Raw genomic sequence first — 288,358 nt, 5'->3', positions numbered from 1 at the left:
AGAGCCAACTAACTAGGGTCCAAGAGGAGGTATGGAGACTGAAGCACCAACCAGGGACCACACATTGACTGGACCTAGGCTGCCTACACAGAGGTAGCCAATGGGCATCTTGGTCCTTATATGTGTCCCATAGTAAAGGGGAATAGGAGCTGACTCTGACATGGACTCTGTTGCCTGCTTTTCAATCACTTTTCCCTGGCAGGGCTACCTCACCAGGCCACAGGGGAGGAGGATGCTCTTAGTCCAGATGTGACTTAATATGCTGAGGTGGGTGAGTAGGGGTGCACCCCTTCTCTGAGGAGTAGGGGAGGGGAAATAGGAGAAGTGGAGATGGAGGGTGGGACCAGGAGGAAAGAAGGAAGGGGGCTATGTTCGGGATATAAAGTGAATAAATGAAAATTAAAAGTAAATTGGGTAAGATCAGTTGGTCTAAACTTCTCCTTAATGTGGATCCTGAATTCTGTGCATTTTCTACTTCCATAATTAAACATACTTAAGGGAGGGAGATGTAAGGAAGGAGTGTGAAAGAACGAGAGAGAGACAGAAAGTGTGTGGGAGAGAGGAAGGCAGAGGTGAGTAAAAGAGAGGAGGAGAGAGAAAAAACAGTGGAAGAGATTGAGAGAATCCATAATACCCTTGTTTAATCTACATTATTATTAATTAATAATAATTTCTTATTCTTTTCCCAAATCATCTTAATAAGTAATCATCAGAGAGGCCAGGTTGTTGCAATTTCATTGTTACCTTAGCAATTTCAATGGCATCACTTTTACAGTATGAATATTTTAAAGATAAATTATGAAATTAATACAAATCAGTAGAAAGTACAAACTGCACATAGCATGGTGCCTGCCTACTTTTGATGTTTAGATGAAATTTTTCCTTTATTAGGTTATACCAAGAGTAGAAATAGAATTTCTATAGCAATCTGTTTTACATTACTGGAGTAATTTGTTTTTATTGCTATTCAGGGTATTTCTGGGAATTGGCTATTTTATATGGTGTCAATGAACTTTTCTTTTTCCTATTTTGAGTTCTTATTTTTTCCCCTTCAAATATATGACCACCATAAATTATACAGTTTTATTTTCTAAATACATTACAGGCACTATGTTATAAAACCCACAGACTTAGTGTTATTTAAATTTCACAACCAACCCAGCAAATAAACATTGTCAAGGTGAAGAAATGGGAATGTTATGGTGTGAACCTGTCCATGTGTCATACTTGCACTCAGACAGTAGACAAACTGGGAATTCTCTGGAATCACTTTTTCCTCATTGATGTCTGGCCTTCCCAGCATTTTCTCATAAGTTTCTACTGGGAAGATCCTTGCACGTGGCCATACCCTTATCAAACAAGCTGGTTTGTTCTGTACTATAATAGAGAGAAAACTTGCTTCCTTTCTGATCTCTGTAACTTTTAGTCTAATTTGCTTAAAATATATAATAATGATTATCTGGATTTCCTCAGTGTCTCTGGTTGTTCCCCTTTTGTATCTTCTCCTTCTGCCTTTTAGCTAATTACACTAAGGGTGTGACAATTGTATTAATTTTCTGGAAGAACCAACGTCCTTAGTCATCTGAAAAATGCAAATCAAAATGACCCTGAGATTTAACCTTACAGCCATTAGAATGGCTAAGATCAAAACCTCAAGTGACAATACATGCTGTAGAGGATGTGGAGAAAGGGGAACCCTCCTCCAACTGCTGGTGGGAATGTAAACTTGTACAACCACTTTGGAAATCAATCTGGCACTTTCTCAGACAAGTAGGAATAGTGCTTCCTCAAGATCCAGCTATATACCACTCCTAGGCATATATCCAAAATATGCTCAAATACACAAGAAGGGCTTTTGCTCAACAATGTTCATAGCAGCTTTATTCATAATAGCCAGAACCTGGAAACAACCCAGATGTCTCTCAACAGAGGAATGGATATAGAAATTGTGGTACATTTACACAATGGAATACTACTCAGCCATTAAAAACAAGGAAATCATGAAATTTGCAGGCAAATGGTTGGAACTAGAAAAGATCATCCTGAGTGAAGTATCCCAGGAGCAGAAAGACACACATGGTATATACTCCCTTATAAGTGGATATTAGACATATAATATAGGATAAACATACTAAAATCTGTATACCTAAAGAAGTTAAGCAAGAAGGAGGTTCCTGGGTAATATGATCAATCCTCACTCAGAAAGACAAATGGGATGGACATTGGAAGAAGGAGAAAACAGGAAACAGGACAGGAGCCTACCACAGAGGGCCTCTGAAAGACTCTACCCAGCTGGGTATCAAAGCAGATGCTGAGACTCATAACCAAACTTTGGGCAGAGTGCAGGGAATCTTATGAAAGAAGGGGGAGATAGTAAGACCTGGAGAGGACAGGAGATCCACAAGGAGAGCAACAGAACCAAAAAATCTGGGCCCAGGGGTCTTTTCTGAGACTGATACTCCTACCAAGAACCATTCATAGGTATAACCTAGAACCCCTGCTCAGATGTAGCCCAAGGCAGTGCAGTATCCAAATGGGTTCCCTAATTAGAAGAACAGGGACTGTCTCTGACATGAACTCAGAGGCTGGCTCTTTGATCACCTCCCCTTGAGGAGGGAGCAGCCTTGCCAGGTCACAGAGAAAGACCATGCAGCCAGTCCTGATGAGACCTGATAAGCTAGGGTCAGATGGAAGGGGAGCAGGATCCCCTCCCCCCATCAGTGGACTTGGAGAGGGGCATGGGAGGAGGTGAGGGAGGGAAGGTGGGAATAGTAAAAATGAGGGAGGGGGCTACAGCTGTGAATAAATGGTAATTAATATAAAAATAAAAATTAATTAATAAAAACCAACTTGCTGATACTTATGTTGCTAGGACTCCATGGTTCCATCCCTAGAGAGAAAGGTATTTGAAGCCACAACTCTGTTTCAAGCCTACCTCCTATTAAGGCATCTGGAGGTCCACAAAAGTATTTATCGCAGCCATAAAACATTCTATCAACTGTTTAGCTTCTAAATTTTTTTGAACCCAAATCAAGAATTCTATAATTGGGAATTAATTCACCTGAACAGCAGTCCATCTTCATAAAGATCCCATTGGAAGTTTGTTCAGAGTTGGTAGATACCTAGAAAGTGATGGTTTACACCATGGCACATCTTTTAAAGATACAGCAGCACAGAAAGAAGGAGGAGTGTCAGAGGCTGGAAGCAATTCTGGGGTGCATCACAGTACAGACCTTGCAAAATACCGTATTGCCTTCCAGAAAGCCCACATGTCTACTGAACTCCTTTAACAGAATGGCCTTTGGCACATAATTGAGCAAATGTCCTTGTAGGATGAAGCATTCTTCAGATATATGCCCAGGAGTGGTATGGCTGGGTCTTTGAGGTAGATTAGTTCCATTTTTTTTTTGAGAAACCACCATATTGATTTCCTTAGTGGTGTAGAAGTTTGCACTCCCACGAGGCCCACACTACAAGAGGGAGCCAAGATAATGCCCAGATTCCCAGGAACCAGAGGCTAGATAGCCCAGAGACTAGTATAGAACCAAACATAACTGTAATGCTTGCTCTTTTCTAAATGAGAATGGAGAAGGAGTAGGTGGAGGGGTGATGGGATGGGGCTGGGAGGAGTGGAGAGAGGGGAAACTGCAGTTGGAATGTAATATGAGAAAAGAAAAAAAAAGTTCCTTCCCTTTTTTTCCTGCAAAGGGTTACTCTGCCTGTCCCTTGATCTGTATTCAGTAGTCCAATGCTGCACACGTTAACAACACTTTCTGCATGCTCCAGAAGTCTGGAGCCTTCTTTTTTGGATCATCTCTAGAAAAATCATTGTTTCTAGGATTACCTTGCGTATAATTCCTCTTCAAATGACCTGACTTACCACAATTAAAGCATCTGGCCTTTGATTTTTCTTAAAACTTTTAAAAAATACTTTTCCTATCAGAGTAACATCATAAACATGAGATCTAATATCAGCTGTATTTCTAATCCATTCATCTATTTGTGCTGATCTTGCCTTTAAAGGTCTAATCATTTTTTTTTTACATTCTGAATTAGCATTTTCAAAAGCCAAAGATTCGATTAGTACTTTTCTGACTTCTGAATCTGATACTATTCTATTCATAACTGAAGTCATTTTTTCCAAAAAATCAGAAGACTTCTTTCGAGCCTTGTATAATTTTAGCAAATTACTCAGACCCCTTCCCTGATTCTTCAACCTTATCCTAAGACTTTAAAGCTGCTAAACAATATAGCACCAAGGTGTGATTACCAAATTCAATTTGCCTTTGTGACTCAGCATATTGTCCTTCACCTAGCAACTGATCTTGGTAAAAATTGATACCTTTACTCTTAGCTTCCTCTTTCCATCATGTTCACTATTGTACCTGAGGGCTAGCTTCCAATATCGCTGTTGCTAAATCTTTCCAGTCTTGGGGAATAATTCTGTTTTGAGTTGCTCATGAATTTAATATCTGCTTTACATAGAGTGAATGCATACCCTAACCCTAACCCCTAACCTTAACCCAGAAGAAGAGCCTAGCTATATGTAAATATAGCTAAGATTTGTAAATATATTTTGAATCTCACAAGTTTTTATTCCGGAGGGTTGGGGGCCAGAAGGAAAAAAAATCCCATCAACACTTTCCAAGGCATGAATCACATATACAAAAGAAGAAACTTCATCATTCCAGCATAAGAAGACAGCCTTTCCTTTTGAGCCACCAGTGGTATTCTACCTACATCCAAGCCCATTTACCCTCTTCCAACTGTACACTCAATAAAATAAAGTAAATAAATGAATGAATGAATAAGAAGTTTATTGACTTTTAATTTCATCTGAGCTAAATTCTTCCTTGAACCCACCCCTTCCTCATCACTTGTCCTGAGCCACTTACTGCTGGCTGTGTGTGTGTGTGTGTGTGTGTGTGTGTGTGTGTGTGTGTGTCTGCATGTCTGTCTGTTTGTGAATTACTTGAGCGTGCCTGGTCCCCACAGTGGCCTTGAGGAAGGTATCAGATTTCCTGGGACTGAAAGAGCAGCCTGTTGTGGTGATTAATACTTATTATTGATTTATCTTTTAGTTAAACAGTGGTTATTCCTAAACCAGTTGTATACCCAAATCACCACACAGAGACTAGGATTTATTTAATTAACCTAGAGCACAATTCTGGGCAATAGTTACTCCATCCTAAACCTCCAAGAATGCATAATTTCCTCCCATTCAGATGTCCCACATTATAGTTGCTTTTAGTCATCTCTCATGGTTCCAAGTCCTCTCCCACTCCTCTCACTCACTTTCTTCTCCTTCCCTCTGGACCAGGATGTCCCACCTTATTTTCTCCTTTAAGCAGCATTGGCTGGTTGTTTTATTGACAATACAGAGAACAAATGGTGGCATATTTACACAAACTTGAGACAGGCAAACTTGATTCTAAGCATCACAATGGAATGTCCGGATTGAAACCACATAGTTCGGGAGAGAAATCAGCATTTGAATAAACAAGGGTAAATTGTATACATTCCATAAGAACATAATGCAAACAGCAGCTAGTGCTTCTAACTGCTGAACCATGTCTCTCCAGTTGCAAATTTTCTGTGTAAAATCAGTTATGATTTCAGTGTGAATGTTTTAGAACCCCAGTTGAAGATCTGGTTTTTAAGGTTTACTTGGGTTTAGAGGAAACTTTGGCTCCTCTAGCCTTCCTTTTGCAAATTAACTCTGTGTGAGGATAACTGCTGTTTCTTTTGTTTTCCTCTTTGTTGACCCTGCTCTTTGCAGAATGGACACTGGTTAATATCCACCTCTCCCTGAACAAAACTGGGGGTAGGGTGACTTTCCACAGTTAAGATACAAAATATGTAGAGAGCTGCCCTTGCAGTTTCCCTGGGGTTTAGGAGGGGAGAGTAAGTCTCTCTGAGTGTTGTTATTGAACACAAAGAAACCTAGGCAGGTTCAGTTGTACCAGTCTGGTATTTTTAATTGATGTTTAATATCTAGATAAAGCTTAAACAAATATTAAGCATATTAATGTCTTAGGTAGGTATGTTTATTCCTTTCTTATAAGTTTTTTTTTCTGTTGTTGCTTGTTTTTTGTTTTAACCAGCAATACTCTGCAGGACTGATGGATTTGTAAGGCTTACCTACAGAGCTTACTTGAGGCTTTTAGGACTGTCAGGAGCATCCTGAGGGCAGCTATATTGGAAAGTCTATATAGTATTGATAGATTCCCATAACTATATAGGTGGCTCTCCTCTTTCTTAACCTCAATAGTACAACTGGGACAGAATTGCATACTAGCTAGTTGGGAGTGGTTGGATATGCAGAAAAGGAAGAACAATTACAGCAAAAGGAAGAACAGTCAGCAAAGCAGCTGTGTGAGGTTTGTTGTTTGTTTAGTTTAGTTTTGTTGTTATTTATTTAGTTTTTGGGGGGGATGCTTGCAAATAGAATTTTTATTTCCTACTGTGAATTCTGATCATAGTTTTCCAAAAGCTCCTCCTAGATCCTCTCTATTTACCCAAATCTACTCAGGCTCTGCTCCTAGATATGGTTTATATACCCAGTGAGGCTCCATTGGAAGAAAAACAGTATTTCCTTCTCAGTGGTTGTCAACTGGCGATAACTTCTTGGCTAAGGATTGGGGCTTGTCTCTATTTCTCCTCTCAGACCTGGAACCCCATTTGGAATAGACCTGTTACAGACCCTGTTTTTTGAAAAAAAATTTAAAGGCAGGAACAACTGATTGCATACAAAGAGGGAGTTGGCTAGTCTTTGAAGATAGTACTGTGTACTTTTCTTAAGTTCCTTAATAAAACAAAGTTGAATCCAAACTACATAGACAGAACAATATAATAAATTAGGATTGCTTGTGTATATAGAAAACTTTTCTTTTCCCACTCTTTGGTCCCAAATTGTATTTTGAGCATGATCTGGGTGATCCCACAGGTAAAATACAAGTTAAAAAATAGGGACATTCAGCTGGTTGTGGTGGTACATGCCTTTAATCTCAGCACTATTTGGGAGGCAGAGGCAGGCAGATCTCTAAGGCCAACCTGCTTTACAAAGTGAGTTCTGGGACAGCCAAGATCACACAGAGAATCCCTTTCTCAAAAGAACCAAAAACAAACAAACAAAAAAAATTGAGTGGGAAGATTGAAGGAACAGCTCTAATTGAAGAATAGTATTACAATTAAGAACTGTCTTTTCAGTGGGATGAGGTGGTGCATGTCTAGAATCCCAGCACTCAGGGAGGCAGAGGCAGGTGGATCTCTATGATCCAACCTGGTCTACAAAGTGAGTTCAGGACAACCAAGGCTACACAGAAAAGCCCTGTCTTGAAAAGAAAGAAAGAAAGAAAGGAAGGAAGGAAGGAAGGAAGGAAGGAAGGAAGAAGAAAGAAAGAAAGAAAGAAAGAAAGAAAGAAAGAAAGAAAGAAAGAAAGAAAGGTGGTAGTGGTAGAGGCAGGTGAATTTCTGTAAATTTGAGGCTAGCCTACTCTATAGAGCAAGTTCTAGGACAGCCAGAGCTACACAAAGAGAAACTCTGTCTTGAAACCAAACAAAAAAGACTTTAGCTTTTATTTTATAGAGAATGTTCCTTTTAGTATTATTGTCTGTGGAACTGTAATCATGAAGGCATCTTGAATTTCATTAAAGAACTTTTCTGTGTTTTATATCTCAGCTTTGACTGCTGTTACTTGCTGTATAGTAAGTTTCTGTTTGATTTGTTTATATTTTTCCTAATTCTTGACCTGTGTACTTAAGTCAATTACTTGTACCTTTTTCTTTCTTTCTTTCTTTCTTTCTTTCTTTCTTTCTTTCTTTCTTTCTCTGTTTTTAAAGGTAGGCAATTATATCAATAAATTTCCTCATAAGATTGATTTTACTGTATGACAGAGTTTGCATAATGTTTTCATTTTCATTTACTTGAGGGACTCTCTCTATTTTTGTTTTGTCATATTCATCATGAAGTGATGAATGAGTTAGTTGTTGGATCTCTAATGAAAACTGTCTTTTCATTCATATTTTCTTTCTCTTGCTAGACTGACTTTGTGGAAGCTTCAACTATTGTGGGATCTTCTTTCCTGGCCACTTATTGAGTCTTTATTTCAGGGTTATTTAGTTCTTTGTCCAAATTTATATTTCACACTCAATTTATTATTCATACCCTACATTGTATCCTTCAACTCCTCTATACTTACCAGGCTCTCTCATTTGGCCTTTTTATGATCACTCTAAAAATTCGTCATCAGATATTTTATCCATGTTGATTTCTTTGGGATTTGTTGCTAGAGAATCACTTTATTACTTTCCTTCCTTCCTTCCTTCCTTCCTTCCTTCCTTCCTTCCTTCCTTCCTTCCTTCCTTTTTTCTTTCTTTCTCTCTTTTTTTTAAAGGTAGGCAATTATATCTATAAATTTCCTTATAGGATTGATTTTACTGTATGACAGGGGTTGCATAGTGTTTTCATTTTCATTTACTTGAGGGACTCTCTCTCTCTCTATTTTTGTTTTGTCATATTCATCATGAAGTGATGAATGAGTTAGTCGTTGGATCTCTAGTCCCATGGACTCTGATGCACACTGTAGTAAAAGTTTTGGAGTCTTTAAAAACTCAGTTATGTTATACAAACATGTTTTTGTTTTAATCTCAGGTGTAGGATATCGGACTGCTTTAGATTGTCCACAATCGCAGACTATTTGCAGGCTCTGAGAGGGGTATGATCTTTGTCAGCTGCAGGTAGTTTAATTATGAGGACTCTGGCGAGGGAATAAATACCAGAGCTAGGGAGCAGGAGAGGGCTCTGAGAAAGAATGCTGGTGCTCCCCACTGCTGTTCTTGGTTGCTGTTGATGCAGTTTGAGGAAGTTGGAGTTGTACTTAAATGAATATTGGACTTGCCCCTAAGGAACCCAAAAACCCTAATCAGCAGGAAGTAGCTAAAGAGACCTATGTCTTTTCTCCCCACTAACCTTAATCTCCTACCTGGTGCTGGGGTGTTGGAAGAGATTCGGGTAGAGTAGAGAGCTAGAATCATAAAAAACCCAAAATAAAGTAGATAAAAAGTATGTTTACAGACCACATCTGTCCTCTGAAGGGACCTGGTGGTGGAAGTGTGATACACAGACTTATAGGTAAGAAAAATGCCTATTCCTATAAAAATATATAAGGATCAGAAGTTCAAGGTCATCATCCCTTCCTAACTCCTTACCCTTGTGCTAGAGACTGTAGGGAAGAAACAATAAGGGCGAGGCCATTCACACCTTGACTAAACTACTTAGACATGCCTTTCTTGTCTTCTAGTTAAACTCTACCTTCTTATTGGAGGTAGGGGAGCCTCCATTGCTAATGTGAAAGTCAGCCATTTTCAGGTTTCTGAGGAAAACTCTCATTTGATTTACTTCACATTTTAACTCCATTTTTTATTGTTTATTATTATTAGTTACATTTTATTAACTCTGTATCCCAGCTGTATCCCACTCCCTTATTCCCTCCCAACCCCACCCTCCCTCCCTCAGCTTCTCCTTGCCCCTTTCCAACTCCACGGATTGGGGAGGACCTCCTCCCCTTTGTCTGGCCCTGTTTTATCAGGTATCTTCAGGACTGGCTGCAAAGTCCTCCTCTGTGGCCTAGCAGGACTGCTCCTCCCTTGTGGGGTGGGGAGGTCAAAGAGCCTGCCATTGAGTTCCTGTCAGAGATAGTCCCTGTTCCCCTTACTATGGAACACCAATTGGTTATTGAGCTACCATGAGCTTTGTCCGAGTAAAGGTTCTAGGTTATATCCATACATGGTCCTTGGTTGGAGAAACAATTTCAGAAAAAAACCCTTTGCCCAGATATATATGATCCTTGTGGGGCTCCTATTCTTTTCCTGTCATACTAACTCCCCTTCTGCCGAAGGTTTGGTTATGAGTCTTAGTATCTGTTTTGAAATGTTGCTTGGTAGGGTTTTTCAGGTGCCTTCTGTAGTAGACTCCTGTCATACGTCCAATGCACATCTCATTTGTCTTTCTAAGTGAGGATTGATCATCTTACCTCATGTCTGCTTTCTTGTTTATCTTCTTTAGTTGTATAGACTTCATCATGTTTATCATATCTTGTAGGTCTATATAAGCGAGTATATACCATGTTTGTCTTTCTCCTTCTGGGATACTTCACTCAGAATGATCTTTTCTAGGTCCCACCATTTGCCTGCAAATTTCATGATTTCCTCCTTTTTGATTGCTGAGTATTCCATTGTGTAAAAATACCACAATTCCTGTATCCATTCCTCCATTGATGGACATCTGGGTTGTTTCCAGGTTCTGGCTATTACGAATAAAGCTGCTACAAACATTGTTGAGCAAATGTCCTTGTTGTGTACTTGAGCAAATTTTGGGTATATACCTAGCAGTGGTATAGCTGGGTGTTGAGGAAGCATTATTTCTAATTGTCTGAGTAAGCACCATATTGACTTATCCCTAGCCCTAACAGTAATCTTAACCTTTTAATCCTAACCCTTAACCCCAACCCTAACTCTGACCCCAACCCTAAACCAACCTGACCTGACCCTGACCCTAATCTTCCTTAATCTGCATCTTTTCAGATGATAAGATCCAGCTTTAATCTAGGGCACAGATTCTGGTGTCACAGTTTGACAAAGCTTTTGGTATCAACCTATATATATAAAGGGCATTGAAGATGGTCGCTCTTTCTGTTTGTCTGCTTGCCCTACCTCTGGCTAGAAAGTTCATTTTTTACTGGCATTAGAAACTATTTCTCCAGAATTCTGTTATGTACTGAAGACCAGCTGAGACATCCAGCAACATGGACTGAACCACTGTTGGATTCTTCCATTGGTAGACAGACATTGTTGGACTAGGTGGACCTCAGCCTGTGAGACATTATAATAAATTCAGTTTTTGTTTGTTTTTTTTTTTTCTTCGTGTGGCCTTGAGATATGCCTGCCTCCCTAACTGCTGGTCTTAGAGGTGTGTGCCACCGTGCCAGCCTTTCACTTTCTACATACATAGATTCACTCTATCAGGACTGTTCATCTAAAAAACCTTTATTAATTCAGCGGGTTTTGTTTGTTTGTTTTCACCTTCCCATTGAGGAAGATGGCTAACACAGTGTTTGTCATCTGTTTCCTGCTTTTCTCCCAGTGTTGTCCCGTCCCTACCAGATGAAAATTAGCTGTAGTTTACCATGAAGCTACAAAACAAAAATTTTGTTTCCTAAAATCTCTTCTGTAATCGTTAATATTCTGGGCATCCTTCCACTTGTGGGACAGATTGTTAATTCCAGAGCAAGTTAAGTAATGGGTTATGCTAGCTACCCACCTTGATTCCATGAGGAAGTAAAGGAAGTGCCTTAATGAGTGCAGTGAAGAAAGCTCAGGCAATATCAGATATCACTACCGCGATGAGTCCAGGCTCATCGCATACAAAGGAGAGGAGGAGGCGGCTGAGCAGCGAGAGCTCCTATAGCGGGCCCTCTCCTGGGCTAGGTGGGAAGACAGCCGGGTAGGCTATTGGAGAACAGGCAAAGTGCTCCTGGAATGCAAATCTCTGCAGGTCTGAAAAAAGTCTGGCCCTGGACTGGAGGAAGCTTGGGCAAGGAAGCTCTATGCTGTGTCCTTTCAGCACCCTCTAAACCTATGGGAGGTGCTCATGTCGCTCAAGATTCATTAGCCAATCAGAGCCTCCACGCGGACCTGCCAGACAGAAGAGGAGGGTTTTTCCGGGTGCCCGGCTGCAGGCTTGCTTTGTATCTGACCAGGCTTGAATGGTTCGGTGTGTTGTGCTCTGAGCGCTGCTGCTGGGCGCTGTGAGGGGAGCTCAGGCAAGCTCCGAAGTTGCGACATGGTGAGCGCTGGGTCACTGCCTACAACAGGGAGGAGCAGGCAGCTGAGCAGCGGGAGCTGGAGTGGTGGGTCCTTTCCGGGTCAAGGTGGGAAGGCAGTCGGGTAGGCTATTGGACCACGGGCCCGAGTGCTACTGGAAAGCAAATCTCTGCAGCTCTGAAAAAGGTCTGGCTCTTGATTTTAATCCTGGGCCAGCACTATGAGACTTTAGCACACTCTGAGGGAAGAGATCATGGTACTCAAGACTCACTGGCCAATCAAGGCCTCCAGGCGGACCTGCCAGTCAGACGAGGAGGGTTTTTCCGGGTGACATACTGCAGATTCAGCTCCTGTTCCTGAGCAGGCTTTAATGGTTTGGAGTGATGTGCTCTGAGCGCTGCTGCTGGGTACTGTGACGGGAACTCAGGCAAGCTCCGAATTCGCGACGTGAGTAGCGCAAAGTCACTGCCCACAACAAAGAGGAGCTGGCAGCTGAGCAGCAGTAGCTGATGTGGTGGGTTCTCCCTGGAGATGGGTGGTTAGTAGCAGCCAGATGCGGCCACCTGTGAGATCCCTTGTGGGCCTAGTCACTCCCTGGACCTGGCGGTGGCCTCTGCATAACTTCACTATGAGGGCTGCATCTCTGCAAATCATTTGGACCAGGGGTGCCATGTAGAAACAGCGTTGGTTGGGATGCCAAACTTGGAGAGCCCTAGTTTTTCTAGTATCTTGTGCAAGTTCTGCCCCTAGCATATTTGGAGTTAATTTTGTGGAGGTTGTAAAAGATGACTTGGGTAGCACTCCAGTATTAAGATGTGATGTAGAAGAGTAGAATTGATGTAAAGGATTTACCAATGCCACTAAAACACCCCACAGCTAAGAAGTATGCTAACCAAGCCTCAATAGAGATTAGGATGCTCGGATACATATGTTTGTTCACCAGGATCGTCCAAACATTTGGCTCCAAACCATAACAAAGGCGACAACTCTGATTTACAGTCAGCCATTAGGCCCATCCTCATATCAAAAACAGGTTTCTAACAAGCTGCTCAAGGGGGCATTACAGGGTCACAACTAACATTAAGGCTTGGGGTGTGCCATAAAGGTCCAGTTTTCTTCTTGAGGAAAATATAGTTCTGCCACATGGGCAAGACTACACTGGGTGACAACTCTTTGAAAAGGAATAATACTGTTGTGTTGAGGGCTGGCCTGATCAAGCAAGTCTTTCTGTGAGGCCCTCATTTATGGAGTAGGAACACCGCTCCTTCTGAAACCCAGGAACATGCTTGGCAGAGCCAGTAACAGCCTGGGAACTTTCCCTGAGGACCTAGTGAATTGAAAATAAAACAGAGCTCCTTCTCTAAATGTGCTTGGGAGAGCTGATAATGGTCTGGGGCCAGGGCCTTTGGGGAGGTGTTGCTTTAGCTCCTCAGAACCCAACTCTCCTCAAAACATGGGGCTGTGGTTATCAGTCCATTGTAGGCTTGGTCAGTAATGTAGTTGAGATATCCTGTGTTACCCTTGTACAGCATTGTTTTATTAGACTTCTCCTGAGTTTGTCCCACTGTATGATAGTTTCTGCTGACTTCATAGAAGTCTCCCATTTCTTTTCATTTTTTCCCTTGTAAGTAGTATACAAGATGCTAGTCTTAAGAAACCTACTTAGCGTAAGTCATAGCTTGTGTAAGATCTACAGACCGTAGCTTTTATACTTTCTCCCTTCTACTTTTCCTATCTTTTTAATATTCTGGGACCTTCCACTTAGCACTCTGTCACTGAAAATGACCTGCTGTTTCAGGGCACTGGTGTACTTAAAAAATGATTCTGGGAATATCTTTGCTGTGTAAATCTCCCATCTCTAAGTGGCTAGACTTGCAGTCTTCAGTCTGTATTTAAATTGTTCAAAACATAACCTGAGGCCTGAACCTAAAAGAGACTTAAGGGTGACAGCATATGTGGAATGCAAAATCTTTCTTGGCTGGTTCTTCTTCGAGCATTCACCAGAGCTGAATTCATGCTGTCATTAAAGAGATTTTTCTTAATAATATTTTAATTGTGTATGGAATGATTTCTCTTTGGCATATGAATTCTAGGACAGCTGCTTCTTCAGACTTTTAGAAAAATATTTCTGTGACAAGCTATATTGACTCAGGTCACCTTGATCCCAGCCTGTTGCTCCCCAGGACAATGACCTTATTTTCCTTTTGATTAAACTTCCTAAATCCTTTAGTTAAAGGACTGTACCACCACAGAATTTTAAAAGAACGTATTTGAGTCATGTAGTGAACTGTCTTTTGAAGTAACGGAAAAAGGATTTGCATGTGGAGCATGGCTTCTGGCTTCAGACCAGAACAGGAGGAGCAGTTTCCAGTACACTGCAGAGTGAAACGGGGTAGACAATAGCTAGATCACAGACTAAAGTTTAAGGTAGTTAGCTCCAGGGGTCAGCATTATGAAGAAGGACCTGATTGAGGCAGGGTGAGTGATTTTTGTAATTTGCTAGTATGTATTAATTCATACTGAGTGAAAACAGACCAGGAGAGGTTAGCTTGGGACTATCTTTTTTTTTTCAAGATTGATTTATTTATTATATATACAGAGTTCCACCTGCATGTACACCTGCATGACAGAAGAGGACACCAGATCTCACTATGGATGGTTGTGAGCCACCATGTGGTTGCTGGGAATTGAACTCAGGACCTTTGGAAGAGCAGTCAGTGCTCTTAACCTCTGAGCCATCTCTCCAGCCCCCAGCTTGGGACTATCTTATGAAAATGTGAGCAATCCTCATTGACATAGTTAAGTCATCTCAGAAATGTGAGACACAAAGCAAGACATTGGCTCTAGCTGTATATGTGTGTTAGGTTACAGATCTCAACAGCTAACATTGCACATAAGGGCAACGTCAAACAGTAGCTCATTAAGGGCATTTCCTTTACCAGGGAAGGGCCTGTTCTTTTTCAAAGTCATTATACCTGTATGTTTTTTCAATTGTATTTACCTTTTTAAAAAGTCAGTTGTTGGTATCCTTTTTAAATTTCATTTTCTCAATGTATCACTGCTCTAACCTCTTATTTGTTTCTATTCTTCAGTGTTTCCCAGTCATTAAGAATTTTCCTTCCCTCTTCTCAAGTGCTTTCATACTTGTTTTTGTTTAGAGCAACGTCTCTTGTAGCTTATCCTTGCCTTATGTTATATAGTTAAGATTGGCTTTGAACACCTAATCCTGCTGCCAAATGCCTGGAACAGTCTTGCAAGTCCTTTCAGGCTGGGCCCTGACTGTTCAACGAGAAAGAAAAGACACCAGTGAATGAGTACATGCAGCCTCCATGGCTTTTTGAGGGAATTACAAATAAAGAGGGACCTATGTAAGAATTCACTGACTAATTTTGAATCTGATGTAGTCACAGAACAGAAAGGGACAGGGAGGAAGGAAGGTGAGAGCTTTCCTGCTTGGAGAGTAGTTGGCATTAGCAATGAGTAGTCTGGTAATCAATTCTAGATAATAAGTAAAAGTTCAAACTGACCATTTCGGCAGGGGGAGGGGAGGCATTCACAGAGCAGGGCAATCAAGAATCTGGTTGAGGAACTGAACTTATTTCTAGAAACCAAATTTCTTTTCTTTTTAATTTTAATTTTAGTTTTATTAATTACAGTTTATTCACTTTGTATCCCAGCTGTAGCCCCCTCTCCAATCCCACCTTCCCTCCCTCTTCTCCTATGCCCCTCCTCCAGTTCAGTGATAGGAGAGGTCCTTCTCCCCTTCCATTTGATCCTAGTCTATCATGTCTCATCAGAACTGGCTTCTTTGTCTTCCTCTGTGGAGTGATAAGGCTGCTCCCCTCCTCAGGTGGAGGTGGTTAAAGAGCCAGCCCATGAGTTCATGTCACAGACAGTCCTTGTTCCTATTATTGGGGAACCCTCTTGGACACTGATCTGCCATGGGCTACTTCTGTGCAGGGGTTCTAGGTTATCTCAGTGCATGGTCCTTGGTTGGAGTATCAGTCTTGGAAAAGACCCCTGTGCCCAGATTATTTGGTTCTGTTGCTCTCCTTGTGGAGTTCCTCCAGGTCTTTCTATCTCCCCCTTCTTTCATAAGATTCCTGCACTCTGTGCAAAGTTTGGCTATGAGTCTCCACATATATTTTTATACCCTGCTGGGCAGAATCTTTCAGAGGCCCTCTGTGATGGGCTCCTGTCCTGTTCCCTGTTTTCTCCCTTTTCCAATGTCTGTCTCGGTTGCCTTTCTGAATGAAGATTGAGCATCTTACCCAGGGTCCTCCTTCTTGATTAGCTTCCTTAGGTGTATAGATTTTAGTACGACTATCCTATATTATATGTCTAATGTCCACTTATAAGTGAGTATAGACTGTGTGTGTCTTTCTGCTTTTGGGATACCTCACTCAGGAGGATCTTTTCTAGTTCCCACCATTTTCCTACAAATTTCATGATTTCCTTGTTTTTAATTGCTGAGTAGTATTCCATTATGTAAATGTACCACAATTTTTGTATCCATTCCTCAACTGAAACCAAATTTCTTTAGTTACACAGTTCAACCAACACAGAAGATCTTGACAAACTGTTGTGGCAAAGCATAACAGGAATTTTATTTTTTCTGTCTAAAAATGCACAATATGAGAGAAAAGGTGTTGGGCTTTTTCAAGCTACCTTTTCTTATGTAATCCAACCATTTTGGTTACCTGGCCTTTATCATCTATCATTTACCCTCTGGGCCTCTTGGTCTGGCTCTCTCCTCTCTTGTCTTCTCTCTCCTTACATGGCTCTGGGTCATGTCCACTCTGTACTCTCCTAGATGTTCCTGTGTCTGGCTGTACTCTCCCTTTTATCTATAGTAAGCTTTCTACTCCACCATATTTAGGAGCAGCCATGCCCTTTCCTTTTTATTTCTTTCTTTTCTTCTTTTTTTTTTTTCCCATTTACCTCCTACCTTGCTTTCACATTTTCCATTTACAGCACCTTGCTTTCAAATTCATGGCCACTTTTTGCTTTAATTGTTGTTACTGTTTGTTTGACTGAAGTTTGGCTTCAGGGCTTCCCAGCTATGAGGTAGAGATGGCTGCATTGGACATTGAATGTGCACACAAAGGACCCTGTGCCTTGGAAGAGGGAACTAAAATACAAGTTTCCACCCTAGGGCTAGGAAAACCTCATCTGCCTGAGTCATTTGTTCTCTGATCCCTCTGGGTTGTCCAAGCTAATCAGAGATTCTAGGCAGGCCTAGCAATCACGAAGCACCAGTGGGAGGTAGCTTGCAAGTCCTTTCCAGGATTCTCCTTTGATGCAGCTGTAGGGAGGTACGAGGGAGACCACAAGCTATGACATGATGAGTTTGGGGCAACTGTCCCCAGGCCAGGAGGAGCAGGTCTACTGAGCTAGCAGAGTCTGATCTGCTGGACTGAGATGACTTATGGGTGAGATTGTGGTTCTGTTGGTCCATATAGTGACTTGGGCAGAGGCCCTTGACCTCTTAACCTCTGTGAGTATGAATTCCTTGGGTTTGGAATTGGGGGCGACTCTGCTGCCCCAGCAGTGGAAAGCTATGGTGCTTATAATGTCACTGTCCAGTGTACACACACAGACATTGGTTTGGTGTGCAGTAGGAAGACAGATTAGAAAACTGAAGTTCTAATTTTTAGAAAGTTTGAACCTTCCATTCCACATTCAGTTTTATGTGACAATTTTTTTATTATTTTTATTTTATAAAATTTATTTTTATATTAATTATAGTTTATTCACTTTGTATCCCAGCTCCATTTCCAGAGACACCTCCAGAGCATGGGGACTCTCTGTTTGGAAGAGAGATCAGTAGTAGCTGGAGGGTCAGAAATATAACAGTTTAGGGGTCACTCTGAGTTATTTCTGTAGGAGTTGTGAAATCTGTCTTTATATAATTTCTATATACATACAATCAAAGGGAACATTGGTCTAGTTCACATTTTTTTTTTCTGGTGGAATTTTCTTAGGTCATTTGATGAAAACTTGAATATATTTTTAGGCTTATGTTTTTTGCTTTTTCTCTCCATCCCCTCATTCTTTCACAAACATTATACACATTTTTGATTGTTATAGCTTCGTGTTAAGTACAGAAGTCATGCTGTGCCAATGTGTGTACTATTCTTCATAATCCTATTATGAGTTTTTTTCACATGACATATAGCTTTATCAGCTTTCCTGTTAAAAATTGTTAGACATTTTCTTTGGATTGTATTGAATTATGCTACAAATTGAACATAACCAACATTCTTTTTTTTTTAAATACATGATTTTAGTGGTGGTGTTTACTGTTGTTCAAAAGGGTAAAAGATATTATTCTATGTTATCATTCATTTAGCAAACTACAGTAAATGTGTGAAATTGAAACTGATTATGAAATAATGTACAAAGCCATAGAAAGAGGACTTTAGTATAGAGTTTAGTGACACAGAATACATTGTTATGGTCACATTAAAGCTATTTCACCAAGTATGATTTAGTTGAGAAGACTAAAAGTGAAAATAAAACATGGCCCAGAGTTGAAGAATGAATCAGAATATGACATGGGATTATGTAAATGTGACATAGGATTGTGTGAATGTGACATGGGATTATGTATTAGCATACAAAATAAACTGATAGCAGTAAGTTGGGATTTTCTACAGATATCAACCAAAATTAATTAAAACCATGTTCCCTTATTGTAAATACATATTTTGTGTATGTATTCTGATGCATTTGGGCATATAACCTACACCCAAGCAACCTCATTACCACTAGCAGCACAGAAAACCATGTCCTCTACACATTTGTATTCTATTTGTGTTTATGTGTATCTACAGTATTCAGAGTTCTCATAAAATGACAGACATGTTCTAGCAATCTTCTCAGTATATTTTCTATGCATTTGGAATTAATTATGAGAATTATCAGAATTCTCATGCTCATTGCAGTTATATTCATGGTGGCCTAAATTATAAAATAACCTAAATGCCCATTTATTGAGGACAAACTGTATGCCTCAGGAAGACATTGTGTTAAATAAATAAAGACAATATCAATGGTTAAAGGATTATACACTTATAAAAGCCTCTCACAGTCAGTGCTGTATCCATTATAAAACAGCATGTAATTACAGCTTAGGTAGTTTCAAGCAACCCACTTCTTTCTCCCTTCTGAGTTTAATCTTTAATGCACTCTTATTTGTCAGATGACGTGAGAGCTTCAGACATCTTGTCTACACTACAGGTAGCAATAGAAAAGGAAGAGCAGAAAGAACACAAAATCTAGCTGAAGCAATCACCTTCAAAAGTTTTTTTTAATTTTTTATTTAACTTTTATTAATTACACTTTATTCCTTTTGTATCGCCCCATAAGCCCCTCCCTCCTCCCCTCCCGGTCCCCTCCTCCCCCCCTTTCTGCATGCATGCCTCTCCCCAAGTCCACTGATAGGGGAGGTCCTCCTCTCCTTCTTTCTGATCTTTTTTTTTTTTGTTCTTCTCAATGCAGTTTATTCAGGAACCTTGAACAATCTTCTGACGCTGGGGAAAGCCAGCCCACAGCTTAAATAGCCTCTGGGTAGCCAACCCCAGTGTGCCTCGTGGGCAATGCAGATAGGTCCACATACACGGAAGCAAGCCAGATCCTCAGCCTTAGCCAAATATGGAGTTGTTCGTGACAGAGAGCACTCACCATCCGGAAGGTGGAAGGCGGAAACCAGCTCCATCTTTAAGGCGCGGCATTACGCAGCTCTCTACAGTTCCCCCTTTTAGTTTTAGACGCATCAGGCAAGAGTAGAGGTCTGATCTCTGATATTAGAAATAAATTGGGACTTTGTACCAATGTTCATTTAGGTGTCATCCACCCAAAGAGCATCAGGCCCATCCGATACCTTTTTCTCAGAGGCGGGACCTGGGGCATCAACCCACATGCAATCAGACATGCTCTTCTCTGGGTCCAAAGTGGCTGACCCTGAGTGCAGTGCTTAGCCTCGCATCCTGAGCATAACATTTTAGCTTTTTATGGTAGCCAACCATGCTTGGGGAGACTGTCCTGCTTCAATGGCTGTAAAGGCCTGAATGGTCATGGCTGCATTACGCTGTTGTGAGACTCTAATCTTGCATATATACCACAGGCAAACCAAGGAGACCAACACCAGAAGGCCTGCTAATGCTCTCATGCCCGCCCATTCCTTCAGATGATTCATGGCTACAGCAATCCATGATGATAATCCTGTGGCTAGTCCTGCGTCCACTCTGGTAGAATTTACTGTGACAATGGCCACTCTCAGCTGCTCCATCGTAGTATCGAATTCTCCAGTCCAATTACCTAAAATATAGCTCGACAATTGTTTAGACAGATTTGCAGCACAGGAAAAATTCTCATATTGTATGCTAGTGACACAAAGTCCAGCATACTTCCATTGACAGCCAAGTTGAGCAATTTGCCATAGGGTATCAATTTGCTCCTGCACGAGGTCAATCCTCTGATTGAACACCAAGTCTCCTTTTAGTTGAGCATTAATTTCTTTTTGTACATCTAAAGCATGAGCTACATTGGCTAAAAGTTTATTTAGGGTCTGAGCAGTCTGCATAGTATGACTTATGGCTAATGCCGTGGTGGTAGCTCCAACAGCCGCCAATGAGATGGCAGTAACAATGGCGGCTGTAATTCCAAGATCCTTTTTCTGTCTGAAGAGAGTCATAGCGTGAGGGGCATCAACAGGCACAGGCACCCAGCGAGGCATGCGAGTAACCAGGGCATAGCTAAATTCACTAGCATTCTGGCATTGGGCAAAAAAGCAAGTATCATTACCACAATTACTTGGCTCTATCTGGCTAATAATGAATAAAAATGGGGGTTATAAACAAACAGGTGTGGACTTATAGGAAATATTATGAGAAGCCTCAACCCCCTTGTTGGAACATCCTGCATCAGTTCTAGAACTAGCAGTGGTGGTGTCCGAGGTCTGAGTAGGTTCAGGAGACCATTGCCCCCAGGGGCGAGACGTGCTCCATGTAAATTGACTAACTCCATTTTCCTCCACTTTTGAAAGTCATTTAAGGTTCTTAAATTATCTTTTTTTTTCTTTTTTTTTTAAATTTTCATAAATTACACTTTATTCATTCTTCATCCCCCCATAAGCCCCTCCCTCCTCCCCTCCCGATCCCACCCTCCCTCTCCTTTCTGCATGCATGCCACTCCCCAAGTCCACTGATAGGGGAGGTTCTCCTCTCCTTTCTGATCTTAGTCCATCAGTTCACATCAAAAGTGGCTGCATTGTCCTCTACTATGGCCTGGTAAGGCTGCTCCCCCCCAGGGGGAGGTGATCAAAGAGCAGGCCAGTCAGATTATGTCAGAGGCAGTCCCTCTTCACATTACTATGTAACCCAATTGGACTCTGAACTGCCCTGGGCTACATCTGTGTAGGGGTTCTAGGTTATCTCTATGAATAGTCCTTGGTTGGAGTATGAGTCTCTGGGAAGTTCCCTGTGTTCAAATTTTCTTGTTCTGTTGTTCTCTTTGTGGAGGCCCTGTCCTCTCCAGCTCTTACTATTTCCCAGTTCTTACATAAAATTCCATTCACTCTGCCCATCAAAAGTTTTTTTTTTAACATTTTTTAGTTGATATATGTAGAGAAGAAAAATATCAATCTTTTTGTAGCAAGAGTTGTTACAGAGGTGTGCTATTATTATATACTGTAAAAATACAGAAAGTTGCTTTATTTGGATGGTATGAGCACATTCTGCCATCATAGTGCATGAAAAAGGAAAAATGGGATTAAACAGACTGACTTGTTTGAATTTAAACACTGACAATAAGTGATAGTAACAAAAATATCACAGTCTTAGAAAAATGACGCATCTCTTTGTTTTCTTCTGATCAAATAACCTACCGCAGATGCTGACACTTTTATTTTTTCTTTGGAGAATGTGTTTAAGCATTTAACATTTTTATATATCAGTTTGTGTATGTTTAATATATGAATATTGTAGCAATACATTATATATGTATTTCTATTATTTGAGTAGTTATTTGTTTTAAACAGTTTTCTTTAAAGAGAGCAAAATTATTCTTTTGGAATTAAATGAGCAAGAAGCTCTGTAATTTACAATTCAAACCAGTGAAAACTAACACAAGAAAATGACCTGTGTTTGTTTCCTGTATGATATATATTTTACATTACTGAGAGCAAAACTTCTGATTTCACAGATCTAGACAGTGCCCCAAAATGAGCTTTTCATGAACTCCTAAGTGATGCTCATGTCTACATAAAAATAACAAAAACTGTCTCTGTGAAAATCATGCTCTCCTTGTCTTCACTATTTCATTTTTCTTTGTTCATTATTGCTTTTTTCTTTGCATTTTCATTTATGAAAAAATTGAATATTTTTAATTAGAATAAAATCTTCTCATACAATATATTTTGAGTACTTTTACCCTCCCTCCACTCCTCCTAAATCCAGCCTACTTTCCCTACTCTACAGAGCCACTCCCCTTTCTTTATTTCCTTCTCTTGGAGAAGGTCTCCAAGAGAAGATAGCCAAACAAGATCAAACAAGATACAAAAAGATAAGGCAATTTGACCTCATATTGATTGAATCTAGATAAGGCAACCATATAGGAAGAAAAAAGTCTCAAGAGCAGGTGAGTCAGAGCTATATGTCTTCCCACTGTAAGGAGTCCCACAAAAACACCAAGCTAACAGCCATAATATATCAGCAGAGGACCTGGTGCAGACCCATGCATGCCCCATGCTTGCCATTCTGGCCGTCTAGGTAGTGTAAGGCATGGGTTCCCTCTCTTGGTGTGGACTTCAAGTTAAACCAAACATTGGTTTAAAAGTTTAGTGCCACCATGCCCCTGCACATCTTGTAGGCAGGACAGATTTTAGATAGAGTTTTTTTTTGTTGTTGTTGTTTGTTTGTTTTTAAGCTGGGTTGGTGTCCAGATTTTTCTTTCTGTAGCCAGTAGACTACTTTATCTCAGAGACTAGAACATAGGAGTGAAGTCTTGAAATCTGCTCCTGCTTGACCTCTACATTCAGTGATCTGTATGAAAGTTGTCCTTAGCAATTTGGTCCAGCAGTCAGTTTTCAGAGAGCAAATTTCTGTTCTAGCATCAGCCTAGATTGTTTAGAAATTTCCATGGGACCTCCTCTGCCAACAACTCAACTGAATTTAACCCAGTTCCACCACTGAAGCCCTGCCTGGCTCTAAAGAATGTCCAGTTCCAATTCCATATTCACCATTGCTATGAGTCCTCACTAAGGTCATCTTCATAGATTCCAGGAAGTTACCAGTACACTAGGTTTCTACATTAACCCCCAAATGCCCCGTAAACCTAGTTGTTCCTCCAGCTTCCCAACTGATCCCTCCCCTTCTTATTCCCATTCACCCCCAGTTCACCCACAGGATTTATTCTATTTCCCCTTTCCAGGGAGATCCATGCTTCTCTCTTATAGCCCTCCTCTTTACCTATTCCCTTTGGGTCTGTGGATTGTAGCTTGATTGTCATTTATCTAATAACTAGTATGCATTTATAAGTGAATGCATAGCATATTTTAGTTTCTGGGTCTTGGTTACGTCAGTATAGAAGGAATCTTTTGTGCCTGTATGGAAACATCACCTGCTGATAAAAAAATAATGTCCTATAGCTGAGGAAATAGGAGGGAAGTGATCAGGTAGGCAGAAAGGATTCTGGGATAGTGCCAGACATGGGAGATTAACCTGGGAAGACATGAAAGAGGACAGATGCATGGTACCTGAGCAAAGGTAAACAAGGCATGTGACAGAACTTAGATTAAAATAAATAGGTTATTAAATTATGAGTTAATCAGGGAACAAACCTAGCTGTATGGCCTATGTATTTGTAAATATATTTTGAGTCTGAGTCATTATCTGGGAGCTTGGGGTTGAGAGAAAAAAATATGGACTCTACTACAACTTAGGTAATTTTTCTCAAGTTGCATCTATTTTCCTGTAAATTTTATGATGTCATTTACCTTACCAGCTGAGTAATACTCATTTGTGTAAATGTACCACATTTTCTTTTTTATTATTATTAAATTCTCTCTCTCTTTCGAGACAGGGTTTCGAGAAAGGGTTTATCTGTGTAGCCTTTTCTGTCCTGGACTGGCTTTGTAGATCAGGCTGGCCTCAAACTCACAGAGATCTGGTTGCTTCTGCCTCCCTGTGTGCTGGGATTGTAGGCGTTGGCTACTGCACCTGGCTATGACTTTTTCTTTATCCCTCTGTTGAGGGACATCTAGGTTGCTTACATTTTCTGACTATAATGAGTAAACCTGCTATGAACATAGTTGAACAAATGTCCTTGTGGTAGAATGGAGCATCTTTTGGGTATATGCCCAAGAGTGGTATATGTGGGACTTGAGGTAAATTGATTCCCAATTTTCTAAGGAACCAGAAAACTTCTTGTACCTTGATAGGCATCTTCTTCTTTAGGAAAAATTTTCATTTATGATTTTTTAAAAATAATTTCTTGACCTTTGAGCTGATATTCTACTTCCTCTATTCCAATTATAGAGAAGGGCAGATGGGAGTGGTCTGTGGTATCTACAGGAAGTGTCAACAGGAGGGGAGGAAACTGTAACACTAGGGGCAACCCTGAGTATTAGGTCTCAGGTAACAGAGAGTGGGGAAGATCTGGAGGCATCCTCCCTGGTCCTATACCCAATCTCTCAATACTGAGGCATTAAGTTCCCAGGAATCATTTATTTACTTCTATATTTATTTAGGTTTTTATTGTTTTTTATCTGTAAAACAGCTTGTTTTGAACTAAAAAGTACCATGTGGTCTGGGCAGGTCACTCCGCAAATACTCGTTTTGGGGTTAACATTAGTTACCGACACCTAACTCAAGTTGAGAGGCTCATAACCATCTGGTACTCCATATCTGACACCCTTTTTTGGCATGTCACCTGTACACATGGAGGACATTCTTTCTCACAGACACAAACATATGCATAAAAACAAGGGTAGATATGTTTTCAAAAGTAGTTAGTTCAAAACAAGCTGTTTAGGTGTATAAAACAAATACACTGTTTCTTTTAAAATCTACTTTTTTGCATTTGGTTTTTAAGAGTTTGCATTTCATCACACTTGTGTTGACTTATACTGAATCACCAATCATAGGAAACAAAATGCTTTCTAAGTGATACTAATAGACATCCTTTTCTTTATTATAAAGGATGAGATACTTTTAGTAGTCAGAATTATTTTCTCCAATGTTGAAACATTTGTATGCTTTAAGATAATCTCTCCAATTGGGTAGCTCTCCATCCTTAATCTATTTAACATTAGTGGCAAAGGAGAGAACCTGAGTTCATAGTGTAATTGCTGGCAAGTTATTTTTTTAATTACGAATTTGACTGTAATCCTGTAGTTCTTGTTTAAAGGACTTTGTTATATTTATAGGTCTGGCTTTGTGTCTTATTTTATTTGTGATGCCATGTTTATTGTGTGATTTTATTAATTATAATTTAATTATATTGTTGTTTCTCTGGCAAATGATAGACCTTCACCTATTTTTGTCTTCTGAAAATTTACCATATTATGTCACAAGTTCCTTCAGTTTTTGTTAATTGTTGTTTCTTTGTTTTGTTTGTTTATATGTTTTGGTTTTTTGAAACAGAGTTTGTGTAGCCTTGGCTGTCCTGGACTTGCTCTGAAGACCAGGCTGGCCTCAAACTCACAGAGATCTGCCTGCTTCTGTTTCCCAGAGTGCTGGGATTACAGGTATGTGCCACTGCACCTGGCTAATTTGGGGATTTTCTGTGGAGAAAGTTTCTATGGAGTTTTTAGTTTTCTCATCTTGATTCTAAAGGCTGTGTCTCCTCATTTCTTGGCAAATCTGTGTTTTTGAGTTGTTGCAACCATGAATGTTTAGGTTTTTGCTACTTAAGTGATTGATACAATTAATACCTTGGTTTTGGGTTTTTAAAATGTTCTCATATATTATTAACTCTGTGTCCTACATAGCTTCAGCTCTTAACATTTCAGAGCCTACAGTCATCTAAGGGAGCCTCAATTGAGGGCATGCTCCCAACAGAATGATTGGTTGCTGCATCTGTGAGAGATTGTGTTGATTGATGGTTGATGTGGGAAGGCTCTTTCACTGTGGGTGGCAATATTCCTAAACAAATAGGCCTGGAATGGCTAAGAAAACTACCTGAGCATGAGACAGTGACCGAGCAAGAAAGCAAGCCCAAAACAATGTTTGTCCATGGTTTTGCCTTCATTTTCTATCTTGAGTTTCTATCCTAACCTACCAAAATGGACTGTGATCTGACAGAACCATCCAAAAAAACTTATCCATTACCTGAGATGCTTTTGGTTAGAGGATTCAATCACAGCAGCAGACCAGCAAGTTAGAACAAAAAATGGTATGCAAAAAGTGATTTTGTTTCTGCACATAACCTGGGAATGTTCTCTTTTGGAGGAATGTGGAAAATATCAGAAATTGAGATGGCAAAAAAGCACAGAAAGCTGTGTATGGAGCTTAATCAGCTGTTCTTGCAGGATCTGGAAGATCTGAGTATTGAGAATAATGCAGACAGAGGAAGTTGAGGTCATAGTATTTCAGTGGAAAATAGACTCTGACAAATTTAACTAGAGGTCATTTATGTGATATTTTGGCTCAAAAAAATTTTTTTGTTCTGCTTATACCCTGAGAAATTGAGTAGAACAGAAGTTAAAAATAATGGGCTGATTTCTTAAATAAAATATTGAGTATGTTGGCTGGTAATCACTGGTGATTCATTCAGGACTACAATGAAAAAAGCAACAAGTGGGGCAGAAATAAATGCAGAGTCTGTAGTTTGTAGAGGAAATAGCACTAGGTAGTTTATGATGTCAGTCAAATGGTGAATAAGAGGCAGGAATTTTCAAGAAAAAAAGAAGAGCAGGCCCTTGCTCTAGATTGGAAGCCCAAGAAGGTGCCTTATGGGTATCACTCCCTCCTGTAAGTCCCAAATTAATGAAAGGATTATGTAAAGTGATTCCTAGTCCCAGGAAGAAACTTCATATAAAATCTGCTGCAGCTGGGTGTGGTGGCACTTGCCTTTAATCCAAGCACTCAGGGAGGCAGAGGCAGACTGGTCTCTGTGAGTTCAATGCCATCCTGGCCTACAAAGTGAGACCAGGACAGCCAAGACTACAGAGAGAAACCCTGCCTCAAAAATAAATAAAACACAACAACACCTGCTGCAACTGTGGTCCAAGCATGGCAAGGTCCATCCAAACTTAGAAGCCAAACTTGATAGGATTACCCATATTGTGCAGGTTCTGGAAATAAGAAAGATGCAAAATTCAAGGTCATGGCTTCTTCCTCTGTGGTTTTAATTCAGAACAATTCCAGCCATTTATGTTTGGCAGAGTGAGAGCCCCAGTGAGGATACTGTAAGAGTTCACTGCATTGAAGCTGTGAGGATGAAGCTTGAGTTGCATTTTGAGATCACAGGATGTTGATATAATTAAGCCATTGAGAAATCTTATAGAGAGTGGAAGTAACAAAACTGAGAAATGTATGAGAAGTTACAGGGTTAGGGCCACCTAAGCCCTTTGAAACTGAAGTCCCATGTGTCTGAGACAGCTACTGATTTGGTGTTTGTCATGCTGGATTTCTTGCCTGTCAGAGACTATTAGGATCATTAAAGTTAGACTAAATGCATTTTCATCATGGGATGACCATGAGCCTGTAGTGACCAGCGTCAGAATGTACTTGATTGAATCAAAAAAGCTCCCAGATAGGGTGATGTCTTTGAACACTTATCGACAGGTAAGTGTGGCTTTCTTTGGAGAGCTCATAAAAGCTTTTGAAGGAAGAACTCTTCTAGATTCCTTACTGGGGATGGGATTTGAGTGTTTACATACATTAACCCATTTCTTCTTGTTTGTTTCTACTGTCTTGTGGTTGAAACTGGTCAGCTTCCTTCTCATGCTGTCATGCATTTGCCATTATAAACTCTATCCCTAAATCACATATGATACAGTAGAAGCAATTGTTATTCAGTGCTATTTTACTAGCCTGGTGTTTTTATATTTTTACTTTTGTTTTTGTTTTTGAAGACAAAGTTTCTCTATGTAGCCCTGGTTGTCCTGAAAGTAGGTATGTGGAACAGACAGACCTTTTTTGTTTTTATACTATTGGTTGATAGGCCTAGAATGTAGGTTTTTGTATATGCAAGCATATGCTGTTGTGTAGATCTTCATCCACATCTTGAATTTTGAAATTTGGCAGAGTGTATATTCTATTTCTCAGGATGGCATGTATTCATGACATTAATACTACTTGAGCCTTCTGAGTTATTGGACTGCAGGTGTGTGACATTCTTCCTAACCATTGTGTTTTATTTTATTATTTTTTGAATGAATATTTTGACTGTATGCATGATTATGTATATCATGTGTACTTCACTACAATCAGAAGATGGCCTCAGAACTCCTGAACTTGGACTAATGGATAGTTGTGAGCCCCCATGTAAATGCTGGCAATTGACCCCAATTATTCACAGGAACAGCAAGAGCTCTTAATTGGTTAGACATGCCTCCTAATGCTATTTATTTATGATCAACATTTATATTGCTGATATTTTCATCTGTCCATTTGTAAGTGTTTAAACATATATTCCCGTTTAGTAAAGTCTTATTAATGTTACAGTTTAAACTGGGACATTTCAGGTTTCTGCAAGATGAATACAGAAATGGAGTGGTCCTTTCTATCTTTTTTGTTTTGATTGAGTTTTGCAGGGAGTCAGGGTCTTAATATATACCTCTTACTATCCTGGAATTTGTTGCATAGACCAGACTGGCATACAACTCAATGAGATACATCTACCTCTGCCTCCTGAGTGCTTAGATTAAAAGCATGAGCAAATCTACTCAGTTTTCCCATCATTTTTATAGTTAGTAATTTTTCATATAACCTCTGATATATGCTCAGTATTGTTGATCTGTTGCTCTTCTCTCTTTTTTTTTCCTCTCTCTGTTATTTGGCATTTCTCTTGCAAGGCCATATCTTATTCAAAGGGTACACAAATGACAGAGGTGAACCTTATTATTCAGTTTTCCTCTAAAATGACTTGATGATTACATTAGAACTTCTATGTCAGGAAATGAGTGCAGGAAGAACTGGAATTATATGACTATATGTTAATGAAGTATACATTTACAGTGATATCAGTATCGTGCTTTTTTGTTGTATACATGTATGGTATATTTTAGGTAATAGTGACCTATGATGATGTGCATGTGAACTTCACTCAGGAAGAATGGGTTTTGCTGGATCCTTCCCAGAAGAGTCTGTACAAAGAGGTAATGCTGGAGACCTACAGGAACCTCACTGCTATAGGTAAGACTGAATTTATTTTTTTCACTTTTTAAAATAAGAGGACAAATGTTTCTTTGTTATTGAAGCTCTTCTATAATTTCAATTGAGAATGAAGAATGAGATGAATAAATCAGGCATGGTTCTAAAGTTTGCTGAATATAGTAACTTAAATTTTGCCTAATTTCCAATAATATGTCATTTTCTGGTACTATATTTTAGGGTACAATTGGGAAGACCATAATATTGAAGAACATTGTCAAAGTTCTAGAAGACATGGAAGGTAATTTTCATGTGCAAGGTGATACGAATATACCTCTAAAGAAATTTTAATGTGCCCTGGAAGTTTTAAAGAAAAGCAACAGTGTAAAAAAAACCACTGCTTTAAAAGTGTAGTGATTTCATTTCCATACAACCATATACTGTAATGTCAGGTATCTGATTTGTGTTTGCAAGACATTCCTCTAAGAAAAAAGACAAGGAAACAATGCCTTAAAAGATACCACCATTTGAATCAGCCCCATTAGAGCTATGCTATAGAAATGCAAATCTCATACCACTTAGATATTGCAAAAGGTATACATATTGAATAGGAGATAAGTATATGTCCAAAGCTTTCTAATATGCAAATAGTCCATAATAAAGCTGGCATTACTCTTATACTTGTAGCAACATTGCTAAATTTAGTGAGAGTCAAGTATGTTGTTGTGGAGGAATCTTAATCCTATACCATGTGTCTATGAGGAACAAAAATGTCAAACTGTGTGAATGCAATGTAAAATCCATTTGTTATTCTTCTTTTAATAGGATTATCATGTGTCACAATGGATATAAGCCACGTGAGTGTAGGGATGTTAAAAGAAGCAAATATCTCTCTCTAACCCCAGAACATTAGAAGATGTGTAGTAGTCCCCACTTTGAGTAGACTTTCTGAATGTGATACAAGTTTGCAATTAATTGGTGCTCCAACATTTTTAGGAACAACCACAACTTCACACTGTAGAAAACCCTGAGTACTAGGAATGTGGAAATAATTCTGGTTCACTTTGCAAATGTTGTATGACTCACATTATAGAAAAATTTATGAGTGTAATCAGTGTGGTAAAGCTCTGAGTTCTTCAAATATGTGAAAATCCTGATATAGAAAAAGGATGGATGCTATGTGAGCCACGTAATAAATGATCTTGCCATCACAGATATCGCCAAAGACAAAACAATCTATAATGAAGGGGAACACCATGAATGTAAACAAGCTGATAAAACCTTAAGATCTGATTCTTCTTTACCATTAGACCAAATTGTAAAATTAATTCATACAGGTAAAAAGATGCATCAGTATAATGAATGTGATAAAGCTTTCATGTGTACCAATTATCTTCACAGGCATGAAAGAACACATACTGGAGAGAAACCCTATGAAGGTATTCAATATGGTGAAGTCTTTGCACATCACAGTAGTCTCCAATATCATAAAACAATACATACTGGAAAGAAAACCTATGAATGTATTCAATGTGGTAAAGCCTTTGCAAGTGACAGAAATCTTAAAAGGCATGGAAGAATTCATACAGGAGAGAAACCCTATGAATGTAACCAATGTGGTAAAACCTTTGCATGTCACAGTGGTCTCCAATATCATAAAAGAACACATACTGGAGAGAAACCTTATGAATGTAATCAATGTGGTAAAACCTTTGCATGTCACAGTGGTCTCAAATATCATAAAATAACACATACTGGAGAGAAACCCTATGAATGTACTCAATGTGGTAAAGCCTTTGCACATCACAGTCTTCTTCAAATACATAAAAGAACACATACTGGAGAAAAACCCTATGAATGTAACGAATGCGGCAAAGCCTTTGCACATCATAGTTATCTTCAAATACATAAAAGAACACATACTGGAGAGAAACCTTATGAATGTAACCAATGTGGTAAAGCCTTTGCAAGTCACAGTAATCTCCAATATCATAAAATAACACATACTGGAGAGAAACCCTATAAATGTAATCAGTGTGGTAAAGCCTTTGCACATCACAGTCTTCTTCAGATACATAAAAGAATACATACTGGAGAGAAACCCTATGAATGTAATCAATGTACTAAAGCCTTTACAAGTCACAGTCATCTTCAAATACATAAAAAAACACATACTGGAGAGAAACCCTATGAATGTAATCAGTGTGGTAAAGCCTTTGCATGTCACAGTGGTCTCAAATATCATAAAAGAACACATACTGGAGAGAAACCCTATGAATGTAATCAATGTGGTAAAGCCTTTGCAGGTTACAATCTTCTTCAAATACATAAAAGAACACATACTGGAGAGAAACCCTATGAATGTAATCAATGTGGTAAAGCCTTTGCGAGTCACAGTTATCTTCAAAGGCATGAAAGAATTCATACAGGAGAGAAACCCTATGAATGTACTCAATGTGGTAAAGCCTTTGCAAGTCACAGTTATCTCCGAATACATAAAAGAACACATACTGGAGAGAAACCCTATGAATGTAATCAATGCGGCAAAGCCTTTGCATATCACAATCTTTTTCAAGTACATAAAATAACACATACTGGAGAGAAACCCTATGAATGTAATCAATGTGGTACAGCCTTTGCACATTACAGTCATCTTCAAATACATAAAAGAACACATACTGGAGAGAAGCCTTATGGATGTAACCAGTGTGGTAAAACCTTTGCAAGTCACAATGGTCTCAAATATCATAAAAGAACACATACTGGAGAGAAGCCCTATAAATGTAATCAATGTGGTAAAGCCTTTACAAGTCAAAATCTTCTTCAAATACATAACAGAACACATACTGGAGAGAAACCCTATGAGTGTAACCAATGTGGTAAAGCCTTTGCACATCATAGTCATCTTCAAATACATAAAAGAACACATACTGGAGAAAAACCTTATGAGTGTAACCAATGTGGTAAAACCTTTGCACAAAACAGTCATCTTCAAACACATAAAAGGACACATACTAGAGAAAAACCTTATGCATGTAATCAGTGTGGTAAAGCCTTTTCATGTCCGAAAAGTCTCCAGTATCATAAAAGAATACATCCTGGATAGAAACAATATGGTAAAGCTTTGGAAGTTACAATCATCTCATAAATCATAAAAGAATACATATTAGAGAGAAACATTATGAATGTAATTGATGTGGTAAAGCCTTTACAAGTCAGTCTCCTTCAAATACATAAAAGAGCATATACTAGATAGCAGCAAACCAATGAACGTAACCAATATAGTAAAGCCATATGTAAAAATGTCACAGTGGCAGGTTGTGATGGTTGGTAACATTGTATCCACAGTCAGCAACCAGAGAATGATAAATATTGGTCCTTATTAAATAATCCAATGCTAAGTCCATGGAATGGAATGGTGCTATCACTTCTGGAAAGGTAGAGTCTTATTTCAATGGACTTGATATCCAAGCTACTTTCTCAGAAGTACACATGTGAGACTAACACAATCTAGATAAATCTTCAAAGGAGGATTGTCTCCTGGGTGGTTTTAGATCTTGTCATGTTGTCAATATTAACCATCACACACAATAAAGTTTGCTTTGTTGACTGCTGTTGGAACGACCTTGCTGTTTGAGTTTGCAGTCCTCCCAGTCTAGATAGCCATTTTGAGCTCAGGGCTATATGGAAGGCTCCTTCTCCCAATCAGGGACTCCTATGCTCTGCCTAACCTCATCTGGAGAGTGTCTTTGGGCATTGATGCCTCTAACCATGTCTGATATGTGGCCTTTGACATAGTTCCCTGCTAGCTTTCCCCTCCCTGTGTCTACAGGTACTATGTTCCCATTCATATGGTAGGAATGTGCTGCCAAATGCATCCCTGAGATGCCTAATTTCAACCAATTATGTACACCAGACCTGGGAGCCCTCTACCCACTCCCCCAGGGGTATGTGGGCTTTGTTCTCCCTGAATAAAGTTGAGTTATCTCCCTGATGTGGGAGATAACTCCCACATTTCCTTCATGCTCTTGGCCTTCTGAGCCTTGTACTTATTCTGATTCTCCTGTCATCCTGGGCTGGTGGCCAACAGCCCTACAGGAAAAAGAACCACAGCTGGTACCTAAGACAGGGCTCTGGACTGCACTGGGACAGGTGAACACCTCCTAAAAACAGGGGAGTAGCACTCTTTGCCTGACCTTTCCGTCCTGAGAACTGATTGCTTTCTTTCTTTGCTTTGCAAGTTTATGCTCATTAGGGCTTTTCACTCTCCTGAACTGATCAGCCTGGGAAAGTTAAACTTGCCTTGGGAACGTTAAATGTTTCTAACAGCACCTTCTTTTTTTTAATTATGGGGAACTCAAGATAACATCAGAGAGATGTCCAAATTCACTCCCTCAGAGCTTTGCTTAAATCTAGAGGCCTTATGGATGTAACCAGTGTGGTAAAATCTAGAGGACTTAAAATCACCCAAAAGGAAGGCTTAGAATTCTGGAATGAAGCATTCCAATTTGAACCTTGGGTCCTATCAGCAGGTATCTCAGACCCAGATGTCCGAACCTGTGTCACTTATCTGGCTTGTAAAAAAGAAGCCCAGGTAGGGTATAATTTGTCTCTATGCCAGTGAAAAGAAAAAAAATTATTAATGAAAATTGAAGGGGAGATAGTCTGATGGGGAAAGGATAGGAGCTCCACAAGGACCAAATATATCTGGGCACAGGGTCTTTTCTGAGACTGACATTCAACCAAGGACCATGTATGGATATAACCTAGAACCTCTGCTCAGATGTATCCTGTGGTAGCTCAGTAACCAATTGGTTTCCCAAAGTGAGGGGAACAAGGACTATTTCTAACAGGAAATCAATGACTGGCTCTTTGGCCTCCCCACCCCCCAAGGGAGGAGCAGTCCTGTTAGGCCACAGAGGAGGGCTTTGCAGCCAGTCCTGAAGATACCTGATAAAACAGGATCAGATGAATGGGGAGGAGGTCCCCCCTATCAGTGGACTTGGAAAGGGGCACAGTGAAGATGAGGGAGGGAGGGAGGGACTGGGAGGGAATGAGGGATCGGGACACGGCTGGGATACAGAGTTAATAAAATGTAACTGATAAAAATAAATAAAAAAATAAAGAAAAAAGAAAATGAACATGTAAAAAAAAAGAATATTGAAAGTATATTAACATGTTCAGTGATGAAGATATAAGGTAACTAATACATCCTTGGTATTCTAAAAGGTTTAGATAGAAGCCAAGAGATATGTACAACTAAGTAACCTAACCAAGCCATATAATTTTTTTCCCATCCGTAAATCCCTCCCCTATTTTCAGCTCCTTTCTCTCCTGCAAGGTATTCAGAAAATGAGTTGCTGTTTATTCAGCAGAGCTTTCATCTGGAGGAAACAGTCTTTTCCTAGAATGAGATTCCAAGGGAAATTTGAATTTCATGGGGTTCACTGTTTCAATAGATGTTAGCCTAAGGGAGAGATATAAATGTCTTGTTAGAATATCCTTATTCGTAACAGAGAGGCAGATTACAGGATGACAGAGAGGGGACTGAAGGTCTTGAAGGTTCAACTGGAGATCACTAAGTGGGGGTCTGCAGGGTGCTGTCACTGACAGCTACATGTAGTTGCCAAGAAAAGAGTGGAAGACCTGAAAGTACTGACCCACCACAGCTCAGTGGACAAGAATACAGTAGGATCCAGCTTAGGTCCAACCCAAGCATTGCTCTCTGGCCTTGTAATCTTTTCACACCCAGACCTCCCTCACAGTTCATCCATACTCTGCAGCTCTTTGTAAATGCCTGATTCCCTCAACCTTAGTGACTTCTGTTTGAGTCTCAGGTTCCCCTGACAACAACCTTCATGTCATCTGGAGTCACCACCACTCACGGATCTTAAAGGAATGTTTATCAGGCATCAGGGACACAGAATACAATACCATTCAGAGAAGTCAGTCTTCATGTCTGCAACCTCCATTTTTCTCTTACATTAAGCATACACTCCAGCAGAGGAACATGTGACATATTTCTTTGTGGGTTCCTGTTGCTATCACATGTGAGATAAATTCAGTCTTTGGTGAAGTGGTCAGCTACATTTTTAAACTTGTGTAAGTTTTTCTCCAGATCAGTTTTTGGACACTTCTCTAATTTTGTGAAGATTTGGGCTGAGAAATTTCTTTAAGCACCAGTCTAAGTTATTTTCTGATGCTATCTATTTTATATTTCGTCTGGATCTTCAGGGATGAGGTAAAGATGAACTCAGAATCAACCATTCATACCTAACTGCTATTAATGCCATATTTACAGGGCTGAATAGATGGCTCAGCCCCTAAGAGCATTGGCTGCTCATCCTCAGGACCTAGATTTGATTTTCAACATCCAAGAGACAGCTCACAACTGTCTGTAAGTCCAATCACAGGGGATCAGGCCCTCTCTTCCGGCCAGCAATGATACCTGGCATGCAGTTGGTATACACAGTGGCAAAACTTATTAAACTTGATTTAAAAAATAACATACAGATGAAGAAAACCTGTTTTAAAATATGGTATCACATATGTATATGTCTTTTCATCATTTGCTTATCTGGTGCCCTCAGGGGCCAGAAGAATGCAACAGATGTCCTGTACCTGGAAATACAGGTAGTTCTGAACTATCTGCTGTGGGCGTTAGGAACCAAAATTTGGCAGGCAAAAGAAGCAGTACTACTAAGTCTGCAGCTCCATTACTCCTTCTGTCTCCTATCACTTGAAGGTGATGAAGTCCCTGTTAGATTAGGGATTTCTATCCCTCTGTGAATGGACTCTCCACATTGCTTATTTTCATTGTTAATGTGAGTAAAGATAACAAAATGTTTTGTTGAAACCAGTAGACTGTATTAGAAAAAAATCTTTATAATTTGAGATTTACTTTCTTTTTGGAGTTCTTTTGAAACAGGGTATCTCTACATAGCTATGGCTCTCTTGGCACTCACTATGTGGATCAAGCTGGCCTCAACCTCAGACAGATTGGCTTGCCGCTCTCTCCCAAGTGCTGGGATTACAGGGATGGCTATCTTTGAATGAGAGAATGGATAAAATAAGATTTAAAAGGAAATCAGCAATTGTTTTGATGAATGGCAATACTTCTTGAAATTCTACAATAATATAAACTAAAAATAATTTCATATTTTCTCCATAACTAAGTTATTTTCTTTGTTTTGTTAATTTTAGCCATTTAAAAATGTTTGAAATGTTTCTGTGTGTATACACCTGTGCCATGGTGTGTATTCAGCAGTGAAAGGACAACTTATTGGTGTTTATTATGTACTTTTCCTATGTGAGTTCTAGGGATAAAATCCAGGGAGTCATTTGGTTCAAGTGACCTCATTGGACCTTATTTGGGTTCAAAAATTATTATCTATGTTCTAGTGTATGAGTGTGCATATGCCACAGCCCAAGTGTGGAAATATGAGAAAAACACCTAGACACAATATAGCTCTCCTAAGGATTGAACTCAGGTTATCAGGCTTAGAAACCAACTTTTGCAAATGAGATAATTCTCTGACATTTGCGGTTATGCAAAAGTGTTATGAACAAGTTTTATTCCTAAGAATAAGCTAACACATTCCAAAAAAATTTAGCAGTATATTATTTTCATTTGCAAATAGGATTATTCAAACTATCCTGCTTACTTCATTCTTAGATGACAATATGTTTACAATCTAAAAGGAAGACAGTATTTTACTGATGTAATGTTTCAACTAATCTTATTTGTGCATCAGTGAGATGGCTTAGTGGGAAATGTCGGTGTTGTGCAAAGTTGGAAAACTGACCTTGATCACCACATAAAGATTGCCAATGTAGACCCCACAAAGTTGTCTTCCAGTCTCCACGTATCTGTCATGGCCTAAAAACCCATAAATACATCATACACACACACACATACACAAAGACACATTGACATCCCATAATTACAATTAAATCAATTTGTTAAACAAAGTTTTAGTCATGTTTTTCTTGCATTTATTCTAAGCATTTATTTCTATAACTCAAGTGTTGAGGAATCTAAAGGCTTACCTACAGTTTTTCTTCATCATGAACTGGTTCATCTTACAGAAAACAAGCATGTAAGCATTTGAGAGAAACCAATCATTTTCAATTGGTGGTATCATTTGGGGAGATTTAGGAAATGTTGCCTTGCTGGAGGAAATATGTCACTTGGGGTGGGCTTGAGTGTTTACATCCATACAGCATTTCTAGTTCCCACTCTCTGCTTCATGCTGCAGGTTGAGAATGTGGGCTTCCCACTTTAGCTGCCATGTACGACATTTGTGATGCCAATTTCATAATGATCCTATGTCCCTCTGGAACCATAAGCCAAATTAAACTTTTATACATTGCCTTAGACATTGTTTTATTACACAACAGAAAAGGCACACCTACACATCCTAAGCAGACCTCATAACACAAAGGCATTGAGTACATTCATAAGGTTTCCCTCCAGTGTGTGTTCTTTTCTGCATTTGGAGATAACTGTAAAGGGCAAAGGCTTTACAACATTGCTTACATTCATAGGGTTTCTCTCCAGTATGAATACTTTTGTGATAATGAAGACTATAATGTGCAAAGGCTTAACCATGTTAAATACATTCATAGTGTTTCTTTCCAGTATGATTTCTTACATGTCTTTGAATATCACTGTGACATACAAAAGCTTTACTACATTGGTTATATTCATAGGGTTTCTCTCCATTATGTATTCTTTTATGTATTTGGAGACTTTTGTGATGTGAAAAGGCTTTATCACATTGATTACATTTGTAGGGTTTCTCTCCAGTATGTGTTCTTTTATGTACTTGAAGATAACCGTGATATGCAAAGGCTTTACCACATTGAATACATTCATAGGGTTTCTCCCCAGTATGTGTTCTTTTATGTATTTGAAGATAATCATGATATGCAAAGGCTTTACCACACTGATTACATTCGTAGGGTTTCTCTCCAGTATGTGTTCTTTTATGTATTTGGAGACAACTGTGTTGTAAAAAGGCCTTATCACAATGATTACATTTGTAAGGTTTCTCTCCAATATGAAATCTTTCATGTCTTTGAAGTTGCCCATGATGTGCAAAGGTTTTACCACATTGGTTACATTTATAAGGTTTCTCTCCAGTATGTGTTTTTTCATGTATTCGGAGATAACTGTGTTGTGAAAAGGCTTTATCACATTGGTTACATTTATAAGGTTTCTCTCCAGTATGTGTTCTTTTATGTTGTCGGAGACTACTGAGAAATGCAAAGGCTTTACTACATTGATCACATTTGTATGGTTTCTCTCCAGTATGTGTTCTTTTATGTATTCGGAGACTACTGTGACATGCAAAGGCTTTACCACATTGAATGCATTCATAGGGTTTCTCTCCAGTATGTGTTCTTCTATGTACTTGAAGATAACCATGATATGCAAAGGTTTTACCACATTGATTACATTCATAGGGTTTCTCTCCAGTATGTGTTCTGTTATGTATTTGGAGATAACTGTGTTGTGAAAAGGCTTTATCACATTGATCACATTTGTAAGGTTTCTCTCCAGTATGTGTTCTTTTATGTATTTGAAGATGACTGTGACATGCAAACACTTTACCACATTGATTACATTCATAGAGTTTCTCTCCAGAATGTGTTCTGTTATGTATTTGGAGAATACTGTAATGTGTCAAGGCTTCACCATATTGAATATGTTCATGGGGTTTCTCTTCAGTATGTGTTCTTTTATGTATATGAAGTTGACCACGATAAGCAAAGGCTTTACCACAATGTCTACATTCATAGGGTTTCTCTCCGGTATGTGTTCTTTTATGTATTTGGAGAGAACTGTGTTGTGAAAAAGTTTTAGCACACTGATTACATTCATAGGGTTTCTCTCCAGCATGAATTCTTTCATGCCTTTGAAGATGACTGAGACATGCAAAGGCTTTACCACAATGTTTACATTCATAGGGTTTCTCTCCAGTATGTGTTCTTTTATGTATTCGGAGATGACTGTGTTGTGAAAAGGCTTTATCACATTGATTACATTTGTAGGGTTTCTCTCCAGTATGCATTCTTTTATGTATCTGAAGATAACCATGATATGCAAAGGTTTTGCCACATTGATTACATTTGTAGGGTTTCTCTCCAGTATGTGTTCTTTTATGTATTCGGAGATGACTATGTTGTGAAAAGGCTTTATCACATTGATTACATTTGTAGGGTTTCTCTCCCGTATGTTTCCTTTTATGCATCTGCAGACCACTGTGATGTGTAAAGTCTTCACCATATTGAATAACTTCATAGGGTTTCTCTCCAGTATGACTTCTTTCATGCCTGCAAAGATAATTGGAATATGTGAAAGCTTTATCACATTCTTTGCACTGATCAATCTTTTTATCTCTAGGAATTAATTTTACAATTTGGTTTAGTTGTAAAGAGGAATCAGATCTTAAGGTTTTATCACTTTGTTTACATTCATATTTTCCCTTTCATTTTATGTTCCTTTGTATCTTTGAAGATACCTGTAATGGTCAGATTGTTTGTTGCATGGTTCACATTTACAGCATCCTTTTTCTACATGAGGTGTTTCATATATTAAAAGAGAACTGGTAGAACTCAGAGCTTTACAACACTGATTGCATTAATAAATTTTCCTATAGTGTGAGTTATATTACACTTGCAAAACCAGGACAGAGAAGAGTTTTCACATTTCTAGCACTCAGAGGATTTTCTGCACTGTGAATTTGTGGATGTATCTCCAATGTGGTTGGAAAACCAATTAATTATAAATTTGTATCACATTCAGAAAGTCTACTCAAAGTTGGTAATACTAAATATCTTTTAGCTATACGGGAGAGAGAGGTACATTGCTTCTTTCAATATCTTTATGCTCACATGGCTTGTGTCCATTGTGACATACGAAATACCTATTTAAAAAGAATAATACTCTGGGAAGCAGAGGCAGGAGAATCTCTGTGGGTTTGAGGCCAGAGAGTACAGGACAGCCAAGGCTACACAAACAAACAAAGGAGGAAAAGGAGGAGGAAGAAAAGAATGAAGAGGAGGAGGAAGAAATAAAGTATTTCCATATGCATTCACACATTTTGATTTTTTTGTTCCTTATAGACATAGGGATTAAGATTTCTCCACAACAATATTTTTGACTTTCATAAACTGCCCCTTTCACTAAACTTAGCAATGTTACTAAAAGTATATGAGTAACACCAATTTTACTATAGAACATTTGCTTGTTAGAAAGTTTTGGACATAAACGTATCACCTATTCAGTGTATATGCCTCTTACAATATCAGAGTGGTATGAGACTAAACAGATTGGCATTTCTACAGAATAGTCATAATGTGGCTATGATTCAAATGGTAATATCTATTGAGGCACTGTTTTCTTGTCTTCTTTCTTAGACAAATGCCTTGCAAACACAAATCAGACCTAACTTAAAGCAGTGCTTTTTATTATACTGTTGCTTTTCTTTAAAACTTCCAGGACACATTAAAAGTTTTTCAGAGGCATAATTAATATCAACTTTCAAATGAAAATTACCTTCCATGTCTTCTAGAACTTTGAGAATGTTCTTCAATATTATGGTCTTCCCAACTGTAGCCTAAAATATAGTAGCAGAAAATGTATGACATTGTAAATCAGGCAAAATTTATGTTATTATTTTCAGTGAGAGACTGATTTATTCACCTCATTCTTCCTCATTCTCAATTGAAATTTCAGAAGAGTATCAATAACAAAGAGTTGTCCCCTTATTTCAAAAAGAGAAAAAAAAATTAACTGTTTTACCTATAGCACTGAGGTTCCTGTAGGTCTCCAGCATCACATCTTTGTAGAGACTCTTTTGGGAAGGATCCAGCAAAGCCCATTCTTCTTGAGTAAAGTTCACATGCACATCATCATAGGTCACTGTATTCTAAAATAGCCCATAATTTACAACAGAAAGCATGATACCGAAAACATTATAAATGTATATTTCACTGACAATATATTCATATAATTCTGATGCTTCCCCAACTTATTTCTTGACTCAAAAGTTCTAATGAAATCACCAAGTCATTTTAGAAGGCAACTGAATAATGTGGTTTGCCTCTGTCATTTCTTCGCTCTTTGAATAGGACATAGCCTTGCAAGAGAAATACCAATTTACAGACATAAGTGGAGCGAGATAGCAAATAGTACTTAGCACATATCAGAGAAATTGTATGACCAATTACTAAGGGCAAGCTGGTGCATTGGCTCATGCCTTTAATCCTAACACTCAGGAGGCAAAGGCAGGTGTATCTCATTGAGCTGGGTTCTAGCCTGATCTATTCAGGACAGCCAGAGGTAAATATTAAGACCCTGTTTCCCTGGCAAAAATAATCAATCTAACATTAAAGATAGAAAGATCTCAGGTTTTTAACTAAGATTCCTACAAATAATTGCATTCACTCCAGTTCTGTATTCATCTTCCAGAATCCTGAAGTGTCCCAGTTTAAATTGCAACATTAGTAATATCTTACTAAAAGGGAATGTATGTTTAAACAGTTACAATATTAGTAATGTAAATGTTGGTTATACATAAGCAACATAGGGCAGAAGAGATGGCTCAGCAGTGAAGTACTCTTGCTCATCTTGCAAATAACTGGGCTCAACTTGCAAGTGCTTATCTGAGAGCTTACAACTATCCATTATTCTAAGTTCAAAAGTTCTGAGGCCATCTTTTGACTATTGTGAGGACCAAGCACATAAGGTGCATATTCATATATACAGGCAAAATACTCATATTCAATCAAACAAAAAACAAACACAGAAGGCTCATCAATATTAATGTCATCCTGAGAAACAATTTTCTCTTTGCCAAACTGCAAAATTCATGATGTGGATGAAGATCAGCACAACAGTATACGCTTAACACATACAAAAACCTACATTCCAGGCCCATCAGCCAATAATATAAAAACAAAAAAAGCCAGGCATGTTGGCCCACATATAATCCCAGCACTCTGGAGCCAGAGTCAGGCAAACCTTTAAGTTCACAGCCTGCTGGTCTATATTCCTACTTTCAGAACAGTCATGACTACACAGAGAAATTTGTCTTCAAAAACAAAACCCCAAATGAGAGTACAATAAGGAAGCTGACTGATCAGTTTCAACCACAACACAGTAGACACAAAGAACAGGAAATGGGTTAAGTCTATAGACACTTAAATCCCATCCCCAGTAAGGAATCTAGTAAGGTTCCTCCTACAAAAGAAAGCCACAAAGGAGATACAAGTGTTCAAAGACATCATCCTATTTGGGAGCTTTTCAATCAATTATATTCTGTTCCTGATCACTATAGGCTCATGGTGATCCTATGATGAAAATGCATTTAATCTAACTTAATGATCCTAATAGTCTTCAACAGCACATATACTGTTTAAATGTTTAAAGTCTCTTCTGACACTCAACTTGAGTGCTTGTAAAATAAAACAGAAAACAAGTTATATCTTTCCAACATACAATGGTACACAATACCCCTTTCCATGCCAGTAGAGAAAAATGTGCACATAGTGAGGGAAGATTGGACCAAGGCAAGAAACCTAACAGGGCAAACAACAAATCTTGTACCTCTGTCTCACACATATGGGGTTTCAGTTTCAAAAGGCTTAGATGGTCTTAACCCTGCAATGTACCATACAGTTTGGTCACTCCCTATCATAGTTCTCAACAGCTTAGGTATCTCAACATCTTGTGATCTCAAAATGCAACTCAGGCTTTAGCTTCACAGCTTCATGCAATGCACTCTCACAGTCCTCCCTCACTGGGGCTCTGAGTCTACCAAACACAGATGGCAGGACAATGTTGAACTGAAACCACAGAGGAAAAATCCATGACTTTATATTTTGCACCTTTCTTTTTTCCAGAATCAGCACAACATGAGTAATCCCGCCAAGTTTGGCCTCTAAACTGGGATGGACCCTACCATACTTGGACCACAGTTGAAGCAGGTTTAATATGCTCCTTCCTGGGACTAGGAATCACTTTACCTACTCCTTCCATTAACTGAAGGCTTATCAAGACAGAGTGTTACCCTTTGGGCACCTTCTTAGGCTTTTAATCCAGAGCAAGGGCCTTCTCTTTAACGGTGATAACCTCCTTGAAATTTCCTGTCTGTGTTTTAGTATTTGACTGCCATATGAAATACCCAGTGCTGTTTTTCTCTACAAGCCACAGACTTGGCATTTATTTCTGCTTTGCTTGTTGCTTTCTTTCTTTCTTTCTTTCTTTCTTTCTTTCTTTCTTTCTTTCTTTCTTCACTAGCAATAACTATTCAACATATTCAATATCCAATCTAGGGAATCTGCTCACCATTTTAAAATTCTGCCTTATACAATTTTTCAGGGCATGGGCAGAATAAGAAAGATTTGGGGCCAAAATATCACACAAATGACCTCTAGTTAAATTTTTCATGGAGTCCATTTTCTACTGAAATCCAATGACCTCAGCTTCCTCTGTCTGCATTATTCTTAATACTCTAATCTTCCAGGTCCTACATGAACAGCCAATTAATCTCTATGTACACCTTTCTATGTTTTGACATCTCAAGTCCTGATATTTTCCACATTCCTCCAAAAGAAAACATTCCCAAGTTCTGTCAGTAGCAAAATCACTTTTTGTATAGTTTTGTTGTTGTTGTTCTAACTTGCTACTCTGCTGCTATGATTAAATCCTCTTAACAAAAAGCATCTCAGGTAATGAACAGGTTTACTTGTTTGGTCCTGCCAAATGGGTGCTTAGGATAGAAACTAAAGCTTCAAAAAAAAAAAAAAAAAATAAATAAAGCAAAAACCATGGGCAAAAACATTGTTTCCTGGCTTGTTCTCTTGTTCAGTCACTGTCTCATGCTCAGCTAACTTCCTTATCCAGCCCAGATCCACTTGCTAGGGATTATCACCACCCTCAGTGGAAGAACCTTCCCATCTCAATCATCAACCAACACAATCTCTCAAAGACATAGAAACCAACCATTTTGATGAGCGCATGCCCTCCATTGAGGCTCCCTCAGATGACTGTAGGCTCTAAAATTTTGACAACTGAAGCTAATTAGAACACAGAGACAATATATGAGAAAGTTTTTAAAACATCAAACCAATGTGTTAACTATATCAATCACTTCAGTAGAAAAACCCAAACACTGATGATTGCAACAATTTGAAAACAGATTTGTCAAGAAATGAGGAGAAGCAAGCCTTTAGAATCAAGAAGAGAAAACTAAAACTGTTTCTTCACAGAAAGTTCACAAACTAACAAAATCTCTAGGAACTCATATAACATATTTATAGTACATTTTCAGAAGACAAAAGTAGATGAAGGTCTATCATTTTCCACAGAAACAACAATATAATTAGATTATAATTAGTAAAATCATACAACATAGATAAAAGGAGACAGAAAGACAGACCTTTAAGTCTTTTCAACAAGAGCTAGAATGTTATAATTAAAATCAAAGAAATTACTGGCCAGCACTCATCCTATGCACTCTGTTTCTCTCCTTTGCCAATAATAGAACATGGATTAGAAGTGGGAAAAAGCCAGTCAACTGGACAAAGAGGCAGTCTAAGGAATAGGAAAAGATTTTTTTTTAAACCAAATCCACATCTTACAGAGGCCTAATACACAAAATATATAAACACCTCAAGAAACTAGATGCTCCCAAACCAAAGAATCCAATCTAAACAGAGAATTCTCAACAGAGGAAACTCAAATGTCTGAGAAAGACTTAAAGAAATCCTCACCATCTTAGCCATCGGGGAAATGCAAATCAAAATTATGTTGAGAATCTATCTTATACATGTCAGAATGGCTAATATCAATAATATAAGCGACAGCTCATTTGCCAGCAAGGATGTGGAGCAAGGGAACACTCCTCCATTGCTTGTGGGAATGCAATCTAATAAAGCCACTATGGAAATCAATACTGTGGTTCCTCAGAAAATTGGGAATCCATCTACCTCAAGATCCAGTTATACTATTCTTGGGCATGTATCCAAAAGGTGCTCCATGCTACTACAAGGACAACTTGTAGTTGTCAACTATGTTCAAAGCAGCTTTATTCATACTAGCCAGAAACTGGAAACAAACTAATGTTCCTCAGCTGAAGAATGGATAAACAAAACGTGGTATACTTACATAATAAAGTATTACTCAGGTGTTAAAAATGTTATCTTGGGGGCTGGAGAAATAGCTCAGTGATTAAGAACACTGGCTGCTCTTCCAAAGGACCAGGGTTCAATTCCCAGCACCCACATGGCAGTTCACAATTGTCTGTAACTCCAGTTCCAAAGGATATGACACCCTCACACATACAAGCAGGCAGATCACCAATATACATAAAATAATAAACAAATATTTAAAAAATGATATGAACTTTATAGGCAAATGAACAACAACAACAACAAATCACTCTAAGTGAGGTAACCCAAACCCAGAATGACAGATATGGTTATACATTCACTTATAAATGGATATTAGCTATTAGGTAAATGATAATCAAGCTACACACCATAAACCCTGAGAGGTTAGGTAAAGAGGAGGGTTGTAGGAGTGTTTGTGTGTGTAGGGAAACATTGATCTCCCTGGAGAATAGATTATGTGAATCTATTCTGGGTTTACTGGGAACAGGAGTAGGAGGGATCAGTTGTGGGGGGAGGGAGTGGATTGAGGGAGAGATGGTATAATACCCATGGAAACAGCTGGATTAGGGGACATTTTGGGGGGGTGCGGAAACCTAGTGCATTGGCAACTTCCTGGAATCTATGAGGGTGATTCTAGTGAGGACTTCTTGTAATGGATGATATAGAGTCATTTTTTGTAGCTAGGCAGTAATGAGAATGGGTTATGTTTGGTTGAGTTGTTGACCGTGGACGTTTCTTGGAGATCCCTAAACAACACATTCTGATGATACTAGGACAAAATTTTGTTCTCTGAAAACCAGCAGGGTCCCATTGCTGAGGACAACTTCCACAGAGCTCACTAAAAGCAGAGGTCAAGTGGGTGCAGGCTTGGAGCCTTCACTCCTATGTTCTAGTCTCTTTGAGGAGAGGTACCCACAGGCTTCAGAAAGAGAAACATAGATACCAACCCAGCTATAAAACCCTCAAACTACATTTGGTCCTGCCAGCAACATGTGCTGGGGCATGGTGGTAACAAACTTGTTTGAATGGCTAACCAATGTTTGGTTTAACATGCAGCCCAGGATATGAGAGGGAACCCAGGCCTAACAGTGCCTGGATATCAGGAACCTCACAAAGACTTAAAGAGAAAACATGGGCTGGCATGGGTCCGTGCTAGGTCCTCTGCTGATATGTTATGGCTGTTAGCGTGCTGCTTTTGTGGGACTCCTAACAGTGGGAGAAGGTATAGCTCTAATTGCCTGATCTTGAGACTCTTCCTCTTATTGGGTTGCCTTGTCCAGCCTCAATATGAAGGCTTTCATCTTGTCTTTTTGTATTTTGTTTTGTCCTGTTTGGCTGTCGTCTCTTTGAGGTCTGTTCCTTCCTGAAGAGATAACAGAGAGGGTAAGAATGGATTTTGGAGAGAGGATAGGAAAAGTGGGGTAGCTGGGAGGAGTCGAGGGAAATAGTGGTCAGGAGATATTGTATGAGAGAAGAATTTATTTTCAATTAAAAAATCAATTCAATATTGCTTAAATGAAATTACAAAGAATAAGGGAAGCAATAATGAACAAAGAAAAACGAAATACTAAAGATAGAAAGTATGATTTTGACAGATACAGTTCTTGTTCTGTTTGTGTAGAAGTGAGCATCACACCATAGTTCATGACAAGCTCATTCTTGGGCCCTGTCTATATCTGTGAAATCAGAAGTTTTGCTCTTAGCAATATGAAATATATATTGTGCAGGAAACAAACCCAGGTCATTTTCTTGTGTTACCTCTCACTAGTTTGGACTGTGGAATTACAGAGCTTCCTGCTCATTTCATTCCAAAAGAATACTCTTGCTTCTTTTTAAGAAAAACTAATGCTTGAATAACTATTCAAATAATAGAAATGCATATGTAATATTATACAGTATTGCTACATTAATTATATAATACATTAGACATAAACTGATGTATAAAAATGTTAAATGTTTAAACATTCTCCAAAGCAAAAAATGAAAGTGTTACAATCTAAGATGGGTTATTTAATCCAAAGAAAACAAGATGAATTACTTAACTATAGTTTATTATCATTATATAAATTCAAACAAAAAAGTCAATCTGTTTCTTAACCTCAGTTTTACTTTATTTTCCTGAGGTATTTGTTGTTTCAAGAGGATTACTGTCTGCTAGGCCTGGCTTGGAAGCTTTTAGGTTCTGTACAATCTAACCTAGGCCTAAAATGTTTTCAGCCTCTGAGACTTACTGCTCAAAAGAAGTAAGGAGGCAGTTTTACCCAGACAGCAATAGAAAGACAGGTTGCAGAGAGAAAACTCAGGTGAAGACCTAATGAGCCAGAGAATGAGAAGAAGCCAGAAGATTAGAAAAGATTGCTGGAGTTGGTCTGAGGCTAAACAGAATAATTCAGAGGCTGAGAGAGAAGCCATACTGAATAAGTTAGCTGGGAGAGAAGTTTGAGCCAGAACAGCTGAGTTGAACCAGCCAGCCCAGAGCTCAAGAAGAGAAGATGAGCTTATTCAGCAGTAAGTCTCAGAGGCTGAAAACATTCTAGGCCTAGGTTAACAGACGGAGGCAATAATCCTCACAGACAACAATTGAAACAGAAGAATAAAAGTTACTTTTATACTTTTTCATGCAGTATGACTCACTGGTAGAAAGCTCTCAAACCATCCAAATAAAACAACTTTCTGCATTTTTACAGTATACTATAATAGCACATTTGCTTCTCATGTCTATAATAACTATTGGTACAAAAAGCTTGGTATTTAATTTTTCTTTTCCACATACCACCTGAAAGAATGTTAGAAAAACCCTTTAAAGGTGATTACTTCAGCTAGATTCTGTGCTTCCTGCCCTTCATTTTCTATTGCTACCTGCAGTGTAGACAAGATGGCCGAAACTCTCACATCCATCTGACAAATAGGAGTGCACTGAAGATTAAAATCAGATAGGAGGAGATCAGAAACTTCAAAACTCATGAGTAACCAGGTGGCTGGATCCAAAATTCTGGACTGGTGCTTTCGGGCTGGGGGAATATCCAGTGAGTTGGGGATGATTGGATCCAGGACCCCCCCCCCCCCAGGGCTACATCCTGGGTCCAGGAGTCACAAACTGTGAGGCCTCTACCCTTTCTGCATACTTGAGAGAGTGCAGGCCCCCAGGTCCAGGGACTCTCTGCTCCAGCAGCCACACATCAGATCCCTCCTGCTCCCTTGAGGGCAGCATTTGGATCCCTGGGACAGCATCCCAACCTCCAAACTATGGTTCTAATGGTCCCCTGTGGAGACCAGGTGGACAATAAAATCATACAGATTCTGGATCCAAGATGATGGAGGATGAGTCTGAGTCCCAGGAGTGCAGTATCTGATAGGCCTAAAAAATGTAGCTCAGCTGCCTTCTGAGGCACTGGATCTCCCACCATTGCCACCTGAGGCAGACAACCCTCCCCCATGGCAGCTTCAACCCGAGGTGCTTGTGCCCCCTCAGCTATCTCCTGAGACACCTCAAAGCACCCATGCTGGAGCCACTTACTCTACAAAGTACCTGTGCTGTGCCCTGCTTTCCAAAACACCCACCCCACAGTGGCTGCATCTGAAATGCCAGCACTCATTCATATTCCCCTGAACCTTTCTCTTCATCCCAAAGACTACTTCAGATTCCAGAAACTGGCAGACCTGGTCTTAGGTGAGGGTTCAAGAAACAAACAACCAAGTTTACAGACAACTTACGCTAAAGGCCAGCATAGGACATAATCAACAAAAACCAGGGCACTGAATAAAGGACTGGAAAAGGTTTTTCCAAGCAAACAGACCCAAGAAGCAAGCTGGAATAGCCATCCTAATATCTAATAAAATAGACTTTCAACCAAAATTAATCAAAAAAGATGGGGAAGGATACTTTATTCTCACCAAAGGAAAAGTGCCCCAAGAGGTCATCACAATCCTGAACATCTATGCCCCAAATACAAGGGTACCTGCATTCATAAAAGAAACATTATTAAAGCTTAAAGCATACATTGATCCCAACACATTAATAGTGTGAGACTTCAATACCCCACTCATACCAACAAGAAAGAGGACCCAGGGTAAGATGATCAATCCTCACTTAGAAAGACAAATGGGATGGACACTGGAAGTAGGAGAAAACAAGAAACAGGACAAGAGCCTACCACAGAGGGACTCTGAAAGACTCTACCTAGCAGTGTATCAAAGCAGATGCTGAAACTCATAAACAAACTTTAGGCAGAGTGCAGGGAATCATATGAAAGAAGGGGGAGTTAGTAAGACCTTGTGGAGAGGACAGGAGCTCCACAAGGGCCAAATATATCTGGGCACTGGGGTCTTGTCTGAGACCAATTCTCCAACCAAGGACCGTGCATGGCTATAACCTAGAATCCCTGCTTGGACGTAGCCCATGGTACCACAGTATCCAAGTAGGTTGTGTAGTATCCAAGTAGGTTCCCCAGTAAGGGGTACAGGGACGTCTCTGACATGAACTCAGTGGCTAGCTCTTTGACCTCCCTGTGGGAGGAACAACCTAGCTAGGCCACAGAAGAGGACATTGCAGCCAGTCCTCATGAGACCTGATAAACTAGGGTCAGATGGAAGGGGAGGAGGACCTCCCTATCAGTGGACTTAGAGAGGGGCAGGGAGGAGATGGGGGAGGGAGGGTGGGATTGGGAGGGGATGAGGGAGGGGGCTATACCTGGGATACAAAGTAAATAAACTGTAATTAATATAAAAAAATAAAAAAGAAATAAGATCTAATACCAGTACTCCTCAAAGTATTTCACAAAATAGAAACAGAAGGAACATTACCAAACTCATTCTATAAAACCACAGTCATCCTGATTCTTAAACTACATAAAGACTCAACAAAGACAAAACAAATTCAGACCAATCTCCCTTATGAACATCCATGCAAAAATACTCAAACTGAATTCAAGAACACATCAAACACATCATCCACCATGAACAAGTAGGCTTCATCCCAGGGATGTAGGGATGGTTCAACATAGAAAAATCCATCAATGTAATCTGCTATATAAACAAACTAAAAGAAAAAAAATCACATGATCATCTCATGAGATGTAGAAAAAGCCTTTGACAAAAGCTAACACCCATTCCAGATAAAAGTCTTGGAGAGATCACAAATACAAGGACCATACCTAAACATAATACTGGCTATATACAGCAAGCCAAAAGCCAACATCAAACTAAATGGAGAAAAACTCAAAGCAATCCCACTAAAATCAGGTACAAGAGGAGGTTGCTCACTCTCCATATCTCTTCAATATGGTACTAAAAGTTCTAGTTTGAGCAATAAGACAACTAATGGAGATCAAAGCAGTACAAATTAGAATGGAAGAAGCTAAAGTATTGCTATTTGCAGATGATATGTTAATATATATAAGTGACCCCAAATATTCCACCAGAGAAATCCTGCAGCTGATGAAGTCCTTCAGCAAAGTGGCTGGATACAAGATTAAAAAAAAATAGTAGTCCTCCTATATACAAATGACAAACAGGCTGAGAAAGAAATTAGGGAAATCACACCCTCCACAATAGCGACAAATAATATAAAGTATCTAGGAGTATAACCTAGGAAGTCAAAGTTCTGTATGACAAGAACTTCAAGTCTCTGGAGAAAGATATTGAAGAAGATACCAGAAGATGGAAGGATCTCCTATGCTCATGGATCAGTAGGGTTAACATAGTAAAAATGGCCATTTTACCAAAGGCAATCTACAGATTCAGTGCAATCTCCATCAAAATAACAACACAATTTTTCACAGACCTTGAAAGAACAAGTATAAACTCCATATGGAAAAACAAGAAAACTCAGAAAAGCTAAAACACAATAATGGAACTTCTGGAAGTACTGCATCCCTGACCTCAAACTGTGCTACAGAGCAACAGTAATAAAAACTGCATGGTGCTGGCATAGAAACAGGCTGGGTAAGCAATGGAATTGAATGGAAGATCCAGGAATAAACCTACACACCTAAGCAGACCTGATTTTTGACAAAAGAGCCAAAACCATACAATAGAAAAAAGACAGCATCTTCAACAAATGATGCTGGCCTAACTGGATGTCTACATGTAGAAAAATGCAAATAGATCCATATTTATTACTCTGCACAAAACTCAAGTCCAAGTGGATCAAAGACCTCAACATAAAACCAGATACACTAAATCTGCTATAGGAGAAAGTGGAGAAGAGCCTTGAATTCATTGGCACAGGAGACAATTTCCTGATCAGAACACCAACAGCACAGATCTACAATTAATAAATGGGACCTCATGAAACTGAAAAGCTTCTGTAAAGCAAAGGACACCATCAACAGAATGAAATAGCAGTCTACAGATTGGGAAAAGATCTTCACCAATCCTACATCCAACAAAGGGCTAATATCCAGAATATATAAAGAACTCCAGAAATTAAATACCAACAAACCAAATAATCTAATTAAAAAAATGGGTTACAGAGATAAACAGGGAATTCTCAACAGAATGTTGGGAAACAGTTAAAGAAATGCTCAGTGTTTTTAGTCTTCAGGGAAATGCAAATCAAAATGACTCTAAGATTCCATCTTACACCTGTCAGAATGGCCAAAATCAAAAACTTAAGTGACAAGATATGCAGGCGAGGATGTGGAGAAACAGGAACACTCCTCTATTGCTGGTGGAAGTGCGAACTTGTACAACCACTTTGGAAATCAATTTGGAGCTTTTTCAGAAAACTGGGAATAGCCATTCCCCAAGACCCAGCTATACCAATCCTTGGCATATACCCGAAAGATGCTCCACCATACCACAAGGACATCTGCTTAACTATGTTCACAGCAGGTTTATTCATAATAGCCAGAAATTGGAAACAACATAAATGTTCCTCAGCTGAAGAATGGATAAAGAAACTGGTATATTTACATAATGGAATACTACTCAGCCATTAAAAACAAGGAAATCATGAAATTTGTAGGCAAATGGTGGGAACTAGAAAAGATCAACCTGAGTGAGGTAACACAGACCCAAAGACACACATTGTGTATACTCATTTATAAGCTGATTTTAGTCATATAGTACAGGATAGACATACCACAATGCACAGACCCACCAAGGTTAAGTCCAATGGACATTTTAGGCTTCATGTCGACTCACTAGTTAGAGGAGTGGGGGTTATCTCTGACATGAACTATGTTGCCTCCTTTTCATTTACTCCCCCGGATGGGACTTCCCTCCAAGGCCACAAGGGAGGAAGACAAACTCAGTCCTCATGTGAATAGATGAACTGGGATGTCTGGGTTTGGGGGCATCCCTATTCTGAGGAACAGGGGAGAGGGGATGTGAGAGGGAGGTTAGAACTTGGAGGAGAGGAGGAACAGGGCCTATGACTGAGATTTAGATTGAATTAATTAATAAAAAAGAGAGAAAGAAAAAAATCAGATGGGAGAAAGAAGTGGATTGACACTGCTTAAGCTGTAATTACATGCTGTTTCATGACCTTTATAAGTGTATAATCCTTTAGCCATTTCTATTGTCTTCATTTAGCACAATATCCTCCTGAAGCACCCAGCTTGTCCTCAACAAATGAACATTGAGGTTATTTTCATATTCAGGCCATCATGAATAACACTGCAATGAAAATAAGAATTCTGATAATTTTCAATACTAATTTCAAGTGCATGGAAAATATACTGAAATGATTGCTGAGATCTATAGCAATTCTGTCATTTTATGAGAACTCTATAAAATGGGGTTGCTTGGGTATAAGTATTATGTCAAATGTATCAGAATACATACATTAAATGTGTGCAATATTAAATCAACTATAACACAAAATGGTTTTAACTAATTTTAGTTGCTAGCTTTGGAAATCCCCAACTCCCTCCTACCAGAGTTTAATTTGCATGCTAACATACAATCCTGTGTCACATTCAGATTCACTGTTCACTTTTTTCTAACTTAAATCGTATTTAATGAGATATCTTTTATGATACAATAACAATATATTGTGTCACTAAACTTTATACTTTTTCTATGGTGTTGTACATTATTTCACTTCAGTTTCACACACTGTAGTTTGCTAAAAGAATGATTATGTAGACCATTTATACAACTGTAAACACCATTAAAGTAATGTATTTTCAAAAAAGAGAAAAAAAGATTTTGGGTATGTTAGATTAGCAGCATAAATTAAGAACAATCCAAAGAAAATTCCTAACAATTTATAACAGAAAAAACTGACTCCAAAGCTATGTGCCATGTGAAAAAACTCAGAATTCTCAATAGGATAACGAAGGAATAGTAAACATTTGGCACAATGTGATTTCTGTACTTAAAATAAAGCTACAACAATCAAAAGGTTTACAATATTTGTGAAAGAATAAGGGGATGCAGAGAAAAAGCCAAGAAGGTAAGGCCCAAAATATAGTTGTCTTGCGTCTTAATCAAAAGACTTAAGGAAACTTAGCCAGGAATAGTATGAATTTGACCAATGTTACCTATGACTGCATGTGTATAGAAATTAAATAAACAGACTTCACAACTCCTACAAAATAACTCAAAGTGACCCCTAAGCTGTTGTATTTCTGACTTCATATACAACTGATCTCTCTTCCAAAGAGAGAGGCCCCATGTTCTCTCTGTAAATAGAGGTAATCAGAAAGGTGGGCTATGACTCTGCAGCACTTCATGCCTCCTTGTGATTTTAGGCAAATCTAGTTCCACTGAAGCACACAAAACAACATCAGAGTATACTTTAATGTCTTTGTCCTGCCACATGTATTGTGGTAGGACATGATGTGGAATCTGCCTTAGTCCACCTACACAACACCATGCAAACATGAAAAACCTCTGTAGTTCAGAACCTCCTTTTGTTTCCCGAAATTAACTTTCCCTAAATCATGTCATTGTGGTTGCTGGTAGCAGAGAAGGGAAAAGAATTTTAATCAAATATTATTGAAGACTGATCCCCATCACCTTCTAAACTATTTGTAAAATTTATCACACAAAGCTGAATGTGGCATGCAACATTCTGAAACTTCTAGAAACCAGACCTTAAGTTTTCCTATCTGTCTTCCCATTGCACACCAACAGCAATGAACGCCTGTGTGTGCATACTAGACAGTGATATTATAAACAACACAGCTTCCTAAGGCCAGAGCTGTAGAGCTTCCCCATCCCCAGGGAATCCACATTCAGGGAGGCTCAGAGTCCAAGGGACACTGCCCAGGTCACCACATATACCAACAGAACCACAGTCTGGTTTATGGTCCATCCCAGTCCAAGTAGATTAGTCTCAAATAGCTTAGCCAACCTGCTCTTCCTCAGAGCAGCCACACTTATCATGGCATAGCTTGCAGTCTCCCTCACAGCTCCCTAAAGTTACATCAGAGGGAAATATGCAAAGAACCTGCAAGCTAGCTCCCATTGGTGTTCTTGATCACTAAGCCTGCCAAAAGTCCCTCATTAGCTTTGACCTCCCACTTGGTCCTCAGGACAGTAGCAGCTCTCCTATTGGATAATTAGAGCTCAAATAACTCAGCACAGTCTTTCCCAGCTCTGCCCTTCAACAGAGCCCTAGTCTGTTAAGTGTGTTTTAGTAGAATCTTCCACTTTCCCAGGGTACCTGTTCATCTTCCAAGGCATAGGGTCCTTTGTGTGCACATTCTATTACACAGTCAATGTCCAAAGCAGCCATCTCTACCTCATAGCTGGGAAGCCCTGCAGCCAAACTTCAGTCAAACTCAAACAGTAACAATTAAAGCAAAAAGTGGCTATGAATTTGAAAGCAAAGAACAGTAAATGGGAGGTGAATGAAAAAAAAAAAGAAAAAGGAAAGGACATGGCTGCTCCTAGGTATGGTGGAATAGAAAGTTTATTATAGATAAAAGAGAAAGCAAAGCCAGAGGCAGGGACATCTGGGAGAATCCATAGTGGACATGACCCTGAGCCAGGAGAGGGTGGCAAGTAAAGGGGAGAGCCAGACCAAGAGTCCAGGAAAGTAAATGGTAGATGAAAAAGTCCAGGTAAACAAAATAGTTGAATTCTATAAGGAAGGGAAGCTGGGAGAAGGGCAACCCAACCCCTAGGCTAGAGGGTGGGTAGGGACTGAGTGATGCAGGGAGAACTTGCTCGTCAGGTCCACTTTGCTTTGTTAAATAGGCAGCTCAGGCATTTGACCCAGGGTTTGAGACTTAACAGTGGAGAGAAATGAGAAGATTGAAATGATTTAAATATAATCTCAAAAAATTATTTTAAAAAGTCGAAACAGGCTTTATGGGACTGTATTCTCAATGAATTAAACATATGTACTAGAGCATACCAAGAATTTCTCTCAGGTTGTACACTTTCAGACACAAATAACATTCCTGTTAAGCACAGCCACACCAGTTTATCAAGATGTCCTGTGATGGTTGAACTAGTATAACTACAGATTTGGTTTCTAAAAATTAAGTTCAATTCTTTATCCAGATTATTTTTTATTAATTTTTATTTTTTTAATATTAGTTACAGTTTGTAACTTTGTATCCCTGCTGTATCTCACTCCCTCTTTCTCTCCCAATCTTACCCTTTCACCCTCATCTCCTCCCTGCCCCTTTCCAAGTCCACTGATAGGGAAGAACTTCCTCCCCTTCCACCTCTTTATCCAGATTCTTGATTGCCCTGGTCTCCGAATCTACAAAAATGGCCAGCTTGTACTTTCATTGATGGCCTAAAATTGATTACCTGATTACCCATTGCTAATGCTAACTATTATCAAAGGAAGAAAGTTCTTACTTTCCTTCCTCCCCTTCCCTTTCTGTGCTATGACTACACTAGTTTCAAAGTTGGTCAGTGAACTCAATTCTTACACAGGTCCCTCTTTATTTGTAATTCCCCTCACCCCCCCCCCCAAAAAAAAGGTCAGGGATGTAGGAGGATCCTCTCCACTGGCCTCTCTTTCTCCCCGACCAGTCAGGGCCCAGCCTAGAAGGAGCTGCAGGACTGTCTCCCAGACCCTGGGTAGCAGAGGCAGGGTCAGGTGTTCAAAGCAGTTTTCAATTACATAGCATGCATGAGGCAAGCCTGAGCTACAAAAAGATACTGCCCCGAGCAGAAACTAATAATCAAAGTACTTGAGAAAAAGGAATAAAATTCTTAATGATTGGAGACATTGGAGAATAAAAACAAATAAGGGATCATAGCAGTAATGCGTTCAGAAAATGAAATTTAAAAAGGAATAACAACTGAGTTCTTAAAATAATGAATATAATTGAAAAAAAAAAAAGAGGCATGACTATACTGACTTTTAAAAAGAGCAGGCCATTCCATGGTAGAGGAAATGGCATTAATAAGACAGTGTTTGACCTTGCCCCTATGTGCAGTGTTAGCTGCTGAGACCTGTAACCTCACACACAGCTACAGCCAAAGACCTGTGTCCCAACCCTCTGAGCTGACTTAACTGTGTCAAAGAAGATTGATCATATCTTTATAGGACAGTCCACTAATTGGAAATTAAATATTCATCAGCTAAGCATAACCTCCCCAAATTGTACACCAATTGATCTGGTGTGTTTTCATTCACATGCATGAAATAATACATGTTGGGAATTTAAAAAAAATCATTCACTCAACCTGAATCAGGTCCTTTTTCATAATGGTGACCTCTAAAGCTGACTCCCTTAAACTTTAGTCTGTAATCTAGCTATTGCCTACCCTGTTTCACTCTGTAGTATAGTTCTTGCAGTAAACTGTTCCTCCTTCTGGTCTGAAGGCAGAAGCCATGCTCCACATGCAAATCATTTTCCTGTTGCTGCAATGGACTGTTCACTATATGACTCAAATGAGTAATTTTAAAACTCTGTTGTGGTTTATCTCTTTAACGTAAGGATTTAGGAAGTTTAATCAAGATGAAAGCAAGTATAATCAATACCTTGGGGAACAAAAGACTGGGATCAAGGTGACCTGAGTCAACATAGCTTGTCACAGAACCATTTTTCTAAAAGGCTGAAAACGCAGCTGTTTTAGAATTAAAACACCTTCCCACAGAGAAATCACTCCACACACAATTAAAAGATTAATTAAGAGAAATCTTGCTTGATCAGGCCAGCACTCAACACAACAGTGTTTTTCCTTTTCAAATGGTTGTCACCAGGTGTCATCTTGCCCATGTGGCAGAACTATGGATTTCTCAAGAAGAAAACTGAACCTTTATGGCACACCAAGCTTTAATGTTGATTGTCATCCTGTAATGCCCCATTGAGCAGTTTGTTCTAACAAGCCTGCTCTTTGATATGGGGATGGGTTTAGTGGCTGGTTGTAAATCAGGGTTGTTTCCTTTGTTATGGTTTGGAGCCGTATTTCTGAACAAACATGTACATCCTAGCATTCTAATCTCTAACCGGCCTGGTTAGCATACTACTTATCTGCAGGGTGTTTTAGAGGCGATTTCCCATCATCTAAATTCTACTTGGTGTGACTTACTTTCTTCTAAGCACTGGTAACTCCTTTATAGCAACAGTTCTACTCTTTTACATCACAGCTTAATATTAGAATGCTACCCAACACATTAGATGCCATTTACAGACTCCACAAAATTAACTCCAAATGGATCTTACATTTAAATGTTAAATGCTAAGGGCAGAACTTAAAGAAACTATGGCTTTACGAGCTTGGTATCCTGCCAAGGATGTTTCTACCCACGCGCCCCTGGTCCAAATGCTCTGCGTAGATGCAGCCCCACAGTGAAGTTATTCAGAGGCCACCGCTGGGTCCAGGGAGTGGCTAGGACCCCACGGGACAGGCTGCATCTGGCGCCGATTCCCCGACCCAGGCCCGGGAAAGACCCAACACACCAGCTCCAGCTGCTCAGCCGTCTGCTCCTCTCCGTTGTAAGCAGTGACCCTGCGGCTCACCATGTCGCAACTTCTCAGCGCCAGAGCTCCCGTCATGGCATCAGCGTTCACAGAATGTCTCACCGAACCATCCAGACCTGCTCAGCTTTTGAGCGGAACCTGCAGTTTGGCACCCGGAAAAACCCTCCTCTTCTTCTGACTGGCAGGTCCGCCTGAAGTCTCTGATTGGCCAGTGAGTCTTGAATGACATGAGCACCTCCTATAGGGCTAGAGGGTGCTGAAGAGACTCAGTATAGGGGTCCTGGCCCAGGATTCCAGTCCAAGGCCAGATCTTTTCCAAATTTGCATTTCAGTAGCATTTGTGCCTGTCCTGCAAAAGCCTACACACCTGAGTTTCCACTCAGCCCCAGGGAGGATATACCACTCCAGTTCACTGCTCAGTCGCCTGCTCCTCCCCTTTGTGGGCACTGATCCCGCCTTCAACGCGTCTCAGCTTCAGAGATTGCCTAAGCTTCCTCAGAGCACTCAGTAGGCACCTCCCCACCTTCCTCCAGAAATCATGGTGGGTAGTTTTTGTAGCCCATTACTCAGCTTGCAGAGGAGCTATTAATCTATCCCACAAGTGGAAGGGTGCCCAGATTATTAACAAAGAGATTTTAGGAAGCAAGATTTTTTGTTTTGTGGTCTCTTGCTTGGTTCAGGTAAACAGCAACTACTTTTCACCTGGTAGGGATGAGACAAGCCTGGGAGAAAAGCAGGAGAAGATGACAGCATGGTGGAACAACTTCAGTGGGAAGGTGAAATAAACACACAGCATTATTAGTAAAGGTTCGCTAGAAAAACAGACCTGAGAGAACGAATCTGTGCATATAGAAAGTGGATTTAGTAGAACAGCTCAAAGACTGTGGACCAACTAGACCAAAAACGGCTTTCTACCAATGGAAAGCTGAAAAATCCAGTAGTAGTTCAATCCATGTGGCTGGATGTCTCAGCTGGTCTTCAGTACATACCAGAATTCCAAAAAAGAACTTGCTAGCCAGAGGTAAAGGCATACAAAGAGAGTTACCGTATTCTGTGTTCTTTATGTATGTAGGCTGCCACCAGAAGCTGTGGCCTAGATTAAAACCGGATCTTATCACCTCAAAAGATCCAGATTAAAGGATTTTCCCCACTTCAAAAGCTATAGTTAAGAAAAATCCTTCACAGTACCCAACTCTTTGGATTTTAGTTAATTTCAGATGTAGTCAATTTCAGTCTTCCAGAGAAGAATGTTTCTGCTGAAGAAACATTTATACCTTATCTGAATGAATACCCTGCAGGAGAAAGAGGAGCTAAGTATGGGGTAGAACTTAAGGGAAGGGTGGAAATTTCTCATACTGCTTGATTAGGTTACTTTTTGTGCATATATCTCTGGCCTTCTAGCTAAACATGTTATCCCAAGGATCAAGTAAGTTGCTTCTGCATTACTATTCCAATTTAGTCATACTGAATAAATATGTTTCTGATTTTCACAATAAATTTTCTTTTTTCTGTCTGTTCTTTTCATTTATTATTATTATTATTGTTATTGTTATTATTATCTTAAAGAGTAGTCTCATCATGTATTTCTGGCTGGCCCAGAACTCTGTATATGAACTTGGCTCTTCTAGAACATCAGAAAGATTTGCCCAACTTTCCTGGAGAGGACCTGTATTAGAGTTGGGCACATCACAACCAGTTAATTTGGCTCTTTAAATTGGCTTATTGAGGATGGGTTGCTGAACCTGGCATTAGGGTAGGCAGGAGGACACATGTTGTGGTCTTAACTCCAGGAACAGAAGAATAGCTCTCCTGCTATCCACTGTCTTCCAACTATGAACAATATTGTTTTTCTTTATCATTGAGTCTGTTATAACTCATCAAGGGACTAGGTTCTGCCAATATTCCACAGTTGGTGAAACACAGGCACTCAAAGGTAAATGTTTTTTTTTTTTTTTAATGTAGTTAAGCGTAACTGCTCATCATTATAATAACTCACAAAATGAAGTTAAGACTACCTAACACTGGCATGGTGACACAGACCTGTAATCATGGTACTTAGAAAGTAGAGGCAGGAATTTCAGGACTTCAGTGTCATCCAAGTTGTCAATGTGATGTGGTGGAAAGCCCACTGAACCAAGGGAGACTCTGATTTGCTCAGGTGAATGTTCATAGTCTTCCCTGAAGGTCCATGACTTCAGGGGGTATGGTACCGGCAAGTTTTAGTTACGGGGCTCAGGACTCTGAGGGTCAGGACTCCATGGGTTCAGGATGGGTTCTGCCCCCTCAGCAGTGTCATCCTCTTCCCTGCAGCCTGCGAAGCCAGTTTATGAGCTCTGGGAAGTTTGAATTCCACTCCTTTTGTATTCCAAACCCAACACATTTGTACAGAGTAGAGGGTTCTCTTGATATGTGCATAAGGCTGGACAAGACCAGAGATACCTGAGCAGTTGTTCATCCACCTATTCTCTACCTATATCCTAGAGGTACAGATGTAAGCAAGAGACATCTGGTGTAAAATAAATGAAGGGTAAACAGGAAGACTGGAAGAAGGTCTAAGAATGTCACCAGTGATGGTAGTGCCACATGACTTTAATCCCAGCACTCCAGAGTCAAAGGTAGGCAGATTTCTGAGTCACTGGACCAGGGAAGGGTGAACTGAGGGTTTCTTGCTCATACAGTGATGAACGGTCCCTATTTGCCTGGGACTGATACTAAAGCTCAGTGCCAGTTTCCTCTTGTGTGACTGTGGGCCTGGCAGAATGAAGGCATGATTGGCTCAGGACTCCATGAACAAGACATCTGCTCCCTGCATGCTGAGGCCACACAGGTCTTCCATATATCCCTTCCCATCTTCAGTTGTCTTCATTTCCCCTTGCTCTTCCTGTGTCCACTGCATTTCACGTCATGTCTCCTCAAATTCAGTAAGCTATCAGCTTAAAAGAGAACAAGCAGGCAGTGCAAGTAGGAGGGAAGAGTTTGCAATCTGTGTCTTGAAACCAGACTGGTATGGAACTTGCTGGGATTCTTCAGTTCTTGGGCTACCAGGATTTTATAAATATTGATCACCATGCTTGTCCAGAGGAATACTGTCATTGACAAAATGAAATCTTCCTTCAGCTAGTAAGTGGACAAACAACAGTGAGAGCATGTAATGTCCATTATAACTCAGAATTTATGGCAGCATGTTTCACATAGCCAAATATAGAGGCTAAAACAGTTATTCATAAAATATCATCCTAGATGTGTAATTACACAAAAAGTTTTTATAAATTGGTGATTTATATTTTCTCTGATCCTGAAGTCCATCTGTTTCATGACTTACTCCATGGTGTCCTCTAAGATGCTGTATCTTTCACTGACTGTAGCACTGGGAAGGAGAGTCACCTTACAAAGATGCAAGCTTCTATATTTACATCACACAGTCTAGAACTCAACACCTGCTCCACACTTGCTGTTTTAGGCTCAGCTTCCTAAGTGGCTGCAGTTACAGACATGAGCCACTGTTCCTGATTGCAAATTTAGTTTTGCTTTGCTAAAACTTCTTGCAGATGCCATATTGAGTGGCTCACAATTGTATTTTCTATCATAGGCTACATTTTAATTTTATATTCTGATTTGGGTTCAATTTAGTCATAACAAATACACAATTGTAATGATATCTCATTTTTTTAAAAAAATGTCCTTTTTGTGAGAACATGATTTAACATAATTATAACCAATGAGATTTCAGAAATATTTCATGAATGGTAGACATTTCATGCATACTTGCTGACTAGCTATTGGCCAACTGACAGAAAAATGAATTCTAATAGAGAGAAATGGATAGAAATAGAAGCATTGTCAGTTCATTGGGAAAAGAAAAGGCCCTCTGGAGGTAGAAGTTGGCTAGTGGAAAAGGAAGCACAAAAGCTCCTGACCACTTGAGCTGTCATCAGATCTCTTCTTCCCCCCCCCTTTTTTTCATTTGTGTGTAATGTGCATGCATGTTTTTATGTATGTATACATGTGTGTAAGCACATCATTTGTGCCCATGTTGTGGAAACCAGAGATTGAGTATTGATCATTGTCTTAGATGCTCTTCTATTGACATGAGGAGACTAGAAAGTAAAAACTGTTGGCGTACTTTTAAAAACTTTTATTTGCATTTCTTACCTTTTTCCCCTCTTCTACTCCAATCCCTTCCATCACCCCAACACCAAGTAAGAGAGAGAAAGGGTTAGTGGGAGAGGGGGCACAGTTCTTTTTGTAGCTGCTTCCTGCTGGTCAGGGTCATTGGGTTCCTTGGAGCCAATCCAATCCTTGTTTCAGGAGATCTCCATCTTCTTATCTCATAACAGCAACCAAGAACAGCAAGGGGGAAGCAGGAGCAGCCTTGTTCTTTCTCTTTGCTCTACTCTCTGGGCTCTGGCATTTATTCTTTCTCCAGAGTCCTCAGATTTAAACTATCTGCAGCTGGCAAAGAGCTCCTCTAAGAGCCCACATGAAGTCAAAAGTTTGATGCTGTGGACAATCTGAATTGATCCCACATCCTACACCTGGGACCAAAACAAAAACATGTTTATATCCATAACAGAAAACAAAAGCATTATTCAGTGCATGTTGTTCTAAAGCTTGGAAATAATGTGGACAAAAAACATGGAACAAGAGAGTCCATAGAGAAAAAGTCTTAGAGATTTAAGGTGAAAATCTGGGGTTAGGCATTAAGACCCAGCATAGCTTCCATCTCCAGGCTTCAGGTGTCATAGCTGCCTATTAGCAACAGCCTTTCTAGAACCTAGTATTCTATTGTTTTGATTCTGGTAAGGCCTGTGGTTTCCCAACACTGGCTCTAGGGTGACCAAATTTTACATGAGCCTCGCAACGCTAACAATTTTAACATGCTAGATTCCTTTGATGTCTGACTAGTGTTGGAGACATATGGCTAAGAAAATTCTTCAATCCTGTCTGGAGGCTAGTAAATAAATTATGCACAGTAAGTTTCAAAAATAATTCAAAACTAATACACACCATGGAAGTTTAGTGTCATCTCTTTAGCATAGATGGGATAATCCCTTGAGGGCTCAGTGACAGCTGGAATTATATGGATGCCTCCATTTTGTTTTATGTCACAATAACCAATAAGTCACATGGCATTAAAAAAAAAGAACCATTAGCAAAGAAGATCACCAAGTCACATACTGCTTCCATTGTGATGAGGTCACCAACCAACTTGGTAGCAAACCACCTGATTCCTTTTTGCTCAAGGTTAGCTCAGATCCATGGGAAGGTGAGCCCATGCTCCATCAGGCACAAGTCCCTGTGGGATACACACATATCACAGGTGAAATGTACACTATCACTTCCTCTTCTTTAAAATGGTCCTTTCGTTAGTTATGCATGGATATAGGTAGAGATGATGCCTATGGCCTAAATAGGCCCCAAATAGCAAAGGAACAGAGAAAAGAATTCCATGGTGTCAGTCAGAGACAGCAGAGTCCATATGTCTCACACAGGAATTGTAACTGTGGAAGCCAAGCAGTGTCATCCAGGGGTTCTACCTCCTCAGTCCTCAGGCACATGAGTTTTCTTGACCCCTCTGTATTACAGTTGACTATGCTGTGATCAGAAGGATCTGGGACTCTCCATGTGGGCTAGAATTTAAAACTTTTGAAAACAAACTTTTGGAAATAGTTTGTTATAATTAAAAATCTTGGTAGATACTTTCTGTCACTTTTACTCAGAAGAGTATTGCATCATGGCATCAAAGACAAGCAGTTTTAACCACAGTAAGGTCATTTGACCCTTCCACTAGACCTGATCTGTGGCTTCTCAGGTTTTTCTGAGAGACGGGATAATGACATGCACACATAGGAAATGTAGGGACTTAAACCCAAGTTTAAAGCCTTGCAGTGTTCATCTCTCCTTAGTCAGTGTAGAGCAGGTTATATTAAAGAAGCCTGTAGTAAAACCACAGGACTTGGCTTCCCCTCTTTTAAGGGGAAATGTTTTCTTTCTTTGGTTTCTTTTTCTATTTTTTTCTGCCTCTTTTATTTTAGAGCTCTTTCTACCTAGGTTGTTGTCCCATCTTGGTTTACATTGTGCTCAGTGTCCTTTTATGGGAATTTCTTACACCCAGGTCCATGTCAAACACATGTCTCAACCCCAATAATGACCTGACCACCAAAGAAATACTTTTTTTAATCTCTACAGCATTTCTTTCTTTTGGTCTGATCACAGATTGTTCCTTATTGTCCTATAATTTTCTTGGACCACTGTTACTGTGAGTTTGGAGACCTCCATTCCCAGAGTTCTTTCCCTTACTTGGAGAGTTCCAGAAACACAGGGCCACTCCAGAAGCTGGTGGGAAGGCATTTATCCTGTGAGGCCATCTGGGGTGGTTCCTCAGGTGAGCTACATTCTCAGACTAACCGGTGAATTGCTACAAATAAGGGTCTGGACAAGGTAAAATTTTCTCTTGATCAGGAGGGTGTGCTTGTGAAAAGGGAACTTACCTAGACAAGAAATACACATAGTTTTATCCTAGGGAATGTGGTGACTATGTCTTTTTCCCAAAATTTGGGGTCAGATCACACACTCTTATTTATTATATGAGTATGGAAAGAATTGGTGCATAAGAAATGATAGAGGAAGTGAAAAAAAGGGTCACTGCTCCAGGCCATCAAATTCCTAGAATTCAGACTTAGCCCCAGGAATAAACAATATTGTGCTGGATGGAGGAGGTATTGAGACTTGAATTCCATATCTTAAATGTAAGTTGGATACGATTTGGTAGAAAGTTTCATACTTGATATTTAATATAAGCATCAGTGTAGCTAAATTAGATGAAAAAAAGTGAGAGCTGAAGAAATATAGCAGGCTTTTCTGATCACTTCCATAGCCAAAGAAAGCTCTAGAGAGGCTGGACTCTGAGAGAAAGATCAACACTTGGAGGGTCAGTAACTTAACAATTTAGGATTCACTTTAAGTCAGTTTTGTAGGATTTATGAAGTCTTTGTGTACTTAATCTCTATGTATAGAATCATAGGCAGTGGGATAACATCTGGCAAGATCCCACATTTTCTGCCTGAGTTTCCTTTGGTTCTTTTGTTTAAAAACTTAACCCTAGCTCTAACCCTACCCCTATCACTACCCCTCATCCCAACCCACTGTTCAACCATAACCTCCTCCCTAAACCCATGCCTTAACAGGCTGCCTTGCTCTACCTTCTGCCTCTTGTACCTTCTTTACAGGGGCTTATGATTCTGAAAATCAAAATTTCTCTATTTTGCTTTGCTTCTTCTAATCTCTTGGCTGGCATTAATCTTCTGCAGTCTCTGGCTTCCTAAGAGTCAAAGGCTTAGAGAGTGCTCCAGTTCCCACTCCGTATACAAAAAAAGAAAGAAAAGAAAAGAAAAGAAACAAACAAAGAAAGAAATAACAAAGAAAGAAAGAGACAAACAATGAATCTGGACAAAAGTGAAGCATATCAGCTGCACTGGAAATGCTTCTTTGAAGTCCTGCAACTTCCTGTTTCCTGGAAGTCAGACAGAACAGAGATGGTGTCTGGCCACAGTTGCTTCACTAGCAGGCAGGTCAGGAGAGAGAGCTCACCAGTAAGCCTGCCAGGCTGGACCTACATGCTCTGTGATCAAGTGCACCTGAGCAGAGGGTGGTAGAGGGGAGAGCGCAGGAGATGAGGAGGTGGAGGGAAGGGAAGAGACAGGAGTAGAGGAGGAGGCAGGGGGAGGGAGCAGGGTAAGGAAATAGGGGAAGAGGCATCAAAAGAGGAGGAGACAGGAGAAGGGTCTGAAAAAAATCATTGTAAGCTGAGAGGAGGGGGGGTGGTCAGGAAGTTGAGTTTAGGAACAGGAAAATTATGCCCAAATAGGTATATTTAGCACAACATACAAACTTAATATTAGCGCAACATACAAACTTCAAATGCCAGTTAGGCAGTTAGGAGTTACCTGGCATAGCCAAGTATATTAAATCAAATTAATGCTACAAACTTATGGGAGGAAAAGTGCTATTATGCTAGCCCCTGAGGAGCACAAGCTCCTCCTGAGTGATTGAAAGACAGGTCAGATCCCCTGTACCCTGAGATGTGCTCATGTACTCATGGCCTTGCTTCAGAAACAAAGCATTCATCATCCCAGAAAGGGCAAGGGAGAGAAGCAGACTCCTATCGCTGTCTGGACCACAATGATGTTATGGAACCACATGGGAAGAATGGGTAGATTTCATGAATATGCATGGAAATTAGTTTTGTATATTAAGTGTCTTAGTTAGGATTTTTATTGCTGTAACAAAACATCATGACCAAAAAAAAAAAAAAAGTTGGGGAGGGAAGGGTTTATTTGGCTTACACTTCCACATTGAGTTCATTGTTGAATGAACTCAAGCAGGCCAGGATCCTGGAGGCAGGAGCTGATACAGAAGCCATGGAATGGTACTTCTGATTGGTTTGCTCTCCATGGCTTTCTCAGCCTGTTTTCTTATAGAACCCAGGACCACCAGCCCAGGGATGCAACCACCTACAATGGGCTGGCCCTACCCCATTGATAACTAATTAAGAAAATGCCTCATGGTATAAATGAAGAGATTAAACAAGGTAGGAAAGGAAACAGAAAGATTTGAGGGTGTAGATCAGGTCTGGGAAGATCAGGGGTTTGGGGGTAGGGGATGGAGTGAGGGTGGGGACAAAAGGTCTGTAGAGAAAAGAGAAACTGTAGGCAAGGGCATCTCTCTGACAAGCACGAGGCCTAAATCAGAGTAGGCTCCTGGGAAGATATGAGGGGGGCTCCAGCAGAAGCTCCTAGTAGCAGAGGCTATAGAGACTGAAGAGGACACCCTTTAAGTAGACAAGACTCCTAGTAGAGGGAGGGTAACACCAACTCAGCCACAAAAACTTCAACTCAAAACCACCCTGCCTACAAGACGTGCGGGGATAAAGACAGAACAGATAAAACAAAGATGGAGTGAAGGTCCAACCAATGCCTGACCCAAACAAGATCCACCCCATGGGAGAGAACCAACCCTCACACTATTAATGATACTTTGCTATGCTTGCAGATAAGGAGAGTTGTCCTCTGAAAAGCTCCACCCAACAGTGTCTGGAAACAGATGCTGAAACTCACAGCCAAACATTGTGTGAGGTGTAGGAAGTCTTGTCGAAAAGTGGAGAGAAAGAGAAAAGGACCCGGAGGCGATAGGAGATTCATAAGACCAACAGAGCTAACTAACTAACCAGGGCCAAGAGGGCTCTGTTGAGACTGAAGCACCAAGAAAGGACCTAGACCCCCTACAAAGATGTAGCTGATGTGCAACTCAGGTTTCATGTGGGTTTCCTAATAAGGGGAGTCTGACATGGACTGTCTTGCCAGCTTTTCAATTAGTTCCACTTGGAGGGATTGCCTTGCCAGGCCACAGGGGAAGAGGACACACTCAGTTCTAATATGACTTATTGAGCTAGGATGGATGGAATAGGAGAATTACTGAGGACTAGGAGAAGGGGAGAAGGGAGGCAGAGGGATGATGGAAATGGGAGGTGAGGAGGGATGGGGCTAAGACCAGGATGTAAAGTAAATAAATAAATACAAAACACAAGAAAATGCTTTACAGCTGAATCTTATGGAAGCATTTTCTCAGTTAAGGCCCCTCCTTCCAGATACCTCTAGTTTGCATATCAAGCTGACACGATACTAGCCAGCACATTAAGTGACCACATGGAAATATGTCCTGGGTGTCATTACCCAAAGAAGAAACACCTCATTATATATAAAAGTATGAGAAACAGCACTGCATATCATTAAACCAAGAAGCAGTGATGGATATTATAAAACCACACGGGAAGCAGTCCTTGATATCATATACCCTCATGGGATGAAGTTCAGGATATCATATTCCTGTGTAGAATGTTATGTAACTGCATAGGAAGAAGTCTTGGGTGAAATGGAAGTTTCTAGTTTCTTTGGAAACTGTTGTGTCATTTAAATATGTTTTTTTGTTTTGGTCTCAAGTGTGGGATGTGGGAACGTTTTTCTCCTTTGAAAAACAGCTCGCTTTGGTCAGCTGAAAGCTACCATATGAAGGGTGTGGTTTTTGTGAGCTGTGTAACATCCTCATGTGGACTTCGAGACAGTTAAATAGAAGCCCACAGACAGCGAGACAATGCTTTCTGCATCTCTACATTTTTGCATTGCTATGGTTCACATCCTTTGATGGTCTTTGCAGAGAGAAACTCTCCAGAGAACTGCTTGTGCTGCTTTGGCAGAGTTTTCGCTGCTTTGGCTGCAGACTTGTGACATTTAGGCCATCTAGACACTTCTACTGAATGGTTCTGCTTCTGCTGCTGCCTGTTGCTGCTGCTGCTTTGCCAGACTGCTGGTATCCTGCCAACTGAGTTTGCTAATTCCCAAAGAATCAATTGACCCTATTAGCAAGTGGAAGAAAGAGGTCTATAAACCATTTCCCTACTAATTTCCTGCCTAAGGTGTGTGTGTGGGGGGGTTGGAAGGGAGGTAAGGTGTTTAAGAATTAAATAAAGTAGGTTGTTTAAAAAAATCTAAGCCTACACATGAGCCTACACATGAAATAGTCTGGGATACCATGAACCCACATGGGAAGCAGTACTAGACATCGTATATAATTTATTTCAGAACTTTCTCTAGTTATAATCAAATTATGTACATAAACATTTGATTCAGAGGAAAGCAATTATTTTGAAATCATATACCTTTAAAATATGTTCTTGGTAAGATTCACTCTGTGTATGAATGTGAATGATAAGACCAGATTAATATTACCAGTAGAAATAATTAAACTCAACATGTGGTAGTTAATTGAAATAAATCTGATTAGCCAAGGAAATTTGTATGTTTCAAAACATTGTAAAGATATAACACTTTTTGAGAAAATACACATTTAAAATTTGTCCAATGGTTTTGAAAATAAAGAAACACAAAGCAAAGACATAAACAGAAACTACTTCAGTCTTCAGCTGCTGATCAACGTGTAATTCACAAATGTATCAGCAGATGAACTATACATTTTTCATGTTTGACTTTAGCCTAATGCAAGTTTTTGATGGCTTGGTTTTGCATACAGTCCTTCCTAAAGAGCAATTTAGGATTATCATTATTATTTTATTTTGAAAGTTCTTTGTACTTGCTTGTTAGATTGGTGTGCTAACTAGTGTAAATGAATTGAAAAAAAATTTAGCACATCCCATTTTAGTACATTCCAACCAAGAGTTTTTACATTTTTTTTTTAAATTTCAGTTTATTTATTTTGCATCCCGAGGGTGTCCCCTCCCTCATTTTCTCCCAGTTTCCTGTTCCTCTCCTTCTCCCTTCCCCTCTCCTTTTGCTCCAGAAAAAGGGAGCACCCCTCCTCTATCAACCCACGCCAGGACATCATCTCACATCAGGACTAAACATATCCTCACCCCTTGAGGCCAGGCAAGGCAGTGCTACCAGGGGGAAGTGATCCAAAAGCAGGCAATAAAGTCCATGTTAGAAACAGGCCCCCTCCCTCTACTCGACAGGTGACCCACATGAACATCAAGCTACCCACTGGGCACATATGTGCAGGGGGCCTAGGTCCATGCATGCTCCTCAGTCTTGTAAGCCCCCGTGGGTCTGGGATAGTTGTCTATGTTGGGCCTCTTGTGAGGTTCCTGTTCTCTCCAGGTCCTTCCATCTTTCCCCAAACACTTTCACAGGATCCCCGAAGCTCATCCCCATGCTTGGCTGCAAGTCCCAGCATCTGTCCTGATCTACTGCTGGCTGGAGCTTCCCAGATGACAGTCAAATTAGGTTCCTGTCTGCAAGCATAGCAAAACATCATTAATAGTGTCAGGGGTTGGCCCTGTACCACGGGCCAATTCTTAGGTTGGGCCAATTGTTGGTTGGATATTCCCTCAATCTTCCCTCCTTATCCCTGCACTTCTTGTAGGCAGGGTAATTTTTGGAACAAAGTTTTGTTAGTGGGTTGTTGTTCCCCTCTTTCCACTAGTCCTGGCTGGCTAGGAGGAGGTCACTTCAGTCTTCATGTCTTCTCACCTCCCATTAGAAGTCTCAGCTAGAGTCACACCCATATTCCCCCAGAAGCCTACCCTACCACAGGCCTCCAGCTTGACAAAGAGATGTCCCCTTCAGTTTCCGTTCTTGTTCCCAGGCCTTTCACCTCCCACCCCCTTCTCCCCGTATCTGAACCCCACCCTTGACTAACTCCCCACTCCATCTCCTGCCCATTACCCTCTCTTCACCCACTTTGCTATCTATTCTCTTTCTCCTTCTGAGTGACATTCTGGTGCCGTCCCTTGGGCCCTCCTTGTTACTTAGCTTCGTTGGGTCTGTAGATTGTAATATGGTTATCCTGCTTGTAAGTGAGTACATACTATGTGCATCTTTCTTGGTCTGGGTTACCTTACTCAGGGTGATCTTTTCTAGTTACTTCTACTTGCCTGCAAATTTCTGATTTACTTGTTTTTAACAGCTGATTAGTATTCCATTATGTAAATGTACCATAATAGCTATATCTATTCTTCAGTTGAGGGACATCTAGGTTGTTTCCAGTTTCTGGCTATTATGAATAAGCTGCTATGAACATAGTTGAGCAAATGTCCTTGTTGTATGGTGCAACATTTTTGGGTATATGCCCAGGAGTGGTATAGCTGGGTCTTGAGGTAGAGCTATTCCCAATTTTCTGAGAAATCACCAGATTGACTTCCAAAGTGGTTGTACAAGTTTGCACTCCCACCAGCAATAGAGAAATGTTCCCCTTTTGCCACATCCTTGCCAGCATGTGCTGTCACTTGAGTTTTTTATCCTAGCCATTCTGACTGGCTTAAGATGGAATCTTAGAGTCATTTTGATTTGCATTCTCTGATGGCCAGAAACATTGAACATTTTTTAAGTGCTTCTCAGCCATTTGAGATTCCTCTGTTGTGAATTCTTGGTTTAGCTCTGTACTCCATTTTTTAATTGGATTATTTGGTTTGTTAATATTTAATTTCTTAAGTTCCTTGTATGTTTTGTATATTAGCCCTCTGTCAGATGTGGGGTTGTTGAAGCTCTTTTACCAGTCTGTAGGCTGCTGTTTTGTTCTATTCACAGTGTCCTTTGACTTACAGAAGCTTCTCAGTTTCATGAGATCCTATTTATTAATTGTTGATCTCAGAGCCTGTGCTGTTGGTTTCTGTCCTAGAAAGTTGTCTCCTATGCCAATGAGTTCCAGACTTTTCCCCACTTTGTCTTCTAATAGATTTAGAGTCTCTGGTTTTATGTCAAGGTCTTTGATTCACTTGGACTTGAGTTTGTGCAGGGTGATAAATATGGATCTATTTGCATTTTTCTACATGCAGACATCTAGTTAGACCAGCACCTTTTGTTGAAGATGCTTTCTTTTTGTGAGCTCTGTCTTACATATAAAACAAACATGAAATAACTTAAATGGATCTGTAAGTTAGGCTCCAATAACTTTATACAGTGTGGGAGTTTTGGTTTTTTGTTTGGTTGGTTTTGGCTTTGGAGAGATCTAGCCTGCGTGCAATTCACTATGTACAGCTGGCTGCTTGTAATGCAAACTTGATATAACTCCCATGATCCAGAGTTCTGGGATTACAGGCAAGTACATGCCACACTCCTGATAAGGTTGTATTTTATTGCTGGTTTTCAAATCAGCTTTCTGCTGCTATCGGTGTCTATGTAGCTGGGAACAATTTGAAGAAAAAATTCTTAGTCCTGTTTTGGCTCACTCTATAGGGGATGCAAAAATCTATTTTAACAAATACTCCATGTAATTATAATACTACTGAAGTTTACAAACCTGTGACTCTAAAGAATCTGTTACCTCAGGGTCATTTTGATTTGCATTTCTCTGATGGCTAAGGACATTGAACAATTTTTAAGTGCTTCTCAGCCATTCGAGATTCCTCTATTAAGAATTTTCTCTTTGGCTCTATACCCCATTTTTAAAATTGGATTATTGATTTGTTGTTGTTTAACTTTTTGAGTTCTTTATATATTCTGGATATTAGCCTTATGTCAGATATAGGGTTGGTGAAGATCCTTTCACAATCTGTAGGCAGTCGTTTTGTTTTGATAATGGTGTCTTTTGCTTTACAGAAGCTTTTCAGTTTCATGAGGTCCCATTTATTGATTGTTGATCTTAGAGCCTGTGCTGTTGGTGTTCTGTTCAGGAAGTTGTCTCCTGTGCCAATGAGTTCAAGGCTCCCTCTCACTTTTTCTTATAACAGGTTTAGTGTGTCTGGTTTTATATTGAGGTCTTTGATCCACTTGGACATTAGTTTTGTGCAGGGTGATAAGTATGGATCTACACACAGATATCCATTTAGACCAGCACCATTTGTTGAAGATGCTATCTCCCCCTCCCCACTGGATGGTTTTGACATCTTTGTCAAAAATCAGGTGTCCAGACAAAGACGCCAAAACCATACAATGGAAAAAGGATAGCATCTTCAACAAATGGTGCTGGTCTAACTGGATGTCTACATGTAGAAAAATGAAAATAGATCCATACTTGTCACCCTGCACAAAACTGAAGTCCAAGTGGATCAAAGACCTCAACATAAAACCAGACACATTAAATCGGCTTGAAAAAAAAGTGGGAAATACCCTAGAACTCATTGGTACAGGGGAAAACTTCCTGAACAGAACACCAACAGCACAGGCTCTAAGAGCAACAATCAATAAATGGGACCTCATGAAACTGAAAAGCTTCTGTAAAGCAAAGGACACCGTCATCAAAAAAAAGCGACCGCCTACAGATTGGGAAAGAATCTTCACCAACCCTTTATCTGACAGAGGACTCATATCCAGTATATATAAAGAACTAAAGAAGCTGAAAAGCAGCAAACCAAGTAATCCACTTAAAATATGGGGAACAGAGCTAAACAGAGAACTCTCTGTAGAGGAATACCGAATGGCAGAGAAGCACTTAAAGAAATGCTCAACCTCACTAGCCATTAGGGAAATGCAAATCAAAACAACCCTGAGATTTCACCTTACACCCATGAGAATGGCCAAGATCAAAAACTCAAGTGACAACACATGCTGGAGAGGTTGTGGAGAAAGGGGAACCCTTCTGCACTGCTGGTGGGAACGTAAACTTGTACAACCACTCTGGAAATCAATCTGGTGCTTTCTCAGACAACTAGGAATAGCGCTTCCTCAAGATCCAGCCATACCACTCCTGGGCATATATCCAAAAGAGGCTCAAGTACACAAAAAGGACATTTGCTCAACCATGTTTGTAGCAGCTTTATTTGTAATAGCCAGAAGCTGGAAACAACTCAGATGCCCCTCAACTGAAGAATGGATGCAGAAATTGTGGTACATCTACACAATGGAATATTACTCAGCAATGAAAAATAAGGAAATAATGAAATTTGCAGGTAAATGGTGGGATCTGGAAAGGATCATCCTGAGTGAGTTGTCCCAGAGGCAAAAAGACACACATGGTATATACTCACTCATATAGACATACAACATAGGACAAACCCACTAAAACCTGTGCATCTAAAGAAACTAAGCAAGAGAGAGGACCCTAACAAAAATGTCCAATCCCCATCCGGAAAGGCAAAGAGGATGGACATCAGAAGAAGAAGAAAACAGGAAACAACCAAGGAACCTACCACAGAGGGCCTTTGAAAGCCTCTGCCCTTCAGACTATCAAAGCAGATGATGAGCCTGATGGGCAACTGTTGGGCAGAGTGAATGGAATTTTAGGTAAGAACTGGGAAATAGTAAGAGCTGGAGAGGACAGGGTCTCCACAAGGAGAGCAACAGAACAAGAAAATTTGAACACAGGGAACTTCCCAGAGACTCATACTCCAACCAAGGACAATTCATGGAGATAACCCAGAACCCCTGCACAGATGTAGCCCAGGGCAGTTCAGAGTCCAATTGGGTTACATAGTAATGTGAAGAGGGACTGCCTCTGACATAATCTGATTGGCCTGCTCTTTGATCACCTCACCCTGGGGGGGAGCAGCCTTACCAGGCCATAGTAGAGGACAATGCAGCCACTTTTGATGTGAACTGATAGACTAAGATCAGAAAGGAGAGGAGAACCTCCCCTATCAGTGGACTTGGGGAGTGGCATGCAAGCAGAGGGAGGAGGGAGGGTGGGATTGGGAAATGAGGAGGGAGGGGCTTATGGGGGGATGCAGAATGAATAAAGTGTAATTGATGAAAAATTTTAAAAAAAGGGAAAAAATAATTTAAGAACCTTAAATGACTTTCAAAAGTGGAGGAAAACATGGAGTTAGTCAATTGGCATGGAGCACGTCTCGCCCCTGGGGGCAATGGTCTCCTGAACCTACTCAGACCTCGGACACCACCACTGCTAGTTCTACAACTGATGCAGGATGTTCCAACGAGGGGGTTAAGGCTTCTCATAATATTTCCTATAAGCCCACACCTGTTTGTTTATATCCCCCATTTTTATTCATTATTAGCCAGATAGAGCTAAGTAATTGTGGTAATGATACTTGCTTTTTTGCCCAGTGTTGGAATGCTAGTGAATTTAGGTATGCCTTGGTTACTCGCATGCCTCGCTGGGTGCCTGTGCCCGTTGATGCCCCTCACGCTATGACTCTCTTCAGACAGAAAAGGGATCTTGGAACTACAGCCACCATTGTTACTGCCATCTCATTGGCGGCTGTTGGAGCTACCACCACGGCATTAGCCATGAGTCATACTGGGCAGACTGCTCAGACCCTGAATAACCTTTTAGCCAATGTAGCTCATGCCTTAGTTGTACAAAAAGGAATTAATGCTCAACTAAAAGGAAGCTTGATGGTGTTCAATCAGAGGATTAACCTCGTGCAGAAGCAAATTGATACCCTATGGTAAATCGCTCAACTTGGCTGTCAAGGAAAATATGCTGGACTTTGAGTCACTAGCATATAACATGAGAATTTTTCCTGTGCTGCAAATCTGTCTAAACAATTGTCGAGCTATATTTTAGGTAATTGGACTGGAGAATTCGATACTACGATGGAGCAGCTGAGAGTGGCCATTGTCACAGTAAATTCTACCAGAGTGGACGCAGGACTTATCATCATGGATTGCTGCAGCCATGAATCATCTGAAGGAATGGGCGGGCATGGGAGCGTTAGCAGGCCTTCTGGTGTTGGTCTCCTTGGTTTGCCTGTGGTATATATGCAAGATTAGAGTCTCACAACAGCGTAATGCAGCCATGACCATTCAGGCCTTTACAGCCACTGAAGCAGGACAGTCTCCCCAAGCATGGTTGGCTACCATAAAAAGCTAAAATGTTATGCTCAGGATGTGAGGCTAAGCACTGCACTCAGGGTCAGCCGCTTTGGACCCAGAGAAGAGCATGTCTGATTGCATGTGGGTTGATGCCCCAGGTCCCGCCTCTGAGAAAAAGGTATCAGACGGGTCTGATGCTCTTTGGGTGGATGACACCTAAATGAACATCAGTACAAAGTCCCAATTTATTTCTAATATCAGAGATCAGACCTCTACTCTTGCCTGATGTGTCTAAAACAAAAAGGGGGAACTGTAGAGAGCTGCGGAATGCTATGCCTTAAAGATGGAGCTGGTTTCCGCCTTCCACCTTCCCGATGGTGAGTGCTCTCTGTCACGAACAATTCCACATTTGGCTAAGGCTGAGGATCTGGCTTGCTTCCATGTATGTGGACCTATCTGCATTGCCCACATGGCACGCCTGGGTTGGCTACCCAGAGGCTATTTAAGCTGTGGGCTGGCTTTCCCCAGGGTCCGAGGATTGTTCAAGGTTTCTGAATAAACTGCATTGAAAAAAAAAAAAGAAAGCTGAGCAAGCTTTGAAGAGCAAGCCAGAAAAAAAAAAAAATCAGGTGTCCATAAGTGTGTGGGTTCATTTCTGGGTCTTCTATTGGATTCCATTGATCTACCAGTTGGTTTCTATGCCAGTACCAGGCAGTTTTTACTACTGTTGCTCTATAGTACAGCTTGAGATCAGGGATTGAGATACCTCAAAATTTCACCTTACACCCATCAGAATGGCTAAGATCAAGAACTCAAGCAACAACACATGCTGGAGAGGCTGTGGAGAAAGGGGAACTCTCCTGCATTGCTGGTGGGAATGCAAACTTGTACAACCACTTTGGAAATCAGTCTGGCACTTTCTCAGACAATTAGGAATAGTGCTTCCTCAAGATCCAGCTATACCACTCCTAGGCAGATAGTCAAAAGATGCTCAAGTATACAACAAGGACATTTGCTCAACCATGTTTGTAGCAGCTTTAATTTGTAATAGCCAGAAGCCAGAAACAACTCAGATGTCCCTCAACAGAGGAGTAGATACAGAAATTGTGGTACATTTACACAATGGAATACTACTCAGTAATTAAAAACAAGGAAATCATGAAATTTGCTGGCAAATGGTGGAAACTAGAAAATATCATCCTGAGTGAGGTATCCCAGGAGCAGGAAGACACATGTGGTATATATTCACTTATAAGTATGTGTTAGACTTATAGTATAGGATAATCATACTAAAATCGGTACAACTAAAAAAGCTAATCAAGAAGGACCCTGGATAAGAGAATCAATCCTCATTCAGAAAGACAAATGGGTTGGACATTGGAAGAGGGAAAAAACAGGGAACAGGACAGGAACCTGCCACAGAGGGCCTCTGAAAGGCTCTACCCTGCAAAGTATTAAAGCAGATGCTGAGACTTATGGCCAACCTTTGGGCAGAGTGCAGGGAATCTTATGAAAGAAGGGGGAGATAGAAAAACCTGCAGGGGACAGGAGCTCCACAAGGAGAGCAAAGGAACCAAAAAATCTGGGCACAAGGGTCTCTTCTGAGACTGATACTCCAACCAAGGGCCATTCATGGAGATAACCTAGAATCCCTGCACAGATGTAGCCCATGGGAGCTCATTGTCCAAGTGGGTTGTCTAGTAATGGGAACAAGGACTGTCTCTGACATGAACTCAGTAGCCTGCTCTTTGATCACTCCCTCTGTGAGGGGTGCAGTCTTACCAGGCCACAGAGGAAGACAATGCAGCCACTCCTGATAAAACCTAATAACCTAGGGTTAGATGGAAGGGGAGGAGGATCAGTGAACTTGGGGAGGGGCATGGGTGGAGAAGAGAGAGCAAGGGTGGGGCTGGGAGGGGATGAGGGAGGGGCTACAGTTGGGATACAAAGTAAATAAGCTGTAATTAATGAAAAATAAATGAATTAAAAGAAAGGAATCTGTTACCATCTTCACTCTGCTGCCATGGTTAGAATTGCAGTGATAATTAACTAGGTAGTTGATGGATTCATTCTATTTGGTGTGCAAACCCAATAAGGTTTATTAAACTATTTACACAAAATCTGTGAAAGGTACACAAATTCAGAAAAGTAGGATAACATTTTTATTTTATTTTATTTTAATTTTATTTTTTTCTTATCAGTTACATTTTATTAACTCTGTATCCCAGCCGTGTCCCGCTCCCTCATTCCCTCCCAATCCCACCCTCCCTCCCTCATCTCCACCGTGCCCCTTTCCAAGTCCACTGATAGGGGGGACCTCCTCCCCATTCATCTGATCCTGTTTTATCAGGTATCTCCAGGACTGGCTGTGAAGCCCTCCTCTGTGGCCTAACAGGACTGGATAACATTTTTAAATCAATACATGTTTATTAGGTATAACAAATAACTTTAATTTATGTTCTAGCATTATTCTGCAAAGGAAATTATGTTCCTTTTGTTATTATAATGTTATTAATGAAACAAATAATAACTAAATGACTAAGTAATTACGAGTAATAACAATATAATGTTTACAAAGAGACTAGAATAATAATCAGCAGGGTAAAACAATTACCTCTTTAAAACATGTATTAGTCTTATTTATATTAGCACATGTGTATTTCATTTTTTCCTGTACACAACAAACCCTCCTATAATTTGTTCATTGCTGAGAAATCACACAGCTTTTTCAATTTACACAAATACACTCAAGCTAATTTTCTTTTGTAAATAAGAAAATGTACCAGAAGAGGGAGAAAACAGGCAACAGGACAGGAGCCTACAACAGAGGGCCATTGAAAGACTTTTCTCAGCAAGGTATCGAAGAAGATGCTGAGACTCATAGCCAAACTATGGGCAGAGTGCAGGGAATCTTATGAAATAAGGGGGAGATAGGGAGAACGGGAGGGGATAGGAACTCTACAAAGAGAGCAACCAATCTAAAATTCTGGGCACAGGGGTCTTTTCTGAGACTGTTACTTCTACCAAGGACTATGCATGGAGATAACCTAGCACCCCTGAACAGATGGAGCCCATGGCAGCTCAGTGTCAAAGTGGATTCTATAGTAATGGGAACAGGAACTGTCTCTGACATGAACTCAGTGGCTGGCTTTTTGATCACCACCCCCTGATGGGAGAACATCTTTAGCAGGCCACAGAAGAAAACAATGGGGGTTGGGGATTTAGCTCAGTGGTAGAGCTAGCAAGTGCAAGGCCCTGGGTAAAGAAGAAAACAATGTAGCCAGTCCTGATGAGACCTGACAGGCTAGGGTCAGAGGGACGGGGAGGAGGACCTCTCCTGTCAGTGGACATGGGAAGGGGAATGGGAGCATATGAGGGAGGAAGGGTAGGGTTGGGAGGGGATAAAGGAGGGGGATACAGCTGGGATATGAAGTCAATAAACTACTTTATTAAAATATAAATAAATTTAAAAACATACATAAATTTATATATGTATGCAACCATTTTATCCTAAATACTATTTTACGCTTTCCTTTTATTATTTTTTATTAAATGTGTATGTGAATATGAATGCAGATTTTTTAGGAGGCCAGACAGAATCCCCCTAGAAACAAATTTATGGAAGGTTATGTAGGTACTAGGAACTGCTTCATAGTACACATTTGTTTTTAGCCTCTGAACTATTGCTCCACCTCATGCCCTAAATTTCTGAATGTCTACTTTTTGTACTGTCTTTGTCTATAATAATGCATAATTGCAGTTTAAACAATATTTGAAATGAATTCTTATTAATCATTATTAGGCCATTAGGCTCTTAGGAGAGAGAATAAATGTCTAATAAACAAGAACACAAATGGAGAGAGAGAGAGAGACAGAGACAGAGACAGAGAGAGAATGGAGAGAGAGGATTGAAAAGCCATGGCAACGTGGAGATCCAGGTACCTTTATGAGTTTGTGAGTATCTATGTGGGTATCTGTCAATCATTAAGAAGGGTAGTAAGGCAGCTAGGTAACCTTTTGATCGACAGACACTTATTAGAGAGGGTTGGCTTAAATAAACCCAGTCAAAGTGAAGCATGTGTGCACATGGATGGTGTACACTTCTATTACTGTGACCATTTCTTAGTTTGGGAAGTGGTAAAATGATGCCTCATTTTAGTCAGGGTCCTCTCTCTTGATTAGTTTCTTTAGGTGTACAGATTTTAGTAGGTTTATCCTATATTATATGTCTATATGAGTGAGAATATACCGTGTGTGTCTTTCTGCTTCAGGGGCAGCTCACTCAGGATGATCCTTTCCAGGTCCCACCATTTACCTGCAAATTTCATGATTTCCTTATTTTTCATCGCTGAGTAATACTCCATTGTGTATATGTACCACAATTTCTGCATCCATTCATCAGTTGAGGGGCATCTGGGCTGTTTCCAGCTTCTGATTTCCAGAGTGGTTGTACAAGTTAACATTCCCATCAGCAGTGGAGGAGGATTCCCCTTTCTCCACAACCTCTCCAGCATGTGTTGTCACTTGAGTTTTTCATCTTGGCCATTCTGATGGGTGTAAGGTGAAATCTCAGGATAATTTTGATTTGCATTTCCCTAATGGCTAATGACGTTGAGCATTTCTTTCTTTTTTTTTTTCAATGCAGTTTATTCAGAAACCTTGAACAATCCTCGGACCCTGGGGAAAGCCAGCCCACAGCTTAAATAGCCTCTGGGTAGCCAACCCAGGCGTGCCATGTGGGCAATGCAGATAGGTCCACATACATGGAAGCAAGCCAGATCTTCAGCCTTAGCCAAATGTGGAATTGTTCGTGACAGAGAGCACTCACCATCGGGAAGGTGGAAGGCGGAAACCAGCTCCATCTTTAAGGCATAGCATTCCGCAGCTCTCTACAGTTCCCCCTTTTTGTTTTAGACACATCAGGCAAGAGTAGAGGTCTGATCTCTGATATTAGAAATAAATTGGGACTTTGTACCAATGTTCATTTAGGTGTCATCCACCCAAAGAGCATCAGACCCGTCTGATACCTTTTTCTCAGAGGCGGGACCTGGGGCATCAACCCACATGCAACCAGACATGCTCTTCTCTGGGTCCAAAGCAGCTGACCCTGAGTACAGTGCTTAGCCTCGCATCCTGAGCATAACATTTTAGCTTTTTATGGTATCCAACCATGCTTGGGGAGAACGTCCTGCTTCAATGGCTGTAAAGGCCTGAATGATCAAGGCTGCATCACACTGTTGTGAGACTCTAATCTTGCATATATACCACAGGCAAACCAAGGAGACCAACACCAGAAGGCCTGCTAACGCTCCCATGCCCACCCATTCCTTCAGATGATTCATGGCTGCAGCAATCCATGATGATAAGTCCTGCGTCCACTCTGGTAGAATTTACTGTGACAATGGCCACTATCAGCTGCTCCATCGTAGTATCGAATTCTCCAGTCCAATTACCTAAAATATAGCTCGACAATTGTTTAGACAGATTTGCAGCACAGGAAAAATTCTCATGTTATATGCTAGTGACTCAAAGTCCAGCATATTTTCATTGACAGCCAAGTTGAGCGATTTGCCATAGGGTATCAATTTGCTCCTGCACGAGGTCAATCCTCTGATTGAACACCATCAAGCTTCCTTTTAGTTGAGCATTAATTCCTTTATTTACAACTAAGGCATGAGCTACAGTGGCTAAATGATTGTTCAGGGTCTGAACAGTCTGCCCAGTATGACTCATGGCTAATGCCCCTGTGGTAGCTCCAACAGCCTCCAATGAGATGGTAGTAACAATGGTGGCTGTAGTTCCAAGATCCCTAGCATTTCTTTAAGTGTTTCTCTGCCATTTGATATTGCTCTACAGAGAGTTCTCTGTTTAGCTCTGTACCCATTTTTTTTTAATTGGATTACTTGGTTTGCTGCTTTTCAGCTTCTTTAGTTCTTTATATATACTGGATATTAGCCCTCTGGCAGATAAAGGGTTGGTGAAGATTCTTTCCCAATCTGTAGGCAGTCATTTTGTTTTGATGATGGTGTCCTTTGCTTTACAGAAGCTTTTCAGTTTCATGAGGTCCCATTTATTGATTGTTGCTCTTAGAGCCTGTGCTGTTGGTGTTCTGTTTAGGAAGTTGTCTCCTGTGCCAATGAGTTCAAGGGTATTCCCCATTTTTTCTTCTAACTGACTTAATGTGTCTGGTTTTATGTTGATGTCTTTGATCCACTTGGACTTCAGTTTTATGCAGGGTGAGAAGTATGGATCTATTTGCATTTTTCTACATGTAGACATCTAGTTAGACCAGCACCATTTGTTGAAGATGCTGTCTTTTTTCCATTGTATGGTTTTGGCATATTTGTCAAAGATCAGGTGTCCATAGTGTGTGGGTTTATTTCTGGGTCTTCTGTTCGGTTCCATTGATCCACCATTCTGTTTCTATGCCAGTACCATGCAGTTTTTAGTATTGTTGCTCTATAGTACAGCTTAAGATCAGGGATGGAGATACCTCCAGAAGATATTTTATTGTAGAGGATTGTTTTAGCAATTCTGGGTTTCTTGTTATTCCATATGAAGTTGAGAATTTTTCTTTCCAGGTCTGTAAAAAATTATGTTGGTAATTTGATGAGAATTGCATTGAATCTGTAGATTGCTTTTGGTAAGATGGCCGTTCCAGAAAGGCAAAGAGGATGGACATCAGAAGAAGAAGAAAACAGGAAACAACCTAGGAACCTGCCACAGAGGGCCTCTGAAAGGCTCTGCCCTGCAGACTATCAAAGCAGATGCTCAGACTATGGCCAACTGTTGGGCAGAGTGCATGGAACCTTATGTAAGAAGTGGGAAATAGTAAGATCTGGAGAGGACAGGAACCCCACAAGAAGAGCAACAGAACCAGAAAATTTGAACATAGGGGTCTTCCCAGAGACTCATACTCCAACCAAATACCAGGCATGGAGATAACCTAGAACCCCTGCACAGGTGTAGTCCATGGCAGTTTAGTGTCCAAGTGGGTTACATAGTAATGGGAAGAGGGACTGCCTCTGATATAGTCTGATTGGTCTGCTCTTTGATCACCTCCCCCTGAGGGGGGAGCAGCCTTACCAGGCCACAGAAGATGCCAATGCAGCCCCTCCTGATGTGATCTGATAGACTAAGATCAGAAGGAAGGAGAGGAGGACCTCCTCTATCAGTGTACTTGGGGAGGGGCATGTGTGAAGAAAGGGGAAGAAGGATGGGGTAGGGAGGGGAGGAGGAAGGGGCCTATGGGGGGATACAAAGTGAATAAAGTATAATTAATAAAATAAAAAAGATGCCCCAAAGGGGTGACACTCCTCTGAAAGATTGGATGTGCCTATTACATTTTGCTGTCATTTAATGGAAACTTTGCCCATTCTATATGCCTTCTAAAGAATATTTCCTTTCTTTTTTAAATTTTACTTTTTAATATTAATTATAGCTTATAATTATAAGCTTATTCACTTTGCATCCCTGCTGTAACCCCCTCCCTCATTTCCTCCAAATCCCACCGTTCCTCTCTCATCCCCTCCTATGCCCCTCTCCAAGTCTACTGATAGGGAAGGTCTTTCTCCCTTTCCATCTGATGCTAGTCTATCAGGTTTCATCAGGACTGGCTGCATTTTCTTCCTTTGTGGCTTGATAAGGCTCCCCTCTTAGGGGGAGGTGATCAAAGAGCCATCCACTGAGTTCATGTCAGTCCCTTTTCCCCTTACTAGGAACCCACTTCGACACTGAGCTGCCATGGGCTCCATATGTGGAGGGGTTCTAGGTTATCTCCATGTATGGTCCTTGGTTGGAGTATCAGTCTCAGAAAAGACCCCTTGTAGAGCTCCTGTCTTTATCATAAGAAAATGAGTTATTACTAATAGATTATAGACCTAGACATATTATCAGTGAAACCTAGGGAGGAATGATTATGCTTGAGAGTCCAACCTGTCCTCCTAGGTCTTCTGTCTGTTCTACATGTGACAGAACTGTTTTCTTTCAGTTGTTTGAAGACCATCTTGTGAATTTTTTATTAATTTTTATTTTTTATGTTAATCACAGGTTATTTACTTTGTTTCCCAGCCATAGGCCCCTCCTTCATTCCCTCCCAATCCCACCCTTCCTCCAACATCTACACCCTGCACCTTTCCAAGTCCACTGATAGGGGAGGTCCTCCTCTCCTTCCATCTGACTGTAGCTTATCAATTATCTTCAGGACTGGCTGCAATGTCCTCCTCTGTGGCCTAGCAAGGCTGCTCCTCCTTCAGGGGAGCAGGTGTTAAAAAGCCAGCCATTGAGTTCATGTCAGAAACAGTCCCTGTTCCCCTTAATAGGGAACCCACTTGGATATGGAGCTACCATGGGCTATGTCCAAGCAGGGGTTCTAGGTTATATCCATACATGGTCCTTGGTTGGAGAAACAGTCTCATAAAAGACCCCTGTGTCCTGATACATTTGGTCCTCGTGGAGCTCCTGTCTACTCCAGGTCATACTAACTCCCTCTTCTTTCATGTTTCCCTGTACTCTGCCCAAGGTTTGGTTATGAGTCTCAGTATCTGCTTTGATACACTGCTAGATAGAGTCTTCAGAGGCCCTCTGTGGTAGGCTCCTGTCCTTTTACTTGTTTTTTCCTACTTCCCATGTCCATCCTATTTGTCCTTCTAAGTGAGGATTGATCATCTTACCCAGGGTACTCTTTCTTGTTTATCTTCTTTAGGTGCACATATTTTAGTATGTTTATCCTATCTTATAGGTCTATATAAGTGAGTATATACCATGTGTGTCTTTCTGCTCCTGGGATACCTCACTCAGGATGATCTTTTCTAGATTCCACCATTTGCCTGCAAATTTCATAATTTCCTTGTTTTTAATTGCTGAGTAGTATTCCATTGTGTAAAAGTACCATAATTTCTGCATCCATTCTTCCATTGATGGACATCTGGGTTGTTTCCAGGTTCTGGCTATTACGAATAAAGCTGCTACAAGAATGGTTGAGCAAATGTCCTTGTTGTATACTTGAGCATATTTTGGCCAAATGTCTAGGAGTGCTATAGCTGAATTTCGAGGAAGCACTATTCCTTATTCTCTAAGAAATGCCAGATTGATTTTCAAAGTGGTTGTACAAATTTACATCCCCACCAGTACCTTGGGGTGACCCTAACCAAGTAGGTGAAAGACCTGTTTGAAAAAAACTTCAAGTCTCTGAAGAAAGAATTAGAAGAAGGTATCAGAAGATGGAAAGATCTCTCATGCTCATGGATCTGTACGATTAACATAGTGAAAATGGCCATTCTGCCAAAAACAATCTACAAATTTAATGCAGTTCCCGTCAAAATACCAACACAGTTCTTTACAGACCTTGGAAGAAAAATTCTCGGAGAATGCGGAGCCAAGATGGCGACTAGCACACACAGTTTCTGAGTGGTGGGATACCTGATCTTCTGAGTTGGAGAATGAAAGGACCCCCAACCCAGGAAAACCATGGTGAGGCTTTCTGAACAACAGGGAACATCACAGGAGGTGAAAACTTTGATCTCCGGTCACCCGGAGACTTGCTTGGGGAAGGAGAGAACCGATCTTTTGTTCTTGCGGCACTCCCTTCCCCCAGACCTCCTTCCTCCTCGGCACAGCGGCACAGCGGCACAGCGGCATAGCGGACTCATCTTTCTCAGCGCAGACCTAACTGCCTGGGGTATACAGCCGCTGAGACGGAGCCCCAAGCACTTTAGCTGCAGACAAAAGCCAGCAGTACGTGTCCCGGAGTCCCAGATTCGTGCAGCGGCTGCACCATCCTCCCAGGGCGCGAATCTGCTAGACACCATACTAGCTCCTCAGGATCGCCATCACTGATGGTACGGCCGGCCCAAGCCCACAATGACAGAGAATACGCTATATACTCACCAAAACCAGGCAGAAACGTCATACAACCTGGACACACCAGGCGCTGGGCCTCCCAAGCTTGGAGAGCACAACGAAGAGATCCCAGGACTTCCCAGAAAGCGTTAGGACTAGCAACCCAGTCTCCAGTTAAAGCGGGACATGACGGCGGAGCAGCACTGAACTGGCGGGGCACCACAGCCCTCCAGTTTAAGACTAACCAGGGCCAAACCAGAGAACAGAGAGCCTGGTTTCCCCATCCCTGCTGAAGTGACCACCCTGAAATCTCCAGCTGCAGCAAGACCTCAGAACCTGGCAGTGACAGCAGCACAGAACTGGCGGAACACATCAAAGAAGCAGGGCCAAACCAGAGAGCAGAGAGCCCCGAATACCAAGATCTCTGCCAAGAGACATGCCAGTAAGTGAGTGCACCCTTGAGAATCTGCAGATCCCCAGATCCTGGGTCCTTCTAAATCGAACCCCCCTCCCACCCACATACCCACTTTGGGAAACAGAGGGGCACTAGGGACATTGAAGTTCCTGCCCTGTGGGCCTGATTGAGGAGTTAAGACAGTTAATGCCAGAAATTGCGCTGCGATCATCATTAGCACCTGCGACATACAGTGCAGAGCCCCTCCCACACACTCAAGGGTTCAACATTAGCCATCACTCTGTCCCTCGAGAAACTCATCCACGCACACTTACACACACAGACACACGCGCGCGCGCGCACACACGCTTGCATTTGCCCTGTTTGCGCCTGCGTACTTTCCTCCCACAGGTACAGCTAGTCCTCAGCACACGCTGAGAGTGCTCAGCTTCCAGAAGAACTCTCCAGATACCAGAGAGAGACAGCACCAGTCTGATCTTCAGAATCCAAAAACAAACAGGGAAGGTTTCAGATAAGCCAATGGCCAGGGGTAGGCGAAAGAACACTTCCAACATAAATCAGGACATCATGACTTCACCAGCAAACCCCAAAATCGATGGATACTCCAATTCAGCAGAAGCACAGGAAAATGATTTTAAAGCCATGCTTGCCCAATTATTTGAGGCTCATAAGGAGGAAATGAACAAGTCTTTCAAAGAGATGGCCAGTCAATTGGAGGCAAAGAAAGAAGAAATAGACAATATCCTTAAAGAAACACAGGCAAACATAGCCAAACAAATAGATACACAAGTAGAGGAAAAATTAGTGGCATATGAGAAGGAAATGAACAAAGAAATAGAGGCCATCGTAGAAAGACAGGAATTCAAATTCAAACACATGAAAGAAATGGTGCAAGGCATGAAAACAGAATTAGAATCAATAAAGAAAACACAAAATGAGAAAACCCTTGAGCTGGAGAACTTGGAGAAAAGGTCAGGAACCACAAAAGTAAGCATCACCAACAGAATACAAGAGATGGAAGAGAGAATCTCTGGAGCTGAAGACACACTTGCAGAAATGGATACTTCTCTCAAAGAAAAAGTAAAATCAGAAAAGTTCCAATCACAAAATATCCAAGAAATCAAGGATGCTATGAAAAGACAAAATCTAAGAATAATAGGAATTCACGAAAAAGAAGACTCCAGACTCCAAGGTCCAGAAAATATTTTCAAGAAAATCATAGAAGAAAATTTTCCCAACTTAAAGAAAGAGATGTCCATAAATATACAAGAGGCCTACAGAACTCCAAATAGACTAGACCAGAAAAGAAACACATCACGTCACATCATAGTCAAAACACTAAATCTACAGAACAAAGAAAAGATATTAAAAGCAGCAAGGGAAAAAGGCCAAGTAACATATGAAGGTAGACCTATCAGAATCATACCGGACTTCTCATCAGAAACTATGAAAGCCAGAAGGGCCTGGGCAAGTATCATGGAGACTCTAAGAGATCACAAATGTCAACCCAGACTACTATACCCTGCAAAGCTTTCAATCAACATAGATGGAAAAAACAAAATTTTCCATGACAAAACTAAATTTACACAATATCTACACAGCAAACCATCCCTACAGAAGATACTAGAAGGAAAACTCCAATCCAATGAAAACAAATTCACCCCAGAAAACAGGGCATACAGATAATGTCCCAACAAAAATGAAAAGAAAACAAGCAACGAAACAGGGTTAGATCATCGACTCCATTACAAAAGGAACTAACATGCATTGGTCACTATTATCTATCAATATCAATGGACTCAACTCACCAATAAAAAGACACAGGCTAACAGAATGGTTAAGGAAACAGGATCCAACATTCTGTTGCATCCAAGAAACACACCTATGCAACAAAGACAAACACTACCTCAGAGTAAAGGGCTGGAAAACTGTTTTTCAAGCAAATGGTTCCAGAAAACAAGCTGGAGTAGCCATCCTAATATCTAATAAAATAGACTTTCAACCCAAGTTAATCAAAAAAGATAAGGAGGGCCACTTATATTCTCATCAAAGGAAAAATCCACCAAGAGGACATCACAATCTTGAATATCTATGCCCCAAATACAAGAGCACCGACATTCGTAAATGAAACATTATTAAAGCTTAAGTCATACATTGATCCTAATACCTTAATAGTGGGAGACTTCAACACTCCACTCTCACCAAGGGACAGATCAACTAGGCAAACACCAAATAGGGAAATAAAAGCACTCACAGAATCCCTAAATCAAATGGACCTAATAGACGTCTACAGATCGTTTCACCCAAACTCAAAAGACTACACCTTCTTTTCAGCACCGCATGGAACCTTTTCCAAAATAGACCATATAGTGGGTCATAAAGCAAGCCTCAACAGATACAAAAGGATTGAAATAATCCCTTGTATACAATCTGACCACCATGGACTAAAGCTCTAGACATCAACAACAACAGAAACAACAAAAAGCCGACACGCACGTGGAAACTGAACAACTTACTACTCAATGACAGCTGGGTTAAGGAAGAAATAAAGAAAGTAATTAAAGACTTCCTAGAATTCAATGAAAAGGAAGGCACAACATACCCAAATTTATGGGACACATTGAAAGCAGTGCTCAGAGGAAAATTTATAGCACTAAGTGCCTGCAAGAAGAAATTCGTAACATCACATACAAACAACTTAATGGCCCAACTGAAAAACCTAGAAAAAAAAGAAGCAGATACACCCAAGAGGAGCAGACGGCTGGAAATAATCAAACTAAGGGCTGAAATCAATCAACTAGAACCAAATAAAACTATCCAAAGAATCAATGAAACAAAAAGCTGGTTCTTTGAGAAAATCAACAAGATAGACAAACTCTTAGCCAAACTAACTAAAAAGCAGAGAGAAACTATCCAGATCAGCAAAATCAGAAATGAAAATGGGGACATAACCACAGACATTGAGGAAATCCAAACAATTATTAGGTCATACTACAAAAGCCTATATGCCACAAAATTTGAGAATCTAAATAAAATGGATAATTTTCTTGAAAGATTCCATCTACCAAAACTAAGTCAAGATCAGGTAGAAAGACTGAATAGCCCTATATCTCCCAAGGAAATCGAAGCAGTCATTAACAGTCTTCCCTCCAAAAAAAGCCCCGGACCAGATGGCTTCAGCGCAGAATTCTACAAGACCTTCAAAGAAGTGCTAACTCCAATTCTCCTCAAGCTATTCCACAAAATAGAAACAGAAGGAACCCTACCAAACCCATTCTATGAAGCCACAGTCACCTTAATACCTAAACCCACAAAGACCCAACAAAAAAAGAGAACTTCAGGCCTATCTCTCTTATGAACATTGACGCAAAAATACTCAATAAAATACTTGCAAACCGAATCCAAGAACATATCAAAGATATCATCCACCATGACCAAGTAGGCTTCATCCCAGGCATGCAAGGGTGGTTCAACATACGGAAATCCATCAATGTACTCCACTACATAAACCAACTGAAGGAGAAAAACCACATGATCATCTCCTTAGATGCTGAAAAAGCATTTGACAAAGTCCAACACCCATTCATGTTCAAAGTCTTGGAGAGATCAGGGATACAAGGCACATACCTAAACATAGTAAAGGTAATATATAGCAAGCCTATAGCTAACATCAAACTCAATGGAGAGAAACTTAAATCAATCCCACTGAAATCAGGGACAAGACAAGGCTGTCCATTGTCCCCATATCTCTTCAACATAGTACTTGAAGTCCTAGCCAGAACAATAAGACAACTAAAGGAGATCAAGGGGATACAAATCGGAAAGGAAGAGGTCAAAGTGTCACTATTTGCAGATGATATGATAGTATACATGAGCGACCCCAAAAATTCAACCAGAGAACTCCTCCAGCTGATAAACACCTTCAGCAAAGTGGCAGGATACAAAATCAACTCAAAAAAATCAGAAGCCCTCCTATATACCAAAGACAAAAAGGCTGAGAAAGAAATTAGGGAAACAACACCCTTCACAATAGCCACTAATAACATAAAGTACCTTGGTGTGACTCTAACCAAGCAAGTGAAAGACCTGTTTGAGAAAAACTTCAAGTCTCTGAAGAAAGAAATTAAAGAAGATATCAGAAGATGGAAAGATCTCCCGTGCTCATGGATTGGTAGGATTAACATTGTGAAAATGGCCATACTGCCAAAAGCAATCTACAGATTCAATACAATTCCCATCAAAATACCAACTCAATTCTTTACAGACCTTGAAAAAAAGATTCTCAGCTTCATATGGAGAAACAAAAAACCCAGAATCTCCAAAACGATCCTGTACAACAACAGATCATCTGGAGGTATCTCCATTCCTGATCTCAAGCTGTACTACAGGGCAACAGTAATAAAAACTGCATGGTATTGGCATAGAAACAGAAAGGAGGATCAATGGAACAGCATAGAAGACCCAGAAATAAATCCACACACCTATGAATACTCGATATTTGACAAAGAATCCAAATCCATTCAATGGAAAAAAGACAGCATCTTCAACAAATGGTGCTGGACCAACTGGATGTCTACATGCAGAAAAATGAAAATAGATCCATATTTATCACCCTGCACAAAACTAAAGTCAAAGTGGATCAAGGACCTCAACATAAAACCAGATACCCTAAATCAATTCGAAAAAAAAGTGGGGAAGAGCCTAGAACTCATTGGCACAGGAGACAACTTCCTGAACAGAACACCAACAGCATAGGCTCTAAGAGCAACAATCAATAAATGGGACCTCATGAAACTGAAAAGTTTCTGTAAAGCAAAGGATACCGTCATCAAAACAAAACGACTGCCTACAGATTGGGAAAGTATCTTCACTAACCCTTTATCTGACAGAGGACTAATATCCAGTATATACAAAGAACTAAAGAAGCTGAAAAGCAGCAATCCAAGTAATCCAATTAAAAAATGGGGAACAGAGCTAAACAGAGAATTCTCCACAGAGGAATATCGAATGGCAGAAAAACACTTAAAGAAATGCTCATCCTCATTAGCCATCAGGGAAATGCAAATCAAAACGACCCTGAGATATCACCTTACACCCATCAGAATGGCTAAGATGAAAAACTCAAGCGATAAGACATGCTGGAGAGGTTGTGGAGAAAGGGGAACCCTCCTCCACTGCTGGTGGGAATGTAAACTGGTACAACCACTCTGGAAAGCTATCTGGCGCTTTCTAAGACAAATAGGAATAGTGCTTCCTCCAGACCCAGCTATACCACTGCTAGGTATATACCCAAAGTTTGTTCAAGTACACAAAAAGGACACTTGCTCAACCATGTTTATAGCAGCTCTATTTGTAATAGCCAGAACCTGGAAACAACCCAGATGTCCATCAACGGTGGAATGGGTACAGAAATTGTGGTATTTTTATACAATGGAATACTACTCAGCAATCAAAAAGGAGGAAATCATGAAATTTGCAGGCAAATGGTGGGATCTGGAAAAGATCATTCTGAGTGAAATATCCCAGAAGGAGAAAGACAAACATGGGATATACTCACTTATATAGACCTATAAGATATGATAAACATAATGAAATTTATACACCTAAAAAAGATAATCAATTGAGTTGACATGGGGTAAGATGATCAATCCTCGTTTAGAAAGACAGATGGGATGTGCATTGAACGTATGACAGGAGTCTACTGAGCGCATCTGAAAGACTCTAACTAGCAGTGTTTTCAAAGCAAAGACTCATGACCAAACCTTTGGCAGAGTACAGGGAATCATAAGAAAGAAGGGGAGTTAGTCTGATGGGGAAAGGATAGGAGCTCCACAAGGACCAAATATATCTGGGCACAGGGTCTTTTCTGAGACTGACATTCAACCAAGGACCATGTATGGATATAACCTAGAACCTCCGCTCAGATGTAGCCTGTGGTAGCTCAGTAACCAATTGGTTTCCCAAAGTGAGGGGAACAAGGACTATTTCTAACAGGAACTCAATGACTGGCTCTTTGGTCTCCCCACCCCCGAAGGGAGGAGCAGTCCTGTTAGGCCACAGAGGAGGGCTTTGCAGCCAGTCCTGAAGATACCTGATAAAACAGGATCAGATGAATGGGGAGGAGGTCCCCCCTATCAGTGGACTTGGAAAGGGGCACGGTGGAGATGAGGGAGGGAGGGAGGGAGGGACTGGAAGGGAATGAGGGATCGGGACACGGCTGGGATACAGAGTTAATAAAATGTAAGTAATAAAAAAAATAAATAAATAAATAAAAAAAAGAAAAATTCTCAACTTCATATGGAGAAACAAAAAACCTAGAATTTCCAAAACGATTCTGTATAACAACAGATCATATGGAGATATCTCCATCCCTGATCTCAAGCTGTACTACAGAGAAATAGTAATAAAAATAGCATGGTATTGGCATAGAAGCAGAAAGGTGGATCAATGGAACCAAATAGAAGACCCAGAAATAAACCCACACACTTATGACTACTTGATTTTTGACAAAGAAGCCAAAACCATTCAATGGAAAAGAGACAGCATCTTCAACAAATGGTGCTGGTCCAACTGGATGTCTACATGCAGAAAAATGCAAATCCATATTTATCACCATACACAAAACTAAAGTCCAAGTGGATCAAAGACCTCAATATAAAACCAGACACACTAAGCCTGTTAGAAGAAAAAGTGGAAGAGAGCCTTGAATTCATTGGCACAGGAGACAACTTCCTGAACAGAAAACCAACAGAACAGGCTCTAAGATCAACAATCAATAAATGGGACCTCATGAAGCTGAAAGCTTCTGTAAAGTAAGGGACACTGTTGTCAGAACAAAACAACAGCCTACAGATTGTGAAAGGATCTTCACCAACCCTATATCTGACAGAAGGCTAATATCCAGAATACATAATGAACTAAAGTTAAAAAGCAACACAGCAAGCAATCTAATGAAAAAATGGGGTACGGAGCTAAACAGAGAATTCTCTGTAAAGGAATATAGAATGTCAGAGAAATACTTAAAGAGATGCTCAACCTCCTTAGCCATCAGAGACATCCTTTGAATTTTTATCTGTAATTTCAGCAGATGTCTGATTGCAAGGTGATTTACATTATTGACGTTGCTTCTTTAGCTAGCTGATGCCACCTCACTGCCACAACTAGATTTCACTGCTTGGCTCTTGAGCATGGAGTTTTGTTTTGGTTTTTTTTTCATATTGATGGAATCCTGGGGTGGGGAGAATTCCCTTGGCAGGAAGATGATTTTTCCTGAAGGAGGCTTTCTCTGATTTTTGGGTATGGTCACGGAATGGCTGGTGTTTCTCTGGAATTGCTACTGATCACCTCAGGCGTTTAGACCTGAGTGGTAACTTTGGTCTTTGTTAGGCAGCGGGCCTCTCCTCTCATAGGAGTCCTGGAGACAGCTCCCCTGCTGCTGGGTTTCTTGCTCTGAATTTAGTGAGCTGCTGCTGTTTTTACACTGTTTTCCAGGCACAGCCCTCTTGAAGAATTTGCTGATTCCCTAGCTGTGGGGTTTTCTCCCAACAGGGAAACTCAGTCTCTGGTGCCCTGGGGCCCACAGTTCTGTCTGGGAAGGTGAGTCAGGTGTGCAGCAGGTCTCTCGGCTGGCAGCTGAGTGCTCTGCTCTGGGCTGGAGGCTGTGCACCCCCTGCCAGTCCCCAGGACCTTTTCCAGGGATTGGCTGCTGACCTGAGGTCGGTCCCAATTGATTCCCACACTGTGGGATTTCCTCTCACCTGGGAATCACAATCTCTGGTGTTTTAGGGCCCAGAGTTCAGTCTCCTGGTCGCTGTGTCGAGACTGCTGTCCTCCTCCTCAGACACAGTGTCTTCCCAACGCCGTCATCTTGGATCTCCCCCTAGTATGGAGTTTTAATAAACAACTTTGAGTTCTTAGTGTGAAGACAGTGGAGTTGAGGGGGAGGTGGTTTGAAGAGGAATGGCACCCATAGACTCATGTGGGAGCATGCTTAGCCCTTAAGGAGTGGCACTATTAGGAGGGCTTTGTTGGAGTAAGTGTGGCATTATTAGAGTAAGTGTGGCACTGTGGAGGCAGGCTTTGAGGTCATGTATACTCAAGCTACATCCATTGTGGCACACAGTCTCTATCTGCTGCTTTTGAATCAAGATGTAGAACTCTCACCTCCTTCTCTAGCACCATATCTGCCTGCACACTGCTATACTTCCAGCCATGGTAATAATCTACCAAACTTTTGAAATTGTAAGCCAACCCCAATTAAATATTTTACTTTATAAGAGCTGTCATAGTGTCTCTTCACAGCAATAAAACCCAAACTAAGACAGTAGGGTAACTATCAAAATGTCATAGTTCCAAAGGTAAATTCACAGGTTCAAGTGCAGCTACTAGAACCAAACATCAAAGCAGTACCACAAAGCCAGAAAATGAAGCAGAATCTGTGGAAAAGTGCTGCTTCCTAGTTTGCTTTCCATGGCTTCCTCAGCCTGCTTCTTCTTTTTTTTTTTTTTATACCACTGAAGGTTACCTGTGAAGGTGGTACCATCTCCAGTTTAGTTAGTCCTATCATACCAATCATTAATCAAGAAAATACCCTGCAGGCTTCTCTGGATGCAATCTGATGCAGGCATTTTCTTAATTGCAGTTCCTTTGTACAGATAACTCTAACTTGTGTCAGGTTGACAAAAATTAACCAGGAGAGGTGTTTTCTCATTCCTGGACTTATTTGTAGTCCAGAGTGAGGACAAGTGTTGGCCAGTAAAGCTATGCATGATGGCATTGATAGCTTTATTTCTTGGACAAAAATGAAAAATAATCTTGAAGCCTTTGGTTCAACTGTTCTTCACAGTGTTATGGAATGATGTTTGAAGACCTATATTCTGCTGTGTTGGAGAGAACAAAAAACAGGAGGTAGTCACAAAGTACTGATTTCTGATAGTTAACAAAATATTTTAATGACATTTTAGATTTTTCTGTAAAGTTTTAGAAATATTTTGGAAATTCTCAGTAGCAAAATGTAGCAGAATTTGAATAAAGTATTGAAATGCACTGGGTAAATAGGAAGTAAATTCTTTATCTACAAATGAAGTACAACTTTAAAATCAAAAGTCCTTAATTGATGTAAAGAAGAATAAAGATGGCCCTTCATCCTTAACCTCTGGAGAGGATAGGAACTCCACAAGGAAAGCAACAGAACCAAAAAAATCTGAGCACAGATTTTTGAGACTGATACTCCAACCAAGTACCATGCATGGAGATGGCCTGGAACCCCTGCACAGATGTAGCCAAGGGTTCCATAGTAATGGGAACAGGAACTGTTTCTGACATGAACTGATTGACCTGCTCTTTGATCACCTCCCCCTGAGGGTGGAGCAGCCTTACCAGGCCACAGGGGAAGACAATGCAGCTACTCCTGATGATACCTAATAGACTAGGATCAGAAAGAAGGAAAAGAAGACCTCCCCTATCAGTGGACTTGGGGAGGGGCATATGTGGAGAGAAGGGAGGAAGGGATTTGAATGGGAGGAGAGAGGAAGCTACAGTGGGGATACAAAGTGAATAAAGTGTAATTAATAAAAAAACTAATATAAAAAAACAATTCCAACTATACAAAGGTTAGAGGTCTAAGATGAATGCATCTGCTTTTATTACAATAAGCATAATATTAAACTATCACAATCTTGAAACATCTTTTTAATAATACATTGAAATATAAATTCCTAGGAGAGACATGTATTCAATGTGTAGCTCTCCTAGCAAATGGAGTGAAAAATTGGATACCTTTGTTAGGCATCCAATCTGAATTGTTTTCTTCTGTGATGAGTAGCAGGCAACTTGAAATTTATTGATTTGGAATAACTGAATTTTTTGGCTGTCATGAATTTTAAACAAGAAGTATTACTTATATTTTCAGAAAGACAATTACTGAGAGAAGAAAAGAGTGAAATTTTGGTAAAGATGGCCTTCTCACCAATCCACAGATTCAATACAATTTCCATCAAAATTCCAACACAATTCTTTACAGACCTTGAAAGAACAATTCTCAATTTCATATGGAAAAGCAAAAAAAGCCAGTATAGCTAAAACAATTCTGTACAATAAAAGAACTTTTGAAGGTATCACAATACCTGATTTCAAGCTGTAGTAATAAAACCCACATGGTATTGGCATAATGTAGGCTAATAATACATAAGACAGGTTAATCAATGGAATCCAATCAACAACCCAGAAAAAAAAAAAAAAACCCACACACCTATGACATCTGATTTTTGACAGAGACCAAAACCATACAAGAGCAAAAGGAGCATCTTTAATAAGTGGATGTCTACATGTAGAAGAATATTAATAGATCCATATTTATCACTGCACAAACTCAAGTTCAAGTGGATCAGAGACCTCAACATAAAACCAGATACACTAAATCTAATAGAAGAGGAAGTGGGGAAAATCCCTTAACTCATTGGTACAGGAAACAACTTTCTGAAATTTTATTTGGAAACAGTATTTTAACAAAATGGAGCTCAAAATTATTCTCACCAAGTTTCTGAAATATGTTTGCTAAATAATCTTCAAAAATGTAAGGTTTAAACATAAGGTTTTAAAACTTAAGGTTTAAAATGTGCCATTTTAAAAGTTAAGTTGAAGACTCAAATGAAAAGCAGAGTAGCATTATTTTCACCTGCCCAAGCACAAAAATTCAGTACTGAGCATTGGCATATGCCAATGTTAGGAGCAAACATGTTCAGGAGCAGGAGATCTGCAATGGCTCATTTTACCTGTCAAACCTTGACTATCACTGAGTTAGTGTAATCTTTCTGAAAGCAAATATTTAAAAGAAAAACCGCCATGCATTCTCTAAAGCAAGTTCTCAGCTTTTTCACAGGCAGACTGACCACCACATTGCCAGCTTTTACGAGTTTTGCTAGGTTTGGGAATGTGTTTGCTCCATGTAGAATTTTTTACTGACTGATGGTTGGTTGATTGTGGAAGAACCTGTAGAAAGATTGAGGAAGACACTGAAGACCTAAACCCTGACACCATAGAACAGTGAGTGTGTGGCCTTACCCAAGTCAGTTCTGCACTTGTGGACAGCATTAAAATAGGCTGCACGAGATCATGTTCAAGGGCTTATTTTTTATTTATTTATTAATTATTATTATTATTATTAATTACACTTTATTCATTTTTTTATCTCCCCATAAGCCCCTCCCTCCTCCCCTCCTGATCTCACCATTCCTCCCCTTTCTGCATGCATGCCCCTCCCCAAGTCCACTGATATGGGGAGGTCTTCCTCTTTTTCTTTCTGATCTTAGACTATCAGTTCTCATCAGAAGTGGCTGCATTGTCATCTTCTGTGGCCTGGTAAGGCTGCTCCCCTCTCAGGGGGAGGTGATCAAAGAGCAGGCCAATCAGTTTATGTCAGAGGCAGTCCCTCTTCTCATTACTATGTAACCCACTTGGACACTGAACTGCCATGGACTACATCTGTGCAGGGGTTCTAGGTTATCTCTATGAATAGTCCTTGGTTGGAGTATGAGTCTCTGGGAAGTTCCCTGTGTTCAAATTTTCTTGTTCTGTTGCTCTTCTTGTGGAGTTCCTGTCCTCTCCAGATCTTGCTATTTCCCACTTCTTACATAAAATTCCATTCACTCTGCCAGTTGGCCATCAGGCTCAGCATCTGCTTTCATAGTCTGTGGGGCAGAGGCTTTCAGAGGCCCTCTGTGGCAGGTTCCTAGGTTGTTTCCTGTTTTCTTCTTCTGCCTTTCAGAGGCCCTCTGTAGCAGGTTCCTAGGTTGTTTCCTGTTTTCTTCTTCTTCTGATGTCCATCCTCTTTACCTTTCAGGATGAGGATTGAGCGTTTTAGTTAGGGTCCTCTCTTTTGCTTAGTTTGTTTAGATGTACCGATTTTAGTGGGTTTATCCTATGCTGTATGCTTATATGAGTGTTTATGTGTTTATATATATGTATATATGTTTATATGTATGTATGTACCGTGTGTGTCTTTTTGCTTATGGGTAATGAAAAATAAGGAAATCATGAAATTATTTTTTATGGTTCTAAATTGTGTAATATTACCTAGACTAGAAAAATATAAATATTTGTTAATATATATTTGATTGTTAGAATAATTAATACATTTTATGGCATTTATAAAGCATGAAATGGAAGCTCTAATTGACTTGAAATATATAGAACAGTCTGCAATGAGTCATTAGCCACCCCAAATGCTGATGACAACTGATTTGAGAGATTCAAGTAGGACATCTGATCACTTCCCCTAGCTGGGCTGCTTTGTCTGGCCTCAACGGAAGAGGATGCACTTAGTCCTGATGAGACTTGATGTGCCAGAGTAGGTTGGAAGTGGTGGTGGTGGTGGTGGGTGAAGCTCACCTTTCCTGAGGAGAAGGGGAGGGTGGAAAAGGGGAAGAGTTTGGGAAAGTGGAAACAAGAGGAGAGGAGAGAGGGGATGGTGATTGGGATGTAAAGTGAATAAATAAATAATGAAAATTTTTTCTTAAATATTGTTTAATTTGTAAAATTTGTATTTTCTGTCTTGCCTGTAGTGCTGATGTAATAGGGACCAGCCCCAGCATTCAGACAGGTTCCAGGGGAGGAGATAAGGAACAGGCAGAGGGGATTGGGAGAATCTTACATTTCTGACTGACTAGCAACTCGGATGCTTCTTTATTTATACAGATTCCACAACAAAGGCAAATTTATGATTTTAAAAAGTTATACAGATCATATCATTTTGTCTCTGGATAAATGTTACAAGAACAGAGAGAATAGGTATTATCAGTCTCAAATAATTTTAGAGTATATAAGTATTTGTGACATATGACCGTCTAGTCTTCAGGAAAACGAAACATCAAACAGATAGAAAAATATCTGAGTTAGTCTAACGGGTTCCCAAACCTTGAACAATGTTTAATGGGTGAAGCTCAACTTGTGAGTTAGCCTAGCTTAAAAGTTTGAAAGCTGCATTGTCTTCCTCTGTGGCCTGGTAAGCTGTTCCCCCCTCAGAGGGAGGTGTTCAAAGAGTAGGCCAATCAGTTCATGTCAGAGATAGTCCCTGTTCCCATTACTATGGAATCCACTTGGACACTGAACTGCCATGGGCTACATCTGTGTGGGAGTTCTAGGTAATATCCATGAATGGTCCTTGGTTGGAGAAAAGGGGTCTCAGAAAAGACCCCTGTGCCCAGATTTTTTGGTTCTGTTGCTCTCCTTGTGGAGCTCCTGTCCTCTCCAGGTCTTACCATCTCCCCCTTCTTTCATAAGATTCCCTGCACTCTGCCCAAAGTTTGGTTATGAGTCTCAGCATCTGCTCTGATATCTTGCAAGGTAGAACCTTTCAGAAGCCCTCTGTGGTAAGCGCCTGTCCTGTTCCATATTTTCTCCTTTTTCTGATGTCCATCCTCTTTGCCTTTCTGAATGGGGATTGAACATTTTAGCCAGAGTCCTTCTTCTTGATTAGTTTCTTTAGGTGTACAGATTTTAGTATGTTTATCCTATATTATATATCCACTTATGAGTGAGTATATACCCTGTGTGTCTTTCTGCTTCTAGGATCCCTCACTTAGGATGATCTTTTCCAGTTCCCACCATTTACCTGCAAATTTCATGCTTTCCTAGTTTTTTATTGCTGAGTAATGAAGGAAGGAGAGAGGAGGACCTCCCCTATCAGTGGACTTGGGGAGGAACATGGTGGAAAAGGGGGAAGGAGGGTGGGATTGGGAGGGAAGAAGGGAGGGAGCTACAGAGGGCTACAAAGTGAATAAACTGTATTTAATAAAAATTAAAAAAATTAAAAAGTTTGAAAGCTCTCCTAGGATGGAGGCTGACTTGTTCTATTTATTTGTTTCTCTTTGTTTTTTAGTTAAAAGACCTCATTGTAACTTAGTGTGATCCATTCTCCTTATGACTGAAAATTTTTTATATTGATTTTATATCATCTCTATATATTACCAAAGGTTGTTTTAGGCAAATCAACTTTGTTATTAGGTTTTTATTTTTCTGGGGACAATGTCATGTAAACTACATACAGAAGGAAGCCTGTAATCTGATATGCTTCCAAATCTATGTTTCTGAGTTGCTGAGGGGCAGGTGTGCCTATGCTTTTTACAATCTCCATGGAACCCAAAGTGAACAATAGCAGAAGGGCGAAAACAGCATTTGCTTCAACTTTAATGGACTGTATCAAATAGCTGTGCTGGCTTCATGGCTCTCACCACTTTTCATGGCTGCGCCAATGATGATATATACCTTATATCCTCCTGAATCTTAGGGATTTTACTTTATTATTATCATTTCCTTTTTTTCTGTTTCTTCAATGTCTTCAACCTCTCTGCATATGAATATTTTCTAGTCTTTTCTATGTAAAATAATCACCCTCCTGAATTCCATTGTTCTCTGGCTCTGATTCCCTTCTTCCATATTCACAGGTATTTGCCTCTTTGACAGTGTCAGAATAGCAGTTTCTTTGCATAATTATTGAAAGAAACCATTTTTGTGCTATAAAAAGAACAAGACTCACAGGCTTTCTAGTTTCAAAGCATACAGTTTTATTACATAAATATCAGGAGTCATCATACAATGTTCCACTTCAAAAACAGATGTGTATATATCACATACATATACACACATAAATATATTTTTCAATTTCCAAAAATGGGGAGCTTTTTCTTTTTGTATTTAAAGTATACGCCATACCAGTTTCACATATACTTTTCTAATTTAGTATCATATTATATTTCCTCAAGAGTAGGTGTATACTTAAACTATGATGTAGGCACTCATGATTTCGATTCCTTGTTAGTTGGTTGTCAAAATTAAACTTTCAATTGCTTGAATAATATCTTCTTAACTTCCCCCACTTACCTCAAGAATCACCTCTTACCCGAAGTAAATCACTCCAATTTGAGCTAAGAAATCACAGGGTTGAAATAATTAATATTTAAAGATGTTTAAATAATTAATATTTAAAGATAATTGATTATATACACTCTGTGAACTAGTTAAATAACTGTAGTGATTGTATCTCTTTTTAGCTGTGTTATTTCAAAGCAGTGATAGCCTACTTTGGTCTTTTAATATGTGATTTTATAAATAAATTCAAAAGGCATTAAATGTGTTGATGTATTCTAATTCTGTATTTTACAATATGTCTACAGAGAAATGCTACCAAAAATTAGATTGGTTTTATCTAATTTAAAAATATCATTGGTTTGCTACCTCCAACATAAATTTGGTAGATATACAAGAGAATTCTCAGTTTAGATGGTAGTGTCAAATATCATGCCTATGTGCAGCATGAAATGAATAGTGATGATGCTGATTCATTTTTTGAGATTGAAGCTATTACTATTTGTATTATACCAGACAACAAAGTATCCAAGTGAGTGAGGAGGAATTCAAAATTACATCAAAAATAAGCAGAGGCTATTGATTTCTGTTCAGCCAGAATTTTCTAAGGAGTTCATCTTAACAGGTTGAATGATACTTTGTCAAAGGCTCATAGTACCCTTAGACCAAATTATTGCTGTTTTGTTAGCACAAGGAAAACTCCTGTCTTGCTTGTGATTATAACGTATTCTCATACTGAGCATTAAATACATCAATTTAATTGTGATTGAGCAGCTCATAAAATGATTTGAAATTTGTTTAGTTTTGGAAATAAATAAAAATATATAGTGCAGTGTTACTTATTTAAAAATAATAATTTGTATGTCATCAGAGATGAACTTTTATAAATATCTTCATATTGTTGCTATTTTAAATTCCATTGTGGAAGAGAAGGATTGAGTCTGTCTATATGAATGTAAGTTTATCTATCAATTTTCTTATATTGAGAACCCCTTCAGATGCTTTGAATATATACATATGACCATCAAGTTAATCATCAAAGGAAATAAAACAAATAAAGTATAGCAAAGGTAGTGTTAACTTCACTTAGGTTATCACTTCCCTTTGCCAGAGTTTAATTTGGCTGAAAGTTATTTGAAATAAACATATCAGGAACAATCCTCAGTAATAATTCTTGTTTATAAATACAGATTTATATGATTGAACTTACATTTATAAGTCAAAATTAACAATTACTTTTACACAAACCATAATCACTGTAAAATATCCAACAACTAAGAAGTTTATATTTATGCTTCAATATTCAGCACTCATCTTCATACATGTCAGCCATAATACTTGTCTACACACAATAAATTTAAGAAAAAGAATAAGATGGACAGATAGATAGAAATTAAATATATAATCTTGTGGGCTTAGAAAGCTTGAGCAATGACCTTTTCATAGCTGGTGGACTAACCTCATACCATCACAATTTCTTTCTTAGTATCTATTTACATTTATATAGCTATAAATATATGCTGTGTGCATTTTTGAATTTACAGTATATGTATACACAAATACTTTATTCTTAGACTCATTCATGAACATACCGATCATATGCACAGCATAATGAAAACACTTATTTCCTTACATAAAACTCACTTATAATTGTTCACTTGTTCGAAAGTGCAAAAATATTATACAGATTAATATTATTTCTCTCATTAAAAATCACTTTTTATGCTGTAGTTTTTATAATTTACAAATAAATTATGAAATATAGTTTATTCACAAATTGAAATTAATTACAGTGTTGTAACAAGGCATTGTTGAGGTTTTGATTTTTTAGCATACTTGAAGTCATTTGTCTTTCAAAACAAAGACATAAATAAGTTATTGTTAGTTTTTGTTGGGCTAACTTTTTAAGTATTCATAAAATATGCAATTACAATTCTAAAGCTCATGCGAGTCAAATGGTGTTTGTGTACAGTATTAATCACTGCTGCTCCATCTATTTTTCTGGAAGAGTCTTCTTCAGAACAGTTGAGCTGAGATGACTAAGCTACAACATTTCTGGTAAGTTTATCCCTCTAGAAAAGGCAAAAGAGTAAGAGAGGCAAAACTGAGGAGGAATAATTGAGATGGTCAGGAGAAATAGCCACAAGTGCAATCATGATTTTAATGGCAGTGCCCAGGTCTTCAACCTTTCTTGCCTCATTAACAACCTGAAAATGTTCAGTTCTTTAAAACATTGATTGTACTCGTCCATTAAATATCAGTTGTGCTGCTCCATTGCTCATGTCTGTCATTTCCTGTTAGGAAAATAACATGAAATAATTAAAACTCATTTTCAAAGTAAGACATTGATATACTTAATAGAAACAGAATTTACAAGCCAATGAAAATATGTTTTTTTTTTTAGGGGGAGAGGACAAGATTATTGCTGTGATTTATGAAATGAAATTTTATGGCATCTTGTACACATGAAAATGTTGAAGTGACAGCCCAGACATATATACACAAATTAGTTCACTCTCTATCCACATGCTTAAATTTTCCCCCTTTCTTCAACTCTATTTTGGAAGGAAGTAACATAGAAAAAAGATGGCTAAATAACCAAGTTTTCCCAATATTCAGGCTTCTCTGCCAAGCACATCAACTAAGTTTTACAGGTTTTAGAAGAACATGGGGCCTTTATGTTCTCAGTGAGAAATATGTTGGTTGTATTTAGGTTTGATTTTGTTTTAAACAAGGTCTAGAAATGTAGCTCAGACTGATGCTGAATTTGTGTAGCTCAAAGCTGCTTCAAACTTGCAATTTTTCTGCCCCAGCCTCCTGAATATTGAGATTCTAGGTAAACCATCATGCCTAGCTAGGAAAATTGTTTATAATAATACTATCACTTATACAGTAAAAAGCAACAATAAAAACTTGGAGTATGTTTTTAAATGTGCTTGGGAAGACATGAATATACAGATTCGAGAAATAAAGCAACATAATAAATTCCATTTGCAGTTACAGAAAACAGCTAAATAAATTTTAGATGATTTGAATTCTATAGTTTTTTGACAATTTTTCTGCTTCTTTGGTTGATTCTGAGAGAAGGTTTTATGTAGCCCAGGCTTGTTAGAAACACACTATATACTTGGGACGGCCTCTACCTTCTGAGTTTTAGAAACCCAGGCATGTGCCACTATGCTTGAACTACAAGATGTTCGAGATACTAGGCAAACACTCCACCAACTAATTCACATTCCTAGACCCTGTTTATCAGCTATTAAGCCTTTTATCACACAATGAGAAGTCATGAGATCAGAGGCCCATCCACATTTATCATAGTACACTGTATTATAGATAGCATATTAGTATCATCTATTATTCAAGATTGACAATTCTATACTTCAACAAGGTGGCTTTCAAAAGGGCAGCAAAAACATATCAAATAAAGCTGTTTTCATAGTCTTTTTCTTACTAGCCATTTTTATCCTGTCTCTATTAGGGAGACTTCTAAGGATGAGCACAGTGAAAGCAGGCCTGAAAACATGGGGTCATTGGCCTGGTGTTAATTTTATAAAAACTGCTTGACAGAGAGTTTAACCACACTCTTAATTTAATTCCTTAAATTATCATTGTAAAATTCAATGAAGCATATTTTCTTATTTATACTGCTAGCAAAGAAAGAAAATTTCTTAGTAAGTACATAGAAATAAGAATCTCACCTGCCATTTTCTTTCCCTAAAAAGAATTCAAATTTTATAAAATGCCTAAAACCAATAAAACTAAACTATTAATCTTGTTGTAAGATTATAAGAAAAATGTTTTCTAAAATCTTATACATTCAAATAATTTTCTTAATTACACTCACTCAAACACACAGTAAAATTACTGATAGAAAATAATAGTGAAAGTTAGTTTTAAATGGAAGAGTCTCATCATTTTATTTGCAAATTGGCATTTCCAATATAATAAGACCATACCTCTAATCTGGGCAAAGAACAGACTTAGATGTTTATAAATAAGTGCACTTCCTTCAAAGAGGCTGCAAATGTAACTTTCTGCATTTCTAGTTACTATTCTTGTCCAAACCAAGAGCCTTGAATATTTATTGTTCACAACTGGAAATACATGCAATAAATTGGAAATGTAGTATATATCAGACCATTTTACCAAAAGTAACGCACCATACAGACATTTTACTATATTAATGTTAAACTTTGGCTATCTGTTCATGCAATTTTGGCATGACAGAAATATACAGTTTGTCTTTATCCAGACTCATCTATTATGAAAAGCAAAATTCTAATCTGTGAATGATGATACTGAGTCAGAATTGTGATGCAGCAGAGTGTAAAGGGAATTATGAATCATCCAAGCAGAACTGTGCTTGGATGCTTAGAGGCAGGCTGAATATTTAAAATACTCAACCAACTTTGAAGCTATAAGATTCTGCCATGTAGGCTTATGTCTGCTCCTCAGAGTAGTCCTTCTGCAAGTGATACTTTGAGGAACATATAACATCAGCGAAGACCGATATGCTGACATCATGGCTTTCTACTAAAGGCAGTGCTTCCTGTAGCAGCATTACAACATGGTAACTCCCTAGAAGTCAGCATACCTTGTAGGTAACTCTGGAGTTGGAGGCACTGCCGGGCAGCTGGGCAAGTCGGTTATTTCAATAGCCCTCAATCTCTAATGTAAATATAACAATTATACAATAAATATTGAACAAACATATGCAAAGAAAATCTAAAAAATACTAGCATAAAAACAGAACAAAATGGAACTGCTATCACAACTTGCAATAATGCAACAATTTAATGACCTGCTTTAAAACTAGTAAGTCCTTTGATTTATAATGTCAATTCTTTTACTTTGAATGACATGTACAAATCTGCCCACAATTACTTCCTTCGGACAGTTAATGAGAATCCCTTCTCCTTATGTATAGATAATATACAAAATAAAGACAAATGAAGTACAAAATAAATATTAACTTAAAGTAACATTATAAAGAAATATGCACAACTCAATACGATTTTTGTGCTATAATCTTACAATTTTCTTTTCAAGGAATAATCAAAATATAATTTGCTCACTATCTTAGTGAGTTGATTTTACAGATGTTTATTTTCCTCAGTAGGTGAAATAATAGAAACTTAATTTAGAAATGTGTACCAAATGTAAAAGGAACACACACAGTTCTTTCTAGACTATTTGTTCCACAATGCAACTAATATAACTTTCTATTAAAATAAGTTTCATGAAGTAATTATTCAAGCAGCATTGTGTAAAATAGAGCCAAACCTATCCAAACATGCATGAAGTTTAGATGAGAATTCAACGAAGCTTTATATGGATTGTAATATCTGCATCGATAGACAAGGCTTTTTGTTGCCTTACTAAAGAGCCTCTTTTATGCTTGAGGATCCAATTTACATAATCAAATGCACCAACTTATATGTACAAAGGATGTACTGGAAAAGAGAATTCATGTGATTTCTAAAGCTGGCATTATTGAGTGGAGGCTGTATTTAGCTTATGTTTTTCCTCAATGTAATACATAAAAATCCATATTTATAAGGTGTTTAATATTTTATAAAATGCTATTTTAGGAGCTGTGTTTTCAAATAGACAAAGGCTATGAAATTCTGCTGAAATGTTTGTACTTATGAATTGCAGAAAAAACTAATTAAAAAACCCTATTTTTAATCTAATAGGGTCAAACTTAGAAAATGTGATTTCCCAAATTGCCATCTAAACTTGCAAGTTGATTCACTTGGAAATTGTAGGGCTTATTGCATGGTAGCAGTGTGATGCAAGATAAAAAAAAAACTTACTTTCTCAGCCATTTCATGAGAGTGATGAAGGGAATGTTCCCTTTCTGAGAACATCCTCCTTTGCTCATAACTGGCTAGACGACAAGTGAGCCAGGAGGAGATAGTGCAGCCACCAATGCCAATACATGCCAAAGACATGGAAGCAATATGCAGTGGGTACAGGAATGAGGTCTTTTTTGTGACTGCCCGAAGAAACTGAAAATTCAGGATGCCTCCAATGAGTCCACAGATACAGCAGGCTGAAAAAAGTATCATCTGAGAAGAAGAAAGAGGGTGTTAAAATTGATAAGGCTGAGATATTCAGAACATAGAGTCTCAAAATACTGCAGGCTAAGAATGGTAAACAGTTTTATAACTTAATTTAGTGTTTATTTGTACATTATAAGATAACTATAAGATAAGATTGTTTGCTGTCAACAGTTGAGTTCAACAAGTATTTTTTGAGTACCTAGTATCTACTGGTACTAAGTTAGAATGCATTTGGCATCATGAGGAATTGTGTATTAATACCCTTCAGTGCAATGAGCTTTAAAATATAAGCATGACATGGTCAATATTTGTGTTTAGAATTTTGGAATTTTTGTTTCTTTAAAAACACAGCAATATTATAACAATATGTTTTTATTTTAATCTCAGGTGTGAGACTATGGCGTTGCTTCAGGACAGCTGACTATGATTTGCCCCGTGCTCCAGCAGAGGCATGGTTTTGCCACCTGCAGATAGTTTCTGCGTATGTGTGACATTTGGAATTCTGGGGACTATTCAGAGGGTATATAAATCCTAGTGCCCTGAGAAGCAGATTGTTGGTTATTTGCGATTGGTTCCGGTTTTTTAAAACATCATACTAAAGGGAAGAAGAAGAGGAGGAAGAGGACAAGGAGGAGGAGAAGGACAAGGAGGAGGAGAATAATGAGGAGGAGGAATAAATCAGATTTCCTGATGCTGAAGAGCAAATTTTCCTGAAGAAACTCAACTCAACTTGCTCCTAAATCAGCAGAAAATAGTCTAATGATAACATCACCCTCTTTACCATCTATCATTTTCCTCCTGTCTGGTGTTAAGTTGTTGAAATGATAGAAAAAAAAAAGAACTCACATAGTAAAAATCAGGCTACAAATATTAAATGGGGGTGGAGTTGATTTAGGAGTAAAGGGAGGAAACTTTTATCCAAGTAGTACTGGTTAGCAATTTCCTTGAATGAAGCTCCAGGAGAGGGCCAGGCAATGAATGCATAAAGGAACACTAATTAAAGCTTGACCGGCAAAGTTCTTTACTAATACAGTCTTTTGTTTTATTTCTCTAATTTAATTCTTCCTTCCTTATTGCGCTTATGTCAGGGCTTATCATCAGAGCTGAAAACCTGATGATAGAGCAAAAAAATTTTTGTATATGTGATTGAATATAATGTTGAAAATTGACTACAAAATCACAAAATTATCCCATATAGTAGCAAATATATTTCAAAATTTAAGTCGAATCAACCAGTTACATCCTATTTTAAATGATACTCATTTGCTGTGTTGTTTCTTGAGTATATGTTTTGGTGTTTACTCATTCACAGACAATACTAAATGATTACACATTCTTGCCTTCAACTAGTGATTGAATTTTATTATAAAAGTAAATATTTATTTTTACCTAAACATGTATGTCTCTGCTAATGTTATTCTCAGTGTCTGTAATAGTAAATGATACTCCATTCGTATGTGTTGGTAGAATATTATCAGCTATGAATTAAAATATTAGAATTAGCGTCCAGGTTCTTAATTATATAATATTTAAATACCATTACACAAGAGATTCTAGAACGATGAGGCATCAGTAAAAAAGACATGTTGTAAAACATTTACTGTTCAGCATAAAATCCTTGGGGCTACATGTCACTTATGAGCTTCAGAAAATACAGAAATATAATGCATGGTCTAATGGTAACTACATTTACCATTTACATAGTAGTTTCAAAATTTTACCTTTATAACTTAAAAGGGAATTAGAAAAACAGTGAAGACACACAGTGCCTTAAAAATTAAATGATACCCCTTCCTTCTCCAAGTCCCTTCCATTTATTTTTTGTCTTCTTTTAATTTCTTCTCTCAATAAGCTGTTCCAATCCAAGTATAACATGTATTGATAGTTAAAAGGTATAGAAATAATAAAAGCCATACCTACAGAGTGATGGAAGAATCATAGATGCCAACTACAAATACAAACATATTTTCCCAAAGGTCTTTTTCTTTCAAATGTTTAACAATTATATTACACATTATTGTCACAGTGAAGGCTTTATCTACCTTTCCTCAACAGAGATCATCACAAAGAGACATTTGAGAAAGATGAAAGATCTTTCTGCTCTGCTTCTGTGCCTGACTTATCATAAGAAACCTTTTCCTGAGCTCAAAGAACATTCTTCAGGGTCTTCAAGTAATTAAGTTTACTAATGTGTAAAGGATTACGATCTTTTCTATAGTATTCAGGAACATAAACCATGTCTCTTCCATTTTTTTCTTTTTAAAAGATTTATTATTGTTATTTATCATTTACAATTTATTCATTTTGTATCTCAGTTATAATATAGCCCACTCCCTCATCTCCTCCCAGTCCCATCCTCCCTCTTTATTCCTCCCTTATTCCTCTTCCCTAGTCCACTGATAGGGGATGTCCTCCTCTGCTACTGTCTGACCCTAGCCTATCAGGTCCCATAAGGACTACCTGTATCCTCTTCCTCTGTGGACTGGCTAGGTTGCCCCACCAGGGAGAAGTGATCAAGGAGCAGGCAACAGAGTTTATGTCAGAGACTGTCTGTTCTCCCCTTACAAGGAACCCACATGGAGACTGAGCTTTCTAAGGGCTACATCTAAGCCAGGGCAGCCACGTCTTCTCTTATGCGTGCAGCAGTCTCTGCAGTCTCTCTCTGGGCCCATCTTTTTTTTTTTTTTTTTTTTTTTTTTTTTTTTTTTTTTTTTGGCTTTTTTGGTCTCCTTGTAGGCTCCTGTCCCCTCCATGTCCTTTTATATCTCCCTTCTTCCATAAGACTCCCTGTGCACTGCCCAAAGTTTGGCTGTGAATCTCTGCAACTGCTTCGATACCCTGCTGGGTGGAGTCTTTTCCTCTTCCATTTTTTTTAACTCTCATGAAATGTCAAGAAGGCAAAGGGAGTCTACATTTTAGCAAGTAGGGCTCCCGTCAGCTTATATCAGAGTTAACAGGGAGCATGCTGTCTATTCCAAAATCCTGTGATAGCACAATAAAACATCTGAAAAAGATTAAATGTGTACATACAATAATAAAAATGAATTAAATAAATCTTAAAGAACTAAATGTATCTATAGCACCACATCTATCTTGGTACTTTGCAAAATTTGCTTCCCAGTTAAAAAAAAACAAACAAACAATAATCCTTAGGCTCAGATCTATATCCCACAGAGTAGGTTTTACCTTTATTTGCTACGTGAAGGACCCAGGGGATTGCTTGGGAGTCTCTAAATGGAAAACTGTATAGACTCCCCTTTATAGTAAACATTAAAGTTTGAATATTCATGTATTTAAAGAGTGTAGCAGAGCTTTTCAAGGACTTTGGTGTTTTTTCTTATCTCTAATATTCTTGATAGGTTTCTTTAAAGCAATAAGGTCAGGATTAGCTTCTTAGTTTCCCTTTAATTCTAAATTAGCAGCATTAAGTAGACAGAAGTCTCTAGACATCATTTCTATTTTGAATGATTGGATCTCAAACCCTTCAATGTAGTATAAAACCAAGGCAAAAACTTACAATAAGTCCTGATTTTTTTTTGGCACACAGAATTCCACATATGCCACAAAGAAGAAACTGCAAAAGAAAGAAAGAAAGAAGTATTGTATTAACATAAAGAGGAGAATCCTAGGTTTTTAACTTGTTATAATCCATTCTTGACATTTGCTCCTAAGGAGTTCACATGTTTTCAGATTCCCATCAAAACCAAAAAAAAAAAAAAAAAAAAAAACCCAAAACAACAACAACAACAACAACAACAACAACAAAAAACCCAAAACCAAGACCAAAACAAAACAAAAAACCCACAAAACCAAACCTTGTTGTAGGATATCAAAGGCTAAAATATTTTTTTTGGAAAGGGTAATTGTGAGACTTACATAAAACTTAAACCAGCTTATCAGTTGGAAATACGTGAAGCAAAGGAACTAGAATTTTGCTACTCTTGTTTCATTTTACCGTTATTTTCTTTTCAATTTTCTCAGAGACAAATGTGTTATATTACATTCATTAACAGTAAGCACTTAGAAATCAATATATTATTTTATGAATAAGGAAGATAACCACAATAAAAAGATAAGACAACAAAGAAGGAGATCATCTTCCATATAGGCATTATTCTATGTCTCATTTTGAGACAACTACATCATTATGACAGAAAGATTGTCTCTGTGAACATTCCAAAGAACCCAGACAAATGAAACTTCTGATAGCATATGATTTCATATAAACAAAAAATGGGTCACAGAGCTGCTTTGTCAAACCATTATCCATCCATGATAAAAATACTTTGTATTGTAAAATAGTCAAGAATTTAATTTGGATAGAAATATTTTGGCTGTTTGAATGCAAATTTGTTCATACTTGACTTGGCCTAACCATGTAGTTAAAATAATTAATTCATTAATAAATAATAAGAAAACTGATGGCTTTCAAATTTGCTAAAAGAAAAACCTGCTTTCATTTGATTTAAAAAATTTTTTAAATGCAGAGTAAGTTCTACTGGCCTCTATTCTTTTGTTTTTATCTTATGCCAATAAGATGAGACAGTGAGTAAGGTTCTTGCCACAATACCTGACAATCTGAGTTCAATTTCTCTGACTTACATGGTAGAAGGAAAGAACAAACTCCTGCAGATTGTTATCTGATAGCCACATGTATAAACACACATACATACATACACATGCAGACACACACATAAAGACACTCACACACTCATAACAATCTAAATAAATGTAATAAAAATTTCAAATCATAGCAAACAAACTAGTTTCAAGTAAGTATTTTGTATCTGGATACATTTTTAAAAATACATACCAAACATCCTAAGACTTCTCTGAGATAATATGCATGTGAGGAATATATTGAAAAAACAATGGGTAAGTGAAGTTGCTGTGAAGGTAGTCTCCCATTAGAAAGCATGAGAGTTCCTTCAAACTAACAGACCGTGTAGCATGTAGCAAGAGAGGTTAGTGAACACAGGACACAGAACTTGGTAAATATCTTATACAACCTTTCAAATTACTGGGGAAATGATAAGGGTCCTTTATTTAATCAAAGAAGTTAAATGATCTTTCCAAGCATCATATAAAAAATTAACATGGAGTACTTTGAGTATTTATATGTACAAATTTTTGCAAATGCCACAGAAGACAACTTAATATATTTGCATAAATTCAGAGGAGTAAGAAATATTTTCTAAGTATGGAACCAATGTCAAGAACCAAAATATACCTTTGCATTTTGTGGAATCTTTTCTACTGTTTCACTTCCATGCGCTTCAAGGTTGTGCTCAAGCAATTCCAGCCTGGACAAATTATCTCCCTTTTACTTCCTCAAGCTTCAGATTAAAACCTAAGCATGGACTTGTCTTTAAGTTTCACTAATATGTTATTTAACCTGGAAGTCAACTCACCACAAATTCATTTTTGAAATAATTTTGGTAGTAGCACAGTTTCGTGTTCCTTGGCTTGTGTTAAAATCTATATATACAGACATTATTTATTTACAACAAAGCTCAAAGGACACAAACAGCGTAAGCAGCATTCTCCACTTCATCCACTTGGTTGGGGCATCTAGATGTAGGAAATTGCTTCTTCCCATTGTATCACTTCACTGGGATGGAACTTAGAACTTGGGGAGGGAGAATGTATAGTATGAGAGATGTTAGGTAACATTTTTCTATTGACTTTGAGTTGAGTATTTTTAAAAAACCTTCTGTAAGTTATTTTGGTTAGGGTAACATAATGGAAATCTAAAGCACAACTGAAGAAATCTTGACTTAAACTTAGCCTTCATAATTTATGAAGAAGAACATCCCTCCAGCAAAGTAACAAACCCTTGATTCTAGTGTCAATCTTTATTTACAGAAAGCCATGGTACTGGAAGAAAATTTCACAAATGATCTATTCTAGTTAGTCTTGGTAGTTTACAGATAAAGGTTTAGAGAATTAGAAGCCCAGAGAAATTATATTACTAATCTTACTAACACTCACACATGGAAGTTACCCATCACACATTCAGTTTAAGTCTTTATTAAGTGTTGTTAATTTGCTTATAATTGCCTTTACTATGTTTAGGTATGTGCCTTGTATCCCTGATCAATGTGATCCATCATATAAACAAACTGAAAGAAAAAAATGATAATCTCCCTAGATGCTTAAAAAGCATTTGACAAAATCCAACATCCATTCATGTTTAAAGTGTTGGAGAGATCAGGGATACAAGACACATACCTGAACATAGTAAAGGCAATATACAGCAAGCCTATAGCCAACATCAAACTAAACGGAGAGAAACTTAAATGAATCCCACTGAAATCATGGACAAGGCAAGGCTGCCCACTCTCATATTTCTTCAACATAGTTCTTGAAGTCCTAGCTAGAGCAATAAGACAATTAAAGGAGATCAAGGGAATACAAATTGGAGAGGAAGAAGTCAAAGTATCACTATTTACAGATGATATGATAGTATAGCTAAGTGACCCTAAAAATTCTATCAGGGAACTCCTTCAACTGATAAACACGTTCATCAAAGTGGCTGGATACAAAATTAACTAAAAAAAAAAAAAAAAATCAGAAGCCCTACTGTATACAAAAGACAAAAGGGCTGAGAAAGAAATTAGGAAAACAACACCCTTCACAATAGCCACAAAAGACATAAAGTACCTTGGTGTGACCCTAACCAAGAAAGTCAATGATTTGTATGAAATAAAATTTAAGTCTCTGAAGAAAGAATTAGAAGAAGATATCAGAAGATGGAAAGATCTCCCATGCTCATGGCTTGGCAGGATGAACATAGTAAAAATGTCCATCTTACCAAAAGCAATCTACAGATTCAATGCAATCCCAATCAAATTACCAACACAATTCTTTACAGACCTGGAAAGAAAAATTCTCACATATGAAATAACAAGAAACCCAGAATTGCTAAAACAATCCTCTACAACAAAAGAGCTTCTGGAGGTATCTCCATCCCTGATCTTAAGCTGTACTATATAGAGCAACAGTTATAAAAACTGCATGGTACTGGCATAGAAACAGAATGGTGGATCAATGGAACCGAACAGAAGACCCAGAAATAAACCCACACACTTATGGACACCTGATTTTTGACAAAGATGCCAAAACCATTCAGTGGAAAAAAGACATCATCTTCAATAAATAGTGATGGTCCAACTGGTTGTCTACATGCAGAAAAATGCAAATAGATCCATACTTATCACTCCACACAAAACTAAAGTCCAAGTAGATCAAAGACCTCAATATAAAACCAGACATATTAAATCGGTTAGAAGAAAAAGTGGAGGGTCCTTGAGAGACTCTACCTAGCAGTGTATCAAAGCAGATACTAAGACTCATAACCAAACCTTCGGCAGAGTGCAGGAAAACATATGAAAGAAGGGGGAGTTTGTATGATGTGGAAAGTATAGGAGCTCCACAAAGATCAAATATATCTGGGCACAGGGGTCTTTTCTGAGACTGACACTCAACCAAGGACCGTGTATGGATATAACCTAGAACCTCTGCATGGATGAAGCCCGTGGTAGCTCAGTAACCAACTGGTTTCCCATAGTAAGGGGAACAGGGGCTATTTCTGACAGGAACTCAATGGCAGGCTCTTTGACCTCCCCACCCCCCAAGGGAGGAGCAGTCCTGCTAGGCCACAGAGAAGGACTTTGTAGCCAGTTCTGAAGATACCTGATAAAACAAGATCAGATGAAAAGGGAGGAGGTCCTCCCCAATCAGTGGACTTGGAAAGGGGCAGGGAGGAGATGAGGGAGGGAGGGAGGGTTTGGGAAGGAATGAGGGAGCAGATACAGCTGGCATATAGAGTTAATAAAATGTAACTAATAATAAAAAAAAAGAAGAAGTGGGGAAGAGCCTAGAACTCATTGGCACAGGAGATAACTTCCTGAACAGAATACCAACAGCACAGGCTCTAAGAGCAACAATCAATAAATAGGACCTCATGAAACTGAAAAGCTTCTGTAAAGCAAAGGACACTGTCATTGAAACAAAACAACTGCCTAGACATTGGGAAAGAGTCTTCATCAACCCTACATCTGACAGAGGGTTAATATCCAGTATATATAAAGAACTAAAGAAGTTAAACAGCAACAAATCAAGTAATCCAATTAAAAAATGTATACAGAGCTAAACAGAGAATTCTCGACAAAGGAATATTGAATGGGAGAGAAACACTTAAAGAAATGCTCAAAGTCCTTAGCCATCAGGGAGATATAAATCAAAATGACCCTGAGATTTCACCTTACACCCATCAGAATGGCTAAGGTGAATAACTCAAGTGAGAACATGTGCTGGAGAGGATGTGGAGAAAGGGGAACCCTCCTCCATTGCTGGTGGGAATGTAAACTTGTACAACCACTTTGGAAATCAATCTGGCACTTTCTCAGACAATTAGGAATAGTGCTTCCTCAAGATCCAGCTATACTACTCCTAGGCATATATCCAAAATATGTTCAAGTACACAATAAGGACTTTTGCTCAACCATGTTTGTAGCAGCTTTATTTGTAATAGCCAGAAGTTGGAAACAGCCCAGATGCCCCTCAGTTGAGGAATATATACAGAAATTGTGGTACATCTACAAATGGAATATTACTCAGCAATAAAACAAACAAACAAACAAAGAAATCATGAAATTTGCAGGTAAATGGTAGGAATTGAAAATGATCATCCTGGGTGAAGTATCTCAGAAGCAAAAAGACACACAGGGTATATGCTCACTCATAAGTGGATACTAGACATATAATATAGAATAAACATATTAGAATATGTACACCTAAGGAAGCTAATCAGGAAGGGAGACTTTGGCTAAGAAGCTTAATTCCCATTCAGAAAGGCAAAGAGGATGGACATTGGAGGAGGGAGAAAACAGCGAACAGGACAGGAGCCTACCACAGAGGACCTCTGAAAGGTTCTACCCTGCAGCGTATCGAGGCAGATGTTGAGACTCATAGCTAAACTTTTGGCAGAGTACAGGGAATCTTATGAAAGAAGTGGGAGATAGTAAGACCTGGAGAGAACAGAAACTCCACAGCGACAGATCCTAAAAGTCTAGGCACAGGGTTTTTTTCTGAAACTGATACTCCAGTCAAGCACTACTCATGGAGATGGTCTGGAACCCTTGCACAGAAGTAGCCTATGGCAGTTCAGTATCCAAGTGGCCTCCACAGTAATGGGAACAGGGACTGTCTCTGATATGAACTGATTGGCCTGCTCTTTGATCACCTTCCCCTGAGGGGAGCAGGTCACAGAAGAGGACAACGCATCCACTCCTGATGAGACCTGATAGACTAGGATCAGAGGGAAGGGGAGGAGGACCTCTCTTTTCAGTGGACTGGGAAAGGGACACTGGTGAGGAAGAGGGAGGGTGGGATTGGGAGCGGAGAAGGGAGGGAGGTACACGGGGGATACAAAGTGAATAAACTGTAATTAATAAAAATAAAAAATAAAGGTTAAAAAAGAAAAAAATATTTTGCTTATAATTATATAGGGAAAATTACAACCACTTTGGAAATGAATCTGGCACTTTTTCAATACTAAATTTCTAACCTAAGGAATAGACAATGACATAGTAAAAGAAACTATGTGTGGAGTTTCTAAAGCCGAGTGTGGGCCACTAACATTGGAGAATAATCATAGTACTGGGTTACTATGTGGAACATGAGCCAACCACAGGTCATTAGGAACAGAATTTAAAACTACTGCATTTCAAAGATAATCTTAAGAAGAAGAAAATGTCATTCTTCATTAGAATGATTTTTCTCACGCTGACAACTTAAATTAACACATTAAATAATGTACACAATTCTTAATATAAAGATCTTGAATTTTGAGCCAAAGCATCCAGCCAAACTATATTCAAATATGAGATTTAGAGAATGACATCACATTTGGCCAATGTCATTGTATTAGGATCAAAAAATAGAGGTGATTAACCAGTCTTGTCTTAAGAAAGCCCATTAAAGTTACTTTTCAATTTTCATTAACTTCTTCAGATAAAAAACTTGCTCTAAAGCTATTTTAGAGGATGTCTTGGCCAAAAAACAAAACAAAAAAATAAACACCCCCCCAACAAAAGAGAACAGTAGCCCTACTTTTCTCCCTCAATTTGCTGAAATGCAAATAAAGTAAATATTTCAATAATCGTTACCATATTATCCAATTTCATAAAAACCTGTTAATTTAAAGTAAAGTAAAGAAACATCAAGAAAATCACAAAGGTTAGAAGAAGAAACATAGCATCTGAACAGCATTAGACTATGTGTCTTCTGAAGTTGGGTTGAAAATTGTGTAAATTAGCCAGTGTTGGCTCTTTAAATGCTTATACTATAGGTTAATCTTTTCTTGATTAAAAATGATCACTATGAAGTTCTTAAAAATACTTTAGAGTCTTACACCTAAAATGCGCACTACAAAAGTTTTTTCTTGATGTTGTGTTGATATGATTATGATATTGTTTCATAAACCCTGGCTAGACAATGACTCTCCTTTCCTTAATTATTCTTGTAAAAGATATTTGTGTAAAATGTACATAAATTTAAAAAACCTTTCCAAAGTCAGTAGTTCTCAAGATTTGCTGCAGATCAATTAAAAAAAATCATTGGAGTTGTATTCCCAATTTTCTGAGAAAGTGTCAGATTGATTTCCAAAGTGGTTGTACAAGTTAGCACTTCCACCAGCAATGGAAGAGGGTTCCCCTTTCTCCACATCCTCTCCAGCATGTGCTGTCACTTGAGTTTTTGAGCTTAGCCGTTCTGATGGGTGTAAGATGAAATTTCAGAGTTGTTTTGATTTGCATTTCCCTGATGATTAAGGATGTTGAACATTTCTTTAAGTGTTTCTCTGTCAATCTTTATTCCTCTGTTGAGAATTCTCTATTTAGCTCTGTACCCCATTTTTAATTGGATTATTTGGTTTGTTGGTGTCTAATTTCTTGAGTTCTCTATATATTCTGGTTAGCCCTCTCTCAGATGTAGGGTTGGTGAAGATCTTTTCCCAGTCTGTAGACTGTAATTTTGTTCTGCTGACAGTGTCCTTTGCTTTACAGAAATTTTCAGTTTCACGAGGCCCTATTTATTAATTATTGATGTTAAAACCTGAGCTGTTGGTGTTCTGTTCAGGAAATTGTCTCCTGTGCCAATGAGTTCAAGGCTCTTTCCCACTTTTTTTTTTCAACAAATTTAGTGTGTTGGGTTTTATGTTGAGGTCTTTGAGCCACTTGGAATTTTAATTTTCTGCAGGGTGATAGATATGTGTCTATTTGCATTTTTCTACATGTGGATTTCCAGCTAGACCATCACTATTTGTTGAAGATGCTCTTTTTTTCCATTGTATGGTTTTGGTATCTTTGTCAAAAATCAGGTGTCCATAGATCCAGCTATACCACTCTGGGGCAAATGTTGCACCATTCAATAAGGGCATTTGCTGAACTATGTTCATGGCAGCTTTATTTGTAATAGCCAGAACCTTGAAACAATCTAGATGTCCCTCAATTAAGGAATGGATACAGAACTTGTGGCACATCTATACAATGCAACACTAGTCTGCAAGGAAATCATGAAATTTGGAGGCAAATGGATGGAACAAGAAGAGATTATCCTGAGTGAGGTAACTCAGAAACAGAAAGACAGGCATGGGATACATTCACTAATGAGCAGATATTAGCTGTATAATATAGGACAGCCATCTACAGACCTAAAGAAGCTAAACACTATGGAGGACCCTAGGGAGGATACTTACTTAAATCTCATTCAGATGGCAAACAGGATAGACACCAGAAGCAGTGGAAGAGAAGAAACAGGATGGGAGTCTACTGTAGAGGGTCCTCTGAAAGGATTTATTCAACAGGGGATCAAAGCAGATGCTGAGACTCAGGGCCAAACTTTGGGCAGAGCACAGGGAGTCTTATGGAGAAAGAGAGGGGTGGGAGTAAAGTGACATAGACAGGATAGGAGCCTCCCAAGGAGACCAAGAAAACTAAAAGATCTGAGCCCAGGGGGTTCTGCAGAGACTGATACACCAACAGAGGACCATGCATGGAGAGTACCTAGATTCTTTGCACAGATGTGGATGATTGGCACCTCAGCCTCTATGTGTATCTCTGAGTGAGGGGATCAGGGACTGCTTCTATTGTGAACTTAGTTGACTGCTCTCTGATCACTTGCCCCTGATGATGCAGCCTTGCCAAGCTATGGAGGCAGAGGATCCAGGCAGTCCTGATGAGATTTAACAAACTATGGGCAGGTGGGAATAGTGGAGAACTCCCTTTCAGTGGACTTGGGAAGGAAATGAGGGCAAGAGGGAGAGACAGTAGTACTGGGGAGATGAGGAGGGGGGCTTCAATTGGGCTATATAATGAAGAAATTGTGAAGTAAAAAGTTTAAAAAATTAAAAAATAAAATAAAAAATAAAAAATCATGGGAGTTAACTGTTAGAATGTTTAGTGGTATCAGGAATCAGTACTTTTCAATCTTCCTAAGTGATTCCTGAGTACAGTATGGATCAAAGATTCACATGCATGACTAACTGCACTTTACTTACCAGTACACCCACTCACCCCAGCTTCTGCAGTAGCAATGGCTCCATGACTACTCTCAGAGAGATGTGGAAAGCAGGAAGGCCAAATAAGGGCTCTTCACTGGAGAAACATTTTCTAAGTTCATAACAGAAGGTCAATAAGTCAGGGTTGTTCAGTCTCTAATGGCTCTTAGAAACAGGTAGTTATTTCATCCTCCTGTAATTTTAGTTCACCTTTTGCCTTTCATCATTACTAATAGACTTTCCCTTTAAAACTCTGGTAGTTCCTAAACTTTCTCTAAATGTATTTATGCTTAAAGTTGCTTGATATATAATCAACCATGATATGGGCTGACCTGGAAAAATCTGAGTAATTGTAGAATTTACAATAAAATCTACAAAATCTGATATAAGAGTAATCTAATAATTGAAATCAAAAAGACCACCAGAAAGACACATATGCAAATAACCATTACAGAAAAATATTAAAAAGTACACAGAACTAAGTGAGTTCAGTTATAAAAGAGAAACTGGATTAAAATGTGGTCCCAAAGCCTGAATTTCCCTTTTTATTTATGGAATGCAATGGTTCAGACAGAGTCCCAAACCCAAACTTCAAATAGGGCAGACCTGTCTTTTTGTTTGTTTATGGGATTTTTGTTTCATTTTAGGCATTTTTTTCTGTTACATTTTTGTTCCTTTCTCTTGATTTTCTTCTTTTTTTCTGAGAAAGAGAAAGAAAAAGAGAAGGAGGGAGAGAGGGAGAAGGAAAGAGCATGAAGTTGGGTGGGTAAGATCTGGGAGGAGTTTGGGGAGAAAAAAATGATCAACACATTATATGAAAACATGTTTTTAAATAAAATAACAAAACAACTTTTACTTTAACCAGCACAGATGTTAATTTGCTGATAACTAGAAATTCCAATATTTAGAGAAAAATGTTGTCCTCTCCAGTCTCATGCTGGAGAAAAGGAAGCTGAAAGCTGGGGCTGGGCAGAGTGGGGAAGAGATTTACAATATGAGAAAAAAATGTTGGTTCAGTGATAGCTGGTAATCATGCCTTGACATGCAAATCTCTTGACCACTACTCAAACCTTAACCACACACCATGACACTAAAGATGAAATTCCTACATCATTTTTCTTTTGTTGTTCTTTAAAATGTGTACTATGACCTACTGAATAACTCTTCTTTTGTCCTGCTTCTCACACACACACACAAAAAAAAAAAAAGGAAAAGGAAATATACATCAAGACACCTCACTCAGGGAAGAAGATATATTTAGCAAAGAAAAAGAAAGATACAGAAGAAGAGAAGGAGGAGGAAAAGAAAGAAGAAGAAGAGGAAGAAGCAGCAGCAGCACAGGAAAAGAGAGCATTGTTTGTGAAAGAAAAATGAAACAGCAGTTAAATAGCAATGCAGGTTTATGAGATGGCTAACATGCAAAACAAGAGTCAGAGACACAAGCAACCAAAGCCCTTGGTGAGAGAAATTACTAGTGTCCTGGATCAAAAATTATCCTGGGTGGCTTGTGAGAACAAAAATGGTTTAGGAGAATATTATGGTAGTTACCAACAGAGCTAACAGTGTAGTCTTCCATATGCCTTGATTTGGGCTTTCTAGTATTTTCCTAATTAATTTGAAACTTTCTGTATGCTTCACTAATCATTAAAAAAACAATGACAAATATGATCTTAAACTAACTCAGACATGTTTTCTACTTCTCTTATTGGCAGAAGTCTTGATATTTAATAATAACAAGTTTTTAATCTTGCACAGTGTCTAGATAACCAGTAACATACAGCTTATACACAATAGTTGGAAAGGCATTTGGAAAGAGTAATCAACATTTCATAGTATAGCGTGCATGCACACACACACACACACACACATACACACACACACACCTCCTTTGATGGAGGAGTCCCACATTTGAGAATTTATTCAAAGCTACAAGTAAGGAAGATGTTGTATGTGTTTATTTGTTTTAGAATTGCTACTAACACAATAAGAGGGACAATCCTAAATATCATTCAGTAGAGAACTAGTTAATTCAGATAAAGTCTCTGAACCTATGATAGACTACTTGAAACTTTGTGATTCAGAAAGTTTGGGAATACTTACGTGGAAAAAAGTATAGAAACATGTTATAAGATAGTTTTTGCACAAGAAGGAAATAACTGTATAATGCAACTTACAAAAAACTTTGCTCATGCATAGGTAGACTAATTCTGAAAATCCACAAAAGAAAAAAAAATAGTTGTTATTACCTGAGCTAGGAGTGTCATTGCAAAATGAAGGGAAAGATTTTTCTTCTTTTGAGTTGACGTGTCTTTGTATCATATGCAGGTATTGATTACTCAGAAAGTTTAAAAAGTGCTTCTTATTTCCACAAGGAACAAATATATGTATCTTGTAGCCCACTGAGATTTATGTGTACTAATCAGTTTCATTTTCCTTGTATTTTAAAAAGTCCATAATAAGCATGTTTTGTTTTGTTTTTGTTGCTGTGATGAAACACGTTGACTAAAGGCAGCTTAGGGGAGCAAAGAATATATTAGGCTTACATTTATAGGTCACAGTCCATCAGTGTGGAAGTCAAGCTAGGAACTTGAAGCAGAAACCAAGGATAAATGGCTTACTGGCTCTCTTACTCCCAGACTCATGCTTAACTAGCTTTATTATACAGCTCAGGACAACATATCCAAAGAATGATACTGCCCACATTGGGCTGGACCCTTCTACACAAGTGAATCAGTACAATCTCTCACAGACATGCCCAATCTGATTTAGGCAATATCTTAATTGAGATGACCCTTTCAGTTAACTCTAGACTGTGTTAATTTGACAATTAAAGCTAACTGGAAAAACTATTAGAGAGGTCAATCTATCTTTGGGAGTTTAAGAACTCTGTTAGAGTGTCTTTAATCACAACCCCCAAGGTTACTTACCCATATAAAAGGCTGGTTTTCACAATAGATTGACTTGAATTCAGATCATATTAGGATTTGACTTTCTTTTCTTAAATTTATTTATTTTTTTATTAATTATGCTTTATTCACTTTGTATCCCAGCTATAGTCACCTCTCTCAGCCCCTCCCAATCTCACCCTTCTCTCTTCTCCCATGCTTTTCCCCCAGTCCACTGATAGGGGAGATCCTCCTCCTCTTCCATCTGATACTAGCCTATCAGGTCTCATCAGGACTGTCTGCATTATCTTTCTCTGTGGCCTGGTAAGGCTACCCCCACGTCAGGGAGGAGGTGATCAAAGAGCCAGCCACTGAGTTCATGTCAGAGACAGCCCTTGTTCTCCTTGCTTGGAGACTGAGCTATGGGCTCCATCTGTGCAGAGATTCTAGGTAATCTCCATGCCTGGTTCTTGGTTGGAGTATCAGTCTCAGAAAAGACCCCTGTGCCCAGATTTTTTGGTTCTGTTGTTCTCCTTGTGGAGCTCTTGTTCCTTCCAGGTCTTTCTGTCTCCCCCTTCTTTTATAAGATTCCCTGTATTCTGCCCACTCCTAGCCATATATCCAAAATATGCTCAAGTATACAACGAGGACATTTGCTAAACCATGTTCATAGCAGCTTTATTTATAATAGTCAGAATCTGGAAACAACCCAGATGTCCCTCAACTGAGGGATGGATACAGAAATTGTAGTACATTTACACAGTGGAATACTACTCAGCAATTAAAAACAAGGAAATCATGAAATTTACAGGCAAATGGTGGAAACTAGAAAAGATCATCCTGAGTGAGGTTTCCCAGAAGAAAAATACACATTGTATATACTCACTTATAAGTGGATATTAGACATATAACATAGGATAAACATACTAAAATCTGTACAAATAAAGAAGCTAAGGAAGAATGATGACTTTGGGTAAGATGGTCAGTCCTCATTCAGAAGGGCAAACAGGATGGATGTTGGAAGAGGGAAAAAACAGGGAACAGGACAGGAGCCTACCACACAGGGCCTCTGAAAGACTCTACCCAGCAGGGTATCAAAGCAGATGCTGAGGATTTGATTTTCAAGGTACAAATCAAAAGTACAAAAGAGTACCTTTTAAATATCAAGATCAGTGAAACTCATATCCTGCATTTCTGAGGAAGCCTACAAATCCTCAGACACATCCAGCTCCATTGTTTGGCCACTTCACTAGGCTTCCTGCACCAGGATCATCCAGGTTAGGCCCACCATCCCAATACCTGGTACACCAGGAACACCCAGGGACAACCAGAAGGCTAAAAGCCAGCATAAGAACGCAATCAACAAGATTTAGGGCAATATGGCATCTTCAGAGCACAGTTACCCGACTACAGCAAGCTCTTGCTATCCTAACACAATCCAAGCACAAGAAAATGACCTTCATTCCAAGTTTATAAAGATAATAGAGTCTTTAAAAGAGGAAATAAAGAAATTCCTTAAAAAATACAGGAAAATACAAACAGGTAGAGACCTTTAAAGAAGAAATGAATAAATCCCTTAAAGACATACAGAAAAACACAATTAAACAGGTGAAGAAAATAAATAACACTGTTCAAGACCTGAAAATGGAGCTATAATCTGTAAAGAAAATACAAACTGATGAAATTCTGGAGATGGAAAACTTACAGAAGAAAATAGAAACAACAGATGCAAGCATTACCACCATAATATAAGAGATGAAAGAGAGAATCTCAGGTGGAAAAGAGACAATAGAAGAAATAGATGCATCATTCAAAGAAAATATTAAATATAAAATGGTCTGATATAGAACACCAAGGAAATCTGGGATACTATGAAAAGATTTGGCCTAAGAATAATAGGAAAAGAAGAAGGTGAAGTGTTTCAGCTCTAAAGACCAGAACATATTTTCAACAAAATCATAGAAGAATATGTCCTCAACTTAAAGAAAGAGATGCCTGTAAACATACAAGAAGTACAGAGAATACCGATTAGATTGGGCTAGAAAAGAAAATCCTCCTACCATATAATAATTAAAATACTAGATACACAGAACAAAGAATATTAAAAGCTGCAAGGGAAAAAGCCCAAGTAACTTACAAAGGTAGACCTATCAGAATAAAAGCAAGTATTTATAAGATTATGGGTGGAAGAAAGGATGGTTAAGGAGGATGGCACTGGATGGGGGCTGGGAGATGGATGGTGAGATGGTTCAGACAATACAGGCAGGAATATCTGCCTGGCCCAAGGTAAATAAGGCAATTATAGATCTAAGAGGTGACTATGTCTTATTATTTGTGATAGTGGGTTAGAATATACTGCCATGATAATCTTAGGGCTAATAATAATAAACATTATATAATCAAACACTTTTTTATTTACAACAAAATAACTCCTTGTATCTTATCAGCCCCACATGGATTAAAGTTGGAACTCAACAACAACAGGAACAACAGAAAGCCTACAAACTCATGGAAACTGAACAACTCTCTATTTAATGACCACTGGGTCAAGGGGGAAATAAAGACATTAAAGACTTTCTAGAATTCAATGAAAATTAAGGCACAACATACCCAGACTTATGGGACACAATGAAAGCTGTGCTAAGAAAAATGTCATAGCACTAACTGCCTTCATAAAGAAATTGGAGAGATCTCATACTGACAGCATAAAAGCACATTTGAAAGTGCTATAACAAAAAGAAGCAAACACACCCAAGAGGAGTAGATGGCAATAAATAACCAAACCCAAGGCAAAAATCAATAAATAAGAAACAAAGAGAACAATATAAGGAATCAGTAAAATCAAGAGCTGGTTCTTAGAGAAAATCAACAAGATAGACAAACTCTTAGCAAATCTAACTGAACCTCAGAGAGACAGTAACCACATAGCAAAGTGAGAAATAGAAAGGCACATAACCACAGATACCGAGGAAATCAAAGGAATAATTAGGTCTTACTTTAAAAATCTCTACTCCAAAAAACTGGAAAATCTAAACAAAATGGACAACTTTTGTTTTTTATTTTTAAATTCTTTATTAATTACACTTTATTCACTTTGTATCCCCCCCATGGTTCCCTCCTTCCTCCCATCCCAAACCCTCCCTTCCTCCACCCTCTGCATGCATGCCCCTCCCCAAGTCCACTGATAGAGGAGGTCTTCATTTCCTTCCTTCTGATCCTAGTCAATTAGGTCTCATCAGGAGTGGCTGCATTGTCTTCTTCTGTGGCCTGGTAATGCTGTTTTCCCCTCAGGCAACTTTCTTTATAGCTACCACTTACCAATGTTAAATCAAGTCCAGATAATTTAAATAGACCTATAACTGTTAAGGAAATAGAAGAAGTCATTAAAAGTCTCCCAAACAAACAAACAAAACCATGGCCAGAATGTTTTAGTTCAGAGTTCTTCCAGACTTTCAAAAAAGAGCTAATACCAATACTCTTCAAACTATTTCACAAAATAGAAACAGAAGGAACATTGCCAAGCTCATTCTATAAGGCCATAGTCACCCTGATACATAAACCACACAAAGACCCAACAAAGAAAGAATATTTCAGACAAATTTCCCTTATGAACATTGATGCAAAAATGCTTAATAAAATAGTCACAAACTGAAACCAAGAGCACATCAAAAACATCATCCAACATGATCAAGTAGGCTTTACCCCATTGATGAAGGGTGGTTCAACATATGAAAATCCATCAATGTAATCCACCATATAACCAAACTGAAAGAAAAAAAAAAAACCCAAACCAAAACACAACAACAACAAAAAACCCACATGATCATCTTAGTAGATGCTAAAAAAGCCTTTGATAAAATCCAACACCCCTTCATGTTTAAAGAATAGGAAAGATCAGGGATACAAGGTACATACCTAAGCACAATCAATGCAATATACAGCAAGTTAAAGTCAACATCAAATTAAGTCAAGAGGAATTTAAGGCAATTCCACTAAAATCAGGGACAAGACAAGGCTGCCCACTCTCTCTGTGTCTACTCAATACAGTACTTGAAGTCCTATCTAGAACAGTAAGGCAACTAAATACAAATTGAAAAGAAAGAAGTCAAAGTACCTCTATTTGCAGATGATATAATAGTATATATAAGTGGCCCTCCAAATTTTACCAGAGAATTCCTACAGCTGATAAACACCTTCATCAAAGTGGCTGGATACAAAAATAATTAAAAAAAATAGGACTCCTTTATACAAGTGATAAATGGGCTGATACATGAATTAGAGAAACATCATCCTCCACAACAGCCATAAATAATATAAAATATCTTGGATTAACTTTAAACAAGCAAGTGAAAGACTGTGTGACAAGAACTTCAAGTCTTTGACATTTTTAATTAAATTTTTATTTTTTATATTAATTACTGTTTATTAACTTTGTATCCCAGATGTAGCACCCTCTCTCCCCCATCCCAATCCCACCCTCTCTCCCTCCTCTCCTCCTATGCCCCTCTCCAAGTCCACGGATAAAGGAGGCCCTTTTTCCCCTTCCATCTGACCCTAGCTTATATGGTCTCATCCGAACTGGTTGCATTGTCCTCCTCTGTGGCTTGGCAAGGCTGCTCCCCCATCCAGGGGAGGCAGTAAAAGAGCTAACCACCAAGTTCAGGTCAGAGACAGTCCCTGTTCCCCTCACTAGGGTGGCCACTTGGATACTGAGCTGCCATGGGCTACATCTTAGCAGGAGTTCTAGGTTATAGCCATGCATGGTCCTTGGTTGGAGAATCAGTCTCAGAAAAGACCCTTGTGCTCAGATACATTTGGTCCTTTTGGAGCTCCTGTCCTCTCCAGGTCTTACTATCTCCCACTTCTTTCCTAAGATTCCCTGCATGCTGCCCAAAGTTTGTTTATGAGTCTCATTATCTGCTTTTATACAATGCTGGGTAGAGTCTTTCAGAAACCCTCCGTGGTTGGCTCCTGTCCTGTTTCTTATTTTCTCATTCTTCCAATGTCTCTCCTGTTTGTCTTTCTGAGTGAGGATTGATCATTTTACCTAGGGTCCTCCTTCTAGATCACCTTCTTTAGGTGTACAGATTTTTGTACGTTTATCCTATATTATATGTCTAGTATCAACTTATACATGAGTATATAGCATGTGTGTTTTTCTGTTTCTGGGATACCTCACTCAGGATGATCTTTTCTAGTTCCCACAATTTACCTGCAAATTTCATGATTTCCTTGTTTTTAATTGCTGTGTAGTATGCCATTGTGTAATTGTACCACAGTTTCTATCTCCATTCCTCCTTTGAGGGCCATCTGGGTTGTTTCCAGGTTCTGGCTATTACAAATAAAGCCACTATGAACATGGTTGAGCAAATGTCCTTGTTGTATACTTGAGCATATTTTGGATATATGCCTAGGAGTGGTATAGCTGGATCTTGAGGAAGCGCTATTCCTAATTGAGAAAGCGCCAGGTTGATTTCCAAAGTGGTTGTACAAGTTTACATTCCCACCAACAACTGAGCAGTGTTTCCCTTTCTTCACAATCTCTCCAGCATGTATTGTAACTTGAGTTTTTTGTCTTACCGTTCTGATGGGTGTAAGGTGAAATCTCAGGGTCGTTTTGATTTGCATCTTCCTGATGGCTAAGGACTTCAAGCATTTCTTTAAGTGTTTCTCTTCCATTCTATATTCCTCTACAGAGAATTCTCTGTTTAGCTCTGTACCCCAGTTTTTAATTGGATTACTTGATTTGTTGCTGTTTAACTTCTTTAGTTCTTTATGTAGTCTGAATATTAGCCCTCTGTCAGATATAGGGTTGGTGAAGATCCTTTCCCAGTCTGCAGGCTGTCATTTTTTTCTGGTGACAGTGTCCTTTGCTTTATGGAAGCTTTTTAGTTTCATGAGGTCCCATTTATTGATTGTTGATCTTAGAGCCTGTGCTGTTGGTGTTCTGTTCAGAAAGTTGTCACCTGTACCAATGATTTCTAGGCTCTTCCCCACTGTTTCTTCCAACCGATTTAGTATGTCTTGTTTTGTGTTGAGGTCTTTAATCCACCTGGACTTTAGTTTTGTGCATGGTGATAAATATGGATCTATTTGCATTTTTCTTCATGTAGATATCTAGTTGGAGCAGCACCATTTGTTGAAAATGCTGTCTTTTCTCCATTGAATGGTTTTGGCTTCTTTGTCAAAAATCAAGTATCTGTAGGTATGTGGGTTTATTTCTGGGTCTTCTGTTCGATTCCTTTGATCCACTGTTCTGTTTCTATGCCAGTCCCATGCCATTTTTATTACTGTTGCTCTGTACTACAGCTTGAGATCAGTGATGGAGATATCTTCAGACGATTGGTTGTTGTACAGGATTGTTTTGGAAATTCTGGTTGTTTTTTTTTTTTTCATATGAAGTTGAGAATTTTTCTTTCCAGGTCTGTAAAGAATTGTGTTGGTAATTTGATGGGAATTGCATTGAATCTGTAGATTGCTTTTGGCAGGATGGCCATTTTCAGTATGTTAATCCTACTGATCCATGAGCATGGGAAATCTTTCCATCTTCTGATATCGTCTCCAATTTCTTTCCTCAGAGACTTAAAGTTTTTTTTGAACAGGTCTTTTATTTGCTTGGTTATAGTCACACCAAGGTAGTTTATGTTATTAGTGGCTATTGTGAAGGTTGTTGTTTCCCTAATTTCCTTCTCGGCCCTTTCGTCTTTGGTATACAGGAGGGCTTCTGATGTTTTTGAGTTGATTTTGTATCCAGCCTCTTTGCTGAAGGTGTTTATTAGTTGAAGGAATTCTCTGGATGAATATTTTGGGTCACTCATTCAGACTATCATATCATCTGCAAATAGTGATAACTTTGACTTCTTTCCGATTTGTATCCCTTTGATCTCCATTTGTTGTCTTATTGCTCTAGCTAGGACTTCAAGAACCATGTTGAAGAGATACGGGGAGAGTGGGCAGCCTTGCCTTGTCCCTGATTTCAGTGGGATTGATTTCAGTGGGATTGATTTCAGTGTCTCTCCATTTAGTTTGATCTTGGCTGTTGGCTTACTATGTATTGTCTTTACTATGTTTATGTATGTGCTTTGTATCCCTGATTTCTCCAAGACTTTAAACATGAATGGGTGTTAGATTTTGTCAAATGATTTTTCAGCATCTAAGGAGATGATCATGTGGTTTTTCTCCTTCAGTTTGTTTATATGATGGATTACATTGCTGGATTTCCACATATTGAACCACCTCTGCATGCCTGGGATGAAGCCTCCTTGGTCAGGGTGGATGATATCTTTTAACTTTTCTTGGATTTGGTTTGCCAGTATTTTATTGAGTATTTTTACATCAATGTTCATAAGAGAGATAGGTCTGAAGTTCTCTTTTTTGTTGGGTCTTTGTGTGGTTTAGGTATCAATGTGACTGTGGCTTCATAGAATGAGTTTGGTAATGTTCCTTCTGTTTTTATTTTGCGGAATAATTCGAAGAGATTTGGAGTTAGCATTTCTTTGAAGGTCTGGTAGACTTCGCTGCTGAAACTATCTGGCCCTAGCCTTTTTTTTTTTTTTTTGCAAGGGAGTACTTCAAGTCTTTGAAGAAAGAATTTGAAGAAGATATCAGAAGACAGAAAGAATGCTCATGCTCATGGATTGGTAGGATTAACATAGTATATTTACTAAAAGCAATCTACAGATTTGATGTAATCCCCATAAAAATTCCAACACAGTTCTTTACAGACCTTGAAAGAGCAGTCCTCGACTCCATGTGGAAAAATGAAAAACTCAGGATAGCTAAAACAATTCTGTTCAATAAAAGAACTTCTTGAGGTACCACCATCCCTGATTTCAATTTGTAACACAGAGCAATAGTAATAAAAACTGTGTGGTATTGGCATAAAAACATACAAGTTTATCAATGGAATCAAATTGAAAACCCAGAAGTAAACCCACACTTCTAGGACACTTGATTTTCTGACAAAGAAGCCAAAACAATACAATGGAAAAAAAAAAGAAAGCATCTTCAACAAATGGTGTCAGTCAAATTGGATGTCTACATGTAGAAGAATGCAAAGAGATCCATATTTATCACCCTGCACAAATGTCAAGCCCAAGTGGCTCAAAAACCTCAACATAAAACTGGATACTTTAAATCTATTAGAAGAGAATGTGGGGAATATTCTTGAACTCATTGGTACAGGAGACAACTTTCACCTTAGGCACTAAGATCAACAATTAATAAACAGGACTTCATGAAATTGAAAAGCTTCTGTAAGGCAAAGGCACTGTCAATAATACAAAAACTGCAGCTCACAGAATGGGAAAAGATCTTCACCAGCCCTACATCTGACAGAGGGCTAATATCAAAATTATATAAAGAATGTAAGAAATTGGACATCAATAAGCCAAATAACCCAATTAAAAATGTGGTACATAACTGAACAAAGAATTCTCAATAGAGGAATCTCTAATGGCCAAGAAGTACTTAAAGAAATGTTTTACATCTTTAGTCACCAGGGAAATACAATTCAATATGATTCTGAGTTTCCATCTTATACCTGTCAGAATGGCCAAGATCAAAAATTCAAGTGACAGCACATGCTGGCAAGGATGTCTTTATACAATAATTCTGTGTGGATATATAGTTATCCAGCACAAGGTATACTACTGAGATTTTAGGTGGTATAAAAAAATGTGTGCACACCTTATGCCTGTTCACCAAAGTCAGTGTCTGAGGTTGGCTTTCTTGACAAATGAACCTTGTTTTGCTCAAGTGGCCTGAGTTACAAAGAACACCTTCTTAGAATGTCTTCTGTAGGTCATTTTAATATTCATCAGAATAACATAAAGATATTCATTAGAAACAGAGTCTACTGCTCTCCTTGTGGAGCTCCTGTCCCCTCCAGGTCTTTCTAGCTCTCTCTTCTTTCATAAGATTCCCTGCACTTTGCCCAAAGTTTGGCTATGAGTCTTATCATCTGCTTCAATACCTTGCTGGGTAGAGTCTTTCAGAGGCCCTCTGTGGTAGGCTCCTGTCCTGTTATTCTGAGACTGATATTCTAACCAAGGACCATTCATGGAGACAACCTAGGACCTCTGCACAGATGGTTGGCAGCTCAGTCTCCATGTAAGGGGAACAGGGGCTGTCTCCGACATGAGCTTAGTGGTTGGCTCTTTGATCACCTCTCCCTAAGGAGGGCGCAGCCTTACCAGGCCACAGAGGAAGACAATGCACCAGTCCTGATGAGACCTGATAGCCTAGGCTCAGATGGAAGGGGAGAAGGACCTCCCCTATCAGAGGACTGGAAGAAGGACATGGAAGGAGAAAAGGGAGGAAGGGTGGGACCAAAATGGTCTGAGGGAGGAGGTTGCAGCTGGGATACAAAGTGAATAAATTATAATAAAAAATAAAATAAAATAAAATTCTGGAGAGTGAAAAAAAAAAAAAGGAAATATAGTCTAGTGGATCCCTCTTAATTCGAATTTTGGCGGGTAAAATCTAGAAATTTGCAACCTGATCAACACCAAGGTAATGGTATGATCCCTGTAGTTGAAGAACTTTGTGCTGTGGACTCAAAACACTGGTTTATATATCTGCTTTGGCTTAGATAGGCTGTCCTAATATGAGCTATATGGGTTTAGAAACTGAGTCATCCTGTTGGGTAGCTAGGGAAAAGCTATAAAGGGAACAGTGATTAGTGTCTAACATCAGATCATAAAGACAGCCTACTGAATAAATGTCATGTTTCCTGAAAGGTTTCATTTTTCATAGAAAATATCATCCTTTCTTTACAAGGTCTTAAGCCAGTTTTCAAATTACTCCAGTAAGAGTTATGTTTTCTCATTCTTACTTTAGTCAACCATGGTGGCAGGGAACTAATGCTGCTCTCTCTACATGCTGTTTCAGATATTTTAGCTTTTGAGTTGCAAGTTATATATGTCTTTTATTGTCTCACATTGGGCATGAATTTTACAATCATTCCTTATATTAGCAGTAATCCTGGAACTTGAATGAATTGTTTTTCTCTCCAGATACACAGGGAGAACCAGCTATAGTGTGGTGGAAATTATTGCCCTTTCCAAGGTCATGGCTCTTGCAACCTGCTGATGCCAGCCAGTGCATCCCCCATGCTTGTGGCTTGGTGATCTAGTGAGGGTAAGGATTTCTTCAGGTAGCTTAATGGAATGGATTAATGAGGATAACCTCAAAGAATTTATATTTGGAGTTTTCACCAACCCAGTAATAATCCACAACTGACAGAACCTCACAGGGGCATCTAGTTCTCTCCTCTGAAACAGACTAAAGGTTTTGGGTAATCTTTAGCTGGTTAATAACATCAAAGACAACCTTGCCATCAGTTGTACCCTTTGGAGCTGGGAGTTTGTGGCTACCAGGACACATGTGAATTCTTTATATGACATAACTGTGCTTTGCCCTGTATTGTAGTCTGAGTGTTTTATCAGTCAAGCCAGATAGCCCTGTGGAGTGCAGAGAGCTGGCAGTACTGCTACTAATGGAGCCTCAGAAGACAGCACAGCATAAGGTAGGACTGATTCTCATAGCTGCTTTTTCTATGTGATTTGTCTTTTACAGGATGATTTCTTCCATCTAAGAACTGATGGCATTGTTAGTCTATTAAGTTCTTTTATGCTTCATTTGCTGCTTGGTTTCTCATGATGTTGAATCATTTGAGGTTCAGGGCTCTGATACTGAATGAAAATTGGGTTCCAGTGTTTCTCCCAGACCCTCCAAGCAGTGAGAAGATTCCTTTTTAAAGACCATCAAGAGAGGATAAATTTTCTTACCCAAGTTTTTTTTTTGTCTCCATTATTTTTTACCTTCCTCTTTTAAGTGTCGCTGGGACTTAAGAGAGGGAGGTATGTGAAATAATAACATGGAAGTTTCAAGCTCTGATTCTTTAGCTTGCTGCAATATTTTGAATGGGACATAAAATTATAATTTTCTTCCTATATATATTTATACAGAATTCATCACCATAAAAAATAGACTAGGAAAACTAAAGTGCTGGAAAATATAAATGTTCTTGGAAAGAGATATTGCCAAATTCCATGGAAATCCGAATAGTTGCAAAACACTGTTAATAAAGCGCTTGAAGATTCCTGAAGGGAAAGCATCTTTTCTTTCTATATATCTATCCTTTTCAAAGCAAAGTATTTCAAAGGACAACAAAGAGAGGTGAGAATAAGCATCTTGAAAGGGTGAGGGAGCATCTTAAAGAATACAATAGGGAATTACAAAGTTGAAAAGAGATTAAATTTTTCTTCAAGAAATTATAATTTTCTCATTGCTGCAAAAATTCTAAATTAGGAGCTTGCGAGAACATGATTCAAGCTGTTCAAATTAAAAGATTTTGGGAAATGAATATGAGAAATGAAGGTGTGAGAATATGATTCTGGAGAAAAATAGTTTAACTGAAGATTTATGAAGTTAAGGACACAGCAAGGATGCTGAATTTCTGAGCTGTTTCAGAATAGCTTTGAATGGTGGTGTCTGAGCTGCATTGATTTATGTCATTAATGTGATTGCTTTTAGCCTCCTCTGGATGGAGAACATACAAAAAACCCTTCTGAACCTTCCTTCCAGGCTTTCACCAGGGCCTTTCCTCATGACTCAGCAATTCTCTCGTCCAAGTGAAATTGTAGAGGACTATACAGTTGTAACTGCAGTATGAGAGGATACTTCAGTCAGTCAAAAATAGCCCACAGCTGCAACAATTCAGACAATAGGTACAGGCTCACAAAACCTAAAAAATTTAGCCTGATAGGTTTCCTATTTCCTGGAGTTAAACTGTGTATTTATTGAAAAACCCACAAAGGTTTCAGGAAGAAATAATAATATGGCAATCTATTTAATAAATAGATTGGAATTATAATAAAGCACATGGCTTATGTCTTTGGAAAGAAAACTAAACATTGCCTTCTTGCCTTCTCCATCACTATCCTTTAGTTATTACTACTAGCCTTGTGGAAGAAAATATACAGGATGTATCAGAAGATGGACATTTACTCTTATAGTCCAGTTCTTTTATTTATAATTTTTGTTAAAACATTCCAAAAGGAAATAGTTTAATATTCTTCAGTTTTCATAGTTTGGGGTTTCCAAAAGTTTGCAATATTGAGTTCTCTTCCCACAAACTATAGAAAAACTAAAAACAAAAAAACAAAAAAACAAAAAAAACACAAAAAAACCCCACCTATATTTTATTATTTTTATGTTGTAGGTAGAGAAATGAAGATGCCAAAAATCATATAGCAATTCAGTGTTAGACATTTAATGGGAGCTGAAGTTTGGGATTCCAATATTATCACCCACTATATACTTGCATCCACTTCATGTTACCTCTGAATAATCCAGATACACCTTGTCAAAAGATTTTCCTAATGAGGTACACATGTGGAACTGGTTGAAAACTTTAAGGGACATTTCTCTTGTGGCAAGGGTTACCATTCTGCTCCCATTCTATATCCTTCCACAGGGACCCAGTATGGAGAATCCCAAGAGGTTATCAAATCTTAGGAGACAAAGGGCTAAAGGCTGCTGCTGTGCTGTATCCTGTGGTTTATTTTAACACAAGGATGATTCTTTTGTATTTCATTGTGATTTTTATATAGATTTGTTTTTTAAGTCAAATGACTTAGAATATCTGTATTAAAATACCCAAAGTCCTGGAGAATTTTAATGCCTATTAAATGCCTATCACCTTGGTATTAACTATTTTCTACACAATGCTTTTCTTCTCCCTTCACATTCAAAATTTTATTTAGCTTCTAGCTTCCTTGCTATATTTCTTTGCTACTTATGAACTGAACCTTAAATAAACACCTTTTCATTGTTCCCTTAATAAACTACTTAAAAAAAGAATATGATTGGGAAAAAAGAAGATACAAAAGGAAAATTAAGAAAGAGATTAAAAGATCTATCTTTTTCCTGATACACATCCAGCTAAGATTCAGATTCTGCTCTCATTCCACATCCTGCCACAGGGACCCAGTGTGGAGAATCCCAAGAGGTTAGCAAATCTTAAATGACAAAGGGCTAGAGGACATAGCTATGCTGTATTCTGTGGTTTATTTTAACACAGGGTGATTCTTTTGTATTTCATTCTGATTTTTACACAGATTTGTTTTTTGAGTCAAATGGCTCAGAATATCTGTAGTAAAATATCCAAAGTCTTGTGGAAATTAAATACTTGTAAATGACACTCCATGTCAAAAATATCTTGTGCTATTAGATGAAGATAGTTCTAACCAAGATTCTATTGTTCAACATCTGTAGGAAATAGAGGTAGTTTAGAATGTCGCCAGTTGGTTTCTGTATCTAGATGCTACTCTGACAACAATTGAAAAGAATTATACACAGGAAAATTTCAGCTCATTTCTAATGAAATCTAAACATTATTCGACCACACAGTAGCTTGGGTTCTCTCTTACGGTGAATAAGTTTCTTTTTACTGGAAATGTTTAAGGGATGTACAAATGACCACTAGTTAGGATATAGAAGGTAATGGTGGAATAATTCTAACATGGAGTTGGCACAGAATCTTGAGATACACTGACATTCTATTTGCAAGCAATTTGCTCTATGGATGGAGGCTCAATTTTCAAAGAGTTGTGTTGCAGGATATTTGATCCCATTGTGAACCCCAAAATTGTGAACTATAAAAACCCTGTTTCTTGTTTGTTGTGGTTGAGTCCTATCACACACCTTTGATCCAAGAACTTTTTATTGTAAACAGGTGATTACAGTGTGGTTTGCCCAGCCCTAGCACACACCTTTAATCTAAGAGCTTTCTGTACATAGGATTTAACAAAGTTAACCCTAGGTCAAGAGGCAGAGCAAGAAACCAGCTGACAGGGGTTAAGGAGTAGTAGGGACTTTGAGTTGAGAGGTATTTAAGACAGTGTGGAGAAGTAGAAAAAGCTTTTACCTCAAGCTCTGCCTTTAGCTTATGCTTCAGCTCCCCAGGTCCCTGGCTTTTTGGGCTTTGAGCTAGCAAACCTTCAGCCTTTAGTTTTTTGGCCTTTTCCTTTCGGGCTGTCAACCGAGCTAGTGAAACTTTTGCTTTTTTTCCATTCAGACCTGAGCTGAGAAGGAAGATCAGCTGGGTAAACTCTGCTTCTCTGAGCTAGCAGATTTTTACCCCAGCATCTCCCTCCTGAGTCTTTATTGGTAAAATGGTTGGGATTTTCATTTTCATTTATAACAACAAATTGAAGTTCAGAGATCTACATGTGGTATTGGGTAATTTATATCTGATGAAACAAAAGGTATATCATATTCCTGCAATGTTCTGGGACAATATTGTTATGATTGTAAATTAGTGAAGAATTTCTTTGGACTAAAACCAAATTTAGCACAACTGAAGAGCATAAAATTATTTATACCTAAATTATTCAGTAAGAATAATTATTATAGTCCTATTGTATATGACTGTATAATTTGCATCCACATATAGATTTATATATCCCACAAATATAAATTGATGTCCTTTATAACAATACAGTTATAAAAACTAAAGGTAGGCTCAATTCCCTTGCTTGGAAGATCATCAGAAACAAGTCTTAGTGGCCTAATATAGAACCTAGAAGATATTGGTTCTGTCTGCCCACTGTGCAGTGGGACTAGGGACATCACAAAATATCCTTGTTGTTATGAGTTACATAAATAATGTTCCTCACAATATCAAATATCTAAATGTTTGGTCCATGATGGTGGTGATTTTTAGAAGAGATAATGGAGTACATTACTAGGGTGGGTATTGAGGTTTTATACAGCCTAACCCTATGTCCATTTCATACTTTTTGCTTCCTGTATGTGGTTGAGATGTGATTTTTTTAGCTTCCTTTTCTTTTTTTATAATGTTTATTTTTTATATTAATTACAGTTTATTTACTTTGTATCCCAGCTGTAGCCCCCACCTTCATTCCCTCCCAATCCTACCCTCCCTCCCTCATCTCCCCCCTGCCCCTCTCTAAGTCTGCTGATAGGGGAGGTCCTCCTCCCCTTCAATCTGACCCTAGTTTATTAGATCTCATCAGGATTGGCTGCAATGTCCTCCTCTGTGGCCTAGCAAAGCTCTTCCTCCTGCGGGTGTGGGGGGGGGGGGAGGGAGATCAAAGAGCCAGCCACTGAGTTCATGTCAGAGACAATCCCTGTTCCCCTTACTAGGGAACCCACTTGGATGCAAAGCTGCCATAGGCTACGGCTGAGCAGGGGTTCTAGGTTATATATATGCATGGTCCTTGGTTGGAGAATCAGTTTCAGAAAAGACCCCTGTGCACAGATATATTTGGTCCTTGTGGTGCTCCTATCCTCTCCAGGTTTTACTAACTCCTCCTTCTTTCATATGATACCATGCACTCTGCCCAAGGTTTGGTTATGAATCTCAGCATCTGCTTTGATACACTGATAGGGAGAGTCTTTCAGAGGCCCTCAATGGTAGGCTCCTGTCTTGTTTCTTGTTTTCTCCTACTTTCCATGTCCATCCCATTTGTCTTTCCAAGTGAGGATTGATCATATTACCCTGGGACCTCCTTCTTGTTTAGCCTCTTTAGGTGTACAGATTTTAGTGTGTTTATCCTATCTTATAGGTCTAGTATCCACTTATAAATGAGTATATACTGTGTGTGTCTTTCTGCTTCTGGGATACCTCACTCAGGATGATCTTTTCTAGTTTCCACCATTTGCCTGTAAATTTCCTTGTTTTTAATTGCTGAGTAGTATTCCATTGTGTAGATGTATCCCAATTTCTGTCTGCATTCCTCTGTTGAGGGACATCTGACTTGTTTCCAGCTTCTGGCTATTACGAATAAAGCCACTATGAACATGGTTGAACAGATGTCCTTGTTGTGTACTTGAGCATATTTTGGATATATGCCTAGGAGTGATATAGCTGGATCTTGAGGAAGCACTATTCCTAATTGTCCGAGAAAGCGCCAGGTTGATTTCCAAAGTAGTTGTACAAGTTTACATTCCCACCAGCATTGTAGGAGGGTTCTCCTTTCTCCACAACCTCTCCAGCATATATTGTCACTTGAGTTTTTGATCTTAGCCACTCTTATGAGTGTAAAGTGAAATCTCAGGGTCGTTTTGATTTGCATCACCCTGATGGCTAAGGACGTTGAGCATTTCTTTAAGTGTTTCTCTGCCATTGTAAAAACCAAGGACACTTTGGCATTTTATGAAGATCAGATCTTGGTCGCCTATGACTCAATGGGATCAGAAGAAACACAGATCCTGTCATTTTCTTCTAAAGTCTATTGTGCTCATCACTGAAGAAGTATTTTGCTACCACTTGGTGGCAGTACCTACCAACTCATTTACAACATAGTCTCAAATTATAACTAAAAATACTGGTCTTTTTCTCTAACAGGAATGACTTTTCAAAAATAGATTCGTTTCAATGACTAGCATTTTCAGAAAACTCGGGTTTTCCATGGACATAGCTCATAATTATCTACAACCTATTATTGTCTGGAGCATCAGTGTCCTCCTAGAAACTATAAATGTTCTACCTTTTAAAAAATACTTACATTTCCCTTTATAATAAAATCCTTACATGAAATTTTTTTATTACCCCTTGTATATTGAGAGCTGTTCATCATGTAGGTAGTGACCAAATTAAGGCAATGATTTGAACTGTATAGAATGGGGTCTTAAAACAATTTGTAATTATCAAACATGATGTTCTTATTGTGGGTTTACACCAATCAAGGAACACCAAGCTATGTCTTAGTCCATGCAACCTGTCCACATTGTAGAGAAAGAAACAGGTAAGAAAAGCTTAAGATTTTTTTTTTTTTGTCTGAGATACATTGGACAATTTGGTTAGCTAATGCATGTCAGAATCAGGATTTGAATCCAGGACTATATGGTTAAAGCATCTGTACATCTGTACTCTGTATAATCTCATGCTACCTATATGAAGATAACCATCTTACTGTGCCTGAACAGTGGTACATCCAGTAAATAATTCTAATCTTCATGTTTAAAAGAGCTAAAATTACTAAGGATTTTATTGTATGATATAGAATGAGTGATTTTGCAAAAGATATGTTCTATTTCGATTTTAAGACAGATGGATAGTTGAAATTGTCTAAAACTAGCTAAAAAATTAATGAAGTATAGATAATATTTATATTAATTAAAACGATCTAACAGGAGACCAAATAATTACCAACAATTATTTTTTAATGATATGTTCAGCTGCAGTGAAATGCTTATGAGACTTTCTTTTTTTAAAAAAAAATTCTTTCTTTCTTTCTTTTCCTTTCTTTCTTTCTTTCTTTCTTTCTTTCTTTCTTTCTTTCTTTCTTTCTTTCTTTTCCTTCTTTCTTTCTTTCTTTCTTTCTTTCTTTCTTTTTCCTTCATTCTTTCCTTTGTTCCTTCCTTCCTTCCTTCCTTCCTTCCTTCCTTCCTTCCTTCCTTTCTTACAATTTATTCACTTTCTATCCCTGCTGCAGCCCTCTCCCTTTTCTCCTCTTCCCAGTCCCACCCATATTCCCTCTTCTTCCCCTATGCCTTTTCCCTAGTCCCCTGATAGTGGAGGTCCTCCTTCACTTCTATCTGACCCTAGCTTATAGGTCTCATCAAGGCTGGCTGCATCACCTTCCTCTGTGACCTGGAAAGGTTGCCCCCCACAAGGGGGAGATGAACAAAGACCCAGCCACTGAGTTCATGTCAGAGACAGCCCCTGTACCTCTTCCTAGGAAACCCACTTGAAGACTAAGCTGCCATGGGCTTCATCTGTGCAGGGGTTCTAGGTTATCTCCATGTATGGTCCTTGTTTGGAGTATTGGTCTCTGGAGGCCCCTAGGGCCCAAGTTTTTTGGCTCTGTTGTTCTCCTTGTGGATTTCCTGTCCCCTCCAGGTATTTCTATCTCCCTCTTCTTCCATAGTGTTTATGGCACTCTGCTCAAAGTTTGGCTATGAGTCTCAGTATCTCTTTTGATACCCTGATGGGTAGAGTCTTTCAGAGGTCCTCTGTGGAAGGATCCTGTCCTGTAACTTGTCTTCTCCTACTTCCGATGTCTATCCTATTTGTTCTTCTGAATGAGGATTGAACATCCTCCCTAGGGTCCTCCTGGTCATTTAGCTTTTTTAGGACTATAGAATTTATAGGTTTAGTATATTATATGGCTTATAAGTGAGTATATATCATGTGTGTCTTTCTGCTTCTGGGAAGCCCTGCTCAGGATGACTTTTTTTTCTAGTTCCCACCATTTGCCTGCAAATTTCATGATTTCCTTGTTTTTAATTGCTGAGTAGTATTCCATTGTGTAAGTGTACCACAATTTCTGTGTCCATTCTGCCGTTGAGAGGCATCCAGGTTGTTGTTTCCAGGTTCTGGCTATTATGAATAAAGTTGCTACAAACATAATTGATCACATATCCTTATTGTATGGTGGGGCATCTTTAGGATATATCCTTAGGAGTGTTATAGCTCGATCTTGAGGTAGCATTATTCCTAATTGTCTGAGAAAGTGCCAGATTGATTTCTAAAGTGTTTGTACAAAGTAACATTTCCACCAGCAATGGAGAAGGATTCTCCACAACCTCTTCAGCCTGCATCATCCCTTGTGTTTTTTAAAATAATTTATTTAAATTTATTTTATGTGCATTAGTCAGATCCCTTGGAATTGGTGTTACAGACAGTTGTGAGCTGCCAGGTGGTTGCTGGGACTTGAACCCAGGTCCTCTGGAAGAGCAGACAGTGCTCTTAACCACTGAGCCATCTCTCCAGCCCCATCCCTTGAGGTTTTAATTTTAGCCATTCTGATGGATGTGAGATGAAATCTCAGGGTTATTTTGATTTGCATTTCCCTGATGACTAAGGACATAGATCATTTCTTTAAGTGTTTCTTGGCTATTCTATATTCCTCTGTTGAGAATTCTCTGTTTAGCTCTGTATCCCTTTTTTATTTTTTTTAATTGGAGTACTTGATTTGTTGCTGTTTAACTTCCTTATACATTCTGGATATTAGTCTTCTGTCAGATGTAGGGTTGGTGAAGATCTTTTCCCAGTCTGGAGGCTGTTGTTTTGTTCTGATGACAGAGTCCTTTGCTTTACAGAAGCTTTCAACTTCATGAGGCCACGTTTATTAATTGTTGATGTTAGAGTCTGTGCTGTTGGTGTTCTGTTCAAGAAATTGTCTCCTGTGCTAATAAGGTCAAAGCTCCTTCCTACTTTTTCTTCTAATCTATTTAGTGTGTCTTGTTTTGTGTTGAGGACTTTGATTCACTTGGACTTTAACTTTGTGCAGGGTGATAAATATGGATCTATTTGTATTTTACTACATGTAGACATGCAATTAGACCAGTACCATTTGTTGAAGATGCTGTCTCTCTCCCATTTTATGATTTTGGTTTCTTTGAAAAAATTAAGTATCCATAAGCGGGTGGGTTTATTTCTGGGTCTTTGATTTGATTCTATTGATCCACTAGTCTGTTTCTATGCCAATACTACGTTTTATACTACCGCTTCTGTTCTATAGTACAGTTTCCATTGCTCTATAGTACAGCTTGAGATCTGGGATGGAGAGACCTCCAGAAGATCTTTTATTGTACAAGATTGTTTTAGCTATTCTGTGTTTTTTGTTTTTCCATATGAAATTGAGAATTTTTCTTTCAAGGTCTGCAAAAAATTGTGTTGGTATTTTGACGGGAATTGCATGGAATCTGTAGATTGCTTTTTGTAGGATAGCCATTTTTTCTTATTTATTATTATTTATTATTTATTCACTTTGTATCCCAGCTGTAGCCCCCTCCTTCAGCCCCTCCCAATCCTCTCCTTCTTCCCCTTTCTCCTCCCATTCCCCCCCTCAAGTCTACTGAGGGAAGGTCCTCCTCCCCTTCCATATGACCCTAGCCTATCAGGTCTCATCAGGACTGGGTGCATTGTCTTCCTCTGTGGCCTGGTAAGCCTGGCCCCCTCAAGGGGAGGTAATCAAAGATTCAGCCACTGAATTCATGTCAGAGACAGCCACTGTTCCCCTTACTAGGGAACCCACTTGGAGACTGAGTTGCCATGGGCTATATCCATGCAGGGGTTCTAGGTTATCTCCATGCATAGTCCTTGGTTGGAGTATCAGTCTCAGGAAAGACCCCTGAACCCAGATTTTTTTGCTTCGTTGGTCTTGTGGAACTCCTGTCCTCTTCAGGTCTTTCTGTCTCCCCCTTCTTTCATAAGATTCCCTGCACTCTGCCTAAATTTTGGCTATGAGTCTCAGCAATCATTTCTATACCCTGTTGGGTAAAATCTCTCAAAGGCCCTCTGTGATAGGCTCCTGTCCTGTTTCCTGTTTTATCCCTCTTCTGATGTCTGTCCTGTTTGCCTTTCTGAATGAGGATTGAATATCTCAACCAGGGTCCTCCTTCTTACTTAGTTTCTTTAGGTGTACAAATCTTAGTATATTAGGATAGTCATTTTCACTATGTTAATTCTACCAATCCATGAGCATGGGATATCTTTCCATCTTCTGATAACTTCTTTAATTTCTTTCTTAAGAGACTTCAGGTTTTTTTCACAAAGGTCTTTCATTTGCATGGTTACTGTTACACCAAGGTAGTTGATGTTATTAGTGGCTATTGTGAAGGTTGTTGTTTCCCTAATTTCCTTCTCAGCCCTTTCGTCTTTGGTATACAGGAGGGCTTCTGATGTTTTTGAGTTATTTTTGTATCCAGCCTCTTTGCTGAAGGTGTTTATTAGTTGAAGGAATTCCTGGATGAATATTTTGGGTCACTCATGTAGACTATCATATCATCTGCAAATAGTGACACTTTGACCTCTTCCTTTCCGAATTGTATCCCTTTGATCTCCTTTAGTTGTCTTATTGCTCTAGCTAGGACTTCAAGAACCATGTTGAAGAGATACATGGAGAGTGGGCAGCCTTGCCTTGTCCCTGATTTCAGTGGGATTGATTTCAGTTTCTCTCCATTTAGTTTGATGTTTGCTATAGGGTTGCTATTTATTGCTTTTACTACATTTACGTATGTGCCTTGTATCCCTGATCTCTCCAAAACTTTAAACATGAATGGATGTTGAATTTTGTCAAATGATTTTTTTGGCATCTAAGGAGATGATCATCTGTTTTTATTTTTCTTTCAGTTTGTTTATATGGTGGATTACATTGATGGATTTTTGCATGTTGAACCACCCTTGCATGCCTGGAATAAAGTACTTGGTTGTCATGTATGATATCTTTAATATGTTCTTGGATTCTGTTTATTTTATTGAGTATTTTTATGTCAATGTTTATAAGTGAGATTGGTCTGAACTTTTCTTTCTTTGTTGGGACTTTGTGCTGTTTAGGTATCTAGGTGACTGTGGCCTCATAGAATGAGTTTGGTAATGTTCTTTCTGTTTCTATTTTGTAGAGTAGTTTGAAGAGTATTGGTGTTAGGTCTTCTTTGAAGGTCTGGTAGAATTCTGTGTTGAAACTGTCTGGCTTGGATAGGAGACTTTTGATGACAACTTCTTTTTCCTTAGGGGATAAAGGACTATTTAATTTATTTACCTGATATTGATTCTGTGTTGGTGTCCTTGTTGTTTGTGAAGCATATTTGGTATATATGCCCAGGAGTGGTATAGCTGGGTCCTGAGGTAGCACTCTTTCTGCTTTTCTTAGAAAGTGCTAGATTGATTTCTAAAGTGGTTGTTTAAGTTTACATTCCCTAAAATATACAGACCTAAAGAAGCTAAACAACAAGGAAGAACCGAGGGAAGATGATTAATTCTCATTCAGAAGGGAAAACAGGATAGACACCTGAAGCTGTAGAAGAGAGGAAACAGGATAGGAGCGTACCATGGATGTCCTCTGAAAGAGTCCACCCAGCAGGGGATTGAAGCAGATGCAGAGACTCACAGTCAAACTTTGGACAGAGTGCAGAGTTTCTTATGGAAGAAGGGGATATAGAAGGACTTGTAGGGAACAGTAGCCCCACTAGGAGACCAACAAAGCCAAAAAAAAATGCTGGGCTCAGAGGGGACTGTAGAGACTGATGCATCAACCAAAGACCATGCAACAGAGATTATGAAAGCCAGAAGGGCCTGGAGGGATATCATGAAGACCCTCAGAGAATACAGATGTCAGCCCAGGCTACTATACCCAGCAAAACTCTCAGTCCTCATAGATGGAGAAAACAAGATTTTCAACGACAAAAACAAATTTCAACAATACCTACACACAAATCCAGTGTTACAGAAGACACTAGAAGGAAAAATACAACCCAAGAAAACTAAATACTTTCAAGAAAACACAGGAAATAATTAACATCACTACAGTAAAACAAAAAGTAAGCAGGCACACAAACTTACTACCACAGCCAACATCAAAGTTAAAGGATCTAACAGCCACTGGTCATTAATCTCTCTAACATCAATGGACTCAACTCTCCAATAAAAAGACACAGACTAACAGAATGGATGCATAAACAAGACCCAGCAATCTGTTGCATACAAGAAACATACCTAAGTCACAAAGATAGACATTACCTGAGAGTAAAGGGCTGGAAGACTGTTTTCCAAGCAAATGGAGCCAAGAAGCAAGCAGGAGTAGCCATTCTAATATCTGATAAAATAAACTTTCAACCAAAATTAATAAAAAGAGATGGGGAAGGATACTTCATACTCATCAAGGGAAAAATCCACCAGGAAGACATTACAATCCTGAACATCTATGCCCCAAATACAAGGACACCCACATATGTAAAAGAAACATTGATAAAACTTAAACCACACAGAGATCCCCACACATTAATAGTGGGAGACTTCAACACTTCACTCTCAACAAAGGACAGGTCAACAAAACAGAAATTAAACAAAGAAACAATGTCTCTACCAGAGGTCATGAATCAAATGGACCTAACAGATATTTATAGAACCTTACACCCAAACACAAAAGAATTTACCTTCTTCTCAGCACCTCATGGAACCTTCTCCAAAATAGACCATATAGTTGGTCACAAAGCGAGCCTCAACAGATACAAGAAAATGGAAATAATCCTTTGTACCTATCCGATCACCATGGACTAAAGCTGGATCTCAAGACCATGCATAAAAATTACCTAGACCCCTGCTAAGATGTAACCCATTGACAGTTCAATCTTCATGTGAGTTACCTAGTAAAGGAAAAAGAGACAGTCTCTGACACAAACTCAGTTGCCTGCTCCTTGATTAGTTCTCCCTGGTGGTGTGACCTAACCAGCCCACAAGAAGGAGAGGATACAGACAGTTCTGATAGGACCTGATAAGCTAAGGTTAGGGGAGGAGGACTTCCCCTATCAGTGGACTAGGGAAAAGAGCTAGGAGAGAAAGAGGTAAGAGATGAGGGAAGGGGCTAAAATCTAGATACAAAATGAATAAATTGTAAAAAAGAAAAATAGAAAAAAAAGAAAAGTTACAGAGAGTCCTTTGGCCTAAAATAGGTACATAAATGGGTACAATCATGAGAAGGCATGAAATATGTTGGTAATATTAATCATATAGAGATAATCAGAATACTGTAGTATTGTAAGCCACTCATACTCTTAAAATGAAGAAAGGAACAATTAATTATAACAATTATTAATAGGTTGAGGAATGAGACCTCCTTCCTCCTAGGCACAGTGGCACAGTGGACTCATCTTTCTCAGTGCAGACCTAACTACCTGGGGTATACAGCCACTGAGGTGGAGCTCTAAGCCCTTTAGCAGCAGGCAAAGGCCAGCAGTACATGTCCCGGAGTCCCAGATTCTCGCGGCGGCTGCACCATCCTCCCAGGGCCCGAGTCTGCTAGACGCCATACTAGCTCCGCAGGATTGCCATCACTGACGGTACGGCCCACCCAATCCCACAGTGACAGAGAGTAAGCTATATACTCACCAAAACCAGGCAGAAATGCCATACAAGCTAGACACACCAGGCACTGGGCCTCCCAAGCTTGGAGAGCACAGTGAAGAGACCCCAGGACTTCCCAGAAAGCATTGGGACTAGCGACCCAGTCTCCAGCTACAGCGGGACTTTCTAACCTGGCGGCGGAGCAGCACTGAGCTGGCGGGGCACAACAACCCTCCAGTTTAAGACTAACCAGGCCCAAACCAGAGAACAGAGAGCCTGCTTACCCCGATCCCTACTGACGTGACCACCCTGAAATCTCCAGCTGCAGCAAGACCTCAGAACCTGGCAGTGACAGCAGCACAGAACTGGTGGAGCACATCAAAGAAGCAGGGCCAAACCAGAGAGCAGAGAGCCCGGATACCCCGATCACTGCCAAGTGACCTGCCTGTAAGTGAATGCACCCTTGAGAATCTGCAGATCCCCAGATCCTGGGTCCTTCTAAAACAAAAGCCAGGCATTGAAACCCTCCCACCCACATACCCACCTTGGGAAACAGAGGGGCACTAGGGACATTGAAGTTCCTGCTCTGTGGGTCTAATTGAAGAGTTAAGGCAGTTAATGCCAGAAATTGCGCTGCATTCATCACTAGTGCCTGCGACATATACAGTGCAGAGCCCCTCCCACACACTCAAGGGTTCAACATTAGCCATCACTCTGTCCCTTGAGACACATGTCCACGCACACTTACACACACGCACACACACACACACACACACACACACATGTGCGCGCACACACACGCTTGCATTTGCCCCGTTTGCGCCTGTGTACTTTCCTCCCACAGGTACAGCTAGTCCTCAGCACACGCTGAGAGTTCTCAGCTTCCTGAAGAACTCTCCAGACGCCAGAGAGAGACAGCACCAGTCTGATCTGCAGAATCCAAAAACAAACAGGGAAGGTTTCAGATAAGCCAATGGCCAGGGGTAGGCAAAAGAACATTTCCAACATAAATCAGGACATCATGACTTCACCAGCAAACCCCAAAATCGATGGATACTCCAATTCAGCAGAAGCACAGGAAAATGATTTTAAAGCCATGCTTGCCCAATTATTTGAGGCTCATAAGGAGGAAATGAACAAATCTTTAAAGAGCTGGCCAGTCAATTGGAGGTAAAGAAAGAAGAAATAGACAAAATCCTTAAAGAAACACAGGCAAACATAGCCAAACAAATAGATACACAAGTAGAGAAAAAAATTAGTGGCATATAAAAAGGAAATGAACAAAGAAATAGAGGCCATCGTAGAGAGACAGGAGTCCAAATTCAAACACATGAAAGAAATGGTGCAAGGCATGAAAACAGAATTAGAATTAATAAAGAAAACACAAAATGAGAAAACCCTTGAGCTGGAGAACTTGGAGAAAAGATCAGAAACCACAAAAGTAAGCATCACCAACAGAATACAAGAGATGGAAGAGAGAATCTCTGGAGCTGAAGACACACTTGCAGAAATGGATACTTCTCTCAAAGAAAAAGTAAAATCAGAAAAGTTCCAATCACAAAATATCCAAGAAATCAAGGATGCTATGAAAAGACAAAATCTAAGAATAATAGGAATTCATGAAAAAGAAGACTCCAGGCTCCAAGGTCCAGAAAATATTTTCAAGAAAATCATAGAAGAAAATTTTCCCAACTTAAAGAAAGAGATGTCCATAAATATACAAGAGGCCTACAGAACTCCAAATAGACTAGACCAGAAAAGAAACACATCACGTCACATCATAGTCAAAACACTAAATCTACAGAACAAAGAAAAGATATTAAAAGCAGCAAGGGAAAAAGGCCAAGTAACATATAAAGGTAGACCTATCAAAATCACACTGGACTTCTTATCAGAAACTATGAAAGCCAGAAGGGCCTGGGCAAGTATCATGGAGACTCTAAGAGATCACAAATGTCAACCCAGACTACTATACCCTGCAAAGCTTTCAATCAACATAGATGGAAAAAACAAAATTTTCCATGACAAAACTAAATTTACGCAATATCTACACAGCAAACCAACCCTACAGAAGATACTAGAAGGAAAACTCCAATCCAACGAAAACAAATTCACCCAAGAAAACAGGGCATACAGATAATGTCCCAACAAAAATGAAAAGAAAACAAGCAATGAAACAGGGTTAGATCACCGACTCCATTACAAAAGGAACTAACATGCATTGGTCACTATTATCTATCAATATCAATGGACTCAACTCACCAATAAAAAGACACAGGCTAACAGAATGGTTAAGGAAACAGGATCCAACATTCTGTTGTATCCAAGAAACAACCTATGCAACAAAGACAAACACTACCTCAGAGTAAAGGGCTGGAAAACTGTTTTTCAAGCAAATGGTTCCAGAAAAAAAGCTGGAGTAGCCATCCTAATATCTAATAAAATAGACTTTCAATCAAGTTAATCAAAAAAGATAAGGAGGGCCACTATATTCTCATCAAAGGAAAAATCCACCAAGAGGACATCACAATCTTGAATATCTATGCCCCAAATACAAGAGCACCGACATTCGTAAATGAAACATTATTAAAGCTTAAATCATACATTGATCCTAATACCTTAATAGTGGGAGACTTCAACACTCCACTCTCACCAAGGGACAGATCAACTAGACAGATACCAAATAGGGAAATAAAAGCACTCACAGAATCCCTAAATCAAATGGACCTAATAGACGTCTACAGATCGTTTCACCCGAACTCAAAAGACTACACCTTCTTTTCAGCACCGCATGGAACCTTCTCCAAAATAAACCATATAGTGGGTCACAAAGCAAGCCTCAACAGATACAAAAGGATTGAAATAATCCCTTGTATACTATCTGACCACCATGGACTAAAGCTAGACATCAACAACAATAGAAACAACAAAAAGCCGACACGCACATGGAAACTGAACAACTTACTACTCAATGACAGCTGGGCTAATGAAGAAATAAGAAAGAAATTAAAGACTTCCTAGAATTCAATGAAAAGGAAGGCACAACACACCCAAATTTATGGGACACATTGACAGCAGTGCTCAGAGGAAAATTTATAGCACTAAGTGCCTGCAAGAAGAAATTTGTAACATCACATATAAACAACTTAATGGCCCAACTGAAAAACCTAGAAAAAAAAGAAGCAGATACACCCAAGAGGAGCAGACGGCTGGAAATAATCAAACTAAGGGCTGAAATCAATCAATTAGAAACAAATAAAACTATCCAAAGAATCAATGAAACAAAAAGCTGGTTCTTTGAGAAAATCAACAAGATAGACAAACCCTTAGCCAAACTAACTAAAAAGCAGAGAGAAACTATCCAAATCAGCAAAATCAGAAATGAAAATGGGGACATAACCACAGACACTGAGGAAATCCAAACAATTATTAGGTCATACTATGAAAGCCTATATGCCACAAAATTTGAAAATCTAAATGAAATGGATAATTTTCGTGAAAGATTCCATCTACCAAAACTAAGTCAAGATCAGGTAGAAAGACTGAATAGCCTTATATCTTCCAAGGAAATTGAAGCAGTCATTAATAGTCTCCCCTTCAAAAAAAGCCCTGGACCAGATGGCTTCAGTGCAGAATTCTACAAGACCTTCAAAGAAGTGCTAACTCCAATTCTCCTCAAACTATTCCACAAAATAGAAACAAAAGGAACACTACCAAACTCATTCTATGAAGCCACAGTCACCTTGATACCTAAACCACACAAAGATTCAACAAAAAAAGAGAATTTCAGACCTCTCTTATGAACATTGACGTAAAAATACTCAATAAAATACTTTCAAACCGAATCCAAAAACATATCAAAGATATCATCCACCATGACCAAGTAGGCTTCATCCCAGGAATGCAAGGGTGGTTCAACATACGGAAATCCATCAATGTAATCCACCACATAAACAAACTGAAGGAGAAAAACCACATGATCATCTCCTTAGATGCCGAAAAAGCATTTGACAAAGTCCAACACCCATTCATGTTTAAAGTCTTGGAGAGATCAGGGATACAAGGCACATACCTAAAGATAGTAAAGGCAATATACAGCAAGCCTATAGCTAACATTAAACTCAATGGAGAGAAACTTAAATCAATCCCACTGAAATCAGGGACAACACAAGGCTGCCCATTGTCTCCATATCTCTTCAACATAGTACTTGAAGTCCTAGCCAGAGCAATAAGACAACTAAAGGAGATCAAGGGGATACAAATCGGAAAGGAAGAGGTCAAAGTGTCACTATTTGCAGATGATATGATAGTACAAATGAGCGACCCCAAAAATTCAAACAGAGAACTCCTTCAGCTGATAAACACCTTCAGCAAAGTGGCAGGATACAAAATCAACTCAAAAAAATCAGAAGCCCTCCTGTATACCAAAGACAAAAAGGCTGAGAAAGAAATTAGGGAAACAACACCCTTCATAATAGCCACTAATAACATAAAGTACCTTGGTGTGACTCTAACCAAGCAAGTGAAAGACCTGTTTGAGAAAAACTTCAAGTCTCTGAAGAAAGAAATCGAAGAAGATATCAGAAGATGGAAAGATCTCCTGTGCTCATGGATTGGTAGGATTAACATTGTGAAAATGGCCACCCTGCCAAAAGCAATCTACAGAATCAATGCAATTCCCATCAAAATACCAACTCAATTCTTTACAAACCTTGAAAAAAAGATTCTCAGCTTCATATGGAGAAACAAAAAACCTAGAATCTCCAAAACAATCCTGTACAACAACAGATCATCTGGAGGTATCTCCATCCCTGATCTCAAGCTGTACTATGGGGCAACAGTAATAAAAACTGCATGGTATTGGCATAGAAACAGAAAGGAGGATCAATGGAACCGCATAGAAGACCCAGAAATAAACCCACACACCTATGAATACTCGATATTTGACAAAGAAGCCAAATCCATTCAATGGAAAAAAGACAGCATCTTCAACAAATGGTGCTGGACCAACTGGATGTCTACATGCAGAAAAATGAAAATAGATCCATATTTATCACCCTGCACAAAACTAAAGTCAAAGTGGATCAAGGACCTCAACATAAAACCAGATACTCTAAATCAATTGGAAAAAAAAAGTGGGGAAGAGCCTAGAACTCATTGGCACAGGAGACAACTTCCTGAACAGAACACCAACAGCACAGGCTCTAAGATCAACAATCAATAAATGGGACCTCATGAAACTGAAAAGCTTCTGTAAATCAAAGGACACTGTCATCAAAACAAAACGACTGCCTACAGATTGGGAAAGAATCTTCATTAACCATTTATCTGACAGAGGACTAATATCCAGTATATACAAAGAACTAAAGAAGCTGAAAAGCAGCAAACCAAGTAATCCAATTAAAAAATGGGAAACAGGGCTAAATAGAGAATTTTCTGTAGAGGAATATTGAATGGCAGAGAAACCCTTAAAGAAATGCTCATCCTCATTAGCCATCAGAGAAATGCAAATCAAAATGACCCTGAGATATCACCTTACACCCATCAGAATGGCTAAGATGAAAAACCCAAGCGACAACACATGTTGGAGAGGTTGTGGAGAAAGGGGAACCCTCCTCCACTGCTGGTGGGAATGTAAACTTGTACAACCACTCTGGAAAGCTATGTGCTGCTTTCTAAGACAATTAGGAATAGTGCTTCCTCAAGATCCAGCTGTACCACTGTTAGGTATATACCCGAAGTTTGCTCAAGTACACAAAAGGGATACTTGCTCAACCATGTTTATAGCATCTTTATTTGTAATAGCCAGAATCTAGAAACAACCCAGATGTCCATCAACGGAAGAATGGGTACAGAAATTGTGGTATTTCTATACAATGGAATACTACTCAGCAATCAAAAACGAGGAAATCATGAAATTTGCAGGCAAATGGTGGGATCTAGTAAAGATCATTCTGAGTGAAATATCCCAGAAGGAGAAAGACAAACACGGTATATACTCACTTATATAGACCTATAAGATATGATAGACATAATGAAATCTATACACCTAAAAAAGATAATCAAGAAAGAGTACCCTGGGTAAGATGATCAATCCTCCTTTAGAAAGACAGATAGGATGTGCATTGAATGTATGACAGGAGTCTACTGAGCACATCTGAAAGACTCTAACTAGCAGTGTTTTCAAAGCAAAGACTCATGACCAAACCTTTGGCAGAGTACAGGGAATCATAAGAAAGAAGGGGAGTTAGTCTGATACGGAAAGGATAGGTGCTTCACAAAGACCAAATATATCTGGGCACAGAGTCTTTTCTGAGACTGACATTCAACCAAGGACCATGTATGGATATAACCTAGAACCTCCGCTCAGATGTATCCTGTGGTAGCCCAGTAACCAATTGGTTTCCCAAAGTGAGGGGAACAAGGACTATTTCTAACAGGAACTCAATGACTGGCTCTTTGGCCTCCCCATCCCCCAAGGGAGGAGCAGTCCTGTTAGGCCACAGAGAAGGGCTTTGCAGCCAGTCCTGAAGATACCTGATAAAACAGGGTCGGATGAATGGGGAGGAGGTCCCCCCCCATCAGTGGACTTGGAACTCAATGACTGGCTCTTTGGCCTCCCCATCCCCCAAGGGAGGAGCAGTCCTGTTAGGCCACAGAGGAGGGCTTTGCAGCCAGTCCTGAAGATACCTGATAAAACAGGGTCGGATGAATGGGGAGGAGGTCCCCCCCCATCAGTGGACTTGGAAAGGGGCACGGTGGAGATGACGGAGGGAGGGAGGGATTGGGAGGGAATGAGGGAGCGGGATACGGCTGGGATACAGAGTTAATAAAATGTAAGTGATAAGAAAAAAAATAAAATTAAAAAAATAGGTTGAGGAATGGGGAGACTACATAAAAGATGTAAGTGGTCATCAGAGATTCAAAATGTGAGGAGCAATGAAGTCCAAGTATTAATTTTAGCATTATTTATTGCTATCTTTTTTTCTCCTCTTCCTTCTACCTTCTCCTCCTCTTTTGCCTCTTTTTAGTTAATTTTTTATTAATTACAATTCATTCATTTTGTATCATAGTGTAGCCTCCTCCCTTATCTCTTCCCAACCTCACCCTCCCTTCCTCTTCTCCTCCCATGCCTCTCTCCCAGTTCACTGATAGGGGTGGTCCTCCTCCCCTTCCATGTGACCCTAGCCTATTAGGTCTCACCAGGACTGACTGCATTGTCTATCTCTGTGGCCTGGTAAGGCTGCTCCCCCGTCAGGGGAGCCAGCCACTGAGTTCATGTCAGAGACAGCCATTGTTCCCCTTACTAGGACACCTGTTTGGACACTAAATGCCATGGACTAAATCTTTGCAGGGGTTCTAGCTTATCTTCATGCACGGTCCTTGGTTGGAGATTCAGTCTCAGAAAAGACCCCTGGTCCCAGATTTTGGGGTTCTGTTGTTGTCCTTGTGGAGATCTTGTCCTCTCCAGGTCTTTCATCTCCCTTTTCTTTCATAAGATTCTCTGCACTCTGCCAAACTTTTACAACCACTTTGGAAATCAATCTAGTGCTTTCTTAGAAAATTAGGAATAGTGCTACCTCAAGATCCAGCTATACCACTCCTAGGCATATATACAAAAGATGCTCAAGTATACAACAAGAATGTTTGTTCAACCATGTTTGTAGCAGCTTTATTCATAATAGCCAGAATCTGGAAACAACACAGATGTCCCTCAACAGAGGAATGGATATAGAAATTGTAGTACATTTACACATTGGAATACTACTCAGCAATTAAAAACAAGGAAATCTTGAAATTTAAAGGCAAATGGTTGGATCTAGAAAAGATCATCCTGAGTGAGGTATCCCAGAAGCAGAAAGACACACATGGTATGTACTCACTTATAAGTGGATATTAGCAATAGAATATAATGTAAACATACTAAAATATGTACACCTTAAGAAGTTAAGCATGGAGAACCCTGGGTAAGAGGACCAATCCTCCTTCAGAAATGCAAACAGGATGGACATTGGAAAAGGGAGAAAACAGGGAACAGGACAGGAGCCTACCACAGAGGGCCTCTGAAAGAATCTACCTAGCAGGGTATTAAAGCAGATGCTAAGACTCATAGCCAAACTTTGGGCAGAGTACAGGGAACCTGTTTTTATTTTAATTTTTTTGAGACAATATTTCATTTAGTTCATGCCAGCTTTGAATTCACTATGTAACTAAAGATGACCTTGAATACCTGGATCAGTATGTTTCTGCCTCCCAGATCGTAGGCATGTACCATCCTATCCAATTTTGGATTCTTGGTTGTTTTGTTTCTTACTGTTAGGACCATAACATAATTTCCAAATTGCTTCTTTTAATAAAGGAACTGAAAGCTTTATGTCAATCACATAGAAAACTCCTATGACAGAAAAAAATAAATAATAACAGAGGAATGAAAATATACTACTAAATCAAACCATTTAGTAGTTTCTTACTGGTCTATCCATCTCTATTTGATAGATATATAGCCACAGAAAATGGAATCCGAAGGTTAAAGAAACATCTGAATTCCTCTCTTTTTTGCAGCAATATTCACAGGAGCAAGAGATAATGGTGGTATCTAGAAAAAATCATCCTGAGTGAGGTATCCCAGGAGCAGAAAGACACAGATGATATATACTCACTATATAGTCCTATAAGATAGGATAAGCATACTAAAATATGTGCATCTAAAGAAGATAAACAAGAAAGAAGACCTGGGGGAAGATGATCAGTCCTCACTTAGAAACAAATGGAATGGACATGGGAAGTAGGAGAAAACAAGTAACAGGATAAGATCCTATAGGAGAAAGCCTCTGAAACACTCTACCTAGCAGTGATCAAAGCAGAGACCCATAACCAAGCCTTCGGTAGAGTGTAGGGAATCATATGAAGGAAGGAGGAATTAGTATAACCTAGAGGGGACAGGGAGCCCCACAAGGTCCAAATATATCTGGGCACAGGGGTATTCTCTGAGACTGTTTATCCAACCAAGGACCATGCATGGATATAACCTACAACCCCTGCTCAGACATAGGCCATGGTAGCTCAGTATCCAAGTGGGTTCCGTAATAAGGGGGACAGGAATTGTTTCTGACATGAACGCAATGTCTGGCTCATTGAGTTTCCCCTTTCCCCTGAAGGAGGAGCAACCTTGCTAGGCCACAGGTAAGGACAGGGCTGGATGAATGGAGAGGGGGACACCCCCTCTTAGTGTACTCGGAAGGGTCAGGGAGAAGATGAGGGAGGGAGGGGAGGCTTGGTAGAGAAAGAGGGAGAGGGCTATAGCTGGGATACAAGCGAATCTATAAAATTATTTAAAAATAAAAAATATTAAAAAACAAACAAACAACAAACAAACAAACAAAAAACCCATCTGAATTCCCCTCTTTTTTGTACAATATTCACAGGAGCAAGAGATAAAACAACCTAAGTATCAACTGATGGATAGTAAAGAAAGTGTAGTATGTATACATATTGGAAAGTGTGTGGTTCAGCCATTTGTTGTGGTTTTTTTTTTTTTAGTCCAATTATTTTAGTGAATACTTTGAATATACTGGTCTAAACATGCTAGTTGAAAGAGTTACCAGAGTTGATCATGTCTGTTTAGAGGAAAGATAATTTAAATATAGTTACTGAGATATTATAAAAATACCAGTGAAAAAATTGTCCTGTACTTCCCAATTAAAAGACAGCATAAGAATCTATATAAGTCTCAGAAAGATTCAGCCACTTGTAAGAGAATGAAATCTCTCACCTTTTGCAGAAGCATTGGTGGCCCTGGAGGATAGCTGTGTTAAGTAAGGTAAGCCAGGCACAGGAAGATAATCATCATACCACCTCACCTTCCTGTGTAACACAAGAGGCTGAAAGGTGGTGGCTATTAGAGGGCAATCCTGAACACTGTTACTTTGAAGTATAAGAAATTGTGTTACTACAAAGCAAAAGACTCTACACAGGAATTGTGTACTATATATCAAACAGCTAGAGGAAATTATTTCTAAATATTTCTCCATCAAGAAATGACAAATATTTGAAGGAATAGCTATGTTTGATCTAATTTAAATACAAACATTTAAATGTACCTAAATGCTACCTAGTAATCAATTATTATGCATAATTTTTACAGTTTTATATACCAGTTAAAATACATTCCAAAAGACTAATTTTAATTTAACAAAAATATCAGAATGTAAGAATCTATGCAGTTTTGTTCTTGTACTGCAAAAGATTATTGTCATATTTATCAAATTAAAATAAGCTAATGCTGCATACCCTTTAAAGAACAATAATTTAAAATCTGAACCATGACTTGTGTGGGGTTTACACACATCTGTATAGAGAAAACTAAATTATTTTATTTTATGTGTATGTCATTAACTCTTGGTGAAGGTCAAAAGCTGTGCTCAATGTCCTTTGAAGTTTCATTTTATTATCTTTTATAAAAATATACTTAATTGTGCATATTTCACATATAAAAATGACACTATAGAATACAGATTATCTTAGTTACTTTTTACTGCTGGGATAAAGTACAATGACTGAAGAAACTTTTGAAATAAAGTGCTTAATTTAAGATTTATGGTTTCATAGGTTTATAGTTCATGATCACCATGGCTGGAAGTATGACAGCAGGCATGCAGGCAGGCATGGAGCTAGAACAGTAGGTGAGAACTTTTGTCTTGAGACAACCAGGAGGCATCAAGAGAGACCCACCGTCTTTTGAAACCTCAGAGTCTGCTCCCAGTGACACACCTCCTCAACAAGGTCATAGCTTTTAGTCTTTCTCAAACAATTTCACAAACTGGAGATGAAGTATTCAAGTACATGTATTTATAGGGGCTATTTTTCATTGAAACTTCTATTTATGTAGAATGTAAAATGAATACTGTAATAAAACAAATTAAGAAATTCCTTACTCCCTCCAAGAAAAAAGAAGGTCAAGGCTGTTTCTGTGCTGATATTCATTAACAGTCCCTCTAAATTTTATTATTTCACCTTACCTTCTTTCTCTACAGTGCTCACATGATATTCCAAACAAGTAACACTGACAAAGAATTTTACTAACTTGAGCTAAGCTTAACATGCTAGAGTGAGAACCAGGATGCTGGTGAATGGTAAAAGCAGTAGCAGCTAAACATCACTACCTTATTTGCATGTCTTCCCTAATAAGCTTTTTCCCTAGTGTAGATTCAATCTTGTCCATGAACAAAAATGGACATGTTTGTCTTTTAGTAAGTCTGATTGTCAATATCCTTTATTTTGTGAAGTCTGAAGCATTTAACCCTGTTGTGTCTATTCATTATCTACATGTTAAGGCAAGCACATGCTTAATCCTACCTTTTCTCTAGGTGAAATGTGGTCTAGTTTTCCAGCCAGTCTCATGACCATACTCTCCCAAATGTCCTTTTATTTTTCCCCTTCTCTCATTTTAAGAAGTTTGGCAATTTTTTCATTTTCCTCTGTACATGTAGATTTCAAATATTTTCATCACCAAACAAATGTTAGACAATACATTTAATTTAGCTTGATTTAATGATTTCTCAGATGTGAGTGTATATTAAAACATTGCATTTGTATCCTATAAATATATATAATAAAATTATCAGTGAAACATAAGCGTTTATAGAATATTAATAATGGAATTGCCTGAAAATTGCAGATTTTCTTATTTTAGTCAAGAGAGGTCTTAATTTTAGAAAATTTTTAATAGTAACTTTTTGTGATCCACATTCTTGTGGTAGATATTTGTGTCTTAGAATATCGTTTTAATACATATCAGTTTTCATGTAGTAAAACATTGCTTTTCAGTTGTGGGCAGTTCAAATAGCTACTCTCTGGTATGTTCTGATTATTCCAAACCATTTTCTACCACCAAGCAGGAAACAGATAACAATAAATGATGTCTATAATGCTCATAAATAGACACTGTCATGTATTCTATAGTAAAGTAACACCAACCTCCCAGTAGCAGAGTGTATCTTACCCAATTTATGGTAAAATATATATCTCCAGAATCTCAGAAGGGAAGACAATCATCTGTGTGCCTTTAAATTTTTTTCCTAAAGGTTTCAATTTACCATTCCTCATTTGCTTCAGCTATACTAATTGAATTAAGAGGAATGGTTAAAAACGGAAAACAATTCAGCTCCTCATTTTCAGAAAAAATGATACAGAAGGAAGAACATTAATGTCAGGAAGTTATATAATGGTTATTGAGGCTTTGGAGTTTGTATCAAACTATGAAGAAATAGATTGGCAGGTTTTTCTATTCAATCATATGAAGTATGAAGAGAAAACTTAGTGGTTAAAAGGAAAAAATAACATATCCCTAGGTATGATAGAAGATTTGGTAGTGGGCTAGTAGCCTACAGCATGAGCTAACAGGTATTTATTATGGCCTTTCCTGTTGAAATGATGTTTTGTAAGCCTTAAAGAAGCCAAATCTATGAGTGACAACACTTTTCACTTTGAGAAAGTATAAGTTGATGTGTGTTTTATCCCAAGGACTGGAATAGAACCAACAGTGCTCTTTAAAACCAAGGGTTAGAAGAAATGGACAGTGTATAGCACAACAAATACATTCTTCAACTCAGGAAGGCATGGTCATTAAATCTGACTGTTTCACACATGAATGAGACTACTACAGCTACTTTAGCTCTTGGAATTTTACCTTTTACATCTTTAAAATGGATGTATGACTAAGACATGCTTATGTCTATCTCACAATTTTGTTAAAAGAATGACATAAAACATGTTTTGGTTACATTTCTAATACCCAATAAACCATAAATATGTGGAGATGTCCAGCAATAATTAATAAAATTATGTGACATTTTGAACATGATAGGTTCAGAACAGTACATGAATCCCTAATAAAATTATAAGAAATATTTGATCTATTCTTGGCTTCTTTTTCTCATTTGCAGAATTTTGCCTATGCCAAAACTAAGTGTATCTTTGCTTCTTTGTTTCATCCTCCAAGGAATTTGTTTTTCCAACCTGAATCAGTGTGTTTCTGAATGGTATTTGAATACCATTATAATCTTCAACCCATGACACCAGTATTTGAGCTGAAGTGAGCAAGACTACAAAACTCTGAGTAGACTACCTTTAAGAAAATATGGTCCCTCAGAAAATTGGGAATAGTTCTACCTCAAGACCTAACTATACCACTCCTGGTCATATACCCAAAAGATCCTCTGCTGTACTACAAGGACACTTGCTCAACTATATTCATATCAGATTTATTCATAATAGCCATAAACTGGAAATAACCTATATGCCCCTCAACTGAAGAATGGATACAGAAAATGTAATACTACTCAGCTATTAAAAAAGAAGAGCATCATGAAATTTGCAGGAAAATGGATTGAACTAGAAAAGATCATCCTGAGTGAGGTAACCCATACCCAGGAAGACACACATGGTATGTACTCACTTATAAATGGATATTAGCCATAAAGTATAGGATAACCGTGCTATAATCCACAAACCCAAACAAGCTAAGTAGCAAGGAAGTCCTAAGGGAAGATACTTGAATATCACGTTGGAGAGGACATAAAATAGACATATGAAGTAGATGGATGGAGGAAACTGGATGAGAGAAGGAGTGGGGAGGGGAACAAGGGTTAGGATCAGGTGTGGGGAGAGTGGAGGAGAAAAGGGTACTGGGAGAGAGAATGGAAATTGGTGGGAGGAGGCATCTCTGGGACAGGGGATGCTCATAGGAGTCTATGTGGGTGAACCTAGCTGAGACTCCTAGCTGCGGGGATTGGGGAGGTGAGGTGTATGGAGCCTGAAGTCTCTCCCTCCTTTAGTCATGTGGGACTTTCAGTGGAGGAAGTGAGGCACCAACCCAGCCATAAAACCTTCGCTCCCAAATTTGTTATGCCTATAAGAATTGTAGGGATAAAGATGGAACAGAGATTGAAGGAATGGCCAGCCAATGACTGGCCCAACTTGAGGCCCACCCCATAGGAGAGAGCCAACCAATGAAGCTATCAATGATACTGTTGTGCTTGTAGAGAGAATCCCAGAAAAACAGTTTCTGGGAGATCTCATTCAGCAGCTGATGTAGTAGATGCAAAGACCCATAGCCAAACAATAGGTGGAATAAGCAGAGCCCTGGGTGTCGCCTGGAAGACTGGAAGGAAGGATTGGAGGAGGAATCAAGGACACCACAAGAAGACCTACAGAGTAAACTAACCTGAGCCAATGGGGGCTCACAGAGACTGAACCACCAACCAAAGGGCTGGACCTAGGTCCCCTATACATATGTAGCAGATGTGTAGCTTGTTCTTCATGTGGGTTCCCTAACAGTTGGAGCAGGGAGTTGTTTATGATTCTGTTGCCTGCCTTTGGATCCCTTTCCCATAGCTGGGTTCTCTTCTCTGGCCTCAGTGGGAAAGGATGTGCTTAGTTCTGCCACTTATTGCACCAAGGTGGGTTGGTACCCACCTGGGGGCCTCCTCCCAGTCCCACTCTCCCTCTCTCTTCTCCCATCCCCTTCCCCTAGTCTACTGAAAGAGGGAGTTCTCCTCCTCTGCCATCTGCCTATAGCTTATCAAGTTTCATCAGGGGCACATCGCCAGGGGCAAGTGATCAAAGAGCAGGAGGAGGAAGGAGGAAGCAGAAAAGGGAGATGTAAGTGTGGTACTGGGAAAGGAGGAGAGAGGGGGTTGGGCTCAGGTTATAAATTGATTAAATAAATAAATTAATAAAAAGATAAAATATATACCCCCTAGTAGAGAGCCAGCCCCTGACACTATTAATGATGCTTTGCTATGCTTGCATGCAGGAGTCTAACATGACTGTCAACTGGGAGGCTTCACTCAACAGTGAATGGAGACAGATCCTGGGACTTTCAGCCAAGTGTGGGGTAAAGCTCTGAGAGTCTTGTGGGATTGTGGGAGGAAAGATAGAAGGACCTGGAGGGGACAGGAACCCCACAAGAAGACCAACAGAGACAACTAACCCAGACTCACAGAGATGTACACACACTAAGAAACCAATTAAAGAACATGTATGATCTGGGCCTAGGCCCTTTGCACATATGTGGCCAATGAGTGGCTTGTTCTTCATGTGGGTCCCTTGGCCAGTGGAGAAAGGTGGGGCTGTTTCTAACATAGGCCCTATTGCCTGCTTTTGGAGCACTTCCCCCTGGCAAGGCTGTCTTGCCTGGCCTGAGTGGATGAGGATATGCTCAGTCCTGATGTGTGCTGGGATGGATTGATAAGGAGTTGGGGGGTGGGAAGAAGGAGAGGAACTCACCTTTTCTCTGGAGAAAGGGAAAGGGAAAGGGGGAGGAGGAGGGAGGGAGACTGGAAGGAAAAAAGGGCGGGATTGCCCTTGGGATGTAAAGTAAATAAACTTAAATACTACTATTACTACTAAAATAATAATAATAAATCAAAAATGAAAAGAAAAAATAAATTAAAAATAAAGAAAATAATAAATTCTATAATTTTGTCCTTGGTACATTAAAATTATCTGAATTTTAATGTTGTTAGTAATTTTTACCTCTGGATATATATTTTTTCTTTTTCTTAATTTTTTTCTTTCTTTCTTTTTTTTGTTTTTTACAATTTATTCATTAAATATCCCGATTGAAGCCCTCCCTCAACTCTTTCTAGTCCCACTCTCCCTATCTCTTCCTCAGTATCCCCTTCCCCTAGTCCACTGAAAGGGGAAGTTCTCCTCTGCCATCTGCCTATAGCTTATCAAGTTTCATCAGGGCTGCCTGGATCCTCTTCCTCTGCGGCCTGGGAAGGCCACATCGCCAGGGGCAAGTGGCCAAGAACAGGCAATTGAGTTCATGACAGAGGCAGCCTTTGCTCCCCTTGCTCGGGAACCCACATGGAGACCGAGGTGCCAATCGGCTACATCTGAGCAGGGGATCTAGGTTCTCTCCCCGCATGGTCCTTGGTTAGTGCATCAGTCTCTGAAGACCCCCTGGGCTCAGATTCTTTATCTTTGTTGGTCTCCTGTCCTCTCTGTGTTCTTCTATATTGCCCTTTCCCCATAAGACTCCATAACTTTGCTCTGCCCAAAGTCTGTCTGTTTGAGTCTCACCATTTGCTTCGAGCCCTTGTTGGGTGGAGCCTTTCAGAGGACTCTCTATAGTAGGCTTCCATCCTGTTTCCTCTCTTCCACCATTTCTGTAGTCCATCCCGTTTGTCATTCTGACTAAGATTTAAGCATCCTCCCTAGGGTCCTCCTTGTTGTTTAGCTTCTTTAGGTCTGTAGCTTTTAGTATGGCTATCATATATCATAGGGCTAATGATCACTTATAAGTGAGTGTATACCAAGCCTGTCTTTCTGTTTCTGGGTTACCTCACTCAGGATGATCATTTATTGTTACATCTAAAATATGTCTATGCTTCAAAAGACCAGGCAATAATACAATATGCTGGTCACTTTGACAGCTTCATCTATTTTTAATTTAACCAACAATCATTTTGTAGTTCATTGTGTGCACAGTCAGATGTAAAACAATCAATGAAAGAGAACCAGTATGACTACTTTTAACTTTAAAATCTCTCAAAATAAGTCTCAATTCAGTTTCTACTCAACCCTTTCCTATGCTCATTACTCTAATGCCTTTTCTCAAAATTCGGAGACGCTGTTGACTTTCCCTCTTCTTCTCATATTTCCATTGATTTAGCTACTGTGTGTCATTCATTCCACATGTGCAACAGTCCTCATTTTGTTCAGGATTTTGTAGCACTTATGTAGATTATCTAAGAGCCCACAGAAGAGTTTTATTTCTTAGGTTTCTCAAAAACCATTCTAATTACATGTTAAGTATCAGTGGCTTTCTTGACATCTTGGAATGCCAGCAGGACTTAGTTATATTCATTTCAGTTGGCCAATAGGTCCCCCGAAGCTTATCCTCTATTGTCAGACTGAATTTAAGTAATTACATGCACCTTTGCTCATTTGTCTTCTGTATTTGGAAACTTTATTAACATCCTTACTCTGTTCTGATTGATTTTTGTCAACTTTACATAAACCTACACATATCTTGGAAGAGGAATTCTTAATTGAGAAAATTCGTCTTTTTATAATAGTCTTTGGAATATTTTGTTGATTATTGATTTATTTGGGGGGCCCAGAGCATTATGGTCATTGTTACCCTTGAACAGGTGGTCCTGAGGTATAAAGAAAGCAGGCTGAGCTAGTCTAAGAAGCCAGCAGTGTCCTCCATAGTCTCTACTCCAGTTCCTGCCTCCAGATTCTTACACCGAGTCCCTCCTGTAATGGGGTGTAACCTGAGGGTTGTCAGATGAAATAAACCCTTTCTTCCCCAAGTTGATTTTGGTCATGAGCTTTTATTACAGCAATAAAAATCATAAAGATATACCTATTCTTCAGGGTCCACTTGAAATTCTTTCATCAGATTTTATAGCATCTATTTTTTTTATTCTCACAATAACTCTTTGAAGGTGGTATTACATTTGACTCATTTGTTTAATATGATCAATATAAATATTAGTGCAATTAATATTGGTGTATTAATATTAATACACCTGAAACTCTTTAAAGAAGAAAACATGTTTTATTCATTTTCACAACTACTATTATTCCAGTTTTCCTGTTTGGAATATTCTGTGTGTTCACCTGATTAGAGTAGGCTACTTGCTAAAATGTTGGAATGGAAAGGTAAGTCCTTGGTTATATTTCTAAGTTATTCTTGGCTCCTCAATGCTTATTTGTTAAATAAAGTGGTAGTTTTAATTACCGTATTTCACTAAAGTTGCACTTCTAAAGATGATCAATGATTTCTTACTTTGCATCCCTACTCTCCTTGGTATCCATTACCTGACTCTTTTTTTTCTCCTCCCAAACCCTCCCTCCCTCTCTCCCTCCTCTCCTCCCTGCCCCTTTCCAACTCCACTGATTGGGGAGGACCTCCTCCCCTTTCATCGGATCCTGTTTTATCAGGTATCTTCAGGACTGGCTGCAAAGTCCTCCTCTGTGGCCTAGCAGGACTGCTCCTCCCTTGGGGGATGGGGAGGTCAAAGAGCCTGCCATTGAGTTCCTGTCAGAAATAGTCCCTGTTTCCTTTACTATGGGAAACCAATTGGTTACAGAACTACCACGGGCTTCATCCACGCAGAGGTTCTAGGTTATATCCGTACATGATCCTTGGTTGAGTGTCAGTCTCAGAAAAGACCCCTGTGCCCAGAAATATTTGGTCCTTGTGGAGCTCCTATCCTTTTCACATCATACAAAACTCCCTCTTCTTTCATATGTTTCCCTGCACTCTGCCGAAGGTTTGGTTATGAGTCTTAGTATCTGCTTTGATACACTGCTAGGTAGAGTTCTTTCAGGGGCCCTCTGTGGTAGTCTCCTGTCCTGTTACTTGTTTTCTCCTATGTCCAATGCACCTCCCATTTGTCTTTCTAAGTGAGGATTGATCATCTTACCCCGGGTCCTCTTTCTTTTTTATCTTCTTTAAGTGTATAGATATCATTATGTTTATCATATCTTATAGGACTATATGAGTGAGTATATACCATGTGTGTCTTTCTCCTGTCTACATGCAGAAAAATGAAAATAGATCCATATTTATCATCCTGCACAAAACTAAAGTCCAAGTGGATCAAAGACTTCAACATAAAACCAGATACTCTAAATCGGTTAGAAAAAAAAAGTGGGGAAAAGCCTAGAACTCATTGGCACAGGAGACAACATCCTGAACAGAACAGCAACAGAACAGGCTCTAAGTGCAACACTCAATAAATGGGACCTCATGAAACTGAAAAGCTTCTGTAAAGCAAAAGACACTGTCTTCAGAACAAAACGACTGCCTACAGACTGGGAAAGGATCTTCACCAATCCTATATCTGACAGAGGGCTGATATCCAGCATATAAAGAGAAGTAAAGAAGTTAAAAAGCAATAAATCAAGTAATCCAATTAAAAAATGGGGTACAGAGCTAAACAGAAAATTCTCTACAGAGGAATATAGAATGGCAGAGAAACACTTAAAGAAATGTTCAACATCCTTAGCCATCAGGGAGATGCAAATCAAAACGACCCTGAGGTTTCACCTTACACCCATCAGAATGGCTAAGATGAATAACTCAAGTGACAACACATGCTGGAGAGGTTGTGGAGAAAGGGGAACCCTCCTCCACTGCTGGTGGGAATGTAAACTGGTACAACCACTTTGGAAGTCAATCTGGCACTTTCTCAGACAATTAGGAATAGTGCTTCCTCAAGATCCAGCTATACCACTCCTGGGCATATACCCAAAATTTGCTCAAGTACACAACAAGGACATTTGCTCAACCATGTTTGTAGCAGATTTATTTGTAATAGCCAGAACCTGGAAACAACTCAGATGTCCCTCAACGGAGGAATGGATACAGAAATTGTGGTATTTTTACACAATGGAATACTACTCAGCAATCAAAAACAAGGAAATCATGAAATTTGCAGGCAAATGGTGGTATCCACAAAATATCATTCTGAGCAAGCTGACTCTTTCTTCTGTTCATCCTTTTGGATTTTGTGAAGTCTGAGAAATCTGCATCTTACTACATGCAGTTGTATCTTCAGCTATTCTCTCCTAACAACTTTTCAGATCTATGAATCAAGCATTGTACTCTTGAACCAAGACAGAGTTCCAACTGTGTCTTCTAACATAAAACTTATACTTTAATTATGCACTTTAAAATCTTTGATATATATTTTATTCATATCAGCTACTGTGCAGAGTGGCAGAAGGCTTCTATTTTATTTCTTTACAATTTACTTATTGCTATCTTGGCTATTATACTTTATTTTTGTGCTGAAGAAGTCATGTAGCCCTTTCTCTTGGTTGTTTGCTTCTCATTCCCCATGGTTCTGTGAACCAGAGCTGAAATTATAAAGGTAATTTATTTCTGACCTTAGTAATCACTTCAAACAGAGTCATAAAACAAAGTAAGGTAAGAGAAAAAGAGAATGAATATTAGAAATTGTTTCTTCGGTCAGTTTCTGCTGGTCTTAGATATGAAATTCACACCAAACCTACCCTTGGACATGGCACTGGAAGGTACGCTTAAGACCAAGGCACTGAGCTGCCTCACAAACCTCCTTGATTCTCAGGGTATCCCAACTGCTCTTATCTTCCTACCATAAACCTTTACACAAGTGTTTTTCATCCTTGGAAATCGTACAGTGATCTACTCTGTTCTCATTCTAATGCATAGAAGTCCTTATTGATGTCTCCTTCATACTCTCAAATACCACACTTAGTAAATCACACAGCATAGTTCCTATGATCTTCAGAAAAATCCCAAAAATCTCTGTACATGTCTCCATTTTCATTGCTTCAGTGTGATTCTTAGACACCAACATCTCTCATCGGTGCTACAACAATGCTTTCAAGTTAGGTTTTTCTTGATTTCATCAAATCATTTTCTTTTGAAAAATTTAATTCCACTTTTAAAAACATTTCAAAGATTTCCCAAACTTTTATATCATCCATAATCTATATGGTGAGCTACCATTTTCTCTAGCCTCAACCTGTGCTTACTTTTCCTGTAGCTTTTTCAAACTCCCCAAATTCTTCCTCCTACAATGACGTGACATATGATGCTTCATTTTCTTGAAATATCCTATTCTTCTCCTTTTGGATGATGCCCATTCATGACTCAGCTTTCTACTTCAATACTAATGAAAGCAATGTAATGGAAACTTCATGGAAGTTCTCAGCAACTTTCTGAAGTGAGTCACACTACTCTCACTTTTTTTCTTACTGCATTGTAACTAAATAGATGATATTATTCTACTTCCATAATGTAAACACTGAAAAAGACAAAGACTTTGCATCATTGTGGGGTGTTTTTTTATTCTCTAGTACAACAAAGCGTATCATAACATTTAGTGTATAATTCAAGTGTGGACAATTCATGAAAAAGTGTACCAAAGAGAATTATCTTGCCTTTCTCAAATGGGTCTTCAGTTTTGTTTTTCTGATTCAGAACATTTACTTATCTCTATAAACAAGGCAGAATGTCTCAATATCCATACACTTCTATCGTTTTCCACAACCTTATGTCCACAACATTTTGAAGACTTTGGCTCCATGACGTTTCTTACAGGAGTCATTTTTACTGCCATTCTCACTGGAGTTTCTTCCATTCTAATTATTAATTTTAGTATTACAGGTGTGAATAATCTTTTTGGTTCTAATTCTTTACACTTACTTGGGTGGTTATTCATAACATATATTAAACATGTGAATTTTATTCTCAGAAACTTTAAAATATTTTAATGCCCATTCCTTACTAAAGCATATAGTTCAAATGACAGCATATAGAGCTACAGTTATCATTGTTAGACCAAGAATTCTCTTGATTTTCTGGGAATTTTATGCTCTGACACCATCATTCTCTTTACTATTCTCAAATTTTCATCGGTCATGTCTCTACCAACCTGACATGACTTACTCAAGCAAAGACTCGCAATAGCAGAGGCCATAGAGACTGAAAAGGATACCCACTAACTAGACTAGTCTCTTACCAGAGGCAGGGAAACACCAACCCACCCATAAAAACTTTGACCAGAAATTTAACCTGCTTACAAGATGTGTAGGGATAAAGATAGAGTAGAGATTGAAAGGATACCCAAACAATGCCTGGCTCAAACCCAATCCCACCCTTTTGTAGAGCGCTAACCTCTGACACTATAACAATACTTTGCTAACCTTGCAAACAGGAGGAGCCTGACAGACTCATCCTCTGAGAGGCTCTACCCAGAAGTGACTCAAAATAGATGTTGATCCTGTCAGCCAAACATTGGCCTAGGGAGTCTTGTGGAAAAGTGGGGGAGAAGAGAGAAGGATCTAGAGGTGACAGGAGCTCAGAAGAAGACCAACAGAGCTAACTAACCAGGGCCCAGAGGAACTTGCTGAGAGTGAAGCATCAACCAAGGATCATGCATGAACCAGACCTACAGCCCCTACAAAGATGTAGCAGATGGACAGTTTAGGCTTCAAGTGGCTCCTCTAGTAAGGGGAAATAGGGACTGCATTGGTCAGGGACTCACTTGTCAGCTTTTAGATCATTTTCTCCTGGTGGGATTGCCTTGGCAGGCCACAGGGGAAGAGGACACAGTCCTGATGCAACTTGATGTTCTGGGGTGGATGGGAAAAAGAGCTCCCTTTTCTGAGGAAAAGGAGAAGGGAAAAGGAGAGAGAGGGAAGGTGGAACTGGGAGGGGAGGAAGGATGGGGCTACAGCAAATATGTAAAGTGAATAAAAATATTAATATATTTTAAAAAGTGACTTCTCTGGGGGTGGATTAGGAGGTTTGAATCATGTATATGTAGTTTTTAGAAAGTTACTTAAATTTTTTTGTAACATTTTACTTAACTACATTCATGAGTGTATAACTCATATAATTATTTAAAATATTAAATAAAATAATAAGTAGGCATCAATCAGTTATATGAGCCCCATGCTGAATACTTATAGTTTTCTGCATGTAGTTTTGCACTACCAATCTGGATGTAAAATTCAGTGTGCTACCTTTAAGTTTCATCAAAGTACCCTGCATTTGTCAAATTGATTTTCTGGGAAATTACAGTTCCCTTCATATATTAAAGCTTTGTTTTATTAAACACCTGTATAATATCAGTCCTGTCAAAAGAACAAACAGCAAAGAAAGGGGGTGATAAATTATATGAATTTCAAAATGGGAGAAGTTACATTATAAAAAAGACCAATCTTGATGATGAGATCTGATAGACTAAGATCAGAAGGAAGGAGAGGGGGACCTCCCCTATCAGTGGACTGGAGGAAGGGCATGCATGAGGAAGGGGGAGGGAAGGTGGGACTTGGAGGGGAGGAGAGGGGGTTATGGGGGGATACAAAGTGAATAAAGTGTAATTAATAAAAGTTTAAAAAAAAGAATTTGGCAAGGTAAAGAATCAATAAAAAGGACTAGTCTACCAGAGGAAGAAAAAAAAAAGTTTTGTGAATTTCCAGTGATCAAATTTAATTTAAAAGTCAAACATATAACAAATATGAGTTGTTTCTGACAGCACTTGCTGGCACTACATTACAGAAGTACAAGCTTCACTGAAGCTTGGTACTAAACAAGTAGCATCCATATTTTGCACTGTGCACATTAAATGTGCATCAACACCATGCTATGCGATGCCAAAAAATGCTGCCCATAACAGTCAGACTTAGATTTGAGATTGTTGAATGCTATTTATTGTAATGTCTTTACTGTACACACAGAATTTCCTGCAGTTATTAGAACATAATGGTTTAACTGCAGAACAAAGGACTTAATATTTTCCTCCCATTCTTCCTCCACATGTATCAAATTCATATCTTCTTATACTGTGTTGTGTTAGAATATTTGATTTTCTATTTTTTAAAATTTTTATTTTATTTTATTTTATTTTTAATTACACTTTGTTTACTTTGTATCCTGTTGGTATAATGTGGTTGTTTTTTTTTTTTTTAATGTATATACCTTACCCTTGTTCATTCAAAGGCTGATTTCTACCCCCTCACTCTTGATTTCAATCCGGATATTGCATTGTGATACTCATCCTAAGCATCCTGTCTCAACTTGGTGTAAACTTTCAAATAAAGTAACTAGACACAATGTTAAGCTGGGAGGAGCCAAAGGACAGGAAAGAGGGGAGGAGCTAGAGGACAGGAAATGAGTGGGAGGAGAAAGGGCAGGAGGAGAGCTGGAGGAGAGATCTTGGAGGACATGGAGCATGAACCAGACCTAAGATTTCACAAAAAGCAAGTATAATGTGGGAAATCTAAATGTTAGGAAACTAATAAGGCTTGGAGGTTTAGGGTGAAGTAACTATTGCCTAACATTGTGTTCTAGGTTAACTAAATAAAACCAGTTTCTGTATGGTGATTTGGGTATACAGCTGTTTAGAACTAACAGCAGCATTACTAAAAGATAATTATTAGTAAATATTAATCACCGATTACAACAGTATATCCCCCCCTTTAGTTCCCGCCCTCCTCCCCTCCCAACCCCTCTCTTCATCCCATTTCTCCACGCATGCCCCTCTCCATGTCCACTGGTAGGGGAGGATTTCTTTTTCTTCCTTCTGATCCTAGTCTGTTAGGTCTCATCAGGAGTGGCTACACTGTCTTCCTCTGTGGCCTGGTAAGGCCACTCCCCCCTCAGGGGGGGGGTGATCAAAGAGCAGGCCAATCAGTTCATGTTAGAAGCAGTCTCTGTTCTCATTACTATGGAACCCACTTGGACACTGAACTATCATGGGCTACATCTCTGCAGGGGTTCTAAATTATCTCCGTGAGTATGAGACTCAGGAAAGACCGCTGTGTTCAAATTTTTTGGTTCTGTTGCTCTCCTTGTGGACCTCCTGTCCTCTCCAGATCTTACTATTTCCCACTTCTTTCATAAGATTCCTTGCATTCTGCCCAAAGTTTAGCCATAAGTCTCAACATCTGCATTGATAGTCTGCAGGATAAAGCCTTTCAGAGGCCCTCTGTGGTAGGCTCCTAACTTGTTTCCTGTTTTCTTCTTCCTCTGATGTCCATCCTCTTTGCCTTTCGGGATGGGGATTGAGCGTTTTAGCCAGAGTCCTCCATCTAGATTAGTTTCTTTAGGTGTACAGATTTTAGTAGGTTTATCCTATGTTAGATGTCTATATGAGTGAGTATATACTGTATGTGTCTTTCTGCTTCTGGGATAGCTCACTCAGGATGATCCTTTCCAGTTCCCACCATTTACCTGCAAATTTCATGATTTCCTTGTTTGTTTGTTTTTTTATTGCTGAGTAATATTCCATTGTGTAGCTGTACCACAATTTCTGTATCCATTCTTCAGTTGAGGGGCATCTGGGTTGTTCCCAGCTTCTGGCTATTACAAATAAAGCTGCTACAAACATGGTTGAGCAAATGTCCTTATTGTGTACTTGAGCCTCTTTTGGATATATGCCTAGGAGTGGTATTGCTGGATCTTGAGGAAGCGCTATTCCTAGTTGTCTGAGAAAGCACCAGATTGATTTCCAGAGTGGTTGTACAAGTTTACATTCTCACCAGCAATGGAGGAGGGTTTCTCTTTCTCCACAACCTCTCCAGCATGTGTTGTCATTTGAGTTTTTGATCTTGGCCATTCTAATGGGTGTAAGGTGAAATCTCAGGGTCGTGTGATTTGCATTTAACTTGGTGTTTGGGTTCCTGACTTGAGTTTCATAAGATTTCACCAGAATTTCCAACAATTTCTGAAATAGCCTTAAGTACGCTTCTATAAGCTGGGCGTGGTATTACACATGTTGAATCTCAGCACTTGAGAGATAGAGGCAGGTGAATATCTGAGTTGAGGATAGCCTGGTCTACATAGCAAGATCCAGGCCAGCCAAGGCTACACAGTGAGACCCTGTCTCAAAAAAGTATATTTTGACTATTTTGTACTAAGTATTTATGAGAAGCAGTATTCGCAACATTGATGATTATGATATCAAAATATCAATCAACACTTTAAAAAGTGAAGATGTTATCTGTTCTACTGTATTAAATAATCCAGGAAGATTTATTTTTTTATGAAAAAAACAAGCATGATCATCTCATTAATTTGCAAATTTGCTTGCATGTTAATAATAAAATTTATAATAAAGTTTACATTAAAAAAGCAATCTTATTTTCCAACTCTAGCAGAACACAGACAGGAATTTTGCATAAGCAAGGTGAAAATTTACCACAAAACATGAATATGTATTAAAGGGCTTTGTTACCAAAACACAGTTTCTGATGGAATGATTTTCATTAATCACAGGCTTGCCAATAACCTGCTGTAGGCATGAACTATTGGCAAACAATTCTATAATGGAGACAAAAACTCCTGAGTTTATGTAGTTTTTTTTATGTATATATTTACATTAGGCAAATCAATGGGCTTTTCTGAGTCTCAGCTTTGGAAAGAGGAATGTGGGTTTAATGGAAATGTGAGTTTGTTCCAGTCTTGACAGTCTCTTATCACCAGTTCACATGGTTTTATTTTTCTCATTCATTTAGTGGATACTTCTCCACTATATACCATGATACAAGCCACATCTTTCTGACATCAAGAATATAATGTGGAATTAAATTACAGTTTCTATTATCTTTATAAAAATGAGGAGTCTAGTATTACTATAATATGGTTATGGGCTAAAGGGTGAACTCATGTGAGAAGTCTATACTTGTTTGTTCTCTTTTTCTTTTTGGAAAATTCCTTAAATACACAATTGGTATTTTGAACTCACTTTAATCAGATATTACTTGGAATACTAATATAATATGTGGTATACACACATACACACACAAGAATTTCAATGATTCTTTCTTGAAAGGTAAGGACATGTATACATTTCCAGCTAGTAGAAGTGGACTGGAGCGTCCCTTCATTACTTTGGTACTTCCCAGATGGCACATGAAATCACTCTGATAAAAAAAAAAATCACACAAAGACTTTGATTTTACCACAGTCTCCTCAATTCTTTAAATATAGAAAGGACTCTGTCAGGAGAGTGGGACACTTAGGTGTCCATTTGGCAGAATATGCTATCAAGTTTAGCTCTCTCTGGTCTCTTCCACCACGTCTGTATTCTCCTTTGCTAGAACTCAAACTGTCTTAAAGCCATTTTTAACTCAAATTGTCTTTTATTGCTTATTGTTTATCTCTTTGCAAAACAAAACAGATAGAGATTGTTGACAAGCTACATACGCATTTTGGCAAAAACTGTCTGTAAAAGCTTTGTATAACAGAAATGTAATGTAAGCACTAATAGAAACATTTTCTGGCAGCCAGCTTAAGAGAAAGGTGAAATTAGTTTTAATAGCAGATTTTCAGTCCCCTCTAAGTCTTTCTATCTCCCCCTTATTTCATAAGTTTCCCTGCACTCTGCCCAAAGTTTGGCTATGAGTCTCAGCATCTGCTTTAATACCATGCTGGGTAGAGTTTTTCAGAAGACCTGGAGGGGACAGGAGCTCCACAAGGAGAACAACAGAACCAAAAAAATCTGGGTCCAGGGCTGTTTTCTGAGATAATACTCCAACCAAGGACCATGCATGGAGATAAACTAGAATCCCTGCACAGATGTAGCCCATGGCAGCTTAGTGTCCAACTGGGTTTTCTAGTAAGGGGCTGTCTTTGACATGAACTCAGTGTCTGGCTCTTTGATCATCTCCCCCTGAGGGGGGCAGCAGTCTTACCAGGCCACAGAGGAAGGCAGTGCAGACAGTCCTGATGAGACCTGATAGGCTAGGATTGGATGAAAGGGGAGGAGGACCTCCCTTATCAGTATATTGAGGAAGAGGCATGGGAGGAGAAGAAGAAGGGAGGTCAGGATTGGGATTGGGAGGGGACAAGGGAAGGTGCTATAGCAGGGATACAAAGTGAATAAAGTATAATAAATAAAAAAGTAAAAAAAAATATAGTAGATTTTCTTTGACTTAATTTATAAAAATAATATCGTTTTCATATAATAAATGATAAAGGGATTATTTTACATCCTCCTTCATATTCAGTCTTTGGATGATACACTTTCAGTACATCTCAATTCAGCTTATCCACATTTAAATAGCTTAATGGTCACATGGGGGCAAGTGACTACTATACTCAGCTCTACAAATCTCTACATCATCCACTTGTAATGACCAAAATTCAGGAGAAAGTGAGTGAGCTTCCTTCTAAATGCCTTATCATCCCAGCAATATATTTCTTATTTATTTATTTATTTTAGTTTAGTCACTTTGTATTCCAGCTGTTACCCCCTCCATCTTCTCCCAGTCCCACCCATCCTCCCTCTTCTCCCCCTATGTCCCTTCCTGAGTCAACTGATAGGGGAGGACCTCCTCCCTTCTATCTGACCCTAGTCTATCAGTTCTCATCTGTGGCCTGGCAAGGCTGCACCCCCCCCCCGGGGAACTGATCAAAGAGCCTGCCACTGTGTTCATGCAGAGACATCCCCTACCCCCTTCCTTTACTAGGAAACCCACTTGACAACTAAGCAGGGGTCTAGCACCATGCCTGGTCCTTGGTTGAAGTATTCGTCTCTGCAGGACCCCTGGGCCCAGGTTTGTGGTTTTTTTTTTTTTCTCTGTTGGTCTCCTTGTGCAGTTCCTGTCCCCTCCAGGTCTTTCTATCTTCCTCTTCTACCATAAGGTTTCTTGCACTCTGCCCAAAATTGAGTTTTGGTTGAGTCTCAGTATCTCCTTCAATACCCTGATGGGAAGAGTTTGAAAACAACTCAGGAAGTATCCCAGAAGGAGAAAGACAAACATAGAATATACTCGCTTATATAGACCTAAAAGATAGGATAAACATAATGAAAGCTATACACCTAAAGAAGATAATCAAGAAAGCAGACATGGGGTATGATGATCTATCCTCATTTAGAAAGACAGATGGGATATGCATTGAACGTATGACAGGAGTCTACCGCAGAAAGCATCAGAAAGACTCTACCTAGCAGTGCTCCAAAATAGATACTAAGACTCACAACCAAACCTTCCACAGAGTGCAGGGAATCATATGAAAAAAGGGGAGTTTGAAGTGGAAAGGATAGGAGCTCCACAAGGACCAAATGTATCTGGGCACAGGGTCTTTTCTGAGATGGACACTCAACCAAAGTCCATGAGAGGATAAAACCTAGAACTTCTGCTCGGATGTGACCCGTGATAGCTCAGTAATCAATTGGTTTCCCATAGTAAGGGGAACAAGGACTATTACTAACAGGAACTCAATGACTGGCTCTTTGACCTCCCCACCTCCCAAGGGAGGAGCAGTACTGTTAGGCCACAGAGGAGGACTTTGCAGCCAGTCTTGAAAATACCTGACAAAAGGGAGTCATATGAAAGGGGAGGAGGTCCTCCCCTACTAGTGGACTTGGAAAGGGGCAGGGAGGAGATGAGGGAGGGAGGGTGGGATTGGGGAGGGAATGAGGGATACAGCTGGGATACAGAATTAACAAAATGTAACTAATGAGAAAAATAAAATTATGGAAAAGAAAAAAAAAGCATAAACAACAATAAAAAAAAAAAGAAAAAAAAAAAGAAAACAACTCAGATGTCCCTCAGCTGAAGAATGACTGCAGAAATCGTGGTAAATTTACACAATGGAATACTACACAGCAATCAAAAACAAGGAAGTCATGAAATTTGCAGGCAAATGATGTAAACTAGAAAAGATCATCCTGATTGAGGTAACCCAGAAGCAGAAAGACACATACGGTATATACTCACTTATAAGTGGATGCTAGACATATTATACAGGATACACATACAAAAATCTATAGAAGCTAAACAACAAAGAGGACCCTAGGGAAAAGGCTGAAACTTCACTCAGAAGGGCTAGACATGGGAAGTAGGAGAAGACAAGGAACAAGACAGGAGCCTTCCACAGGGGGCCTCTGAAAGACTCTACCCAGCATTAAAATTCACTAATTTTAGTTGTCTGAGAGAGAGAAATGCAGATGCCGTTTGCTATCCAAATACCAAATTTTCTAATGATCAACTGTATAATATCTTCCAAATTCCTACCTTTCCACTTAGGAAATGTTCTCTTGTTGCGACACGCGTCTGCATGTATCTCTGTATGCATATCTGTGCATGTGGAAGTTAGAGGTTGGTGTTGGTTGTCTTCCTTTATTGCTCTTTATATTATTGTTTTGAGACAAGATCTCTCTCTGAACCTGAAGTTTGTCGATTATACTAGACTGACATTAGCCAGCTCCAAGAATCTACCTGTTTCTTCCTCTGCAACACTAAAGTTGCACACATGGTCATGTTCCTTTTCCACAATGTCAATGGGTCTGAAAACAAGTCCTTAAGTGTCTGCAGAAAGCACTTTACCCACTGAACCCTCTTCCTAGCTCATCTTTCTTGCAATTTTGTCAATCCTATGTCTTTCTTGATGCTTCAAAGACTGTTATAGAAACCTATCAGCCTAAGATGATACACAGTAGCAAAATCAATACTACTATATCCCTTTCTTCAAAATAACTGTTCCTTTGAGAAAACTTAATAATTATAATTGGCATAAAAAGGTGATGGGTAATGCTTTTCTCTCATAATGATTTTTTTTATTAATTACACTTTATTCATTTTGTATCCCCCCATAAGCCCCTCCCTCCTCCCTCCTAATCCCACCCTTCCTCCCCTTTCTGCATGCATGCCCCTCCCCAAGTCCACTGATAGGGGAGGTCTTCCTCTCCTTTCTGATCTTAGTCTATCAGTTCACATCAAAAGTGGCTGAATTGTCATCTTCTGTGGCCTGGTAAGGCTGCTCCTTCCTCAGAGGGAGGTGATCAAAGAGCAGGCCAATCAGATTATGTCAGAGGCAGTCCCTCTTCCCATTACAATGTAACCCACTTGAACACTGAACTGCCATGGGCTGCATCTGTGCAGGGGTTCTAGGTTAGCTCTATGAATAGTCCTTGGTTGGAGTATGAGTCTCTGGGAAGTTCCCTGTGTTCAAATTTTCTTGTTCTGTTGCTCTCCTTTAATGTTTTACCTCCACAGTAGAAAACATAGCCAACCCTGTCATTAGAAAGTACACAGCTATTGCCATGATAAAAAATAAATGCATGGAAAAATACCTATATTTTAATGTGTCACTACTAAAAAGCATTTACATTCTAAAACATATATTTAATCTTTTAGACTATATGAGAGAAGCCATAGCATAGTTCTTTTTCCTAAGCACAGAAGGTAAATCATGTAGTAAACTTGTTAATTTGTATTGCTTCATGTTAGAATTAAAAAGGAGCAGCCTTACCAGGCCACAGAAGAAGACAATGCAGGCATTCCTGATGTGATCTGATAGACTAAGATCAGAAGAAAGGAAAGGAGGACCTCCCCTATCAGTGGACTTGGGGAGGGGCATGCATGCAGAAAGGGGAGGAAGGGTGGGATTAGGAGGGAGGAGGGAGGGGCTTATGGGGGGATACAAAATGAATAAAGTGTAATTAATAATAATAATAATAATAATAATAATAATAATAATAATAATAAAAAGAAGGAAAAAAGCAACTGCCAACTTGTCACAAGGAAAAAAAAGATAGTAATTATTAATCTTAATAGAACTTTGACATTTCCAATCCAATGTCTTTGGATGTTCTCAGCTTGACAAATTATCTTTGAAATCTGTTTTTAAAGCCTATTTAAGAGGAGTTCATTTAGTAGCTAAATTGAGCAATAGTTATAGTGGATTTCAAAATAGTAGCTAACCACTAAAAATTAACTTCTGTTTTCTACTTGGTTTAGAATGACACTCTTGGGAGCATGCCGAAATTTCTGTAGAAAGTTAGTTCTCTGGAACTTCCAGAGAGCTGGAAACGTACGAAATCTGTTGAAATACGTATTATATTACATCATAGTTTAGCTATGCCAGCAATTTGGGATTATTTCCATTTGGTTTTGGGCAGGTGCCAGTATCTCTCTTATAATTGAGAGACATTTAAGGATATACTCTATATTAAGACTACTGTGAAAATAATGTTAGACTAAGAGATGCATGATTTGTAATTATTCCTTAGGTCAATAGCTAGTGGGTTCAGCTAATTTTCTGAGCTTCAGTTCACTTACCTATAAAATGATGGACTTACAGAAACTATTTTATGATTTATTTAGAATAAATTGTTTTAAATCTCTATCCAGGTTATTATGTGTGTCTTAATTATAGTTATCTTCAATCAGGAAAATAAAGCAATTTATGACATTTCCTATGTAGCTCATATTAGAATTCTATCCTTCTTTCTTGGCCAGTAACTGCTATCTCTGGCAGGATTCAGAACAATGGCTTTCATGCTGGCATGTAAAAATGTTTCCAAGTTTTCCTTAGCAATGAAAATCCAAATATTTTTATGTAAACTGCTCTTGCTACATTGATCAAACTCCTTTCTTAGGGGTGGATACTTACTATTTTTCTACCCTTACTTCCTTTTTTCCCTTTAGTTCACTTTAAATGATTCTATTCATGTTGCTTTCTGTCATGTGCTTTTGATAAGCAAACACTTACCGCACATCTCAATCCTTCTCTTTTAAAGAATGCCTCTCCTCTGAGTTTCTCTCGACATATTTTTGTGGTCATCATCATGTGTTCCAGGCCACAACTCTCAGTATAACCCCTCATTATAGTCAAGCCTGTGATTATTCAAATAATAAAGGGCTTGTTTGGGTGATTTCAACTAATCTCACAGCTTTGATGCCTCAAATTTACAGATTATTTCTATATTAGCACAGCTATTTCTTCTGACCTCTACAACTAATTAACAGTCTTTATGATCTCCCTATATTGAAATCTCACAGAGAACTCTACCTTAACAAGTAGATTTTGTATTTCTCTTAATACACGCACAAACACACATACCGGTATGAGAGAGAAAGAAACACAGAGACAGAGAGAAAAAGAGAGAGTTTTCAGAGATTTTTTTTTTATTCCAACAGTCTACATTTCAGACAACATAGGAAATCTATTCAATCAAATGTTGGTCTCACAGTCTAGTATTCATGCTTTATGACAGCATTTATGAAAGCTTATGATGAAGTATATATTTATTCTATTTATCATGCTTAATTTGTTTGACTCTAGTGTTTCCTTAACTGCAGTGCAACTGTTCACTTTTCTCTTTAAAGATTAGAGGAAAATAAGGTTAGGCGTGATGATGTATGGCTGTGGGAGTTTGATTTTCTTTCTTTCTTTTTTTTTTTTTTGAAACAGAGATTGTCTGTGTGTAAGTTTAGCTATACTGGAACTCACTCTGTAGACCAGGTTGACCCTGAACTCACAGAGATCCACTTTCCTCTGCCTCCCAAGTGCTGGGATTAAAGGCATTTGCCACTACCGCCCTGCTGTAGTAGTTTGAGTGAGAATGGTTCTCATATGCTCATATGTTAGAGTGCTTGGGAATTAGGAGGTGTGGCTTTGCTGAAATAGATGCAGCCTCATTGAAGAGTCTCACTGGGGGGTGAGATTTGATATTTTAAAAGCGCACACTATGAAGTTTTTTTTTTTTCATTCAAGTGTTTGACTTGCTTGGTTAGAGTTATACCAAGGTACTTTATGTCTTTTGTGGCTATTGTGAAGGGTGTTGTTTCAGAAATTGTGGTACATTTACACAATGGAATATTACTCAGCAATTAAAAACAAGGAAATCATTAAATTTGTAGGCAAATGATGGGAACTAGAAAAGATCATCTTGAGTGAGTATCCCAGAAGCAGAAAGACACACATGGTATATACTCACTTATAAGTGGATATTAGATTTATAATATGGAATAAACACACTGAAATCTGTATACCTAAAGAAACTAAGCAAGAAGGAGGTCCCTGGGTAAGATGTTCAATCCTCATTGAGAAAGGCAAATGGGATAGACATCAGAAGACGGAGAAAACAGGGAACAGAACAGGGAGGAGGTTAAAGCTGGGACACAAAGTGAATAAATTGTAATAAAAAAACTAAAGAAGTTAAACACGCACACACACACACACACACACACACAAAACTCACACTATGACCATTTTCTATTCTTTCTCCCTTCTTGCTGCCTGGCAATCAAGATATAAAGCTCTCAGCTACTGAATCAGAACCATGCCTGCCTGCCATGAATAACCTGATCATGGACTAACCTCTAAAACTGTAAGCAAGGCCCCAATTAAAGGCTTTCTTTTATAAGATTTGCCTTGATCATGATGTCTCTTCATAGAAATAGAACAGTAACCAAGACAGAAGTATATTACTGTGATGGCCTGACCATGCTGTTTATTGGATGAATATGGAATACTTTGGGAATTTGGACTAGTAATATGGTTTAAAGCCTTAAAGTGGGGCTTAATGGACCATGCTAGTAGGACCATGGAACATAATAGTGCTGAGAATAATTTGGACTGTGGGGGCTCAGTGAAAGAGATTTCAGAGAGGAACATTACCTTAAATAGAGAAAATTCTGTGATATTTTGGCAAAGAATTGGCTAATTTTTGTCTCTGTATAAAAAGATCTGCTAAAGGAAAAATTGAAGAGTTTTGGACTAATATCACTAGTGTAGAAGATATTCTATGTAGCCTAGTATTGACTGTGCCCAGTGATTACTAGCAATCAATCTTATGCAGACCTACAATGAAAAGGAGCAAGCCATTAAGCAGCAACCTTTCATAGCCTCTGCATTAGTTCCACCTCCAGGTTTCTGCTCACTTTGAGTTCCTGCCTTGGCTTCTCTCAGTGGACTTTGATTTGGGATTTGTTGCTTTTATCATGGTGTTTCATCATAGCAATAGTAACCTTAACTCATATAATCCTCATAATCCCTGAACTAGGAGGGTTGAGGCAAAAGGATTATGAGTTTGATGCTGGCCTGAGTTATACAGCACAACCCTATTTAAAAACAAAATAAAACAAAAAATAACAACAACAACAAAACAGGCCAAAAATTACATTGAAATTCAATTGGCATTATGTACATACACAGCTTTAAGTCAGTTCTAGTTCTTTTTGCCTCTCTGATTCACCCCTTACTCTCTGTGTCTTCTTTCTCCCCACTGATCATGTTCCAGTAACCCTAACCCATTGTTTCTAAAGTACAACAAATATAGTTCACTGCAAAATATTTACTCATACTGATTTCCAGCTTGGAGTAGTACTATCTCTCCTTGTTATAGGCATACCTTAAAATATTTTTTCTTTACAGATGCATTTCTTCACTTCCTTGCTGTTAATAAGGCTCTTATACATTATCCATAAATCTATCTTTTGCTGTTCTATAAGGCACAAAATGTCACTTGAACTTACGGATTTTTTATTTATTATCTACACTAGTTTTTAAATTAAGCTTCAGACTATCAGGCACTAGTGTGCTTGTTATATTCATTCTAGATCTAACACAGGACATAGAACATGTTAGCTCTGGACTTAATACTTGCTGACAAAATTTGATAGGAAAGAAAACTGAAGACATGAGTAGCTAACTCATGGAAATGAAAACAAGAATCACCCCTTCTGGCTTCCCACATAGTTCTTCCTCCACACTCCTATTGTTGCTCTTTTTTCCCCCCTCTCACTTCAGCTCAGCTTAGGACACAGAGCCCAGGCCCATCAAATATCATTGCTACTTGCTGCAGCAATGACTTATAAGTGGATATTAGATTTATAATATGGAATAAACACACTGAAATCTGTATACCTAAAGAAACTAAGCAAGAAGGAGGTCTTCTTGTAAGCCTGATTTGGAGGTCACAGTCAACTGACCTGGGCTCTTCTGTCATTACTAGATCCACTGATTTGCAGGATGCCCTTTATTTCACCCATTACCAACTTTACTGCGCATTTGTCAGTGTTCAACTTTAAGAGGAGCCATTTTTATGCTTTCCTAGTTATATTCCCTTTCCTTAGTCCATGGAAAAACCTTGCTAATTATGTGGTGTTCTTTTTCTCCTAAAGCTTTAACTGATTTCTTCTTTTCTACCACAGAATGATGTGCCAGCAGGTCAGCATAACATGTTTCTTTCACTTCAAAAAATTTCATGATCTCTAGAACTAGAAAAAAAAATATCAATATATGTCTTTATCAATAAAGCCAAGATGTCTCATAAATACAATTAATTGTTTTGAAAAAAAACTCTGAAATATTAAGATGATAAAATGTATAGCAGATTCAATCTGTCCTCTATGAACATCAGGTCATTTTTTGGTTTACCTGACTAAGTGAAATAATAGCTACCCAAGTAAATATGTAAATTAACAATAGAAAAAACAAAAACAATAAACCAGAGAGAGAGACAGAGACAAGAAAAGAAAGAAAGAGATTAGTGTTAAATGAGGACGCACAGCAAATACTAAGGAAATGATTTTTGGAGATGATGTGGCAACTGAATGAAAGAGCCAAAAACTTCTGAATAAAACCACATTTAAAGCCATTGCTGAAATTTCCCATTGCACCAGGAACTATTTTGTGCACAGTACAAATGATTCTTAGTTCTCTAAACGACATTTCTTCACTTCTCCTACCTCAGTATTCATGTATTCTGACATTTCTTGGATCCATATAATGTTTTTTGTTTTTAGTATACTATGCATCCCATTCTGTTCCAATTTTGTTTCGTGTTCATTTTTCTAAAAAAATAATCTATTGAATATTTTGAGCATGCTAAGAAAATAAGGTATTTTGTTCTGGAGGTTGTTGCTGTTCCAAAAGTGGCAAGGGAAATTATAACTAAAATATGAATTTTTCATGAGGAGAACTATGAATTTGTAATATATTTACATGTCAATTATTCAAATAAGGCTTACAGTCATCTTCACATTACTGTTTACAAAAAGCAAAACCTGTCTTATAGATAGCAAACACAAAATCATGAAAGTTCTTATGATTCTGAATTTTTATCATTTTAGCAAAATGCCAAAGGTACATTATTTTAAAAATTAAATTTAAAAAATTAAATAAAAATTTTAAATAAAAATTAAAAATAAAATATTTTAAAAATTAAATGAACATTTAAGATAATGATGACTTATGAGGCAAAGTGAGAAGGCATGTGATCAATACTGGTTATTAGATGTAGATATGGTTATCTGAAACAGTCAATTTATTAGGGCAGATTAAACTTTTTACATATTATATAGAACTTCCATATTATCTAAATCATAACAGCTACTTAAGAAGTATATTTATAAGCAGCTTCAGTGTTGATTTAGATTATCCTGATTTGCTTGATTTTTGTTTATATTTAATGTTTAAGAGGCCTTTGCCAGATATCAGAAACATTAACTTAGATACTAGAATATTTTAGGAAGATAGTCAAATATAAGATCCACAATTTGATATGTGGGGGGATTCTAAAAGATTTTAAACTGTAGATATAAATTTATTTATGGGAAAAAGAAATAATTATTCTCTTGGGTACATTCCAATTTGGAGTTGAGTTGTAGCTTGTATTGTTGGAGTTAATAACAGCCAGTGACCTGAGGGAAGACAGGTGGAAATTATTCTCTGTCTATGGATAGCCAACACAACAGCATGTGTGGCAGTTTCTGAAAGCTAGCCATTTATGGAAATAGAGTGCAGCTGCATACAAGGTCACACGGTGAACGAGTCCCTCTCAGGGCATGAGCAACTCAAATGCAGCATATATTCCATATAGGTGACAATTATCATCTCCTTCAGAGAATTATTTATTTGTCACTTATCCCACACCAATGTGTGTATACCACATCCATTCTTTTTTTTTTTTTTTTTTTTGTACGTGATTTAGACTTTTATTTGCTTTCATTAGTAATTTCATTATCTGGTCTTACACTGAACAATAAATCTCTTTAATGATCCCTTTGTCATACCTTATGTGAAGAATTTTGTTTCATTTACTTGAAATGAAAGTAGTTCTTAGGCAGTGTACATACACTATTATACATATAAATTGCCAATTATCTTAATATTAATGTTATCATCTTTTATTTCACCAGAAAAAGCTATGTATGAAAATTATTAACAAGAGGAAAATAGAGAAAAAAGTCTAATATTTTCAACAACCAAATTAAATGAATTAGGAAAATCAAATATATATCACTATCTGGTAGATCAAGCAAAATGTATACTTCTGTATTTCACAGTTTACCTAAAATAATTTTTCTTATATTCTGAAACATGCAAATTAAATCATGACCATTACTGCTGTCCCAAATTGGTCATCAAGGTATCACACTTTCTAAAATGGAAATTACAACTTAAATGTTAGTAAATCTAGAGTCCATGATCGACATTATTAATGGAATTATAATAAAATAATCTCTGGAAATATATATAACATACAGAAATAAAATGCAGAATAAGGATTTCCTGGAAAAAGGTAAGAGCATGCGGCTATTATTGTGCATCTGACATGATTGTTGAATACCTAATAAGTGCATTGAATAGTTTTGTGTAAATATCAATTTAATTTTAAGAGAAGATTAAGATAAGTAGGATTGCTATTTTTGTAGATTAGTTAAGCAATTTGCATTACATTTGAGCAACCAGAAAATGCTAACACCAGAATTTGAAACCAGAATTTAATAAGTCCCCAAAGTCCTCAGCCTGTAATACTTTCTTTGTTGTACACTGATAACCCTAATAAAATATACAAGTTCTTATTTTTCACATACCAGGAAACCGTGAGAATAATTGAATACAAGCAATTTATGAATTTATAAATTCACCATTAATAGGAAGGACAGTCATAGATATAGTTAGATTTGTGGCATACATTTATACTTTCTTTAAATCTCATGATTTTCTTCAATGTTTTCTTCTGATCCAAGATGTACATCTTGAGGTCAATGGCTGATGACTGCATTGAACTTGAACAGAAATTCCTATATCTATTGTCATGGCCTCATCCTCATCCAGCTATATCTTAGCACAGCTCTCCAAGCCTAGCTCAGAATTAGAGTGCAGAGGAGCCTTGCTGTTCTTATAGTACCTTTTCAAACTGTTCTATTTTGCCTAGTGTGATGGTTTGAATGAGGATGACCTCCATAGGCCATTAGTTTGAATGTTTGGTCCACAGTAGGTGGAAATTGTTTGGGGGGAGAAATTAGGAGGTGTGGCCTTTACTGAAACAGTGTGGCCTTGTTGGAGGATGTGTGTCACTGGGGGCGAGCTTTGAGGTGTCAAAAGCCCATAATAGGCCTGGTTTCTTGCCATTGTCTGTTTTTTTTGTTAAATGTGAGCTCTCAACAGTTGTGCAAGTGTCATGTCTGACTGCATGCTGTCATGCTCCCTACCATGATGATCATAAACTCACACTTTGAAACTGTTATCAAGCCCTGATTAAATGTTCTTGTTTTTTCTTTGTTTTTTTTTATTATTAATTACACTTTATTCATTTTGTATCCCCCCATAAGCCCCTCCCTCCTCCCCTCCCGATCCCATCCTTCCTCCCCTTTCTGCATGCATGCTCCTCCCCAAGTCCACTGATAGGGGAGGTCCTCCTTTCCTTCCTTCTGATCTTAGTCTATCAGATCACATCAGGAATGGCTGCATTGTCTTCTTCTGTGGCCTGGTAAGGCTGCTCCCCCCTCCGGGGGAGGTGATCAAAGAGCAGGCCAATCAGTTTATGTCAGAGGCAGTCCCTCTTCCCATCACTATGTAATCCACTTGGACACTAAACTGCCATGGGCTACATCTGTGCAGGGGTTCTAGGTTATCTCCATGAATAGTCCTTGGTTGGAGTATGAGTCTCTGGGAAGTTCCCTGTGTTCAAATTTTCTTGTTCTGTTGCTCTATTTTATAAATTGTCTTGGTCATGGTGTGACTTCACAATAGTAGAACAGTAATAAAAACACATTTACTTACCAATTTCTACATATATTGTGTCTGCCTTAATAGGGCAGGTCCCAAATACTCCTTTATCATTTTTCCCACCCTCCATGACTTTACACATGCCTTTGTTTGTAGTCAATCCTGTCTTTCTACCTGCTGGAAGCTCATCTGAATCTGAGCCCAGATTAAGCTTCATGAAAAAGTTATCTCTTAGGCCCATCACCTGTACTTCTTATTTTGAGTACTGTTTAAATTTGCTATTTTCATCTTTATGATTTCTTATCATAATATTTAAGAATCATGTTTATACATAGTCTATTTTTTGTTTTTAAAGCTAAGGCTTAACCTTTAAAGGTAGTGAAATTTTATGGAGAAGATCTTTTTTTTTATTTTTTTAATTTATTTATTTTTTTTTTGAAGATCTTAAGACTATGTATTGTGTTAACATGAGAGCTGTGCTGGCTGATTGTTTGGCTATACCAGTATCTTTGGGAAAATAGATAAATGCATCATTAGGACCTGGTCTTATGCCATCCCATTTGACTTATATATATTCAGTGATAAAGAAGAAATAATGAGGTCAAACCTACATGAATGACTTTTTTATCATGGAAATTTCCTAAATTCCACACAATGCCATAAAAAGTATAGACTTTAAAATAAAACTTTGAAATAGTACTGACTCAGCTGATTAATGACAAAAGTAAGTTCTAGGCAGGCTCTTTTCCTATCTAAGTTTTATAAAATAATAGTTGCTACAGCTATAAATGTCAGTATCTATGATAATATCTGGACCTGAGTATTCCTAAGAATAAGTCATGCAATTACTATTTCTACAAAGAAAATAAAACATAACACTCTACCTTTCAGTGTAATGTCTTGTTGGGGGTTGGTCTGATGCTTGTATATTGATGCTAGTTACTGGCCCTCTAGACCTGGTTACTCGCTGGATATGCCTATCCTTGTTGTGTAAACCTGCCTAAAGATATACCTGATTGGTTGATTAAACAACCTATACCTGGGCAGGGCAGAATGGGATAGGTGCTGCTAAGGTTCCCAGGCTTTTGAGGACAAGAGAATCGTGGGAGAGAGACGAATGGGAAGAGAGGAAATAGGAGGGAGCCACGATGGGTTAGTGTGAAGAAACCACGTGGGCCAGGAGGAAGAACTCCAATAATGGCTTGAAAAGGCCTAGATGAAGAATACAAGCAAGCGTTTTGAGATTATGGATAGAAGGTAGCCCAGTTAGGAATTGTTGAAGGGCTAACATGACTCTGTAAGTAAAGTTGACTTCATGAAATGCCTGAGAGCAAAAGTCAGGTTCACCAAAATATTGTGTAAAATTGCCTACAGTTTATGTATAGAAGGTATATATGAAACATAAGTGTCTTTTGCTTTTAAAATGAAGTCCCATGATCCAAATAACTCACAATATATACACAACTATTCTAAAATCTGACACAATACAGAATCTGAAACATTTCTAGTCCTGTGTGTGTGTGTACTTAATATCTTTGTTTGTAAGTGTTGGTACTGGGGATGAAACTCATAGCCTTGAACATGCTAGGAAATTACCCTACCATTAAGCTATATCATCACAATATGTGTTATTTAAATGAATAATAATCACATCCACTAGAAGATTAATACATTTAATTTTTCAGATTATTTTAGTAAATACTTAGATTTTCAGTAAATAGTCACATTTGAAAATGAGAATGTGAGTCACATAAGATTCTCTGCATGGGCTGTAATAGAATTCATGAATAGTCACCATTATACCTAGAAACCCTGTCACACCTGGGTTCTGTTACTAAAACGTAGCTATTTAAGGAGAAGTGTCTCTAAGGTTTTAATAAGATAGTGGTGACTAATGTTGATGAGACATAAAAAGAACAATTTTGGTATTCTTTAAATTACCATCTGAAAAATCTTTTCATGATAGCTTTTGTAATTAAAATTGATTTAAAGCAAGACCATAGATATACATTTATAATGTTATCCGAGGATAGGGAAGAGATTTACATTGTCTGATAAGGAATTTTATCACTGCAGAAAAATATTTCACCTCTATAGAGATAGACTCTGCTTCAAGTGTGTATATTTAAGGTCACTAAGGAGTTTAAAATGTTGTTTTGTAAAATGGCCATCCTGCCAAAAGCAATCTACAGATTCAATGCAATTCCTATCAAATTACCAACATAATTCTTTACAGATCATAAAAGAAAAATTCTCAACTTCATATGGAGAAACAAAAAACTCAGAATTTCCAGAACGATCCTGTACAACAACAGATCATCTGGAGGTATCTCCATCCCTGATCTCAAGCTGTACTACAGAGCAATAGTAATAAAAATGGCATGGTATTGGCATAGAAGCAGAAAGAAACCAATGGAACCAATCAATGAAACCAAATAGAAGACCCAGAAATAAACCCAAACACCTATGAATACTTGATTTTTGACAAAGAAGCCAAAACCATTCAATGGAAAAGAGAAAGCATCTTCAACAAATGGTACTGGTCCAAATGGATGTCTGCATGCAGAAAAATGAAAATAGATCCATATTTATCACCCTGCACAAAACTAAAGTCCAAGTGGATCTAAGACTTCAACATAAAACCAGGTTAGAAGAAAAAGTGGGGAAGAGCCTGGAACTCAATGAATGGCACAGGAAACAACTTTCTGAACAGAACACAAACAGCACAGGCTCTAAGAGCAACAATCGATAAATGGGACCTCATGAAATTGAAAAGCTTCTGTAAAGCAAAAGACACTGTTGTCAGAACAAAACGACTGCCTACAGACTGGGAAAGGATCTTCACCGACCCTATATCTGACAGAGGGCTAATATCGAGAATACATAAAGAACTAAAGTTAAAAAGCAACAAATCAAGCAATTCAATTAAAAGCTAGGGTACAGAGCTAAGCAGAGAATTCTCTGTAGAGGAATATAGAATGGCAGAGAAACACTTAAAGAAATGCTCAACGTCCTTAGCCATCAGGGAGATGCAAATCAAAATGACCCTGAGATTTCACCTTACACCCATCAGAATGGCTAAGATGAATAACTCAAGTGACAACACATGCTGGAGAGGTTGTGGAGAAAGGGGAACCCTCCTCCACTGCTGGTGGGAATGTAAACTGGTACAACCACTTTGGAAGTCAATCTGGCACTTTCTCAGACAATTAGGAATAGTGCTTCCTCAAGATCCAGCTATACCACTCCTGGGCATATACCCAAAATTTGCTCAAGTACACAACAAGGACATTTGCTCAACCATGTTTGTAGCAGCTTTATTTGTAATAGCCAGAACCTGGAAACAACTCAGATGTCCCTCAACGGAGGAATGGATACAGAAATTGTGGTACTTTTACACGATGGAATACTACTCAGCAATTAAAAATGAAGAAATCATGAAATTTGCAGGCAAATGGTGGTATCTAGAAAAGATCATCCTGAGTGAGGTATCCCAGGAGCAGAAAGACACACATGGTATATACTCACTTATATAGTCCTATAAGATAGGATAAACATACTAAAATATGTGCATCTAAAGAAGATAAACAAGAAAGAGGATCCGGGGGAAGATGATCAATCCTCACTTAGAAACAAATGGGATGGACATGGGAACTAGGAGAAAACAAGTAACAGGATAAGATCCTACTGCAGAGGGCCTCTGAAAGACTCTAACTAGCAGTGATCAAAGCAGATGCTGAGACTCATAATCAAACCTTCGGTAGAGTGCAGGGAATCAAATGATAAAATTGGTAGTTAATATGACCGAGAGAGGACAGGAGCTCCACAAGGACAAAATGTATCAGGGCACAGGTTTTTTTTTTTTTTTTTTTTTTTCTGAGACTGATTCTCCAAACAAGGACCATGTATGGATATAACCTGAAACCCCTGCTCGGATGTAACACATGGTAGCTCAGTATCCAAGTGGGTTTACCTAGTAAGGGAAACAGGAACTATTTCTGACATGAACCCAATGACTGGCTTTTTGACCTCCCCCCGCCCCAACCCCTGAGGGAGGAACAGCCTTGCTAAGCCACAGAGGAGGACATGGCAGGCAGTCCTGAAGATACCTGATAAACTAGGGTCAGATGGAAGGAGAGGAGGACCTCCCCTAGCAGTGGACTTGGAAAGGGGCAGGGAGAAGATAAGGGAGGGAGGAAGGGTGGGATTGGGAGGGAATGAGGGAGGGGCTATGGTTGGGATACAAAGTAAATAAACTGTGATTAATATAAAAAATAAATAATTAAAAATAAATAAATAATCATAAAAGGGGAAAATGTTTTGTTTTTCATTAAATAATCTTGTTATATTTAAATATTAAAATTAATATATTAAAGCAATGGTCAATTGCATACTGTACCTTATCTAAAAAGTCTTACAGTTGGAAATTTGTTGCAATGGTGAACTAGAAGTGTACAGAACAGGTATATATATAGGTATACTATACATCTCATTCAGGCAAATCATCAAAGCCATCGAGTAGATAAAGTTATGATTAACACCGAGTATGCTTCAGGAAATGAATATGTAAATTTACTAAAACGTTAAATGATTTATGTAAGGAAAGTATTAAATACTTCAAAAGGTTGCTTTGATGTTTACATGTAGGAGAACCAGGCATAGAAAACTGAAAAAAATTCAACTTCACAAAATGAATGTCAGATAAAGATGACTGGAATCAGAGTATGAGGCCAATCAAATACAATTCCACTACTATTCTTAATACCACCACCTAAATGGAGAGGACTTAGATACCCCTGCTTAGATGTAGCCCATAGACAGCTCAGTCTCTGTGTGGGTTCCCTAGTAAGGGAAGAAGAGACAGTCTGACATGAATTCAGTTGCCTGCTCCTTGATCACCTAGCCAGCTCACAGAGGAAGAGGATTCAGGCAGTCCTGATGGGACCTGAAAGGCTAAGGTCAGACAGTAAGGGAGAGGGACTTCCACTATCAGTGGATGAGTCGAGGATAATCACTTATGATTTTAGTCTCTCTACCTAAAAATAATACTCTACAATGCACCCTTTATGTCTATTGACTGTAATTTAATTCAGAAAGCTGTAATAATGATATTAATGTTTTGAAGTGCACTAATAAAACATAAACCTTCATGCACTAATAAAAACATAGTCTTATTTAGACTGTACATTCTGATAGTTTAATGATCGTATCTTTCATTTATATTCATAAAAATACAGACTTTTGATTAATAAATTGCCAGAGAAATTAAAGATTTTTCTATTGAGCTTCCCTTTCCATTTTCCCAGAGTCTCTTTGAGATGTAAGAATTAGCATTATGATGGTGATTATTAGAAACATGAGAAAATCTGTTGCTTCAGCCACACACAGAGCATGCTATGGTCTTGCCACCGTCACTCTTTCTGTATTTATTTTCATACACTTAAACCTTATTAAAAACAAATGAGTTCTTACCTTCCATTTCATCCTAGTTGATTGCCTTTATCTCTGCTCCCCCAGCTGTTTTCACTTCTTACACCTACCTCAGTGATCATGTGTATCCAGGACTAGCTGCTCACATTTACTTCATGTTTATGATACATCATGCATCCTTCTAAATTTTTTTCATTATTCGTTAATTGATACATTTCAATCCTCTTTTTTTTTTTAACATGAGAAAAGTTGTTACTCACCCAACTAGGTAATGGTAAGTTTGGGATTTACATCTAGTTAATTTGCCGTAAGACCTTACCTCATAAGATATTAACACTGTGAAGGTCATTAGTACTTCCATGGGTATTTCACTGTCCATGCCAACTTTTCTCTTTCTCTTTTATCTCTAATTTCTCTGAGGTCATATTCTAACTTCTTACCTTTGTCATTGCTAGTGATGTGCCTCCCTCCTTTTGGTCAGGTGATACCCTCTGAAGACTGTATTCTGACTTATCTCTTATAGCTCCTGTAGTAAATAGTAAAATACCATTCACATATTGAGCTTTCTATAAATCTTGGTTATGGATTTACCAGAGAAGGAATGAAAAGACAGTCCAAAATATATCACAAAAGAATTTGAAACCATTTCAATAATCTACCTGGCCAGTCTATAATTTGAAAACTATGATTATCCTAACTGAGAATTTATTTCTTTACAAATTTATTTTTTATGTTTTTGTATGTTACAGAAGTGAGTAATGATTTGAACATTTTGGTTTCATAATAATTCATTCAGTTGACTGAGTCCTTTGATTTTTATAAAACCATATTACAGTATTCAAAACTATTCTTCCAAGAATCTTGCTGAATTTTACTTACTGTTAAAAGACTAATTAGAAATCATTAAAAAAGAAATCATTGGTTATAGTAATGACTATATTGATATGAATGATTTGTTTTCTCTGATTCAAATTATATTTGCATTTGTGCATATATTAGCTCACTTATATAATATCTTGTTTGGGAGGGAGAAAAGATTAATTATGAAAAGTTAACAAACTAACAGTTACTTAAAATATCCAAAAGAAAAAAATGATTTTAACTATTATTTAGAGACAGTTTATTTTAATTCACACATTTTCTTGTTTTTAAGGAATGCGGTGACACATATATGAGGCATTTCTTTCTTGAGCCAAAAGGAGATTACATTCACCCCCTTTCTTTACATGTTGGTATTACACTTTATTTTGAGAACTGTCCAGTAGAAATTTTAATAATAACCATAACCACAATTCTCAAAATATTTATAACAACACATTAGATGTAGAATTTAAGATGTACCTCTTATTCTTTCAAACTCAAAGTTACTTATCTACACGGGCAACATATCCATAATAAAGAACAAGGTAGTTAATGGGGGTTGGTATAAACTTACAGAATTCAGAAAAAGAATTCTTGGAGAAATTCAATGCTAGAATTACATATTCTTTTCTTTTTCTCTTTTAAGCTCTGCAATCTATAAACATGTATCTCACCTGAAAAAAAGTATAAAAGCTAATTATCTAAGGTACAATTTCATAGTACTCAGAGGGCCAGAGTATTTTTATGAATGGCATTAGAATGTATTTTATTAAATTTTAAACGTTTTTCTCTTAGTATTTTAATGATGAAATCAGGTTTGTTAAATACAATATAGATTGTCAACAACAAAATAGCCTCCTAATGATCTATGCAGAAAGTACAATCAAGTTAGAGACCTAGATGTCCATGCCAGCTATGAGGAAATAGGAGAGAGAGGGGGAGGGAAGGGTGGGACACATACATACACAGAGAGAGAGAGAGAGAGAGAGAGACAGAGACAGAGACAGAGACAGAGAGACACACACACAGAGAGAAAGAGAGAGAGAGAGAGAGAGAGACCTTTTTCATGTTCAGGTAGTTATTTTTATTGATTTTTGGTGGCAGCAAAGGTCTGCTTCCCTGAAATTCATTCTACATGACCAAACAAGATGTTTTTTTTTAGGTCTTTCCCTTACCAGAAAACAAAACAAAACAAAACAAAACAAAACAAAAACCGAGATTGTTTTCTGAGTAGGTAGGCACACTTTAAGGTGAGTTACTACTCAATTAGGATGGCATTATATTTCGTACTGTTGTTTGTGTAACTGATGGCCTAGAACAGAATTTTCAGAGGTGAGTGTGAGAAAGATAACAAGGCAAATTTAAAGTAGTGCTTTCTGGAATGATGCTCATCCCCCCAACCCCCCAGACCCTTCAGAAGCTCAGCTCAGTTTCCTTTCAGTCCTGTATCACTGTGTATCACTGTGGCATTGGCGCACCGTGAGCATGCCGCCCACAGATAAACAGATAAATACCCTTGCTTGCTCTTGGTACAAGAAAATGTTGTAACATTTTTAGTAAAAGACATAAACGACAAGTGAGTTTGCCCTTGGCAGATGTAACCCTGTGACTAACACTGGTGAGTCTTTTTCAGAATCAGCCAGACTGACCCTCTCTTCATTTTTAAATAAAGCCATTCAATTTGATTTTAAGCCCAGTTAAGAGCAAAAAAAGCTTAAAATACATAAAAGGACAATGTAAATCAGCAGAGCTTGCCAACTGGAACCTACATGCAGAGGAGGATTATAATATTGTTTCCCCAGGAGACAGTGACTAAGGCGCGCGCACACCAACTATCCCCAAAAAGAGGTAAAGAGAGTGAAATGGCTCAACGTACACACACCCCGCTCCATACCGGGGACGAGTCTCCAAGCTGCGGCGTGTGCTCTCGGAGAGCCAGGCTGAAGCTGACCGCCCCCACGGCCACGCTGGACACCCCCAGCCCTATCTCCAGCACAGAGAGCACCAAGAGGCTCCCAATGATCTGGCCGCTGGTGCACATCCTCCTTGGGTCTTCATTCCTTCCAGCTCAGAGAAGGAAGCTGATCATCCACCTTCTTTCTTCCAAAGTCCTCCTCAGCTCTTTCTGCCCCCTACCACAGTCCAGATCCTCAAACTTTTCTTTCTTCACCAGCAAAACATTATCCACAAGGTCTGGATTTCCAGGACCAGAAAACCATTTTCCTGGCCAGGTCAGGAAAGAAAGAGCCGCTTCAAACCCTGGCACGTTCACACTGGGACCGCTGGGTGATAGGTTGGAGTCCAGAAGCAAGCACTGGGAAGCTGGGCTCTGGAGAGCCAACCCTGGATCTGAGCCTTGGCAGTGCCCGACGCTCTGCCCAGAGTTCTGTCTTGTCTCTGCTCTGCACTTCTCGGAGCCTCCCGCGCCCCTCTGGCTCCCTTCTCTTTCCTGGCAGAGGAACAGAGCTTGGCTTCCTAGAGATAAAGGGGAGCTGCTCACAACCTCTCTCCGCCTGTCCTCTCGCCTCCCCTCCTTTGTTTTCCTGACAGCGCAAAGTGCTTCTGTGAGTCCCTAGGTCTCTAGGCAGAGGAGGTGGATGGTATTCAGCACCACGTTCCTGGCACTTGCCATGTCGCCAGAAAAGCGACCTTGTCTGATGGTCTCTTTCAGCCTGGGTTTTCTTCTCCGTCCTTGTAGTCCTTTTCCTCTCTCTCTCTCTCTTTCTCCCTCTCTCTTGATCTGATTCTCTCTCATCGCTATGACCTCATTGGGGTTTAGGAGCCTGACGGAGGAGGGAAAATCCTGATGTATTGGCTGACCCCTTATTCGCCCCGCCCCTGGACCCAACCGCAGGATCCCAAATTCCCTACTTCCGCATCTCCTTTACTCAGTTCCTCTTGCTTTTCTATCCAGCCAGGGTTCTATGCCTGGTGCCTATATCAACGTGGGCTCATTCTATGCAAAGCTATCCTCTACACGTACTTTCCTCTGCTTGGGGAGCAGAGAGCAAAGGAAAGCCAAGTGCACCGGAATAGAGAAAAGCTAGAGCTCTTATTATACAAAGATTCTAAGGGACCCTCACCGAAGGACTCATCTGTACCAGTCAGCCCAGGCTGCAGCCTGCTTTTTGAGAGAGAGGAGGGGGTGGGGGGGAGGAGGGGTTGGGAGAGAGGGAGGAAGAAAGAGAAAGAGGGAGAGACAGTGACAGAGGGGGGAAAGGAGGGGGAGGGGAGAGAGGGAGAGGGAGGAAGAAAGTGAAAGAGGGAGAGAGGAAGAAAAGGGGAGAGAGAGAGAGAGAGAGAGAGAGAGAGAGAGAGAGAGAGAGAGAGAGAGAAAGGTCTCTACCATTACTACCTGGTACCTTTCCTATCCCAGGGGGAAGAATCTGTGGGCTGTAGTCATACTTCCCTTGCTACTTGCCCACACATCTTGAGATGCATAGTCAGACCCAGCATGACAGAGACCCTGTGTTATTATCTAATTTTAGTTGAGATACATATACTTAAGTATTACACCAAAGCAAGTATTACATACAAATGGAGAAAAAGTTTGACCTAGTGCAGAACTGACTTTTACCATCTTCAGTTCCTCTGAATCATTATGGCAGGGACTCAAGCATGGCTTGTGTAATTTTGTAGCTTTCTCTAGACATAGGGAAGTAGCTATGCATGGATGCGTTTTATATTTTCCTGATCCCACCCCCCCCTCAGGAAACATCTCAAGGATATCATCCTTGATATTCATGGATGAAACCTTGATATTCAAGGAAGGTGAGGGATAGTTCTAAGGTATGAACCCATCTTCAGTTAGAGATGGGTTGGAGGGAAATATAGACAAAGGGGGTCCACAATTTGAGGGCGTTTTGGCCTCTGCACACATGCAGACAAGTGCAGAGTAAGCACCATTGGGATTACATGACTCATATATTCTTTTTCAGGTTCCAGTGTTGAGGAAAGAGAAGCTGTTTCTAATTCTGCAGCAGGAGTGTCAGTTTTACCTTTAAATATTTTATTCAGGACTTGCTTTATAGCTTAACCTCTACATTTTCATTTATTTTTTGTGATTATTTTACAAGTTTTAAAACTTGAGTCATGTGCCTCAAAATTAACAAAAAAATCAAAGATGGGTTACAAGTTATTAAATGTTAAGGAATCTTCAGCTATTGTGATATTTGGAGCACAGCTTACATATTTATGTTGATTCATGATTAGTGATGTTCCTTTCCACTTCTTAAAACGTTTCCCCTCAGATGGTCAGTTTCCAGAACTTCTCAAGTAGTTTATGGATCTAATGAAGCAATATTTATGATATTTAACTATTGTATATGTCAGACATAAGCAGAAATAATGAGACATCTATGTCATCTCACTTCTGATTTAATTTTAGTCACTTCTTTTTTTTTTTAAATTTTGTTGTCTTTTAGAAGAAGAAAACAAGTTATTATCAAAATACATCAATGCAGTTTTGTGGGGAAAAGGATAACCCTGGGAGAGAATTGTAGCAAACACTCACTGGATGTTAAGCATATAGGACTTGTAAAGAAATCAAGAAACAGGTATTGAGTTTGATTGTTCATTCATAGCAAAGGTGATTATTTGAAGCCAATTATCTTAGTATCTAAAAGCTTAGTCATATGGCCAAATATGACCACCTTTGATTTATTTTGGGTCATTTGTATAAAACATAAAGCGTCTGAAAATCTGAATTTACTCAGAACAGATTAAATCTAGCTTCACTTATGAGTAACCACAGATGAGTTAAAGATCAAACTTTAGATAATACTTTAAGAGTGATATATTAAAAAATCACTATCCACAGAAGAAATTAACTGACCTATTAAAAGCATGACTACCAACATCACAACTACAAGATTTTTTACAGCACCTTTTCTTTGGCACAAAGTATGTTTTGCACACTTTTTCAATCAATGTAAAGAGCTTCCTAAATACTTCTAAAATTTCTTCATAGTCACAGAAATCAAGAACAAAAACGAGTTCAAACTGAAAAACATTTATTTTTATTATCAGTTTCTCTCAAGATTATCTCAGAAAGGGAATTATAGTATTAAGCTATAAATCAAGAGATTAATATAAAATCCATTCTATCCAAACTCCAGTCTTTCACAGTTCAGCATTTAATTTTTCTTATGTCATGGTACAACAAAAGTCTTACTCATGAGATCTATTGAGATGGCTCAACACTTCCTTATATTTAATAAGCTTGCTACCTTTTGACTTGTATATAATATAAATGAAAGTGTGGATAGCCTCAGAATAATTCTAAAGCTCCTAGCTAATTAATCATTCTTTATGGTTTTCTCCTTTAAGGATATTAAAATCACAAATAAGTATTTAAAAGTTATGAGGTCTTTATACACTCATTTTTCCAAATTAGATTTATAGAAATTTTAATGTTTTGTTAAAGAAACAGGCAAGAATTAGTAAACAAATCATTTATGGCATGAATGATGACCTCCAAAATCTCATGCAATCAAAGTTTGCTCCTTAGCCTGTGACTGGAAGCAAAGGGAGTTAGGTCACCAGGAGTACAGTCTTCATGGCATGTTGGGGTTCTGTCATTTCTCTCTTTTTTCTTCCTCTTGTCCTGGCTGCACATGTAATCAGGTCACCCTGCCAGTGTGGTAGCTGTCAAGAGGTTCCATCTCACCACAGGATAAAAACCTGTATGGATGATCAACCATAGACTAGATCCTCTAAAACCATGAGATAAAATAAACCCCTTTCTTTTGTGTTGGAATCACTCAGATAATTTGTTACTATAACAGAAAATTGACCAATATACACTCCCACTTAATGTAGGGATACCCATTGGCAAAATGACAATGGTAGTCATTACTGCAGGGTGAGTTATTGAAAAGTCCTTATGCTGATCAACACAAACCCTGTGTCAACTTAACACAAGCTAGAATCACTAGAGAATTCCTCAGAGGAGGAATTCCCTTCATCATGTTGGCCTGAGGGTATTTTCTTGATTAGTGATTCTTGTAGAAGGACCGGGCAATGCTACTCCTGGGCAAATGGAGAAGAAAGCAGGATGAACAAAACATGGGGAGCAATCCAGTATGCAAGATTTCTTCATGTTCTCCACTTCAGATTCTGCTCTAGGTTCCTTACTTGAGTTCCTGAATTGGCTACCCTTGTGATGGACTGTAACCTATAAGCCAAACAAACCATTTTCTTCAAAGTTTCTTTTGTTCAGTGTTTTATCACAATAACAGAAAAGCAAACTAGAACAGTTCCTGAAAATATAAGTGGTCATTTTTGATAATAATTTGATTTAGAATGTTTGTTATAAATCAAACATTTATAGTGGCACAGGCACTGGACAGAATGGTCAGTGTAGCCTAAACAGTTAAGGAAAGTTAAGAAACATCATATTGTAAACTTGTACAACCACTCTGGAAATCAATCTGCCACTTCCTCAGACAACTAGGAATAGCGCTTCCTCAAGATCCAGCTATACCATTCCTAGGAATATATCCAAAAGAGGCTCAATTGACATTTGCTCAACTATGTTTGTATCAGCCTTAATTATAATAGCCAGAAGCTGGAAACAGCCCAGATGCCACTCAGTGGAGGAATGGATACAGATGTGTGGTACATCTACACAATGGAATATTACTCAGCAATAAAAAACAAGAAAATTATGAAATTTGCAGGTAAATGGTGGGATCTGGAAAAGATTATCTTGAGTGAGCTATACCAGAAGCAGAAAGACGCACATGGTATATACTCAATCATATAGACATATAATATAGAATAAACCTACTAAAATCTGTACACCTAAAGAAAATAATCAAGAGGGAGGACTCTTGCTAAAATGTTCAATTCCTATCCAGAAAGGCAGAGAGGATGGACATCAGAAGAAGGAGAAAAACAGGGAACAAGTCAAGAGCCTGACATAGAGGACCTCTGAAAGGCTCTGCCCTGCAGACTATCAATGCAGATGCTGAGACTTATGGGCGACCTTTGGTCAGAGTGCAGAGAATCTTATGAAAGAAGTGGGAAACAGTAAGAGCTGGAGAGGACAGGAACTCCACAAGAGCAATAGAACCAAAAAATCTGAGCACAGGGGTCTTTCCTGAGACTGATATTCCAACCAAGAACCATGCATGGAGATAACCTAAGACCCCTGCACAGATGTAGCCATGGCAGTTCAGTATCCAAGTGGGTTCCATTGTTATAGGAACAGGGACTGTCTCTGACATGAACTGATTGGCCTGCTCTTTATTTACCTCCCCTCTGAGGGAGAAGCAGCATTACCAGGCCACAGAAGGAGACAATGCAGCTACTCCTGATGAGACCTAATAGACTAGGATCAGAAGGAAGGAAAAGAAGACCTCCCCTATCAGTGGACTTAAGGAGGGGCATGCATGCAGAGGGTGGAGGAAGGGAGGGATTGGGACGGGAGGAGGGTAGGAACCAGAGGGGGGATACAAAGTGAATAAAGTATAATTAATAAAGAATTAAAAAAAGTAAAAAAAATATTTTAAGTCATTTACCAGTTTTGAACTGATAACTTTTGCTTAATATTTTGATACTCATATTAATGCAGTCAGAAAAGATTATAGCTAAAGTGAATTTGCTAAATAGAAAAAAGTTTGATTTTTTTTTTCTGATTTGACAGTAACAAGCAGATGTAATGAAACAAGAACTTATTTTTGCCTTTTATTGTCCTTTAGTGGCAATGCAACTGAGATATTACTTGGAAAAATACACTATATTACTGTGTTGATAACACATTTTCATTTCTAGATAAAGTATCAACTTATTATTGAACCTTAGACATGTGTATATAATATTTAAACTGATTTCTATTTTTTAATAAATAATATGGATTCAGTTACTTTTGCTTATTATGAAGAAATGGAATTGTGTCAAAAATTTCCAGATATAGCACAATAGTTAGCAAAGGACTATCAACCACGAGGAAGATAAACAAGGTTTTTCATCTTAGTTTTATGACATGGGCATTTAACAATCTTACAGGCAGAGGAGTGTCAGACAGAAAAAGGTGGCCTTATAGATTTTAGCAACTAAAATAGCAGCGTTCTTGCAAACAATTGTTGCCCTGGGATTCATGTGGCACAATCTTAACCCCCCAAAGAATGATAAAGGTAGTCCTGGCTTTTCGGGGAACCACTACATTTAGATGGCTCATGAGGGTGGATCCTTTCTGAAGGAATTAATACCTTTTCAAAGGAAAAAGTAGACCATGGCTGTCTTTTGAAGATACAAGAAGACAGCTATCCTCAAATTAGCAAAAGCCCCTACCCCCACAGATTTATTTATTTATTTATTTAATTTACCACAATTAAGTCTGGACTTTTTTTTTTTTAATGAGTGAATTTATTGAATATGTGGCAGGCAAACATGAAGAAAAACTATAAGCATAGAGAAAGGAAAATATCATCAGCAAGATATTACTGTAACCAAAAGAGATGGCAAAAAAGCATTCCAAGCTAAAGTCAGCAAATCCAATACTTATGACATCTGGCAGATATTGACTGGGGAAACCTATTGAATAGATATCCAGGTGAAGCAGGGCAGGCTTTTCCTGGATGAGCTTCCAGCTACTCATTCCCATTCCAAGAGCTATTATGTGGCTGGAGAAGCAGAAATAATCTCTGTTGGAAACAGTGTATTATCTAGCTGTCCTCAAGGGTACAGCCTTTCTTTTTTTTTAATATTAGTTACAGTTTGTTAACTTTGTATCCCTGCTGTATCCAGGTCCCTCTTTCCCTCCCAATCCCACCCTCCCTCCTTCATCTCCTCCCTGCCCCTTTCCAAGTCCACTGACAGGGGAGAACTTTCTCCCCTTTCATCTGGGTTATCAGGTATCTTCAGGACTGGCTGCAAAGTCTTCCTCTGTGGCCTAGCAGGGCTGCTTCTACCTCGGGGGTGGGAGGGAGAGGAGGTCAATGAGCCTGCCATTGAGTTCATGTCAGAAACAGTCCCTGTTCCCCTTATTAGGGTACCCACTTGGACACTGAGCTAGCAAGAGCTACATTTGAGCAGAGGCTCTAGGTTGCATCCATACATGGTCCTTGGTTGGAGAATCAGTCTCAGAAAAAAAAAAACCCTGTGAACTGATATATTTTGTCCTTGTGGAGCTCCTGTCCTCTCTTGGTCATATTAACTACCCCTTTTATCATATGATTCCCTGCACTCTACCGAAAGTTTGGTTATGAGTCTCAGCATCTGCTTTGATACACTGTTAGGTAGTCTTTCAGAGGCCTTCTGTGGTAGGCTCCTGTCCTGTTACTTGTTTGTTCCTACATACAATGTCCATCCATTTGTCTTTCTAAGTGAGGACTGATCATTGTACCCTGGGTCCTCTTTTTTATTTATCTTCTTTATGTGTATAGATTTCAGTATGTTTATCCTATCTTACAGGTCTATATAAGTGAGTATATAACATGTGTGTCTTTCTGCTTTTGGGATACCTCACTCAGGATGATCGTTTCTAGGTCCCACCATTTGCCTGCAAATTTCATGATCTCCTCATTTTTAATTGCTGAGTAGTATTCCATTGTGTAAAAGTACCACAATTTCTGTATCCATTCCTCAACTGAGGGACATCTGGGTTGTTTGCAGCTTCTGGTTATTACGACTAAAGCTGCTACAAACATGGTTGAGCAAATGTCCTTGTTGTGTACTTGAGCATCTTTTGGATATATGCTAAGGAGTGGTGTAGCTGGATCTTGAGGAATCATTATTCCTAATTGTCTGAGAAAGCACCAGATTGATTTCCAAAGTGGTTGTATAAGTTTACATTCCCACCAGCAATGGAGGAGGGTTCCCCTTTCTCCACAACCTCTCCAGCATGTGCTGTCACTTGAGTTTTTGATCTTAGCTATTCTGGTGGGTGTCAAAGCCTGGACTTTTTAGCCTGTAGAATTTTAGGAGTTGTTTAAGTCATGCAATCTATGGAACGTTGTCAGAGCATTATGAGATGACTAATCCATTGAACTAGCCAACATTTTCAGACCTGAGTACTGGAGGGCAGGAGTGTTATTGAGAAAGATAGCTATAAATCTCCATAGGTAATCCTTGAATCTCTTCCTATATTTATGGAGTATAATTGTAGCATATGAATCTACAATGTTACATAAAAGTTATGAAGTAGTAATGGCCAATCTCTTCTCCCCCATGATGGCTATCAGCTCTTAGGTCCAAAGAGCTCAATTATCCATAAGTAGGATAGGGAAAGGTAACTACAAGTAGGATAAACACACCAAGGAGCATGTCAATTAAATTGCTGAAGCCAGTGATAAATATTAAAACTTTAAAAGAACCGTAGAAAAAGGGAAGATTACATGGGAATGAAGGCAAGAACTTCAGATGTTTTATCTAATACTAAAACTATTACAGGAAGAGGGAAAATTGAATGTTCTACATTGATAAAATTTAAAAATAAGCTAAAACTGAGTTTAGAATTCTTTACTCAGAAACATACAGTAAAAAAATAAAAGGAGAACAGATTTTCTAAACAAGTGGTTGAGCATTATAAAAGTGGTTATATAAGTGGAAATAATATCTTTTCTCAGTTACAGTGTTTTTTAACATTTATTTATTATTTATTACAGTTTATTCATTTTATATCCAGGCTGAAATGCCATCCCTTATCTCCTTCCAGTCCCACCCTCCCTCACTCTTCTCCCCCATGCCCCTCCCCTAGTACACTGATAAGGGAGGTCCTCCTTGCCTTCTATCTGACCTTAGCCTATCAGGTCTCATTAGGACTGGCTGCATTGTCTTCCTCTGTGGCCTGGCAAGGCTACCTCCCCCACCCCCCAGAGAGATGTGATCAAAGAGCAGGCCACTGAGTTAATGTCAGAGACAGTTCCTGCTCCCCTTACTAGGGAACCCACAAGGGCAAAAGGCAAAAAGGTATAGCAATGTCTATACATTGGAAGTAGGAGAAGACAGGAAACAGGACAGTAGCCTACCACAGAGGGCCTCTGAAAGACTCTACCCAGCAGAGTAGAGTCTTTCTGAGATATTTCTATCTCAGAAAGTAGAAAAACTAATCATAAGTTTAGAAAATGGTTTTTAATGAGAAATGTTTAAGGATTTAAACAATATACATTGCTTTCCCCTTAAAAAGTCATAAGAAAATATGGTAATATACAGTGTCTACTACTCCACTAATGGGTTCCAACTGTATCAGCTCATATATATGGAGATAAATTTACAAAGCTTTGCAGATTTCAAAGAAAGCTGTTTCTGTCCAGCCAACATACATATTGCAGTTGTTGAGAGTAAAAAGAAACAGCAGACATTCTGTTCAGTTCCTTCTTTCTTTCTTTCTTTCTTTCTGCAAACAAAGGAGTTCATGTCAGAGACTGCCTCTCCTCTCCTTACTAGGGAACCCACATGGAGACTGAGTTGCCTACATCTGATGAGCTGCATCTGAGCAGGGGTCTAGGTCCTCTCCACGCATAGTCCTTGGTTGATGCCTCAGTCTCTGCAGTCCCCCTGGTCCCAGATTTTTTGTCTTTGTTGGTTTCCTACTGGGGCTCCTGTCTCCTTCAGATCTTTCTATCTCCCCCTTCTTCCATAAGACTCCCTGTGCTCTGTCCAAAGTTTGGCTGTGAGTCTCTGCATGTGCTTCAATCCCTGGCTGAATGGTGTCTTTCAGAGGACACCTGTGGTACCCTTCTATCCTATTCCCTCTCTTCTACTGCTTCTGGTTTACCCTTCTGAATGGGAATTAAGCTTCTTCCCTAGGGTCCTCCTTGTTTAGCTTCTTTAGGATTATGGATTTTTAGTAAGTTTATCTTACATTATATGGCTAATATCTGTTTATAAGCGAACATATACAATGCATGTCTTTCTGCTTCCGGGTTACCTGACTACGGATGATCTTTTCTAGTTCCATCCATTTGTCTGAAATTTTCATGGTTTCCTTGTTTTAGTAGGTGAGTAGTATCCCATTGTGTAAATGTACCATAGTTTCTGCATCCATATTTTGGTTGAGGGACGTGTAGATTGTTTCCAGATTCTGGCTATTACAAATAAAGCTGCCATGAACATAGTTGAGCAAATGTCCTTATTGAATAGTGGGGAATCTTTTGGGTATATGCCCAGGAGTAGTATAGCTGGGTCTTGAGGTAGCACTATTCCAATTTTTTGGAGAAAATACCAGATTGATTTCTAAAGTGGTTGTACAAGTTTACATTTCCACCACCAAAGGAGGAGGGTTCCTCTTCCTCCACATCCTCTCCAGCATGTGTTGCCATTTGAGTTTTTTATCTTAACCATTCCGATGAATATAAGATGGAATATCTTTTTTAATTGCTGAGTAGTATTCCATTGTGTAAAAGTACCACAATTGCTGTATCCATTCCTCAACTGAAGGACTTCTGGGTTATTTCCAGGTTCTGGCTATTACAAATAAAACTGCTACAAATATGGTTGAGCAAATGTTCTTTTTGTGTACTTGAGCATCTTTTGGATACATTGGATGTAGGAGCAAACAAGTAACAGGACAGGAGCCTGTTACCACAGAGGGCCTCTGAAAGACTCTACCTAGCAGTGTATCAAATCAGATGTTAAGACTCATAACCAAACCTTCAGCAGAGTGCAGGGAATCATAAAAAGGGGGGGGTTAATATGACCTGGAGAGGACAGGAGCTCCACAAGGACCAAATATATCTGGGCACAGGGGTCTTCTATGAGACTGCTTCTCCAAACAAGGACCATGTATGGATATAACCTAGAACCTCTGCTCGGATGTAGCCCATGGTAGCTCAGTAACCAAGTGGGTACCCTAATAAGGGGAACAGGGACTGTTTCTAACAGGAACTCAATGGCTGGCTCTTTGACTTCTTCCCCCCGCTTCCTGAGGGAGGAGCAGCCCTTCTAGGCCACAGAGGAGGACTTTGCATCCAGTCCTGAAGATACCTGATAAAGGAGTGTTAGATGAAAGGGGAGTGGGTCCTCCCCTATCAGTGGACTTGGAAAGGGGCAGGGAGGAGATGAAGGAGGGAAGGTGGGATTGGGAGGGCAAAAGGGAGCAGGATACAGCAAGGATACAAAACAAACTAACTAATAATAAAAAAAATTGGAAAAAAAAGAATAATAGGAATAGAGGAATGGGAAGAAACCCAGTCAAAGGCACAGAAAATATTTTCAATAAAATCACAGAAGAGAATTTTCATAACTTATAAAGAAGAAGCCTATCAAAGTACAAGTAATACATAAACATTAGACTTGCACAGAAAAGAAAATTCCCTTGGTACATAATCAAAACACTAAGTGTACAGAACAAAGAAAGACTCTTAAATACTTCAATGAAAAAGAACAAATAACATATACCAGCAGACTTATTAGAATTACATTCTACCTCTCAGTGGAGACTTTAAAAGCCAGAAGGGCCTGGAGAGATGTGATAATAACTCTCAAGACACCACAGATGCCATCCAAAACTCTATACCTACTAAAGTAGAACAAAACTAGAAATCACAACAATAAAAAATAGGAAAAAACACATGCAATCAAATACACATTTGAACCAATCCTTAAATTAAACAGGAAGTCAAATAAAAGTTTAAAAACTAGCTCAGTAGAAGAGCAGGTTATATGATATGAACATACAAATTTATATGGGTCAAAAGTTCTGAGAAAAACAACCCAATCAATCCTAAAGTTCTGTAAAAATATAGGAAAGATAAAAACTTTTTTTAAGAAAATGAAGGTTTTGGGAACTTAATAACACTAGATTAACTTTTAAAAATGCTAATAAAAATTTATCCCATTGAAATTAAATAATAACAAGAAATACAGAAAATTGTAGTACTGCAAATAAAGGTAGATATATAGTCAAATTCAAAATACTCTAAGTAAAGAATTTCTGAGTAGGACTTCAGAAAATAAGGCCAACTATCCACAGATTCTGCTTCATGAAAAAAAAAAAAAGAAAAAACTTTGGTTAAGCAAAGAAAATAGTCCAAAAAGTGGAGAAACAGCTCACAGAATGGAAAAATCATCCCAGAAATGCATATAAACTAAACACACACATATACACATCCCATTAGAGACAAAAAAGGCCTTTGAGAAAATCCAATAAACCTTCATAATAAAAGTCCTGGAGAGACTAAGGCTACAAAGAACATATCTCAATATAATAAAAGTAACTAATAAATAATAATAATAATAAATAATAAAGCATGTAGCCAACATGGAGAGAAACTCAAAACATCTCTCGTAAAGGCAAGAACAGAGTAAGACATACATTTTTATACCCTGTTCAATACAGTAGTGAAGACTTGGGTAGAGCACTTAGACAGCTAACCCTGAGACCAATGAGGGCGTAGCAGGGAACAAAAATGTCAAGGTGCCTTATCTGACGATAAAAGTTCATGGAGAGTACATCAATATTTACACTCGGTTAACACCTTCAGCAATGTAGAAGGACACAAAATCAACACACAAAACAAATCGCCTTTTTATACACAAATGACAAACATACTGACAATAAAAATAGTAACTTTTACAATAGCCTCAAAATTATCTTGGTATAATTCTAACCAAGCAAGTGAAAAATTTGTCTAATAAAACTTTAAGACACTGATGAAAGTAATTGAAGAAGTCACCAGGATATGAAAAAATCTCCCGTTCTTGTAGGATAAATATTTTTTAAAATAGCCATCCTACCAAAAGCTGTTTTATAGATTCATTGCAAACCCATCACAATTTCAACACAACTATTCACAGAAAAAATCTTAATCTCATGTAAAAAAAAATGAAAACAAAAATAGGATGGCTAAAACAATCCTGAATAATAAATGAACTGCTGGAGGTAGCACCAATGCAGATTTCAAATTGTATTAGAGAGCTATTGTAATAAAAAGCTGCATGGTATTGGTATAAAAACAAACACATTGATTAATGGAATCAAACTGAAGACTCGTACAATTTTACAGACCTATGAACACCTGATTTTTGACAAAGAACTCAAGAAAACACAATGAAAAAAAAAAAGACAGCATCTTAAAAAACAAAAACTGGTAGTGATGGCTACATATAGAAGAATGAAAATACCTGTCACCTACACATCTCCTAATGGGTCAAAGACCTCAATGTAAAACCTTATACTCTGAAAATAGAAGAGAACGTAAGGACTCAGCTTGAACTCATTGGCACAGAAATGGACTTTCTAACAGGACAGCAATAGCACAGACACTAAGGCCAACATTTAATAAATGGGACCTCATGCAGCTCAAAAGCTTCTGTCTAGTAAAGGATACTATTACTTGAGGAAAATCGTAGCAGACAGAATTGGACACGATCTTTAGCAAGTATAAGTCAGATAGAGGGTTAATATGTAGACTACATTAACAGTTTTTTTTTTTAAATAAACATCAAGAAAACAAATAGTACAGTTGAAAATGGGGCATAGAACTAAACAACAAGTTATCAGAAGATAAAACAAAAATACTGAGAAACAAACAAACAAAAAAGTTCAGCATCCTCAATCATCAGGGAAATGTAAATCGAAACCATATTGAGACTTCATCTAATACCAGTCAGAATCACCAAGATCAATAAAGCAAATGACAGCTCATGCTGGGGGAATTATATGGTGAGGGAAATACTCATCTATTGCTGGTGGGAGTGCAAACTTGTATGACCACTATGGAAATTAAAATGGTGGTTTCTCAGGAAGCTGGAAATAGATAGAACTAAAAAAATCTAGTTATACAACTCTTGGAAATATACCAAAGGACTCTGCATCTTACTGGAGAGACAATTGCTTATCCATCTTCATTGCTGCTTTATTCATAATAGTCAAAAATTGGAAAAATCTTTGAGGTCAATCAACTTATGAATATATAATTAAAATGTGGAATTGTAAATTTGCATGAAATTTTATTTAATATATTATTTGGTTATTAAGAAAAGTTAAGTGTAATTCCCAGGTAAATTCATGGAGCTAGAAACAATCATCCTAAGTGAGATAACCCAGATTCATAAAGAGAAATAGTGTATATGTTTTCTTTTATACATGGATGTTAGCTTTCAAGTTTTAAATATGTGTGTTTCAATTAAAATAACCACTTAGGATAGGTAACTAATAATGGATGAGAGAAAAGATAGGATTGTTCAAGGAATGGGAAGTAGCATATAGTGTTATAAAGAGATAAGAGAAAACTAGAATAGAAGTATTAAATGGAGAGAGAGGAAATGGCAGAAAAAGAAAAGAACATGGAGAGAGACAAATAACACAAAAGCCCCTTTGACAAATCAAATGAAAAATATCACTGTAGAAACTTCCTAAAATATAAACATATATAAAAGGAAGTTAAATAATGTTAAATACAATAGAGGAGAGAATGACCCAACTAGACATGCTAGACATGCTATTCCACTAAGTAAAACCTTTGTTGAGAATTCTGTTTAGCATTTCATTTCTTTTTCTTTCTTTCTTTCTTTCTTTCTTTCTTTCTTTCTTTCTTTCTTTCTTTCTTTCTTCTTTATTTTTTTTACAGTTTGGTAATCATATGAGTTTATTTATTTACTTATTTTTAATTAAATTTTTATTTTTTATATTAATTACAGGTTATTTACTTTGTATCTCAGCTGTAGCTGCCTCCCTCATTCCCTCCCAGTCCCACCCTCGCTCTACCTCCTCCCTGCCCCTCTCTAACTCCACTGATAGGGGAGGTCCTCCTCCCCTTCTATCTGACCCTAGCCTATCAGGTCTCATCAGGACATGCTGCAATGTCCTCCTCTGTGGCCTAGCAAGGCCTAGCAAGGCTGCTCCTCCTTCGGTTAGGGTGGGTGGGCTAGGTCAAAAAGCCAGCCACTGAGTTCATGTCAGAGACAGTCCCTGTTCCCTTAATAGGGAAACCCACTTGGATACTGAGCTGTCATGGGCTACATCTGAGCAGGAGTTCTAGGTTATATCCATGTATGGACCTTGGTTGGGGAATCAGTCTCAGAAAAGACCCCTGTGCCTAGATATTTTGGTCCTTTTGGAGCTCCTTTCCTCTTCAGGTCTTACTAACTCCCCCTACTTTCATATGATTCCCTGCACTCTGCCCAAGGTTTGGTTATGAGTCTCAGCATCTGCTTTGATATACTACTAGGGAGAGTCTTTCAGAGGCCCTCAATGGTAGGCTCCTGTCCTGTTTCTTGTTTTCTCCTACTTCCAATGTCTATCCCATTTGTCTTTCTAAGTGAGGGTTCATCATCTTACCACAAGTCCTCCTTCTCCTAGGCATATATCCAAAATATGCTCAAGTACACAACAAGGACATTTGCTCAACCATGTTCATAGCAGCTTTATTCATAATAGCCAGAACCTGGAAACAACCCAGATGTCACTCAATGGAGGAATGGATACAGAAATTGTGGTACATCCACACAATGAAATATTACTCAGCAATTAAAAACAAGGAAATCATGAAATTTGCAGGCAAATGGTGACATCTAGAAAAGATCATCCTGAGTGAGGTATCCCAGAAGCAGAAAGACAAACACGGTATATACTCACTTATAAGTGGATACTAGATCTAAAAGATAGGATAAACATACTAAAATATGTACATCTAAAGAAGCTAAACAACAAGGAGGACCTGGTGTATTCCAGTTTTTAATTGGATTATTTGTTTTGTTGATATTTAATTTCTTGAGTTCTTTATATATTCTGGATATTAGCTCTCTGTTGGATGTAGGATTGGTAAATATCTTTTCCTAATCTGTAGTCTTCTATTGATAGTATCATTTGCTTTACAGAATCTCTTCAGCTTCAAGGGGTCCTATTTATGAGAACCTGATCTGTTGGTGTTCTGTTCTGGAAATTGTTTCTAGTGTCAATGAGTCCAAGGCTCTTTTTCAGTTTCTCCTGTAGCAGATTTAGTGTATCTGGTTTTATGTTGAAGTCTTTTATCCATTTAGACTTGAGTTTTGTGCAGGGCGATAAATATGGCTCTGTTTACATTTTTCTATCTGTAGACATCCAGTTAGACCAGCACCATTTCTTGAAGATGTCTTTTTTCCACTATATGGTTTGGCTTCTTTGTAAAATATCAGGTATGCATAGGTGTGTGGGTTTATTTCTGGGTCTTTGACTAAAATCTGTTGATCAACTAGCTTATTTCTATGCCAGTATCATGTAGTTTTTATTACTACTGCTCTGTAGTATAGCTTGAGATCAGATATGGAGATACTTCCAGAAGTTCTATTATTGTATAGGTTTGTTTTAGCTATTTTGGGTTTTTTGTTTTTCTGTATGAAGTTTATAATTGTTCTTTCAAGGTCTGTGAAAAATTTTGTTGGCATTTTGATGAGGATTGCATTGAATCTGTAGATTGCCTTTGATAAGGTAGTCATTTTTACTATGTTAATTTTACTGATCCATGAGCATTGGAGATCCTTCCATCTTCTCATATCTTCTTCAGTTTCTTTCCCCAGACACTTGAAGTTCTTGTCATACAGGTCTTTGACTTCAGTGGTTAGAGTTACTCCCATATACTTTGTATTACTTGTGGTTATTGTGAAGGGTGTTGTTTTCCTAATTTCTTTTTCAGCCTGTTTGTCATTCGCATACATGAGGACTACTGATTTTTTAAAATTTATTTATTTATTTATTTATTTATTTATTACATTAGATTCAGTTTGTATTCCAGAGGTAGCCCCCTCTCTCATCCTCTCCAATCCCACCCACCTTCCCTCATCTCCTCCCATGCCCCTCCCCAAGTCCACTGATAGGGGAGGTCCTCTTCCTCTTCCCTCTGACCCTAAGCATTCAGGTCTCATCAGGACTGGATGCATTGTCTTCCTCTGAGGTCTAGCAAGACTGCTTCCCCCTCGGGGGGCTGGTCAAAGAGTCTGCAACTGAGTTCATGTCAGAGACAGTCCCTGTTCCCCTTAATAGTGAACCCACTCGGACACTGAGTTGCCATGGGCAACATCTGAGCAGGAGTTCTAGGTTATCTCCATGAATGGTCCTTGATTGGAGAAACAATCTCAGAAAAGACCCCTGTGCCCAGATATTTTGGTTCTGTTGCTCTCCTTGTGGAGCTCCTGTCTTCTCCAGGTCTCACTATCTCCCCCTTCTTTCATAAGATTCCCTGCACTCTGCCCAAAGTTTGGCTATGAGTCTCAGCATCTGCTTTGATACAATGCTAGGGAGAGTCTTTCAGAGGCCCTTTGTGGTAGGCTCCTGCCCTTTTATTTGTGTTCTCCTACTTCCATTGTCCATCCCGTTTGTTTTTCTAAGTGAGGATCTTACTCAGGGTCCTCCTTCTTGTTTAATTTCTTTAGGTGTACAGATTTCAGTATGTTTATTTTATCTTTTAGGTCTAGTATCCACTTGTAAGTGAGTATATACAGTGTTGTGTCTTTCTGCTTCTGGAATACCTCATTCAGGATGATCTTTTCTAGTTCCCACCATTTGCTTGCAAATTTCATAATTTTCTTGTTTTTAATTGCTAAGAAGCATTCCATTGTGTAAATGTATCACAATTTCTGTATCCATTCCTCTGTTGAGTGACATCTGGGTTGTTTCCATGTTCTGGCTATTATGAATAAAGCTGCTACAAACATCACTGAACAAATATCCTTGTTGTGTACTTGAGCATATTTTGGATATATGCCTAGGTGTGCTATGCTGGATCTTGAGGAAGCACTATTCCCAATTGTCTGAGAAAGCGCCAGATTGACTTCCAATGTGGTTGTACAAGTTTACATTCCCATCAGCAATGGAGTAGGGTTCCTCTTTCTCCACAACCTCTCCAGCATGTGTTTTCACTTGAGTTTTTGATCTTATCCATTCTGATGGGTATAAGGTAAAATCTCAGGATCATTTTGATTTGCATCTTCCTGATAACTAAGGACGTTGAGCATTTCTTTAAGCCATTTGAGATTCCTCTATAGTGAATTTTTTGTTTAGCTCCGTATCCCATTTTTATTGGGTTACTTGATTTGTTGCTTTTTAAACTTCTTTAGTTCTTTATATATTCTGGATATTAGCCCTCTGTCAGATATAGGGTTGGTGAAGATCCTTTCGCAGTATGAATGCTGTCGTTTTGTTCTGATGACAGAGTCCTTTGCTTTACGGAAGCTTTTTAGTTTCATGAGGTCCCATTTATTGGTTGTTGATCTTAGAGCCTGTGCTGTTGGTGTTCTGTTCAGGAAGTTGTCTCTTCTGCCCATGACTTCTAGGCTTTTCCCCACTTTTTCTTCTAACCGATTTAGTGTGTCTGTTTTTTTTTTCTTTTCATTTTTATCTTTATTTTTTATATTAATTACAATTTATTTACTTTGTATCCCACCTGCAGTCTCCTTCCTCATTCCCTCCCAACCCCACCCTCCCTCCCTCATCTCCTCCCAGCCCCTCTCTAAGTCCACTAATAGGGGAGGTTTCCTCCCCTTCCATCTAATCCTAGTTTATCAGGTCTCATCAGGACATGCTGCAATGTCCTCCTCTGGGCCTAGCAAGGCTGATCCTCCCTCAGGGTGGTGGTTGAGGTCAAAGAGCCTGTCACTGAGTTCATGTCAGAGAAAGTCCCTGTTCCCATCTCTAGGGAACCCATTTGGATGCTGGTCTGGTCTGGTTTTATGTTGAAGTCTTTGATCCACTTGGACTTTAGTTTTGTGCAGGTGATAAATATGGATCTCTTTGCATTTTTCTACATGTAGACATCCAGTTAGACCAGCATCATTTGTTGAAAATGCTATCTTTTATCCATTGTATGGTATTGGTTTCTTTGTCAAAAATCAAGTATCTATAGGTGTGTGGATTTATTTCTGGGTCTTCTTTTTGGTTCCATTGATCCACCATTCTGTTTCTATGCAAATACCATGCAGTTTATCTTACTAGTGCTCTGTAGTACAGCTTAAGATGAGGGATGGATGGTACGTTATTAAACAAATTGGAAGTTCAGTTTCAAATTTAGTTAGTATAATCTCTTTTAGTTAGTTACTGACATCTTCAATACTTTCAGCACATTGTCTCAGTATTTTATCTTTTGATGGAGTTACATAATATATTCATAAAAGTTAACTAAAGTGTACAGATTTATGTCATTTTTCAAAGTGAGTACATTAATGTAACTACCGCCCAGACAGATTCTAAACTCCCAAGTATGTTTCTATTCACTATGTGTCCCATCAACCTTCAAGAGTGACCAGAATCCTAAATTATAGTAGCATACATTGTATTTTATATTAGTGTAATAATAGAGAATATTGTTTGTCTTCCTTAACTTGACACTGATTTTTATCCATATTGCTCCATGTGTTTATTGATCACTATTTTCAGTGTGTAATATGTTATAAAATGCTTCTGTACCACAATTATATGCTCAGCTATTGGTAGATAGTAAGTATTTATATTTTGGAAATATTAAAATAGTATGAGCATTCTAATATGTGCACAGTTGTAAAAATATACACTTTGGTAATAATTTTGTATTTCATATGCTAATGTTTTACTGTGGGTTTTAATCTATGTTCATAAGATAATATAATTTTTAGTTTCTCTACTTTCATCAACTTTTTCTGGTTTGGGTACAAGGTTAACATTGGTCTTGTATAACTCATACAGTAGTGTTGTTACTCTGATTTCCTGAATATTGTGATGAATAGGTAACTTTAAAACAAAGTTCTTGATAGGTTTCAGTGAGGACATCTGGGCCCAGCAGCTATTTTGTTGTTGTTGTAGAATGTAGCAAATTATTATGAATTTTATTTAATATATATATATATATATATCTACTAGATAGCTTACTGCATCTTTTGTGAGTTTGCAGCAATTTGTGTTTTCCAAGGAGCTGTTTAATTTCAGCCAAGTTGTGGAATGTTTTTTTGGTTGTTTTTTAGCAGACTTGCTTGCAGAACTGGTATCTATGTTTTTTTTTTAATTTTTTATTTAACTTTTATTAATTACACTTTATTCCTTTTGTATCCCCCCATAAGCTCCTCCCTCCTCCCCTCCCGGTCCCACCCTCCCCCCCTTTCTGCATGCATGCCTCTCCCCAAGTCCACTGATAGGGGAGGTCCTCCTCTCCTTCTTTCTGATCTTTTTTTTTTTTTTTTTTTTTTTTGTTCTTCTCAATGCAGTTTATTCAGGAACCTTGAACAATCTTCTGACCCTGGGGAAAGCCAGCCCACAGCTTAAATAGCCTCTGGGTAGCCAACCCCAGCATGCCTCGTGAGCAATGCAGATAGGTCCACATACATGGAAGCAAGCCAGATCCTCAGCCTTAGCCAAATATGGAGTTGTTTGTGACAGAGAGCACTCACCATCGGGAAGGTGGAAGGCGGAAACCAGCTCCATCTTTAAGGCGCGGAATTACACAGCTCTCTACAGTTCCCCCTTTTTGTTTTAGACGCAAGAATAGAGGTCTGATCTCTGATATTAGAAATAAATTGGGACTTTGTACCAATGTTCATTTAGGTGTCATCCACCCAAAGGCATCAGACCCGTCTGATACCTTTTTCTCAGAGGTGGGACCTGGGGCATCAACCCGCATGCAATCAGACATGCTCTTCTCTGGGTCGAAAGTGGCTGACCCTGAGTGCAGTGCTTGGCCTCACATCCTGAACATAACATTTTAGCTTTTTATGGTAGCCAACCATGCTTGGGGAGACTGTCCTGCTTCAATGGCTATAAAGGCTTGAATGATCATGGCTGCATTACGCTGTTGTGAGACTCTAGTCTTGCATATACACCACAGGCAAACCAAGGAGACCAACACCCGAAAGCCTGCTAACACTCCCATGCCCGCCCATTCCTTCAGATGATTCATGGCTGCAGCAATCTATGATGATAATCCTGTGGCTAGTCCTGCATCCACTCTGGTAGAATTTGCTGTAACAATGGCCACTCTCAGCTGCTCCATCATAGTATCGAATTCTTCAGTCCAACTGTGATAGGCTCCTGTCCTGTTCCCTGTTTTCTCCCTTTTCCAATGTCTGTCTCATTTGCCTTTCTGAATGAAGATTGAGCATCTTACCCAGGGTCCTCCTTCTTGATTAGCTTCCTTAGGTGTATAGATTTTAGTATGACTATCCTATATTATATGTCTAATGTCCCCTTATAAGTGAGTATAGACCGTGTGTGTCTTTCTGCTTTTGGGATACCTCACTCAGGAGGATCTTTTCTAGTTCCCACCATTTTCCTACAAATTTCATGATTTCCTTGTTTTTAATTGCTGAGTAGTATTCCATTATGTAAATGTACCACAATTTTTGTATCCATTCCTCAACTGAAACCAAATTTCTTTAGTTACACAGTTCAACCAACACAGAAGATCTTGACAAACTGTTGTGGCAAAGCATAACAGGAATTTTATTTTTTCCGTCTAAAAATGCACAGCATGAGAGAAAAGGTGTTGGGCTTTTTCAAGCTACCCTTCCTTATGTAATCCAACCATTTTGGTTACCTGGCCTTTATCATCTATCATTTACCCTCTGGGCCTCTTGGTCTGGCTCTCTCCTCTCTTGTCTTCTCTCTCCTTACATGGCTCTGGGTCATGTCCACTCTGTACTCTCCTAGATGTTCCTGTGTCTGGCTGTACTCTCCCTTTTATCTATAGTAAGCTTTCTACTCCACCATATTTAGGAGCAGCCATGCCCTTTCCTTTTTGTTTCTTTCTTTTCTTTTTTTTTTTTCCATTTACCTCCTACCTTGCTTTCACATTTTCCATTTACACCACCTTGCTTTCAAATTCATGGCCACTTTTTGCTTTAATTGTTGTTACTGTTTGTTTGACTGAAGTTTGGCTTCAGGGCTTCCCAGCTATGAGGTAGAGATGGCTGCATTGGACATTGAAGGTATCTATGTTTTTTAAAAAATATTTCATCATCATAGTTGAAACTTTTCTCATCTTCTCTTTACTAATCTGACTAAAATGTTACCTGTTTTGTTGATCCTTTATTTCATTGCTATTCTTCATAGCTATCCTCTTTTAAATTTTCACTGATATTTCTTTCAATAGCAGTTATTTTAAAATGTTGCTTCTTTCCTTGCATTTATTACTTATGGTATTTTTAAAGTGCTGAAACAAAGAAGTAAACACATTTTGAACAGTCTTATAGGGTAAAAAAAGCCCAAACCAGAAATTTAATCTTATAAAAGTAGCAATAATTTTGTATTTCAAAACCTCTGAGAAAGAATAGACATGGACAAATCACTTTCATACTCACAATTAGCTTACCCCTGGAATCTATCTGCTAACTGATTTCTACAAGCTAAGTGCCTATGAAGCTTTGTTGAAAAACAGCTATAAAACTGAGCCAAGTGTCTGGTGTTTGGGATATGTCACAATTTATTTGTTCAGAGGGCCTTTGAAAGTCTCTACCCTGCAGGGTATCGAGGCAGATGTTGAGACTTATAGTTAAACTTTGGGCAGAGTGCAGGGAATCTTATGAAAGAAGGAGGAGATAGTAAGACCTGGAGAGGACAGGAGCTCCACAAGGAGAGCAACAGAACCAAAAAACCTGGGGACAGGGTTTTTTTCTGAGACAAATACTCCAACCAAGGACCATTTGTGGAGATAACCTAGAACCCCTGCTCAGATGTAGCTCATGGCAGTTCAGTGTCCACATGGGTTCCACAGTAATGGGAACAGGGACTATCTCTGACGTGAACTGATTGGCCTGCACTTTGATCAGCTCCCTCTGAGCGGGGAGCAGCCTTATCATGCCACAGAGGAAGACAATGCAGCCACTCCTGAGAGACCCATTAGACTAGGATCAGAAGGTAGGAGAGGAAATTGTCCCCTATCAGTGGATTGAAGGGAGAGGCATAGGTGAAGAAAGGGGAGTAAAGGTGGGATTGAGAGGGGAAAGGGAGGAATCTACAGGGGGGATACAAAGAGAATAAACTAATAAAAATAAAAATAAAAAATCATTTATAGGATTACTTCGTTTGCTGCTTTTCAGCTTCTTTAGTTCTTTATATACACTGGATATTAGCTCTCTGTCAGATAAATGGTTGGTGAAGATTCTTTCCCAATCTGTAGGCAGTCGTTTTATTTTGATGACAGTGTTCTTTGCTTTATAGAAGCTTTTCAGTTTCATGAGGTCCCATTTATTGATTGTTGCTCTTAGAGCCTGTGTTGTTGGTGTTCTGTTCAGGAAGTAGTCTCCTGTACCTATGAGTTCTAGCATATTCCCCACTTTTTTTTTCTAGCTGATTTAATGTGTCTGGCTTTATGTTGAGGTCTTTGATCCACTTGGACTTTAGTTTTCTGCAGGGTGATAAGTATGGATCTATTTGCATTTTTCTACATGCAGACATCCAGTTAAACCAGCACCATTTGTTGAAGATGTTATCTTTTTTCCATTGTATGGTTTTGGCATCTTTGTCAAAGATCAGGTGTCCATAAGTGTGTGGGTTTATTTCTGGGTCTTCTGTTCAGTTCCATTGATCCACCATTCTGTTTCTATGCCAGTACCATGCAGTTTTTATAACTGATGCTCTATAGTACAGTTTAAGATCAGGGATGGAGATACCTCCATAAGATCTTTTATTGTAGAGGATTGTTTTAGCAATTCTGGGTTTCTTGTTATTTCATCTGAAGTTGAGAATTTTTCTTTCAAGGCCTGTAAAGAATTGTGTTGGTAATTTGATGGGAATTGCATTGAATCTGTAGATTGCTTTTGGTAAGATGGCCATTTAAATATCAAATGGCAGAGAAACACTTAAAGAAATGCTCAACCTCATTAGCCCTTAGGGAAATGCAAATGAAAACAACCCCGAGATTTCACCTTACACCGATTAGAATGGCCAAGATCAAAAACTCAAATGACAACACATGCTGCAGAGGTTGTGAAAATGGGGAACCCTCTTCCACTGCTGGTGGGAATGTAAACTTGTACAACCACTTTGGAAGTCAATCTGGCGCTTTCTCAGACAACTAGGAATAGTGCTTCCTCAAGATCCAGCCATACCACATATATCCAAAAGAGGCTCAAGTACACAATAAGGACATTTGGTCAACCATGTTTGTAGCAGCTTTATTTGTAATAGCCAGAAGCTGGAAACAACCCAGATGCCCCTCAACTGAAGAATGCAGGCAGAAATTGTGGTACATCTACACAACAGAGTATTGAAAAATAAGGAAGTCATGAAATTTGCAGACAAATGGTGTGACCTGGAAAGGATCATCCTGAGTGAGCTGTCCCAGAAGCAGAAAGACGCACACGATATATACTCACTCATATAGACATATAACATAGGATAAACCTACTAAAATCTGTAAATCTAAAGAAACTAGTCAAGAGAGAGGACCCTGACTAAAATGCTCAATCCCTATCCTGAAAGGCAAAGAGAATGGCCATCAGAAGAAGAAGAAAACAGGAAACAACCTAGAAACCTGTCACAGAGGGCCTCTGAAAGGCTCTGCCCTGCAGACTATCAAAACAGACGCTGAGACTTATGGCCAGCAGTTGGGCAGAGTACATGGAATCTTATGTAAGAAGTGGGAAATAGTAAGAGCTGGAGAGGACAGGAACCCCACAAGGAGAACAACAGAACCAGAAAATTTGAACACAGGTGTTTTCCCAGAGACTCATACTCCAACCAGTTACCAGGTATGGAAATAACCTAAACCCCTGCACAGATGTACCCCATGGCAGTATAGTAATGGGAAGAGGGACTGCCTCTGACATAATCTGATTGCCTGCTGTTTGATCATCTCCCCCTGAGTGGGGAGCAGCCTTACCAGGCCACAGAAGATGACAATGCAGCCATTCCTGATGTGATCTGATAGACTAAGATCAGAAGGAAGGAGAGGAGGACCTCCTTTATCAGTGTACTTGGGGAGGGGCATGTGTGAAGAAGGCGGAGGGTAGGGTGGGACCAGGAGGGAAGGAGGGAGGGGCTTATGGGGGGATACAAAGTGAATAAAGTGTAATTAATAAAATTTAAAATAATAATAATAAAAAATTTTTTAAAATCATTGATAATAAAACCAAAAACAAATCAAAAAATAATTTATTCCTTTTTATTTTCTGTATCAGTGTTTTACCTGCATGCATGCAAGTGTACTACAATCATGTGGTAACCATGGAAACCAGAATAGAATATTGAATCTTCTGGAACTGAAGCTGCAGATGGTTGTCAGTCACAATGTGGATGCTGGGATCTGAACCTGGGAAGAGCAGTCTGTGCTCTTAACCATTTAATATCTATGTACATACTTTTCTTTTTCTTTTTAATTTTTTAGATTATTTTTATTTTTATTAATTACAGTTTATTCACTTTGTATCCCCCCTGTACCTCCCTCCTTCCTCCCCTCCCAATCCCACCCTCCCTCACCCTCTGTGCCCAGACTTTTAGGATCTGTTGCTCTCCTTGTTGAGCTCCTGTCCTCTCCAGGTCTTACTATCTCCCACTTCTTTCATAAGATTGCCTGTACTCTGCCAAAAGTTTGGCTATGAGTCTCAGCATCTGCCTCGATACCCTTCAGGGTAGAGCCTCTCAGAGGCCCTCTGTAGTAGGCTGCTGTCCTGTTCCCTGTTTTCTCCACACGTCTTCAATTTAGGTATTCTTTCTTTTGGAGAATGGGTGTGAACTAACCTGTCTTTTATTATCATAAATATCATAAATGCAGTCGAGGTAGCCAACAAATCTCAAGGTAGTATTACTTCATATTTAGGGAGTATATACAGATAAATCAGACATACCCTACTAAATAAGTTCATTGAGATAAATAAATACAAATGTTTTCTGAGTGTTACAGATGCTCTTAAGTATAATCAAAATGTACAGAGAAGGAAGAATATATTTTAAAAAGTTCTCATAAAACATGAATTAATGAAAAGAAGTAATACTGCATTATTTGTTGAACTGAGATTCGTGCAGTAAACATTTCCTCAGTCATTTATTCCCTTCACTCTCATTGATATCTTTCAACATCTTTGGCAGCGAGCATACACTGATCATGCCATTTTTATAATACTAGAAAAAGCAATAACCAGGTTACAGAATGTTTTAGAAATCAGTAGTGCTTCTAAGTGCAGTTCACACAATTTATTTTCTCTTAGTGTTATTTATGAACTCAGTGGCTGGCTCTTTGATCATCTCCCTTTGAGGGGGGAGCACCCTTACCAGGCCACAGAGGAAGACAATGCAGCTAGTCCTGATAAGACCTGATAGGCTAGGGTCAGAGGGAAGGGGAGGAGAACCTCCCCTATCAGTGGACATGGAAAGGGGCATGGTAGGAGATGAGGGAGAAAGGGAAGGTGGGACTGGGAGGGAACTTGAAAGGGGTCTACATCTGGGATACAAAGTGAATAAACTGTAATTAATAAAAAATTAAAATTAAAATTAAAGATTTTTAATTGCATGTTGACATTTAATACTTAGAAAGATAATAAAATCCTGTCTGGTTCAAAGAATGGATAAATCATTCATTTATTTCATTAACTATTCTTCCTTAGTGTCAACTATAAGACTTCTGCTTGGGCACATCATCATTCTGTCCTGTTATGTGCATTGACAAGTAGCTTCTTTCTACTGTCCGAGAAGCCTTGTTTCTAGAAGGTCAGTATTATGCTGTTTGCAAAAGCCAAGCATTCTCTCAGCCACTTGATGCTCATGTTGCTATTGAGGAACAAATTAGATACTTCATAATGTAGAGGGTTCGATTTAAGATTTAAATAACAAACAAAAAAGAGAGGGAATATTCTTTGTTTTGTTTTGTTTTTTTTCAAATCACCCAAACTGCTGGTAATTCAAGGTTTACTTCAGCTGATTCTTAGTGAAATACTGATCCATTGAGTCACTGGTGTGTTCTCTTTATGGATTCTTAACAATGCAAAGGGAAATGATTAATAGCTTCCAACTGAAGTGAGAACTTGATACATATATACATACTAGATACATACACGTTTGTATCAAATATGTAGACCTATATTTCTTAAATATATTTCTAAAAGCAGATAATTTATAATATTTGTCACCTCAGCAGTCATTTCTTCTCTTTTTACTAATTAACATCTTTCAACCATAGACTAGTTGGAAGACATTTTGTATAGATGTACAAACTGTAATTAATAAAAAATTAAAATTAAAATTAAAGATTTTTAATTGCATGTTGACATTTAATACTTAAAAAGATAATAAAATCCTGTCTGGTTCAAAGAATGGATAAATCTTTTCACTTATGACATGGAGAAAGAAGACGATAAATATGAATATATTATGAAATGGTGTGCCACACAATTTATAAAATAGTTTTACCTATGTTTCCAGTTGAGTTCTCACAGAAATATCACATAAAGAATACAAAAAATTTAGACATAATCTTCAATCTTTTTCTTCATGAGGTTAGGGACCAAGCTGCCCTTATTTCCCTTTCCATCAGTTAATCATTCATTGAAGATCAAATGAATGAATGTGTATAAACTAATTAACTAATTGAAGATTGCAAAAGATCTGAATATACAAATGGTGAAAGAGAGGGGAAATTCTATATTATTGTGTGATTTTAATGCCAGGATTTGGTGTTGATACTCATCTATGAAAATGAGAAACAGGAGGAAAACTTTGTTAGAATAGTTTGGATGAGGTCATTAGTAGAAAAAAAAAATGTTTCTTAGAAGCACACGCAGTGCAGATAAAAATAGAGAGTGTAGCTAGAAGTTACGCTTCTAGCATATGAATATAAAGCTAAATCCACCGGTACTGATCCCTTAGGGAGCAACAATTTCAAGAGAATAGGGATTTTTAATGGAATTCTATGAAGATTTAATTTTAGAATGCAACTGTGATAGCTTTAGTTATCAACTTGACACAAACTAAGGAAAACCTGGGAAGAGGGACCTTGACTGAAGTAGTCCCTTGATTAGATTGCTCTATAGCTATGTCAGTGAAGCATTTTTTTAATTCGTAGGAGGGCCCAGAAGACTACTGGTGCTGTCCCTAGGCATGTGGCCCTGGACTGTAGAAAAGAGGAAGCTGAGCAAGCCAGAGGGAGTGAGCCAGTAAAGAATGCTCTTCAGTGTTTCCTGCCTCTGCTCCTGCCTGAGTTCCTGCCCTCACTTCCCACACAGATGGCCTATAAATAGGAATAAGCCAGACAAATCTTTTCCTCACTAAGTTGGTTATGGTCATGGTGTTTATCATGATAATAGGAAGGAACTTAGTATAACACTAATTATTGAACCATTATCTAAAACTATTTTATCTATTTTTCTAGAAGTTCAGTTATAATTATGACAAAATATGAGCACCAAATACAATATTCCAAAAAGGAAAGTAGTAGAAAATAAGAGTTGACAAAAAAAAATTAATATATGAAAAACAAAAGGACTGAGAAAGAAATTAGAGAAACAACCTTTACAATAGCCACTAATAACATAAAATACCTTCGTGTGACTCTAACCAATCAAGTGAAAGACCTGTTTGAAAAAAAAAAACTTCAAGTGTCTTATGAAAGAAACTGAGGAAGGTGTGAGAAAATGGAAAGATCTCCCATGCTCAGAGATCTGTAGAATTAACATAGTGAAAATGGCCATCCCACCAAAAGAAATCTACAGAGTGAATGCAATTCCCATCAAAATACAAACACAATTCTTTACAGAACTTGGAAGAACAATTCTCAATTTCATATGGAAAGACAAAAGAACAAAAAACAAAAAACAAAACAAACAAACAAACAAAAACACCCAGAGTTGCTAAAACAATCCTGTACAACAACAGATCATCTGGATGTATCTCCATCCCTGATCTCAAGCTATACTATAGAGCAATAGTAATAAAAACTGCATGGTACTGGCATAGAAACAGAATGGTTGCTCAGTGGAATCAAATAGAAGACCCAGAAGTAGACCCACACACCTATGAACTTGATTTTTGACAAAGAATCCAAAACCCATATGACGGAAAAAAAAAAAAAAGATAGCATCTTCAACAAATAGTGCTGGTCTAACATGTAGAAAAATAAAAATAGATCCATATTTACCACCCTGCACAAAACTAAAGTCCAAGTGGACCAAAGACCTCAACATAAAACTAGACACACTAAACCTGTTAGAAGAAAAAGGGGGAAAGAGCCTTGATTCATTGGCACAAGAGACAACTTCCTGAACAGAACACCAACAACACAGGCTCTAAGATCAACAATCAATAAATGGGACCTCATGAAACTGAAAACTTTTGTAAAGCAAAAGACACTGTGGTCAGAACAAAACGACAGCCTATAGATTGGGAAAGGATCTTCACCCTACATCTGACAGAGGGCTAATATCCAGAATATACAAAGAACTCAAGAATGTAAAAAGCAACAAATCAAGTAATCCAATTAAAAAATGAGGTAACCAGGTACTCTAAATCTGTTAGAAGAAAAAGTGGGGAACAGCCTAGAACTCATTGGCACAGGAGACAACTTCCTGAACAGAACACCAACAGCACAGGCTCTAAGAACAACAATCAATAAATGGGACCTCATGAAACTGAAAAGCTACAGATTGGGAAAGAATCTTCACTAACTCTTTATCTGACAGAGGACTAATATCCAGTATATACAAAGAACTAAAGCTGAGAAGCAGCAAACCAAGTAATCCAATTAAAAAATGGGGAAGAGAGCTAAACAGAGAATTCTCAATAGAGGAATATCGAATGGCAGAGAAACACTTAAAGAAATGCTTAACCTCATTAGCCATCAGGGAAATGCAAATCAAAACAACCCTGAGATTTCACCTTACACCCATCAGAATGGCCAAGATGAAAAACTCAAGTGACAACACATGCTGGAGAGGTTGTGAAGAAAGGGGAACCCTCCTCCACTGCTGGTGGGAATGTAAACTGGTACAACCACTATGGAAATCTATCTGGCGCTTTCTAAGACAATTAGGAATAGTGCTTCCTCAAGACCCAGCTATACCACTGCTAGGTATATACCCAAACTTTGCTCAAGTACACAAAAGGGATACTTGCTCAACCATTTTTATAGCAGCTTTATTTGTAATAGCCAGAACTTGGAAACAACCCAGATGTCCATCAACAGAGGAATGGGTACAGAAATTGTGGTATTTTTACACAATGGAATACTACTCAGCAATCAAAAACGAGGAAATCATGAAATTTGCAGGCAAATGGTGGGATCTAGAAAAGATCATTCTGAGTGAAATATCCCAGAAGGAGAAAGACAAACACAGTATATACACACTTATATAGACCTATAAGATATGATAAACATAATGAAATCTATACACCTAAAAAAGATAATCAAGAGAGCAGACATAGGGTAAGATGACCAATCCTCGTTTAGAAAGACAGATGGGATGTGCATTGAACGTATGAAGGAGTCTACTGAAGGCATCTGAAAGACTCTAACTAGCAGTGTTTTCAAAGCAGATACAAAGACTCATGACCAAACCTTCAGCAGAGTACAAGGAATCATATGAAAGAAGGGGAGTTAGTATGATGGGGAAAGGATAGGAGCTCCACAAGGACCAAATATATCTGGGCACAGGGTCTTTTCTGAGACTGACATTCAATCATGGACCATGTATGGATATAACCTAGAACCTCTGCTCAGATGTAGCCTGTGATAGCTCAGTAACCGATTGGTCTCCCAAAGTGAGGGGAACAAGGACTATTTCTAACAGGAACTCAATGGCTGGCTCTTTGACCTCCCCACCCCCCAAAGGAGGAGCAGTCCTGTTAGGCCACAGAGGAGGGCTTTGCAGCCAGTCCTGAAGATACCTGATAAAACAGGGTCGGATGAATGGGGAGGAGGTCCCCCTCTATCAGTGGACTTGGAAAGGGGCATGGTGGAGATGAGGGAGGGAGGGTGGGATTGGGAGGGAATGAGGGAGCGGGATACGGCTGGGATACAGAGTTAATAAAATGTAACTGATAAGAAAAAATAAAATTAAAAAAAATAAAAAATGGGGTAAAGAGCTAAACAGAGAATTCTCAATAGAGGAATATCAAATGGTAGAGAAACACTTAAAGAAATGCTCAACGTCCTTAGTCGTCAGGGAAATGCAAATCTAAATGACCCAAAGATTTCACCTTACACCCATCAGAATGGCTAAGTTCAAAAACTCAAGTGACAACACATGCTGGAGAGGATGTGGAGAAAGGGGAACCCTCCTCCACTGCTGGTGGGAATGTAAACTTGTACAACCACTTTGGAAATCAATCTGACCCTTTCTCAGACAATTAGGAATAATGCTTCTTCAAGATCCAGCTATACCACTCCTAGGCATATATCCAAAATATGCTCAAGTACACAACAAGGATATTTGTTTAGTGATGTTTGTAGCAGCTTTATTCGTAATAGCCAGAATGTGGGAAGAACCCGGATGTCCCTCAACTGAGGAATAGATACAGAAATTATGGTACATACACAATGGAATACTACCCAGTAATTAATAACAAGGAAATAATGAATTTTGCAAGGAAATGATGGGAAGTGCAGGTAAGCAGATTCCAAAACTAAGAGATCACAGAGACAGTTTAGTACCTGGTCAGTCACCCATTCTCTCTTTATAACATTGGAGCATCATCTTCAGCCTTCTGGCCCAGTATATGTGGCAGACATAATTGTGAAGGAGGAAATATGAAGGACTTGCTTACTCTGTCAAGGCAGAGCTTAGTAGTCAACTTGGCCTGTGCCCAAGTCTTTTCAGTTTTGACAACATATTGTCTACAGAGAGAGCTGAGCATTTTTGCCCAGTGGCTAGCTTGCCATCAATGAAGCTACCTCCAAAAGATTATTTTGAGATGCTTATAATCTTTATTGAGGCAGGCTGGGGGTGTTTCCCAAAGCTGACATATCAAAAAGGCCTTAAATTAATAAAAACATCTTTAAACTCAATTTTCTGTAGGTCTGGGAAGTTTTTCTGAACCATCTATCTATCTATCTATCTATCTATCTATCTATCTATCTATCTATCATCTATCTACATTTATATTTACATAGTGTATAATCATCTCTCTCTCTATATATATATATATATGTATCATAAATGTAAATAAGCAAAGGTTGCTTGTTTCTATATATTTACTTTCTGTTCAACCCAGGATGTATATTTCTGTTATAAACTAAACTAGTATCTGATGTGATCATGAGTCTGATTGATTAACCATTAACTTGTATAAGTTAATTATCCTGAACTTTTAAAAAAATTATTTATTTGTTTGTTTATTATTTATTCACTTAATATCCCAGCTGAAGCCTCCTCCTTCATCTCCTCCCAGTTCCACCCACCCTCCCTCTTCTCCCTCTGTACCCCTTCACAAGCCCACTGTTAGGGAAAATCTCCTCCCTTTCTATCTGACTTTAGTCTATCAAGTCTCATCAGGGCTGGCTGTTTGTAATAGCAGTTTTATAAAGGACTAGAAGTAAACCTTACATTTTTAAATGAGTTATATAGGTCCAATAGCTCATTCCAGAGTAGAAACATACACACATATATTTGAATCAATACATAAAATTCTATACCCATGTATCAAAAATAAACTTATTTTTGTATCAGTATACAGAATTCTAAATCAATGAATTCAAATATTTTAGAATGAGAATGGTTTTATAGTTGAAGAATAGATTCAATAATCTATCTTTTCTCCTAAAAATTCTATATATTTTCTACATGATATTCTTATATTCTTTCCTGTTTTATTATACTGATGTTTTATATTGATATGTTTTTATTTTACATTCCAGTCTTAGGTTCTTCCTCCTCTCTTTCCTGTCCTGCTCTTCCACCCTCTTCCCTCTTTCCTCCCTCCCCTTTTGCTCAGAAAAGGGCCTTCCCCTACCCCCTAACAACCCAGCACATCAAGTCACATCAGGGCTAAGTGAACCTTATTCCACTGAAGCCAGACAAGGCAGTCCAGCCAGGAAAAAGTAATCCAAAAGCAGGCAATAGGTGCAGAGCATGTTTTAAATGAAAAAATAGAAAACTCTCCTTCACATCCAAAAAAAAAGTTTTTTTTAAACCAATTTAGTTACTCTCTAGATTGGTCCTAGAGAGTAACTAAATTGGTTAAAATTTCTTGATTTATTGAAATAAAAAAAAACTAAAATTCATTTGAGACTTAAAGGAAAACAATATGCTGCATATAATTCCAGCTTTAGTTTTTATATGATGCATTTATGATATGATACAATGATTTTTCACTATTTTGAATTCCAAGTGTTATGAGCAACAACTAAGTAGACCACAATTCTGAGTCAACAGGAAAGACTTTGTTATCTTCCTCCAGGACCAATATGCACCAGCTTCTTCATCTATATGATATCTAACTTTAATTTTCCAGAAATTCCTCTTCCCTTGGGTACTTGAAAACATGTGGGGACACAGAAAAAAACAAACAAACAAAAAAAGGAACAAAGAAGATTCAATATTAGTGTCTTTGTCCATAATTCTTTTTATTTTTAAATATTTTGGGATTAATATAATCACATCATTTCACTTTCTCTTTCTTCTCTCCAAAACTCCCCAGATACTCCTTCTTGCTCTTGTTCAAATTTTTTTTCTTTAAGTGTTACACATATGCACACACATACACACTCACACACTCACATACTCATAAATATATAACTACAACCTGTACTGTGTGTGTAATGTTACTTGTCTATATTGTTTTCATAGATGACCAGTTGTTATTAGATAACCAATCTCTTCCCTGAGGGAAGACTTTTTTTTTATTCTCAGCATTTCTTAATTTCTTATAGTTTTTTTTTTTTAATATATACTTGAGACCTCATGAGCTTTTCTCCAATCCATGTTAGCACATCTATTGGTGTCATCCTTGTTCAGGTCATGTATGGAAATGCTTGCTGGTGAGAATTCACAGGAGTAGCTTCTGACATTTCTAGGAGACACAATTTTACAACAAACTCTGTTGCTCTAGCTTTCGCATGCATCCCTTTTGCAATGGATCCCTGATCCTTAGGTGCAAGAGTTGTGTTAGAAGTAAGTCAATTGGAAGCAGGCTCCATAGCTTTGCATTTTAATCTGTTGATTTTCTGAAATGGTTTATGTCTGATGCAAAGAGGCTTCTTGATGAAAGCTACACTTATAAGCTACACTTAGATGTGGGTATAAGGCAAATATTTAGAATGAAATCAGGGATGTAGGTTTTCACCTAAGATCTATGACTTCATTATCCCTGGGTAATTGGATAATTTCTAATATGAGGCATGTTTTGCCTCTTGTTGAGCTGCTATTAGGTCCAATTAAAGAGATGTTAGTTACCACCAAATTATGAGTGCCAGTAATGTCTTTTTTAAATTTTTATTTTTTTGAATTAATCACAGGTTATTTACTTTGCATCCCAGGCATAGCCCCCTCCCTCATTCCCTCCCAATCTTACCCCCTCTCCCTCATCTCTTCCCTGCCCCTTTCCAAGACCACTGCTAGGGGAGGTCCTCCTCCCCTTCCATCTGACCCTAGCTTACCAGCTATCTCTAGGACTGGCTGCCATGTTCTCCTCTGTGGCCTAGCAAGACTGTTCCTCCCTCGGGGGTGGAGGGAGGAGTAAAGAAGCCAGTCTTTGAATTCATGTCAGAAATAGTTCTTGTTCCCCTTACCAGATAACCCACTTGGTTACTGAGCTACCATGGGCTACATCTGAGCAGGGGTTCTAGGTTATATCCATACATGGTCCTTGGTTGGAGTAACAGTCTCATAGAGCACCCCCGTGCCTTGACATATTTTGTTCTTGTGGAGCTCTTGTCCTCTCTAGGTTATACTAACTCCCCTTTCTTTCATATGATTCTCTGCACTCTGCCCAAGGTTTGGTTTTGAGTCTCCGCATCTGCTTTGACACACTGATACACTGCAGAATTTCCAAAATGATCCTGTACAACAACAGAACATCTGGAGGCATCGCCATCCCTGATATCAAGTTGTACTACAGAGAAATAGTAATAAAAACAGCATGGTATTGGCATAGAAGCAGAAAGGTGGATCAATGGAACCGAATAGAAGACCCAGAAATAAACCCAAACACCTATGAATACTTGATTTTCGACAAAGAAGCCAAAACCATTCAATGGAAAAAAGACAGCATCTTCAACAAATGGTGCTGCTCCAACTGGATGTCTACATGCAGAAAAAAATGAAAATAGATCCATATTTATCACCCTGCACAAAACTAAAGTCCAAGTGGACAAAGATCTCAACATAAAACCAGATACACTAGATCGGTTAGAAGAAAAAGTGGGGAAGAGTCTGGACTCATTAGCACAGGAGACAACTTCCTGAACAGAATCCCATTAATGCCTTCTTAGAGTTATAATTCCATGTTGATCATTGTTGGTATTCATAGGCATCAAAGCGACGTAAGACTGTTGGTTGATTCTTTGGTTCTTTGCTCCTTTGGACATTTGTATTGTGTTTTCTAGTACCATGAAAGCTAGTCCTCAGGAAGGAGGCTTTCAAGTCAAAACCAGCCTAGGGGCTTCTGGTCCCTATGTTTGAAGTGCATGATGTCTTCAGCAGTAGAAACTTATTTTATATCTTGGGGGGAAACCTAGGATAATATTAATAACTTGTAATGTTTGGGAAGTCTCTTGACAATTTTGACCAACAACTCAAAAGAGGACTTGTCATGCTTGGTGTTAGATGGTCTTGGCTCTTGGGGTAACACTGTTGCTAAAGATGGAAGATTTTCATTTCAACTATATATACATATTTATATACCACCTTATTTTATTATAGGTATTTTTAGGCAGTTAGTAATATGATTCCTTATGACTTTCAGACATCCCTACTGTTGTTTTAACCTTCTTCTATTTATTCCCTTTACTCCATTTTTGTCTTCAGAGCACATACACCCTGCTTATTCTTCTCTCTGTTGCTCCTCCCTCCTTCTCATCACAATGGTCCATTTTTACTATCTCAGTCTTTGCAGTTACTCTGGGCTATGTACTCACATCTTAAGATTGGGAGTTAGTAATGTTTTATTATTCATTAATCAGTTGAATGTTTATTTTGTTTCAATCTCTTAGCTATGATGAATAGAGAAGCAAGGAATAAGTATTTGTAGACATCAAATCCATTGGTCATATGCTCAAAAATGGTATATATGTGGCCCATCATTCTTATTATTGAAAAAACTATCTATAAAATTTGTTATTGTCAATGCGTCTCTTAAAAATCACAATACTGTTGTTGTATATTATTTTAAATCTGAAAACTGGGAAGTTAGACATTATGCATGTGTGCTTAATATTCTAGTGTAATAAAGACATTAAACAGCATATACTCTAATATTTACAAGTAATAAGAAATTCAAGCTAAAGTATATTAATAACTTTTAAGGCTAAACAGTAAGTAGACAGCAGAATTAGAGATTGGGCAAGAGATATAAAGGGACATTTCACCAAAGGAGATACACTTATGGCAAGTAAATATTTAAAATTTAGCACATCATTTGCATACATAGAAAACAAATTTTAAAAGTACATTGAAATGACTTAAGACCAACAGAGAAGTATCCTGTGATCTGCTACTGCCAGGTTCCAGGCTGGAGAGAGCTGGCTAGAGTTGGAATCTAGAAATGAGTGATATCTCAGGTCAAAGCAGACAGATAGGACTTTTTTCTTACTGATGACAGGGTTAGGCTTTCACATCTGTCTAGAGCTTCAACTACTGCATGAGAAGTACCTATATCTGAGGAGAAATCTTCTTTACTTAATCTATTTATTCAGTCATTAATATTTCCATCAAATACTTTCATAGGCCTATCCAGAATAAGTTTACATAAATTATCTTGGCATCCTAAAGCCCAGCCAATTCAATTAACTCCTACAGTTGGTGAGGTATAAAATGATGTAGGTGACTCTTTAGATATCTCAATTGAAAGAAGCCAGTCAGAAAAATCTATATACTATATGATTCTAAATTGTGACATCCTGAAAAAAAAAATAAACCACAGAGACTAGAAACAATAGCCAGAGCCAGGAGTTTATGGGGTGATATAAGAAACATGGATTTAATAAATAAAATTCAGTGGCCCACAGAAATGTCTGAAACATACTATAGTTGTTGAGAAATGGTGAGTTTGTTGAAATTCATAAAACTTTGTAGTCATAAAATTGTGTTTTAATATCTATTACCTTAAAATAATGATAATTTGGGAGTTCTGGAGATTCTACGGCAGAATTTGGCCTATGATAAGCTAAAATCATAAATAATGCTATAGCATAACCTTGTTGAAAGTTTAGGCAAGTATATACTAACTAAAATAACTTCAAAATTAAGGAAGGGCTATCTGATTTCATACCACAAAAGCACTGTGTTTTGGTGGAGTAAATTGTTCCCCATATAGAGTATTGATTAACAAATTCTGAATGAACTTAGAAACAACCAGTTCCCAAATACTTGAATCTCCATTATTTTGTTTTCAACACTGAATGAAGTTTTATTGAAACACAGCCATACCCACTGGTTATGCACATAATTGTGACTGGTTAGATGAGTGGGTTTCAACCTCCCTAATATTGCAACCCTTTAGTACAGTTCCTCATGTTGTGGTAACCACCAACCATAAAATTATTGTTATTGCTACTTTGTAGCTATAATTTTGATACTGTTTTGAACCAATGGACCCACATGTTAAGAACTACTGGGCAAGATGATCCACAAAGCCTACAACTTAGTGAGACTTTAAATTTACAGTTTAAACATTGGCCAGGTACCATTCTTGGTAAAAATACAGACAGAAAGTTTCTAAAATGAGATTCACTGTATTTCATAACACTTTATTAAGAAGAAACCAATGTCAGCACTTCTATGTAAACAATGACGAAGAATCAAAGGAAACATCAAGGATCAGAGAGTATCTTACATTATCTTTTATATAGTCAATATATAATATTTAAGCAAAGTCAAATCCTTATTAACCAAACATTTTTTTTTTGTGTGTGTACATTGCCTTCTATTTATCTTTCTGTGCCTTTATCATTTGTTTGACTTTAAGCATTTCTACCTGGATAGCTTTGTCTCTTGAGGCTATCTCTTAACCGTCTTAAGATCGGCCAATGCTTGATCATATTCTTTTAATCCTTGCCATCCTTGTGCTTTGCAATATTTGATGAGTCCATTTCAAGAATCTTCAAACAACTGTCAATTGCTCCCTGCCAATCTGACATCTTCAATTTACAAGCACCAATATTCAGAACACAACTTAAGGCTATCATAGGTAGAAATTTGGATGTATCTGCTTCTTCACTAATAGCCTTTGGACTATCCACATACATAAAAATTCGTCACATATTTTTTAAATAGCCATTTCCCAGTTCTGAGACTTGAAAAAATATTTTCAATGTTTTTTATGTCTTCAACTATTAATAAATTTTATCTACATCTTTTAAATCTATATCTGTATCTTCAGGGAAATCTGGATTATCACCAGAGCCATTTCAGGGAATAGTCCCCAATCATTCCCTACTTTCAATTCTCTATATTCTGTAATAACACACAGTTTGGCAGGTTTTTCATCACTCACTTTTACATTTTCAAATATCCTTGATACCCCTAGTCCTTTAATTACTTGACCAAATACCACATGTTTCCAATCCAGATGAGGAGTTGAAACTGTTGTGAAAACAAAACAAAATGAAACCTAAACAAAACTGAGAACCATTTGTATTGGTGCCTTCATTTGCCATGCTCAGTAAACCTTCCCAATCATGCTTATAATGATAATTTTCATCTTCAAAATTTTCACCATAAATACTTTCTCCATCTGTCCCATTCTGATTTGAGACGTTTTCACTCAAATCATAAATGTCTTAGTAATTTGGAGGAAAGGGCACCTTTTAAAATGGAGAGGTTTCCCAGTTGTGGATCCAGTGCCTTTTTCTCCTGTACACAGTGCATGAAAATTTTCTGCGGTTTTGGGAACAATATCTGCAAACAATTTAAAACAATTTGACCAACTCAGTTCCCCACCAATATCCACATCAAAGAAGACCAGCTGTTTCCTGGTGTTGGAGAGCTTGGCTGCCTGGGATGGATATAGCATCTTCACTGCAGGTGCTGGGAAGTAGGACACCAGGATGGAGGATCTTCATGTTCGAGAGGGATTCAAACTCTACCTTGAGCTTTCACTATACCTTCATTTCTCAGTACACTCACATTTCTCCAAGATAACACATATAATAAACTGAATGATCTACTCATTTATTCATTGTTTCTTTCTATTATAATGTGAAGTCTACAGGGTCAGTCATTTTGGGCCTGGATCATGGACAGTCTCTCCATAAATTTTAAGCAGTTTGGTTCTAGTTGAACATGTTCTGTTAAATAGAAACACAACGACCACTGGAGACCCTGAGGAAAAAAAATATTTAATATGGAAACCTTAGAACCAACCAATCTAGCAATGATCCCAATCAAACACAATATTGGTTTATAATCTTGGGGAAATCATTTAAAATACACAAGATAAAATCATCAAAGTATATGGTTAAAAGGTCCATATTACTTATATTGCCTTTTTCACTTTTTTAAATTACCTTTCTTTAGAATCTAAGAAATAATTTTACCTCCATTATTAATTTTATTGATACTGAAGCCAATAATGGCTCAGTTAGGGAAAATCCATCACTGGTTTTAAAACATGTATCTTCAAGACTTTTAAAAAATATGTTTAATATACAGAAAAAAATTAAGGAACCTGGACTGGAATCCTAAACAATAAAAAAGTGCTGCTTTAGTTAACTTTCCTATATCTGGGGTCAACAATAGAAATTTGCCTGTAAGAGCAGAAATTAGACCAGAATAGATAATGTAGAGTTGTACATTGAATACATTTCCAAATTGAAAATTTTGGTTTTCTGAATTAGCATACACAGTGAACCCAAACAGTTCTTTGAAAGTAATGAGTTGTTTTCAAAATTGGACTCATTGGTTGTGATTATCACATATTAGAATAAATGAAATCAAATACTAATTCTAATTAATAAAGTATTAGCAGAAAACAATTGATTTCCCACTAACCACCAAATGCTGAATATGAATGCCAATGATTTATCTGATGTTCTTTAAACAGTTTTGAAACCCTAAAAAATGAGTATGTGAAGGGCACCATTGCTATTGCAAAACATTAAGGAACCTTTTTTAAATATTTTCTAAACATTTTAGCATGCTACCAAAGTAAGTACTGAATAGCTAAACTTGCTAAATTCAGAAATGAAATATAGTTTTCTGGACTTATATACTATAAGAATCATTAAAACATTGAAAATAATGAACTTGTGAACAAGACTGGCTATATATTCTCTGTTAAGAAACACAAAAGAGCCGGGTGAGGTCGTGCATGCCTGTAATCCCAGCACTATGGGAGGTAGAGGCAGGCAGATCTCTGTGAGTATGAAGCCAGCCTGGTCTTCAAAGTGAGCTCAGGATAACCAAGACTACACAAAGAAACCCTGTCTCGAAAAATCAACCAACCAACCAACCAACCAACCAACATGAAAGAGAACTCTATCTAATCTTCATTTCTAATCAGAAGGTTCTGCCTTCCTGAAGAAGCAAGTCAGTGCTGATGGCTGTCACTCAGTGTCTGAGTGCTCATTCATTTTCTTCTGGATTTCCAAGAATTCTGGATTTGCTCTCTCTAGACATCCAGCCACAGAACTAGCATGTTGCTAGATAATTCCTAAAATCATCTAAGATAAAATATTATACTCTTGAATTACTTTGCCTCCCATTAAGATGACTCAAGAGGCCATTATCCCTCAACTATTTGTTGACTAACAGCTTCCATAGAGGATCTGCATGACAGTCCAAAGTCGTCAAATATTTCTGAGTGCCTCTTTTGACAATTCCCTGAGCAATTGAAACAGGAACTAGAGGTATAAAAATGATTAAGATGCATTTATGTATCTTTATGCTATTCATGATCTAAAAGAGAAATAAGTATTTAATGAATGATAATGATATTATGTAATACACACTGGAATTATATTTATTATTGTTGAAGTGGATAGTGTATCTCAAAGGTTCATCATTAAACTTCAAGGAGAAACTTTTTTAAATTGCTGTCAAAAAGTTGTATGGTCAACAATCTTAGATGAGGTAGTTGAGAGAAGAAATAACACTGAGGCATTCATTATTCATTTAAGAAATTATAAAGTTATTGATTTAAATAAAATAAGGCTGGAAACAAGGATAATGTTTAAGTTCTTATATTTCCACCTGAAAAACAAGAACACAAATACTTGTCAGTCAAAGTAACAACTTGTGTGGAAAAATAAGAGATTGTGATTAGATAATTGTCTCAAAGAGAATGCTCTGGCAGCAGGGTGGATGGCATTGCCAAGGGACATAAGATGAGAGTTAGAGCTGTCTGTGACAGTGCAGTGACAGATGACAACTGTTTGATCTAAAGCAATGGGATGGAGAGAGAAAGAGAGTGAGAAAGACAGAGAGAGAGGTTTGAAATCAACTTGAGAAACTAAAATGATAGAGCTTACTGATTAATTGGCTATTTGGGTGGGTTGCAAAGAAGGCAGTCTAGACACTAGAGAGACTTGGGGAGATTTATTCATGCACATTAATAAGGAACTGCCTTTGCTGCTGGTATTAGGAGCCAGAAATAACTGTGACCACATTAAGTGGCACTGATTTTCCCTTTGGTGATCTAGTTATGAAGGTGGATACCATGGGTCTAGATAATAGCAGCACAGTGTTGAAAGACTCTTATTCACTCTGCTGCACTAATGGTTCCTAGTTTTAAAGTTACTTTCCAAGATGGATGGTGTCGTTCAACTATTATATCAGTATTCCTCCCAGTTTCTCCTGAACCCTACCAAAACCCTTTTGTTTTTTGAAGTTTTGGGAATTGAAACGTAGGACCTTATGTGAGCAAGGCAAATGTTCTATCATTGAGTTCAATCTCTAGCTCTTCTCTTCTCTAAAAGGTACACTGAATTCCTGAAGAGTTGTTTTAATTGGATCTGAAGTGTTATAAACAGTAACAGGATATTTTCAAATTCCAGCCAGTTGAGCTCAGTAATATTAGTGCCCTAGGAAGGAGTTATGGCCATGAGTAGGGTGGGACAGGAGGCCAATCGCTTATTTTGGATTGTGCTTTTGCCCTTCACTAATAAGAACAAGGTACTAAGTGTTTGCATATTAGTTTATTTTATTTTATTTTTATTAATTACAGTTTATATGCTTTTTATTCCAGCTGTAGCCCCCTCCCCTCACCCCTCTGAATCCCACCAATGATAGGGGAGGCCCTCCTCCCCTTCCATCTGACCCTAGTCTATCAGGTCTCATCAGGACTGGCTTCATTGTCTTTTTCTGTGGCCTGGTAAGGCTTCTCTGCCCTCAGGTGGAGGTGATCAAAGAGCCAGCCCATGAATTCATGTCAGAGGCAGTCCCTGTTCCTATAACTGGGGAACCCTCTTGGACACTGAACTGCCATGAGCTACATCTGTGCAGGGGTTCTAGGTTATTTCCAAGAATGGTCCTGGTTGTAGTATCAGTCTCAGAAAAGACCTCTTTGCCCAGAATTTTTAGTTCTGTTGCTCTCTTTGTGGAGCTCCTGCCCCTTCCCAGTCATTCTATCTCCCCCTTCTTTTATAAGATTCCCTGCACTCTATCCAGACTTTGGCTATCAGTCTCAACATCTGCTTTGATACCCTGCTGGGTTGAGTCTTTCAGAGGCCCTCTGTGGTAGGCTCCTGTCCTGTTCCCTGTTTTCTCTCTTTTCCAATGTCCGTCCATTTGCCTTTCTGAATGAAGATTGAGCATCTTATCCAGGGTCCTCCTTTTTGATTAGCTTCCTCAGGTGTACAGATTTTTATGATTATCCAATATTGTATGTCTAATATCCATTTATAAGTGAGTATATTAGTTTCATATTATTTTCCAGCAAATTATTAAATTCCAGCACTGAAGATAAGCTCACAGCAACTGATCAATTAGCATGGAAATGAAAACAAGTAGCATGTTTTCTGGTACCTGTGTTTCAGTAAGACTCTTGTTTTAGGCCTGTGACAAGAAGATATTTCTCTGTATGTGTGGGGAGTGCAGGCTTGTTTGGAATATTCTCTTTGTTTAAAATCAGTATTCTTTTTTTTTCTAAATTACATGTCAGTGATAGGTGAAAATTTATTATACAGTTAAAAATGTCTCATTAATCATCAGACTTGAACTCATAGGGATGATTTTTCAATGGAGACAATAAGGGAGAATTCAGATAAGATTGGCAACCTGTTGTTCTCCTTGTAGAGATCCTGTCCTCTCCAGGTCTTACTATTTCTCCCTTCTTTCATAGGATTCCCTGCACTCTGCTCAAAGTTTGGTTATGAGTCTCAGCATCTGCTTTGGTACACTGCTGGGTAGAGTCTTTCAGAGGTCCTCTGTAGTAGGCTTTTGTCTTATTTCTTGTTTTCTCCCTCTTCCAATGATATCTGTGCACAGGGATCTTTTCTGAGACTGATACTCCAACCAAGGACCATTCATGGAGATAACCTAGAACCCCTGCACAGATGTATCCCATGGCAGCTCAGTATCCAAGTGGCTTCCCTAGAAAGGGGAACAGGGACTGTCTCTGACATGAACTGAGTGGCTGGCTCTTTGATTCCTCCATCCCATGCCCCTGAGGAGGACCAGCCTTGACAGACCACAGAGGAGGACATTGCAAGTCTTCATGAAACCTGATAAACTAGGGTCAGATGGAAAAGGAGGAGGACCTCCCTTATCAGTGGACTTGGAGAAGAGCATGGGAGGAGATGACAGAGGGAGGGTGGGACTAGGAGGGAATGAGGGAGGGGGCTACAGCTGGGATACAAAGTGAATAAACTGTAATTAATATAAAAAATAAAAAATTAATTAAAAAGATTGGATACTTGGATTGCTTCTACAGTATTGAACTGTATTATTTGAAAGTCTCAGAACAATAACTTTCAGGTATTACATGATAAGTTATTTTTATAACTCACTCATTTAGGCTACATATATTTTTTAACAATTAACTATTTTAACAGGTGGTACAATAATTTTAAAATACATTTTAAAGGAGTATATTTTTCTCTATGCTGAATTATTGGAGCACCTACATTCCATTTTATTGGCCAAACAGACTTTGGATTATGAGCACCATTAATTAAATTTTTTTTTATGTAACATTTTTGTCTCCATGCTAAGATGAAAGTTCTCAAGCTCTGAGTTACTGACACTACAGGTAGTGTATAGGCATCATTTAACCAGTCTAGGTGAATATGTGTGGGTGTATACATTAACACGATATTTTTTAATTCTTTATTAATTACACTTTATTCACTTTGTATCCCCCTGTGGTTCCCTCCCTCCTCCAGTCCCAATCCCTTCCTTCCTCCCCACTCTGCATGCATGCCCCTCCCCAAGTCTACTGATAGGGGAGGTCTTCTTTTTCTTCCTTCTGATCCTAGTCAATTAGGTCTCATCAGGAGTGGCTGCATTATCTTCTTCTGTGGCCTGGTAATGCTGCTTCCCCCTCAGGAGGAGGTAATTAAAGAGCAGGCCAATCAGTTCATGTCAGAGACAGTTCCTGTTCCTATTACAATGGAACCCACTTGGATACTGAACTGCCATGGGCTACATCTGTGCAGGGGTCTTAGATTATCTCCATGCATAGTCCTTGGTTGGAGTATCAGTCTCAGGAAAGATCCCTGTGCTCAAATTTTTTGTTCTGTTGGTCTCCTTGTGGAGTTCCTGTCCTCTCCAGATCTTACTGTTTCCCACTTCTTTCATAAGATTCCCTGCACTCTGACCAAAGGTTGCCCATAAGTCTCAGCATCTGCATTGATAGTCTGCAGGGCAGAGCCTTTCAGAGGTCCTCTGTGTCAGGCTCCTGTCCTGTTCCCTGTTTTTCTCCTTCTTCTGATGTCCATCCTCTCTGCCTTTCTGGATAGGAATTGAGCATTTTAGCAAGAGTCCTCCCTCTTGATTATTTTATTTAGGTGTACAAATTTTAGTAGGTTTATCCTATATTATATGTCTATATGAGTGAGTATATACCATGTGGTCTTTCTGCTTCTGGGATACTTCACTCAGGATGACCTTTTCCAAATCCCACTATTTACCTGCAAATTTCATGATTTCTTTGTTTTTTATTGCTGAGTAATATCCCATTGTGTAGATATACCACAATTTGTGCATCCATTCCTCTACTGAGGGGCATCGGGGCTGTTTCCAGGTTCTGGCTATTACAAATAAGGCTGCTACAAACATGGTTGAGCAAATGCCCTTATTGTGTACTTGAGAATCTTTTGGATATATGCTTAGGAGTGGTATAGCTGGATGTTGAGGAAGCGCTATTCCTAGTTGTCTGAGAAAGCGCAAGATTGCTTTCCAGAGTGGTTGTACAAGTTTACATTCCCACCAGCAGTGGAGGAGGGTTCCCCTTTCTCCACATCCTCTCCAGCATGTGTTGTCACTTGAGTTTTTCATTTTGGCCATTCTAATGGGTGTAAGGTGAAATCTCAGGGTTGTTTTGATTTGCATTTCCCAAATGGCTAATGAGGTTGAGTATTTCTTTAAGTGTTTCTCTGCCATTTGATATTCCTCTATTGAGAATTCTCTGTTTAGCTTTGTACTCCATTTTTTAATAGGATTACTTGATTTGTTGCTGTTTAACCTCTTGTGTTCTTTATATATACTGGATATTAGCCCTCTGTCAGATATAGGGTTGGTGAAGATTCTTTCTCAATCTGTAGGCAGGTGTTTTGTGTTGATTACAGTGTCCTTTGCTTGACAGAAGCTTTTTGGTTTCATGAGGTCCCATTTATTGATTGTTGCTCTTAGAGCCTGTGCTGTTAGTGTTCTGTTCAGGAAGTTGTCTCCTGTTTCAATGAGTTCAAGGTTCTTCCCCACTTTTTCTTCTAAGCGGTTTAGTGTGTCTGGTTTTATGTTGAGGTCTTTGATCCACTTGGACTTTAGTTTTGTGCAGGGTGATAAGTATGGATCTATTTGCATTTTTATATATGTAGATATCCAATTAGACCAGCACCATTTGTTGAAGATGCTGTCTTTTTTCCATTGAATGGTTTTGGCATCTTTGTCAAAAATCAGGTGTCCATAAGTGTGTGCATTTATTTCAGGGTCTTTTATTTGATTCCATTGATCACCATTCTGTTTCTATGCCAGTACCATGCCATTTTTAGTATTGTTGCTCTATAGTACAGCTTGAAATCAAGAATGGAGATACCTCCTGAAGATCTTTTACTGTAGAGGATTGCTATAGCGTGACTTATTTTCTCTCTGAAAGCCACAAACCATTTGGCTGCATCTTCCTGTATTTCTTTACGGATGGTCATAATCTGTTTTATTATATCTTCCCTTAATTCTTTATGCATTTCATTTGCTTCCTCCATTAACCTCTTCATAAGCATAGATGTAAGGTTATCTTCTTGAATTTTCACTTATGTTAAGGTGTCCAGGTCTACTTGCCCCTGGATAACTGGGTTCTGGGTATGCCATATTGCTTTTCCTTTTGTTGGTTGTGCTTTTTCCCTGGCCTCTACCCATCTCTCTGTCTAAGGTGTTTTCTGTTAATATCTAGTGCCTGCTGGGTCCTGGGGTGGGGAGAATCCACTTGGCAGGGTTCTGAAGGAATTCTCAGCTTTTTGGGTACAGGCAACTGAATGGTGGTGTCACAGGAATTGTCACAGTTCACTTCAGGCATATGGACCTGTGTTAACTCTTTTGTTCAGGAAGGCTCTCTTCTCATCAAGAGAGGTCCTTGTGATGGCTGCCCTGCTGCTCAGTTTCTTTCTCTGAATTCAGTGAGCTGCAGCTGTTGCTCTTAAGGTGTAATTGTTGGGTACAGCCCTCTTGAAGAACCAGGTATTCCCACAGTTTTGTCAGTCTAGCTAGGAATAACTGGTTGAACCTTGGAGCAGTATCTGAGGGCTGCTGCAATGGTGCTCCAGCTTTTGTAGGTCTGAGGATGCAGCTGTGTGCCCCAGTGCCCTAGTGGTACTCAACAATGGCAGTTGAGCATGGTGCTCATGCCTGCAGTAGAGGGCTAGAGCCTAGAGTCTGCATGAATCCAGAAAGTCTTCTGGAGCTGGGTGTCCTGAGCATTGAATGTGATGATCCCCCTGCTATGGGGTTTCCTCCTGACAGGGACACCCAGACTTTGCTTTGGGTACTGCCATTCAGTCTGGGATGGTGAGTAGAACCCGCAGGCACAGACCAAGACAATATTTTTATCTAACAATAAATCTATATTTTGCTTGATTTCTATTCTATTTACCATTGGTTTTTAATAAAAACCAATGAGTAACTGAGCTAGCTTTACAATAGCAATGTAATCTTCTGTACTGGTAACTAGATTGTAACAATCTTTTAAATAGTGTAATCTCTTTGGTAACATCATACTCTAAGCTTTAACAATGCAGTATTAAAGGAATTAAATAGGCTTCATGAATAAAACCTTGGATATGATTTGTAACAGTACTATGCATTAATCACTATATAATTCCCCCTGAGTGAACTCTCTGTAATCCTCAGGACTATATTTTAAAGCCTTAGGATGGTGATTTTTAGAAAGGATATATTTTTCTCCTTATTAAATAGCATCTCAAGAGCTGCTTCGCAAAGAGATGATGAGGCTAGACACAAGAAGAAAAGATAATGAAATACGTTTCATTTCACTTAACTGCTATGAATGAATAGTTTTATACTTCTTAAGATTTTGGTTGGAAATCTACTGACATTCTCAAGTACATAGTTGAATTTATGTTATTTAACAAAATCATCATCATTGGTACCAAATAAACTCCAAAGCCCAGTATAATTTTATGTTCAACTGGGTTGAATGCTTAGTTTAATTTTATCTATTAATATGACGCTAATAATCTCAATTTAAAATTATGATTAAAATTATATACAGTAGCTATTTTAATATGCTGTTTTCGTTACAAGAAAAATAAACATAAAACATATTTCACTTTTTTGCCTTTTAAAGGTGTGGCAGTGTTGCTGTACTCTAACTCTGTACAGTAATTTAGACTGTGAAATTCTCAGCATACATTAAAGACAGTAGTTGAAAGCTATAATTCATTCATGTAAGCCTATAGTCCAATGTTTTTATTTTGTTTTTAATTAATAGATAATAATTATGTATTACATTAATATACGTTATAGATAATATATAATATCTCTCTATGTAGTACAATGTGACGATTTTTAGTAAAATCCTTGGTCATTGTGTCTAGTACATTAGTTCATTTGTCTATAAGATAAATGATAATTATGAAGAGGTAGAGTATGAAATCACTATGCTTGACTTAAAATGAAAGCATATATTCATCTCCTGCAACTTTCATCTAGAATGTTTTTCATTTATGATAAGGGATATTAATAAGACTATAGGAACTATTTTTGCATTGTTTTTATGTCTATCAAAGGCTCACCAGCAATCCAATTTCTCTAATTTCAATATTTCCAGCTTGTGATGAGGTTGTTATTGTAAACACCCAATTTTAATGCTTGCTGTTCTTCTTGCTTGTACAAAAGAGACTGAAGTAGAACTTTGATGATCACAAATAACAGCACACTATGCTAAGGATCAGGAAAAATCCATATGCTATCCATGAAGACTTTAACATGATACCTAGATCCTTGGAGAAATTTCATCTTCTGAGAAAAGAAAAAAGAACAAAGGAAGGAAACTGTCAGCAGAAGACAGCTTCTGAATTCCATGTAGCACTTTTATATGGTATTGTTTGCTATAATTGGAAGAGAAAATGACTGGGTTGCAGTTTCTCTCCTGACAAGTGCTTATTTGCTATTCACCTCCATAATACCCAAACTACATGATTTATTTCAAATGACACAATATTAAATTGCTTTTAAAGAATTTTTGTATTAGGGTTCACATATAATGCATTAAATTATTTTGAACAAAAAATACTTTGGTTGTAAAATGTTGAAATAACATAAACCATCATATTTGGAATTATTCCTTCCAGGATGTTTTGTATGGGTTCAGAAACTTGATGTTCTATTTGAACTATTCAGTCATTCAATCTATTCATAAGCTCATGGAGAGCTGACTAGAAAATCATATAACAATCCATATACTCCAAAATAGGTATCTTCTTACAAAAATAAAAGGTTGTACATAAGGTTATTTTTATGCACAAGGAGTGTACATTATTTTTTTCTTAACTGCAGACATGAAAAGATGAAATGAATTTCCTTCATGGGTTGTGTCTTTTGTAGATCATGTAATCAAGAAGTTATCATATTATTATAATGCGTGCTTGAAACAAATACAGCTATGACTTTAAATACTGGGCACTGAGCATTTAATGAACCATTCTCTGATTATTGAAAGAGCACAAAGTACCAAGAACACAATGGGAAAGCAACAAGTTGTTTAAGGATGTCATGAAAACTGTATATTCACATGCAGCAGAGCTAATGAAGCTGGATTCTTACATCACATCTGGTATAAAATTAAAATAAACGTGGCCTTGTATCCCTGATCTCTCCAAGACTTTAAACATGAATAGGTGTTGGACTTTGTCAAATGCTTTTTCGGCATCTAAGGAGATGATCATGTGGTTTTTCTCCTTCAGTTTGTTTATGTAGTGGATTACATTGATGGATTTCCGTATGTTGAACCACCCTTGCATGCCTGGGATGAAGCCTACTTGGTCATGGTGGATGATATCTTTGATATGTTCTTGGATTCGGTTTGCAAGTATTTTTTTTCTGCTCTCTCAACGTGCCTTGCAGAAGGTTTTATTATTTTTTAACATTTATTTATTTTTTATTTTTTATTTTTTTTATCAGTTACATTTTATTAACTCTGTATCCCAGCCGTGTCCCGATCCCTCATTCCCTCCCAGTCCCTCCCTCCCTCCTTCATCTCCACCGTGCCCCTTTCCAAGTCCACTGATAGGGAGGACCTCCTCCCCATTCATCTGATCCTGTTTTATCAGGTATCTTCAGGACTGGCTGCAAAGCCCTCCTCTGTGGCCTAACAGGACTGCTCCTCCCTTCGGGGGTGGGGAGACCAAAGAGCCAGTCATTGAGTTCCTGTTAGAAATAGTCCCTGTTCCCCTCACTTTGGGAAACCAATTGGTTACTGAGCTACCACAGGCTACATCTGAGTGGAGGTTCTAGGTTATATCCATACATGGTCCTTGGTTGAATGTTAGTCTCAGAAAAGACCCTGTGCCCAGATATATTTGGTCCTTGTGGAGCTCCTATCCTTTCCCCATCAGACTAACTCCCCTTCTTTCTTATGATTCCCTGTACTCTGCCAAAGGTTTGGTCATGAGTCTTATCATCCACCATGACCAAGTAGGCTTCATCCCAGGCATGCAAGGGTGGTACAACATACGGAAATCCATCAATGTAATCCACTACATAAACAAACTGAAGGAGAAAAACCACATGATCATCTCCTTAGATGCCGAAAAAGCATTTGACAAAGTCCAACTCCCATTTATGTTTAAAGTCTTGGAGAGACCAGGGATACAAGGCACATACCTAAACATAGTAAAGGCAATATATAGCAAGCCTATAGCTAACATCAAACTCAATGGAAACTTAAAACAATCCCACTGAAATCAGGGACAAGACAAGGCTGTCCATTGTCCCCATATCTCTTCAACATAGTACTTGAAGTCCTAGCCAGAGCAATAAGACAACTAAGGGAGATCAAGGGGATACAAATTGGAAAGGAAGAGGTCAAAGTGTCACTATTTGCAGATGATATGATAGTATACATGAGCGACCCCAAAAATTCAACCAGAGAACTCCTTCAGCTGATAAACACCTTCAGCAAAGTGGCAGGATACAAAATCAACTCAAAAAATCAGAAGCCCTCCTATATACCAAAGACAAAAAGGCTGAGAAAGAAATTAGGGAAACAACACCCTTCACAATAGCCACTAATAACATAAAGTACCTTGGTGTGACTCTAACCAAGCAAGTGAAAGACCTGTTTGAGAAAAACTTCAAGTCTCTGAAGAAAGAAATCGAAGAAAATATCAGAAGATGGAAAGATCTCCCGTGCTCATGGATTGGTAGGATTAACATTGTGAAAATGGCCATACTGCCAAAAGCAATCTACAGATTCAATGCAATTCCCATCAAAATACCAACTCAATTCTTTACAGACCTTGAAAAAAAGATTCTCAGCTTCATATGGAGAAACAAAAAACCCAGAATCTCCAAAACGATCCTGTACGACAACAGATCATCTGGAGGTATCTCCATTCCTGATCTCAAGCTGTACTACAGGGCAACAGTAATAAAAACTGCATGGTATTGGCATAGAAACAGAAAGGAGGATCAATGGAACCGCATAGAAGACCCAGAAATAAATCCACACACCTATGAATACTCGATATTCAACAAAGAAGCCAATTCCATTCAATGGAAAAAAGACAGCATCTTCAACAAATGGTGCTGGACCAACTGGATGTCTACATGCAGAAAAATGAAAATAGATCCATATTTGTCACCCTGCACAAAACTAAAGTCAAAGTGGATCAAGGACCTCAACATAAAACCAGATACCCTAAATCAATTGGAAAAAAAGTGGGGAACAGCCTAGAACTCATTGGCACAGGAGACAACTTCCTGAACAGAACACCAACAGCACAGGCTCTAAGAACAACAATCAATAAATGGGACCTCATGAAACTGAAAAGTTTCTGTAAAGCAAAGGATACCGTCATCAAAACAAAACGACTGCCTACAGATTGGGAAAGAATCATCACTAACCCTTTATCTGACAGAGGACTAATATCCAGTATATACAAAGAACTAAAGGAGCTGAAAAGCAGCAATCCAAGTAATCCAATTAAAAAAATGGGGAACAGAGCTAAACAGAGAATTCTCGACAGAGGAATATCGAATGGCAGAAAAACACTGAAAGAAATGCTCATCCTCATTAGCCATCAGGGAAATGCAAATCAAAATGACCCTGAGATATCACCTTACACCCAACAGAATGGCCAAGATGAAAAACTCAAGTGATAACACATGCTGGAAAGGTTGTGGAGAAAGGGGAACCCTCCTCCACTGCTGGTGGGAATGTAAACTAGTACAACCACTCTGGAAAGCTATCTGGCGCTTTCTAAGACAATTAGGAATAGTGCTTCCTAAACACCCAGCTATACCACTGCTAGGTATATACCCAAAGTTCGTTCAAGTACACAAAAAGGACACTTGCTCAACCATGTTTATAGCAGCTCTATTTGTAATAGCAAGAACCTGGAAACAACCGAGATGTCCATCAATGGTGGAATGGGTACAGAAATTGTGGTATTTTTATACAATGGAATACTACTCAGCAATCAAAAAGGAGGAAATCATGAAATTTGCAGGCAAATGGTGGAATCTAGAAAAGATCATTCTGAGTGAAATATCCCAGAAGGAGAAAGACAAACATGGGATATACTCACTTATATAGACCTATAAGATATGATAAACATAATGAAATCTATACACCTAAAAAAGATAATCAATTGAGCGGACATGGGGTAAGATGATCAATCCTCATTTAGAAAGACAGATGGGATGTGCATTGAACGTATGACAGGAGTCTACTGAGCGCATCTGAAAGACTCTAACTAGCAGTGTTTTCAAAGCAAAGACTCATGACCAAAGGTTTGCAAGTATTTTATTGAGTATTTTTGCGTCAATGTTTATAAGAGAGATAGGCCTGAAGTTTTCTTTTTTTGTTGGGTCTTTGTGTGGTTTAGGTATTAAGGTGACTGTGGCTTCATAGAATGAGTTTGGTAGTGTTCCTTCTGTTTCTATTTTATGGAATAGCTTGAGGAGAATTGGAGTTAGCACTTCTTTGAAGGTCTTGTAGAATTCTGCGCTGAAGCCATCTGGTCCAGGGCTTTTTTTGGAGGGGAGACTGTTAATGACTGCTTCAATTTCCTTGGGAGATATAGGGCTATTCAGTCTTTCTACCTGATCTTGACTTAGTTTTGGTAGATGGAATCTTTCAAGAAAATTATCCATTTCATTTAGATTTTCAAATTTTGTGGCATATAGGCTTTTGTAGTATGACCTAATAATTGTTTGGATTTCCTCAGTGTCTGTGGTTATGTCCCCATGTTCATTTCTGATTTTGCTGATCTGGATAGTTTCTCTTTGCTTTTTAGTTAGTTTGGCTAAGGGTTTGTCTATCTTGTTGATCTTTCTCAAAGAACCAGCTTTTTGTTTCATTGATTCTTTGGATAGTTTTATTTGTTTCTAATTGATTGATTTCAGCCCTTAGTTTGATTATTTCCAGCCGTCTGCTCTGGAAAGCTATATGGCGCTTTCTAAGACAATTAGGAATAGTGCTTCCTTAAGACCCACCTATACCACTGCTAGGTATATACCCAAAGTTCGGTCAAGTACACAAAAGGGATACTTGCTCAACCATGTTTATAGCAGCTTTATTTGTAATAGCCAGAACCTGGAAACAACCCAGACGTCCATCAATGGAGGAATGGGTACAGAAATTGTGGTATTTTCACACAATGGAATACTACTCAGCAATCAAAAAGGAGGAAATCATGAAATTTGCAGGCAAATGGTGGATCTAGTAAAGATCATTTTGAGTGAAATATCCCAGAAGGAGAAAGACAAACATGGGATATACTCACTTATATAGACCTATAAGATATGATAAACATAATGAAATCTATACACCTAAAAAAGATAATAAAATAGAGCGGACATGGGGTAAGATGATCAATCCTAGTTTAGAAAGACAGATGGGATGTGCATTGAACGTATAACAGGAGTCTACTGAACGCATCTGAAAGACTCTAACTAGCTGTGTTTTCAAAGCAAAGACTCATGACCAAACTACATCAAAATAAAGAAAACTCTACCGAAGAAGACCCTAAAACCTCCCCTCAAAATCCCCCCCCCCCAAATCCTAAGGGTCATTGTTAAATTTAATTCTCCCTGCTTTGACAGGCTCTCAAATGGAGCTGTCTAGGTTGAACAATGGCTGCTATCAAGAGAGAAATTTGAAGCCCTCACACAACTGGTAGAAGAGCAACATCTACTAGAACACATTCGTCCCTCCCATAGTCCATGAAACACCCCTGAGCTCGCATAAGAGAACTCAGGGGGATGGAGACTAGTACAGGACAATTAATAAAACCATGTGATTCTGGAGTGCCCCCCAAGGGTGTACTCCATGTCTCAACCATCCCTGACAATGTCTTTTTATTAGGAATAGCTATTAAAGACTGCTTTTTTTCTATCCCTCTCCACCCTCAACACTGTGAAGGCTTTGCATTTTCAGTGCCCCTGATAATAATATTGGGCTAGTCTCATGAAATGCATGGATTGTTCTGCTTCAGAGTATGGCTAATAGCCCAATCCTTTGCCAGGAGGCTATGGCCACTGCATTAAAGCCTTACTTAGGGAAACAAACAAACAAACAAACAAAAACCACACCTCATTATATATCATTACATGGATGACATCCTGATATGAGAAGATTCTTTCACTTCCCGTTCCCTACTTAAAGATGAACTAACACCTTCCCTATCTTCTCCACGATTTAAAATAGCCCCTCACAAAATAGAGCTTATTCCATTTTTAGGAATAGAAATTTCCCTCACCTCACATGTCCTCTTAAATCCACCCTTGTCTTCCCTTAAAACCTAACTCTCACCTCCCTCTGAAGCTTTTTAGGTAAAATTAACTTGCTTCTACCTTGGCTCCTCCTTCCCACAAGCACCCTTCAGCCCTTCTTTGGTCTTTTAAAAGGAAATAAAAACCCCTACACCTCATGAAGACTCTCCCCTGAGGCAGTCTAAACTCGAAATTCTGTCAATATTGCCCTAAAAGACATGGCACTTGCTAGATATGAGCCAACAATGTCCAGACAGCTCCTTATCTTTAATTCCCTCCTATGATTTATAAGAGCTCTATTAGACCCAGGGAGTACAAGAATACAAGAATGGCTCCACACCCAGTGAGCAGTGGCCACTCGAATTCTAATGAAAGTGGATGCATTCACCATTGTGATTTAAAAATGGCAGGGATAGAGTCCTACCAACTTTAGGAATAGAACTTGATAGTCTTGTCACCCCCTTCCCTCTCAGATAGTTAATAAATCACTTCCTATTAGCTTAATAGGATTCCCAGAACATATTGCTAATCACTATCCTATTGAAAAAATGGGCTTCTGCCCTTCTCCTGTTGCTATGGCTACCCCACTCCCTAGATCTTTACAAAGAATCAACATCACTGAGATCTCCTCAGTATTTACTGATGGAGGAAATCAGGGAGTGGCAGCAATAACTACTACTCTCTTGGAGATGACCCTCCCCATATACAATTCAAAGAGTTACCTCCTCACTCCCCGCAATATAAATAATTATATATGTTATCTATTTAGCCTTAAAAGAAGTCAATAGGCCCCTTAACTTCTTTTTAGATAGTGTATATCTTGTTAATTTGCTCCCCTGGTTATCAAGATCTTTTATCAAATTAGATGCTAGTCTACTTTCCCCTCTGTTCATACAGGTTCCCATCCCTTTACAGAAAAGAGCCTCTCCCGTTTATATCCAGCATGTCAGATCTCACAGTCCCCTGCCAGGTCCAACATCTGAGGGAAATGCCAATGCTGACCAACCTGCTTCTATAAGGACGTTCATAGCCTCCATCAAGCAAGCAGACCAATTCCATCCATATGCACACACATATGCACACACGCGCACACAAATATAAAGAGGCTTCATGCCTGCTTCCCTCACATCCCTCTTGATCAACTCCAAAGAATAATAAAAAACATACTTTTTCTGTGCTTCCCTTATTACCACCCCAGCTTTAAAAACTGTGGGCACTAATCCCCTAGATCTCAAATCCAATGCCCCCTGGCAATTGATGTCACTCACATTCCCCAGTTCAGCAGACAAAAATATGTCCTTGTTACTGCAGATACCCACTGGAATTTTATCTGGACTACAGCCCAAACAAGAGAAAAATCAAAAAGGTTAATTCAGCATATGCTCTCCACCTTTGCCATCATGGACATTTCTCAGCAGATAAAAACTGACAATGGCCTTGCCTTTACTAGCTCCTAATTCAAAACCTGCTGCTCACAATGGGAGATTGCTCATCACACAATGTTGTGCTCTATAAAGATATGGTGCAACTCAACAAGTATAAGATTTATTGTAGAAATGGGGAAGGGATAAGGGGAGGAAGGAGAAGGGGACACCCCTAGGGAGACAGAGAGAATTAGAGGAAAGATGAGGAAAAACCAGAGAGAGAGCCACTGAGATAGACAGAGAGGGAGAGACAGAGGGAGAGAGAGCAAAAGAGAGAGAGAGAAGGGTGGCAGGCAGGTTATATCCCTCGCACCTGGTGCAGGTGGTGGCACAGGACATTGTCAAGACCCTAAAGGCTCCTGTGGGCAGGCCAATTGAATTGTATGCATGGCAACATAACACACAGGGATTCTCTAGAACCCTCAGGGCCAGGGCATAATAGAACAAACACATTAAACCCTAAAAGTCCAATTTTTAAAACAAAAGACAAATGCCTACCTCCCTAACATTCAATTAATGATAGCCCTGACTATTCTGAATGTATTTAACATTTACCAGAGTGCTAAATACCCTCTTATCTTCCCCTATTGGCATACACCAGGATTAGCCCCTCCTATCCTAATATGATGAAAAGATTCCTTAGATGGAATTTGGAAGGGACCAGACCCCCTCATTACAACCAGAAGGGGTTTTGCTTGTGTTTTTCCACAGGACCAGCTTAGTCCTATTTGAGTCCCTGCCAGAAATATCTGACTCTACCCCACTGTCCACGAAAGTGGCCCTCCTGGCTCTGATGAATCAGAAATAGAGGAGGCAGAGCAGACACCACCCCCAAGGGAACAACAAAATTTCCTGGAAGAGCATCCTTGACTCGGTGGCTGTACCCCAGGTCATGTGCCCTCTTCCCTTTCTTCTATTCTTATGGCTGTTTTCATAATTCTTCATTATAACCCTGCTGCTGTGCAGTGTCTCCTTAGCCCTCCTAACACCTACCACCAGAGACTCTTTGCTAGGGAGACCTACAACAGATACAACAAAGTCATAGAAATTTGAGATACCCCTACACCCCAATTCCATCTCCAGAGCTCTTTCCTCTGTTTTCCTTAACAAAATATAGGTGACTGCCTCTAGGAAGCCTCCATAGATGGAGGTTGCAGATATTGAACATGCAGAGTGGAGTCCACTAGTCATGGCGGCATCCTGCTCACTAACCTTAACACTCATTTTCAGCTTTACATCAATGATCTCTGGGATGAATATTGCCAAAGGGAATTATAGGTAAGCTCTACTCCAAATGGCTATACCAAATACTCTGTAGCTGACCTACATGTCTTTCACCAGTTTGTCTCTGCCTCCAAATCGGTCTTTACTCACGTTAATATTCAACAGGAGGCTCAAACTCAGAAAGAGTTTAGAGCCACCCTTTCCTGTTTGTAATACATACAATATGCAGCTGACCTCCTTCCCTTAACCATCCACCCCAACATCTCCCAATGCCATTGAAGTCCTGCTCCTCCTGGCCCCTGCCTTATCCAATTTCTAAAACAGCAGATGAGCAATGTTGCTAAGATCACTGCCAGTCGGGTTCTGGTTCAATACCAAATTGTTCCCAACATAGGAGGCAATGACTGTGATGACAACTTTCCCCTATAAAATAGGAAGGTGGAATTGTAGGGCTCATGAACCATGCCTCCAGGGGAATTGGCATGAGACGGAGATAGAGCGTGTTTAAATTCTGAAAATCTTAAGTTTGAGACTTAAATCTCATCCTGAGAACAGAAGGCATGGGACAAAGCTCTCTCCCTGTTTCAGTGCCTCAGGAGCATGTGACACAGCCCCCAGGTGGTTACAGGTGGTCAAGCATGTAAGCTGACACCTGTTATCTTTCTCCATGTAAATTCAACATTGGCAATGTCCTAGCCCCAGTCAATCAAATGTGTTTACCCTCAAAGTCCCTCTCTACTGCCAAAGATTTATAAGCCCCCTGTTTCACATGAACTAAATCGTCGAGCACCGTCTACTGGCTGTTTATTCTGAGCTGTAACACTAGGGGAAAAGAAAAGCTCTCTTTCTCCCTAAAGAATTCATTGCTGGACCCCCGGACTTGACTTTCTGCTGGGCAGTTGCTACAGAACCAGCAGAACTGCTGACGTCACGACTAGAGCTCTCCTGGCTGTGGCTTCTGCTGCTGTTCATGCCACTCTCCCCACCACAGTGCTCTTCTGCAGGAGCAAGTGGCCAGCTGTTGCTGAAGCAGCCATTCTGTCTGCCCAAACTAAACCCGTTCCTGTTGTGTTGCCACTTACCTTGGCTTCAGAACTCCGAGTTTCCGCTGCTGTCTGATACGGGCAATCTCATTAAAAGAGCTCTGGTGAGATTGGAATTCCTGTGTCCTGTTGCATGGACCTCATTCCAAAAGCTCCAGCCAGCTGTTCTTTAGGGAAGATGCCTGGAAGTGAACATTGCTGGGACCTTCCTGCCGAGAACTTCTGGTTCAGTGCCCGTTCTGGAAGGATCGAAACTACAGTGTTCCTGGAGCAGAATTAGAGTATCGCAGGGAGGCAAGGAACCACGTTTGTGGACTGGATGGCTTAAAAGTATAAGAATGTCTCACAGTTCTGGATATGAGCTGTAGAAATGCAGGGTGTCATCAGGGTTGATTATCTCTGAAGGCTGAGGTGATATTTCCTTCTAGCTGCTGAGAACAATGATCCTCTCTGACATTCCTTACACTGTCAGTGCAGCAACCAATCTCTGTCTATTTTCACATTGTATACTTATTTGAACCTCTGTGTCTATGTCTATTTTTTCAAGGACACCATATTAATGTTGTTCTAATGCTGACATCACAAATTGATTACATCTGTAAAGGCCTTTTTATATAATGTCATAGTAATAAGAATCAGGCTTAGATATTAAAGATCTCTCTGTTTGGAACACAACTCAAGGCAAAAACGTAACATTAAATATAAGTACTTGCATTTTAATTAAAATATATAAACATAAAGAGCAAAGATTTCATAGTTAGTGAAGGAAAGAGGATGCTCCATTTACTGTCCTCCTGCTTCTAGAATGGTTGCAGAACAGTAGCGTAGGAGTCCCCAAGTTAGAATGCTGGATTGTCCTCAGCCATTTTCCAGCCTATCTCCATTACCTGGTGATCTTGCTGACCTCAGACCAGCTCTCTTCCACACAGCTACCACAATTGGTAGGGACCCATTTAGGCTATCTGGGCATTCCTTCTCCTCTTCCATTCTGGTCTTCTGGTATCCCTCGTTGTGCCACCACTGTCTTCCTTAGCCCCTCCTTCCAAGCTACCTCCATGCATACCCAGAGTTCTGCCTCTACTCCTTTGATGGAGGAAGATCCTAAATCCTACTTTATATATCTCCAGAATCAGTCCCCACCTACTAGCTTATCAGCCATCCCACCCACAGCACTGATATTGGACTACCTGGAATCTGAATACAGCATTCCAACTGGAATTCCAGAACTGGGACAAGTCATGTCTGAACTCAGAAACCCAGAATATCCCTTAGACTGAAACCAAGCATCATTTTGCTGGTCCACAGAGAGGTATTACAAAAACCAAATAACTGACACCCACCTAAAAAAAGCAGAGGCCTCAACCGTTCACAAGAAACTATAGGCAATTAAGGAATGTTGAGACTGGGAGAAATAGTTCCCACTTGAAAATGTAGTGATTCTTTGCTAATATATAAGGTGTGAAAATGTTTTTTTTTTTCTTCTTCCTTCTAGGCTAGGAATTTGGAATAAATTCCAAATAAATAAATTCCAAATTCATTTCAAATAATTTGGAAGATTCCACCTATTACTTATCTAATACCAAATGCTCAGTCCTGAAAACATATATATAAGTAACATTATACAGACTAAAAGGCTGTATTTAGGAATATATACATATATACATAAACTTATATGAATATGCTGACAATTAAAGAAAAAAGAAGCCATGAATTTAAAAGAGGGTTATATGGGAGGGTTTAAAGAGAGCAAAGAGAAGGGGAAAATGATGCAATTATATCATAATATTAAAAAAATTAAAAAGTGGTGACACCAGGTATGTAAGTCAAGAAACAAGAAAATATCTTAACTCCAGATGTCTTAATCCCATCATAAAAATATAAACATAAACAATAAGACAATATGTCTCAACCTAAAACTAACCTCTGTTACAATACAATCTGAGAAATGTACTGTATCTAAAACATAAGACAAGAACTTCAAAATAGTACTTATGAATATGTTCAAGGACCTTAAAGATGGCTTAATAAAAAATGTAAACACACAAACATACACACACAAATACACACACACACACACAAGCTGAATGAAACAATGAAAATGATTCAAGATATGAAAATAGAATTTAACAAAGAAATAGAATTGCTAGAGAAAAGCCAAACTGAAATAAAACTCAAAATGAAAATTCCAGTGAATCAAACAAAAGTCTAATGAAAAGCCCCACCAACAAATTGAGTTAAGTGGAAGGGAAATTTTCAGGTCTTGAAGACAAGGTAGAAGAAATACAAAGCTCAATCAAAGGAAATGTTAAATCTTTAAAAAAATCTAGTAACAAAACATTCAGAAAATCTGGGACATTATGAAAAGACAAAACCTATGAATAATAGATTTAGAGAAAAGAGGAGAAACCAATGTCAAAGGTACAGAAAATATTTTTAACAAAATCATAGGAGAATTTTTTTCCAATCTGAAGAAAGAAATACCTATTAAGTCACAAACAGCATATACAGCACCAGATAGACAGGGCAAGAAAAATCACCTCTCCATGATACATAGTAATAAAAATACCAGGTGTACAGAGAAAGAATATTGAAAGTTGAGTTAAAATGATATTGAACACAATTCAAATTCTCACGTTTGATAGGAAAAACATTGTCCTAGCGCCCATGACATATAGCGTTACTAAACAATGCTATCATCTGCAGTCTAGGATATGACTCATAATTTTTCTTGTTTATTTATAGATTCAAAATGAAACTTGAAGTAAAATAGTATCCTCTGCCAACAATAACAGCACAATCAGATAAAACATGTAATCTGATAGAGACAATTTACCAAAACAATATCCCAATTAATAATGCATAACCATTAAAAAAAAAACTCAGTGCTTCACAACAGAGGTCACTCACACAGAGTTAAAAGCAGCTACTACTGAAGAGAAGAGGTTTGTCCAAAGTGATGATTTAGAAGCTTCTGGTCCTTCTGTTGAGCTTTAGGAGCTTCGTAACATGTTCTATTAACCTTGTTCATCTACTCTAAGCCAATGAGCCAGGCAGGAGCAATAGTAGCTATGAGTGAGATTTATGGCTGCAATGGTACCCATCACTCAACCTCCATCCATTGACGAGACCCCTGTCACATGCATGTTTTCCTGCAAGGAAAAACAATAAATGTCAGAGAGTTGTGTACTGAAGAAGAATGTGGAAATAACTTGTCATTTCACAAAACAACTCTGCCTTATTATCTGTGTATGAGGCAGTAGATAACATCTGACTAATTTGGAAGATCTTATACCACAACTTTTCAGTCTTGTGATTTTAACTGACCATTTTCTAAAGGATATATAAGGAATTGCATAGTTGGAAATTCAATCTGCCATAGACACTAAACCTCTAACTTGTAGTACTTAAGAAACCATAGTATAGTATCAAAGAAATAAAAAAAAATCTATCAATGTCTACTTTTCCTATCATTTATTGTTTCCTCTAATTAACATTTTAGTTGCCTAGATTGTGGGAAACACTAAGAAAATCAAAATAAGGACACGGATTCTGAACTCAGGCAGCCTCAAAGTCTATAAAAAGTGTGATTCTCAACATAGCTCTAAATTTTATAATGGCTAGCTTGCACTCTAAAATAATTAAATCAGGACTTCTCAGAGGAGAGGGACAGAGAGATACCAATGGAGGAAGAGACAGAAAACAAATTGGTAGTTTAAAAATGACTCCCAAGTAGGTCTATATAATATTGAAATTATTTCTTTGGAACTTACAGTCAATTATTTCACAGATTTTTGCCTGTGAGATATGAATGTGCTGAAGAAATCTGTAACATTTTTATTGTCTCTACTACTTGGATGCATAGCTGGTGAGAAAATACAAATGATCTGCAACAAATAACTATAGATTAATCCCACCAAATTCAACCACCTACCAGCTACATGGTATGCTGTGTAGTACTTGATCATAACACATAGCCTACTTGAAATGTTTTCAAAAGAGAACAATTCGGTGCAAGGATGTGAAAAGTCTGATTAGCTGAAAGCAAGGCAAGCTTCGGTTATGACTGAAAAATGAGAAAATAGGTCAAGTATTGGAAACTACGATAAAAGAGCCCAGTGTTCATCAATGCTCAAGTAAGTAATCTGCAGAAAGGATTGGAAATTTGTGCACTAATACACAAGGGAGTCACTGCAGTTACTCAAGGCTGCAGTTACAGCCCTGGTGACTGTTTTAATTCTCCAACTCTAAATCTTACACAAATGTTCTCACTGGTACATCATTGTCCAGTAATTGTGAGGGATATGATGCTCAGGATTACATACATGTATTATAGCAGAGATCACAATAAAGAAGGAATGTTGCTGGGATGCTGACAGAGCCTACACAACACCCATTTTCCCTCTGGTTATGATAGCTCAGGATTGACAGAGACCAGCTCTAGCACATAGGGTGACATGAACAAGGTGGGTGTCAGCATTCGTCGCGACCGCCTCGACCAGCAAGGAGGACGCAACCACCAGCTCTTCCTCAAGCAGTTTATTCAGGCTTTTGCAAGCTTCTTCTCCCCCCGTACCCCAGGCACTTCCCAATTGTATAGGCAACCGCATCAGCCAATCACAGCCAACCACGCTCACTCATCAGACCTGCAGCAGGCAGCCAATGGGCCAGTGCCACGCTCGCCTTGACCAAACATGGACTTGTTTATCAGCAGTCAGTACATCCGGCAGGCGCCATCTTTTAGGCTCGGCAACTTAATAGCCTAATAGCTACGGCTTGCCACAGTTCTCCCTTCTTTATTAAAGCAAGCAAAGAACAGAACACAACGGGTAGAGGTAGAGGTTTGATCCCTGGTGTGCAAGACATGTGGGGCGATGTACTGAGGTCAGCCACAGGCCCATCACCAGTAACTGACCCAGACCTGTCCCGTACCTTTTTTCCCAGGGGGAGGGGCCTAGGGTACAAACCTCCATGCAATCAAACATGCCTCTCAGAGAGCTGCCTAACCGCTCACAGGCTAACTCTCCATGCAGTGCTTAGCCTCGCACCCCGAGTGTGATAAGCTTACTTTATGGCAGCGAACCATACTTGAGGGGACTGTCCAGCTTCTACTGCTGTAAAGGCTTGTGTAATCATGGCTTTGGCATGATGTTGGCATTGCTGCATACGGCACATAAACCACACACACAACACTCAAGCACAACACATCATTGTTGCCAAGACCCTTAATCCCGCCCCTTCCTTCAGGTGGCTAAACGTTGCAGAAATCCAGGACGTCAGGCTCTCAGCAATAGAAGGATCTACATGAGTGGAATTCACCGTCACAATGGCCAGTCTCAAATCTCTAAGGAGGCGTTCAAAATCCTGAGACCAATTGCTGAGTAACTATTGAGATAAGATCTTAGACAGGTTAGCAGCTCTGGTGAAATTATAAAATTGAACTGAGGTTACACATAACCCTGGGTACTTCCATTCACAACCTAATTGAGCAAACTGCCAGAGAGCTTGCATCTACTCACCTGCTGTGCCTACCACATGTGACTTGTGATGGGCTCTCCACCAGGAACCTTGAGGGTGTAGGCAATCTGGAAACCCTCTCTGCATGCCCACACCTGTGAGCACTTGAACTGCAGCTGCTAAGCCAGCATTAGTCAGAGGCCCTCCGAGTTCTCTGCAGACCTTCATCCATGCCTCCAATCCTTTACCTTTGTAAGGTGTTATGGCAGCTCTACATTCCTTGGTACATTGCTCATAGACAAGTTGTTTAATCAAAGGCATGGCACATCTGGGTCCCCAAAAATTCTGCCTGCAGCTTCAACCATACAAGCAACAAAGTCCGAAAACAGATCCATGGGGCCCTGTAAGATCTTAGTAAGGTTGCCACTCACTTACCCTCTATTAGGCAGGGATTTCCACACCTTTATCCCAATCTTATTGATTTGTTCATAAACTTTATTGGGTATCCTGTCTGCTGATTGGCAAAACGACCCTGCCTGAGCAGCATATCTCTATCCCATGCCGGATTCTCTCCCGCTTGATTAGCTGCAGCTTGTTCAGTGGCGTACTCAATTAGAAAAGCTCTTCAATCTAAGTACTGGCCTGGGCTTAGGCAAGCCCGAGCTAATCCGCCCCAATCACTAGGAGTCAGACAGAACCTGTTTAAACTTTCCACCTGTGCTAATGTAAAGGAGGCTGTTATGCCATAAGCTCTTACGGAGTCAGCTAAGGACTTGATCACCTTAAAGTCTAGAAGTTCTTCATATCTATTTCCTTGTGGGTCTTGAAACACTGGGAAAGCCAACCTTAATTCTGTCCTCACTGCCCTCCAGGTTCCTGGACAAAAGGAGCGCCCCGAGCTGCCATTCTTTCCTTCTGCGTAAGGAGGGGGTGCGGACGGCACTACTTGACAAGAAGGAGGCTCGCAACACATCTCCCTCTCGGGATTTCCCTTCTTCTTTTTCTCCCTCTTTCGTAACTTTGTTCTCTCCATCTGCTCTATGAGAGCCTGTAGTTCTTCCTCTGAGTCTGTAGACTCCGAGTCGTCCAATTCTGTGAGACTGGGATATACTGTATTCTTATTCTTACTTCCCTTCTCACTGGCCGCCTGTTCTGATCTCTCCTCCTGTAACATCTCTAAAGCGGCCTGTCCATTTTCTACTGCCTCACTACACCGCTGGTCTTCAAGACAGCCCCTCACCAGTTTCCAGATAGGTCTTACGCCACCTTTAAGGGTTCCCTGTTCAAAAGCAAAGTCTAAATCTTTTCCTAGTTTCTCCCACGAAGAGACTGTAAGATTCCCTGAGACTGCGAACCACGGTGCAACGGTATCACACTCCTTTAGAAATCTTTCTAAGGTGTTTTTCTTAATCTTTAAATTCTTAGAACGAAGCAGCTCGTTAAGAGCCAAAAAAATTGGGTGCGACTAGAACTCGCCCATGGTTTCACTTTTGAGCCAGATTTGGCTCCGCTAATGCCTGCTTCCTGGCAACCTAAAGTTTGAACCAGAATCGGCTCGATTAGTGCCTACTTCCTGGCTACCTTAAATAGCCTCTATGTACCGAGGACCTTCCCCAATTTCCTGGGGTTGTAAGTCCTTTGTAGACTTACCCCGTCGACGTTCCCTGACTACTTGAGGTTCTGAGCCATTCCGGTGGGGGAAATAGCGGAGGTTCCCCAAATGGGCCATCACTTGTAGCAACCGCCTCGACCAGCAAGGAAGACGCAACCACCAGCTCTTCCTCAAGCAGTTTATTCAGGCCTTTGTAAGCTTCTTCTCCCCCCGGTACCCCGGGGCACTTCCCAATTATATAGGCAACCGCATCAGCCAATCACAGCCAACCACGCTCACTCATCAAACCTGCAGCAGGCAGCCAATGGGCCAGTGCCACTCTCGCCTTGACCAAATATGGACTTGTTTATCAGCAGTCAGTACATCTGGCAGGCGCCATCTTTTAGGCTCGGCAACTTAATAGCCTAATAGCCACGGCTTGCCACAAGCATTGGTGATGACGTGCTGGTGGCTGGTGTTTCTCTATATACTTTAACTCTAGGCCTTGCTACTTGGGACTCTAGGTGTATACTTTAACTCTACATTTAGTTTGTTGTCAACCCTGCTGGTTGAGGTTGCAGTTCTTGCTGGACCTGATAGCCATTAAGAGCTCAATATATGGATACAACGTAGAAACCCTGCCTCCAGATGTAGCCCATGGCAGTTCAGTATCCAAGTGGGTTCCCTAATTATGGAAACAGGGACTGTCTCTGACATGAACTCAAAGGCTGGCTCTTTGACCTTCTCCCTACCCTCCTCTCCACCCTGAGGGAGGAGCAGCCTTACAAGGCCACAGAGGAGGACATTGCAGCCAGTCCTGATAAGCTAGAATCAGATGGAAGGGGAGGAGAACCTCCCCTATCAGTGGACTTAGAGAGGGGCAGGGAGTAGATGAGGGAGGGAAGGTGGAATTGGGAAGGAATGAGGGAGGGGACTACAGCTGGGATACAAAGTGAATAAACTGTAACTAATAATAATAAAAAAAAGATGAATAGATGTTGGAAGAAAAAAAAAGAGCTCAGCACTAAAGGCAGAACTCTCAGGGTCTCCTGCTGTCTGCCTTACTTTACCTGGAGAATGCCTTTAGCTAGATTCCCCTAACCACACTTGACATATAGCCTCTGACACAGAGCTGCCTGCTAGCTCTCCCCTCTCCGAGATTATCTATATGTTAATGAAGCACTGACATTCTACTCTTATAATTGAGTGTGCTGTATAATGTGAACCAGGCATCCTTGAAGTGCCTGGTTTCAGCCAATTATGTTACTTATTCTTGGAGACCCCTAACCACTCCCCTAGGGGTATATAGTCTTTGTTTTCTGGAAGTAAGGTTGAACTAGCCACCAGCTGCTCCTGGAGTGCATGATCCTTGTACTGTTCTTGCTGGCCATTCCAGGCACACTTCTCATCTTGTATCCAGCCCCTTCTGACTTCATAGGCTGCTGCAAGGCAACCCACAGCCAGGAGGAGAACTACAACAGTTCAACTATATATACAGTTTAGCCCCTGCAGGCCACTGTCATGAGAGCCTCTAAAGGAAAAAAGAGGTAGCAGGAAATTGAACCCTGAACTTTCAGATTCAGGATCTGAAGCTTTATCAATTGAACTATCCAGGCCTTTTGGTTTCTCTGCCACCAAAACAGCTCTCTGGCTAAAAACTTTTATTGCTTAACAGCAGAGGGTCTTAATCATTTAAGCCAGATGGCTCTTTTAACTCAAGAGTACAAGCAGTTGCAGCCCTGATAGTTTCTTGCTGTAAATACAAGGGGTTATAAAAGGAAAAACCTTAGTTCCTTTTAATTTAATGGCTCAGCAGTGAACAGTGGCTTGCTGGAAGCTAGAGTCCTAATAACACTCTGGACTGCTTATCACTTACTAAACTTAGAAGCATGCAAACAAACACACATATTTGGCAGACAAAGCAAGCAGATCTTTATGAAACTCATACACACATGCATACATACAAACAATAGACAAAACAAGGGAGCTCCCAAAGACAGAATTCATCAACATATATGTAAACATACAGATATAAATAAATATATATATACATACATACATATAGACAATATATACAGACAATTAGACATATAAGCAGACAGACACATTTTTGGATGAAGCGGGAGGCCTCAACAACTGTTTAATTCTGTCTTGGGTTTTTATACTATCTAATACAAAGGTTTCTATGCATGGAAAAATCACATCATTCAAAAATAGATACAATGGTTACATAAAAGGGGTTACAGTAGGACTGTTGATCCTAATATCTAACTAGGTACTTTGTTTACTGTAAGTTTAAAACAGTGGTTTTATCTCTATGCTCATTATGAGTTCAAAGCAGAAGTTTTATATTTTTCTTATTTCAAATGTACATTATGTGTTTAAAGCAAGCTTTTTTTCTTAATCAAGGTTTTTCTAAGAAAAAGGTGTCTGTCTTGTCTTGTATAGCTAACAATTTATTCTTTGTTTCTATATTCATATGGTATTTCTTAACATGGTGTACACCTGGGCCTTATCCTTGGTCTATGAATGAATGTATCTCCTTGATTATTAATTTTTTTTGATCTTCCCTTCATGGTGTAAATTAGGTGTTTGACATAGGGCAGTCCACAGAGCTCCTAGCAGTTTTGGCTATACTGCCGAAGGATTTTTAAATTACTTGAATCAAGTCAGAAATTCTTTAAAATCATCATCAAATAGATGATGATGAAATCATCAGTTTGTTTAAACAGCACTACCTTATGATTCAAACTAATCTTCAGGGAATCTGGCCAACAGAGTGAAACAATAAGCAGTGATGGTCTCTGCCATGCCATATATATGAAACAAGCATGTAAAGGCAGTATAGCAGCAATAAGCAGTCTTGAGGCAAAATTATTGGGGCCTTGCCTACATCAGGGATACATCCATTCGTCAGCAGTGCAAAAACAAGTAGGCTGCCTCCTGGAAGCTCACTTCCTTGATCTGCCAATCTCTGAAATTTCTCCCAGCATAGAATCTATAAATAAATAATCTGTTACTAGCTAACCCAGTTTCTCTACCGAAATATAAATCTTCAGTAATTCTCTCATCTTTCTCCTCTTTGATTAAATTATCCCCCTCTAGAATCTCCAAACAATCCAGGCTATTGCCAGAGTTATTAGCTGCTTTTCATAAACTGACGGTGAAACCTTATTGCTAAAGACAACACCTGCAACACTTCACTGAGCCTGGAGAAGAGCTGGTGCCTAAATAGAGCGTTTACTCCTATGATACAGGATCTTTAGTTCAGGAAGCTATTCTGCAAGCTAAGAGAGAAGAAAAGTAAACATCAATCCAGCTACAAACACTTCAATCTATAATGGTGACCTGCTTGCAAGATATGCCACTGCCAACAGTGGCTGAGAGCTTGTGGAACTAGCCAACCAATATCTTATCGAATTTAAAACCCACTTGATGAGATGAACCCATCCCTGATAGTGCGTAGGTGCCAAGAACCTAAGACTAGATAGGACAGGGATCTAGGAGAAAATTAAACATTACTGTTCCCCTAAAGGAATGTAGCAATAAAATAACTCCTAAGGACATTCTGCTATACCACAGATCAGTGTCTTTCTCAGCCATCATCAGAGCATCTTTCTTCAGTAGACAGGAACAAATAGAGATCCATAGCTGGAGATGTGCAGAGAGTAAGAGACCATAAAATACTCAGTCAGAAATAGGATCTCTCCATTAAATACTTTCCACCCAGGGATCAGGATTCAGAAAACTGGAAAAAGAGGCAGAGGATTGTAAGAGCCAGAGAGGGTGGAGGTCACCAAAGAAAAGGCCTTCTAAACACAGTAGGACAAACACTGTTATGAACACACAGAGACTGATGCAACATGCACAGGGCCTTCATGCACAGGTTCTGGGATAGATGGGGTTCCAGCACTAAGGGAGGACATGGGCAAAGCACCCATCACTGATTCAGAAGCAACTGATAACTACTCACAAAGGAAAAATTTGTTTTCTATAACCAAGTCTCACTGGTTATACAAACCAGACTTAAGGGAGGTCCTATACCCAGCTGGCCAACATCAGACAAACTCAGTGGCATTTGGATTATTTATTTATTCAATCACACAATGCTTTGTTTTATTTTTTACCCTAGAGTCTTTTGTTTCTATTATGGTTTTTTTTAATTTTTTATTAATTACACTTTATTAATTTTGTATCCCCCCATAAGCTCCTCCCTCCTCCCCTGCCAATCCCACCCTCCCTCCCCTTTCTGCATGTATGCCACTCCCCAAGTCCACTGATAGGGGAGGTTCTCCTCTCCTTTCTGATCTTAGTCTATCAGTTCTCATCAAAAGTGGCTGAATTGTCCTCTACTGTGGCCTGGTAAGGCTGCTCCCCCCTCAGGGGGAGGTGATCAAAAAGCAGACCAATCAGATTATGTCAGAGGCAGTCCCTCTTCCCATTACTATGTAACCCACTTGGACACTGAACTGCCATGGGATACATCTGTGCAGGGGTTCTAGGTTATCTCCATGCATAATCCTTGGTTGGAGTATGAGTCTCTGGGAAGTTCCCTGTGTTCAAATTTTCTTGTTCTGTTGTTCTCCTTGTGGGGTTCCTGTCCTCTCCAGCTCTTACTATTTCCCACTTCTTACATAAAATTCCATTCACTCTGCCCAACAGTTGGCCATCAGGCTCAGCATCTGCTTTGATAGTCTGCAGGGCAGAGGCTTTCAGAGGCCCTCTGTGGCAGGTTCCTAGTTTGTTTCCTGTTTTCTTCTTCTGGCTTTCAGAAGCCCTCTGTAGAAGGTTCCTAGGTTGTTTCCTGTTTTCTTCTTCTTCTGATGTCCATCCTCTTTGCCTTTCAGGGTGGGGATTGACCATTTTAGTTAGGGTCCTCTCTCTTGCTTAGTTTCTTTAGATGCACAGATTTTAGTGGGTTTGTCCTATGTTGTATGTCTAGATGAGTGAGTATATACCGTGTGTGTCTTTTTGCTTCTGGGACAAATCACTCAGGATGATCCTTTCCAGGTCCCACCATTTACCTGCAAATTTCATGATTTCCTTATTTTTCATTGCTGAGTAATATTCCATTGTATAGATATACCACAATTTCTGCATCCATTCTTCAGTTGAGGAGCTTCTGGGCTGTTTCCAGCTTCTGGCTATTACAAATAAAGCTGCTACAAACATGGTTGAACAAATGTCCTTATTGTGTACTTGAGCCTTTTTTGGATATATGCCTAGGAGTGGTATGGCTGGATCTTGGGGAAGCGCTATTCCTAGTTGTCTCAGAAAGTGCCAGATTGATTTCCAGAGTGGTTGCACAAGTTTACATTCCCACCAGCAGTGGAGAAGGGTTCCCCTTTCTCCACAGCCTCTCCAGCATGTGTTGTCACTTGAGTTTTTCATCTTGGCCATTCTCATGGGTGTAATGTGAAATCTCAGGGTTTGATTTGCATTTCTCTGATGGCTAATGAGGTTGAGCATTTCTTTAAGTGTTTCTCTGCCGTTCGATATTCCTCTACCGAGAATTCTCTGTTTAGCTCTGTTCCCCATTTTTTAAGTGGATTACTTGGTTTGCTGCTTTTCAGCTTCTTTAGTTCTTTATATATACTGGATATTAGCCCTCTGTCAGATATAGGGTTGGTGAAGATTCTTTCCCAATCTGTAGGCAGGTGTTTTGTGTTGATTACAGTGTCCTTTGCTTGACAGAAGCTTTTTGGTTTCATGAGGTCCCATTTATTGATTGTTGCTCTTAGAGCCTGTGCTGTTGGTGTTCTGTTCAGGAAGTTTTCTCCTGTACCAATGAGTTCTAGTGTATTCCCCACTTTTTTTTCTAGCCGATTTAAGGTGTCTGGTTTTATGTTGAGGTCTTTGATCCACTTGGACTTCAGTTTTGTGCAGGGTGATAAGTATGGATCTATTTTTATTTTTCTACATGTAGACATCCAGTTGGACCAGCACCATTTGTTAAAGATGCTATCTTCAACAAACTTTGACAAGATTATCTTGTTAGAACAATTCATGTTCCAGAGAATTATAAGATGCATAATCACCAGGAAAGTAATGGAGTGTAACAAAGAGAGTTCCCAGGAAAAGAGAAAGACCAAATTCTATTTCTAAAAAAGTCATTCCAGAATGCTATTGGCATCTCTACTTAAGGAGCCTTTTTAAGGAAAAGCATCCAAGACTTAATACTTGACTGAATAGTCAGACTTCACTAGTGTAATCTAACCAATCACTAAATAAATTGTAGATGTATTCAGACCCAATACCAAAATGTGTTGCTTTCTGTTTTCTAGAATGTCCAGTTTTCAATGGACATGTATGAATCATGCCAAGACACAAGTACAATCACGCACCAGGATAAAGACAAAAAAGTGTCATAAGCAGGCAGAGAAAACAACAAAATATCCTATTTAAAAAAATACTATAAACACACTAATTGAATCGAAGGAAACTACGATTGAAATAAATAAAAGTATAATTCAGTGCCCCCTTAACACATAAAATATAAATAAGATAAAGAAAGCAAAACGTTGAGCCAAATGGAGAGGCTCAAAGGAATTGAAAAATATGCTACCCAAGAGAAAAAAAATCACTGGAGACACTCAACAATATATGTGAATGGAGAGGAGATATTGGAAGAAAGAAATAGGTTCCCTGAACCTAAGATCAGATGCTTTATAAAAGGAATAAAGAGAAGAAAGCCCCCCAACACATTTAGGTCTAACACAGGTGTAAACATTGTACCAGAAGAGAAAAGAGACAGAAAAAATACTATTCACGAAAAGAGAAGCTGAAATTTCTCCGTTTCTGAAAAACAATAATCTACACACCAAGGAAGCTCAACAAACCCCAGGGAAGATTTACACAGACACACAAACCCCTCAGACAAATAACAGTAAAGATAATAAAGGCAAAGATGAGGAGAAAAGTTTGTAATTACCAACAAGAAAGAGGAAGAAGAGGAGGAGGAGAAGGGGGAGGACAGTAGCAGCAGCAGCAGCAGCAACAACAACAACAACAACAAAACAATCCTGTTCCTTCTAGGAAAAAAACTTGAGTGAGATCCTGTGCTGGCATCCCATCAGAAATAGATGACGTAAACATCTTGGAACAACAGACTCACCTGAAAGCAAACTGACAACCAGTTGTATATCCAGAAAAGCTACATTTTAAAACTAAAGCTGAAATTAAAAAAAAAAAAACAAGCAAAAAAACAAAAACAAAACTAAACTAAACAAAAACCTTGCAGAAGAACGGTGAGACAATTTCATGTTAGCAGACCTTAATTTACAAGACTAATTAGTGGAATTGCTTAAGCTACAAGCAAATGATCCCAGATTCTCAGACACAAGAAAGGTCACAAATAAAGCAACTGTGTGGCCATATGACAGTATAAAAATTGTGTTTCTTTTTTGTTAATTTAACCAATTAAGAACAAAACCATAAATTATCAAAGGTAGTTTTTGGCCCATTATCATACAGAAATGAACTGTTCATTACATAAGTTCTAACAATACAAAATGAATGTAGGTGGGGGAAAACTACTGAACTAGGGAAATAATTATTACAGATGATAAAGTCATCATTATAAAAGTACATTGTTAGGTTTGTACTATTTCTTGAGGTGATATGTATAGCAATAATACTACAAAATGCCCATAGTAATTTTTCTGCTTGTCATAAATTTTTCTTTGTTATTCATTTTTCCAAGGCAGCTTTTATTACTCAAAAGGTGATGGAGTGACTCTCTCAGATGAGTTGAGGCAATGTGAATGAACAAGAACAATATTCTGTGCACAGGCATTGACTTATGTCTTGATTAAGCCTATGATGCAAACTGTAATAAACCTGTGGGATGAAAGCTGCTAAGTGTGAGTTTTATACTTCATCTATAGTGTTCCTCTAAAGTTCAGAAAATCTCTAGGCATGCCCCCAAGTCCTCAACTCTAAGATGAACAAAAGATTTTTCCATTTTGTGTTCAAACACAGGATATTGTGCTTTCCAAAAAAGATAAATCATATGATATGGGCATAAGGAAAACATGTTCTCTGTTCAAGCCTCCTAGAAAATATCCAGCTGAAAATTTATATTCACAGACCATTAAATTCATTTTAAAGGCATTATAGGATCCTGCTTAATGCTGATTTACCCACATATTCCAAGTTCAATCCTACTAACTTTGTTTATATCAGACATCAAAACAGGAGTTACAGCCCTTTTTTTTTTTTTTTTTTTTGGTCTACACTCTAATTAAAGTAAGCCCTTTCCAGAGATGAGGATTGTTATGTACTTTCAAACTTCTATTGTTCCATATAGCTACATATAGTACATGAATATGTAGAAGAAAACGTATGTGTTTCTCTACCAGTGTTAATTATCCCACTCTGAATGAGTTTCCATCACTAATGTAGAAAGCACTACATGACAGAGCACAGGCATTGCCATAGGTATGTACATTCTCCTTTCTTATCATAAGGAGCCAAAACCCTGGGTGAACTGTAGTACCATGGCTTCTCCTATTCCCCTTATTAAACAGTCCCCTTTGATAATTTACAAAACCTGTGATATTAGTGTCAGTTCTTCCAAAAAGTTATCCAAAATAATTTTAAACAAAACCCTTATTATTATTATTATTTACAATTTATTCATTTTTGTATATGAGTTGTACCCCCTCCCTCATCTCCTCCCAGTTCAACCCTCTCTCCCTATCCCTCTTCCCCAGTCCACTGAAAGGGGAAGTCCTCCCCCCTACTACCTGACCCTAGCATATCAGGGTCCATCAGGACTACCTGGATCCTCTTCTTCTATGGGCTGGCTAGATAGCCCCACCAAGAAGTGATCAAGGATCAGGCAACCAAGTTCATGTCTCTATAAGTTCATGGAGACTGAGCTGTCTATGGGCTACATCTGAGCAGGGGGTCTAGTTACTCATTTATGTGATGTATTCCAGAAGCTGAGAGACATGCAAAGTATATATTCACTTAAAAGTGGATATTAGTCATATTATATAAGGTAAACATACTAAAATCTATAGACCTAAAGAAGCTAAATGACAAGGAGGACCCTAGGGAAGATGCTTAATTCTCCTTCAGAAGAGAAAACAGGATAGACAACAGAAGTGGTAGAAGAGAGGAAACAGGACTGAAGCCTACCACAGATGTCCTCTGAAAGACTCTAACCAGCAGAGAATTGAAACAGATGCAGAGTCACAGTCAAAGTTTGGACAGAGCGCAGGAGTCTTATAGAAGAAGGGGGATGTTAAAAGGACCCAGAGGGGACAGGAGCCACATAAGGAGACCAACAAAGCAGCCAGTCCTGAAGATACCTGATAAAACAGGATCAGATGAATGGGGAGGGAATGAGGGATCGGGACACGGGTGGGATACAGAGTTAATAAAATGTAACTGATAAAAAAAAAAAAAAAAAGACCAACAGAGACAACTAACCCAGCTCCATGCGGGCTTTCAGAGACTGGGAAATCAACTAAGGAGCTTGCATGATCTGGACCTAAGCCCCCCTACACATAGGTATCCAATAAGTGGCTTGGTTTTCATATGGGGCACCTGGTGAGTGGAGGAGGAGCTGTTTCCCTCTTGGGACTCTATTACCTGCTTTTGAATCACTTCCCCCTGGCAGGGCTGCCTCACCTGGCCTCAGAAGATAAAAATATGCTCAGTCTTGATGTGACTTGATGTACAAGGGAAGGTTTATGGGGGAACAAATGGGGAGGGAGGTTTATGGGGGGAAAACAGGGAGAGGCAGGGAGAAGGAAAGGAAGTGGAGGGACTGGGAGGAGAGGAGGGAGGGAGCACCCTCATGATGTAAAGTAAATAAACTAAAAAATAAAAAAAATAAAAAAGAGCTGGGCCCAGCTAGTGGTCATACTACACTTTCCAGAAGTCCATATAGGTATTTAGTTAATGGGTCTTGGACAACATAATTATGCATATCATGTATATTAACAACAGGTTTGGGACAATTTTACTTGCATTCAGTGAAGTAAGTATTGCCCACCTCTCTGCTCTATATGTTTACTAGAGAATTGCTCCAGTAATGCATTTTGATTAATAGTTACTAAAACCCCCTTTAGCTCCAGGGTTATCAGCCTGAGACATGATCAACAGCTGCAGTATCATTGATATTTAATATTTGTACCACTACAATTCACCGTAGTGGTACATCTTTGGTCATACATACTTAAATTACTTGACTTCTAAGCACAGGTGCCACCCAGCTGTCTATACTCATGTCATCCTTTTACTAAGGAAAAGGCCTTTGCTGTGAATATCAATCAAAATATAAATAGCCTGGAATCCCTAGATGTGTGGAAAATTGATGAGAAATAGTAACTTTAAAATGCCTGAAGATGAAGTATTGAAATTTTTGGACACATTAGAGGAAAGCACATTTGAAAATGATGACTTTACAGTGGCTTAGTTAAATTGGAACCTTTAGGAAGTGTGACTGAGACCTAGAAGATCAAAACAAACAAACAGAACAAAACAAAAACAAAGCTGTAGCTGAAAATGTGTTTGGAAAAAAAAATCAACAAATCCCTCCACCCCAAATCACAGTAACCATAAATTATACAAGGAAATTTCCATACTGCAAATGTTTAAAAAATTACATTCCCCAATTACTCTAATGTTCTGGAGGTTACGTGTATGTATGTAAAATATATATGTGTGCATAAAATATATTCACATTGTACATATATTTATTATATTATGTATTTATACTTTCACACTTACACGAAAAAAGAAGAGGGAGGAGGGAAAAGAGAAGAAGAAAGAGAATGTAGAGAGAAGGAGAGAGAGCAAGAGAACACCTCTGCATTAATATTATTAGGATGACATACCCAGGGTAATCTGACTTCTCTATAAAACCCTTCATCTGGTAAAACTCTTAGAATGCTGTTTTTATTTAAAATATTAATATTAAAATTTCTATATCATTGCAAGATATTGTAATGATGAGCTTTCCATTGGTTCCCTTTATTTTTCTCTCCTGTGCATTTTACTACTCCTTACTCAACTGATTCTTACAAGGAGGAATGTCCCAAGTCTGGAGGAGGACTTCTAAGACTATATGCAGAGAACCCATATACCACTCAGTGTCCTAGGAACAATATAATTTAATTTGTAGTTCAAATAGGCTGCTGGTCTTAATTCAACAGCAAGAGGCTTTAAGTGAGGAAATAATGTAGAACTGCATTTTTGTAAATGCATAGCTATTTCTACCTACATTGCATTATTTAGGAATTTCTATTATTCCAGCTTCCAGTTGCAGAATGAAACATGTAGGCTTGTGTGCCAAGCATGTAAATAGTATGGCTACAGATTCTATAATCAAAGAGGAGACATTTTTCTATTTTACTTTCCAAGGCTCTGTAGCCATTTTTAGGTTGAGATAAAGAAAAGTCATCTAAAAGTGGTCTGTGTGTGTGTGTGTGAGTGCACACATGTGTGTTCATGTGTACAAGTGTGTATGTGTGTTTCTGTGTGCACAGCATAAGATTTTTTTTCTCACTCCATGGTTGATTTGGTCTGTCTAAATTTTCTTTCATTGTTAACCTGACATTGTAGTACATGCGAGTTATACTTAACTCATACTTGATCTAAGGAATCATTGAAAATTTTGCTCACATAAAATAATTTTAATACTTGTTGAGACTGAAAAAGCAGAGCAACATATATAAATCCAGCGAATGTAAGAATGGACTCTATGATTTCACAGAGAAGACGATAGTTAGTCTCCCTGTATTTCTAAGTTGGTCAGTCCTTGTGACCACAGTGTTTTCTCCCCTAGATATTACATTCTGAATGCTTACAGACTAAAGAGTGCTCAGCACAGATGTGTGCTGGTGATACTGTTGTATTTGCTAATCATTAACTTACTCAGTTGCAGAAAAGCTTCACCAAAGAGTACTTTGTCTAGGTCCACAAGATAAGCAGATGCACCTGCGAGACAGCTCTCTCCACACTGACCAAGAAAAGTAATAGGTTTCATTAACTCAGGCAGCCTGCCTTTTGATCCATTAATTTATGTTTTTCCAAAATTGTGGATGAAATAATGTCACATTGATAATTGAGACTTCAACATGCATATTTGGGGATGCTGTTCCAGCTGTATCTTCTGCTTCCTATATAGGATTTTTTAAAAAAACAATTTCTTGGGTTTACACTGTGTGTTTTATTTCTCATATATTACTAATAATTATTTATATTAAAAGATTCTTGTTTAAAAAACAAAATTGTGGATGAATATATAGAGATGTCCATAAAAATGTTAAACAGCTCTTAGCAGCTTACCTTTTCCATCACAAGTAACCTTTGTTTTAATTCTTTTTTAATTAAATTTTTATTTTTTAAATATTAGTTACAGTTTATTAACTTTGTATCCCACTTCCTCATTCCCTCCCAATCCCACCCTCCCTCTCTCATCTTATCCCTACACCTTTCCAAGTCTACTGATAGGGGAGGTCCTCCTGTCCTTTCATCTGACCCTAGCTTATCAGGTATCTTCAGGACTGGCTGAAAAGTCCTCCTCTGTGGCCTAGCAAGGCTGCTCCTCCCTTGGATGAATGGGGGGAGTCAAAGAGCCAGCCATTGAGTTCATGTCAGAAATACTCCTTGTTCCCCTTACTAGGGTTCCCAGTTGGATACTGAGCTACCATGCGCTACATCCAAGCAGGGGTTCTAGGTTATATCCATACATGGTCCTTGGTTGGAGAAACAGTCTCATAAGAGACCCCTATGCCCAGATATATTTGGTCCTTGCAGAGCTCCTGTCCTTTCCAGGTCATACTAACTCCCCCTTTTTTCATATGATTCCCTGCACCCTGCCGAAGGTTTGGTTATGAGTCTCAGTATCTGCTTTGATACACTGCTAGACAGAGAATTTCAGAGGCCCTCAGTGGTAGGTTCCTGTCCTGTTACTTATTTTCTCCTACATCCAATGTCCATCCCATTTGTCTTTCTAAGTGAGGGTTGATCATCTTATCCTGGGTCCTCTTTCTTGTTTATCTTGTAAATTCTATCCCGTTCCTAAGACACATAGATGCAAACTTTATTAGGATGAGATGGACTTGAGATTTATAGTCAACAAACTTCATATTATTTAAGAGAAATTACTGAAATAATTTTTTTAGGCTTAGATTTTTCATGGAACCTACTTTATTTAGGGTTCTTAAACACTTATACCTCCCTTCCACCCACTGACCGGAGGTACAGGAGAAACAAGGTTATTAGATAAAGGGGGTTTAGACTTTGTTAGAAGTAGTTCCTTGAGATGAGTGCACTCTTCATTGTCGGGATACTAGGAGTCCAATCCAAAGGCCAACACCAAGCAGCAGCACGAATCAGCACAATGCAGAAGAACAGGACCAGTCAGTGAAAGCAGCAAGTCTCAGTTGGATTGAACCAAGAAGTTCTCTGGAATGTTTCTCTCTCTGAAGTCAAGTGTCGAAGCACAAAAACCAGTGAACGTGGTCTTCCTCTCCTCAAAGCCCATCCATGTATGCTCCCTGCTGGCCAAAGTTACGCCTCTCGCACAAGACAGCTCACAGCAAAACATCACATGACTCAACTGAGTCTTCAAAGAAACCAGAAACTTCAACTTCATATACCCCTGTTTGTTTGTTTGTTTTTTAATTGTTCTTTCCTTTAACATTAACAATCAGCACACAATAAAATAATTATGAGAACCATAAATAAGAACTTTATATCATATTTTTAAATGAGCTGTTTATGTATAATAATAAAACAAAATAACCTTAAATTTCCATTAGTATATAAAGTTACAAAAAATAAACTTAAATTTTTACACAAAATAAATTAAATTTCTGTCTATATACAATACAAATAACTTAAATCTACACAAAATAACCTTAAGTTTCTATCAATATACAATAATTACACAAATAACTTTAAATTTTTGTATATATTTCAATATACATTAATCCATACCAAAGTAAAATAACACATCAAATGATACAACTTTAATCTATGCTGCTTGAAATCTCTGCCTGTTCATCCCAAAAATTAATGTTTTATGATGTAAAATATAATTAGAGCTTTCTTTAAGGCTAACTTCACTCAATAGTATCTTGTATTTTCATTAAGAAGGTAGTTCTTGGAAACACATTGCTTTGATTCCTCCCATTGACCAACTGTACCTTAGGATACAAATATTTCAGTATCAGTTTGTGAAATGAACCTGACATGACATCATATAAAAATAATAGCTATGTTTCTTCACTTGATAAGAATATAAAACAATGCCTTTAAGTTGATAGAAATAAAGATTTTTAAATTTCAGAGAAAATCCATTAATAATTTCTAAGTAAGGTGATAAAAATAGGTACACTTACCAGAAACTAGAACATTCTCACCTTCACTGGTGCAGTACCCTCATTCTCTTGTGATTTCCATTTCTCAGAATTTCCTAACTCTCATACAATTAATGGAAATGCTTCCTCCCATAAGATCAAAGGTGCAAACAAAGTAGCACCCTCCTCTGAAAAGATGAATTAGTTTAATCTTCTGTAGTTCAGTGAGACTCAGTTTCAGGACCTTTGAACCTTTCACTAAAAGGCAGAGGAGCTGCTCAAAACAAGAACATTTTTGGAGTCTCTGACACCCATATTGCAGTAAATAGCAAAAATATGAGAGTAAATTAAAACAGTATGAGAAGATCTCTAAGATTTAAAGAAAAAATTAAAAACATTTGAGACTTTAAGTTCAGTCAAACTTTAAATTAATTTTCTATATTAAAAAATTATATTGGGGAGATGGCTCATTTGTTAGAGTGCTTGCTGTGAAATCAAAAGACCTGAGTTTAAGTCCTTGGTACCCATGTAAAAGCTAGGTGTGGTCACATATATCTGTACCCCAACATTGGTGAAGGAGACAAACAGATACGGGAAGTTGACTAGAAATGGTAGCTGAAATAATGAGCTTCTAATGCATCCAGAGATCCTGTCTCAAAGAACAGGCACAGGGAGCTAGAAAGATGGCTCAGCAATTAAGAACTCCTACTGTTCTTACAGAAAACTTGAAATGTGTCCCCAGCACCCACATTGGATGTCTCACAACTACCTGTGACTTAAGCTCCAGGGAATTCAATACCTCTCTCCTCACCTATCTTCTACATATGTTGGTATAACGTTCTTTTAAAATGTATACACCTTCCCCTTGTTCATTCAAATGCTGATTTCTACCCCCCAACTCTCTGATTTCAATCTGGATATTGCATTGTGATACTCATTCTAAACATCCTGTCTCAACTTGGTGCAAACTTCCAAATAAAGCAACTAGACACAATGTTGAGCTGGGAGGAGCCAAAGGACAGGAAAGAGCAGAGAAGCTAGAGGGCAGGAAATGAGTGGGAGGAGAAGGGGCGAGAGGAGAGCTGGGAGACAGAGCTGGAGGAGACATATTGGAGGACATGGAGCATGAACCAGACCTAAGACTTCACAAAAAGCAAGTACAATGTGGGAAATCTAAATGTTAGGAAACTATTAGGGCTTTGAAGTTTAGGATGGAGTAACTATTGCCCAGCATTGTGTTCTAGGTTAACTAAATAAAGTCAGTCTCTGTGTGGTGATTTGGGTATACAGCTGTTTAGGACTAACAGCAGCATTACTAAAAGTTAATTAATAGTAAATATTAATCACCACTTACAACATACACACATACACTTAAAAATAAAATAAATCTTTAAAATATGCGTAAGATGAAGAACAAAGAAAAAAAACCTATATTCTTCCCTGGCCACCAACTTTTCATGCATGTGAACACACACATAAAGTATATTAATTTAAAAATTTCTTTTAAAATATTTATACAAAGTTTTAATCTGTGTTTTCCAATACTGCAGATGGAGTTTTCAAAGATATCCTGCCCTATTTGCCTCTCTGGATTCTAGGCCACCAGACAGACATCAGAATAGCTGGGAGGCAAAGTAATAGAGCATTTTCTTTTCATGGAAACAGTTTTAACTGCTTAGCAATCTAGAAAAATTTAGTAATGACTTCAAGATAAGTAACAGTTGATTCAAAAAGGGGACAAAGCTAATTGAAATAGATTTAATAGCTATTTAGAAAGAGAAGTTAAGATGTGAGTTGAGGTTTATTTGTTTGTTTTTAATATTTTTCATTAAACAGAGAAACAGATGGAGTAGTGGAATTTATAATACAGCCACAACATTGGATTAAAATTGTTATTTTTGGTAGGTGATTACTGAGCCAAATGTTAGTCAGTGCAGACACTGATAATAGGGCAAGAAGGAACTAACTTGTGGAGAGAAAGACAACAGTATTGGCCTTAGATTGTTATAGAATAATTTGAATCAGAAACACTGAATATCAAACTGATTTTTAATTATTTATATTTATAGCCATGGGCTAATACTGTTCTCAGATATGCTTCTATTTGTAGTGAGTGGTGATTAATGCAGAGAACTTAACTGGTGAAACTCCTGAGAAAAAGTGACTGTTTAGTTTTCATCCTGAATGGGATTTTTTTATACCCCACTTCAAGGCTCAGGAAACACCACTGAAGAGAAGCTAGGAAGAATGTAAGAGCTGTAACATGGGAAGGAACATTATGAAAAGCTGCCTTTGATCAAAAAGTCTATCAACCATGCTCATGTAAGCAACCCTAATTCAATAAAGTAGAAAACAAACAGGAAGAGGACTTCTTAATTCAGTGGGAGTGGAAGAAGGTTAAGAGAGGACAATGATAGCTATGATTTTAAGTTCTGTACTCTTCAACACCCCAGCCTAGATAATGCATGTATATCATGTCCTGAAAGCAACAAAAGATAAGTTTTAAACAATTCCTGAAATCTATCATAAAGTTTGAAAGCAACCATTTATGGATATTGGCTGATAAACAATGTTTGTTATCTGGGTTGGTTGGGATCAGTTGGAGCCAGTGACTTAATCCTTTTAAAACTCTGTTAAAGTAGTCTGTAAGACTGATGAACCAACCAAGGACTATGCATGGAGAGCACCTAGACCCCCTGCTCAGATGTAGCCAATAAGCAGTTCAGTCTCCACATGGGTTCCAGAATAAGGGGAGCAGGGGCTGCCTCTGTCATGAACTAGGTTGTCTGCTCTTTGATCACTTCCCCCTGGCGATGCAGCCTTGCCAGTCCACAGAGGAAGAGGATCCAGGTAGTCCTGATGAGACTTGATAAGCTGGGGTCAGGGGCAGGGAAGGAGAACTCCCCCTTTCAGTGGATGAAGGGAAGGGGATGGGGGATGAAGGAGAGAGGGTAGGACTGGGAGAAAATGAAGGAGGGGCTACAATCAGGATGTAAAATGAATAAATTGTAAAAAGTAAAATAAAATAAAATAATGATAATTAAAAAAAAGAGAGGACAATGGGGAGAGTATGACCAATGTATATTATATACATATAAAATTGTGTAAGAATAAATTAAAATTGATATTAATAAAATTAAGAAGTTATGGCTAAGCTGAGCCATAGTCAAGATATTATAATACCTCCTCTAAGTGTCAGAGAATTGTGAGGAAGAAAGCATAGGAAAGATTAAGGACCAGAAGATAGGGAGAAGAACTGTGAAATTTTGTCTTTTGAGCATGACACAGACAATGTAATCATGATCTCACATCAGTGTGTCGGCCTATAGTCGATATGTATAAGACTGGGCCTGTCAAGAGTGAATGATGAATCAAGGGGGAGCTCACAGGACCTTACTCTTCTCTGCTGAGCTACTGGCTGCTAAGGGATTCTGGGAAATAGACATATTGTCTTCAGTTGTGTGCCCACTGGGAGACCACTAGGCTCCAGTGGATAGCTACAAACCCATGGTCACACAGATGGCCCCAGTTAAACTCAACGGGTCACAAAACAAAACAAAAAGATGAGTGAGAGGAGGGGATTTTTAGGAAGGATAGGTGGTGATAAAGTTGGGTGAAAAGAGACAATCTAGGTGACGGTAATCAGAACACACTAGGCTCCTACATAAAATTATCGAAGAAAAAATTAATAAAATTTTCACAAAAATTCAATTATGTTCAATTATGAGGTTGGTTATGCATCCTTATGTATGCTAAACTCATTTTTTTCTTTTCTATAACTTGTTTATTGAATTTTCCAGAGGGTTGTTCAGTATTTCCTATCAGCTGCTGGAGCTCCCTCTGTGTCCTTTGTCTAGAATGAGTAAAAAATAGCATTTTCTAGGGTTTTTTTTATTTTTGCATTTTAATTTCATTGAGGGCTTTTTTTTTCTGTGAATAAAGGTTATTAGTATGCAAACCAAATCCAGAAGTTGAATTTGTCAAAGCATTTTGGTGACTTTTGGATTACATGTCATATTTAGCAAAGCTTCTCTTGTTTAAAATTGTAAAATTTATTTTATTTTTTCAAATACCTTTAATTATCATGCTCTAATTCTATTGCAATTTACCTTCATACAAGTTATGGAAAACAGATCCAATTTAGCTGTTTTTGTGTTTGTTTGTTTGTTTGTTTTCTTCCCTGGATTTTTTATGTCCCTTGGACTAAAGTAGTACCTCTCCATATGCTGCACCCCGGTGTCACCAGAATACTTTCTGTTGTTTATTGGCAATATTGATCTGAGATGCAGGGAACAATAGTATTTTAACAATTTACCAATGAGGAGTGGGAAGGCACGGAAGTTAGAGGAATAAAGTAATACAGATGAAGGGCTCATGTACAAAGCTACAAACTTTTTAAAAAGAGAAACATACATTTTAAACCACATCTGCAGAAGCAATAGACTTAATACAGGGTAACGTAAGCACTGTGTCATCAAAGTTAAGAGTATTAAAAAATAAGGTATAAGGATAAAATCTGTAGTAAAGCACTTACCTAGCATGTGTAAAATTCTATGTTCAAACTCTATCACCACCATAAATAAATGAAAAACTAAGACAATACAATATGTAAGGGCCTGGAGAGATGGCTCAGTGGTTAGGAACACTGGCTCCTCTTCCAGAGGACCCGGGTTCAATTCCCAGCCCCCACATGGCAGCTCACAGTTTTAAGGACTGTGCATGTTAGTATTATGCCCACCATAATCCCTACACTAGAGAGGTGAAAGCAGGAAGATCTCAAGGCCAGCCATGCTACATAACGAATTTGAGGTTAGACTATTATATAGACTGAGGCCACAGGGGAAAAAAAAAAACTGAAAAAAAAAATCACAGACATAAATGAAATGGGATACAATTCTCGATACTGTGACAAATTTAGAATGAGTCATATAAGATAATATTTAAAAAGAATTATAATTAAAGCATATAACTTAAGTCTGTTGTTAGGCCAACCCAACTAAAGCTTCATGTTCACGTTTTCTTTTGTTTGTTTGTTTGTTTGTTTTTGTTTTGTTTTGTTTTGTTTTGTTTTGTTTTATCATGGGTGATATTCAACCCTTAACCAAGGCAGGGTACTTGGCAATGTCTGGAGACGTATCTGAGGTGTCTCAACTAAACAGACAAACAAACAAAGATCAACCAATCATTTCATCTCACCATGTCAAGAATGTCATGTCATGTGCCCATGTAAGTCAGAAGTATCAGATATTCTGGAGCTGGAGCCCAGAAAGTTGTGAGCTGGGAGTTGAACTGGGGTGATCTATAGGAGCAGCATGTGCTCTTAACTGCTGAGTCATCTAATTGTCTCCTTCAAATTTAACAGCAGAAATTTCATTTTTATTTGGGTTATTACCATGTTGAAATACTATTTGGTGATGGTATAATAAAAATTATACTATGAATAATTTTATGAGTTATTAACTACTGTTTATAAAGTGACCACACTTCTGCAGCTGGTATTTACTGTTTCATGCTCCAGTTTACTAACTCTACAAGACTCCTGTAAAACTCCTATTATGAAGTGATTTTACAATGAAATTAGATATGAAACATTTCACAATTTTTTCATATTCTATTTTTTGTGTCCAGTGAAATGTTGAATACAAATTCACTGAGTTGTGAATATTTAGGCTTTTCCATTTGTTGGTTGCTACTTAAAATTTGTAAAGTGATTCTAATTGTTTTTATCAAATAGCACTTATTCTGCCTAGAATTTAAAGTGAATTTAAAACCAAGGTAAATCCCATTCAAGAAATTAAGAGAAGGAAGAAATACTATAGAATTTCTAGTCTTCTTAGTAAGTCCATGTTTTCTAAATATGTTAAGCTCTAAATATTGTCTGATTAATGAAAGTTACTTTCAAATTATTTAAATACATTCCAGTGTTATTACAGTCATAGCCTTAGATATATTGAATGTAATGTACTAAGAAGTAGGTACAAAACTAAGAATATAATGCAAGTCATATACTCAGGATCCTATGAAAGGGCATTTGTTCATGTTTTATCAAAAGACAGAGTCCAGTATAGACACATTGAAGCTAGATTAGGTATTATGAAATGAAAATGTATAAAAAATACACAAAATTGGTTATTATATAACTTATTTATGATTTATACTCAAAATTATTCAAATTGGAAGTATACTCAGTATTTGCCTGTATAAATAATTCATTTACAATATGTCATCTCATTTTAAATCAGTGCCTTTCTTTCATAAATATTAAAAATCCCACATCCACCTAATATATATTAATGAAAAATGTTAACTAAGCATATACCTTCATTCAATAATCATATTTATGTACAGATTAGCTGGGCAAGTCTCTTGACAAAACTCCTCACTTCCTGGCAACTAGGAATCAGAGAGTCAGCTACCCCCACACAGTAAGCATGAACTAATCACTTGATTAATCTACTGATGAAGTCTGAGCACTGCAAAGACTCCTCATCTGAACGCTATTGCTTCCAGGATCAAGCCATTGACATATGAAATTTTTGGAAGGACTTGTTAGAGTCAAATCACAACTAGCCATACTTTTTGTTTCATTTCAAGAAAGTAATGCCTTTGAAAATGTTTATATATTTATATGTTTATATGTTGTATGTTTAAAAAAATTTTCAGATATATTAAGGTGTTTCATCAATGAAGAGAAGTTCTCTTTTATTTAGTTTGAGTTGTATTAGTGAAAGAGTAATATGACAAAATATTTTTCTGGAAAAGAAACCAAATGCTGCTGTCATCTGAAGAGATCTCTGGGGATGCTTTTTTTGTGATATGACTGGAATTGCTTTTCCAGGTCTGAAAAGAGCATGTTGCTGTATGTTAGAGCCTGTTTTACACAGCTGTCACTTTCTAATTTTCTGTTAATAGAAAGTGTGGTTTTTACATTTCTAGTTCTAACTTTTCTCTTCAGTTTCTTGAAAAAGAACAAAGAAAACACAAAAGAGCCAAACAACAACAAGTAACAGTGACAGTCACAGTTGATCATGATTCCTGAAACTTGAAAATTTGGTGGCTACCATGTTGTTTTTATTTGTGAAATAGAATTACATTATACAGTCCAGTAATGGTTTCTTGTCTCTCGGTTTTGTTTTTCACCTGAAGGACCATTTTCTATCCATCCTATTTCTGGCCTTAGCCAAGATTCTTATGGGTCTCTCCAAGATCATACTCTGGCCTTCTCCTTTTTCTCTCCCTCCCAACTGGACATATACAATTTTATTTCTCAGACTCCCTTATCTCCAATTCTCTTGAGTAGAAGAAATTTCCCAAGCTTAGAAATTACTATGTTCTATGTCTAGGAGATATGTTCAGACAGTAGAAATTCTAAGAACACATAAACTCAAATAAATAGTAACTCCACCTTGGTGGCTTCAAACTTTAGTGGTTAACTAGTTTTTGAAACTTATGCAGCCAGTCCTGATGAGACCAGGCTAGGGTCAGATGGAAAGGAAGGAGGACCTCTCCTATCAGTGGACTGGAGAACAGATGTGGGAGGAAAAGAGGGAAGGAGGGTAAGACTGGGAGGGGATGAGGAAGGGTGCTACAGCTGGTATACAAAGTGAATATATTCTTCTTTTTTTGGAATATTTATTTTTATTATCTATTTAAAGAAAAGTAGATTTCTTTTTTTTAATTTTTAAAGTTTTTTTCTTTTTTAACTTTTATTAAGTACACTTTATTCACTTTGCATCCTCCCATAAACCCCTCCCTCCCAATCCCACCCTCCCTCCCCCTTCTTCACACATGTCCTTCCCCAAGTCCACTGATGGGGGAGGGCCCCCTCTCCTTCCTTCTGATGTTAGTCTATCAGATCTCATCAGGAGTGGCTGCATTGTCATCCTCTGTGGCCTGGTAAGGCTGTTCCCCCCTCAGGGGGAGGTGATTAAAGAGCAGACCAATCAGATTATGCCAAAGGCAGTCCCTCTTCCCATTACTATGGAAGCCACTTGGACACTGAACTGCCCATGGGCGACATCTGTGCAGGGGTTCTAGGTTATCTCCATGCATGGTACTTGGTTGGAGCATGAGACTCTGGAAAGACACCTGTGTTCAAATTTTCTGGTTCTGTTGCTCTCCTTGTGGAGCTCCTGTCCTCTCCAAGTCTTACTATTTCCCACTTCTTTCATAAGATTCCATAGACTCTGCCCAAAAGTTGGCCGTAAGTCTCAGCATCTGCTTTGATAGTCTTCAGGGCAGAGCCTCTCAGAGGCCCTCTGTGGCAGGTTCCTAACTTGTTTCCTGTTTACTTCTTCTTCTGACGTTTATCCTCTTTGCCTTTCAGGATGGGGATTGAACATTTTAGTCAGGGTCCTCCCTCTTGATTAGTTTCTTTAGATGTGCAGATATTAGTAGGTTTATCCTATATTATATGTCTATATGAGTGAGTATATACTGTGTGTTTAATAAATTAAAAAATTAAAAAATAAATTTAACAAACAAAGGAACTTATGATTTATAGCACTTGACAAATACCTGAAAATTCTTGGTTTGGAAGTTCTAAGGACATATGTAGAGTGACATATGACAAGCATTTCATGCTCAGTTTTTAACTGTCTTTCTGCAACATTCATGCTCACATTTAAGCTATACCTATAGGTTTACAAATAATCTATCTGTTATTTGTTAGATAGACAGACAGATAGATTATTTATATCTAGGTTTTTTCAAGACAGGACTTCTCTGTGTGTAGTTTTGGCTGCCCTGAAACTCACTCTGTAGATCAGGTTGGTCTCGAACTCACAGAGATCTGACTGCCTCTGCCACCTGAGTGCTGGTATTAAAGGTGTGTGCCACCACCACCTGCCACCACTAACTGACATAGACTGTGTTGCCTGCTTTTGATCACTTTGCCCTAGTCAGGCTGCCTTGCCAGGACTTAGTGGATTAGGAGGAGTCAGTCAGGATTCGATATGATGTGCTGGAGTAGGCAGGGGTTTGGGATCTCCCCTTTTCTGAAGACAAGGGCAGGAAGATAAGAGTGTGGGAGGGAGGGACCAGGAGGAGAGGAAGGAGGGAGACTCTGATCAAGACGTAAATATATAAATTAAAAAGCAAAATAAAGAATTATAGCTTTAAAATATGATACTCTTAAATTCTAAGTGCCAGGAAATGTTTATTTTGTAAAAAGATTTTATAAGTTATTCATGTTTCTTACAAAAAAAACCAAACAAATAAACAAATTGCTTTTTTTTTTTTGAGTTTTCATTCCATTTGTAAAAGTCCCAAGTCCCAATGAGATATTATTTGGATATAGTGGCCATAGGAAGTACATAGTTTATATGAAGTCTGGGGCTTGGGGTCTTCATGATGGGATTCAGATCCTAAAAAGAGATGCATGATACTTGGGTATCTCTTTCTCTTCTCCTCTAAGGCAGAACTGAGTCAGCCAGAATTTTTGAGTATCAAGAACTGTGGGAAATAAATGTTTTTTTTTTAAATCATTTACTTTATGGCAGCTAACAGCTACACACAGAGACAAATAATAAGGGGAAAGAAACTGTTCTTCTTAATTAACATTGTAAATATTAGGAAACAGTATATAATGTTCTTAAAAGCTTTTATTGTAAAAATGTCACCATAGTTATGATACTAGAAATAATGTGAAAACCACCTGTTAGGAATACCACACAAAATGAACTCTTACAGCAATTTTATTTAAAAGATGTGTTCATACCTTGAATTCTTGTTTTCTTTGTATTCCATCTTCAATAATTCAGCTACGCCAAAGTTTTGTTGTGCTAGAGATTAACAGAACATTTCTTCTTGTGGGAGGACTATATATAGCATTGACAGTGGTTCTTTTCATCTTCATTTTCTCTCCCTTGAATCCTTACTAGGATGATACTTAGTTATAACTATCAACAATAACATTTGCTGTGGCTAATGTTTGTTGAAAATGTTTATTGACTAATGTACATCATGGCCCCTGAACATGCTTATATGTTCTTGTCTTGTTGGCCGAGAGTGCAAAGTTTGACTCCCTTTTATCCATGTCATTTCTTAGAGTTACGGTGAAGGGTCACATAATTTTCTTGGATAAAGACCAGATGTTTCTCCTCACTACACTGACAATCAACTTCTGTAAGCTCGGTGTCCTCTTCCTGAAGATACTTTCCTGTGGCCAAATATCTATCACTGGCCTTCGGTTGCCCTCACAAGACTGTGAGGCACGCAGAGAAGCTGTGCACATAGTGTAAGGCTTCTGTCTTGGCTATCAGAAATAAAACCCTTTGTTCCCAGGGTGGAGAAAGAGCTCTTACTTATTTGAAATCACCTTTCACTAAAATAATCTCTTGATGAACCTGTCTAAAATTTTTCCCCAAGGTACTGAAAATGATAGCTCTGAGAGGTGCTCCCATAACTCACTAGGCAACCTTGATCCTCATGTGTTACTTTTCCAGCTAAATCTCAGGTAATTGTAGCCAGAAATTTGTTAGTATCATCTTCTCCACAATGATGAATGGCTGCTTCTGAAATCTTTGTGTTCATGTAGAGAAGACTGATTTAATGTAAATGTTAACTTATTTTAATAGGCTGTACGGGGCAAAAATTTCCAGAGATCTTGCCTAAAGGTCAAAGGATGTATTCCTCTTGGAAGAGTTCTAGCAAAGTATTCACAAAGCCCTGGGTTTGCTTCCCCAGCAATACTTAAATCTTTGTAGTTGTCTGTCTCCGAAACAAACAAACAAACAAACAAAGCCAAACAAAAAATGGAAATCGTATGTGATAAGCAACAAATCTTCAAAAGAAAAATGAAAAGCATTCTAAAAACTCCCCCCCCCCCCCGGGAAAAACATATGGACCCTTTATTACTTTCACAAATGAGTAGCCAAACCAAACTTGGGATTTTCCATACAATGGAGTACTCACTCCCTTCCCACCACTCACTTTATCTCTGCCAGCTAATTCTACTTATACTGAGCTGTACATGGGGCTGGCATGCTCTGTTTATCAAATTGAATTTCATCTCATCTCTTAAAAACTTTTATATATTTTTTTAATTTAGTCACCTTGCATTCCTATCATAAGCCCCCTCCCTCTGCCTCATCCTAGTCCCACTCCCCCTTCCCACCTTGGCCCCCTCCTCTAGTCCTCAGAAAGGAGGAGCCCTCCTTCCCCACAAACTGACTGTAGCTATCCTGTCTCATCAGGACTGGCTGCATCCTCCTCCTCTGTGGCCTGGCAAGGCCACCCCACCAGGGGAAGGTGATGAGGAGTAGGCAACATAGTCCATGTCAGAGACAGCCCCTGCTCCCATTTCTAGGGAACCCACATAGAGACTGAGGTGCCTATCTCTACATTTGAGTAGGGGGTTTAGATCCTCTCCATGCATGGTCCTTGGTTGGTTCAAATCTACAGGCTGCCCTGGGCCCAGATTTATTGGCTCTGTTGGTCTTCGTGTGGAACCTCTGCTGAGCCTCCCTGGTGGATGGAGTCTTTCAAAGGACATCTATGGTAGGCTCCTGTCCTGTTCCCTCTCTTCAACGATCTTGGTGTCTATTCTATTTGCCCTTTTGAATGGGAATTAAGCATCCTCCCTAGGGTGCTCCTTGTTACTTAGCTTCTTTAGGTCTGTGGATTGTAGTATGGTTTTCCAAGCATTAATGGCTAATCTTAGGTACATGCTGTTTCATGAATGCTCCAAATGAATAGTGCATAATAACCCATCAAAAACACAATGAAAAATCTTAGCATATATTATTTGGAGCCTCTATCTTAAGGATGAAAAAAGTAAGATGTTTAGAGCTTAAATAATGTTTCCAGTCACACAGACTGACATGACTTGAGCCCAAACCAAACTTACTGTGACCACTTAATTAAATACAGTAGCAGCAAACAAATACCTATTTTATGCTTTAATTGGAACGTGCAAGCTGAAGAGAACATGTTCCCAAGCTAAAGCATGCTCTTGTCACCTACCTTCCAAGCATGAATGAGTTCTGAGCCTCTAGCAAGCATTGTTACAGTAACTATGTGCACACAGATAGAGTACTTACACCAAGACGTGAGTTGATTTTTTTCTTTTTGGCTGAATAAGCCACTAACTAGATAGCTGGTTAATAGTCATTGGTCATACAGTATTCTTAATTCCCCCAACAATTAAAACTACATCCGTTGTCTATAAAGGCCCCAGCATTTTGGAGATACTTTGTTTCTCACTGTGTAAGAATAACATTTGGAGGACAAAGTCAAGCTGTATATGCAATAACCACAAATAATTAGGCAACCAAATTACTGTGGTACAATGCCAACCACGAAACCATAGAGTGATGATAGGAACATTTGCAGCCAATCTAAACAGCTAATCAGATGAGATCATAGATTCCCCGGAAAGCAAGGCTGGCCATTCCAGGCTGATTCCCAACAAGTTTCCATGTGAAAATTGTAGGAAAGCACTTTGATTTTCCCCCAGAGATTGGGTTTAGTTTCCAGCTATTTCAATTTAGACTCAATAGATGATTCTTTAGGACAAGGTTGATCCTCTTCTAAAGCTATCCAAATCTCTTTTAATATCTTAGCTTTGGGCTTTCCTATTCCTTAAACCCCTTACTATAAAATATCAAATGTAATTGTCATTTGATTATCAGCCTAAGCTTTAGACACACTGCTGAGAAAGTGAAAATGCAAAATTAAAGAGAGGCATACAAGATGCAACATTCAAACCAAAGAAAAGCGAAATAATAATGATGAGCAAAAGAAGAAACATACATGAGGGAGGAATTCAAGCCACTGACTGTGAAAAGAGTAGTAAAAGATTGCAACTCACTCATGCATTTCTCAGGAAGCTGTGAGGTAGTCCTATGTGCTTAGTCAGTCCAAAATTGACTGAGTTCCTATGAAGTTCTGAGTTCCTATGAGAACAAAAGCTCTCTGCCATGGTTTCACTATCAGCTTTTCTCTTTGTATTCAGAGTGTTATCTGTGCCCTTAGGCTTAATTATTGTACCCAAGAGGGCTATGAACACCAGGCCTGTATCATGTCTCCTATTTCTTCCTGTCTTCTCAATTCAGATGTGTATTTGTTCCAACTCATTTTTTTTCTTCCTTACAGCGTATGATGTTGTTTCCTTTCCCACCACATTCCTTCAGACATCCAGTGTTGTGGACATATGTCTAATGCAAAAATCTGCAGAAATTCCAGGGAAATCTTTGTCACTCATGTCAGTCAGATGTTTTACTGCCTTATCATAAAGTCTCTGCTGCATTCACCCCCTGTTCTTAGTCCCTAAAGAACAATAAACAAGTCATCACAATCCAGTAACTAAAGACAAATGAATGCTCTTAAAATGTAAATTCTTTCAGTTGTCTTTGTAGATACTGTGCCTTTCCATTGCATAGCTGTTGTTAGTTCTATACCTTATCTAGTTATTGATACAAGCTTGATGTATTACTTTATACACTTATTACAGTCCTTAGATATTCCGCTATTGCTTTAGGCTTGGAAGGGCTCATTAACTAAGATAAGAATGAGTACCTACTTTCTGCAGTAATGTTTCTCAAGATATCTGGGTATGACCTGTTTCAAAATCATTTCTGTAGTTATTAAAAGTGATGGTTACTCATCAAAAGAAGAAACAAATAAATAGTAGCACATTCATAAAACAGAGATCTATTTAGCATTACAATTAAGCAACTGATATATGTAATACAATTAATTCAGAAATGCTGTGATAAGTAAAATAAGTTTTATGGAAAGTTATGTCTATATTCTGTGGTTCATTTATCCACATTTCCTGAATAGGCAAAAATAATCTATTATGATAGACATTAGCTGAGAGGTATCACTGAGTTGGATGCTGTGGGGAGGAGTTTTCTAGAGGATGTTCTATATCTTCATACATACAAACAAGACTCATTAACTGAAACATGCAAAACCTTATGTAAAACATGGCAAAACTGTATGTGAATTACATATACAGTGTATCCAACTGTATGGATGATTTTAATCCACTACCACTCAAGCATTATCATTTATCAAAATATGTGTATTATGGAATAATTTTAGATCTACAAGAAAGTTTCAGAGATACAACATAGAGTATCTAGTCTTTTGTCAATATCTTATATTGTCATACTACTTTTGTATCAGAGTAACAGTATTAGCACTTTGTGATTAGTTGAACCTGACACTTTATTTGGAATTATGTACTTTTCTCCTCTTGTTTTTTTACTGATTTAGGATCACATTCTGGATACCATATTACCTTTAGTCATTTGTCTCTTCCAAAGTCTCTTAGCTGTGATGGTGTCTCAGAATTTCTTTGTTTTTAATCTTCATAGTTTTGAAGGTATTTGCAAAATATTTTTCCTTTGGGTTTTGTTTGATTTTTTATGATTTGAATGAGATTTATCCATCTGGGGAGTAAGACCACTGAGGTAGACTGTTAGGAGCCCTACTAGGAGACCAGGCTACACAACCATAGCATACATGCAGAGGGCCAAAGTCAGACCTATTCAGGCTCCCTGATTGTCAGTTCAGTCTCTGTTAGCCCCTATGAGCCCAGGTCTTCCTTGATGTCTTTGACTCCTCAGGTTCCTAAAATCCTTCCTCATTCTCTTCCAAGGGATTCCCTGAACTCTGCTTAATGCTTGGCTGTGGGTCTTTCCATCTGTTTCCATAAGTTGCTGGATGAAGCTCCTCTAATGACAATTATGCTAGGCTCCTGTCTATGAGTATAGAAGAATATCATTAGGAATCATTTCATTGTCTTCTTCTTCTTCTTCTTCTTCTTCTTCTTCTTCTTCTTCTTCTTCTTCTTCTTTCTTCTTCCTTCTTCCTTCTTCCTTCTTCTTCCTTCTTCTCCTTCTCCTCCTCCTCCTCCTCCTCCTTCTTCTTCCAAATGGCAGCCCTTTTTGGTTCTGTCCTGAGTCTCAGGCCTACCTAGTCTGTCTCTTCACTCTCTATGTACTGTCAGGTGTCTATTCAATATAGTACTTGAAGTTCTAGCCAGACCATTAATTTTCAAAATGCCACATTAAATTGTAACATTTAATGGAATATTAAATAGTTTCATGTAGAGATACATAACAGAGTAAACCCACAATTACTACTCATCAAAGAGGTGTCTTGTCTTGTGTCTTAAAAGGCAAGGATCCCCCTTATCTTTTTCTGTTTCTTTTATTTCTCATAGGATAATTCCTCTCTCTGTTTGAAGACCATTAGTGCTTCCAAATGCTATCTGTCAACATGCTTACCATCTACTATTCTTGTCTCAACCATCTACAAGCCTCTGGGATCACTCCTGAAAATTCTATTGAGATATGATTCATCTACCCTC

The 288,358-nt window shown here is 38.7% G+C and overlaps 3 protein-coding genes and 1 pseudogene across 13 annotated transcripts; 1 reads left to right on the top strand and 3 right to left on the bottom strand.

Annotated features, from left to right (window-relative positions):
* Positions 1–11,714: 11,714 nt before the first annotated feature.
* On the top strand, positions 11,715–32,768 carry LOC110542214 (zinc finger protein 431-like). Of its 6 annotated transcripts, none has more exons than XM_060388311.1 (5): positions 11,721–11,845; positions 25,470–25,573; positions 29,102–29,186; positions 29,385–29,445; positions 30,546–32,768. In XM_060388311.1, exons 3-5 carry the CDS (start codon positions 29,153–29,155, stop codon positions 32,248–32,250), a joined length of 1,800 nt encoding a protein of 599 aa, XP_060244294.1. In that variant the 5' UTR covers positions 11,721–11,845; positions 25,470–25,573; positions 29,102–29,152; the 3' UTR covers positions 32,251–32,768. The 6 variants fall into 6 exon arrangements, with proteins under 6 accessions (XP_060244289.1, XP_060244294.1, XP_060244291.1 ...); XM_060388308.1 differs by having other exon boundaries at positions 29,060–29,186; XM_060388306.1 differs by lacking the exon at positions 25,470–25,573 and having other exon boundaries at positions 11,715–11,845; positions 29,060–29,186.
* Positions 32,769–37,125: 4,357 nt separating this feature from the next.
* Positions 37,126–58,567, bottom strand: LOC110542215 (zinc finger protein 431-like). Its single transcript, XM_060388305.1, has 4 exons — positions 58,151–58,567; positions 40,954–41,080; positions 40,708–40,768; positions 37,126–39,482 (listed from the first exon to the last, which is right to left on the bottom strand). The coding sequence occupies exons 1-4, from the start codon at positions 58,244–58,246 to the stop codon at positions 37,757–37,759; spliced, it is 2,010 nt and encodes a 669-aa protein (XP_060244288.1). The 5' UTR covers positions 58,247–58,567; the 3' UTR covers positions 37,126–37,756.
* Positions 58,568–100,171: 41,604 nt separating this feature from the next.
* Tmem196 (transmembrane protein 196) lies at positions 100,172–194,345 on the bottom strand. 6 transcript variants are annotated; one of them, XM_060388304.1, is made up of 6 exons: positions 193,303–193,429; positions 190,988–191,073; positions 110,096–110,152; positions 106,330–106,584; positions 105,108–105,181; positions 100,172–102,804 (listed from the first exon to the last, which is right to left on the bottom strand). In XM_060388304.1, the coding sequence occupies exons 2-6, from the start codon at positions 190,994–190,996 to the stop codon at positions 102,798–102,800; spliced, it is 402 nt and encodes a 133-aa protein (XP_060244287.1). In that variant the 5' UTR covers positions 190,997–191,073; positions 193,303–193,429; the 3' UTR covers positions 100,172–102,797. The 6 variants fall into 6 exon arrangements, with proteins under 6 accessions (XP_060244287.1, XP_060244286.1, XP_060244284.1 ...); XM_060388303.1 differs by having other exon boundaries at positions 193,285–193,417; XM_060388301.1 differs by lacking the exon at positions 190,988–191,073 and having other exon boundaries at positions 193,285–194,345.
* Positions 193,477–232,386, bottom strand: LOC110543276 (peptidyl-prolyl cis-trans isomerase D-like; annotated as a pseudogene).
* Between the last annotated feature and the right edge of the window lie 55,972 nt (positions 232,387–288,358).

This window comes from Meriones unguiculatus, chromosome 7 (genome assembly GCF_030254825.1).
Source record: "Meriones unguiculatus strain TT.TT164.6M chromosome 7, Bangor_MerUng_6.1, whole genome shotgun sequence".
In the NCBI taxonomy this organism is placed as follows: domain Eukaryota; kingdom Metazoa; phylum Chordata; class Mammalia; order Rodentia; family Muridae; genus Meriones; species Meriones unguiculatus.
The sequence above is the reverse complement of the archived record's forward strand: the minus strand, read 5'-3'. Positions and strand labels throughout refer to the sequence as shown.

What these genes read in the sequence shown, in the direction of transcription:
- Tmem196 (XM_060388301.1), bottom strand. Translation starts at nt 193,449, where the DNA reads ATGTGCACCAGCGGCCAGATCATTGGGAGCCTCTTGGTGCTCTCTGTG. An exon ending in CGGTATGGAGCGGGGTGTGT is followed by an intron (nt 110,153 to 193,284) that starts GTACGTTGAGCC and finishes TTTCTTTTGCAG; the next exon opens with TTTCTTCTTTGTGGCATATG. An exon ending in AAAAAAAATCAGGACTTATT is followed by an intron (nt 106,585 to 110,095) that starts GTAAGTTTTTGC and finishes TCTTCTTCTCAG; the next exon opens with ATGATACTTTTTTCAGCCTG.
- LOC110542215 (XM_060388305.1), bottom strand. Translation starts at nt 58,246, where the DNA reads ATGACGGGAGCTCTGGCGCTGAGAAGTTGCGACATGGTGAGCCGCAGG. An exon ending in CGGCTGAGCAGCTGGAGCTG is followed by an intron (nt 41,081 to 58,150) that starts GTGTGTTGGGTC and finishes GGGCTATTTTAG; the next exon opens with AATACAGTGACCTATGATGA. An exon ending in AGTTCTAGAAGACATGGAAG is followed by an intron (nt 39,483 to 40,707) that starts GTAATTTTCATT and finishes TTATCTTTGCAG; the next exon opens with GCATGAAAGAAGTCATACTG.
- LOC110542214 (XM_060388306.1), top strand. An exon ending in CAGGAACCTCACTGCTATAG is followed by an intron (nt 29,187 to 29,384) that starts GTAAGACTGAAT and finishes ACTATATTTTAG; the next exon opens with GGTACAATTGGGAAGACCAT. An exon ending in AGTTCTAGAAGACATGGAAG is followed by an intron (nt 29,446 to 30,545) that starts GTAATTTTCATG and finishes TTATCTTCACAG; the next exon opens with GCATGAAAGAACACATACTG.